Source organism: Carcharodon carcharias, chromosome 1, assembly GCF_017639515.1.
Source record: "Carcharodon carcharias isolate sCarCar2 chromosome 1, sCarCar2.pri, whole genome shotgun sequence".
NCBI classification, from domain to species: Eukaryota; Metazoa; Chordata; class Chondrichthyes; order Lamniformes; family Lamnidae; genus Carcharodon; species Carcharodon carcharias.
In genome coordinates, this window is record NC_054467.1 from 6,006,065 (window position 1) to 6,242,956 (window position 236,892).

At 45.1% G+C, this 236,892-nt stretch overlaps 6 protein-coding genes, 1 long non-coding RNA gene and 1 other non-coding gene across 12 annotated transcripts; 4 read left to right on the plus strand and 4 right to left on the minus strand.

Moving 5' to 3' along the window:
• Positions 1 to 6,173: 6,173 nt before the first annotated feature.
• LOC121279288 lies at positions 6,174 to 10,102 on the minus strand. Its single transcript, XR_005943357.1, has 3 exons — positions 9,970 to 10,102; positions 8,650 to 8,772; positions 6,174 to 6,694 (listed from the first exon to the last, which is right to left on the minus strand). It is a non-coding gene; the product is annotated as an uncharacterized LOC121279288 (long non-coding RNA).
• LOC121279278 (histone H2A.Z) lies at positions 9,700 to 12,510 on the plus strand. 2 transcript variants are annotated; one of them, XM_041190397.1, is made up of 5 exons: positions 9,714 to 9,873; positions 10,010 to 10,087; positions 10,425 to 10,538; positions 11,765 to 11,894; positions 12,011 to 12,510. In XM_041190397.1, exons 1-5 carry the CDS (start codon positions 9,871 to 9,873, stop codon positions 12,070 to 12,072), a joined length of 387 nt encoding a protein of 128 aa, XP_041046331.1. In that variant the 5' UTR covers positions 9,714 to 9,870; the 3' UTR covers positions 12,073 to 12,510. The 2 variants fall into 2 exon arrangements, with proteins under 2 accessions (XP_041046340.1, XP_041046331.1); XM_041190406.1 differs by lacking the exon at positions 10,425 to 10,538 and having other exon boundaries at positions 9,700 to 9,873.
• A 4,679-nt stretch (positions 12,511 to 17,189) lies between these two features.
• Positions 17,190 to 49,743, plus strand: dnajb14 (DnaJ heat shock protein family (Hsp40) member B14). The gene is made up of 8 exons (XM_041190383.1): positions 17,190 to 17,600; positions 27,826 to 28,009; positions 31,215 to 31,360; positions 33,625 to 33,807; positions 41,092 to 41,177; positions 41,839 to 41,948; positions 45,016 to 45,188; positions 48,233 to 49,743. Exons 1-8 carry the CDS (start codon positions 17,468 to 17,470, stop codon positions 48,355 to 48,357), a joined length of 1,140 nt encoding a protein of 379 aa, XP_041046317.1. The 5' UTR covers positions 17,190 to 17,467; the 3' UTR covers positions 48,358 to 49,743.
• Positions 49,744 to 53,033: 3,290 nt separating this feature from the next.
• lamtor3 (late endosomal/lysosomal adaptor, MAPK and MTOR activator 3) lies at positions 53,034 to 74,284 on the plus strand. 3 transcript variants are annotated; one of them, XM_041192769.1, is made up of 8 exons: positions 53,034 to 53,154; positions 60,916 to 60,960; positions 62,451 to 62,485; positions 64,853 to 64,911; positions 66,505 to 66,638; positions 68,495 to 68,558; positions 72,273 to 72,417; positions 73,634 to 74,284. In XM_041192769.1, the coding sequence occupies exons 2-8, from the start codon at positions 60,952 to 60,954 to the stop codon at positions 73,674 to 73,676; spliced, it is 489 nt and encodes a 162-aa protein (XP_041048703.1). In that variant the 5' UTR covers positions 53,034 to 53,154; positions 60,916 to 60,951; the 3' UTR covers positions 73,677 to 74,284. The 3 variants fall into 3 exon arrangements, with proteins under 3 accessions (XP_041048703.1, XP_041048706.1, XP_041048704.1); XM_041192770.1 differs by lacking the exon at positions 53,034 to 53,154 and adding an exon at positions 55,591 to 55,856; XM_041192772.1 differs by lacking the exon at positions 72,273 to 72,417 and having other exon boundaries at positions 53,045 to 53,154.
• LOC121285752 lies at positions 61,729 to 61,835 on the plus strand. Its single transcript, XR_005944769.1, has one exon. It is a non-coding gene; the product is annotated as a U6 spliceosomal RNA (small nuclear RNA).
• A 2,557-nt stretch (positions 74,285 to 76,841) lies between the features above and the next one.
• dapp1 (dual adaptor of phosphotyrosine and 3-phosphoinositides) lies at positions 76,842 to 127,400 on the minus strand. 2 transcript variants are annotated; one of them, XM_041199369.1, is made up of 9 exons: positions 127,219 to 127,400; positions 94,244 to 94,366; positions 92,161 to 92,285; positions 87,063 to 87,193; positions 86,929 to 86,976; positions 83,903 to 83,965; positions 80,723 to 80,808; positions 80,156 to 80,243; positions 76,842 to 77,793 (listed from the first exon to the last, which is right to left on the minus strand). In XM_041199369.1, exons 1-9 carry the CDS (start codon positions 127,293 to 127,295, stop codon positions 77,764 to 77,766), a joined length of 771 nt encoding a protein of 256 aa, XP_041055303.1. In that variant the 5' UTR covers positions 127,296 to 127,400; the 3' UTR covers positions 76,842 to 77,763. The 2 variants fall into 2 exon arrangements, with proteins under 2 accessions (XP_041055303.1, XP_041055211.1); XM_041199277.1 differs by having other exon boundaries at positions 92,152 to 92,285.
• A 4,898-nt stretch (positions 127,401 to 132,298) lies between these two features.
• Positions 132,299 to 176,033, minus strand: LOC121284980 (probable E3 ubiquitin-protein ligase HERC3). Its single transcript, XM_041201022.1, has 17 exons — positions 175,835 to 176,033; positions 172,665 to 172,741; positions 169,949 to 170,073; positions 167,904 to 167,963; positions 165,574 to 165,679; positions 164,912 to 165,104; positions 159,434 to 159,591; positions 156,694 to 156,780; positions 152,117 to 152,209; positions 151,138 to 152,010; positions 147,358 to 147,498; positions 145,657 to 145,823; positions 144,199 to 144,265; positions 138,542 to 138,627; positions 136,441 to 136,624; positions 135,214 to 135,313; positions 132,299 to 133,857 (listed from the first exon to the last, which is right to left on the minus strand). The coding sequence occupies exons 1-17, from the start codon at positions 176,031 to 176,033 to the stop codon at positions 133,643 to 133,645; spliced, it is 2,931 nt and encodes a 976-aa protein (XP_041056956.1). The 3' UTR covers positions 132,299 to 133,642.
• Positions 176,034 to 176,053: 20 nt separating this feature from the next.
• LOC121284996 (probable E3 ubiquitin-protein ligase HERC3) lies at positions 176,054 to 203,899 on the minus strand. Its single transcript, XM_041201062.1, has 6 exons — positions 203,693 to 203,899; positions 199,381 to 199,537; positions 197,759 to 197,835; positions 194,296 to 194,517; positions 187,619 to 187,710; positions 176,054 to 176,074 (listed from the first exon to the last, which is right to left on the minus strand). The coding sequence occupies exons 1-6, from the start codon at positions 203,865 to 203,867 to the stop codon at positions 176,054 to 176,056; spliced, it is 744 nt and encodes a 247-aa protein (XP_041056996.1). The 5' UTR covers positions 203,868 to 203,899.
• Between the last annotated feature and the right edge of the window lie 32,993 nt (positions 203,900 to 236,892).

Consider the following 236,892-nt stretch of genomic DNA (forward strand, 5'->3'; position numbering starts at 1 on the left):
AGTAAAACATTTTGTGCAATTCCATTATTTTGGTTGTCAGTATAATGTATGTGTAGTGGCTGCAGGGTGACCAACTCTCGCGGAGAAAATTAAGAGACATTCTGGCATGGGGGTCCCTATCGGGGCGGGGGGGGCGGGGGGCATGGAATGTGCGGTCTAGACCCCAAATTTTAGAATTCCTCCCTAAACCTCCCCACCTCTCTGTCCTCCTTTAAGACACTTGTTAAAGCTTAACATTTTGACCAAGTTTTGTTATTAGTCCTAATATCTTCTTACATGGCTTGGTGTCAAATGTTGATTTAAGATGAGGTGCCTTGAGATGTTTGATTATGTTAAAGGCACTATACAAGTACCAGTTGTGGTGACAAGTATTAATTATTACCAGTCAACCTCTCTGGCACTGAAAACTAATTATTGTGTAGGGAGTATCATTCCTTCAGATTACAACAGGTGGAGATCTAAAAATTTTACATTTTTTTTAATTCACTCATGGGATGTGGGCATTGCTGGCTAGGTCAGCATTTATGCCCATTCCTAATTGCCCTTGAGAAGCTGTAATGAACCACCTTCTTGAACCACTGCAATCTGTGTTGTAGTGTGTAGTTAGGAAGGGAGTTACAGGATTTTGACCCAGTGATAGTGAAGGAATGGCAATATAGGTTCCAAGTCAGGATGGCATGTGTGACTTGGAGGGGAGCTTGCAGCTGGTGGTGTTCCCATCATCTGCTGCCCTTGTCCTTCTAGGTGGTAGAGGTCAAAGGTTTGGAAGGTGCTGTTGAAGGAGCCTTTGTGAGTTGCTGCAGGCAAGTGGAGAGTATTCCAGCACACTTCTGCCTCGTAGATGGTGGACAGGCTTTGGGGAGTCAGGAGGTGAGTTACTCTTCACAGAATTCCCAGTTTCTGACCTGCTCTTGTAGCCAAAATATTTATATGGTTGGTCAAATTCAGCTTCTGGTCGATGGTAACCCCCAGGATATTGATAGTGAGGGATTCAGTGATGGTAATGCCATTGAATGTCAAGGGGTGAAGGTTAGATTCTCTCTTGTTGGAGATGGTCATAACCTGGCATTTGTGGGGTGTGAATGTTACTTGCCACTTGTCAGCTCAAGTCTGGATATTGTCCAGTTCTTGCTGCATTTGGACATGGACTGCTTCAGATTCGGAGGAGTCACGAATGGTACTGAACATTGTGCAATCATCAGTGAACATCCCCACTTCTGACCTGATGATAGAAGGAAGGTCATTGATGAAGCAGCTGAAGATGGTTGCGCTGAGGACACTACCCTGAGGAACTCCTGCAGTGATGTCCTGGAGCTGAGATGACTGACTTCCAACAACACAAACATCTTCCTTTGTGCTAGGTATGACTCCAAACAGTGGAGAGTTTTCCCTTTGATTCCCATTGACTCCAGTTTTGCTAGGGCTCCTTGATGCCACACTTGGTCAAATGTGGCCATATGTCAAGGGCAGTCACTCTCACCTCACCTCAGGAGTTCAGCTCTTTTGTCCACGTTTCAACCAAGGCTGTAAAGAGGTCAGGAGCTGAGTGGCCTTGACAGAACCCAACCTGGGCGTCAGTAAGCAGGTTATTACTAAGCAAGTGTCGCTTGATATCACTGATGAAGACCCCGCTTGATATCACTGATGAAGACCTCTTCCATTGCTTTACTGATGATCGAGAGTAGACTGATGTGCAGTAATTGGCCAGGTCGGATTTGTTCTGCTTTTTGTGTACAGAACATACCTGGGCAATTTTCCACATAGCCAGGTTGATGCCAGTGTTGTAGCTGCACTGGAACAGCTTGGCAAGGGGTGTGGCAAGTTCGGGGCTACAAGTCTTCAGTATTATTGCCAGAATATTGTCAGGGCCCATAGCCTTTGCACTATACAGTGCCTTAAGCTATTTCTTGATATCATGTGGAGTGAATTGAATTGGTTGAAGCCTGGCATCTGTGATGCTGGGAACCTCCGGAGGAGGCCAAGATGGATCATCCAATTCTGGCTGAAGATTGTAGCAAATGCTTCAGCCTTATCTTTTGCACTGATGTGCTGGGCTCCAACATCATTGTAGACGGGGATATCAGTGGAGCCTCTTCCTCCAGTGAGTTGTTTAATTGTCCACCACCATTCACAACGGGATGTGTTCAGTCTACAGAGCTTAGATCTGATCTGTTGGTTGTGGGATTGCTTAGCTCTGTCTATCATGTGCTGCTTTTGCTGCTTGGCACATAAGTAGTCCTGTGTTGTAGCTTCACCAGGTTGACAACTCATTTTTAGGTATGCCTGGTGCTGCTCCTGGCATGCCCTGCTGCACTCTTCATTGAACCAGGGTTGATCCCCTAGCTTGGTGATAATGATAGAATAGGGGACATGCAGGGCCATGAGGTTATAGATTGTGTTCGAGTACAATCCTGCTGCTGTTGATGGCCCACAGCGCCTCATGGATGCCCAGTCTTGAGTTGCTAGATCTGTTCAAAATCTATCCCATTTAGCACGGTGGTAGTGCCGCACAACACGTTGGAGGGTATCCTCAGTGTGAAGGCGGGATCTCGTCTCCACAATGACTATGCGGTAGTCACTCATAAGAACATAAGGAGTAGGGGTAGGCCATTCAGCCCCTCAAGCCTGCCCCACCATTCAATAAGATCATAGCTGATCTGCCCAGACCTCAACTGCTCTTTTGTGCCAGTTTCTCATAACCCTCAGTACCCATATATTTCAAAAGTCTTTCTATCTCCTCTTTAAATACTTTGTGATCTAGCCTCCACCACTCTCTGGAGTAGAGAATTCCAGACATTCACTACCCTCAGAGAAGAAATACCTTTGCATCTCAGTTTTAAATGCCTAATTCGAGATTCCCACACTAGTAGAAACATGTTCTCAACATCTACCCTGTCAAGCCCCCTCAGAATCTTGTACGTTTCAATAAGATCACCCCTCATTCTTTTAAACTCTAATGAATAAAGGCCTAACCTGTTTAGCCATTCTTGATAAGTCAACCCCTTCATCCCAAGAATCAGCCTAGTCAATCTCTTTTGAACTGCCTCCGATGCCAGTATATATTTTCTTAAATATAGGGACCAAAACTGTACACAATACTCCAGGTGCAGCCTCACCAACACCCTGTACAGTTGTAACAAGACTTCCCTATTTTAAAAACTCCAACCCCCTAACAATACAGGCCAAAATCCCATTTGTCTTCTCAATTACTTGCTGCACTTGCATGCTAACTTTTTGAGTTTCATGCACAAGAACACCCAGATCCCTCTGTCTCTCTCCAATTAAATAATAGTGTGCCTTTTGATTTTTCCTACCAAAGTGCATGACCTCACATTTTGCTAAATTAAATTCCATCTGCCAAGTTTTTACCCACTCACTCAACCTGTCTATATCCCCTTGCAGATTCCTTATGTCCTCATCACAACATGTCCTCCCACTTATTTTTGTATTGTCAGCAAATTTGGATGCATTACACTCTGCCTCCTCCTCCAAATCATTATAGATAGTAAATAATTGAGGCCCTAGGACTAACCCTTGTGGCACTCCACTAGTTACATTTTTCCAACCTGAAAAAAATCCATTAATCCTGACTCTCTGCCTTCTGTGTATTAACCAATCCTCAATCCATGAGCTCCTATCTTGTGCAATAATCTTTTATATGCCACCTTATCAAATGCCTTCTGTAGATCCAAATATACTATATCTACCAGCTTCCTTTTATCAACTCTGCTTATTATATCCTCAAAGAACTTTAGAAAATTTGTCAAACATGATTTCCTTTTCACAAAGCCATGTTGACTGTTGATTGCGTTAAACTTTTCTAAATATCCTGCTATTTCTTCCTTAATAATGGTCTCTAGCATTTTCCCAATGACAGATGTTAGGCTGACTGGCCTATAGTTTGCTGCTTTTTGTCTCCCTCCCCTCTTGAACAGGGGCATCACATTAGTGGTTTTCAAATCCGCTGGGACCCTCCTGGAATCCAGTGAGTTCTGGAATATTTCGACCAATGCCTCCACTATCTCTGTAACTATTTCATTTAAAACCCTTGGATGCAGGCCATTAGGTCCTGGTGACTTGTCTGCCTTTAGTCCCATTAGTTTCACAAATACTTTGTCCCTCATGATAGAGACTGTTACAGGATCTTTCCTCTCATTAGCTCCTTGCTTATCTGATATCTTTGGAAGGTTTATAGTGTCCTCCACCATGAAGACCGATGCAAAATATTGATTTAAATTATCTGCCATTTCCCCATTCCATTATCAGTAGTCTTCACCGCTTTGTATGCCTTAGTTTTTGATTGAATACTCTCCTTGACCACCTTTGTTAACCATGGATGGTTCATCCTTCTCATCGAGTCCTTCTTTTTGACCAGGACAAATTTTTGCTGAGCGTTATGCAATATCTGCTTAAATGTCTGCCATTGCTCATCCACTGACCTTCCCTTAGTCTATTTTCCCAGCTCACTTTAGACATCTCTTTCTTCATACCTTATTGTCCTATCGATACTGTCATGGACAGATGCATCTGCGACAGTCAGGTTAGTGACGATGAGGTCAAGTATGTTTTTCGCTCTTGTTGGTTCCCTCATCACCTCATAGACCCTCATAGACCCAGTCTAGCAGCTATGTCCTTTAGGACTCAGCCAGCTCAGTCAGTCGTGGTGCTACCGAGCCACTCTTGGTGATGGACATTTAAGTCCCCACCCAGAGTACATTCTGTGCTCTTGCCATCCTCAGTGCTTCCTCCAAGTGGTGTCCAACATGGAGGAGCACTGATTCATCAGCTGAGGGAGGATAGTACGTGGTAAGCAAATCAGAGGGTTTCCTTGCCCATGTTTGACCTTATGCCATGAGACTTTATGGGGTCCGGAGTTGATGTTAAGGACTCCCAGGGCAACTCCCTTCCAACTGTATATCTCTGTGCTGCCACTTCGGCTGGGTCTGTCCTGAGGGTGGAATAGGACATACCCAGGGATAGTGATGGTGGTGTCCGGAACATTATATGTAAGGTATGGTTCCGTGAGGATGACTCTGTCAGGCTGTTGCTTTCTTTGAGACAGCTCTCCCAATTCTGGCACTAGCCTCCAGATGTTAGTAAGGAGGACTTTACAGGGTTGACGGGGCTGAGTTTGCTGATGGACAACAAATGGACCTTCCCCACGATCAAGGATTTTGGGGGTGAGAAACCCAGCCTCCCAATCAGAGGCCTACAGCAGTCCATTGCAGGCAGCACCAGTGGGACTGTTGGCTGCTGCCAGCAATGCACCCAGGGAGAGCCCTAAGATCGCCGTTGGACCTGGGCCACTGGTGAGCAAGGAAGAGATTGGGGTCAAATGGTGGGAATCATGCGAGGAGGGGTAGGAGGTTGCAGAAAGAGCAGGGGAGCGGCTTTTAGCAGGCTCCCCCCATTCCCAATGCCGAGTCCCTCGATCAGGCATTGAGTGCCTTTGAATGAGGGATACTCCCTCAGAGTCCGCAAACATGACAGGGTTTGCTTCCCACATGACGTCTTGCCCACCCGCCACTGGATGAACACCACTGACAGCAGGATGAGGCTCTTAGGTGGGCATTAATTGCCCACTAAGGGGCCTCAATTGGCAGCCTTCCCATCCCTGGCTTAATCAGTGTAGAGGCAGAGAAGATGGTGGGATCCCCACCCAGCATCTCCCACCTGATTAAATGTGCCCCCACCTCCAAACTCACATTGGGGAAGGGCAACAAATTTTGCCCACAATGTCTCCTCTCTGATCGAATCATTTTTGTAGTTTTTGATGTCCAAGGATGTCTTGTCAGTTTTGTGTGCCAGTTCTTGGTGCAGCAATCCACAGCCAGTGTAAACTGTGGTTTAATGCCTAGCACCCTTATCCCGATTTAGAGGTTCCACTCTAGAGAGCACCAATGAAAATAAACTGAGGGAGCACTGCACTGTCAGAGGTGTCATCTTTCAGGTGGGATGTTAAGCCTAGTCTACCCTTTTGGGTCGATGTAAAAGATCCCACGACACTATTTCCAAGAAAAGCACGGAAGTTCTCCTTGGTGTCCTGGTAAAATGCCAACAGCAGCAGAAATAGGCCTTTAAGTGGCCATTTCTCGGCCTTCCCTGGTTCCCAGCCTGCTCCCTGAGGCCCTATAAAATCCCAGCCAATGTTGTTCTTGCAGAAATATCAACAATTAGCATTTATAAAGCACCTTTAATGTCGTAAAATATCCCAAGGCACGTCACAGGAGCATTATGAGACAAAATTTGACTCAGTGTTACATAAGGAGACAATGGCCCATATCTTCTGGTCTCATGATTATCAGAGACTAACCATATGATGGAAGATGTATGTGCAGACCCCGCAGAAGTCCTAACACATGGTCCTACATGGGAGTTGCCTGGAAGTTTAAATTTCCTGAGGGTTGATTCCCAGCCGCCCGGGACCCTGTGCGATTCCTTCCAACTCTGAGGTAGAAAAGGGGGCATCTTCTCTGCACTGATCGTCATCTTGTTTTTCCATGGATTCCTGTGCTGAAGAATTTCTTCTGGGTGCTGCATCAGAAGTTTGATCTTTTTAAATATGTCCCGGTAAGTGTGCAATTTTCTGTTTGATTAGCGTCAGATGCAGCAGTGCCGACGCTGATCCAAAGGTTTGGGCCATTCAAACAGATGACCAAAAGCTTGGTTAAAGAGGCAGGTTTTAAGGTGCATCCTAAAGAAGGAAAGAGAGATAGACAGTTTTAGGGAGGGGATTCCGGAGCTTAAGAGCTTAAGGTAGAGCCATCAATAGAGGTGCGATTTAAAATCGGGGATGCGCAAGAGAGTTCTTTTATCTTAATAAATTAGGTCAAGGTTGTGTGAATCTCGGCACTTAATATCTTTCCATGATTTCATGTGAAACACATTTTAAGTGTTAGGTCGAAGGGTGACCTGAACCAAACTGGAGATCTTAATTCCAAAGTAAAATCCTCCAGATCTGGAAATTTGAAATAGAAAATGACAATGCTGGGAATCCTCAGGAAGGTCATTGACTTGAAACATTAACTGTTTCTCCACAGATGCTGCCAGGTCTATTGAATATTTCCAATATTATCTGTTTTGAAAATCTTCACAATCATATTCTCAAAGTGAGTCCAATATTTTACCATATGTTTGCCGTGTATTTTAGGGGGTAGTTGCAGACGTGCAAACATGGTGCATTAGCACATGTTGATGTGTCAGCTGTGGTTCAGTGGGTAGCACTCTGGTCCCTGGGTTAGAAAGTTATAGGTTCAAGCCCACACTGAGATTTCAGCACAAAACTCCAGACTGACACTCCAGTGCATTACTGAGGATGCGCTTCACTGTTCGGAGAATCAGTGCTGAGGGAGCGCTGCACCGTAAAAGAATCAGTACTGAGAAAGCGCTGCACTTTCGGAGAATCACTGCACTGTCGGATAATCAGTAGAGGACATGCTGCACTGTCGGATAATCAGTACTGAGGGCATGCTGCACTGTCAGATAATCAGTACTGAGGGAGCACTGCACTGTCGGAGAATCAGGACTGCGGGAGTGCTGCACTGTCAGAGAATCAGTACTGAGGGAGCACTGCACTGTCGGAGAATCAGGATTGCAGGAGTGCTGCACTGTCGGAGAATCAGTACTGAGGGAGCACTGCACTCGGAGAATCAGGACTGCGGGAGTGCTGCACTGTCAGAGAATCACTACTGAGAGAGCACTGCACTGTCGGGATATGGTTTTCAGACTTAAAATGAGGCTGTATCTGTAGAGGGATCAATATTGGGATCTATTAAGAAAGGCATTATCTGGTCGTTATCTCACTGTTGTTTTGGGGAGCTTGCTGTGCACAAATGGGCTCCCACATTTCTTACTTCACAGCTGTAAAGCATTTTGTGATGCTCTAAGGTTATGAAAGGCACTATATAAATGCAAGTCTTTCTTTCCAGTGTATGAGACCAATAAGAAATGCAGAAATTGATGAATAAACTTAATTTTAATAAAATCAATTTAATTACATTCCATCATTATTTTTAACTTGCTCTAACGATTGATTTCTCTGTTTCCCACGCTGGCAAGTCTCCCATTCATTCCCTTAAGTTATTAATGAAATAGTTGTTGAAAACCATTCCACTTTTCTGATGTGTCACTGTTAGCTCTTCACACATCTCTTATTCGCACCATTCATTTATTACCTCCAATTCTAACTAGCTTAGCCTTCCCAGTTTGTATAATTATTTATGTTTAGCCTCAGCGGATTTGATTTTCCACAATGTGGAATATTTAATGCCAATTTACTGTGGAATGCTGCAGAGGTGTAAATGTATTCAGATGGATTATCCCAGCAGCAAAGCTGTTAGGCAAATAAAATGCAAACTGAATCCCTTGTAAATGCTAAAAACCTGAAACAAAAACAGAAAATGCTGGTTTCACAGGCCAGTCAGCATCTCTGGAGAGAAAAGAAAAAGGTTATTGTTTCAAAAAGAGCCCTGTCCAATATCAATTCGACCAATCCAAATTAATTTAAGTGAGCCAGTGAACCCTAGGTATGCACAATTCACTGCAGTACTGACATTCATGTGAATCGGCTGATGATTATTGGATAAGTTGATCACACATTGGATTAATTGACGAGGGTTTACTGAACTATGAAAAGAATATTAAGTTCACCCAGGAGTAAGGCATCAGTCTTCTTGATGAGCTGACCTTCAGGTGGATGTAAAAGATCCCAGGGCACCATTTTGAAGAAAAGCTGGGGAGTTCTGCCCAGCATCCTGGGTCCAATATTTATTCCTTAATCAAGATCACAAAAAACAGATTATTTGGGCATCCATCACCCTGCTGTGTGTAGGAACTTGCATTGTGCAAGCTGATTGCAGCATTCTGTATAGAGTACCTACGTGACAACTGCATCTGCATTTCCAAAGTACTTCCATGGCCGTAAAACGCTTTTGACCCTCCTGAAGTTGTGAAGGTTTCCGTAGAAATGCAAGTCATTTTACATTTAAATAAAATCAAAATACTGCAGATGCTGGAGATCTGAAATAAAAACATAAGTGCTGGAAAAACTCAGGTCTGGCAGCATCTGTGGGCAGTTAACATTTCGAGTCCACTAGCACTCTTTTTTACAACTCAAGAAGTGCAGCAAAGAAAGACGTTCCTAAGAGTCATATTGGACTTGAAATGTTAACTCTGGTTTCTTTCTCCACAGATGCTGCCAGACTTGCTGAGTTTTTCCAGGTATTTTTATTTTGGATTTCCAGCAGCCGTAGTTGTTTTTTGCTTTTATCTTAGAGTTTTTTCAGCACTCTGTTTTCATTTCATATACATATATGAATGCAAATGTTTCTTTCTGTGGGTTTTCAGCTCTTCATGTGTCAACATTGCAAACCATAACTTTCAATGGTCTGGGCTGCCCCAACATTGACATTGTTGCTTTTTGTCTTTAAGGAATTGCCTCAATCATTAATTTTTTCTTCATGCAATAATAATTACCCCTCCCCAGTTAATTTGCTGTTATTTTTCAATTGAAACATACATCAATTGAGGAAAGGGTTGATACAAGTCTATCCCTTGCTGCTTGGGTTCTGAGTTGGTCCCCTGCGCCTCACCACGTGCAACCGCGCGTAATCACGTCACGCGCACGCAACTGCCCCGCCCAGTCCAGCCCAAGAACCGGACGCCGCGCTCCCGCTCGTTCGCGGGCGGATCCGATTGGTCTCCGCTCGAACAATGGCGCCGCCGCCCATTGGTCATCCGCTCGGATGCCAGTAGCCCGGATGTCGGCCGGGCTGGACTATAAATAGGGGGAGGGCCGGGGCGGGAGCGCAGAACGGTTTGAAAAAAAAAAAGCAACGGAGCGGAGCGGAGCGACCGAGCAGACACGAGGCGATGGTGAGCAGAGCGAGCTGGCGGATTTCTCCCGCGGGAGGAGGGGAGGAGGAGGAGGAGGAGGAGGGCTGGAATTAACTCTTCGATCGCATTACGCACCTGCTGGTTTTTATATTATTTTTGCTGTTCTCTCCGACAGGCTGGCGGCAAAGCGGGTAAAGACTCCGGCAAGGCGAAGACGAAAGCGGTTTCCCGCTCGCAGCGAGCCGGGCTGCAGGTGAGTTGACGACGCCGAGCGCTCGGCGCGGCGCAGCGCGAGCGGCTGCAGCAGGGGCGGCGGGTCGACCCCACGCGAGCGGGCGCGCGGTTGGGCCAGGCGCTCGGGCGGGCGCCGCTCACACAAGATTTTTTTTCAACCCGCCCCTCCCCCCCCCCCCCCACCACCACCCCCACCACCACCACCACCACCACCACTCAACCACCGACGGTTGGATTTTTTTTTAAAACCCCCCCCCCACATATAAATTTATCGTTTCTCGTCACGTTTCTTTACCTTTATTTTTTTTAACCCCCGCCCCTCCTCCTTTGTTGTTTTGATTTTTTTTTTTTCGCAGTTCCCCGTCGGTCGGATCCATCGGCACCTGAAGTCCAGGACCACCAGCCACGGCCGGGTGGGCGCCACGGCGGCGGTTTACAGCGCGGCCATTCTGGAATACCTGACCGCCGAGGTGAGAGGGGGATGGATGGACGGACGGACGGAGGGAGGGGGGCGGTGTGTCCGGTCTGTCGGGGGAAGTTCCGGGTGGAGTCCGGCCTGAGGGTTCCGGGCGTGGCGAGGCTCCGGGTCCGGCTTGAGGGTTCCGGGTGAGGGGGCGGGGCGGGTGTCCCGTCCTGAGGGTTCCGGGCGTGGCGAGGCTCCGGGTCCGGCTTGAGGGTTCCGGGTGAGGGGGCGGGGCGGGTGTCCCGTCCTGAGGGTTCCGGGCGTGGGGAGGCTCCGGGTCCGGCTTGAGGGTTCCGGGTGAGGGGGCGGGGCGGGTGTCCCGTCCTGAGGGTTCCGGGCGTGGGGAGGCTCCGGGTCCGGCTTGAGGGTTCCGGGTGAGGGGGACAGGAGGGGGCTTCCGGGTCCAGCCTGAGGGTTCTGGGTGGGGGGTGGGGGGTCCCGGCCTGAGGGTTCTGGGTGGGGGGGGGGGGTCCTGGCCTGAGGGTTCTGGGTGGGGGGAGGGGGGGGGTGTCGGGTGTTTGGCCTGAGGGTTCTGGGTGAGGGCGGGTCCCTGCCTGAGGGTTCGGAGTGAGGTGGCAGGGGGTCTGGATCCAGCCTGAGGGTTCTGGGTGGGTGGGGGGGGGGGGCGCGGGGGTCCGGCCTTGAGGGTTCCGGGTGGGGGAGTCGGAGTCGGGGTGAGGTGAGGGGGCAGCGTCCAGGTCCGGCCTGGGGGTTCGGAGTGAGTTGGCGGGGGAGGTCCGGGTTCGGCCTGAGGGTTCCAGGGTTGGGGGTCCGGCCTTGAGGGTTCCCTTGGTTTTGTGCCCCCCAACTTCGCTCCTGGATTGAAAAGCTTTTCCTTTCTGCTTTAGGAAGCTGTTACAATTTAACCCCCCAGTTCAGTTAAATTGGATTTGGTATATTTAGCCAGCTTTATAGTCAGGCTAGCTTTTCCTTCTCTATTGGAACAGGAGGCCTTAAAATATGATCATTGCTGAGCTGCATCTTAATTTTTTTTCTGCCTTTGTTCCTTAACCCAAGAAGTTGTGCCTAACAAGCATCTCAGCTTTCAATTTTCTCAATTGAACCCCTCCCCTGCCTCATTTGCTTGCTTTGTTCAGACAGCACCTCCTTAATATAAACGTTTGAGTTCCAGGTTTGCAGCACGTCTGAAGTGCTTTCTGACATTCCCCCTGAACAGCTTAGCTCTAAATAAGTAATGTCTAGTTCTGCACTTAAATACTTGCCTCTTGCCAGGTACTGGAGCTTGCAGGAAATGCATCCAAAGACTTGAAGGTGAAGCGCATTACCCCTCGCCACTTGCAGCTTGCCATTCGAGGAGATGAAGAGTTGGATTCCTTAATCAAAGCTACCATTGCTGGTGGTGGTGAGTATCTTGTATATGTGGCTGTGTCCTCAGACTGTATAGCCTTCCCCATCTTCCCTGATTTGCCCTTCAGCTGTAATGTCCTCCATATTGACTTGGTGTTTTTTTGTTTTCAGGTGTTATTCCTCACATTCATAAATCCCTGATTGGCAAAAAGGGACAACAGAAGACTGTTTGAGGATGGAAGCTCCCTCCTTTATTTTAGGTTTGTTATCTCAGGACTCCATCTCCAATTAATCAGCCGTAGAATGTTTGGAGGATGTGGCTGGAAGGCACTGGACTTCTGAAAATGTGATTGCATAGAAAAATGTTTTTTATCTCAATAGTATTGAGGGGAAGGGGGGGTATCTTTTTAAAGTAAATTCAATAATCACACTTCCATGTGCACTGGTCTGGGAATGCCAAATCTGGGACCATATCTTCTATGGTGGAATTGTATCTTAGTGACCTGGAGACATTTTCCTGGTTGCTGCCTTTTTAATAGAGCCCTGTTGCAATGTTTTAAATGCAGGAAGAACTCATTGCTTGTATAATTTTATTTTTGGAGTGGATTTCAATCTAGATGGTTTGTTCTGACTGCTGGTGGATGAAGTTTTCAATAAAATGTGTATTAAAATATGTGGCTTGTGTCTTTTGAAGTAGAATTCAACAGTTCACTTATGAGCAATTAGGAGGCAGTTTGTCCAGGAAGGGGCTCCATCCTTCAAATAGATGGCTGGAGTTCTTTGGATAGGTGAAACTAATGCAGCAAAACATACTGCTATGGAGTTGGACAGTGTGCCATTGCTTGCATGCTTTGCCAAGTGTCCTTGATGTGGATCTTTTTAGCTAATTATGGCGAAACGATGGCTGTAAGCTACTGAATTTGTTGCCTTTTTAAGTGGTTGCTCCTCAACAGCAGTGAGTTGCAGCTTCTGGCTAAAGCTGGCCCATGGTGCTCAATGCTTCACAACTTGGTTTATAAACAAATCCTATTTCCATTTGTTACTGGCGAAGCTGCAACAGAACAATAGTTCTTTATAGCAAGTCTGGTGACTACAATGATTGAATGGATGCATCTAATTATAGGAATAATTAAACTGATCTTGCATGTGGCTAGTTCAGGATTTAAATGGTTTTAAAAATTCATGTCTATCGGAAGGTAAATGATTGAACATAGACTATAAATACCAGCTTCCTTTCCTGTTAACTTGATACGAATGTCTGGTTCACTTTCTGCTTTATTCTATCTGGCCCTCACATTCTGGGGTAATTTGATTCTTGAGTGGCAAATTTCTCCCTTTAATTTTTAAATTCTACATATTGGTCATCCAACATTGCACTGAATAAAATTAGTCAGGTGTACTAGAGCAATCCAGTTGAGATTTTTATTTGGCAAGTTTAAAAACTTTGCCTTTTTATGCAACATCCCAAGTGCTTTACAGGCAGGATGATAAACAATTTGAGAACTGCATGAAATATTAGGGCTGCTGACCTAAACATAGTGAAAGGTGGGATTTGAGGAGCACCTGAGAAGCAGTAGAGATGCAGTTTTCATTGTTTTCTAATCCCTCCATGGACTTTCCAGCCCTAATAATCCCTCCATGGACTTTCCAGCCCTAATTAATCCTCAACCCTCCTCTGATCCTGCACTTCTGTATTTTTAATCAAGTTACTGATGATGGCTGTGCCTTCAGCTTCCTGGGCCTTAAGCCCTGGAGTTCCCTTACTAAACCTGTCCACCTACTCTCCTTTAAGGAAGCAGAAAGGAATGCCTTAATCAAGCTTTTGATTATTTGCCTTAGTGTCTTACATGGTTAGGGATTTGATTTTTGGGAAAGTGTTCCTGTGAAGCACTTGGGATGTTATGTTAAAGATGTATGTCAAACTTTTATATACAATTATCCTACCACCCCCTCAGTTCCTGAGGACAATGATTCAAGCTTGAAGTATAACCTTAGTGAATTTATACAAATACAATTAGTTCTTGGTTTCACCTGTGCCATCTATGCAAGTTCCAAGAGGAATATCAGAATTTTTTTTACTTATTCAGGAATATTTACAGCACTCATCAACACTTGCTGGGACTGGTTAATTGAACAAAAGCCAGGGAGTGAGCCCAGTAAACTCCCACCTTCTCTGAACCCTAAGCAATGTACTTAAATCACTGCATGTCCTCAACCAATTCTCCCTCCTGACTTGGAACTATATCTTCACTTGCTGGGTCAAAATCCTAGAACTCCTTAACAGCACCTATACCACACACTACACCATCTTCTCAAGGGCGCTTGGGGATGTGCAATAAATGCTGGCTTGGCCAGCAATATCCACATCCCATGAATGAACATGAGGAAATAGCATAAGTAAGCTATTCAACCCCTCAAGCCTGCTCTGCAATTCAATAAGACCATGGCTGATCTGCCCCAGCCCTCAAGGACTGAAAGCATCTCAACAACTACCCTGTCCAGCCCCCTCAATTTTGTACATTTTAATAAGATCACCCCTCGTTCTTAACTGTAATGAATATAGGTCTAACCTGTATTGCCATTCTTGATAAGTCAAACATTTCATCCCAGGAATCGGTCTAGTGAATCTCCTTTGAACTGCTTCTCAATGCAGTACATCCTTTCTTAAATATGAGGACCAAAACTACACAGTACTCTAGATGTGGCCTCACCAACACCCTGTACAGTTGTAATGAGACTTCCCTATTTTTAAACTCCAACCCCCTAGCAGAACAGGCCAAAATTCCATTTCCTGCCTTAATTGCTATACCTGCATGCTAACTTTATTAGGAAGTATTGCTAAAACTATACAGGGCACTAGTTAGACCACATCTAGAATATTGTGAACAGTTCTGGTTCCCTTATCTAAGGAAAGATGCATTGGAGGCAGTCTAGAGAAGGTTCACTAGGTTGATGCTGGGTATGGAGGGATTCTCATATGAGGAGAGGTTGAGTAGATTGGGCCTGTACTCATTGGAGTTCAGAAGAATGAGAGGTGACCTTATTGAAACATAAGATTCTTGGTGGGGGTGGGGGTGCTAGATGCTGAGATGTTTCCCCTTGTGGGAGATTCTAGGACCAGAGGGCATAATCTCAGAGCGAGGGTGTTCCCATTTAAGACAGATGAGGAATTTCTCCCAGAGGGTAGTGAATCTGGAATTTTTAACTGTAGAGGCTGGGTCGTTAAGTACATTCAAGGCTGAGATAGACAGGTTTTTAATCAGTAAGGGAATCAAGGGTTATGGGGAAAAGGCAGGAAAGTGGAGTTGATTATCAGATCAGCCATGATCTCAATGAATGGCAGAGCAGACTCAATGGGCCAAATGGCCTACTTCTGCCCCTATGTCTTATGGTCTTATGTGAATGTTTGTGGGTGAACCAATATTAATATCCAATGTTAGAAAGTATTGTCTTTCAGTAGCACAGTGGTTATGCTAATGGACTATAGTAATCCAGAAAGCTGAACTAATGATCTGGAGGAATAAAAGCAGAAAATGCTGGAAAAACTCAGCAGGTCTGACAGCATCTGTGGAGAGAGAAACAAAGTTAATGTTTCGGGTCTGGATGACTCTTCTTCAGAGCTGGTAATCTGGAGACCCACCAAGACAGCTGGGGAATTTAAATTCAGTTAATTAAGTACCACAAAAAGCTAGCATCAGCAATGTTGGCTATCAGCATGAAACTACCCGATTACAATAAAAATTCATCTGGTTTACTGAATGTCCTTCAGGGAAGGAAATCTATCCTTACCAGTCTGGCCTCCATGTGACTCAGCAAAGTTATGCAAAAACACGTCAGTTTTCACATGTACACTCTGGGCAGCCAGCTCTGCCTCACCACCATCTCTCTCGACTCCTCCACTGCCTAACTTGTCGAGACTGCTTATCCAACATCCAGTACAGGCACTACTCGGACTTCAAACGTAACTGGTTCCTAAAAAACCAGATTTCATATTTCCAACATGCGCAGTATTTTGCCTGAAAACTGCGTTTTAAGTTTAAACTGTGTAACTCGGAACCAATTTTCCCATAAGAACAATGTTATAAATGGGAATTGATTCCTGAACCAAGGCCCGATACCCTATTTTCAACAAAATAACCCGGAATTTTGTACTCAATCAATTATAGAGTAATATAGCAACATTAATGTATTTATATGTAGTCAGTACTGTATTATATTTTTATGTATTTTTAGCTTAGTGATTTTTTTGTCAATTGTGTTTGCAATTTGCAACATAAATACATGAATGCAATATTGTACACGGTACATTACCCCTACCTATCAAACGTATGAACATTTGAACTTGTTCACTGGTGCGGTGTCATAAAGTCGAAACCGATGTGGGAAAGTCAAAACAGGGTGTCGATCTATAAACTTTGTCGGTGCCGTTCATTGTAACTTGAACGTTGTAATCTCGAGGACTGCCTGTACTGGATGAGCAGGAATTTCTTCCAACTAAAAGCTCAGTTTCTCAACCACTGACTATCCCCTCCCCTAATATAAAAACGAAAACTGCTGAAAATACTCAGCAGGTTAGGCAGCATCTGTGGATAAAGAGAAAAAGGGCTAACGTTTCAGGTCGAGATAACCTTTCATGCTGACTGTTTGCAATATTCGTGTTATTTTTGACCTGAGATGAACTTCTGATCTCATATTTGTGTAATCACTGAAACTGCCAATTAACATCACCCAAGTCTGCTCCTGTCTCAATTCATCTGCAGAAACCCTCATTCATGCCTTTCTTACCTCTGGATTTGACCGTTCCTGGCTGGTCCCTGTATTCTATCCTCTGTGAACTTGAAGCCATCAAAAAATCTGCTGCTTGTGTCCTTACTAAACACCAAGTCCTGTTCACCTATCACCTGTGCTCACTGGCTCTCGGTTAAGCAATATGCCCTGATTTCAAAATTCTCATCCTTGTCAAACCCTTCCATGGCCTCTCCACTCCCTACCTCTGTAACATCTCCCAGTCCCACAACCCCACAGATATCTGCGCTCCTCCCCATTCTGGGCAAAAGTATCCCAGATTTTAATAGCTCCAGGATTGCCTTCAGCTGCAATTCCTTCCTTAAACCTCGTCACCACCACCGCAACCCCCCCCCCCCCCCAACTCCTCTCTCTTAAAAACATTCTTTAAAAACTTACCTTTTTGACCATCTGCCCTAGGATCACCCTCAGTGTCAAGTCTTGTTTTGTAAATATTCCTACGAGATGCTTTTGGGTCATTTTACTGCCTGAAAGGCGCTGTGTAAATGCAAGTTGATGTTGTCATTGAGGCGGGTCTAAAAAAGTAAATCTGGAAGAGCTGATCCTCATTGGTGCAGCAAGTCAGGGCGAAGAATCAACGATTCCTAGCTTACCTTTCGCCACCAATAAAGTGTTATTAATTTTATTACAGCGGACTTGGGTTGCAAAAATATTTCAGCGGAAGGTGCATGGGCTGTGTTGCTGCTGTGGCGGGGGTTTGGTCTGACCTGGCTGGGGTTTATAGTTTCCAAAAGTGATGCTGCTGGGTGTGGAATCTGCTCATTTCCTGGTTGAGTCGCCGGCTAAAGGAAGGAGGAAGAGGAAAGGGGGGGAAGTTAAATCATGGAAGGGAATAGGGACGAGGCGGAGAAGTGTTTGCAGATAGCCAGGAGAGCATTGCAGGCAGGGGAGCTGGACAAGGCGCTCAAGTTCCTGCACAAGGCGGAGAAGCTGTACCCTTCTGTCGAGGCGAAAGGTGAGACTGCAAAAAAGGTAAAAGGAGCGGTTTGCTTCTGCTGCAAAATATAATAGAGAGAGAGGCCGAGGAGGGAGGAGGGAGGAGGGGGGAGGGGGGTGTTTTTTGGGGTGGGGAAATCTCGAACTGTCAGGAATGCTGGCTTGGGTTTGCAGCGTAACTCTTGCTACTATTTTAAGCAACACTTGAGTCCCCGGGCTCAGCTGTCAATCAACCCCGGATCCCCCGGGCCCGGCTGGGCTTCACCTGTCATCAATCCCGGATCCCCGGGCCCGGCCGGGCTTCACCTGTCAATCACTGTCTAGGCGCTTCCTGCACTTTGCACCGTCATGTCTTCCTGGTTTATTTCTTCTTGAGTGTGTGCGCATTCTTGTTTTGAAATATGCATAAATAGCTCACCCTCTCCCCCCACCCCCCGCAATTGCAATGACCTCATCTCATTTCATCTTCTTTGAGCTCATTAAATGTATTTTTGACTCAGCATTTTTGCAGTTCAGATGGTTCAACTCCTCTTATCAATTTCACTTTGCTATTCACATGGAAATTCATTTTAGTGGCGTAGTGGTATTGTCACTGGACTAGTAGGGTACTGCTTTGTGGGGACCTGGCTTCGAATCCCATCACAGCAGATGGTGAAATTTAAAAGTCTAATGATGACCATGAAACCATTGTCAGTCGTCGTAAAAACCCATCTGGTCCCTTTAGGGAAGGAAATCTGCCATCCTTACCTGGTCTGGCCTACATATGACTCCAGCCCCACAGCGATGTGGTTGACTCTTAACTGCCTTCTTGCCCTAGCTCAGTTCTCAAGCATTTAGGGATGGGCCTACATCCCGTGAACGAATAAAATTTTCTGAGGTAGTATAATCATGTATGTCCCTGGACCACCACATCTGTGCACTGTTCCCTCCAATTCAATTTATCATCTACCTAGATGTTTGTAGTTAGTAACAAAGTCATTTCACTACCTCTGATTGTCATCAGAAGAATGCATGTGACTGCTACAATCAGTGTGGACTCAGCAATTAATATTTTAAAAGATAATATATATTTTCCTCCATGGAGATGCTGTGACTTTTCCCAGAACTAGGAAGCTCGGAGGTGTACACTGTAGCTCTTGAAATGACCCCCTCGTGTGTTAACCGAGTACACGTGTGGAAGGGCAAGTGCGGGACAAAAGCAAAATACTGCAGATGCTGGAAATCTGAAATAAAAACAGAAAATGCTGGAAAAACTCAGCAGGTCTGGCAGCATCTGTGGAGAGAGAAACAGTTAACATTTCAAGTCCACATGACTTCTTCAGAGCTGTGGGACAAGATGTTTTGAGCAGAATAAAAGATTCCAGTCTCCTTTGAACGTTATGTGACCTTCTGATTATGTCAGACAGGAAAACCCCTCAAGGTGCTTAAATGTGAAGGTGACCTTCTGAAAGTCACCATGATATCAGCAAAGACGAAAATGGCTTGTTTTGATTCACTGGTCATACATTGAGTGCGTATAATATTAAATGCATGATTCCTGGCACTGAGGTAATTTTATTTAAATGGTGGCTACCAGTTAGTTATGATTTTGGAGACTTTGTTCTGCTGTGACAGAGAGACAACATTATTCCCATCCATTTGCTTGTGTGCATGGCTAGAATATAAATCAACATTTTTTTTTAAACCTCCAGAATGTTTTTTAAAATCTTATTCGGAAGATTTTCAAAGAAGCGTCATACTGGGCTCAATGTTAACTGTTTCTCTCCCCACTGATGCTGCCAGACCTGCTGAGTTTTTCCAGCACTTTCTGTTTTTATTTCAGATCTCCAGCACCTGCAGTATTTTACTTTTATTTTTTAAAAAAATCACCTGTTTGTGTTTCCTGCCTACATAGTCTTATTTCCTCTCATTTTTGTGGCAAATTACTCCTCATTGGCCGCCATGACTTCAACACCTGAGGTCTTAAACCTGTTGAATTCCCTCCTGAACCCTCTCCATCTCTCTGTCCACTTTTAAGATGCTCCTTAAAACCTGTCTGCCACCTGTCCTATAATGTTTGCTTACGTGGCTAGGTGCCCAATTTTGTTTGTTAACGTTGCTATGAAATACCTTGGGATGGTTTACTATGTTAAAGGTACTATCTAAATGCAAGTTGTTGTCCAGCAGAGAATCTCGTAAATTATATTAAGACTGGAAGATTTAGAAGTATCAGCACACTTTATGAAATATATACAATCCTACGTTACGATCCGAGTGATACAGACGTTTTCAGAACTAAGTCATTACTTAGGGGGAGGCTATGTGTTCAATCTAACGATGATGTTTTACATGCCTGGTACAGTTTTGTTCAAACATTAAATGGGACAAATGCAGGATGATCCACACCCAGCAACTTAATAAGGGCTTGATTCCAGTCAGAGAGAGAGAATTTCCAAACCTTTTTCAACCATTGTTTTAAATATAGTGCAAGGAGCAGCCATGGTCATCTGGGACCTGGCAGAGGTTGGACATTTTGTGGTCTTGTAAAGGAAGCGTTAAGAATTGTGGTGTAGTTATTCATTACGCAAAAGAAGCAACTCTTGAGCTCGATTTGCAAGGCTGATTTGGTAAATAGGGGATCTGGCTGCTGGGGCAGGTGGTGTTTATGGTCTGGAGGACAGTAATCACAGCCTCTCTGTGATCAGATGTTCCCTTTTAAGGAAGTGACCCATATCAGGCTCCTGTTCGCTTAACCACACCCTTCTCTACCTCTAACCTATGACTGTCATCCTCAGGTTCACTGACTCTCTGGCCTTCTGTATCCACTATCGGTGGCTGTGTCACTCTGTCAGCTGTGACTCAGTGGATAACACTTGAGTCAGAAGGTTGTGGGTTCTTGTCTGACTCCAGAGACTCGAGCACAAAGGTCCAGGCTGACACTTCCAGTGCGGTGCTGAGGGAGCCAAAGGTGCTGTCTTTCAAATGAGACATCAAACCAAGGCCTTGTCTGCCCCCTCAGGTGGCTGTAAAAGATCCCATGGCACTATTTCAAAGAAGAGCAGGGGAGTTCTCCCTGGTGTCCTGAGCAGATATTTATCACTCACCCAATATCTCTTAAAAAAAAGAACAGATTATCCATTCATTATGACATTGCTGTTTGTGGGAGCTTGCTGTGCGCAGATTAGCTGCCATGTTTCCTACATTACAACAGCGACTACACTTCAAAAGTACTTCATGGGCTGTAAACGCCTTGGGACATCCTGAGTTCATGAAAGGTGCTATAAAAATGCAAAGTCTTCTTTCTTTCCGTGCCTTCAGAGGCTTAAGGTCCACGCTCTGGGAATTCTCTCCCTAAATCCCACCTCCCTCTTCCCCTCCATTTACAATCTCTTTTAATGCCCTCCCCAAGCGCTCTCCTAGTGTCTCCTAGACGCCCTTTGGCGTCCACGTTTTTAATGATGCCTCGAAGCACCTTGGGATATTCCTACATTAAATGCAAGTTATCTGATATGTGTATATTAAAGTGTGTTTATATAATGTGCCCAGCTCGACACTCCACTCCTTAAAAAATAAATCGTCCTTGGGCTCTCAGCTGTGGCTGGCTGCAGTTGTTATCTTTAACCGATACTTTTATATCGATAGGTTGTGAACGCTTCCTTACAGCTTTGCAGTCGAACATCAGAAAGGATATTGTCGGGAGAGAAAAGAGAGGCTGGAAAAACCCATCAGATCAGCAGCGCCTGTGGAGGGAAACTTTAACTCTGTTTCTCTCTCCACAGACGCTGTTGATCTGATTTTTTCCAGCTTATTTTTTTTTTTAAGATTTCCACCCTCCACTGTATTTTGCTTTTTGCGGAGAGGATATTGTGTCCATAACTGAGTGAATTTAGAATTTATTCACAGCATTTATTTGCTAGCTGCACTCACAGAACAGTGAGGTTCCTAATCGGAAAAGCCTGTTGTTCTTTCCTCTAGCAATAGGAAGGGGAGGGGTGACCTGATGGAGATCTTTTAACAGGATGAAGGGGGTTCGATAGGGTAGACGTAGAGAAGATGTTTCCACTTGTTGAGGGAGTCCAAGGACTAGGAGCCATAAGTGCAAGACAGTCGCAAATAAATCTAGTGGTGAATTGAAGAGTAAACATGGGGGAACGGAATGGAAGGATATGCTGGCGAGGTGAGGAGGGGTCTCAAGTGGAGCATTAAAACTGAGTGGACCAGTTAGGCTGAAAAGCCAGTTTGTGTGCTGTAAGCCCTGTGTAATTCATCTAAAAAAAAGTTCTTGCACAGTAACTGAGACACGCATCACTTTTTAACAAAGAATGTACATTTCAGTTCACCTATTCAATTTACTCAGTAAAGGTGCTCAAAATCATGAGTGGTGTTCTTAATAGAGCAGAGAGGGAGAAACTGTTCCCAGTAGCAGGAGGGGTCAGAAACCAGAGGTCACAGATTTAAGATAATTGGCGAAAGAGCCAAGAGGGGAAGGTGAGAATTCTTTTTAGGCAGTGAGTTGTTGTGATCTGGAATGTGCTGCCTGAAAGGGTGGTTGAAGCAGATTCAGTTGTAACTTTCAAAAGGGAATTGGATAAATATTTGAAAAGGAGAAATTTATAGGGCTATGGTGCTAGATGGGGGGGTGGGGTTGGTGGGGGGGCGTGGGGTGTGTGGGGGGGTGGGGGGGGGGGTTGTGAGGGGGGGTAGGGGGGAGCAAGGGAATGGGACTAATTAGATAGCTCTTTCAAAGAGCCAGCACCGACACAACGGAATGTGGAATTCGAAACACAAACAGAACAGCCATGATCTTATTGAATGGCAGAGCAGGCTTGAGGGGCCGAATGGCCTACTTGTCCTATTTCGTACGTTTGTATGGGCCAAATAGCCTCCTTTGCTGTGTGATTTAATAATTGAAGAAAATGATCAGGAATAACAAGGTGGATCATCATGTTTTGATCAACGTGTATGTATGTGACACATCTGCTGCCTGTTAGGGAACAGGGATATCCAAACTGTGCCCTTCAAACCCTGGAAATCCAGCCATCGATCCCAGCCAACTCTGTCCTATTTGCTTAGTTACATTTAAGGGAAGTTGGATAAGAACATGGGGGAGAAAGGAATAAAAGGATGGGTTTAGGTAAACAGATTTTAGAAAGAGAGGTTCATTTGGAGCATAAACACCAGCATAGACCAGTTGGGCCGAATGCCCTATATCTGTGTATATCTGCTCGTATTTCTTGTTTGCTGCTTTGTTCTGGTCAAATTCTGTAGGCCAATATTTTTCCTGTTTGTTTTTCGGTAGGTAATCAGAGCTGTTTTGATCAGCAGCTTAAGATGCTGCTGATTAATGGGAGCATGACTCAGAACATCATCTGTGCTCCCCAGAGCTACCGCTCCTGGGGTATACAGGGAAATACACGCACAAGCACACAACTGGTGGAGCATGCTTGTGTTTTCTTTGGTTAAACCTGGAGCTGCTGCTCAAATTGTTGAAGAGTGATTTCAGCTTTTTGTCCTTTTGTGCTTCTGTAGCTATGCACATACATCTCCCCATTTTCAATATTCCAAAGAGCCACATTCATTTCCAGATCTAACCCCACCTCTATTTTCTATGTTGGTGTATTATTATCATTACATTCGTCATACTGCCAACCACCCAGGGATTGTACTTTTGGACAAAAACATGGAGACTTCAAGTAGATGTTGGAATATGCCCTTGCCCTGCTGGGTGGTAGAGTTTGCGGGTTTGGAAGTGAATGAGTGAATAGCAAAGTGCCATGAAGCTAAGCAGAAATGATGAGGAACGCCCCGGTGTGCACCCTGGATAAAAGTCTCACAGTGGAAACCCCAGAGCCATTTATCACTGGGAGGTTATTTTGATTCGAGTTAAGCGAGATGATCACTGGTGTGGGCCAGCATGCCCTGCTTGCTATTTTTGTATTTATTGGTATAGTACAGATTAACGAGTCCGATAATGACTGCTGCTGTGTGGTAACATATGGCACGGTCACTACGCTGTGCCTGAGAGTTGGCAACGGAAACTTCATTCAACATCTGTAAATGTGGAGGAAGTGATTAATGTGGAAAACAAATTTTGCCAAGGTTTTCATATCTCTGTTAATGAGTTTGGACTCTTTAATTAGTATTGGCATCCAAAGAAAGTTTAAAATAACTCTCAGATCAGCTGGGCTGCGCGAGGATATGTTTAAAATAATTTTTATTTTGGCACAGAATCCAGCTATTGAGGTTGGCTTATAGGGATTGTATCTCACAAGATCTAGAATTGTGGATGGTTCTAGCACAGAAGGAGGCCATTGTTCAGTCGTTGTCTGTGCCAGCTCTTGACAAGGACAACTTGGCTAGTTCAGATTTCCAGCATCCTCAGTACTTTGCTTTTATCGGCTAGTTGTTCTCCTGCCTTTCCCCTGTAATGTTGCCATTTTCTTTCCCTTCCACTATTGTCCGGTTCCCTTTCGAAGGCCTTGATTGAATCTGCCTCCACTACCCTCTCAGGCAGAGCACTCCAGATCCTGACCATTCGCTGCGTTTAGGATTTTCCTCATGTCGCCTTTGGTTCTTTCGCCAGTCACCTTAAATCGGTGCCCTCTGGTTCTCAAACCTGCCGCCAGTGGGAACCATTTCTCCCTATAAACTCTGTCCAGGCCTCTCCTGATTTTGAACACCACCTTTCAAATCTCTTCCGAACGAACCCCTTGCTTCTCCTAAGGAGAACAACCCCGGCTTTGCCAATCCATCCACGTAACCGAAGGAATCTTGCAGCCTTTCCCAGCCTGCTCCTGGGATACCGAGGCAATTAATAGATATAAAGGAAAGGTCACACCTGAGGGACATTGTGCCGAAGCAAAAATTGTTTTAAAGCTGAGGAAATTATTGAAGAACAGAAACCTTGAGGCAACATCAGCTTAAGCTCTAAGGAAGTTCTGGTCAGAGTTTGATTCACAGTGATCCAGGAGCTCGCCTGAGACAGGCATTTCACACCCAGGGATAAAAACAAAAAAACTGCGGATGCTGGAAATCCAAAACAAAAACAGAATTACCTGGAAAAACTCAGCAGGTCTGGCAGCATCGGCGGAGAAGAAAAGAGTTGACGTTTCGAGTCCTCATGACCCTTCGACAGAACTTGAGTTCGAGTCCAAGAAAGATTTGAAATATAAGCTGGTTTAAGATGTGTGGGGGGGGCGGAGAGAGAGAGAGAGAAGTGGAGGGGGGGGTGTGGTTGTAGGAACAAACAAGCAGTGATAGAAGCAGATCATCAAAAGATGTCAACAACAATAGAACAAAAGATCACATAGGTGTTAAAGTTGGTGATATTATCTAAACGAATGTGCTAATTAAGAATGGATGGTAGGGCACTCAAGGTATAGCTCTAGTGGGGGTGGGGAGAGCATAAAAGATCCAATAATTTTTTTCCAATAAATTATATAGATTTTTCTTTTCCCACCTATTTCCATTATTTTTAAATATCTTAAAATCTTTTATGCTCTCCCCACCCCCACTAGAGCTATACCTTGAGTGCCCTACCATCCATTCTTAATTAGCACATTCGTTTAGATAATATCACCAACTTTAACACTTATGTGTTCTTTTGTTCTATTGTTGTTGACATCTTTTGATGATCTGCTTCTATCACTGCTTGTTTGTCCCTACAACCACACCAACCCCCTCCACTTCTCACTCTCTCTCTCTCTCTCTCCCCGCCCCCCCCACACACCTTAAACCAGCTTATATTTCAACTCTTTCTTGGACTCGAACTCAAGTTCTGTCGAAGGGTCATGAAGACTCGAATCGTCAACGCTTTTCTTCTTCGCCGATGCTGCCAGACCTGCTGAGTTTTTCCAGGTAATTCTGTTTTTATTTCACACCCAGGCCTAGACAGGTAAACAGATCCTTGAGTAGAATCTGTGGTCTATGGAAATAAGAATGATTGTAATCTGAAAGCTTCACCTTTACCAATGTCTGTCAGCACTGAGTACGTGCTACACTAAAGAACCTTGGTTAGACCACACTCTGAATACTGTGCTCAGTTTTTTTTTATTTGTTCACGGGATGTGGGTGTCACTGGCTGGGCCAGCATTTATTGCCCATCCCTAATTGCCCTTGAGAGGGTGGTGGTGAGCTGCTTGCTTAAACTGCTGTAGTCCCTGTGGTGTAGGTACACCCACAGTGCTGTTAGGGTGGGAATTCCAGGATTTTCCCTGGTCTACATATTACAAAAAGGATCCAAGAGGCACAAGAGTAGGAATAAAAAAAAGATTTGCAAGGATGGTGCCTGAACTGAGAGAGGTTATTGCCTATCAGGAAAGATTGAACAGACTGGAGCATTTTTCTCTAGAAAATGGAGACCTGATAAAGGTATCTAAGATTATGAAATTGTTTGATAGGGTAGACATAGAGGTGGTGTTCCCACTTGCAGGGGAGTCAAGAAATAGGGGTCCTAAATATTAGAGAGTCATTAGTAAATCCAGTAGGGAATTCAGGAGAAACGTCTTCACCCAGAGAGTGGTGAGAACATGGAACTCTACCACAGGGAGTAGTTGAGGTGAATAGTATAGATACATTTAAGGAGGAAACTGGATAAACACATGAGAGAGAGAGAAAAAACCAGAAGGATATGGTGATGAGGTGGAAGGAGGTTTGTGCGGAACATGAAAACTGGTGCGGAGCACTTGCACTGAAAGGCCGGGTTTCTGTGCTGTTAAGTTTGATGAAAGTCTTCATATGGGTGGTTCAAAAACAGAGCCACATTAGAGGGGGAGGGGAATCCAAACAAGCAGATGGCTTATTCACCCAAGGATTAAAAATAAAATTGAAGCCTCTGTGTAAGGAAAAGATTAGTCCTTATTGGGAGAATTACTGTCAGCATTAAGAATTAATGGTGGATGCATTAACTACCTGGAAAGAAACCAGAGTGGCCGATTCAATTTCTATTTTAATGAGAGTGAAGACCCCAGTGGATCAGAGTACATCACCATTTCCAGCTGAGTTTATTGAGAGAGGAATGAATAACGTGGAGAGGTGACTGGCCCTCACCAATGGAACCATTCTTGCTCCAACAAGGTGAAGAAAGGTGACATCAGTTTTCCCTCCCTCCCCCCCACCTCCTTGCGGTATCTGAGTATCTCACTGCTTAGCACTCTTGTTAGAATTAGGAGATTGTGGATTCAAACCCCACCTCGAGAGACTTGAGCCCATAACCGAGGCTAACACTCCCAGTGTGGAGGAAGTGCTGGAATTCTGAAATTAAAAACAGAAAATGCTGGAAATACTCAGCAGGTCTGACAGCATCACTGGAGAGAGAAACAGAGTTAACGTTTCAGGTCAATGACCTTTCATCAGAACTGGAAGACTCCTAGTTTCTCTCTCCACAGGTCCTGTCAGACTTGCTGAGTATTTTCAGTTTTTTTCCAGGGGGTGGAGGACTTTGAAGGAAATTGGGGACATGCTTTTTTGCTTCTGTTCCAGAACTGCCTACACCCTGAATTCACACGTGTCCCCAAACCATCTTTCATTTCTTTTTCATCTTGACTTAATTCTATTTAACCGCCTCCTGTTTTCCCATTTAAGCGCCTCCACTGGTATGTGTACATGAGAGAGAGAGCAAGATATTGTGAGCTGGTGAAAGGTACTATGTAATTATTTTTTAAAAATTTCTTCTTGGATGGGATGTGGGTGTAACTGGCAAGGCCGTGGCCAGTGACATGTTGCCCATCCCTAATTGCCCTCGAAAACAGTTAACAGTCAACCATGTTGCTGGGGATCTGGAGTCACATGTAGTAGGACAGACCAGTTTCGAAGGGAATTGGTGAACCAGATGGGCTTTTACAACAATCGATGATAGTTTTTTTGGTTCACAGATACTGAGACCAGCTTTCAATTCCAGATGTTATTTATTGAATTTTTTAAATTCCGCTAGCTGCTGTGGTGGGATTTGAGCCCAAGTCCCCTGAGCATTACTAGTCCAGTGACATTACTGCTACTCCACCATCTACCCAATGACCTAAATTCAATTCCTTTGCTTCTATGTGTGACTCAGCAGGAAAATAGGAGTGTTGAAAATTGCACCAGAATTGGCAGTTGCCTACATGTTGATAGGGTAATGCTGTATTCCTCCGGGACTGTTGCAATATAATGGAAACTGCTGGAGATTTGGAAGATAGCCGCAGCTTCCTGGTAGAGTCAGAGAGCTCTCTGCTTCCCTGTCATTATCTATCAATCTCTATCCTCCTCTTTCTCTTCCTGCTTTTTAGCATTAATAGACGCGATCACGGCGAATGGGAGTGCGGCTGGTGCTGGGCATCACTCTGAATCGGGTAAACCATACCAGCGGAAGCCTGCAAGCAGTAGGGCAGAAAATGGGACCACGCCAGAGAAGGAGAACAAAACTGATTCAGCAAAGGTCTACACGAAAGAGCAGCTGGAAGGAGTCCAGAGGTATGGATCACACCCTTGGAAGTGATAATCAATGCAACTGTCCAATGTTATGCTTTTGTTTTTATAAGAAGTATTGTTACGTTGATGGTACAGCTTAGAAACAGGCCATTTGGCCCACCTGGTCTGTGCTGGTGTTTACACTGCACATGACCCTCCTCCTTCTTTCCCTATCAGCATATCCTTTATTCCTTCCTCCCTCCCTCATGTGTTTACCCAGATCCCCCGTTCAATATATCTGTATTATTCACCTCTGCCACTCCCTGTGGTAGCGAGTTCCAGGTACGCGCCACTCCCTGGGTAATGCAATCTAATTTGCATTTTGGAATGACACAAGTGTGTAATCTTGCTCTCTCGCCCGCTCGCTCCCTCCCTTTAAGATGCCCCTTAAAATGCAAAGTTCAGCTGGCCGAGAAGAGGGCCCAGAGAAAGTTGAGGCCAGTGAATCGTACACTTTCTCAGCCCCACTATCTTCCTCTGGAGTGGAGCTCCTGAGCCACACCAGCTGATCCATTCTCTTATGAGAATGCTGCCACCAGAACCTACCCCTTTGACCAGGCTTCTGGTCACCCGGTCCAGTATCTCCTTATGTGGCTCAGTGTCAAATCTTGTTTGATAATAGCTCCCGTGAAGCATTTTGGGATGTTTTTAATATGTTGCTGAAACATGGGAACTGTTGTTCTGTAGAAGATGTGTTGATCATTCCCAAAGGACTTGGAGATGGGAAAGAACTCAGTAATGTTTACCATTAGATAGTTGCTACCTTGGTGAATCCTGCCCTTAAGGCTTCTAATTGTTTACGGTAATGTAACAATTGAACAATGTGTGAATGACTGCTTTAATAATGCATCACACTGCCTCTGTTATTAACAATAAAGATAGATCACAGGTTTAGAAATAAAAGCAAAAAGTGCTGGAAATATTCAACAGGTCAGGCGGCATGGGTGAGGAGAGAAACCGAGTTAACCTTTCGTTGGGACTGGAGTATGTTAGAGATGTGACAGGTTTTAACAAGTTAAGAGGCAGAGGAAGAGGGGAGTGGGGAAAGAATAAAACGGGAGGTCTGTGATAGGGAAGCTTGCAAAAACTAAATGATGAAAGGCTCTGTGGTGAAAAGCCAAAGAGAGTGGTAATGAGACAAGTAAAGAAACAAAGGAGGAGGTGTGAATGGCAGGTTAGCAGCTGTCTGAACTCAAAGCAAAGGAATTAAGTAAGAAACCAACAGAAAAAAAAGTGAAACAAAATGAGAGTAGAGGTTGTGATCTAAAATTGGTGAACTGGTGAGTTCAGAAGGTTGTAGAGCGTCAGGTCGAAAGATAAGGTACCGTTCCTCAAGCTTACGTCAAACTTCATTGAAACATCAGAGCAGGCCGTGGAGAGAGGGGTCAGCGAGTAGGAGCAAGATGGAGATTTGAACTGACAATGCCAGGAAGCTCAGGGTCATGCTTGCAGTCTTTATCAGAGGTGTTCTGCAAAGCGGTCACCCAGCCTGTGTTTGATCTCCCCAATGTAGAGGAGACCACGTTGTGAGCAGTGAGTACAGTATATTAAATTGAAGCACTGTTTCCTGTTGAAGGAGTGTTTGGGACCTTGGCTGGTGATTGTGATTATGTGTGTGTTTTTTTTGAGGGCAAGAATAAACCATTTTGAATTGCTGAGCTGGTCCTGAAGCCACAGGCCTGCTAAACCTTTCAATCATTCCCATCTGCCAAAACCGAATCTCTCCAGTCTAGAAACATATAACTTCCGTTTCCATTACTGCACTTCACCGGGTGAAGAAGTTTGAACTTTTTGAGCCTTTAAACTTTTTATTAACACTTTTTCTCCTTGCATTTAAAGATGTAAATCTCTCTCCTTCGCAGTGTTGGAACTTCATTATTCAGTAATACTAGAACCTTCCATTGTTTCAACAGGATAAACTTGCGTTTTCAGTAGCTTGAGTTTGGGGATGTTTGTGAAGCTAGATTATCCCAATTACTTGGCTAATTGTTTCCTGTTTAATATTCAAATTTTCTAAATCTTTGAGAGCCAAAATTTGAAATACATAACGGATGTACGAATTAGGAGCAGGAGTAGGCCATTCAGCCCCTCGAGCCTGCTCCGCCATTCATTAAGGTCGTGGCTGATCTGAGTGTGGCTTCTACTTTCCAATCTACTCCATATACCCTTTGAATCCCTTAAAAAAATATTCAATGCCCCTGCCTCCAGTGCTTTTTGGAAAAGAGAATTCCACACACTCTCAATCCTTTGTGAGAAAAAAATTCTCCTCGTCTCTGTTTTAAATGGGAGACCCCTTATTTTTAAACTGTGCCCTTTAGTTCTACTGTCCCCTAAGGCAAAACACCCTTTCAGCATTCACACTGTCCAAGTCCCTTCAGAATTTTATGTTTCAATAAGATCACCGTTCATTTTTCTAAACTCCAGTGGATACAGGTCCAACCTGTCCAACTTTTCCTTTGTCCCAGGACCCTCTTCTGAGCTGCTTCTAATGCAGTTATGTCCTTTCTTAATTAAGGAGACCAAAACTGTACACAGTATTCCAGATGTGGCCTCATCAAAGCCCTGTACAGCTGTAGCAAAACATCTCTACTTTTATATTCCATTCCCCCTGTAATATACGCATTCCATTTGCCTTCCTAATCATTTGCCGTACCTGCATACTAACTTTGCGATTCATGAACCAGGATACTCAGGTCCCTCTGTACCTCAGAGATCTGCAATATCTCTCCATTTAAATAATATATTGTTTTTCTATTCTTCCTGCCAAAGTGAACGAGTTCACATTTTCTCACATTATACTCCATCAGTCAAGCTCTTCCCATTCAATAACGTATCTATATCCTTTTTCAGACTCCTGATATCATCTTCACAACTTACCCTCCTACCCATCTTTGTGTCATCAGCAAATTTTGCAACCAAACATTCTTTCATCTAAGGCATTGATATGGATTGTAAATAGTTGAGGCTCCAGCACTGATCCCTGTGGCACTCCTCTGGTTTCATCTTGCTAACCCAAAAATGACTCATTTATGCCCACTCTCTGTTTCTTGTTAGCTAAGCAATCCTCTATCTCTGCTAATATATTACCCTGTATGCCTTGAGCTCTTATTACTGTTATGAGTAATTGCATTTGGTTTCATATAAAATTAACTGACTTTCTATTTGCAGAGTGTCTGTTTGCATATTGAATGTTCCAATCTCTTTGTAGGATAAAGAGATGTAAAGATTACTACGAGATTCTGGGGACCAGTAAAGATGCCTCTGATGAGGATCTAAAGAAGGCTTACAGAAAACTGGCACTGAAATTTCACCCGGATAAAAACCATGCACCCGGAGCAACTGAAGCCTTTAAAGGTGAGTTTTGGGAATTGTTTAGAGTTTTACTTTATCCAGGTAACATTCCCTGTCCCTCTTAATGTGAGAGCACCAGCAGTAGGGGCAGGAGTAGGCTATTCAGCCCCTTGAGCCTGCCCTGCCATTCGGTACGATGATGGCTGATCTGACTGTGGCTTTGACTCCATTTTCCTGCCCGTTCCCCATAACCCTTGACTCCCTTGTCAATCAAAAATCTGTTTAACTTGAATATATTCAAGGACCCAGCCTCCACTGCTCTCTGGGGAAGAGAATTCCAAACACCAACGGCCCCCTAAGAGGAGAAGTTCTTCCTGGTCTCTGGCTAAATGGAAGTCCTCTTATTTTTAAGTCTATGTCCAAACAATATCCAGGGAAGTAGTCCAAAGGATACAAGTGTATGTGCTGATAGTTTTGGATTCCACTGCACAGTTCTGTGTCTGTGTATCTGTCTTAGCCTCTTGCCCTGTCCAATGACTGATCCACTTTTGCTTTGCTCTGTGCCTTGACCACACCTTGGGGCAAAGTGTTCTGCGCTCCAAAAACACTCCTTTTCTATAACACACTCTGATCTTTATTCTTCCACTGCTCAAGTCAAAGGAGGACATTTAAACCAGACTCTCTGCTGATGCCAACAGCTTTTCCTTCTCTACCCACATGCTAACTGTCAGCATATGTAAGAACAGAAGGAGGCCATTCAGCCCCTCCAGCTTGTTCTGCCCAAGAGTTAGATCATCTGTATCTTAAATCTAAGATGGGTAAATGGAGTTCTGTTAGGTAAGGGGATTTGGGATTACAGACCCATCAATCTCGGTTTTGAAATTTTTAGTTGATGTCCCCTTCCATACTCAACAGCTTTTTGATGAAGAGAGTTCCAGATTCCCACTCCCCTTTGTGTGAAGAAGTGTTTCCTGACATCACCCCTGAATGGCCTGGCTCGAATTTTAACTTTCTGCCCCCCCCCCCACCGATCTGGGCTTCCCCCATCAGAGGAAATAGTTTCTCTCTCTTTGCCCTAGCAAATTCTTTCATTCGTTTTAAACAACTCAGTTAGATTACCCTTAATCCTTGATAATTGAAGAAATACAAGTGTACATAGCCTTCCATCGTTGGCTCCTTCTACTTCACGATCTCTGTGGTATCACAGACCTGAAAACGTGAGTCAGATCTCACATAGTTCCCGGGAAAACAATTCCCAGGCAGTGGGGAAAGAGCAGGGGTGTGTATCTAATTGGAGAGCTTCACCAAAGAGCTGGCAAGGGCATGATGGGCTGAATGGTCTTTTTCTATGCTTTATGATTCTGTCATGCTATATTGCATCTACATTTACCCAAAGCTACTTGTCTGTCTGTCTGTCTGTCTGTCTGTCACAAGCTGAATGCAAGAAAACTTCCACTGACTGAATATTGTGAAGCTCTTAGGCCATCCTCCTGTAACATTCAGCAGCAGTCCCCCTGCTTTAAGCTTCAATGCTATATAATTATTGTATCTCCCCAGCTACCATTTCCATCTGGAAATGTGCAATCTTGCTCAACCCAAAACTTCTCTTCCTTCCCCCTCACCATCCAATCCTATACCAAAATTCCCTATGACTTCTCACTCCTGCTGCTCGGTCAATGGCTAAAATAATCCCATCCTCTGGACCTGTGTGCCTGCACTCTGCTACATCTCTCTCCCTGCTTTTCACAGCCTGTTAAACCATGCCACATTCCCCATCTTTCCCCCCCACCACCACGACTTTCCCCCCAAGCTCCCGATCTCATACCTCCTTTGTAAAGCACTCTGAGACGCATTGTTGAGGGGTTCTGAGCATTGCTTACACCATCAAATTGTGTATAAAGTCACAATCCGTAGCAAGTGAGATCCCTCACTGATGGGAGTGGTCTTCTACCCTGAACATGACAAACTATCTGAGTCAAGTTCACTAAACTAACATCACTTTTTTTTTTAGAAAGATATTAAAGAAAAAACTCGCATTTTACTAGTGCCTTTCACAACAACGGTACATCCCAAAGCACCAATGAAATGTAATCTCTGTTATGTAGCAGACAGGGCAGCCAATTTGTGCACAGCAAGCTCCCACAAACAGCAATGTGATCATGACCAGGATGACTTAAAGTGGTTGAGGGAGAATTGGTGGTCAGACTACTGGGGCGAACTCCTCTGCTGTTCGAAGTAGTGAGCTGGAAGTTTTTACACCCATTTGACAGGGCAGACAGATTCTCATTGTTAGCTTCTAATGTCTCTCTTTATTTTCAAATCTGTAGCAATTGGAAATGCCTATGCTGTACTCAGCAACCCAGCGAAACGAAGGGACTATGATCAATATGGTGATAGCCATTCCCCCGGGAACTATCAACACGGAGGCTTTGAATTTCATCGGAATTATGAATCGGACATTACTCCAGAAGATCTGTTTAACATGTTCTTTGGAGGAGGATTCCCCACAGGTACAATTCAAAACGCCCCCCCCACCAAAAAAAAAGCTGAACAGTTGAATGTTGCAGACCTGTTATCACTGCTTGTGAAAACAATTTTCTGACATATGCAATGGTGCAGATAAGGCACTTGGGTATTTTAATTGGATAAAAATACTTGTTAAATCGATGAAGAATTTGGTGTTTAATTAATGAAGTCTAAACAGATATCGGTTCTAGGCGTTAAAGCCTGATTTGACATGTGAACACTTTTGTCAGAGTTGCTCCTGGGAGTGAATTATTGTGAGCGAGAATTGAAGCAACTCCCCTTTCGTTGGTGTAGCTGATCACAGTGGCTGCAAATGGCAGCAGGTTTGACTTGCAGGGAGTGTGGGCTTAACTTGTGTAGATTAGGGTGGCGATGGATGATATTATTAGTCCCTATGTGCTCGATAAGGTGAGAAGAGGCTTGTGTGGAGCAGCAACACTGACATGGGCCAGTTGGGCTGAATGGCCCATGCACTAAATGGGCAACGATAGAAGTTTTCAAGATATTAATGATAATGTTTAGGATAGCTGGAGAGAAACCCATTCCTGCTGGTTGGGGAGTAAAGACCTAGGGGGCGCAGCCTAAAAGTTACAGCCAGACCTCTGGAGTGAAATTTGGAAGTTTCTGGTTCTGCCAGGGTCATTCAGCTCCTGACCTCATGATTTAAACATGGACAAAAGAGCTGAACTCCAGAGGCGAGATGAGAGCGACTGCCCTTTACATCAAGGCAGCGTTTGACCGAGTTTGATCGTTACGATCCCCAGCTGATGTTACCACTGGAGAAGCCTAATCCCAGCGTGGAACCCAGCTCGATAGATCCTAACTTTTATTTATTTGTTTAGATTCATGAAGTGTGGGGGTTGGGGGGGGGGGCTACTGAACAGAGTTAATCAGAGGAATCAGCTAATGAACTTTTAACAAAAGAATAAAACGTATATTAGACAAGAAAAGATGAACTATATTACAATATCCTTCACCCATAACTATATTTTCAGATATATACAGATGTGTAAGGATAACACAAGTTACAAAAGCTATCTTGTACTCTAATGTCCTCAGTAAGTACACATTCCATGTACCGATAGGCACCCTGTGGTCAGACGCACCACGCTCTGAAACCAAGTGACAGATGCCACCTCAACCAGATGCTATGGATCTCTCCACAACTCCCCCAGTGCTTGTCACACAGTGAGCCAACTGGTCTCCTTGAACTCCGTCTTTCACACGAGGGTTTCCAATCTCCACTTTCTCAGACGCCTTCCACAAGGGTTCACCTCCAGGGTTTCAAAATCCCCTTTCGGTGTTCCTCATCCCTCATCCTGGGTCACCACATGCATGCAAGCTGTCCTCCATCTCTCTCTCTCTCTCTCTCTCTCTCTCTCTCTCTCTCACCAACTCAGCCATCAACAGTACCACTGCTTCACATGTCCATAGCAAAGAGTTACAGACCTACAGCCGTCTCTTTGGACCTTCTTGCCTCTTGCAAGCTGTTCTCGGTTTAAATTTGTTTTCTGCAGCTTTCGTCTCTTTAAATCTGAAGCTTGGAGCCATTTTCTGTGCCCTTCACTCTTAACTTCATTAACAAGACCTTTTTCCAGATTCCTGTCCTTCTTTGACTACAAGGTCATCTTCAGACTTTCCCCACTTCCACTCCCCTGGATTTTGGGGCCTTTCGTTCTCTTGGGACTGGTTATCCGTCCCTTCTAGGTTGCTTCTGCCTGGCAGCTGTCTTCAAAACCTGCTGAACTCCAACAGCTTCCAAATCAAAACTGCTGGTTCCAGCTTTTCTGTGTGTCTGTGGGAGGGGCCTGCCTTGCTGGACCCCTGTTGCTAGGCAGCAGCGCAATTCTTCTACTTTTGTTCGTTTAACTTAGCTGCAACAGTCGTAAAAGTCTCATTAAAAATGCAAGCACCTTTTTAAAGTGAAATTAAAACTCAATTTGACCTTTCTTAACACACAGATACAGAAATACAAATCAAACTAAACTTTAATGTTAAAACTCATTTCTAACACCAACAAAATACAAATAGGGCTTACTTAAACTGTCTCTATTTCCTAACAGTGACATCAAGGAGCCCTATTAAAAACTGCATCAATGAGAATTAGGGGGGAAAAACTCTGCTGGTTGGAGTCATACCTAGCACAAAGGAAGATGGTTGTGTTGTTGGAGGTCAATCATCTCAACTCCAGGACATCACTGCAGGTGTTCTTCAGGGTAGTGTCCGAGTTCCACCCATCTTTGGCTGTTCCATCAATGACCTTCCTTCAGTCATAAGGTCAGAAGTGGGGATGTTCGCTGATGATCGCATGATGTTCAGTACCATTCACGACTCCTCCGATACTGAACCAGTCCATGTCCAAATGCAGCAAGACCTGGACGATATCCAGGCTTGGGCCGACAAATGGCAAGTAACATTCTCGCCACACAAGTTCCAGGCAATGACCATCTCCAACAAGAGAGAATCCAACCATCGCCCCTTGATGTTCAGTGGCATTACCATCACTGAATCCCCCACTCTCAACACCCTGGGGGTTACCATTGATGATAAACTGAACTAGACTAGCCATATAAATACTGTGGCTACAAGAGCAGATCAGAGGCAAGGAATCCTGCGACCAGTAACTCACCTCCTGACTCCCCAAAGCCTTTCCACCATCTACAAGGCGCAAGTCTGGAGTGTGATGGAATACTCTCCACTTGCTTAGATGAGTGCAGCTCCAACAACACTGCAGAAGCTGGACAAATAGGACAAAGCAGCCCACTTGATTGGCACCCCATCCACAAACGTTCACTCCCTCCACCACTGACACAAATTGACAGCAGTGCGTACCATCTACAAGATGCACTGCAGGAACTCACCTAACCTCTTTAGACAGCACCTTCCAAACCCACAACCACTATCACCTAGAAGGCCAAGGGCAGCAGACACATGGAACACCACCACCTGGAAGTTCCCCTCCAAGTCACTCACCATCCTGACTTGGAAATATATCACCGTTCTTTCACTGTTGCTGGGTCAAAATCCTGGAACCCCCACCCTAACAGCACTGTGGGTGTACCTACGCCACATGGACTGCAGCGGTTCAAGAAGGCAGCTCACCACCACCTTCTCAAGGGGAACTAGGGATGGACAATAAATGCTGGCCTAGCCAGCGAAGTCCACATCCCATGAAAGAATAAAAATGACAACACCCCCCACCTTCCCCACACACACACGAGCACACACACATACACAAGTTTGGAACTCTTTTGCAAACGGCAATTGATGCTAGATCAATTATTAATTTTAAATCTGAGCTTGATAGGTTTTTGTTTCCCAAAGGTATTAGGGAATATGGGGCAAAGGTGGGGAGATGGAATGGAGCAATCATGATCTTGTTGAATGATGGAACAGGTTTGAGGGGCTTAATGGTCTCCTGTTCCTAGGGTCAGGAGAGACAAATCAGCTCGGATTTTCCTCTCGATTCTTGCTGAATGGAAGGCTGCCAACTCTGGTCAGATATTATTCCTGGAGGTTTTATCATGTGACTTCCTGCCTCCCCATTCCCCATGCTGCTGCTATTGGTTGCCTTCCGAACCCAACCAGGCACTGAACGGGTTCCTCGTTACCCAATTGGATGATTGTCCTTCAACATCTTGTTGAAGGTAAGCATGCAGGTGCAGCAGGCGGTAAAGAAGGCAAACGGTATGTTGGCCTTCATAGCCAGAGGATTTGAGTACAGGAACAGGGATGTCTTGCTGCAATTGTATAAGGCCTTGGTGAGACCACACCTGGAATATTGTGTGCAGCTTTGGTCTCCTTATTATGAGGAAGGATGTACTTGCTCCAGAGGGAGTGCAGCAAAGGTTTACAAGAACAAAGAAAAGTACAGCACAGGGACAGGCCCTTCAGCCCTCCAAGCCTGCGCCGATCATATTGCCCGTCAACTAAAACATTTTGCGCTTCCGGGGTCCGTATCCCTCTATTCACATCCTATTCATGTATTTGTCAAACTGCCTCTTAAACACCACTATCGTACCTGCTTCCACCGCCTCCTCTGGCAGCGAATTCCAGACACTCACTACCCTCTGCGTAAAAAACTTGTCCCGCACATCTCCTCTATAGTTTTCTCCTCACACCTTAAATCTTGTCCTCTAGTAATTGACTCTTCCACCTTGGGAAAAAGCTTCTGACTATCTACTCTGTCCATGCCACTCATAATTTTGTAAACTTCTATCAAGTCGCCCCTCAATCTCCGTCGCTCTAGTGAGAACAATCCGAGTTTCTCCAACCTCTCCTCATAGCTAATAACCTCCAGACCAGGCAGCATCCTGGTAAATCTCTTCTGCACCCTCTCCAATGCCTCCATATCCTTCTGGTAATGTGGCGACCAGAATTACATGCAATATTCCAAGTGTGGCCTAACCAAGGTTCTATACAGCTGCAGCATGACTTCCCAGCTTTTATACTCAATACCCCTGCCAATGAAGACAAGCATGCCATATGCCTTCCTGACTACCTTATCCACCTGCGTTGCCACTTTCAGTGACCTGTGGCCCTGTACACCCAGATCCCTCTGCCCGTCGATGCACTTAAGCATCCCTCTGCCCGTCGATGCACTTAACCTGACTGATTCCTGGGATGGCGGGACTGACATATGCGGAGAGATTGAGTCAATTAGGATTATATTCACTGGAGTTCAGAAGAATGAGGGGAGATCTCATAGAAACCTATAAAATTCTAACAGGACTAGACAGGGTAGATGCAGGAAGGATGTTCCCGATGGTGGGGGAGTCCAGAACCTCACAGTCTGAGGATATGGGGTAGACCATTTAGGAATGAGATGAGGAGAAGTTTCTTCACCCAGGGAGTGGTGAGCCTGTGGAATTCATTACCACAAAGTATTTGAGACCAAAACATTGTATGTTTTCAAGGAGTTAGATATAGCTGTTGGGGCGAAAGGGATCAAAGGATATGGGGAGAAAGCGGGAGCAGGCTATTGAGTTGGATGATCAGCCATTATCATAATGAATGGTGGAGCAGGCTCGAAGGGCCGAATGGCCTATTCCTGCTTCTAGTTTCTATGTTTCTATCTTTTTTATAATTAATTAACAAAATTGTTGAAGGAAAAGGACAAGAGCATTGTCTTTTTAATGCCTCTGTGATTTTTCTCTCTGGTTTTATTTTTGGCAGTGTCCTGGAGATTAATCTCCAATTCTTGGAGACTCCAGGCCAATTCTGGAGGTTTGCCAACTCTCTCCATTGGGTGAGAACAGAATCTGGGTCTGTGATGCCCTTTAACCTCTCCCCAGTTGAAAGGGTCTGTTGACACTCAAGGCCAAGGTTCACAGGCGAAGAATGACCTGGTGAGATTCTGGAAGGGCCTATTGCTCCAGTCTTGGAAAAATAATGTTCCTCTCAACTCAGTTATACTATGGCCTTGCAACACAACGAAAGATGTAGAGAGGCATTGAGGAAGGTGCACTGAAAATGACACCAGAACTGAGAGGTTATAACGATTGGAAAAGATTGAACAAGCTGTGGCTCTTTTCTCACCCAAGGGGTGACCCGATAGTGGTTTTTAAAATTATGAAAGGGTTTCATGGGATAGATGTAAAGATGATGTTTCCACTTGTGGGAGAGTTTCAAACAAGGGGCTATAACTATGAGATAATCACTAATGAATAAATCTGATAAGGAAGTCAAGAGAAACTTCTTTAGCCAGAGAGTGGTGAGAAGGTGGAACTAGCTACCACAGGGAGTAATTGAGGTGAACAGTGTAGATACATTTATGGGGAAGCTGGGCAAAAATACAAGGGAAAAAAGAATAGAATATTATGCTGATGGGGTGGGAGGAGTCTCTGATGGAGCTTGGATCTTCCGAGCTGATTGGCTTGTTTCTGTCCTGTAAACACTTCGGAAAGCTGGAGGGAGGGTCATAATCCTACTTGCTTTACCCTGCCATCATACAAATTTGGGCACGTAGGATTGGGATGACAGCTCGTGTAGAGGATAAGCACTGACATAAATACTGAACTGCCTGTTTCCATGTAGTGATTGCTATGCAAACATTCCACTGTCCGTTATTTATCCCGTGGGATTGAAGGGAAGATTGAGTAAATGTTTTTACTTTTTCTATGAACACTTGGGCCTGAAATTTCCACTAGGAGGCGCAGTCAAGGGGGAGAAATGTGCCCAAAGGCCATTGGACAACTGAAGCTATGTTTAATTTTCTACGCTGACTTAATTAGCTTAAAAGCCATAGATTAAAATCTGCCCTACAGCAGCATCATTGATTCGTAACTGGAACAGGGGTTGGTACAGGCTTTGATAGCTGTGGGGTGAGAGGAGCCCAATTTTATGTAAAATAAAAAGGAAATTCCCTTCCATGTGTGGCTGAATTGACTTTTGAGTCAGTGTAACAGATCAAGGATAATCGAACAGAAGCGGTTGTCGGTGTGGCTCTCACTTGTGTTTAAAACCCCACAATCTTTTACACTAATTTTGGTCAATTCTGCAGATGCCCACACAATCCGGGCGGGAGCAATACGGGAACTCCAGAGGTTCAGTGTAGAGGCAAAACCCTTGGTTTAAATAAAAACAGAAAATGCTGGAAATACTCAGTGGGTCAGGCAGCACCTGTGGTGAGAGAGAAAGAGTTAATGTCTCAGGTCGATGACCTTTCATTAGAGCTGGAGTATGTTAAAGATGTAACAGGCTTTAGGCAAGTACAGTGGCAAGGGAAAAGGGTGGAGGGGAAGAAAGGACCAAAGGGAAGGTGTGCGGTTGGGTGGAAGACAGGAAAGATTAACCAACAGAGATGATGGTGCAAGGCACAAGGGAATGGTAATAGGGCAAGGAAGATAGGTTAAGAGAACGTGTGAATGGCAACAGCAGAATCGATATCAATGTCTGTTTGATAAAATAGGGGCAGTGGTTATGATCTGGGATTGTTGACCTTGCTGTCGAATTCAAAAGGCTGTAAGGTAGAATTTAAATGCAAAATGTAACCTATTGCATTACAAAAATATATTTAATACTGAACCCTTGTTTGCATTGCCATATCAATTTCTGTACATCTCATAAATTTGATTTTATTTTTAAAAATATATTTACACCAGTTTCAATTCTTTCTGTATAGGCAGGAATTATTTCTAATGCAAATTTTTTTTTTGCTGAATAAGCAAGATAAAGTTTCCTCTCTCTCTCTCTCTCTCTACACCAGACTGTTGGATTTATTTGATTCTGCTGTGATTGCTCAGTTCTTTAATTATTCATTCTTTTAGGAAATGCACAGCCATACACCAATGGAAGAGCAAGAGCGTCTCATCAATCGTATCACAGAGCTGAGAGAGAGGAGGAGAGAGCTGATGTATGTATCTATATCCAATAAACTGCCCAGGCAAACATGAGATTTACAAAATTTGCGATTTCATTTGAAGTTGAATGGTTTTTATTATTTAGGAGGGAACATTATAAAGGATATAGAGTTGCATCTATATAGTGCCTTTTACAACCACCAGACATCCCAAAACACTTTACAGCCCATGAAGTATTTTGAAGTGTAGCCACTTTTGTAATGTAGGAAATGCAGCAACCAATTTGCACACAGCAAGCTCCCACAAACAGCAACATGATAATGACCACATAACTTGATTGTTCTTAATATATATTGATTAAGGGATAAATAATGGCCAGGATACCGGGGAGAATTCCCCCCGGTCTTTGAAAAGACAGATTTTTGATCTACCAGTGAGTGGAGGAAGAGGAGTTAAGGCAGCAATCATGATCTTATTGAATGGGGGAGCAGGCTTGAAGGGCTGAACGGTCTTCTCCTGTTGCTAATCTTGATACCTTTCTGTGAAATTTAGGAACAGATAGATCAAATGCTAAATGACTAACTTTGAACCTGCAAATATTTAGTGGTGTCGTTGAACCTCAAAAAAAGAGAAAACCTTTCCAAATCTATAATGAAAGTGGAACAAGGAAAATTAATCACATATTAATTTTACTCTCCGATATCTATCTTACAGGGAGGATTTTCAATGTTTATACAATTGTTACCCATTATTGTCTTGGTCCTGGTGTCAGTTTTAAGCCAGTTGATGGTATCCACGCCACCGTACAGTCTCTACTACAGAGCGTAAGTATTGCTGACTATATCCAACATGTCCTTTAATTCAGTCACTAATCTAGTCAGGATTTTACCCCAAATTTATCTCAAATGAATGTGATCGGTGTGTTTCTTGCATATTTTTAGCTGGACACTAATTGGCACCTTTTATTGGGAGTAAATTCATTGTAAGCAATTACACTTCAGTATCTTCTCTGGTATTGTCCTTGACGGAAGGTTCCAGAAGGTCTGGGAGTAAAAACTGCTTGAGTTTTGTTCAGCCATAACAAATGTTGCAAGTATCTTTGGTTCTTTGCAAAGCTTGAGGGAGTGACCAAATTAATTCCAACGGACTGTGAGGCTTACTCGCTGTCTGACCCCTAGATAATTTCTGAGAAGGGGGAATTAAACCCAAATTGTGATGGGCATTCTATACTTTATTTTGTTTCAACATATATAACTAGATTTGTTGCTATACTGTGATATTTCCTTCCTAAAATAAAAACAACTCGCGTTTATGTAGCACCTTGCATAACCTCAGGACGTCCCAAAACACTTGCACCAATGAAGTACTTTTTGACGGGTAGTCACTGTTGTAATTTAGGAAATGCAGCAGTCAATTTGCATACAGCAAGCTCCCACAAACATCAGTGTGATGACAGCCAGGTCATCTGTTTTAGTGATGTTGGTTGAGGGATAACTGTTGGCCCCAGGGCACCAGAGAGAACTCTCTTTTTTATTCATTCACGGGATGTGGACTTCGCTGGCTGGGCCCAGCATTTATTGCCCAACCCTAGTTACCCTTGAGAAGGTGGTGGTGAGCTACCTTCTTGAACCGCTGCAGTCCAGAGGTGTAGGAACACCCGCAGTGCTGTTAGGAAGGAGGTTCCGGGATTTTGACCCAGTGACAGTGAAGAAACGGCGATATATTTACAAGTCAGCTTGGTGAGTGTCTTGGAGGGGAGCTTCCAGTCGATGGTGTTCCCACCTATCTGCTGCCCCTGCCCTTCTAGATGGTAGTAGTCATGGGTTTGAAAGGTGCTGCCTAAGGAGCCTTGGTGAATTCCTGCAGTGCATCTTGTAGATGGTACACACTGCTGCTACTGTGCGTTAGTGGTGGAGGGAGTGAACATTTGTGGATGTTGTGCCAATCAAGCAGGCTGCTTTGTTCTGGACGGTGTTAAGCTTTTTGTGTTGTTGGAGCTGCACTCATCCAGGCAAGTGGGGAGTATTCCATTACACTCCTGACTTGAGTCTTGCAGATGGTAGACAGGCTTTGGGGAGTCAGGAGGTGAGTTACTGGTCACAGGATTCCTAGCCTCTGACCTGCTCTTGTAACCACGGTATTTATACAGCTATTCTAGTTCAGTATCTGGTCAATAGTAATCTCCAGGATGTTGATAGTGGGAGATTCAGTGATGGTAAAGCCATTGAACATCAAGGGGCAATGGTTAGATTCTCTCTTGTTGGAGATGGTCGTTGCCTGGCACCTGTGTGGCTTGAATTTTACTTGCCACTTATTAGCCCAAGCCTGGACATTGTCCAGTTCTTGCTGCATTTGGACATGGACTGCTTCACTATCTGTGGAGTTGTGAATGGTGCAATCATCAGCGAACATCCCCACTTCTGACATTATGGTTGAAGGAAGATCATTGATGAAGCAGCTGAAGATGGTTGGGCCAAGGACACTACCCTGAGGAACTCCTGCAGTGATGTCCTGGAGTTGGGATGACTGACCTCTAACAACCACAACTATCTTCCTTTGTGCTAGGTATGACTCCAACCAGGGGAGAGTTTTCCCCCCCTGATTCCCATTGACCCCAGTTTTGCTAGTGCTCCTTGATGCCACACTTGGTCAAATGCTGCCTTGATGTCAAGGGCAGTCACTCTCACCTCACCTCGGGAGTTCAGCTCTTTTGTCCATGTTTGAACCAAGGCTGTAATGAGGTCAGGAGCTGAGTGGCCCCGGCAGAACCCAAACTGGGCGTCAGTGAGCAGGTTATTGCTAAGCAAGTGCTGCTTGATAGCACTGTTGATGACCCCTGCATTGCTTTACTGATGATCAAGAGTAGACTGATGGGCTGATAATTGGCCAGGTTGGATTTGTCCTGCTTTTCATGTACAGGACATACCTGGGCAATTTTCCACATGGCCGGATAGATGCCAGTGTTGTAGCTGTACTGGAACAGCTTGGCTAGGGGTGCAGCAAGTTCTGGAGCACAAGTCTTCAGTGCTATTGCTGGAATATTGTCAGGGCCCATAGCCTTTGCAGTATCCAGTGCCTTCAGCCGTTTCTTGATAATCATGTAGAGTGAATCAAATTGGCTGAAGACTGGCATCTGTGATGCTGGGCACTATTCTTCAAAATAGCACGGTGTGAACAGGGCTTCGGTTTAACATCCCGTCTGAAAGATGGCACCTCTGACAGTGAGGCAGTCTCTCAGTACTGCACTGGCAGTATCATCCTGCATTGTGTATGTGTTCCTATCTGTGGAGTTGGACTTGAATCAACAATCTTCTGACTCAACTGCGAAAGCTACCCAGTGAGCTACATTTGACACAAGACCTGAGCAGGGCTCAAGATGGTTTGGGTTGGAAGTTACTCTTTTGGCAGCTTTCCTATTGCAGGGGATGTTGTATTTCAAAATCTTTCTCTTGTACTTCCATCAAGGGAAATCTCTTCCCTTCTCGATTTCCAAAGCTCTATTTCAGAGTTCCTTCATTCATTCAAATTATTTGATTATTCAGTTATTTTATGCATTAATTTTCCATGTTGAAGAGCAGAGACGTTCTCCCCTGTGTCCTGCCCAATATTCATCCTTCAACCAAAATTACTTTTTTTTTAAAAAAGCAGTTTACCTGGTCATTATCTCATTGCTGAAATTGACTGCTGCATTTCCTACATTTCAACAGTGACTACACTTCAAAAAGTACTTCACTGGCTGTAATGCGCTTTGGGGTGTCCTGAGGTCATGAAAGGTGCTCTATAAAAGTCTTTCTTTTACAAGTGGGCAGTCTAAATATAGATTGTGAGAAACATGTTTTTTCACTCAACAATTTTTTAAATTTGACTAATGAGTTCTTGTGTGTTTTGCAGTGCTGTGGAACACACTGTCAGGAGGCAAACCAGTAACTTGAAAGTAGTATACTATGTCAACAAAGACTTTGACAAAGAATTCACAGGTGTGACGTTACAAAAGGTAGAAAAGAGCGTTGAAGAAGATTATATAAACAACCTTCGAAATAACTGCTGGAAAGAAAGACAGGAGAGTAAGTTGAACATACCCCTGTGATGTTTCATCCTTTTTAGAATGATTCATCAGTGCTACCTCACTTTGACACGTGAATACTCATGTTTTACTCTTTGAGGCACCATAGATTAAGCAATCCTAATGGAGCGATATTGTTTTTACATTCTGACTGGAAATAAGAGTTTTCATTACTAGCTGTTGAGTATCCTAGTGATGTCAGTTGATACCTGTTATGTAGAATTCTCAGTCCTTTCATACCAGGTCTCACTTTGTTTGTCAAGTGGATAGGGAAGTGGTGGTGGGGAAGTTACTCCCAAGATGCTGTTATGACTGACCTGAAAAATGAGATGAGATTGAGGAAGTCTCTAGATGTTCCCTCCAAATTCTCTCCTTCCCTCACAGTTTCTGCTTGACATAGCTGTTAGAGCTCAGACCATCTGGGTGAGGGATAGCACCTACTCAGCACATACTCTCAGCATGTTGTACAAACTAGACTTTACACTCTGGGAAAGGTTCAAAAACAGCAAGTTCCTGCTTACATAAACTTTCTGTCAAACACTTTCTTCACATTTTGATTACCTGACCCATCCTTGGAAAGTTGTACAGTTGGAGTTTAGTTTCTACTGCTTGCTCTGTTTATTACACCACTGACCCAAGAGGTTTTTGTACCTGATTCATGTTGCTCAAACGCAGTGCAGTGTTTCCCAGTCAGATAGCAGTGTGGCGTGGCTCCACCACTTCTGTCAGATGCAGGGGCTCTTTTCAGGGTTGATTCAGAGAAGATAAAAGATATTCACTAATAAATCCAAAAGACAATCCAGGAGAAACTTCTTCACTTCTGACAATGTGGTACTCGCTACCACACACACTGGCTGAGGCAATTAACATAGATACATTAAGGGGAAGCTAGATGTGGGAGGAAGGATTTTTAAAATTATTTCATGGGATGTGGGCATTTGTTGCCTATCTCTAATTGCCCTTGAACTGAGTGACTTACTAGGCCATTTCAGAGGGCAATCACATTGCTGTGGGTCCGTTGTCACATGTAGGCCAGGCCAGGTAAGGAGGGCAGATTTCCTTAAAGGACAGTAGTGAACCAGATGTGTTTTTACAACAATCAATGATAGTTTTGTGGTCATCATTACTGATGTGGTTCTTGAAGGTGATGTATCTGTCAAGGGTGACTCCTAAGTGTCAGTGTTGCTCCACACCAGGTTACTTTAAGCTGGTGTTTGGCTACACGGTTTCTGAGGTGGAATGCACAAACTTGCGTCTTTGAAGGGTTTGCGCGAAGGTGGTTTTTTTCATAGTAGGATGTTAGTTCCTCCAAGGCCTCAGAAAGCATTTTCTCCATGGTGTTAAAATCAGTGCTTTGGGCAGTGACACATAAGTCATCAGCAGATATAAAACGGCGTGTGACACCGTCCGTAGGTTGGTCATTTGTGTAGATGTTGTACAGCAGCGGTGCAAGCACGCTTCCCTGAGGAAGACCATTCTTCTGAATACGCCACCTGCTGCGCTTCCCACCTAGTTCAACATAGAACCGGCGATTCTGAAGCATGCTTTCTAACAGCTCTGTTAAGTGAATATCTTTTGTCATCTCTAGGATCTTGCAGAGGAGACAACTATGGTTCACTGTATCGGATGCTGCTGACAGGTCTTCAAAAACAGCACCTGTTATCATCCCTTGCTCAAAACCATCTTCGATATGTTGTGTGAGGTTGAGCAGTTGGCTTGTTGTTGATTTGCCGGGGCGGAAACCTGCTTGCTTTGGAATGATCTTCTCATCTACAGTTGGTGCTATCCTATTGAGTATCAGGCGTTCAAACAGCTTATTGGTGTGGCAGAGCAGTGAAATTGGCCGAAAACTCTTAGAATCTGAGGGATCTTTTCCGGGCTTTAATAGTGCGATTACATGTGCCTTCTGCCAAATATTAGGTAGCTTGTGTGTTGCTAGACAGTGGTTGAACAATTGTAGGTGCTAAACATTGCGAACCAGTGCACTTGCTCTTTGCTATTCCACTGCCGAATACACCTGCCCTGCATGGGAAAGATCTACTCGTGCTAAGAAGATGGATGCCGTTCTGAATGCAAGCTGCCGACTTATCCCAGGTTGTTTAAAACCAAGAAACACCAACAGCCTATATATCCAGGTGGGTATCGCTCCCCCGATACAAGAAGAACGATAGCCACCGAGAAAGAGTGACTCCATCAAACACCAGATGAGACACACCCTCTACATGGTCATACACCTACACCCAGCTGCCTAAAGTCAAGGAAGAGCTTCATGAACAGTGTTGTTCCATTACATCAACCCCATCTGAAGCCTGCATCGCCTTGTGGAAAGACCGGCTCGCCAGTCTCGAACAACCCCGAGCGGTGGAATTTCTACCGGATGAAAGCCTACCCCTAGGAGCTAGTTGCAACTGGGCAACCTGGAAGTGCCTTAACAGACTTCGGACTGGTGTAGGTCGTTCAAAGGTGTCACTAAGCAAATGGGGATATACAACCTGCCCGACAACTTGTGAATGTGGAACTGAGCCACAGGACTATGCAACGTCTCCTGCAATGCCTATCGCTAGAGGAACCCTGCACTGTTCAACAACAAGGCGCAAAAATGTGTCCAGTTCTGGCTGGGCCATGTATAGACTGTCCGTGGACACAAGAAGAAGAGCATTACTGAAACTAGCTTTCAATTCCAGATGGGATTTTATTAACTGAATTTAAATTCCACCAGCTGCCGTGGTGGGATTTGAACCTGTGAATTATTAGCCTGAGCCTCTGGATTACCTGTGCAACGACATTACCACTACACCGCCATCTCCACTGTTGATGGGGTTAGATGGGAGAGCGTTGAGAGGGGGTTCATGTGGAGCATTAGCACCAGCAGATTAGCAGTAGGATCAAGTGGCCTGTTTTTGTGCCGCACTTTCTATGTAATGAAGTCGTAGGATACTAGACCATTGTGCTAAGCAGCCCAGTGCCTCATACCTTTGTAGAGTTTTCTCAACGTCCATTGTTGGGCTCTGTATATTAATTCTGTTCCTTCTTCTGTCCTTAAAGAAAATGACTACCTTTATGCGTCGAAGGTATACCGAGATGACAGACTTCGGAAGAAAGCTGAGCTGATGCGGATGGAAAGTTGTGAAAAGCTGGCAAGACTTAACGATCTGTATCGAGGAGGCTGAGGTGGTCGGCCAGGTTTTTGCCTTTAAGTTAAATGTTTTGTTGTACAGAGAGACACTTTGATCTATCAGCATTTTAAAATAGATGAAAAATCGAAGTCTTGTAACCGAGTCTTACCTTGAGAATCCTCAGCTGTCACCCTGTTTGAGTGTTTACACAGGCACCTGATTGATTGTAGCCAATGTGCTCTGCAATGGCTGGTGTGTGTGTGTTTCATATCCCTTCACTTTATTGTATACAATAGTGTATCCTAGATTAGCTTTTTAAAAAAGCACATTATCCAATCTAATACGATTAATGTCAGTTGTAACAAAGTTTCATGACTAAAGGCCGTCAAGTTTTTTTTATTTGAAGTTGCCTTGTCTGTGTTGAAGTTCACTGCAGTTCCAATGGCCCACGTTGGAACATGCACACACAGACTGAGCAAATGATCCCAGTCCTTAGTTGCTTGTCCGTAGTTTGAAGAGACTTCCCTGCTAGTGTGTCTCATTCAAAGTTTTGTACTTTTTAAGATATTAATTAGCTATTTCAAAATGACTCCATACAATTCCAGTACTTCGTTAACAGTGAGATGAGTTTTAATATCTTGAAATTTTAGAAACATTCCCTTTTTTTTGTTCTAAAGAATTGTTTTGGCAAAATATATTCACTGACATTATCATTTCCTACTAACTGAATAAGGTAAGCAATAGTGATATATTGACATATTCCTTATATTAAGGATCATGTGAAAGTTCTTGGGATCATTGTCCACTGTTGCATGTATAGCAGTATAAATGACTTGATTTCTGTGAATATTGTATAGTTGTGTTGTAATTCTTAAGAGCGGCATTTATTTGTACTGTTTTAAAAAGATATAATGACAATGTACATACGGTTTCAAAGAAATTCCATGTGAAGACTGAAGATTTGAATATTGTGATCTCTATTGTGGGAGACTCAGATCGATGAGGGTAGAATAGAAAAGCTCACCTTGCATAATCCTTTCAAGTCATTAGGGTGAAGGGAACATGAAGCTGATTCACATGGTGAAGAATTATAGTGAGTTCATCTTTTTCTCACGCGTCCAGTATCAAACTAACCCATCTGATATTCAATGAGATGGCGTCAATATTTAATTTTACATCCCGGAATGTCCAATCAATACTATCACAGGTACTTTAATTCTGAAGATAAATCCCACTTGAAGGTGCTAATGGTACACCCTGCTAAAAATTGAGAATATATAAACTCCTCAGAGCTTGACTCTGTGTTTCTTCTAGCACCATACTGAAGTCAATAAAAATGGTTTAGTTTCTATTGTAAATTTGAATTGCTGATTGTAACATAAATATATTTAATGTATCCTTGTCTTAACCTACATCAAATAAAAGCTATTTTAAAGCGTGTAACCTGGATGACTTTTGAGTTGAGGCCACAGTTTGTGTTTTGTTCCAAGTTTGGACTAGTAGCTTCCTTGTCTACTGAAGTTTATGTAATTGTATTCTGCCAACCAACACACTGCATCCAAGGCTACCTTTTTATCTCCCTGAATTGGTTTTCCACTTTAGGAACAGGCAGAGACCATTTAGCCCCTTGAGCCTGTTCTGCCATTCATTTAAATCATGGCTGATCTGCATCTAAACTCCATTTTACCTGCTTTTTGTTCTGTAATCCTTACCCAACAAAAATCTATCGAATTTCAGGTCAAGATGACCTTTCATCAGAATTGAACTGTTTCTCTCGACACAGCTGCTACCTTATCCGGGTTTTTCCAGCATCTCCAGTACTTTGCTTTTGTAAAAAATCAATCAATCGCAGTTCTAAAATTTTAGTGGGTGCTGCCAGGACTGCAAGCAGGTGGTCCAATGGATCCTAGAGTAAGGTAACTTCAGGGTATTGGGCATGGAGGATTTGGGTAGCTTAGGGAAGGGAATGGGGGGTAGGGGTGGAGGGTTTTAGAGAGCAGGCCCCTGAAGTGAGTACCTCTGCCCTGCCTGCCCAAAACACACCCAGTGGGTGACACACACAATCCAGCCTGGAGTCTCTATCCTATCAATATTCTCATGGGAAATACCCATAGATAGCAGCATCACCTCCCCCAATACCTTAAAAAGCTCAGCCAAACAGATTAGGAAGGTCCCAAACTGAGTCCTTGGTCTCTCCTGAGTTATCAGCTCATGTAATTAAAAGAAAGTTGGATTATAAAACAGGATAAACTGAGGTTTCAGTCCTGAAGATCTTCCTGCCCTTGATGAGAAATGCAGGGGGAATGTTGTATAAGACACTGGTTAGAACTCAGCTGGAGTATTGTGTACAGTTCTGGGTGCCACACTATAGGAAGGATGTGAACACATTGAGAGAGTGCAGAAGAGGTTTACAAGAATGGTTTCAGGGATGAGACACTTCAGTTATGAGGAAAGATTGGGAAAGTTGGGACTGTTTTCCTTGGAGAGGAGAAGACTAAGAGGAGACTCAATAGAAGTTTTCAAAATCATGAGGGGTCTGGACAGAGTAGATAGGAAGAGACTGTTCCCGCTCATAAATGGATTGAGAATGAGAGGGCAGTTTTAAAGTGTTTTGGAAAAGAAGCAATTGTGAGGTAAGAAACAACTTTTTCACACAGTTAGGGTTTAGAACGCAGTGCCTGGAAGTGTGACGGAGGCAGGTTCAATTGAGGTATTCAAGAGGGCAGTGGATGATTATTTAAATAAAAAACAGGAAAAAGGCAGGAGATTGACACCAAGTTAAAATACTCAGACAGCCAGTGCAGACAATGGGCCGATTGGCCTCCTTCTACACCGTAACAATCCTGTGATTTTGATTCTATGTCCTCTTCACAAAATACTTTCCTATCAGCCCTTTTACCTCCAAGGAAAACAGTCCTAACTTCTCCAATCTACCTAACTGAAGTTCCCCTTCGCTGGAGCCATTCTCGTGAATCTTTTCTGCTCTCTCTCCAATGCCTTCAGATCCTTCCTAAAGTACAGACCTCAAAACTGGACACAATACTTCAGCTGAGGCCAAATTAGTGACTTATACAAGTTCAATATAACCTCCTTGCACTTGTACTCTATGCCCCTACTAATAAAGCCTAGGATACTGTATGCTCTATTAACCACTCTCAACTGTCCTGCCACCTTCAATGACTTATGAACATATACACCCAGGTCCCTCTGCTCCTGCACCCCCTTTAGGAGTTGTACCCTTTACTAACATATGCTAAGAGATTTCACACTATGGATACAGTAGGAGCTAATAGTAACTATTGAGACTCATTACTGAAATAAAAATGAATATCTTTGTAATATGCCTGAAGTTCAAAAATAAAGATATTTTTGGTGCAAAAACAGAATTACCTGGAAAAACTCAGCAGGTCTGGCAGCATCGGCGGAGAAGAAAAGAGTTGACGTTTCGAGTCCTCATGACCCTTCGACAGAACTTGCGTTCGAGTCCAAGAAAGAGTTGAAATATAAACTGGTTTAAGGTGTGTGTGTGGGGGGCGGAGAGATAGAGAGACAAAGAGGTGGAGGGGGGGGCGGGGGTGTGGTTGTAGGGACAAACAAGCAGTGATAGAAGCAGATCATCAAAAGATGTCAACAACAATAGTACAATAGAACACATAGGTGTTAAAATTAAAGTTGGTGATATTATCTAAACGAATGTGCTAATTAAGAATGGATGGTAGGGCACTCAAGGTATAGTTCTAGTGGGGTTTTTTTTTTTTGTCGAAGGGTCATGAGGACTCGAAACGTCAACTCTTTTCTTCTCCGCCGATGCTGCCAGACCTGCTGAGTTTTTCCAGGTAATTCTGTTTTTGTTTTGGATTTCCAGCATCCGCAGTTTTTTTGTTTTTATCTCGATATTTTTGGTGCATTGGTTGGCCTAATGGTCAAAGGTGTTTGTCTGTTAAATGTTTTACCCTGGTTGATGGTGGGCAGAAATACTCTGGGGGTATTTTACTGTGCTACAAAGAGGCAAGTCAGAGATTGCCAAAGCTCACCCAGCCTCACTCTACGCTTGGACCAGCTAATAGCCCAGGGAAACATTTGTGACCTTTAATCCAGAGTTACATTGAACAGTTACTGATATACACCAAGTTGATGTGCAATGCTGCCACGTGCGTTGAAAACAAAACACTTGCATTTATAAAGCACCCTTCACAGCCACAGGATGTCCCAAAATACTTGATGAAGTATTTTAGAAGTGTAGTCACTGGTGTAGGAAATGCAGCAACTAATTTGTGCACAGCAAGCTCCCACAACACCAATGTGTTTGTAACCAGATAACCTGGGTTTTGGTGATGCCAACCGAGGGATAAATATTAGCCCAGGAGACTGGCGAGAACTCCTCTGCTATCCTTCAAAATAGTGTGAAGGGATCTTTTACATCTACGTGAGGTGGGACAAAAGGAAGCACACACCCCCGGCAGTGCGGCACCCCTGCAACATGCTAACAATGGAATATGAACTGGGGAGGAACCCCAACCACCCTCCACTCACGTGACACCGGAGCTTAGTTCCGCCCACGCACGTGACAAAGTCGCCGCTCCGCCCCCCTAGAAGCATGTGACTGCCGGCGGCTCAGCCCTATCCCCGAACGCCTTCCACCACGTGACGTGGGAGCGGATCGGCCCCGCCCTTGAGCTGGTGACGCCAGAGCGTAACCCCTCCCGCCCCGCCCCGCCTATCGCGCGCGACGGCAGGCTGCGATTTCCCGGAACGCGCGAGACCAGCCCCGCCCCGCGAGACGTCATCACGGAGACCGGCCCCGCCCCCAGTAGCAGCTGAGAGCTCGAGCGGCGCCCGGATCCCCCTGAGGTAAATAAGCGGCGTCTCCCCTCACACGGAGAAATGGCGGCAGCGGGTTGTCAGCCTCCATGGTCAGGGAGGAGGCCCTAGTCTGATCTCTCCCCTTCACCGGGGAAAGACGGGGGTTGATATCGCTCGTCCGGAGCCCGGAAATGGAAAGCTCTAGAAACACCTGGAAGTTCACCGCGAAATGTCTTTAAAATCGGCTCCCAGCCACTCGAGGTTTAACCGCCTAGCGGCTCTGGAAGCTTCAAGCGGGTTTGGGGTGGGCCCCTCTTGTTCTTCTTTTCCAGGGGGTGGGGGGTGGGGGGAGGGGGTGGTGGTGGTTAGCCGACCCTTGATGGCACGTGACGCGCGAGCTGTCAGCTGACCCGATGGGGGTGGGGGGTCACGTGGTATGTGCTGGTTGGAGGCTATGCGGGCCATCCTGCCCCTGCTAGTCCTTTATAGCCTTCAGCCACCATCTCCACTCCCCTTTTACACTGTCCTCTGTGGCTCTCTGTCTCACCTCTGAGGCTTCAAGAATACCTCTAAAAGCTCAGGCATTCTCAGTACAGCACTGAGGGAATGCTGCCCTGTCAGAAGCACCATCTTATCAATAAGACATTAAACCCCCCCCCACCCCACCCCACCCCCCGGCCCTCTTAGTGAAAGATACAATCACCAGTTTGCAGAAGAGCAGAGACATTCTCCCCAGTGTCCTGGTCAATATTTATGCCTCAGTCAGTATTACTGAATAACCATTTACCTGGTCTTTGTCACATTGCTGTTTTGTGGAGGTTGCTGTGTGTAAATTGGCTGTTCTGTTTTCTTCTATTACAACAACAAGAACTTTATGCAAGTGGTTAGGACCTGGATTGGAATGCACTGCCTGAAGAGTGTAGGAGAGGGAAATTCAGTCATGGCTTTCAAAAGTGAATTGGATATTTATCTGAAGAGAAGAAATTTACAGAGTTAAGGGAGAAGGGCAAGGATGGGGCTAGCTAACTGTTTTTACATGGATGTGATAGACCAAATGGCCTTCCGAGCTGTAACCATTCTATGATTTGTATATTATAACTGTGGCTACACTTCAAAAGTACTTCGCTACAAAGTGTTTTGGTGTGTCCTGAAAGTGCTATGTAGTGAAAGTGTTTCTTTTAAAATTATTAATTCAGCTTCCAACATCCTTTCAGTTAGAGTGCTGTAGGTACCAGTAACTCTCTAAGTGAATACATTTCTCATCTCCCCTCTCACCAATCATTTTGAACCTATGTTATTGACCCATTTGCCAGAAGAAAGAGCCATTCTTTGAAATGTGTTGCCTTCACACTTGTCTTTATTGTCAAAACCCCTTGAACACTGGTATTCCATCCATAAAGCGATTAGAAAAAGCAGTAGCTTTCCCACAGCTTTAGTTTTAGGTTCCAGGTTTTGGCTGTTGTGAGCAATTTTGATAAATATTAATGACCTGGACCTGGGTATACAGGACATAATTTCAAAGTTTGCCAATGACCCTAAACTCAGAAATGTCGAAAGCAATGAAGAGAATAGTAACAGATTCCAGAAAGACATCGACTGGTGAAATGGGCTGACACATGGTGGATGAAATTTAACACAGCGCTGTGAAGAATAGAAAGAGGCAATATCAAGCAGCACTCGCTTAACAATAACCTGCTCACGGATGCCCAGTTTGGGTTCAGCCAGTGCCACTCAGCTCCTGACCTCATTACAGCCTTGGTTCAAACATGGACAAAAGAGCTGAACTCCCGAGGTGAGATGAGAGTGACTGCCCTCGAAGTCATGGCAGCATTTGGCTGAGTGTGGCATCAAGGAGCACTAGCAAAACTGGAGTCAATGGAAATCAGGGGGGGAACTCTCTGCTGGTTGGAGTCATACCTAGCGCAAAGGAAGATGGTTGTGGTTGTTGGAGGTCAGTCATTCGAGCTCCAGGACATCACTGCAGGAGTTCCTCAGGGTAGTGTCCTTGGCCCAACCTTCTTCAGCTGCTTCATCAGTGACCTTCCATCATAAAGTCAGAAGTGGGGATGTTCGCTGATGATTGCACAATGTTCAGCACCATTCGCAATTCCTCCAATACTTAAGCAGTCCATGTCCAAATGCAGCAAAACCTGGACAATATCCAGGCTTAGACTTGACATGTGGCAAGTAACATTCGTGCCACACAAGTGTCAGGCAATGACCATCTCCAACAAAAGAGAGAATCCAACCATAGTCCCTTGATGTTCAATGGCATTACCATCAATCAATCCCTCGCTATCAACATCCTGGAGGTTCCCATTGACCAGAAACTGAACTGGACTAGCCATATAAATATTGTGGCTACAAGAGGAGGTCAAGAGGCTTGGAATCATGTGACGAGTAACCCACCTCCTGACTCCCCAAAGCCTGTCCACCATTTACAAGGCACAAGGCAGAACTGTTTTGGAATATTCCCCACTTGCCTGGATGAGTGCAGCTCCCACAACACTCAAGAAGCTTGACACTGTCCAGGGCAAAAGCAGCCTGCTTGATAGGCACCACATCCACAATCACTCACTCCTTCCACCATCGATGCACAGTGGCAGTAGAGTGTACAATCTATAAGATGGATTGCAGGAATTCACCAAGGCTCCTTCGGCAGCACCTTCCAAACCTGCAACCACTACCATCTAGAAGGACGAGGGCAGCAGATAGATGGCAACACCACCACCTGGAACTTCCCCTCCAAGGTATTCACCACCCTGACTTGGAAATATATTACCGTTCTTTCACTGTCGCTGGGTCAAAATTATGTAGCTCCCCGTATCTACTCCACATGGACTGCAGCAGTTCAAGAAGGCAGCTCACTACCACCTTCTCAAGGGCAATTAGGGATGGGCATTAAATGCTGACCCAGCCAGCGAAGCCCACATCCCATGAGTGAATATAAAAAAAATAGTGGTATGATTTTAAAGGGGCTGAAGGAACAGGGACATGTACATCAATCTTTGAAAGTGGGAGGACGGGTTGAACATAGGTACAAAGGAGCAGGAGTAGGCCATTCAGCCCATTGAACCTGTTCCACCATTCAATATGATCATGCTGATCATTCACTTCAATGCCTTTTTCCTCACTCTTCCCATATTCCTTTGACATTAGTATCAGAAATCTGTCAATCTCTACTTTAAACATGCTCAATGACTGAGCTGCTATAGCCCCCTGGGGCGTAGAATTCCAAAGATTCACAATTCACAAAGAATCTGAATTTTTTAAAAAAAATCCTCATCTTGGTCTTAAGTGGCTTCCCCCTTATTTTGAAATTGTGTTCCCTGGTTCTAGACTCCTCAACCAGGGGAAACATCTTACCTGCATCTATCCTGTCTATCCCTTTAAGTATTTTGTAGGTTTCAATGAGAACAGCTCTCATTCTTCAAAACTCTGGAGAATACCGGCCCAGTTTCCCCAATCTCTCTTCATAGGATGGTCCCACCATCCCAGGAACAAGTCTATTATCTCTTATCCCTTGTGCTTTATTTTTGCTAACCAGCCTCCTTTATCAAAAGCCTTCTGAATTCTAATTATACCAAGTGCACTGCCTCCCCTTTATCAATTCTGTTAGTAACATCCTCATAAAAACTCCAACAAGTTTGTCAAACATGATTCCCCATTCATAAATCCATGTTGACTATGCCCAATCAGATCATTATTATCCAAATGTCCATTTATCACGCCCTATATCGTAGATGGTGGAATTTGAATTCAATAAAATGAATTCTGGAATTAAAAGTCTAATGATGACAAAGAAACCATTGCCAATTGTCGTGAAAACCTACCTGGTTCATTAATGCCCTTTAGGGAAGGTTATCTGCTGTCCTTACCTGGTCTGGCCTACGTGTGAATCCAGAGCTACAGCAATGCGGCTGAGTCTTAAATGCCTCCTAAAAAAGGGCAATTAGGGATAGGCAATAAATGCTGACCTAGCCAGCGATGCCCACATCCCAAGAATGAATAAAGAAAAAGATTCCCCCATTTTCCCTACTACTGTCGTTACACTAACAGGTCTGTAGTTCCCTGTTTTCTCTCTCCCTGCCTTCTTAAACAGTAGAGTGACATTTGCTACCTTCCAATCTGCAGAATATTGGAAGATGATCACCAATGCATCCACTGTCTTCAAAGCTTTCAACACTCTGGGATGTAGAATATCAGGTCCCGGTAGACTTATCAACTTTCAGTAGATAAAAACAAAAAAACTGCAGATGCTGGAAATCCAAAACAAAAACAGAATTACCTGGAAAAACTCAGCAGGTCTGGCAGCATCGGCGGAGAAGAAAAGAGTTGACGTTTTGAGTCATGAGGACTCGAAACATCAACTCTTTTCTTCTCCGCCGATGCTGCCAGACCTGCTGAGTTTTTCCAGGTAATTCTGTTTTTGTTTTGTTATCAACTTTCAATCCTATTAATTTCTCTAATACAACCTTCTTACTAATGCTAATTCCCTTTAATTCCCTCATCTTCCCAAGTCCCTTGGATATCCAATCCTGGAAGATTTCTTGTATCTTCCTAAGTGAAGACAGACACAAAGTAATCATTTAGCTTCTCTGCCATTTCTCTAGTCCCCATTCTAAACTTCCTGACTCTGCCTGTAATGGACCCACATTTGTCTGAGCCAAATGTTTCCTTTTTAAATACCTGTAGAAGCTTTTGCCGTCATTTTTGTTTTTTGCAATTTAGATTCATATGCTATTCTCCCTTTCTTTATCAGTTTCTTGGCCCTCTTTTGCTGTATTCTAAAATCCTCTCAATCCTCAAGCTTACTACTATTTCTGGCAACTTTATAGGCATTTTCTTTTAATCTTATACAATCTTTAGCTTCCTCTGTTAGCCATGATTAACTGCCTTTTTGAGGTTTTTGTGCCTTGAAGGAATGTATAGTTGCTGTAAACTATGTAATAATTCTTTGAAGACTATCCATTGTCTATGTACCATCGTACCTCTTAATGTATTTTCCCATTCCACCTCAGCCTGTTTGTCCCTCATGCCTTCATAATTTCCTTTGTTCAAGTTTAAAACCCTGGCTTCAGATTGAACTTTCAAACATAATGTAAAATTCTATCATTGTTATGGTCACTCATCCCTAAAGGTTCTTTTACAACAAGATTATTAATTAGCCCTTTCTCATTGCATAATACTAGATCTAAAGTAGCCTGTTCTGCAGTCGGTTCCTCAACATACTGCTTTAGAAAACCATCCCTAACACACTCTAGTAACGCATCCTCCACAGCATTAGTGCTCATTAGATTTACCCCGTCTATATGCAGATTGAAGTAACCTATGATCTGTATTACCCATGCTACATGCTTCTCTATTCTCCTGATTAATACCATCCCCCACACTACTGCTACTGTTTGGTGGCCTATATACAACTCCAACCAATGTTTGCTGCCCCTTGCTGTTTCTTAGCTCCATCCAAACAGATTCCACATTTTGTTCTTCTGATTTCAGATCCTCCCTTACCAATGTACTAATTTCATCCCTTATTATCAGCGCAACACCACCTCCTTTTCCTTATTGTCTATCCTTTCTTGAGAAGGCATTTCTCAAAAAGACATACTCAATCTTTGGCTTTATAAGTACAGGCGTAGAGTGCAAAAGCACTAAACCCTCCTAAAACACTGGTCAGACCCCAGCTGGAGTATTGTGCCCAATCCCGGGCATCACACTTTAGGAAGGATGCTAAGGTTTTGGTGAGACTACAGAGGAGATTTACTGGAATAGTATAAGGAATGAGGGACTTAGTTATGTGGAGAAACTGGGGTTGTTCTCATTTGTGCAGAAAAGGTTGAGGGAGATTTGACAAGTATTCAAAGCCCACTCAAGAATCTTGAGCACAAATCTAGGCTGACAGTGCCAGTGCTGGTACAAAGAGAGTGCTGCACTGGCAGAGGTGCATCTTTTGGTTGAGGCATTAAATCAAGGCCTTGTCTTCACTCTCAGGCACTATTCTTGAAGAAGAGCAGGGGAGTTTAGATTTCTAAATTTGTTGATGTCCAGGAATTCCTGTTCTGATGGAGAGGGAAAAAGATTATTTTGCATAGAACAGGGAGGTTGGGTGTTACTGTTATTATCTGGGTATAAGAAGTTTCAATTGAGAATTTGATGGCTCTGTAGCATATATCCTGAAACATTCTGGGTGAGTGACACATTTTCTGATCTAGAAAGATTAGCATTGTACACGAAGAGTTGGCCCAATTCTTTAATGCTGTGATGGAGTTGGTCACTTATAGCAGAATGCTAACTAACTGCAATAGTATTTGGTTCTTTTTTCCAGTGTTAGTTCATTTTAAGATGATAATTCATTTTCTCAATGAATGGTTTTGGATAAATGCAACTGTTCCTTTTTGGGGTAAATGAATGATACACATTTGAAACTATCAGGCTATATAATATGTTAGCCTAGCACCTCTGGAACTTGAGCATGCCTATAGCCCAAAATGATAAGTGTGAAAGCCCCTTTGGTTGTAAGTGTCCGAAGTAAAATGCATTTGGGAAACCTCAACCCAGTTCCTAGCACTCGTGGCTGCACAGTGCAAAACAGTCCCTAATTCGCCTATTTTGCCCAGGTAGCTGATGTGAGAAAAAGAAAACTGTCACAACAATCACTAGCATTTATACATTGCCCTTAATTGGATGTCCCAAAATGCTTCACAGGAATGTTGTCAAAAAATTTTGGCACTGAGTTACTTAAGGGAGAGGATCTATAAGGAGGAGAGGGAGAGGGGTGGAAAGGTTTAGGGAAGGAATTCCAGAGCTTAGGGTCCAAGCATCTGTAGATATGGCTCTCAGTGGTGAAGCGATTAAAATCGGGGATGCACAAGAGACTAAAGTGGGGAAGTGCAGAGATCTCTGAGGTTGTAGGGCTGGACGAAGTTACAGAAATAGGTGTTGGTTGGAAGTGAGGTCATGGGGGGGTGCTTTGAAAGGGAAATGAGATTGTGATTGAAGTGTGTTGCTGGGAAGAATAGAGGAAGCATCAAGCTATTAGATACAGAAAATATTCCATTACTTAGAACTGACTATTTTCTCGCTGAACACATTTGCACAAATACGAACATATGAATCAGGAGCAGGAATTCGCCCCTAGAGCCTTCTCTGCCAGTTGATAAGATCATGGCTGATCGGATTGTGGCCTCTACTTTCCTGTCTACCCCTATATCCTTTGACTCCCTTTTCAAACAAGAATTATCTATCTCAGCCTTAAAAATATTCAATGATCCAGTCTCCACTGCTCTCTGGGGAAGAGTTCCACAGATTAATGAGCTTCTGAGAGAAAAAAAAATTCTCCTCATCTCCAACTTAAATGGGCAACCCTTTATTTTTAAACAGCGTCCCCTAGTTCTAGTCTCTCCCATAAGGGGAGACACACTTTCAGCATCCACGCTGTTGAGTCCCCTCAGGATCTGATATACTCCAAAAAAATAACCTCATTTTCCTAAATTCCAGTGGATACAGGCCCAAACTGGCCAAACTTTCCTCATAAGGGTAACTCCCCATCTGAGGTATCAGTCCAAGTGAACGTTCTCTGCACGGCTAATGCAATGATATAATTTCTTAAACAAGGAGACCAAAACTGTAAAACAAAAATACTACTTAAAATATGAAATTCTGCCACTCTCGCTATGCTCTAATATATTGCAGTTTACATGTGAATGTTAGTTACATAGTACTATAATTTTGTCTTTGTTCTAAAAAGATAAGTACTCAGAGAAAGTTGTGCATTTAAAGGAGGGACTTTACTGTTTTGTCTTTCAGAATTGGTTTTTGCCTCGTGTGAAATTTTAAAGGAAAATGGCAGATGTAAGTTTTTTTAATTACTCAAAGGAAATGTGTATGTAATTTGCTAGGCTGTCTAGATTGTAACGGGTTTAAAGAGCATATGGAAAGAGTCTGTTTTTTAAAGCACTATTGATATCAATGAAGGTTCCAACAATTATTAAATGTGCAGTTAATCAAGGTGAGCGGTAGAGTAAATGTGTTGCCACTTCTGTAAGCCACACAACCATTATAGGTGCAAACAGAACTTCATCTAACAATGTAAAAGTAAAATACTGCGGATGCTGGAAATCGGAAATAAAAACAGAAAATGTTAGTAAAAGTAAAGCTCAGCAGGTCTGGCAGCATCTGTGGAAGTGAAACAGAGTTAACGTTTCGAGTCCATATGATTCCTCCTCAGAGCTAAAGAGGGTGACTCTTTAGCTCTGAGGAAGAGGCATATGAACTTAAAACGTTAACTTTGTTTCTGTTCCACAGATGCCACCAGACCTGCTGAATTTTACCAGCACTTTCTGTTTTTTTGTAATCTAACAATGTTGTGTGCGCCATCTGTGGACCTCACTGGCAAGGTAAGTTCTCTTGCTTCCTTTTCTAATTATTCAAAAACTAAGATTCTGGGTACAGGAAGCTTTCATTGTCCTGTCTAAGCTTTGTTCTAACATAGTTCTGCAGTGATACATGTAACTCCCTAGACCTGATATCAGTGGTGCAAGGTTTAAATTTATTTACTACACACACCTAAAGGTTCACAGTGGGTGTGACTCCTTCCTCTTCACCTTTCTCTCATCCCCTGTGCTCGCTTCGGCAGCACATATACTAAAATTGGAACGATACAGAGAAGATTAGCATGGCCCCTGCGCAAGGATGACACGCAAATTCGTGAAGCGTTCCATATTTGGCTTGGCCTAAATAGCCAAGTGGTTATGGTACTGGGTTTGTAACCCCAAGATCAAGAGTTCAAATCTCACAATGGCAAACTATGGAACAATGTAACTTCATCTGAAACAGATGGAAAGGTGTTTGTACTCGAAAGAGTTACAGCCTCCTAGTTAAGAATTTCTCTCATCCCCCCCGTGTTTCTATGCTGGATTGTTTGCCTGCCATCTAATGAGGCTTAATTTCATCTGGCTAAACATTGGGCAGGCTTAAGCCATTGCCTTTATCCCACACTTCTTATTCCATATCCTTCTTGCCCCTCCCATTTGAAACCCAGAGCCCTAGTTAGAGGCAGCTACATTATTTTAGCACATACAGGATCTCACTGTGGAATACTTTATGCATGATTGCTACAAGATAAATAGTTTAACCAATTGAAAACCACAGGTTGGTTAATTTTGGATGTTGGCTGCAGGTTAATGTGTTTTTAAACAATTCTTTGAAATAAATCCACGGCAGTTCTGTAACTCACTGGAACTGTGAGAGGTTTGAACCTCAATCCTTGTTTCAAATTGAAAATTTGCCATATACTTATGTTAGAATAATGCAGTAAAAATGTATGTCTTTCTTTTATACAGGATTTGAAGAGATACCTTTACAAACAGTTGCCTAGGTGAGAATATAAATCAAACCTGCCTTATCTCTGATCTGTTTCCATTTCTGATTTTTTTTTTCCCATTAATTTTGATTGGCTGAGACCTTAGTTACTTCCGAAATGCTCATTATTAATTCTGTCCTGTTAATTAGACATTTATATTTCTTAATTGCTGTCTTTCTTTCCCCTTCTCTTTCTTTATCTTCTAAAATTGTTTTCTCTTATACTGCTAAAGTGGATTTCTCATCTTTTCCTGCCGCTCTATAATAATAATTCAAATTTATAAAACATGGTCAGTATCTGTCGGTTTCACCGGTAGACTCAGTCTACCGTAGTTCCCTGGCTTTTTTAGGAGCTTGAGGTGGTGATTTCTTCACTGTCCCCACTTCAATCTATAACACTCAAGAACTTGCATTCCATCTGTAAGTGCCAACTGTTTACTGATACTGTTAGAAAAGCTAGCTTGGAAATGTTGTCTCTGTGCCAGTAATAATTACTCTAAGTTATAGCGGATACGATATTCAGACAGCACACATAATGATTTTGCAGTTGCTGAGTTTGCTTGCAGGATGATTAGCCCTCTAGGTCTTCCCTGTTTTACTTAACCATAATCTTGCTTTATGAGCTCAGCAAAAAGGCCATTGCACCACCTCCTTGATGATCTTCATTCTTGGTTTTACAGCTAGCGTACGTCAACACAGTATCCGAAAGGGTCGGTTTTATGACATAGCAACATGAGTGGTATTCTCCACTAACAGGATGCTGCCATCAGGCCAAAAAGACATTCTGCCTATTACACAAATGAGTAATGGGGTATATGAATTTCAGTGCTGGTGCAATGCCAGGTATATAGGTCATACTTCCCAACGGCTGGCAGATTGTATCAAATAGCACCTTTCTTCAACTGTTCAAACAGGCAAAGTACTGACTGTACCCAACTAGCCCATGTGTGCAAAACCCAAAATATAGTGTCCAACATTAGATGTGATTCCGTGATTAGACAACACTTGCTGATTGTGCTAAGAATTACACTGACAACCATTTTTAAGATTGTCAGTTGGGCTTACAGTGTGGCTCACTTATGCATGCTAGAAACTATATATAGTCACAAATAGGGCCCTGTCCCTTGTAGACAGAAGGAGCATGTCCACGCCTTTTTCACCTAAACAGTTGACCTGTCTGGTTTGAATTTAAACAAAAAATTGGCAGTTAATTGTTTCCTGGTGCATTCTCCATGGCAATGCTTCTACCAATCAGAGTGCATTGCCAACCAATCAGCCCTCTCTTATGCGATATACGTAGTTCTTCCCTTTGTAATTGTTATCCTTGCGTATCTGTCCCCCTGATGAGTGCAAGACATAAAGCTTTGATAACACATCTTTTTTTGCAGTAATACCAAAGCTTTTATGTTAGTATTAGTGTTCCTAATGCCCTCTTGTTGCAACTGTTGTCGTAAAACCTTCTGCAAAGTTAACTTTTAAATTCCTAAATAGAGGCTACATGTCTTATCAAAAATGTGAATTGAGTAACACAATTGACAGTGTTAAGTGCCATTATTTGGTTAGGTCAGTTTGTTGAATAAATATCCTTTTCATTGGGATCGAAGCACATGTTCTGTTTAATTTTGTTAACACAAACAAAAATAAACATAATTTTGATAGCCTACAATCAGTGGGAGAATGGCATTGAAAGGGACTGTGCTTTAATGTGGGCAAACTTTGTACAAATGTGATTCCATTTAAATGTGGCAACATTAAATGGCTCTGTAGCTATTGCAATAGGGAGTATAACAATTCCTTACTAGCTGTGTTACGACAGTTTTGTTTAACTTGGGGTCTCCTATAGTGAGCGGAAGATGGAGGTGATGGCTGTTAATGTTTAAACATTTAATTTATAAGGAATGAAAATAGATGGTTGTTATATCACTGACTTGAATACTGCAGCTAATTCTGCACAGTTATTTTAGATGTAAAATTATATTTAGTACACTGTTTAAATATTCTTTTCCTTTCATATGCACATCTGTTGTGTGAAGTAAGAAATTGCATGACTTTTTATAGGGAGGAATAGTGAGGAAATGTGAATAACTGTGGTTTTCAAGTTAGTCACAGTGGAAATATATGAGTTCCAGTTATATGATGTGGGTGTTGCTGAATTTTTGAGCAGCTCCAGGAGTCCAAGCAGAATGCTAAAATATTTAGAATCCATGTTTGTTAATACTCAGCATCATGGTGAACATTGATTTCTCAGTAGTCCTCTGTGAGTTTCATTACAATTTTTCAATAGATAAAACTATTGTGTGATAATTTCATTGGTTGCACTATTTTAAATTCTGGTACCAATGCAAAAATGCAGGATGAATAAATTTGCATCATTGTTTTACAGTGTCGAGGGCCTTCATGCCATTGTAGTATCCGACAGAGATGGAGTGCCTGTTATTAAAGGTAATTTAATCCAACCTTTTACTGTGAATTTATAACTTATCAGTAATTGCATTGTGCTCCAAATTTAGATTAGCTCCTCATATATTTGGCTATCAGTGGCCAAGCAAATTTCAAACTAGGCGATGCAGGTTGAAAATTAATGTACTTTATCTTATCCTGATTACATTAAATTAGTTATAGTAGTGAACTTTTTTTAGTTTATCCAAACGCAGTAGGGGTGAAATTCAACTTTGGCAGGAGGTACAAACTACGTTTGTCTCATTACCTCAGTACTTTACAACCAATGAATTACTTCTGAAATAATCATTATTGTAAAGGCAAATGAGAGGTTCTACAAACAGTCCTTGAGAGCATGCAACTACATAACTTGCTTTGTTGCGGGGTTGGTTGAGGGAGAATTGTTGGACAAGAGATGGGAAGAGCTCCCTTCTCCTCTTCCAATAATACAGAAGGATGTTTTGCATCCACTTGAACAGCCAGCTGTTTAACCTCCCACTCAAAAAGATAGCACCTCCCATCAGTACTGTATTCAAGTGACAGCCAAAATTGTGCTCAAATCCATAACGCAGCATGAATCCAGGGGGAGGCAATGGCATAGTGGTATTGTCACTGGACTGGGGTGCTCTGGGAACCCAGGTTCAAATCCCACCATGGCGGATGGTGAAATTTGAATTCAATAAAAAAAATTAAAAGTCTGATGAAACCGTTGCCAATTGTCGTAAAAACCCATCTGGTTTTTTAGGACAATAAATGTGGCCTAGCCAGCAACGCCCACATCCCATGAAAGAATGAAATAAGTGCTACCAACCTATCTAAACTGACACCACTGGGCTGTTGTTCTGTGGATTGGCTGCTTTATATCAGTGAAATGCTCTCGACACTGCAGTAATATTTGTAAGCAATCTGTTTAATGGTGAATCCTGCATAATTCTTCAGCCTTAAATGTTGAAAAATCAGCTGAATAATTTGCTGGATTGATTTACAGGAGATGTTATTCGAACTTTTCCTCAAGAAATAAAATGCATTACTCGTAAAACACTCCATTTAATGAAAGAACCCTGACCAAATTTAAACCATTTGAAAAAAGAATGTTGGAGGGACCGACAAACCATACTTGAACCCATAATTTGATCATTGTCAAGCCAAGGCGACACAAAAGAAAGAAGCAACAGCGACGTGGTTAGGACCTGGAATGCACTACTTAAGAGTATGGTGGAAGTGGATTCAATTGAGGCTTCAGAAGAGTACCGGATAATTACCTGAAGAGAAAAGATTTGCAGGGCTATGGGACAAATGCAAGGGAGTGGGCATAGGTCAATTGCACTTGCAGAGAGCCAGCATGGACACGACAGCCCAAATGGCCTCCTGTGCTGTTGCCATTCTATGATTCAATGAAGTTCTGTTTTCAGAACTTTGTAATTTCTTACTGTTTTCCCTTGCCCAGTCAGAATGTTATTGCTGGTGCGTGAAACGTAATGCGTTCTCCCCATTTTGATGGGGTGTTTTGTTAACGTGCTTTTCTGGAGTAACGTGTTACGTTTGTGCGAGTGGAGCAGTAGAAATTAATTGTTCCCATGGGTTATCTTCCTTCAGTTGCTAATGATAATGCACCAGAACATGCACTGAGGCCTGGATTCCTCTCTACCTTTGCTCTGGCAACAGATCAAGGAAGCAAGCTGGGACTTTCAAAGAACAAGAGCATCATTTGCTATTACAATACGTACCAGGTGATTTTTTTTTAACTGAATCATCTATAAGTAATAAACGTGTTACTCAAGTAATTAGTATGTGCCTCTTCTCTCCCCATCTCATTACGTGCATTTTTCTATACACATGTATTTTTTATGGCGGGATGGTGGCATAGTAGTATTGTCATCAGATTAGTAATTCAGAGACCCAGACTAATGCTCTGGAGACAAGGGTTCAAATCCCACCATGGCAGCTGGTAGATTTAAATTCAATTAATAAACCTGGAATTAAAAGCTAGTCTGAGTAATGGTAAAACCATCATAGATTGTCGTAAAAACCCAACTTATGTCCTTTAGGGAAGGAAATTTGGCGTCCTTACCTGGTGTGGCCTACATGTGACTTGGGTGCACAGTAATGTGGTTGACTCTTAATTGCCATCTGAAATAGTCTACCATGTCACTCAGTTCAAGAGCAATTAGGGATGGGCAACAAATGCTGACAAGCGACACCCACATCCCATGAAAGAATAAATAAAACAAGCTTCTTTGAATCTAAATTGCATTTAATTTTTTTCAAACATTGGACTCATGTTCTAATGAACATGGTGCACTTTCTTAGTGCGTGCTATGTTTGGGTACTTTCCCAAAAAAAGTACCCTGGTTAATACACTGGTATGGTTGTACCCTTAACAAGTATTTATTAGGGATTCCAAACTGGTACAACAGCTTTACACATTTCTAGATTAGGATGGTTGGGTCGCTTGTACAGTTGCAATCAGATTGCAGTGTGTTTCCATTTTCTGTCTTGTATCATTATCCGCCCCACTGTTTGCAGGGATATCTTTTGTATTTAAATGAGGGTCTGAAATATGTATTTTCATTTTAAATTGTTTCCATTGCCAAACTTGTATGGGAGAATTTATATATATGGTCAAACCTGCTCTTGGTTGCCATCTGTGTTAGGCAGTGGAACAGCACCTATATGCTGCAGTTATAATGTTGACCTGCAGTGGGATCCATCCTCGGAATAATCCCCTCCCCCCAATATTGCCAGGTACTGTACCATTATCTAACGGAAGCAAGTTGTTGATCAAAATTGAAGGAAAGGTTTGCAGCATTTGGTTGAGAGCTACTCGCTCTAATCAGCTTATTATTGTTTTGCTTTAACTTTCAACCATACCTTCTGGCATAATTACCTCCACCACTGAAAGGGAGAAGAGATAATGTTTCTACCCCTGTTCATTATTCTGTAAACAATATATCTCAAAAACAAATGGAATTATTTTAAGAACTTGGTACACAGGACATGGCCCAAGGAAGAACTGAGTTTTTGGTGAAGATGAGGATCCAGATCCTGGAATTTTTTAAAGGATTGTTTAATATTGGGAGATAGGGCAAATTGACTTTTTTTTTAATGTTGTGGGTTGTTTGATTTAGAATGTTGTTGATTGATTGTTTTTGAATGTTTAGATTATTTCAGTTGATGTGGTGGAATTTGTCACAGCTGTCAAAATGTCAGCAAAGTTTTCAGAGCAGGATTTTGGATATGGATTGGCCTGAAGCCGCCTCATTGAGATGGAAGCTCTTAATAAAAATACTTCTTTTTTCAGCTTTGCAGTTACAGAGCATAAACCAGGCAGGAAAAAAAGCCTCGAGGACGAGTACTTGCAATAACATTGAGTTAACACAGCATGGTGGAGGTATGCTCTGCACTGAGTGCCCTCTTCACTTTGTTAATGCTGAGTCCTGAGCTCCCAGTTTCATTGTAAACACATCACCAGTGGAGATGACCATTCAGTTCTTGTGAACTGTTATTTTTTGGTTGAATTTTGACCAGAATAATGTTTGGCTTTCATGATTTTTCTTTTCTTATCCTTGTCCTTTTTGTTTTCCAGGTTGTACAGTTTAATCGGTTGCCTTTGGTAGTTAGCTTCATAGCCAACAGCAGCGCCAACACAGGTACTTTATTTTTGTACATTGCACGTTAAAATACATATCACTGTAATGATGCTGAAGATGATTAGGATATAATTTTCATATCGCCTTATCACATTGGTGCAAAGTACATTAAGCTCACTTCAGTGCAAGTATTGCTGCAGCACTCCAGGCATTCCACTCTTCACAAGGCATTCTTGTTACCTGCCAGGTTAGTGCACTGAATATAAAAGCAGTTGGTTTTGTCAATAAAAGCAATACATGCTGTGCACATCTTTGGTTGTAATATTTCATTACAAAAGAACTTCAGTGGTACTCAACCCCACAATCTTCTGTCTCAGATGAGTGCTACTAACTGAAGCAAAGCTGAAATTTTTTTTTTTTACCCTCACCCTCTCTAAAGAGAAACAAGATTCGCTTGGTTTAGTCACTGACATTTGTGGTAGAATGACTTTTACAGTTGAAGCAACTGACACTGGTTACACAGGTGCTTCTGTAAACTCTAGAAAGGCTATTTTGGTACATACCATATTGGCTTAGTACATGGATGCACTTTTCATCCTGAAATTCCATGTGTGCAGTCTGTTAAGTTGTCAATATAATGAGAATATATGAAGTTATACAACATGATTTGATGGAGACCTAACCTGAACAGATTAAAATAGGCATTGAAATTAGTTATTTTGGACTTCCCATTCTGTGGCCTGTTTCATGCAAATTTTGTTCATTGCTACTTCTGGAGATTAATATTTTATAAAATACTAGATTGATCACCTAATAATGTTGGCGATGGCAATATAGAACCTTTGATGGGCTGTGATGACAGAATGGTTCAGGAAACGAGAAGCAATATTTTGGGCATTGACACTTCCTATAATGGCTCGCCTGCCTCAATGTGTTTGACTTTGCAATGTGTTTCACTGAAGCAAATGAAGACCCAAAGCACAAATGAATATAGAAATTAGTTCTGTGAAGGGTGGAATTCTTCTTTCCTAAAACATGTATTTTTGAAAATTTGTTTTTAAGTTGGGGAATTTGGAGAATGTATTACATGAATAGGTATATCTGTTTTAATAAAAAGACCAACAAGTGGTTCCTAATAGTTCCCCATATGACTAGTTTTATATCCTATTTTAACCCAAGTTAATTAGAATCAATCTCGATCTTGTGTTTAGGTTGCCCAGACTACTGATTTATCTGCCAACCTATCGTAATAACATTAATTTTGTTCATTCTGGAGCAGGAGGAGTCAGAGACCAGATACATTTAAATCCTTTTCTAAGTTTATTTACTATTTCTACAATTTAAAATTCACAATACAATGTTGTTCTTGCTTGACCTGCAACACTGGCCTACCAAATGCAACATGGATCTGTATGCCCAGCAGTGACTTGGCTCCTTCCATTTCACATCCAGGATTCACCAGCAATGCTGTTTCAACCTTCCTGCTCTGCCACTGGCTCCCCTTACCTAACAATACCAATGACCTTGGAGCTGCAATAACCCAACTGTTTATAGCTGATTTTCCCCCTTAACTTACTTTTAAACATTTTCAAAGTTGTTTTTATTATAAGCAATAAGCTACAAGAGAAAAAGCTTTTTCATACAGCAAGTAGTTATGGTCTGGAATGCATTGCCTGCGAATGTGGTGGAGGCACGTTCAATCTGAAAGGGGAGAATGTGCAGGGTTACAGGGAGAATGGTACTAAGTGAATTGCTCATTCGGAGAGCCAGTGCAGACACAATGGGCCGAATAGCTGCCTGTTGCGCTGTAACAATTCTATGATGATGGCTCAGATTTGCTGTCGTTGCGACAATGAAACTATCAGTTCTCACCATCATTATTCCTCTGAAACTGACAGTAGCCAAACAAATCTACATATGTTCAGTTAAACATGGAAATCCAGTTGTTGTTATCAGTGATGTCCTGCTCCTCCACAGGGTACACTGTGTATCTGAAGTCCCTGCAGACAGCAAATCTTTCAAAATCACTAAACTGTTGAGAAATCCCTTTATGCTGTAATATTGTTGTTAAGAACTCTGAAAGTTTTTAATGGTGTACTAACTCATAACTACTGCTAAAGACCCTGGAAAATTAAATTTATATTTGTTTCACATCAATTTTTTTCCATATGATAAAATCCAAGATTTTTGTAAAGTATGATATTTTAGCTTAGGATGTGTATGTCCCGATCATTTATTTCACTCTGCACAATTTATACAAAATGAAGGACAATTAGTGCATTTTACTTTTGATTTGCTGTCTGTTTGAATTCCTCAGTGTGATTGGCTGCTTAGCTTGCTTGATGACATTGTTGCTGGATGCCTGAACATAGCTGCATACATTTTTAACTAGCCGATCCTCTGCAAATTGAAATGAACTTTACTGCTGTTTCAAACTAGCCCTTAACTTAGTCAAAAACAGAATTACCTGGAAAAACTCAGCAGGTCTGGCAGCATCGGCAGAGAAGAAAAGAGTTGACATTTCGAGTCTTCATGACCCTTCGACAGAACTTCAGAAGTTCTGTCGAAGGGTCATGAGGACTCGAAACGTCAAATCTTTTCTTCTCCGCCAATGCTGCCAGACCTGCTGAGTTTTTCCAGGTAATTCTGTTTTTGTTTTGGATTTCCAGCATCCGCAGTTTTTTTGTTTTTTGTTTTTATCCCTTAACTTAGTGTTGTTTAAAAGAATAAGTATCATTGAAATGGGATAACTGAAATGATTTCATATTTGTTGATATTAAAACATTTAATAGCCTTAGAGTAGACTATGTAGCTAGCCCTTTCTGAACATGATGGGATATGTAGCCATTACTATGAGAACCTAGATGAGAATGCAAGTTGTAAGATTCAAAAGCTTTCACATCTTGGGTAAACAAGGTGTTAAGGAGATAAGGGAACAGACAGGGCTATTGGAGACCACACATTTGAGGCTAAAAAGGTGAGATAACAGGGAACATCTGCAAGCTTGAATTATTCAGGTCATTAATTAGATTTTGTGATGTATACATTAAAGTAATTGAAAGTTGTATCAAGTAGTGTAGTGAAATGTGGTAACTAAAAGCTATAAATTTGTTACACGGACTTTGTGTAAGAGAGACCCTGGAAACCAACCAGGATTCATCTCTCCAGCATATGCTTGAATCAAAATCTTCATTCACTTGAAGCTCACAGACTCGGAGTGGTTAGTTTATTGTTTTTAACCACAAAAATCATTTAGCCACCTCTCTCCGGAGTATGTTCCAAAGGAGAGTCATATTGGACTTGAAATGTTAACTCTGTTTGTCTCTCCACAGATGCTGCCAGACCTGCTCAGTTTTTCCAGCACTTTGTTTTTATTACTTATCTCTGTAATCTCCTCCATCCCTACAATCCTCCCAGGCCTCTGCGCTCCCCCAATTCTGACCTTTTGAACATCCCCGATTTTGATCGCTCCAGCATCTGCATCCATGCCTTCTACTTCTATGCTCCAGAATTTCCCTATGCTGCAGAATTTCCCTTAACCTCTCCATCTCCCTCTCTCCCCTTTAAGATACTCTTTGAAACCTCTTTCACCAATCTTTCATCCGAATATACTGCAAGGGTCCATGTCAGATTCTGTTCATAATCTTCCTGTGAAGTGCCTTGGGGCATTTTACTATGTTAAAAGCACAGTATAAATACAAGTTGTTGCTGTTATCTCTCTCTGCCAAAACTTTGGGCATTGTAGCAGCCTGTCTCTTGCAATCCTTTTCTTAGTGTGCCTTCATTATAAGATTAGAGCAGTGGAAGCAGAACAGCGTTGGAGACAAGTGAGCGTGAATGAGGGACGAGGCGGAACAGTAGGAAAGGATGGAATTGTTGGCATGTGTTTTTCCTGTGGTCTAGGAGCTGCAGTATCTGGGTGAGGCACTATATGATTGTGGCATAGGGTGGATCCAGGGCAAGGCTGTTGATTTTAGAGTGTGACTTCAATTTAGCAGCCTATATTTAGTAGGATAGTAAAGAAATAGTGACTGGAACCCTGTGTTTTTATCTACTGCAATTTTATTAGGCAGATATTTTTGGGAGATTTTGTGAATATGATTAGTTGCTTAAAGGGGGAAAATACATAGCTGATGAGAAGGAAAGACATTGAGTCATTTTTTAAACATTGCTAGATGTGTACAGAACAATCAACATTCTAGTAAATGAGGAGAAAATGTATATTTTAATGGAAAGTGCATATTGATCTCTGCATGAAGATTGGTAGAGTGACTCCTATGTTTGCATCATAGCTCAATTGTTAAAATGGGGCAGCAATAAAGCTATTAAGAGGGCAAAGGGGAATATAAAACTTGTATAAAAATAGGGAAATTGAAAATCTGTGACGAGGACTAAGTGACTTCAGGAAGACATATAGATTAGTAGTGTGGGCGGGTAGTTAATGAAGTTTAATTCAGACAAATGTGAGGAAATATAAAATAAACAGAAAAAACTCTAAAGCTGAAGAAAACTTAGGTGTTTATGGAGACATAAACCTTTAGAAGTGAGAGGACAAGTTGATAATGTCTTAAGAGCAAGTCAGCATATAGACCCCTACATTTTTAAGGAGATACACAGAGTACAGAAAGCAAAGAGACAATGCTACAATTAGAATATTGCCTATTTTTGGCACCTTAGGAAATAAGCCAGGGAGAGGAAATGAAAATATATTCATTATTTGATACCAGGGATAGGAGCCCTTAGTTATGAGGAGAGAAGAAAATGGGGCAGCTTTTTATTCGAACAAAAAGATGAAAATCTGGAAGAAATGTTCAAAATCAAGGGCTTTTGAAGCAGCAAAGGAAAGGTTGCTTCTATTGGTTGGTAACTGGGGCGCATAAATTTAAGATCATAAGATAAACAAACGCAGAGTTTCAGCATCTTTTCAGTACAGGGAGTTGTGAGTTTCTGACAGAACATGGAACTCTCTGTACTGAAAGCATAAAGATTGCAGGAAAAGGTAAGGCTGAACGAATAGCTTTGAGCCCTGGCACAGGTGTGAGGGACCAAATAGCCTCCTCAGGACAATTCTTGGCTGTTTGGTAGTGGCTATGCATTTTACTGGTTTTATACTCTGCTGCTTCCTGTCTTCAAAGGGTTGATTGTCAGTTTGGAGAAAGAGCTCGCACCATTGTTTGAAGAATTGCGCCAGGCTGTGGAAGTTTCATGAAGAACGAAGCAAGAAAATATATCATCTCAAAGATTGTGAACTTATTGGCAAGTCATTAGTGCAGCGTGCAGTTCCCAGGGATTTGGGTCATGCTCTTAAAGACGATCCATCAAGTTTAATGCTTCTTAAACTGAGAATTGGATCGTAGATGACTTTCCTCCAAGTTCTGCTTGACAGTATTTACTGCATACAGCTGTTGCTGTGCTCAACACCTCACTGCCACTAATGATATGTGGTGTTTAAGACCCCAATGTGTTTCTGTTTATAAAGTAAGTTAGAATTTCTGGTATCTTGATTGCATTGTCATAACTCACGGGCTGTTGCTCGTCTTACTTTGGAGGCATAGGGAAGAGGTGAATCACTGCTGACTTTAAATTACGTTAAAACAAGGCACAATTAATGCCTAAGGTGAAGCTCTTGTTACTAAAGAGACAGAACTGCTTAAACTGTTGGCGTGTAAATTCACTCGTGTACATTTTGGTTGTGATATATTGCTTGTAACAGAGAACCACAAATGGTGGTAGTTATTTACTGAGTGCAAACATAATTTGGAATAAAACATGAGTATTCAAAGCTGTCAAATGTTTAACTTACTTTGTGGTAAATTAACAAATAATCATTACACATACAGCATAACATTTGTTAAATTAACACTCAAAGCAGTTTCATTATTTTCCATACAGGCTGAATATTTAAAACCTAGTCCGTTGATCTGCATAATTTCAAGCTACATTTCTGTATTTTGATAGCCACGCTCAGCACATAGTACACTGACTGAAAGTTGTAGGTTCAAGTCTCACGCTGGAGACTTGAATCAGAAAAATCTAGACTGAAGTTTTGGTGCAGCACTGTCAGAGGTACTAGCTTTTGAATGAGATGGTAAACTGAAGTCCAATCTCAAGTGGATGTAAAATTACCACCGTAGAGCAGGGGAGTTTTCCTCAGTGTGCTGTCCAATGTTTTGCTCTTCTGAATAATACCAATTAAACTAAATTAACATAAGGGACAAAGTAAGAGGCAGCCCCTTAAAGGGATACTGCAAAATGAAAAACTAATCTTACATCAAATTAAAATGTGGTTAGAGGTGTCTAATGTGGTGCCCACCAAGCACAGAAGGCCTCAATGGTGCCAAAAGACACCAAGTGCTCCCTCTCCAGGGACACCCGGCCGCAAACGTAGCCGCAGAAGAAGGGCAGATAGGCCAGACAACCTCCTCAATCGCCCGTTGCCTGGACCTGTTGATGGCCCACTTGGCCAGGCCCAGATTCATGAGGAAGTCCTCCTCCCTCCCTGCCACCCCACCTACCCCACCCTTCCCTGCCCCACCCCCTCCGCACTGGGTGCCAGGAACATGGGACTGATGTGCAAACAAAACATAAGTAAAAGGTTTTTCAAAAAACTGAAAAGGGAGTGCAGCCTAATGTCTAATGTTTTTATCCCTCAACATCACAAAGAAAATTATCACACTGCTGTTTATAGGTTCTTGCTGTATGCAAATTGGCTGCTGTGTTTACACTGCATTACAGCAGTGACTACATTTTGAAAGCACATTACTTTTAAAGTGTATTGGGATGCACAGTACTAAGGTCCTGAGAGGTGTACTATTTATAAATGCAAGTCTTTTACTGCTGAATTTTAGACGCTCATCCTCCATGCAGGGAAATGGAGTATATCATTCAGACCATGACCACCTCCAACAATCATGTTGCTGATAATTAAGAATTGCACTGAAAAGTTTTACTTATAAAAAGTCATGATTTTCTCAAACGTGCTGTTTTTAAGTTCCCTAAGTATCAAAGCTACTGAAATAAGTGTGGCATTGTAGATGGTGTTATTTTGAATAGTGAAATTAATACCAGATACAAAATTCCAGTTTATTTGTAACATTACACACTAACATTAAAAACTGGACTAAAAATTGAGAAGAAAACTCAAGTTGACTTGGACTTAAGGTCTTTAGAATATTGGCACTTTTTATAGCCCTGCTTGTATAACAAGTTAGGAACAATACTGGAATTTTCTTAATAGCATTGCTGAAAGATTCGGTTCCATCTTTTTTTTCTACACTGACCAGTTAAGTATTTATAATCTAGGTTATTCGGAGAAATCTAGGAGGAAATCAGTCCTTATCCAATATTTACCTAAGTTTTTCTACACCTGTAGATGTTGTGATGGCAAATATTCAGGTGGAAAAGGATATTTAAATATTCAAACCCTAACCCTTCACCCTTAATGATCCCAGACTATTTTCAAGTGAACACTGATTATTCCTGTAATCACAGCCTTTGGTTTGGCAGGATCCCTCTTTCTCTCTCTCCCTTCCTTCCTCAGACAGAATAGTGCTGGCATTGTGACAACGGTTGGTGCAACTTAAATACAAGTAAAACCCCTTCAGTCACAAAAAAAACAAATCTAGCAATGCCAACCTGGTCTTAACTCTGAAAGAAAACCAATAGGAAACAGTGTCTTACCAACCATCTTCACACAAAGTAGTTTCAGGTAGGTTAACTGAACTATTTGCAATTTCTAGCATCATGAATAAAAACAACACTATCCATCTTTGATACAGGCATGGGTTTTGCAAAAACAGGCAGTCATAGCTGTTGTTATTTTAAGTTAAAATTGTTATCCCATCTAAATCTGTTCCAGCAATTATTCAACAAATGGCATTTTATTTTCCGCTGGCATTTTCCCACAGGAATCCCTGTCACTGAAAATATCATAAAACTGCAATGATTGAGCTGGTGGTGAGCATGTCAGAGAAAGGAAAAACACAGTTGGCATTTAAAATGTTTTTTTTTTAAATCTACCACTCTTGCTTTGTTCTCTTAAAATAGTTACATTTCAATTCATAAATATTTGCATCATTACAAAAGTAATAAACCAGCACATTAAAGAAATAGGAGATGCCAAGAAGCTCTTTGTTAATCTATTCATGGGATGTGGGCGTCGTTGCCTAGGCCAGCATTTACTGCCCATCCCTTGTTCAGAGTCAACCATGTTGCGGTGGGTCTGGAGTCACATGTAGGCCAGATTTCCTTCCCTAAAAAGGGCATTAGTGAACCAGGTGGGTTTTTGTGACAATCAGCGATAGTTTCGTCAGACTTTTAATTCCAGATTTTTTATTGAATTCAAATTTCACTCTCTGTCGTGGTGGGATTTGAACCCAGGTCCCAAGAGCATTACCCTGGGACTCTGAAATACCAGTCCAGTGACAATACCACTACGCCACCACCTCCCCTTAAATAACATCTGTAAGAATGTAGCCAAAGAATTATTCCTAGATTAAGCTGTTCACTTTCCTTCCATTGCAAGTGGTGGTTTGCACTTGGAGTAGAGCCAGCAAGGGATGTGTGTGTTCCAGGTAGCATTTAAACACATATATCTTCACCCTTTTCACCATTTTGACTAACTGTACCTACATAAAGTTTATTTATAGCATAGAAATAGGCCTGTCCTGGTGTTTGTGCTCCATACAAGCCACCTCTCATCCTACTTCCTCTCTGTACCAGCATAACCTTGAGCTATTCCTTTCTCATTTGCGTGCTCATCTAGCTTCTCCTCAAATACACCTCTGCCAGGGTAGTTAGTGAGTTCCACATTCTCACCACACACTTGATAAATAACGAAGGGGTTTCTTCTAAGTTTCTCTAATAAGGTTGTGCCTCAGTCTTCCTATTGAGAGAAAAGAGAGCCCCAAGCTGTTCAGTCTTTCTGTACAGTTGTAGCCTCTCTGGTATCATTCTTTCTCCAGCGAGTCTGTATCCCTTTTAGTAATAAAAGGGACCGCACAGTACTCATAAGTGTAGGTTCTAAGTTCAACATCACTTCGTTTTTTGAATTCTATTTCTCTAGAAATGGCCCCCAGTGCTTTGCATTTGTTATAGCTTTGTTAGATCTATGTAAAACTTGTGCTCTAATTTCAAAGAATTATAGAAGGAAAACTAAAGCATAATTAATGGATTTTCCTTCCAAACTTCTCCATTTGTCGATAAGTTTCTTATCAAAAGCTTGGGTGTCTTGTATCACTGGAGATGGTAATTCTTGATTTGATTTTTAACTTTTTGATGCTTTCTTCATTTGACTCTGAAATCAAAAGGAGAGAAAAAAAATAAAATTGTTGTACAAAAACAAAATACTGCAGATGAACGGTCATCGACCAGAAATGATAACTCGCTCTCAGCACAGACGCTGCCTGACCTGTTGAGTATTTCCAGCATTTTCTAAATTAGAGTTTGTGGCTGGTTTGCAGCCACTTCCACACTGGGCGTTGAGTGACCAACTTTTGTACCTATTGATGCACAAAACAAACAAGCTTTCTCCACAGGATATATTCATAATCTCCCAGAACCATGTCACACATTTCATATTCTCATCAATGGTGCAGGACGGGAGTGTCAAAGATAACCAGAAAACGTGCAGAATGTGGGCCTTGCACAATCTGCCTACAGCTCGCTCTCTGATGAAGTTTTAAACCTGCACTTGAGCACCATGATCAGATGACAGCTAGTTACTAAGCTTCACTGGTTGTGAAGGGCCAAGGAGGCTTGCAGCTGCAACATGTCATTACCCCACCCCCCCCACCCACCCCCCTCCACCTCACCTGAGCCTCAACCTCGTATCCGGAACAGCAACTAGTTTCACATTACACAATTAAACCTGGTGTCTTTTCTCTAAAAAAATTTACACAAAAACTATGTTGTTAAAAAGAGGGTTCGTGGAATTTTTAAGAACATGAGAGAGGGGCCTCAGAAGCAAAATGGTTCGGATTCCTTACGTACAGAATCGTAGAGGTACTGCAAACCCTCTCTGCAAATGCTGAAGTAATACTTACGGAAGGTTTGTTACCCACTCTAACCTTTTTATATAATGCAATTTGCGAATTCATATCTCTGACACTATCTATAATTCAGCTGACTCCTACCAGTGCTTACAAACTGGTCAGCATGACCCCTACAATGGCCAGTTAGTCCAGGCTAATTCTCTCAGGATGTGATCCGGAAGCAAAGAACAACACAGCACAGGATGAGGCCATTCAATAGGGTTCAGCCATCCTGCTGTTCACGAGCTCTAGCTCAAAGACTCCACACTCAAGTCTTGGCAGTGGGGCACGGAGCAGGCAAACTCCTTGCCCTTTACACTGTAGACAGACTCAGCTATCATCAGCAGTTGGGAATTCAGAATGTTGCAGGTGGAACTGGTAAATTATTAAAACAAAACCTTTTTTTCCCCATTCATTCTTGGGACATGAGCATCACTGGCAAGGTCAACGTGTATTGCCCGTGTCTAATTGTCACTGAGGTGGTGTCGAGCCACCTACGACAGAGTGGCTTGCTAGGCCATTCACATTGGGGTCACGTAGGCCAAATTGGGTAAGGACAGCAGATTTCCTTCCCTAGAGGACATTAGTGAACCAGATGGGTTTTTAAACGACAATCCAGTAGTTTTATAATCATTATTAATAAAGACTAGCATTTTATTTCAGATTTGTTGAATTTAAATTCCTCCCCAGCAGTTGAGGCAGGATTTGAACATGTGTCTCCAGAGCATTAATGCGGGCCTCTGGATTACTGGATCACTATGCTACCGTACCCCTCACAGGCAAGTATGCACAATGGGCAGAACTGCCCAACTATACCTGTCTGTCAGAAATACAGCGGGAAGAAAAATGCGAGAGAACTGAAGCAACTAACTGGCCGATTCACAAGGAACCCTGCAAAATGAGAACCAAAGTTACAGATGCTGGAAGTGTTCTGATAACTGTTTTACATGCTCATAATTATCATTTAGGAGCGATGTCAAGGCCTTGGAGAGAGTGCAGAGGAGATTTATTAGAATGGTACCAGGGATGAGGAACTTATGTGTTATGTGGAGAGACTGGAGAAGCTGGGATTGCTCTCCTTAGAGCAGAGAAGGCTAAGGGAGAGATTTAATCGAGGTGTTCAAGATCATGAAGGGGTTTTGATAGAGTCACCAAGAAACTTTGCAGTGTCAGTAACCAGAGGGTAGAGACCTAAGGTAATTGGCAAAAAAAATCAAGAGGTGAAGTGATGGGAATTTTTACACAGCAAGTCGTGGTGATCGAGAGTCTACTGATAGGATGGTGGAAGCAGATTTAACAACTTTCAAAGGAGAAGTGGATGATTACCTGAAGGGAAAATAAATGCCACTCTGATTTTGTTTGGATTTTGGAACAGCATCATGTTAGAATCGTTGTGATATAACTAGGACAAACTGCTCTAACCCTGTGAGCTCCCCGAGCTGCAGTTGAGATGCAGCTGCATGTTGACAATAGCTAATCGCCCTCTTCAAATCTCAAAACATTCACTGTAATTATTTCTATTTTGAGCAGTAGATGCCATTCCCATGATTTACAAAGCTCCCAACAATGTCACCATAGTAGGGGCTCTTCATTCTCAAAACCATTTAATCTGAAATGGGCCCTTACCAGTTTCCATCGTATTAACTTGATCCATTCATCAGCTTCAACTCCTGTCTTTGTACACACGTAATATGTTCTTTCAGGAAATACCAAACTGTAAAGGAAAGGAACATTCAGCAATACATTTTTGATACAAATTTAAGACTGGTGATGCATGTTTTGTACTGTGCATTAGGATGAAGAATTACAATGTCTTTTCTCGTTTTCTCGTATTCAATTCTAAACTCAAATAACATTTAAGTCAGCAGATAGCAGGTTTTGTTAACAAGAAGAAATTAGTCTGCTTTAAATAAAATGTTTGACTGTTTTCTCTTAGCTCTGCACCACTCTCCAGCCAAGCAGCTGCAGCTGATAGTCACACTCAAGATGGCTTAAGGAGCTATGCAAGAACAGCGTAGGTCGATTAGATGCAGATATTTCTTTCTCTTCACCTTTAGTCTCTTTAATGAGAGTCGAGCTCCGATGGAAGTACTGAGTACATGGAGAAAGCATGGAAGAGAATCACCTTCATATCAGGTCAATGGACAGGAAGAGAAAAGGGAAAGAAAGAGAAAGTAATTCGATATTCCCTACCAGAAACAATTAATCTTTTCTTGAGAGTAGTCAAATTGTACCCCAGTACATTCTGTTAGATCCAAAGTCTTAATTGGTTCTGTAGACTGCAGAATAAAGAAAACAAAAATACATTTTACACAGCTATTACTTTACCAATTAGTAGATATTTCATAACAAAAACAAAAATACCTGGAAAAACTCAGCAGGTCTGGCAGCATCTGCAGAGAGGAACACAGTTAACAGAACTAAGGAAAAATAGAAAAGAGGTGACATCTAAGCTGGTTTAAAGGGGTTGGGACAGGTAGAGCTGGATAGAGGGCCAGTGGAGATAACCAAAAGCTGTCATAGACAAAAGGACAAAGGTGTTGAAGGTGGTGATATTACCTAAGGAATGTGCTAATCGGTAACATTAAGGGTAGAAAGCAGGACGAGCAAGGTACAGATAGCCCTAGTGGGGGTGGGGTGGGGAGAAGGGAAGGGATTGAAATAGACTAAAAGGTAGAGATAAAACAATGGATGGAAATACATTTAAAAATAATGGAAATAGGTGGGAAAAGAAAAATCTATATAAATTATTGGAAAAAACAAAGGGGGAGGAAATCGGAAAGGGGGTGGGGATGGAGGAGAGAGTTCATGATCTAAAATTGTTGAACTCAATATTCAGTCTGGAAGGCTGTAAAGTGCCTAGTTGAAAGATGAGGTGCTGTTCCACCAGTTTGCGTTGAGCTTCACTGGAACAATGCAGCAGGCCAAGGACGGACATGTGGGCATGAGAGCAGGGTGGTGTGTCCGCAAGCATGACCCAGACCTCCCTGTCGCTTGCCATTTCAACACTCCACCCTGCTCTCATGCCCACGTCTGTCCTTGGCCTGCTGCATTGTTCCAGTGAAGCTCAACGCAAACTGGTGGAACAGCACCTCATCTTCCGACTAGGCACTTTACAGCCTTCCAGACTGAATATTGAGTTCAACAATTTTAGATCATGAACTCTCTCCTCCATCCCCACCCCCTTTCCGATCCCCCTTTTTTCCAATAATTTATATAGATTTTTCTTTTCCCACCTATTTCCATTATTTTTAAATGTATTTCCATCCATTGTTTTATCTCTACCTTTTAGCCTATTTCGATCGCTTCCCCCCACCCCACCCCCATAGGGCTATCTGTACCTTGCTTGTCCTGCTTTCTACCCTTAATTTCACCTATTATCACATTCTTTAGATAATATCACCAGCTTCAACACCTCTTTGTCCTTTTGTCTGTGACATCTTTTGGTTATCTCCACCTATCACTGGCCCTCTATCCAGCTCTACCTGTCCCAACCCCCTTAAACCAGCTTATATTTCACCTCTTTTCTATTTTTCCTTAGTTCTGTTGAAGGGTCATACGGACTCGAAACGTTAACTGTGTTCCTCTCCCCAGATGCTGCCAGACCTGCTGAGCTTTTCCAGGTATTTGTGTTTCTGTTTTGGATTTCCAGCATCCTCAGTTTTTTGCTTTTATCTTAGTAGATATTTTATCCCTGATGTCAGTTTTGCATAACACGTAGCTGAAATTTAGAGTGTTACATCTGGGTCTGTGCCTCAATGTAAGTTGTAAGGTTACAATGTCTTCGAGTAGCAATGTTCTAAATTGTAGCACAAGGTCGTAAAACTGTGCAACAATCATTTTCTGATTGAACAATTGTGTAACCTACTCCCTACAAACAAAAAAAAGGGATTTAAAAAGTCTGGAAAATACTTCAACAATATGCAAGGTCTTACAAACAGCAACGAGACAAATGTCTTTGATTATTTTTTTGTTTTCTTTACTTTTTCATGGGGTGTGGATGTCTCTGGCTAGCCCAGCATTTATTGCCTATCCTTTTGAACCGCTGCAGTCCATGTGGTGTAGGTACACCCACAGCGCTGTTAGGGATGGAGTTCCAGGATTTTGACCCAGTGACAGTGAAGGAACAGCAATATATTTCCAAGTCAGGATAATGAGTGGCTTGGAGGGTAACTTCCAGGTGGTGGTGTGCCCATCTACCTGCTGCCCTTGTCCTCCTAGATGGTAGTGGTCGTGGTTTGGAAGGTGCTGTCAAAGGAGCCTTGGTAAATTCCTGCAGTGCATCTTCTAGATGGTACACACTGCTGCCACTGTGCGTCGGTGGTGGAGGGAGTGAATGTTTCTGGTGCCAATCAAGCAGGATGCTTTGTCCTGGATGGTGTCGAGCTTCTTGAGTGTTGTGGGAGCTGCACTCATCCAGGCAAGTGGAGTGTATTCCATCACACTCCTGACTTGTGCCTCATAGATGGTGGACAGGCTTTGGGGAGTCAGAAGGTTAGTTACTCACCGCACAATTTCCAACATCTGACCTTTTTTTTTCCATAATTTGTTTCAATTAGTGATGTAGTTTGAGTAAAAAGGTTTGCCAGAAGAACTCCTTCTCTTCTCTGAAATAGCACCTTGGGATATTTTATGTCCACCTAAGAGGTCAGACGGTGCCTCGGTTTAAAATCTCATCAGAAAGATGGCACCTTTGTCAGTGCAGCACTCCCTCAGTACTTACATACATAGAATTAAATAGAATGTACAGCAGAGAAACAGGCTATTTAGTCTAACAGGTCCAGGTCAATGTTTATGCTCTGCACAAGTGTCCTACTGCTGTTCACCTAACCCGAGAGTGTCAGCTGTGACTCAGCAGGTAGCACTCTCACCTCTGAGTCACAATGTTCTGGGTTCAAGTCCCACTCCTGGGCTCAAATACAAAAATCAAGGCTGGCACTCCACTGCAGTACTGAGGGAGCACTGTACAGTCAGAGATGCCTTCTTTCATTAAACCAAGGCCCCATCTGCCTGCTCGGGTAAATGTAAAAGATCCCATGGCACCACCTCCAAGAGCAACAGGGATGTTAGCAACGTCACAAAAACTGGTTAGTATCATATTGTTTGTGGGAGCTTGCTGTGCACAAATTGTCTGCAGTGTTTCCCACATTACAAAAATGACCTACACTTCAGGAAATACTCATTAGCTGTAATGCACTTTGAGACCTTCGGTGGTCGTGAAGAGCACTATATAAATGCAAGTCTTTTTTTTACTATTTTTCTAATCACATATCCCTCTACTTCTCTCTCATGAATTTATTTGGCATTCTGTTAAATTTAACTTTTTTTTTTAAAAAAAAGTTAATAAAATGCAAGTTTCTTTCAATACTTAACCATTTTGTCCTTGAAATACTTCAGTTCGTTTCTATGTAGAATAAACCACCTTGTTTTCCAGCTCTGCAGAGAAAGAAAAATAAAGCAATCATTCATCAAAATAAAACCAGTCAACCCTCTGTGGGCAATAGGAAGCCTAAACAAAGCAGATTCACTGTCCTTGGAGCTCAATGTTGGGTGTCTGGCTCGCCTACCAGATTCATTAGCGGGACGAACAAGGACATGTCACATCTGTCATCGGCGGTCCCTCTGAGAAAGGACCAGGGAAAGATCAGGTGACTCTATTTTGATAAGCAAAGGGAAACATACCAGTTTCTTCTGCTCCTTAGTACTTCACTCATTCATTCATGGGTACGGGCTTGTCCATAATTGCCCTTGAGAATCTAATTAAGAACTGCCTTCCTGAAGCACTACAGTCCATATGGTGACGACTTCTTGTACATAGTGTTTTGCTCGGTCGGTTCGGAGGGCTGTTAAGAGCCAACCACATTTCTGTAGGTCCGGAGTCACATTTAGGCTAGACCAGGTAAGGATAGGTAAGAATTACCTGGAGGACATTGGTGAACCAGTTCAGTTCTCACAACCATGGTCACTGTTACTGATGCTGGCTAATTCCAGAGTTACTCAATTAACTGAATTCCAATTCACAAATTATCATGGTGGGATCTGAATGCACATCTCCATATTATTATTAATCCTCTGGGTTAATAGCCCAGTAGTAATAACCAGTACCCTACTGTACCATACCTGTGTTGACGCTTGGGCAGTGTTGGGAGGCGGGGGTGGGGTGGGAGGAAGTTTCTAAGCATTCGACTTAAATAAACAGTTGCGTCCATATGGACAAAAAAAAAGTGCGTATACTCTTAAAAAAAAGACGCTTAGAACATGGGGCAGAGCTTTACGGCTCGGTTGTGGTGGAGGTGGGCTGTCACAACGCGTTCAAAACTCTATCGACTTTGGCAAGAAGGGACAATGCTGATAATGAGGGGGCATAAAATTCCACCCATGGTGTTGGATCTCTCCGTGTGTCAGAAACACTGCCGACTTGAAACAGAATTATAGTTACATCATTTTACACTTGTCATCACCTGGACCAATCATACCCTATGCTCATGGTTTGTAATGTTTGATACATTTGAGCTGCTACATTTACCTGTCCTGCTTTTGTTAACCTTCCTTTCTCAGTCCTAATAAGAGATCTCCAGCTGATACATTAACCTATAGAATTATAGAATATCGTGGCGCAGTCCGATGCCATTCAGCCCCATCTCTTTCAGAGAGTAATCCACTTTCATCTCATTCTCCAATTTCCCTGCATTTTTTTCTCCAATTCCCTTTTGAAAGCTGCTCTTGAATCTGTATCCATTGCCCTCTCAGGCAGTGCATTCCAAATCCTGACCACTCATTACATAAAAAAAAGGCTCTTCCTCATTTCACCTCTGCTTCTTCTGCCAATCATCATTAGTTGATGCCTTCTGGGTTACCTTCCTTTCTCAGTTTGCTAACTGACGCATTGTCCAGTATCTCCTGCATCTTTTCACCTCTTATGGCGAAGTATCTTAATACTGTCCTTGAATAACCTTGTCTCACTGGCGTTCTAAAAGTACACAACTTTCAATTAGTTCACTTATTTTTAAGAATCTGGGAATAATTAACTTTAGCGGAATGTGTGAACTCTGCTGGAGTGCAGTTTGTAATTAAAAACTCTTTATAAAGTTAGCATCATCTTGCATACTTCCTCAAAAGTCCACTTGATTCACGTTCTTTATTGTTTACATCATTAAATCAATTGAGACAACCTGATGCTCAACCTTTGATCAGCTCAACTGGATAAGGAACATTCCAATGAACAACAGGTGGTCCTGGGAAGCCTACAATAGAATGAGACAGCACAGAAGAAGGCCATTCAGCCCATCATATTTTGCCAGCTCTTTGAAAGAGTATCCAATTAGTCTCACTCTCAATGCTTTTTTCCCCCAGAACACTGCATTTTACTCCTTTTCAAGTATTTATCCAATTCGCTCTTGAATCTGCTCCCACTGCTATTCCAGGCAGCACGTTCCAGATGATGGACCCCCACTTGTGCTGATACTCTTGGTAGGGAGCACAATGGCAGCAGTGTGTACCACCTACAAGATGCACTGCAGGAACTCACCAAGGTTCCTTAGACAACATCTTCCTAACCCACAACCACTAGCATTTATAAGGACAAGGGCAGCAGATAGATGAGAACACCACCACTTGGAAGTTCTCCCCTAAGCCACTCACCATCCTGACTTGGAAATCTATCACAATTCCTTCACTGTCGCTGGGTCAAAATCCTGGAACTCCCTCCCTAACAGCACTGTGGGTGTACCTACACTACATGGGTTGCAATGGGTCAAGGCGGCAGCTCACCACCACCTTCTCAAGGGCAACTAGGGATGGGCAATAAATGTTAGTCTAGCCAGCGATGCCCACATCCCATGAATGAATTTTTAAAAATTGAAATAAATCAGGAAATTGCCTGCCGTCTGGGTGTAGCTCCCCGTTTGTTCAAGTGATTTCCCAACTATGAATAACCCCCATTTGTAGCATCAACTCACTCAGAAAATGCTTCCACTACCCTTTCAGGTGACACCTTGCAGATCCTAACAACCTCTGAGGGAAGGAATTTCCCCTTATTTCCCTCTAATTCTTTTACCAATTATTTTAAATCTCTGGTTACTGACCCACTTGCCGGAGGAAACAGTTTCTCTCTACTTGTTTTATCAAAAGCCCCTCATTGTTTTGAGCACCTCTATTAAATCTCTCCTTAACCTTCCCTGCTGTAAGGAGAACACCACCAGCTCCAATCTCTCCACATAACTGAAGTTCCTCATCCCCATTATCCTCCTGGTAAATGTCTGCTGCGCCCTTTCTGAAGTCTAATAATTATCCTGAAAATGTGGCACCCACACAACAGATACGTGGAAAATTACATCATCCTGGAAAGTTATATCATAGCTTTAGAATGTCCACACACTATAAAGAATATAGAACATTACCTTCACTCTGCCTCCCTGTTTCGTAAGGTATCCTTCCTTTGTGCCCAACTGAAAGATGGGGAGAAATGGTTAGGGGAATCCAGTCAGCATTTGTGTCTCAGTCAAAAGCTGGAGTTTGGTAAAAGTGCACTCACTGAACGAGCCTCAGAAACAAGATCATTTTCTGTGCGTCCTGACTGCATGGCTGTGTGAACCCGGACAGACTCGTAAATGGAAGGTTCTTCTACTTTCCGAGGATATGGAGTTTTAAGTATAAGAAGCGTACCTTTGTTGAATATATTAAATATATATATTTAAAAATTCAATAGTAAATTAAAAAGTTACTTTTGAAATGCAAATGCTTCTTGGTGCCTCTCCCCAAGCCAACTCTTCCCAAAGAAGGAGAAACTTGTGTTTATGCAGCGCTTTTCACAATCATCCAATTGTTTCAAAACGCTTTAAAGCCAATGAAGTACTTTTTGAATCGATGTCACCGTTTAATGCGTAGAAAACACAGCAGCTAACTTTGCACATAGCAAACTCCCACTAACAGAAATGTGACGATGATCACATAATCTGTTTTTGTGCTGTTGACTGAGGGATAAATATTGGTCAGGATACTGGGAGAACTTTCTCTGCTCTTCCTCAAAATATGCCATAGGATCTTTTGCACCTACCAGAAATAACATTTCTGTCTACTTTAATATTAAAATAATATTTTAAACTGCAGGCTGTTTAATATTTCATCTGACAGACGACATCTCCGACAATGCAGCACACCCTGAGTACTGCACCAAAGCGTAAGCCTTGATTTTTGTACTCAAAGTCCTGGACTAGATCCTGAACTCAGAATCTTTTGACTGAGAGGCACTCCTGACCCACAGCTGGCAAGTAACCTGAAGCTTTTGCACAATTAGCTCGGGAGACGTTTATAATTTTTTGGAAGTTATTCACATCGTGAGTTATTCAGAAATTTACAGCTGGAGTTATTAAGGGGTTACGTGTTTGCACAAGATTACTTTGTCAGCTATTTTAACAATGGTGCTATAAATGATATTAAAAATAAATGGGTTTACAAAGCAACCACTGAATTGGCCTTGGGGCATTTCTGTGGTGAGGCTGTAGAATGTGGTTTTCAGGCTTAAATAAGCAGGACCCAGTCAACAGCACAAAATGTAAATTACAAGCAGGATTGCTTGGTTGAAAGCCTTTTCATAGTTGCATCGCATACTCCCATTTACAGTAACCAGGAGAGAGTCTGAATTTGATGGGCTTTGCCCTGGGGACTAGTGTTTCTCTGAGCTGGTCATTTTGACAGAACGTCATGAGCTGCCCTAGTACACAGAATGCTCTCCTGTGGGAGCTGTGCTCAAACCAGCACACTACAAAGGGACAAGTTCAGCAAGGTCCACACTCCCACGGCAAGGAAACATTGAACACCACCTCAACAAAAATAAAAATACCTGGAAAAACTCAGCAGGTCTGGCAGCTTCTGCGGAGAGAAGCTTCGAGTCATTGAACACCTCCTATTGGTTTGGCTCCAAGCAAGCAGGGAGAAAATGTTTGCTCTGGTTAAGTGCTCTGGTAACCATGGTGCATTCATTTAAAATAACTGCAAGAGCAACTAGAGAGAAATGAGGAGACAGAGAGGGTGGGCCTAATCTAGATCAAGCTACCTGGAAAAGGTGGTGAAATCATATTCCATAGGAACTTCCAAAACATATACTTAAAGGGATTTAATTTGTAGAGGATAAAGCTGGGATGTGGGATTTAATTGGACAGCTCTTTCACAGAGCCAGAATAAGCACAAGTGGCCTCCTTCAATGCTGTAAGATTCTACAAGGACCATGGATTCACAGAATCTGATTCTAAGTCCTTGCAGAGTGGCCATACAAATTAGAAGTGGGACTTCATTTAACACCATACTTCAATCCTTCAAGCTGCACAACCCACTAGTGGGCTTTCAGCCAAGCTCACTGATTATTTTTTCCTCTTTATTCTTTCATGGGATGTGGGCGTCGCTGTCAAGACCAGCATTTGTTGCCCATCCCTAATTGTCCCTTGAACTGAGTGTCCTGCTCAGCCGTTTCAGGGGGCAGTTAAGCGTCAACCACATTGCTGTGGGTCTGGAGTTACATGTAGGCCAGACCAGGTAGGGACAGCAGATTTCCTTCCCTAAAAGGACGTTAGTGAACCAGATGGGATTTTACGACCAATCGACAATGGTTTCATGGTCAACGTCACAGATTAGCATTTTATTCCAGATTTATTAACTGAATTCAAATCCCAACAGCTGCCGTGGTGGGATTTGAGTCATGTCCCCAGAGCATTAGCCTAGGCCTCTGAATTACCAGTCCAGCAACGTCACCACTACGCCTCGTGCCTTCATGTTTAAATCCACTGCAGTACCAGTCTCGTTTTGCAGTGAAAAACCGGGTAAGGCCATTTACCCTGCAAGCCTGTTCCACTATACGATCAGTTCATGGCTGATCTGTATCTTAACTCCATTTACTCACCTTGTTTCCATCAGGTTCCTAGCAGATCATGATGACTTTTTTTTTTAAAAAAAAAAACAATTTCCTCATTTAACTCATCAAGCTTAATTCTAAGTATCTCGAGTACAGCACATGACCATTTTTGAAAGTGGGATTTGGGGAAAGGCAGTTTCCTCAGCAGGTAGAGACATTGGGGTAATTTTACCAAACCAGCATAGCAATAGGTGCCGCCAGTGTTCAGCAGGTAGCACTCTAACCTCCGAGTTAGAAAATTGTGGCCTTCAATCCCGCTCTAGAGGCTTGAGCAGATAATCCAGGTTGACACTCCGGTGCAGTACTGAGGGAGGCCCTCACTGTCATAGGTGACATCTTTCAGGTGAGAATTTAAACCGAGGTCTCATCTTTCTGCTCAGAAAGACCCTATGGTGCTATTTTGAAGAGCAGCAGGGGAGTTCTCCCCTCATGTCCTGCAGCCCAATATTCATCCTTCTGTCAACATCACTAAAAAAACAGATTATCTGGATCATTATCACAATGCTGTTTGTGGGATCTTGCTGTGCACAAACTGGCTGCTGTGTTTCCTGCATTGCAACAGTGACTACATTTCAAAAGTACTTCATTGGCTCTAAAGAGCTTTGGGACACCCTGAGACCATGAAAAGGCCAATAAAAAAGTAAGTCTTCCCTTTCTTAAACAGTATAGCACAGCAAGGCCAGCAGCTGGATCATGTCCAGTTGTGGTCCAGTGGTGATGTTGGTGACTTTGCTGCCTAGTGCACCAATTGCCCTTTTGACACGTGGGTGCTACTGACTTCTGGGACTAAGCATCTGTCAACACGAACACTCAGTATTGGAAGAGCTAAATTGGAAATTTACCCTGTAAAGCATTAAAACAAGGGGTGGAACTCTTCTATATGGTTGATTTTTTTTAAAATCATGAACGTTAAAATGACTTTGCACTAAATTCTCATGGGCGTTACTTAATGAAGGAACGCAGGGGAGCAGTTGAGGTGAATAGCACAGATGCATTTAAGCAGAAGCTGGATAAAAACATAAAAGGAATAGATCAGGCAAGAGGAAGGGGGGTGGATGGTGGCTCATGGAGGTGGGGTGGGGGGGTGGGAGCATAAACATGGGCATGGGCCAGATTCATGGCTGAATGTTCAGAACCAGAATCACAGAAATCGTCACAGTGCAGTCCTTTCTCTATGGTGCAAATTCTACGTAACTCTATGTAAGGTGATAATCCCTTTAAACTGCACAGGTTAATAAGTTCAATATAATAGAAGCATAACAATTAGATGCAACTGTGCATTAGAAACCCCTTAGCCCCACCCTGTTTTCTGTCACTGGGCTGCATTTACCGCCCCATTTAAGACTCCTAAGAAACACGTACATCGAACCAGTTTGCCGGCTGCAGACTAACAATTGCAATAAAGGGAGAAAATAAGTAACCAACCTGTATGCTCGTAGCTTTCTGTGTCATGAAAATAACAATTAACTACAAAATATTTTATGTCTAGTCGTTGTCGTTATTTAGGAAAACACAGGACTGGACACACAGAAACAATGGGTTAAATAACCAGTTAATCTGCTACAAGTGATGTTGGCTGAGGGGGGATGTGTTGGTTAGGGGACACCAGGGAGAACCCCTCTGCTTTTCTGGCAGTGCCGTGGGATCTTTCACATTTGCCCGATCTGGGATTTAGACAGGCCCCTCAGTTTTAACATCCTCGATCAAGGGACATCCCAGGAACATCACACCTAATCTCACTGCTGTGCTGAAGTGTTAGCCTAGACAACAACAACAACAATAACAACAACTTGCACTTATATAGCACCTACAACATAGGTGGATTTTAAGCAGGGTCCTAATGGAGGAGATCGAGGAGGAGAGGTGGAAAGGTCAGGAAGCGAATTCCAGAGCTTCGGGCCCAGACAGCCGACGGCATAGTCACCATTGGCAGAGCGATCAAAATGGAGCATGCTTCAAGGAGTCAGAATCGGAGGAGCTCAGGAATCTCAGGGGTCGGAGGCAACATTTCCTGTCGGTTTTTAGAAAAGCCAACTTGTGCACAGCCTGTGTGCGGACATTTGGGTTGTAGAGGTGGAGAAGGTTACAGAGGTAGAGGGGGTCAAGGCCATGGAGAGATTTGAAAATAAGAATGAGAATTTTAAAATTGAAACCATGCCAACAGGGAGCCAATGCAAATCAGCAAGCGCAGCGGGAAATGGTTGAACAGGACTTGGAGAGACATGGGCAGCAGAATTTCGGATCAGCTCAGGTTTCTGGGGAGTAACTGTAATTGGGTATTATCGATAATCTTGATCTTTAAAAATGTTTCAGACTCGATAGACCCTCCCAGCAGTTGTCTGCTCGACTGACTATCTCTGCTAATGTTAGTTCCATTCCCTTGGGCTCAGTAATCATACACAGACCAACCATGACCACCCCGCCCCACCCCCCCCCCCCCCCCCCCCCCCCAAAATGTTATAATCTGCAAAAACGACTAGTGATGAAAAGTTTCCATTTCATAAAAGCTTCATGGAAGGAAATGCAATTCTATAACGATGCAGGTGTGAAAGAGTGAATTCCATAACCCAGAATGAAAATGAAGACTGCAAAACACAAATTAAACATTTACAAAATGGTGAGAAACTGTGACAGACGTAGACAATGGCCATTGATAAAAGCCTATCCAATTTATAGCAGTGTATTAGATGGAATATCAAAGTGCCTGCTAAGTCACCTGTCTCACTTCCGATAAGTGGCTGATTGGCGAAATGACTGACAAATTCCGGTAGTGAGCGAAATTCATTAAACCCGAATTTAATGGAGTCTTTGGTGCGCTCGATCTGGAAATGTTTGACGGAGTCTTTGCCTCTGTAATGGGAAGATTTGTACTGTTACATGAATGGTTATTACAGAGCGTCAACTTTACAGCCTGGTTTCCAGCTCTCCAGTTTCTCTGGACATGTTGGCCAAAGTTGCTGTCTGACACTATCTCCACTCTGGCTCTTGGCCTTATAGCATCCAGAAGGTTGCAGGTTTGTATGGTGGATGCACTACCAGCATGAATCTGATGTTAAGGTGCAGTCCAGGAGAGCTTAAGGTCTTTGCCTCCATGGAAAGTGCACATATGCAGCGTATTAACAGGAGGTAACCATTCAGCCCCTCAAGCCTGTCCTGTGATTCAATGTGATCATGACTGATCTGTTCCTCAATTCCAGCTACACACCTTTTCTTCAATAAATCAGGATTCACCCTCCATTTTTTTTACACGCGGCTTTAAAAGGACATTCCGAAATTTGGGCCGGAATTTTCCAGCCTCCCCCGCACCAACCCCACGGCGAGTTTCCCTACAGCAGGGCCGATGAGCTATTGAAATCTCTGTTCATATTGGCGCGACCAGAAGACCCCACCGGCATGAGGATCCGGAAAATTCTGGCCGTGGTGTGTAATTCCCTTTCTCCCATTGGTGTTACGAGCATCAAATCCAGTGGTACTGGTGTCCAAGTGTTATCCTGCTCCAGCTGATCCACCTAGTCAGGTTCAACAGGAAATCCATTATGACCCATTTCCAAGGGCAGAATTTGACCCCCTGTCGGGGTGGGGGAGGGGGGGTGGTGGATGTTCAGGAGTGGATGCGTGGAGGTGCGCCTCCAATCGGCGCCCCCGATCAGGGGCGTGCCACCATTTTACGTGGGCGGGCCTTAATTGGCCTGCCCAGCATGAAGTCCGCAAGGAAGCGCTATGTGTTCCCTGTGCGAGCGGGGGTGGGGGGAGATTCCCTGAGCTGAGAGTGTGCTCTTTCATGCACTCATCCCCCTGAGGCTAAGTGCTGCCTCAGGGAGATCGGCTCCACATTAAAAAAATATTGAAAACAGAGAGAAAAAAAAATTTCCCTGACATGTCCCCTCATGTGACACTGTCACATGAGTTGGGACATGTCCATCACTTTCAGTTTCACTTTTATTAAAAATTGTTGATGAGGTTTCATGTTTTTTCTAGTTCCCGCCAGGGTTCCCAGCCAGCCCGCTAACCCTAAGGTTGGACGGGCAGGTCCGTTAATTACTTTAACTACTTTGTCAATGACCTCAATTGGCCATTGACAAGGTCGGCAGGTGCACAGCTGATTCGGCTGAGCCCCTGCCGACCTGAAAATTTAAATGGTGCGGGGTGTCGTCGGGAGTCCCGCCCAATGTCATCCCGCGTCATTTTGTGTGTCGGCGAGTGTGTCGGCGAGTGGGCCCCACGCCCCCACCCTCCCGCTCGCCGACCAGGAAATCCTGGCCCAAATCCCCATTCTTAAACAAAGGCTTTGAAAAGAACAATTCAACAGACTGTCTCCCTGCTGTATTCCAATTTAAACATCAGAGAATCATACACCATAGAAGAAAGCCATTCAGCCCATCATGCCTGTGCCAGCTCTTTGAACGAGCTATCCAATTAGTCCCACTCCCCCCTCTCTTTCCCCATAGCCCTGCATTATTTTTTTAATTAATTTTTTTTAAGTGTTTATCCATTCCCTTTTGACAGTTCCTATTGAATCTTCTTCCATCACTCAGGCAGCGCATTCCAGATCATAACAGTTCACTGCGTAAAAAACATTCCCATCTCTCCTCCAGATTTTTACCTCAGTTATCTAAATCTGTGATCTCTGGTCACTGACCCTCCAGCCAATGGAAATAATTCCACATTTAGATGTTCCCTTAATCAACTTTTCCAGATACACTTTTTAAAAACTTAGTCAAATAATTCAACAGAAACCTTCTTCTTGGTTTTGTTGTCTACAGAAAGCTATAACGCCAGAGTTTTCCAACCATGTCTGACACGCTTACCTTACTGACAATGCGTACAATTCTGGACCATCGTGACTCTTCCTTAGAAGGTAACTCCCATCTTCCCCATTGGAAAGGAGAAGGGCCTCAGCAGCATGGCGAGAGAGATTGTGGTGGTACCAACTTACCAAAGAAAGGAACAAAATATCCTGGTTACAGATCAGACAACCTGTACACTTGCAGTCCTCATTTCCCTTATGATAATCAATAAACAAGGAGAACCTCATCAAAATGTTGAACTGTGTCAATTTGGTAAGAGAATATTAATAAAGACATTATTCATATGTTACAGAGCAAAGCTTACACAGTCTACAAAATTGGCACAGACAAAACTGACAGTTCAATTTACTACTCCAAGACTTGAAGTTTGTCTTTATTGGGGTATGGACCCAGTATTTATTGCCCATCCCTAACTGCCCCTTGAGAAGGTGGTGGTGAGCTGCCTTCTTGACCCGTTGCAGTCCATGTGGTGTAGGTACACCCACAGTGCTGTTAGAGAGGGAGATCCAAGATTTTGACCCAGCGACAGTATAGGAATGGCGACATATTTCTTGCCAGCAATGCTCATATCCTGAGCATGGATTAAAATAAAACCTTCTTTTGATCCCTCTACATGTCTTTCCTTTAGCAAAGTTTCCACAGCTGCATGCACTTCCTGCTGGAACACATGCTTCAACAACTTTATGATGCCTTTAACACAGAGAAAGTGTTCCAAGGTGCTTCATGGAAATGTCATCAGGCACAGAACAAAACCACATCAAAGAATAATGGTGGGGTTCACAAGGGGAAGGAAAGAGGTGAATTCAGAGACCAAACTCCTTGGTCATCACTATCCCAAATACCGCTAGTGTTGGCCATCATTTGGAATTGCTTTCCCTTCCATATGGCTGACAATGAATTTGATCTTAAAATCCAATGTATTTGTCATATCTGCTGTTAGGTACCTTGTGGTTAAGGTGTACTTTATGGTTTTAAAGATATTTGCCCAACCAATGGAATCTGCCTCACCCTCAGTGCATCACTGGTAATCACTGATGGCTTCTGGCTTGAAGATCTAACTGAACTTCTTATCATTTGACCACTGCCTTGCCCAGTTCCAAATGGTGTTACGAACCAAAACCCAGGGATAGCAGTCCAAACTTGTCACCCTCTCTCGCACATCCCTCTCCCAACCACTAGTCAACTTGATAGACTGCAGTAAATAGAAACCACCACAAGACACTTATATTTATACAACATCTTTAACATAGCAAAGCACATGGAAGAAGGTGGATACTGAGTTAAAGAAAAATATATTAGGAAAGGTAGGGAGGATGAGGAGAAATCGATTGAAGGTAATTTGTATTGGTTCTTAAATTGTATACTAATCATGTATGGAGGCAGATTCTCAGTTTAATCGGTCAGTCACCCTTCACACGATGGCCAGTTAACTGCAGCTGCTTCCCATTTTCAAGCTTCCATGGCTTGGGCATTTTCAGGTGCTTCACAGGAACAAATTATCCAACAAAAATTGGCACCAAGCCACGAGGAGATGCTAGGAGCAGGTGATCAAAAGCTCGGTCAAAGAGGTAGGTTTTAAGCAGCGGCTTGCAAGGAGCGAGTTGTGGAGAGGTTTTGGGAGGAAATTGAGGGGCTTCAGGCTCCAGCAGCTGAAGGTACGGCCGTCAATGGTGGAATAATGGAGGCCAGGAATGAGCAGAATTGGAAGAGCACAGAGATCTCAGAGGTCAGGATATTACGGCCCCTCCACCACTACGTGTCACACACCCTCACCCCCAGCGGATGTGGCGAGTCATTTAAATCTCCATTCAGTTCTGCAGGACTGTAATATCCCACCGGGCGGGAGGGACAGTAAAGTCCTGGCCACAGCGTTGTAGGACTGGAGGAGGTTGTAGAGAAAGGGAACTGGTGGAGCCATGGAGGGGTTTGAAAACAAGGATGAAAACTTTAAACTTGAGGCATTCCGGGACCGGAAGCCAACGTAGGTCAACAAGCACGGGGTGGGGGGGACGGGGGTGATGGTTAAACAGGACTTGCTGTGTATTGAATTCCTTACTATAGCTGAATCCTATTTCCCAAGCAAAATTCTAATGCAATAATTCAATCAATCCTCTGAGGCCAAACATTTGTACTACTCCGTAAGCAGCACAAATGATCGGTAAAGCAGACTCTTGACACCACCCACCCCCAATATTTCTGGGGTTCTGCTGTGCTGAAGGACAGCTGTGATGCACAGATGTCATGACCCACGCTTGCAGCCCATAGATGAGATCATCCAGAAGCTGAGCTACTGAAGAATTGCACAATTTCCTATAGATGCAGGAGCCCCCTGGAACTCTCCACTCACTGAACAATGACCATGGATCTTCAGGTACCTTTTTAAGTAATCGGCAAACATCAGCTCTTGATGCCAAGGTGCAGCCAGTACGTACAGGGGTTCGAGTGGCTGCCTGCATGAAGAGATTTATAGAGGAAGAGAAAAAATTGAGTGCCTCCACAACTCTTGTTTGTACTAAAGCCCATGTGGTTACTCGTATGGTGAAATAAAAGGACCTGGATTTCCGTAGCACCTTTCATAACCCCTTCATGTCTCAAAATGTTTTACAGCCCGTGAAGTAATTTTGAAGTTTAGTCACTGTTGTAATGTAGGAAATGTGGAAGCCCATTCTGCGTAGCAAGCTCCCACAAACAGCAATGAGATGATGACCACATGATCAGTTTCTCATGAATTCTGTGTTTATTGAGGGATAAATATTGACACGCAGGATAAGTTCCTCTGCTGTTCTTCAAAATAATAGCCCCAGGGTCTTTTACGCCCACCCGAGAGTTAGACAGGGGCCTCAGTTTAACATCCCATCTGAAAGACAGCATTCCCGACAGTGCAGCACTCCCTCAGTACTGGCACTGGAGCGTCAGCCTGGATGCTAGATCAAGTCCCTGAGGCAGGACTCAAACTCCACAATCTTCTGACTTGAGGCAAGTGGGCCTCGGCTGACTCTTGGTTTACTGTGCAATGTTGTCAGATATTCTGATGATGATACGGATGGCTCCTCTGGATGTCTGGAAGGTGCCTGCATCGAACGATATGTTAACTTTCATTATAACTGGTGGTGCAAAGTGGATGTTTGAATTAACCTGCAGATCAGAACCAGAAATTCCCTGAAGTGTTAAAAGACAGGTCTTACTTGCAATTAGCTCCTCAGTTTTGTAAGGCTCCCAGCATCACAGGTGGACAGTCACAGATTTATTAAGCATATGTTAGCTGTCACTGACAACAGTTAAACACACACCTAAAAGCCATGGTGTTAGAATATTTCAGTGGTTTAAATGGTCAAATATCCCAGCTTGCTCTGCTTTAGCATTTTTGTCAGAGTAAATGTGGAGAAAAAGGGAAGTTTATTCTTGTTTGAACAAAAAGGGAGCTTGTCAGCTATAATACAAGGAACATTGAAGTTTCAAAATTATGGTAAACTCCCAATTCAAGAGAAGGCCCACACCGAGATAACAGTTGAGATTCTAGAAGGCACCAGTAACTGAAAGCATCGAGAAACTGATACCTCACCACCCCTCCCAACTCCTCCACTGTTACTAAATTATCAGGCTGCTTATCTGACAGAACTGGATGAGAAGTATCCTCCAATTAAATGTTGGGAAAACTGAAACCATCATTTCCAAACCCTGCTCCAAACTCAGTTCCCTAGTTACTGACTCCATCCCTCTCCCTGGCAACAGTCTGAGATTCTTCACAACTTTAATGTCAAATGTAATACCCAAGATGAGCTTCTGACCAGATATCCATGCCGACACGAAGACTAACACTAACTCCCACATCCGAAACATCGCCCAAATTTGTCCCTGCCTCAGGTTATCTGCTGCTGAAACCTTCATCCATGCCTTCATTAGCTCTGGATTTGACCATTCCAATGCACTCCTGGCTAGTCTCCAACATTCGACCCCTCCGTAAACTTGAGGTCATCCAAAACTCTGTGCGCTTACTCACACCAAGACCCGATCAAGCAGCGACTCTTATTTTAAAATTCTCATCCTTATATTTAAATCCCTCCATAGTTTCTTCCCCTCCCTATCTCTGTAACCTCCTCCCCCCCTACAACCCTCAAAGGTATCTGCAGTCCTCCAATTACAGCCTCTAGCACATCCCCAATTCAGCGGCCTGGGTCCTCAGTTCTGGAATTACTGCACCTAACCCTCTCCATCTCTCTACCTTTCTTCCTTTAAAGACACTCCTTAAAACCTACCTCTGACCAGGCTTTTCTGGTCATCTATCTTATGTGACTTGGTGTCTAACTTTGCGTATAACTCTCCTGAGAAGGGCCTTAGGGCATTTTATTCCATTAAAGGCCCTATATCAATACAAGTCATTGATGTTAGAAAGCAGTCAGAACTATGAAGGCCTCCACAGCCTTAGTCGATAAAGATAGACCACCAAACAAAGCTTGTGGGGCACAGCTGGAGAGACTCAGTTACATAATGTCCGCTTGGTGGGCTACTGTTAAGAGTACATTCAGCACGAGGTAGCTGACTAACATACGGGTAGAAATTGGTCCCTTCAAAAGGCTGGAGCATTCGGTGAACACTCAGTTGTTTTGCCTTAATGGCAACTCACAAAGGTCATAAGTCTGATCACCTTAGACTTTGTGAAGGAAACTGGTTGTATTAATGGCTTAATAGATTAACTGTTAATGGCATCAATGGTTTCAACTCAATGGAATCTCAAAGGGACATCAGTTAGGCACTTAGCCTTCCAGACTCGACAATGATTTCAACACTTTTAGATCATAACCATTGCCCCATTTCATCTTGGGCAGGAGCTATTTGCCACGATTCTGCTAAACATTTAACCTCCCCTGCATTCTATCCCGATCACAGACTTTCCCTTCTGCCCACCCCTCACCCATCCAACCACCTCCCCCTGCCTCTACACTTGTTACATCTGCAATATTGTCCAGTTCTGATGAAACGTCACAGAATTGAAATGTTAATTCCATTTCTTTCTCCACTGGTGCTGCCAGACCTACTGGGTACGTCCAGCACATTCCTTTTATATATTTCATATTTCTAACACCCACGGAGTTTTGGCTTTTGTAGTAACTAAAGTTATGCTGTAGAACAATTGTACAAGAGCAAAGCTGTTATTAGTTAATATATATTGAAGCCTGTTGTTTAAAATCACTCAAGGCCTGAATCGATGAGGGGGTTATTGTTGCAGGACTAAATACCATTTATTGTGACCATAACCACTGAGTATCTGCTAACAAGCACACAAAGCAAAACCCCGCAAATTCACTCGATAACGTGCACACTCACAGATTCCAAGGCTGATCAGACCTCACGGAACTTGAATGTCTTCCCCCCACCTCCCCCCAATGCCCACCCTTTCATATAATTTCTTATTCTAGTCCATTTATGTTTCACAATTACTTCATCCTCCTTTCATGTCTTTTTTTCTTACAACTTCCTAACTTTCTTTTTAAGTTTTCAAGCCATCAATCAAATCATTACACTGAAGACAGGTGCAGAAATTCATCAACTGTGAAGCTGTTACTTCCCCGACAGTCTAGGCTGTTTATGTCTGACCCACATGACCCAGCCCTGCAATCTTGCAGATATATATCAATCATTAAAACAGTATTGAGCCTTTAAGGCATCATGTATGCACTCCCAATGGAAACTTTAAACTCTCACAATCTTGATACAAGTAGTTACGGGACCGGATTAAATCAATGGGATAATCAAATGCTAGTGAAATCAGCTATAATTAAAAAGTTACTGGACACAGTTGATGTAACAAAATGAATATAAAGGCAAAATTAATAGCCTTTGCTGACAGATAAGCCAGTGACTCCTCAGACTCATTCAATTGCTGCTCTTCCCACTCATTGACTCGCACAGTTCAAATATTCACTGAGATAAAAACAAAAAAACTGCGGATGCTGGAAATTCAAAACAAAAACAGAATTACCTGGAAAAACTCAGCAGGTCTGGCAGCATCGGCGGAGAAGAAAAGAGTTGACGTTTCGAGTCCTCATGACCCTGTTCTGTCGAAGGGTCATAAGGACTCGAAACGTCAACTCTTTTCTTCTCCGCCGATGCTGCCAGACCTGCTGAGTTTTTCCAGGTAATTCTGTTTTTGTTTCAAATATTCACTCTCTCTCCAAACTACAGAATGTACCGAAGAGAATTCCCTTCTGTATTTTGAGTGCTGTCCTCGCCGATTTCCAAGCTCTGTTGATTCCTCCCATCACTCCAATACAAGCCTCAGCCGTGCCAAAGGGGACACAGTTTGGGGATTTTGAAAGGCTGGGGAATTTGACACAAATTCCTTTCCCTTTAAAAGGTCTTTAACCAGTTAAACAACATGGGCAATTTCCCATCAGGGACATATGCAGCAGAGGGTCTTTGTGGGAACGCATTTACAATTCAACAGTGTGAACCAATAAACCATTCAGCATAAAACCACTCCCTTTATTCAGGCTTTACTAAATCAAGGAATTTCAACACTTAGGTATAGTCTTCTAAAAATGGTTTTAAAACTATTTGCACTGTTGTCACAGCTCAGAACAATGAATAACATCAATGCTGGAAATGAAAATAGTGCAGCCAAGGGCAGTGTTTAGAGCTGGGTGTCAGTCCACAAAAGCCAAGAAGTGATTAGCTGCCCAGCATAAATTTCCCTCAGCTTTGTAACCACAAAACATCACCGACAATAAAAAACCCACAAGTTTAAAATAAAACACTTCTGAAAAAGGAATCCCCAATTATTATCTAAATTGGACTGATTCAAGGCAGAACTCCCACTTTGATCAATTTTTAAACTCGGGTGTAGAATAACTTATTTTTGCCATTGGGGATAGGTTGAGAGAGTTGAAACAATTGTGAAGTGTTCAATGGTAGCTACGTTCATTCATCTAAGAAGTGATTTTTCACAGAAGTGAATCTTACCAAGTATTTGTACAGTGAGGAACATTCACAGCCACGACCCTGCACTCTGAACAGTCAAAAGTCTTTTCTTCTGTTCATGGAATGTGGGCATCACTGGAACAATCAACATTTATTGCCCATCCTTAATCAATCTCAAGAAGGCTATTGCGCTTTGGATTAAAGTAATTTCCAAAAGAATAAATAATAAAACTAGAAATATATTTGCAATGAACATTCCAGCACGTTATTCTTGAATCCCTGACTATAAATCACACAAATATTGCAAGGGGGGGGCGGTGTGACAAACTTTCATTACCAACCTTACGTTAAAAGAATCCGATTGTTGGATCCAGTTGAACCTCCATTTAACCAGCCAAAACCTCAAGGAGACAAGGTCTGAAAGAAGCAGAACTACAATGCTGATTCCAAGCCTGTTACTCACTTTGAGCTGTACACAACATGGTAACCGAAAGAGGAAGTGGAGTCAAATATTTAAATACTATGTGATGTAGAGAGGTGAGTGGTGGGGGTGGGGGGAAAGAGTGTGGTGGGTGGGTGCGCAGTGTTTCTGGCTAGAGGGGTGAAGGGGTTCCATTTATGAAACAAAACTTGAGAAGCTAGTAGTTTTATTACCCCCCCCCCACCCCCCGAATCAGACCAGAGGCAGTTAAGAAACGGTAGAGGTCAGGATTACGAAGGGTTGTGATCTAGTAAATCATGATAGATCGTTTTCATTCATTAGCAGTTTGATAATGAAAGGAACTGAATGGGAGTTTTTTAAAAATTCATTCAACCATGGGAAACGGGTAAGGCCAGCATTTATTGCCCAACCCTCATGCCCTCAAGAAGGTGGTGGTGGCGGTGGTGAGCCACTTTTTTTTTTGAATACAGCTAAGTGGCCTGCTCGGTTATTTCAGAGGGCAGTTAAAAATTACCACCTTGCTGTGGGTCCGGAGTCACATGTAGGCCAGACCGGGTAAGGATGGCAGATTTCCTTCCCTCAAGGACATTAGTGAACGAGATGGGTTTTTATGACAATCAGTAGTTTCATGATCACCACTATCGGTACTTTCATTCCTAGATTTTATTTACTGCCAGGGTGGAATTTGAATTCCTATCGCTGGATCATCAGGCCAGGCCTTTGGATTGTTAGTCCAGTAATGTAACCACTACGCCACCCAAGGATAGCAAGTCAGTGGGTGGTCAGAATCTAGAGTCCATAGCTTGGGTATCTATCATATGCCCAAAACACTTCACAGCCAAAGATGTATTTCTGAAGTGTCGTCACTGTTGCAAAATGGGAAAACATTGTTTCTTTTTTTTTAAAAAATGAATTAGAAATATGCTTGAAAAGAAATAATATTAAATGGTATGGGAAGTCAGGAGGGCGTAACTAAAGTAGGCTCTGACAATGATAAACTACGGCTTTGGGGGAGGTGGTGGTTTAGTGGTATTGTCACTGGGCTAGTATTCCAGAGACCCAGGGTAATGCTCTGGGGACCCGGGCTCAAATCCCACCGTGGCAGATGGTGAAATTTGAATTCAATATGGAAATAAAAGTCTGATGATGACCACGATTGTTTATAAAAACCCATCTAGTTCACTTCTGCCCTCCTCACCTGGTCTGGCCTACATGTGACTTCAGACCCACAGCAATGTGGTTGACTCTTAAGGACTTAAGGTTACCTAACCAACAATATCCACATCCCATGAACTAATTAAAAAAAACACATAAAGATTCATACATTCCATAAAGTGTCTTTTATCCAGGTTTAAATCCTCTTCAGGTAAATCAGATGACAGTTCCTTGTCTCTCGCTCTCTCACACCCCCAGCTATTCAGATCCTATAACATGAGGCACCTCCAATTCCAGGATCTTGCTCATAGTTCGGCAACATCATGGTAATCTTGGGTTGCCAACCATTGGCCTGGAGACACCAAGAATTAAAAGACTGATCTCCAGGGCACTGCATCGATGTCTTGGATGACTGATTAGCAAGGTGGGGGCAATTAGAGGTGCGAGATCATGTGCTGGAACTTCCGGGAATATGTCCTTCAAGAGTTAGCAAGAAGTACTATGGATGGTCAATGCAGAGAATGCCACACAAATGCAGAAGAGGGCACTCTTTGATGGTAGGTTGAAGTCCGTTATTGGGAGGGATTAAGTAATCTTTACTCTGCATTTAGCTGTGCAACACCTGACTGGGGGAGCGCTCACTGCATCCAAGTTGGAAAAATACATTTCAAAGTGTTGACACCACTAAGCTTAAAAAGCGCAAGAATTACTGGGTTGGGTTGGGTTGGGTTGCGGGGGGCAAAGAGTGCAGTTCCAAAAAAGGTGAACAACAGAAATAAAGCCAGCTTAATTCAATTGGAAATTTACTTTGTTTTCTAAATTTTGTACCAGTATTGAAAGAGGAACTGAATAGTTTCTTCCCCCCACTCATACTCAGTCAATTGTAGCAAATTAAATTTCCTTCCGATCACTTGTTTAACCTCTCCAAACACTCTAGCTCAGAGGTCTGAAAGCACTTGCCTCATGCTTTAGATTCCTATTTCACAACAGGAACAGCTATTGCATCAATATAAACTTGCTCTTTTTCTGTGCTGAAGTCTAGCTGTATCTGTATGATACGAGGTATTCACATGGAGTAAATTACAATAAGCCACCCTTGAACGTGTATTGAACGGCCCAGAGTTTGCTATTCAGCTTCTTTCCCACAGTCTGCTCAAGAAAGAAGAAAACGTTGGATTAAGTTAGGAACAGACAGGCTTTCCTGCTGTTTACACAATTCTGGATGTGGGTGTTAAAAATTTAAGGCAAGAGAAGCTAAAATCCAAGGCTAAAAGTAAAACAAATTAAAGTTTTCATTTCTAAAGTGCTTATATATTCTCCAGATCTCACAAAGCATTCTGCAGCCAATTAGGTGCTTTTTGAAGTGCAGTCACATTTGTAATGTAGAAAACAGAGGAGCCAATTTGTACACAGCAAGCTCCCATGACCAGCAACGAGATAATGGCCGAATTATCAGTTTTTAATTGATGTTAATCAAGGGGTAAATAACAGCTAGAGCATCAGGAAGAAGTCCCCCTGCTCTTCTTCAAAAACAGCCCCCTGGGATCTTTTACGTGCATCCGAGGGCAGACGGGGCATCAGTTTAACTTCTCACTGGAAAGACGGTACCTCCAGCATTGCAGCACTGTGTCGTGAAGGTGAAAATGTATGCCTATCTAGCAGATACCAAGGCATATGTTTATTGTACTACTAAAATTGGTGTTATAACAGGGGTTTCATTGTTAGAAGGTGAAGTTCAAAGAGGCTGTTGATACAATGAGAATTTGAACTCAACCAGTGGTGGTAGGTATAACTTCAGTAGTTTTCGGGTGTGCAGACAGCTGTAAGCCTCCAACTGGCTCCACAGAGGAAAGAGCCTCATTTTGAATTTGTAAGGTGAAAATGCTTTGCCTCGTGTCTGGTTAAGTCTATAGGTTGCTATTGCCTTAATGGAGATTAGTTTAGGAATTTGTTAAAAGTTATGGTAGTAGTAATTTGTAGCCATGTGTATATATATTTTAACCTGTGTACATTAATAAATTGTTTCAATTAGTTTAATGTAAAACCTCAAGAATTGATGGTCTGATTCCTGAATTTAGAATTGCATCTCAAACATAACATATCATTATAGGATATGAAAGTTGCTTAAAGTTTCCCTCTGGGATTTTTAAACAACTCCACTTTACCAACTGCATCGGTCATAACAACTGGGAGTGTCAGCCCAGATTTTGTGCTCAAGTCCCTGAAGTTAGGTTTGAATCCCCAGCCTTCTGGCTCAGAAACAGGACTTCTACCCACTGCGCCAAGAAAATAACAAATACTTCAGCAAAGGTTTGATCGGTTATGGGAGGAAAGTGTTGGGGTAGGTAGTCTAGCAGAAACAAATAGAGGGTTACAAAAACGGATAGTAACAAGTTATTGCATCAGAAAATGGTTTATGGTTATTCATTTTTCCCAGTTGACAAGCAAAAAAGTTTGAATGGACTTCTCCTCCTGTCTGAAATACGTTAGTGAAAACTCTACATTCATCGAGTCAAGTTTGGCTATGTTTAAAATCCAGGGCTCAAGAAATGAACCTATCGGCGGGTTCTTTGAACAACTTTAGTAGCTTGGACTGGCACAGAAAGATCGGAATATAAGGGAAACAGGTTCGAGGAGTGTGCGGAGAGAGCCCAATACTTAGTGCTCTCCACTTTAATTTTGTGTACTAGGTCAAAATGTTTAGGCTCATTTAAAGCTCCAGGGAAAATATTTAAATTGAATAGCTGTGTTAATGATCAGGCTTTCCCGTGAAGTTAGACCTTTTACCTTCAAAGCTAATTTCTTCAAATGGAGCTGTTAAACGTGTGATACGTGATGGTGCACTTAAAAAGGAGAACAGGATTTATAGGTTTCCCCATTGCAGTTGTTTAAATACCATGTCATTTTAGTTTGAGGTTAAAGTCTGAAATTTTAAATTAAGGGACAATTTTTCTTACAGCAGAATACACCAGCTTTTTGTTTTAAAACATTCTACAAAAATAGCCCATTATTATCTACCAGGTCTAGGAAGCATTCTGTAGGCAAAGCATATAAAAGGATTGGAGTATGAAAGTTAGGAAGACTTACTGCAATTACGTAAGACAATACCTGGAGTACTGTGTACACTTTTTGGTCTCCTTCCTTAAAGGAGAACATATCTGCCCAAAAGGGAGTTCTATGAAAGTTCATTAGATTGATTCCGAAGGCGAGAGGATTGTCCTACGAAGCAAGAGTGAGAACACTAGGAGTTTAGGAAAGGTGATTCCAGCAAAACTTCTGAAACTCTGAAGGGGCTTTACAGGATCGATGTTAAGAGGATGTTTCTCCTGACCGGGGATCTAGAACTAAAGGTCACAGTCTCAGAGCTGAGGTGTGGAGAAATGTCTTCACTCAAGGGGTTGTGAATCTTGGAATTCTCTACCCCAGAGACCTGTGGATGTTCAGATGTTGCATATATTGAAGGCAGAGACCGATAGATGAGTGGATTCTGAGGGAATCAAGAGATATGGGGCTAGATTTGAGGGACTGAATGGTTGCACCCCAGCTTCTATTTTGTTTTTCTTGGAGAATTCTGTGAATTGTGTGTTTCAGAAATAGGGCCAGATGTTCAAAAAAAACACAAAATGGGAAGTGGGGAGGGGGGGGGGGGGGGTGGATTGGCAGGGCCTCTTCCAATTTCAGTTCCTGTGGAAGCACAGGAAACAAGTTATCTGGCAAAGAGTTCTGTCCTGGGTGACATGCCAAAGTAAAATTTATGATGATCAAAGACATCTGCCTCTTGCATCAACTTGCATTTTTACAGCATCTTTAGTCAAATAGTTTAATGTCCCAAGGAGCTTCATAGGGCTGTTATCAGACAAGCTTTGATTCAGAGTTACATATTAGGACATTATTAGGATATTAGGACAAAAGCACCTACAAGATATGACAATATACCACATTGTCATAGATAAGAGCAGACTAGACATCATACTGTGGAGTTCTAGTACAATCTAGGTATGTAAGAGATATTGGACCATAATTTGATTTGGGAGTGAATCTAATGGTTTCTGTCCTGAGATATTCCCATTTTGCACGATTAGGTGTTTAAATTCTTTGTGGGGCTGTGGAGCAAGTTCCTGAGTACGTGAGCGGATAACATTATAGTGGGAGAAGCAGGGCATCTGGGACAGGAGTGAACAGGACAAGATAACTCTTTAAAACAAACAGACTGAGTAATGGAGAAATGAATGGCGTAGATACTGAGGAGGAAATATAAGTTAGGGTGGGTGAATCCAATGTCAAATCAGGTACAGAAAAAGAAATAGAGAAAGAGAAGGAAAGAAACACTAGAGAGAGAGAGACACAGACAGAGAGAGAGAGAGAGAGAGAGAGGGAGGGAGCAACTTCATGCCTTTCAATGCATTTCAATGGTAACAACTATAAATTGAAATAGGTGCCTTTAATTCTCAGACCAAGTTTGTCTTTCGCAAACTTCCCTCCAAAACATTTACAAGATCTAATAACGAAAGGCAAAGCAATTTTATTTTAGCAACAGACTGAAATGGCAAATATCATATGTGCAGCTATTGAGAAAAAAGGGAAGTTGAGAACAGCAGGGAAGTCTGGACAGGGACAGGGGTGGGGGTGGGTGGGGGAAGAAGGGGAATGAATGGGCTTCCATCTTGCCTTGAACATGCACCTTCCTCACCCTGCATCTTTAAAAGCGCTGGAATCTCTGCACTCAATATCTGTGTTAACCCACATTCCAAAATGAATGATAAAGAAACATATGGGACAGGGCAGTGTTTCTTTTTGCAAAAAAGGACAGTTGCTGAGTAATCTTTATTTTTTTGTTCCCCTTTGTTGCAAATCAACAAGTTAAACTTACTGCTTTCAAAACCTCAAATATTTTACAACCACAATGGCAAAACAATTTTCTAATGAGCATAGTTAAAAATATACACATATAGAATCAAAGAATGACCAAGAACCAGGCCATTCTATTTGCAAGTGTATCAGTAATCACCCACTTTCCTCCTGGTTATTTTGAGTGTGGTTGAAATATGCATTCTGAATCTCAAATATGCATTCTGAATCATTCCTGCTTTTGCAAAGATTCTGACTAATGTACGATGGCATAATGAATATTCTAAAGAGTCATCAGTCCACTTCCAGGCATCCGGGAAATAACATGACTGTTAAAGAGTTTACTCTGTTTTGCCTCACTGGCCTCAGACAGTTCAAAAGTTCCTGACTGAAAAAAAGGTGTCTAATTCAGTCCAGTGCTCTGTTTCCACCAACGATGTGCCAGCAGTTCTATTTAGTGATCAGTAAACATGGTCACCAGATAAACCCCCTTCTCAATGCTGCCTACAATCAGCTCAATATGGTTTAATGCACGTGCACATGCATAGGGTATGCTGGAAACGGGCTGGTGGAATTTCCCTATGTAACAACAACTTGCATTTAAAAAGCACCTTTAACGTAGCAAAATGTCGCAAATAGTGTTTCCAACTGTGATTAAATGTATTCCTGGAGGTTTCATCACATGTATTTGCCACAATGCTCCAGCCATTAGTCGGCCAACGCATCCATTCTTGTGACGTACTGTCTTCCTACTCCAATTGGAAAGTAAAAAAGGCTCATTACCCACTTGGATAATGCTTTATTGTCAGCAAAACAGCCATTTCCCCCCCGATTCCAATATTTTCATATCTGGTAAAGAGAAATGTTCAAAGAAAATTACAATTCTTTTTTTTTAAATGTCCCAATGATTTTTCTCCAGGGCTGCACACAGCAGTGTCCTGAAGATTGATCTTCAATTCCTGGAGACTCCAGGCCAATCCTGGAGGGTTGGCAACCCTCGTCCCAAAGCATTTCACAGGAGCATTATCAAACAAAATATCTGAGCCCAAGTCACATTGTTGGAGCTGTGGCCTGAAAAGAGCCCAGGTGCTGATGGACTTCACCCTAGGGTCTTAAAAGAACTGGCTAGTGAGATAGCTGATGCATTGGTTTTAATTTTCCTAAAGCTCTCTAGATTTGGGGAAGGTCCCATTAGATTGGAAAATAGTAAATGTAACTTCATTATTCAAAAATGGAGGGAGACAAAAAGCAGGAAACTACTGGCCAGTTAGCTTAACATCTGTTATAGGGAAAATGTTAGAAGCTATTAAATAAGTTATAGCAGGACACTTGGGTAAGCTCAAGGCCATCAGGCAGAGTCAACATGGTTTTGTTAAAGGGAAATCATGTTTAACCAGCTTATTGGAGTTCTTTGAGGAAGTAACATGTGCTGTGGATAAAGGGGAAGCGATGGATGTATTGTACTTATATTTCCAGAAGGCATTTGATAAAGTGCCACATCAAAAGGTTACTGTGGGAAATAACAGCTCATGATATGGGGGGTCAAATACTGACATGGATAGAAGGTTGGCTGGCTAACAGGAAGCAGAGATTAGGTTTAAATGGATCTTTTTCAGGTTGGCAAGATGTACTGAGTGGCATACCACAAGGATCAGTGTTGGGACTTCATCTGTTTACAATTTGTATAATTGACTTGGATAAAGGGATAGAAGGGATGGTTGGTAAATTTGCTGATGACACAAAGATAATTAAGAAAGTAAGTTGGGAAGAGGATATAAGGAGACCTCAAACAGGTATAGTTAGGTTAAGTGAGTGGGCAGAGATCTGGCAGACGGAGTAGAGTATGATCAAAGGTGAAATTGTCTATTTTGGCAAGGTAAAAAAGAAGCTTATTATCTAAATAATGAGAGATTGCAGAGCTCTAAGGTGCAGAGGGATCTGGGTGTCCTAGCGCACGAATCACAAAGGCTAGTATGCAAGTACAGCAAGTAATTAGGAAAGCTAAGAGAATGTTATCATTTATTAACGAGGGGAATTGAATACAAAAATAGCGAGGTTATGCTTTAGTTGTGCAGGGCACTAGCGAGGTGAGATTGACAGCCCTGGATATCAAGGCAGAATTTGACTGAGTGTGGCATCAAGGAGCCCTGGCAAAACTGGAGCCGATGGGAATCAGTGGGTGAACTCTCTGCTGGTTGGAGTCATACCTAGCACAAAGGAAGATGGTTGTGCTTGGAGGTCAGTCACTTGGCTCCAGGACATTACTGCAGGAGTTCCTCTGGGTAGTGTCCTTGGCCCAACCATCTTCAACTGCTTCCATCATAAGGTCAGAAGTGGGGATGTTCACTGACGATTGCACAATGTTCAACACCATTCACAACTCCTCAGAAACTGAAGCAGAACATGTCCAAATGCAGCAAGACCTAGACAATATCTAGGCTTGGGCTGACAAGTGGCAAGTAACATTCATGCTAGACAAGTGCCAGGCAATGACCATCTCCAACAAGGGAGAATCTAACCCTTGACATTCAATGACATTACTATCACTGAATCCCCCACTATCAACATCCTGGGAGTTACCATTGACCAGAAACTGAACTGGACTAGCCATATAAATACTATGGCTACAAGAATATGGATTTCAGCAAAGCCTTTGACAAGGTCCCACATGGGAGACTTATAAAGGAGGCAAATGCACATGGGATACAGGGTAATTTGATAAGGTGGATTCAAAATTGGCTTAGTTGTAGCCAACAGAAGGTGATGACAGAAGGATGCTTTAGTATCTGGAAGCCAGTGTCCAGTGGCGTACCACAGGGATCTGTGCTGGGTCCCCTATTATTTGTCATTTATATAAACGACATAGATGACCATGTAGGGGGTAGGATTAGTAAGTGTGCGGATAACACAAAGATTGGCCGGGTGGTTAACAGTGAGGTTGAGTGTCTTGGGCTACAGGAAGATATAGACGGGATGGTCAAATGGGCAGATAAGTGGCAGATGGAATTTAACCCTGAAAAGTGTGAGGTGACACACTTTGAAAGGAATAATTTGACAAGGAAGTATTCAATGAACGGCATGGCACTAGGAAGTTCTGAGGAACAAAGGGACCTTGGCATGTGTGTCCATAGATCTCTAAAGGTGAAGGGATATGTTAGTGGGGTGGTGAAAAAGGCATATGGGACACTTGCCTTTATCAATCGAGGCACAGATCACAAAAGTAGGGAGGTCATGTTGGAGTTGTATAGAACCTTGGTGAGGCCACAGCTGGAGTACTGTGTGCAGTTCTGGTCGCCTCATTACAGGAAGGATGTGATTGCACTGGAGGGGGTGTAGAGGAGATTCACCAGGATGTTGCCTGGGATGAAACATTTAAGTTATGAAGAGAGGTTGGATAGACTTGGGTTCTTTTCGTTGGAGCAGAGAAAACTGAGGGGTGACCTGATCGAGGTGTACAAGATTGTAAGGGGCATAGACAGGGTGGATAGGGAGCAGATGTTCCCCTTAGTTGAAGGGTCAGTCACGAGGGGACATAAGTTCAAGGTGAGGGGCAGGAGGTTTAGGGGGGATGTGAGGAAAAACTTTTTTACCCAGAAGATGGTGATGGTCTGGAATGCGCTGCCTGGGAGGGTGGTGGAGGCGGGTTGCCTCACATCCTTTAAAAAGTACCTGGATGAGCACTTGGCACGTCATAACATTCAAGGCTATGGGCCAAGGGCTGGTAAATGGGATTAGGTAGGTAGGTCAGGTGTTTCTCACGTGTTGGTGCAGACTTGATGGGCCGAAGAGCCTCTTCTGCACTGTGTGATTCTGTGAAGAGTAGGAATCCTACAACCAGTAACTCGCCTCCTGACTCCCCAAAGCCTGTCCACCATCTACAAAGCACAAGTCAGGAGTGTGATGTAATACTCTCCACTTGCTTAGATGAGTGCAACTCCAACAACACTGAAGAAGCTGGATACCATTAGGACAAAGCAGCCCTCTTAATTGGCACCCATCCACAAACATTCACTCCCTCCACCAACACAAATTGACAGCAGTGTGTACCCCATCTACAAGATGCAGTGCAGGAATTCACCAAGGCTCCTTAGACAGCACCTTCCAAATCCACGACCACTGCCATCTAGAAGGACAAGGACAGCAGATGCATGGGAACACCACCACCTGGAAGTTCCCCTCCAAGCCACTCACCATGCTGACTTGGAAATATATCGGCCGTTCCTTCAATGTCACTGGGTTAAAATCCTGGAACACCCTCCCTAACAGCACCATGGGTGTACCAACACCACATGGACTGCAGCGGTTCAAGAAAGCAGCTCAGCACCACCTTCTCAAGAGTAAGTGGGGATGGAAAAGAAATGGTGGCCCAGCCAGCGAAACCCACATCTTGCGAATGAATTTTTAAAAAAGAGACCACATTTGGGTTACTGTGTATAGTACTGGTCACCACATTTAAGGAAGGATGTAAATGCTTTAGAAGTGGTTCAGAGAAGCTTTCCCAGACTAATACCTGGAATGGGTGGGTTGTCTTATGAGGAAAGGTTGGACAGACTAGTTTTGTATCCACTGGAGTTTAGAAGAGTAAAAGGTGACTTGATTGAAACATACAAGTCCTTGAGGGGCCTTAACAGGGTGAATGTGGAGAGGATGTTTCCTCTTGTTGGAGAATCTAGAACTAAGGGTCACTGTTTAAAAATAAGGGGTCGCTCATTTAAAACAGAGACGAGGCAAAATTTTTTCACTCAGAGGGTTGTGAGTCTTTGGAACATTCTTCCTGAAAAGGTGGTGGAAACAGATTCTTTGAATATTTTTAAGTCAGAGGAGGATAGATTCTTGGTAAACAAAGGGGTGATAGGTTATTGGCAGTAGGTGGGATGCAGATTTCAATTTACTATCAAATCAGCCATGATTTTATTAAATGGCAGAGCAGGCTTGAAAGGATGCATGGCCTACTCCTGTTCTTTGTTCATATAAGATATGATAAATAATTGGTTAAAGGAGTAGATTTCAAAGTGCATCTTAAAGGGTGGGGGGGGGTGGGGGGGAAGAGAGAGAATGAGAGACAAAGAGAGTTTGAGAGAGAGAGAGAGAGAGAGAGAGAGAGAGTGAGTAAGTGTTGAAGAAGTTTAGGGAGGGGATACCCCAGGCATACAAAGTCACAGCTGCCAGTCCAGGAGTTTTGATAGTTTTGTAACTCATATTGATAAATATTTCTACTTGTCCTGCATCTATCAGTTATCTCCTGCTACATCAACACTGAGGCCACCACTCACCCGCTTCCAATTTTAGCACCAAAACACCAGCTTTGAACCACAATGCTCTCCAACTTCGGCACTGACATCAGTTTGGTTCTCTATTCTTGATGCCTCAAAATCCTGAAGCATTCGCTGGGATGAGGGGTTGTCTGAGGACAGGAGATTGAGTAGCCTAGGCCTATATTCTCTGGGGTTTAGGAACAATGAGAAATGTTCCCATTGAAACTTATAAAGTTCCTCAAGGGTTTGGCAGATGCAGAGCGTTTGTTCCTCCTGGCTGGGGAATCTAGAACTAGGGACCATAGTCTCAGGATAACAGCTTAGCCATTTCAAACTGAAATGAGGAGACATTTCTTCACAAAGAGGGTTGTGAATCTTTGGAATTAGTTAGCAATACAAATGCAGATAATTTACTGTTTGTACTCCCTAACTTTCTATAGGCATCACATTCCACACACAACAGCGCTCCTCCAATTCTGGCCCAATTTCCATCACTCCAGCATTGGCAGCTGCATCATCAGCTGACTGAGCCAAAAGCCCTGGGATTTCCTCCCTATCGCTCTGTATCTTGATCCCTTCCCTCCTTTAAGACGCTCCTACCTCTATGATCTGGTCCTCTGTCCTAATAACTCTTGTATGTGGTTCAGTGTCAAATTTCATTTGATAATCGCTCCTGTGGTATGTCTCGCGACCTTTCACTATGTTGAAGGTGCTATGTAAGTGAAACTGGTGCAATTTTCAATAGACTTTCTAAAAGTCTGGGCCTTTTTAAAAAAAAGTTCTAAAAATGCATTCTTAACTGCCCTTGGGTAGGTGGTAGTGATCTGCCTTTTTGAAACGCCACAGTCCTTGTACACTCAAATACCTTTTTCTGTACAACTGAGTGGCTTGCTAGGCCATTTCAGGGGGCAGTTAAGAGTCAACCACACTGCTGGGTCTGGAGTCACATGTAGGCCAGACTAGCGAAGACAGCAGATTTTCTTCCCAAAAGGGCATTAGCAAACCAGATGTGTTTATAGGAACAATTGATAGTCTCATGATTATTAATGGGACTAGCACTTTATTCCAAACAACTACTTAATTGAATTTAAATTCCCCCAGCTGCCATGGTGAGATGTGAACTCTTGGTTCTGGAGCATTATTCCAGGCCACTGGGTTACTGGACAAGAAACATTACCACTGTGCTAGTCCCCTTTACAAATTATTTACCCCAACATTATGACATCAACACAAAACAAAAAGTGGTGAAACATACAGCAGATAATCAGAAGTTCCTTGGGTACATGGATAGTTCCTTGGGTACATGAATACAATTGGTCTGGATTAATACCACACAATTATCATGCCTGTTAACCGTTTGTGTGGAACCTTATCAAATGCCTTTTGGAAATCAGGTATACTACATCTACTGCTTCCCCTTTATCTACTCTACTAGTTCCATCCTTAAAAAAACTCTGATATATCTGTCCAACAGGATTTCTCTTTAGTAAAACCATGTTGCCTTGGAAAAGCATAGCTTGATCAAAACAAGCGCATCGTTAAGACTTCCTTAGTAACAGTATTTTCCCAACAACTTATGTTAGGCTAACTGGCCAGTAGTTCACTGTTTTCTCTTTCCCCCCTTTCTAGAAAAGCAGATTTTTTAAAAATTTACTCATGGGATGTGGGCTTCGCTGGCTGGGCCAGCAATTATTGCCCATCCTTAATTGCCCATGAGAAGGCGGTGGTGAGCTGCCTTCTTGAACCACTGCAGTCCATGTGGTGTACGCACACCCATAGTGCTGTTAGGGAGGGAGTTCCAGGAGTTTGACCCAGCGACAGCGAAGGAACGGTGATATATTTCCAAGTCAGGGTGGTGAGTGGCTTGGAGGGGAACTTCCAGCTGGTGGTGTTCTCATGTGTTTGCTGCCTTTGTCCTTCTAGATGGTAGTGGTCGTGGTTTGGAAGGTGCTGTCTAAGGTGCTGAACTTGGGCGAGTTCCTGCAGTGCATCTTGAAGGTGGTACACATTACCACTGTATGTCAAGGTGGAGGAAATGAATGTTTGTGGATAGAACATAAGAAATAGGAGGAGTAGGCCATTTGGCCCCTCAAGCCTACCCTGCCATTCAAGAAGATCATGGCTGATCTGCCCCAGGCCTCAAATCCTCTTTCGTGCCAGCTCCTCATAGCCCACAACTCCCAGATATTTCAGAATATAAAAAGAGTAAAGAATGGCCAAGAGTAAATTGGCCAGTTTGGATTTGGCCTGTTTTTTGTGTACAGGACATACCTGGGCAATTTTCCATATAGCCAGGTAGATGCCAGAGTTGTAGCTGCACTGGAACAGCTTGGCTAGGGGCACGACAAGTTCTGGAGCACGTCTTCAGTACTATTGCAGGAATATCGATAGGGCCAAAAGCCTCTTCAGTATCCCTACCCTTTCACCACAGCCAGCCCCATGTTCCTGCCCTTTCACCACAGCCAGGCAATTTCTTTTTTCAGGTTTTGATTCAATTCACTTTCGAAAGCCATGACTGAACTGGCCTCCAGCATTGGGCAGTGCATTCCAGATCTAACCATTCGCTGTTTCAGGAAGCTTTTCCTCATGATAATGAGTCCTCAGTCCTAATGAAAGGGTCAATCATTATATAATACCAACAAGGTTGGGACCTATTGCCCATGAATTACATTGCCAAAGCACAAAAGACTCTTTTGCATTAAAAATATTCCCTTATATACTTACTCTTCAGCTTTTTGAGGAACATTTCTTGGTATAGACACTATTCAAACAATATTATAAATACTGTGTCTGCCTACACTCCCTGTCTGCATCACTTGATTGCCTGTGGCCACATTTCTATCATAATTTTCTGCCCTCCATTTTAAATTCATTATGGAAAACATCAACATAATTTCTCCAAAAGATTACATATTTTTAATTTATTCTTCCATAGGATGTGGGCGTCACTGATAAGGCCAGCAATTGTTGTCCTTAAACCGAATGGCTTGCTAGACCATGTCAGAGGGAAGTTAAGAGTTAACCACACTGCTGTGGATTTGAAGTCACATGTAGGCCAAGTTTGTGATGCAGAATGATGTCAACAGTGTGGGTTCAATTGCTGTACAGGGTGAGGTCATCCATGAAGGCCCCACTTTCCCAACCTTGCCTCTCACTTGAGGTGTTGTGAACCTCAGGTTAAACTCACCACCAGTCGTCTCTCTCTAATGAGGGGCAGCTTATGGTCTTCTCGAACTACAGTGACTTTCACTGCCAAAAAGGTTAAGGATGGCAGATTTCCTTCCCTCAATGAGTGAGCCAAATGGGTTTTTACAACAACCGACAATGGTTTCATGGTCACCATTACTGAGACTAGCTTTTAATTCCAGATTTATTAATTGAATTTAATTCCACCAGCTGCCACAGTGGGATTTGTACCCTCGTCCCCAGAACATTAGCTTGGGCCTCTGGATGACTAGTCCAGTGACATTACAACAACGCCACTGTCTTCTCTTAATATTTTGCAATAACAATATTAAGGTTATCCATATAAACTGCCTTTTTCAATGCTTACATTCACATTTTTACTTGAAGGCTTTAACCTCTGCTTAAATCCTCGACTTTCCCAGATGATCTAATTTAATCTGAACGTGAATTGTGCATCAGTGCTATTCTAGTGAAACTTAGCCTCCCAAACTCTGCTGCCCATATCCTAACTCATACCAAGCCCTGTTCCCCTCTCAACCCTGTGCTCACTGACCTACATTGGCTCCCAGTCTGGCAACACCTTAATTTTTAAATTCTCACCTCCATGACTTCACCCCTCCCCATCTCTGTAACCTCCTCCAATCCCATAGCCTTCTGAGGTATCTGCACTCTTCCAATTCTGGTTTCTTGGGCGTCCCTGATTCTCATCACTCGGGCCTGCCTTCAGCTACCAAGACCCTAAGCTCTGGAATTCCACCCCTAAACCTCTCCACCTCTCTCTCCCCTCCTTTCAGATGCTCTTAAAAACTTCTTCAATCAACCTTTAGATCACCTATCCTCACACCTCTCATCCCCATCCCCATTTTTCACCATCTCCTGTTTTGGGATTGCGATTCTCTCTAAATCGGTGCTGCACAACTGGCAAAGACCAATTACATTCTCCTCCATATTTATAATGAAAGCTGCTGTACTGTAATTACACCCCTCCCACAGTGTAGGCTCTCCAGCACCACCACTGGCAGAAGGGTATAATTACAGTGTGACATTTACATTGTCTGTCTACAACAATAATGGAGACATCCTGTCATTGATTATGGAAACATTTAAAAACAAACTGCATGACTTTCGAGATGAATTTTTTCTGCACTGCCTGATCTAACTTTCCCTCAACTTGCATTAATATAGCACCTTTAACATAGTAAAACACCCCAAGGCACTTTATAGAAGTATTATTGAACAAAGTTTGACATCAACTCCACCTCTAACCTCACCTGACCTTTAGCACTTGACTTTGAGTTTTCATATGCAGCACTAGGGATTAACTAGTACTAATGATAGAATTAATGATCTCTTGCCCAAATATAAATCCTGGACCATTAGATCAAAACTACAGTGTTTGGAAAGAAACTAGCACAGTGTGTGTGTCAGAAGTCCAATAAGTCAATAAAATACATTCAAATATCGAAACTTTTACCACATTATGAGCCACATGTTTCATTTTCTTCTGTTCAAACAAACATCTTCCAACCTCCATTCCTGCTGAAATATATTTAGCATTAGCACAGAAATCACAATTTTAGTTTTTACTCCTCGAGCGGACGATTGACTTCTGCCCTGCTCTCCTAAGCTACACAGGTAGCTTGAAGAGGTTCCTGTAACAGACCTAGACTAGGTGTTAGCAGCAACATTGAGTTTTGCAAGGACAGCATTCATGTTTGTAATTAGCATCTAACCCTTCCTCCTCCAACTAATCGATCCCGAGCTGCACACTCGCATGTCACCGAGCACAAAAATACAAACCTTCCTAGTTCAATTAATTTTGAAATTGCAGTCCCGAGTTTTGATCATGGAGGTTGTGTACAGGAAGAAATCAACTATTAAAACTAGTTTAGTCTGCAATGCTAGAGACCTCAGGTTCAAACCACAAGAAGAGAACAGCAAGCATTTCTCCATACATAATTATCTCATTTCCATTAAATATCTTTGCAGCTGCAATGGAGGTCACAGCTCAAGCCAAAGGACACAATAATGAGGAGGTCATTCTGATGACAGCACCGGAACCATGCTCAGTGTATCCTGGATTGAATGGCAATTTAAAAATAAAAATACAGGCTGTCAGTTGTTGTTCAACCCAGGATATACCACACAATGTCAACCTGATTTATGACAAGCAACCGCCTCTATATAGCATCTTTAACATAGCAAAATGTCCCAAGGCCCTTCATAGGTGCCATTATCAAACTAAATTTGACACTGAGTCAGGTAAGGATGTATTAGGACAGGTGATCAAAAGCTTGGTCAAAGCAGTAGGCAGCGTATTTCAGAATTTGAGGCCTAGGCAACTGAAGGTATGGTTAGCAGTAGCGGAGCAATGAAAACTGGGGATGCGCAAAAGGCTAGAATTGGTGGAACTCAGATATTTCAGAGAGTTGTAGGACTGGTAAAGGTTACGGAGATGGAAAGGGGCGAGGCCATGGTAGGATTTAAAGTGTGAATCACGTAATGAGTAAGCTTATGGATTAGTCAGTAAATAATTATAACTTGATTTTAAGACTGGAAAGTTATGGTAATGGACTGAAACTATGTAAATATTTCCACATTTCATTGTAAAATTGGCATGAGTGCAGTGGTTGGGAAAGTGATGCAGGGCCATAGTTTCATGGCAAATGCTAGGAGCAGCTTGAAACTAGTGAAGGAAAATGTCGGACTGATATAGCACCTCACACTGAGGCCCCGGCTGCCATCTCAGGCGGACATAAAGCACTCCACGACCACTATTTCAAAGAAGAGCTGGGAGTTCTCCCCAGTTTCATGGGGCCAAAACTTAGCCCTTAGTCAACATCATTGGAAAACATATTATCTTGTCTATCACACTGCCGTTGTGGGATCTTGCTGTGCACAAACTGGCTATAGTCACAACAGTGACCACACTTCAAAACTGCTTCATTGGATGCAAAGGGCATTGACATGTCCTGAGGCACTACATAAATGCAATCTCTGACTTTCAAACTGGAAAGCAATGGCCATCCACTCTCACACTCGTCTTTCACGTTTACCACCATTGCTATATAGCACTGCCAGACTTGCTCAACCTATTGTATCCCTTTGTCCACTTTTTCATAATCTTGGTTCAAATGATGACAAGAGGCTAATTTTCATGAGGTCTGTTTAGAAGTCATTTGCCTCTGCACTCATTGTTGATTCCGCTGTAAGAAATTCCAGAGTTTTGATATGTAAAACAAAAACATCTAATAATATCAGTGATTGTACTCCTGCTTGTGGCAACTGTTTCTAGGTGAGTCAGTCCATTTTTTTGTTCTAATGAACAGTGTGGCTTACTGACGCATTGATCTGCTAGATCCACCACATCCGTTAACATATTGTTGTGGCTCCTGCTGCTACCTGTGGCTTCAGGGAATTTTGCAGTTGAGTCATAATACTACAGAGAGTGTCAATGTCAGATTTATCAGATATCTTCCTGGTTACAATAAAGAAAATCTTTGCAAAGATTAAGACAATTCTACTAAAATTAAAATCCGATTTTTTATTCCCCATTGGCCTCAGTAGATTGTCAAAACTGGTTTACAAAAATGATAGCAGACGCACAGCAACCAGAAAAGACTAAACAAGCTGGAGCTTCTTTCACTATAAAAGACAAGTCTGATAAAGTCTATTGGAGGAGAGTCAAATCCAGAAAGGTTCTGATGGGGTAGGTGTAGAAAAGACATTTCCACTTGGAGAGTCCAAAGCTAGGGACCTTAAATATGAAATAGTCACTAATAAATCCAATCAGGAATTCAGGATAAACTTCTTTACCCAGAGAGTGGTGAGAATGTGGAACTTGCTATCACAGGGATTAGTTAAAGTGAATAATAGAGATGCACTTAAGAGAAGTTAGATAAACACAAGAAGGAGAAAGCAACAGAAGGATATCCTGATAGGGTGAGATGAAGTAGGATGCCAGGAGGCTCATGTGGGGCAGAAGCACTAGTTGGGCCGAATGGCCAGTTCTTCTGCTGTAAATTCTAAGTTATTCTATAGTCATCCGCTGATTGAAATATGCCTGAACTGGACTAGCCATATAAATACTGTGGCTACAAGAGCAGGTCAGAGGCAACGAATCCTGCAGCAAGTAACTCACCTCCTGACTCCCCAAAGCCTGTCCACCATCTACAAGGCACAAGTCAGGAGTGTGATGGAATACTTCTCACTTGCCTGGGTGAATGCAGCTCCAACAACACTCAAGAAGCTTGACACCATCCAGGACAAAGCAGGCCGCTTGATTGGCACCCCATCCACAAACATTCACTCCCTCCACGAAAAGTGGCAGCAGTGTGTACAATCTACAAGATGCACTGCAGGAATTCAAAGGCACCTTAGACAGCACCTTCCAAACCCACGACTGCTACCAGCTAGGAGGACAAGAGCAGCAGACACACGAGAAGACCACCACCTGCAAGTTCCACTCCAAGTCACTCACCATCCAGACTTGGAAATATATCGCCGTTCCTTCACTGTCGCTGGGTCAAAATCCTGGAACTCCCTCCCTAACAGCACTGTGGGTGTACATACACCACATGGACTGCAGCGGTTCAAGAAGGCAGCTCACCACCACCTTCTCAAGGGGCAATTAGGGATGGGCAATAAATGCTGACCCAGCCAGAGACACCCGCATCTCGTAAATGAATTTTAAAAAACTTTCTGGTGCAGAAACTTGTCAGTTTCTTTCTTGAAACTCCTGCAAACTTCCTGGTCAAATACCTAGAATCTTCCACACATTCATTTCATTCAAAGAAATCATTTGCATGGTTACGGGGTAAGTGCATTGAGAGCGGGGTCAATTGGATAGCTCTCTCAAAGAGCTGGCACAGGCATGATGGGCTGAAAGACTCAGCACAGGAGGAGGCCAATGATCTAAATTCTATCAGAATTGCCAGCTCAATTTTCTTCACCTTAAATTGTGCCCTCTGGCTATCAAATTCTGTGTTAAACAATCCTGTGTGTTTGCATGGATCTGTTCCAGCACAGCCTCTAATCAGACCTGTGTTTTATTAATATTCATATCTAAAAACAAACAATGGCTCCCAGGGTCAGAGAACTAATCAGACATTTCATAAAATTCACATGACAAATCTAATACATAGGATTTATAGGCCATTCAGCCTAACTGGCCCATGCTAGTATTTATGCTCCACACGAGCCTCCCCCGGCCTTTCTCATCTCACCTTCTCAACATATTCTTCTATCCTTTTCTCCCTCATGTATTTATTTAGGTTTGCCTTAAGAACATCCATGCTATTTGCCTCCTTAGACAGCACCTTCCAAACCCACGACCACTACCATCTAGAACGGCAAGAAGCAGATACATGGGAACACCACCAGCTGGAAGTTCCCCTCCAATCAACTCACCATCCTATTTGGAAATATATCACCATTCTTTCACTGTCATTGGGACAAAATCCCGGAACTCCCTTCCTAACAGCACTGTGGGTGTACCTGCATCACAGGGACTGCAGCGGTGGTAGACTACATGCTTCATTTGGTAATGAGTTCCATGTTCTCACCACTCCCTGGGTGAAGAATCTTCTCCTGAATTCCCGATTGGATTTATTAATTATCTGATATTGGTGGTCCTTAGTTCTGGTTTCCCCCACATGTGGAAACATCTTCTCTGCACCTAGCCTATCAAACACTTTCATAATTTTAAAGACCTTGATTAGGTCAGCCTTAGTCTTCTGGAGAAAAGAGGCCCAGCCTGTTCAGTCTTTCCTGATACTAATTTCTAATTGTTGTTGTACTTCTTAGCTCAGTCCCAGTTAAGGTGAGAACTGGATTTTTTTCAATAAGCAAAACAAAACAAACAATTGATTTGGTCATTTAATTCTTTGCTATTTGAGAGCTTGCTATATGTATATTGGTTTTCAACATTACCGGAGTGACTACACTTCAAAAGCATCCAATTTGCCGAAAGCAACTTGGGACATCCCAAGGCTGTGAAAGGTGCTTTGAACAAGTTCTGTCTTTCAGATATTCCTCAATATCCACCTCTTTTATCAAGCTTTCTGCCTCCAATCATACATATAGATTTTTATGGTGCCGTTTCCATTTTCTTCCTGAAGCCTCTGTGAATTATCTCATGTTTTTCTACTGAAAAGTCACTATATAAATGTAAATTGTTGTTGTAACAGCCACTGCCTTCACCCAATCAATTTCACTCATCACAAGGCTTAAATAACTTGGGGCTTTGGGATTCATGCAACTGGGAAAACTGTAGAAATATTTAGTTCCTTCATGGATTATTTCCAGAATAAAGTGCTTCAGTTTCCTATTTTAAAAAATTATTAAGTTATTTAGCTCCACTCCCAACCTAAGGACTTCCCAAAGCATTCCACAGGCAGTGAAGTACTTTTGAAGCTGTCAATATTAATAATGCAGGCAGCGCGGTAACCAATTTGTGTACAACAAGCTCCCAGACACAACAATGTGATAATGACCAAGATAATTGTTTTTTTAGGCTGAGGGATAATTATTGGCCACGTCACCAAGGGAGAACTCTCAATCTTCTTCGAATAATGCAATAGACCTTTTACGTCCATCTCAGAGGGCGGAAAGGGACTTTGATTTACCATTTCACCTGCAAGATGCCATCATTGACAGTGCTGCACTCCCTCAGTACTGCAGTGGGAGCATCAGCTTGGTAGTGGAGAAGGAAGAATTGGTGGAGGAGGAGGAGCTGGTGGAGGTGGAGCAGAAGGAGGAGGAGATTGAGTTTGTGGAGGGGAGGAGCAGCTGCACTCTCTCAGTACTGCAGTGGGAGCATCAGCTTGGTAGTGGAGAAGGAGGCATTAGTGGAGAAGGAGGAGGAGGAGTTGGTGGAGGTGGAGCAGGAGGAGGAGCTGCACTCTCTCAGTACTGCAGTGGGAGCATCAGCATAGATTTTGTGCTCAAGCTTTTGGAATGGTACTTGAACCCACAACCTTCTGACTCAAAGGTAAAAAAGTGAGCCATGAATGACACCTCCATGTTATCCTTTTAAGGCTGGGCTTATACTACAAGCTTGGCAACTGATCCAACTTCACACCAACCCCATTAGAAATCTAAAGTTAAGGTGGAATCTGACCTACAGAGCAGAGTGAGTATTCTTCCACAGGAGAACCCATCCCACTTCACCACACATTCAGGTTGTACCTATACTGAAATCACTGGGACAAAACCAGGCCACAGTGGACCAGCTGGGATGCAAGGTTTTCCAGCACATGCCAGAAGGGGAGAATACAAGTTACCATATTTACATCCAAACCTTGAAAGCAGAAGACTGCTGGAAATCTGAAAAGGTCATTGACCTGAAACATTAACTAATCTGTCTCACCACCAATGCTGCCTGAACTGCTGAGTATTTCCAGCATTTTCTGTCTGAATACTTTTGGGATCCTGATCTGCAGAATTTCTGGTGTTTTCAATTGCTTTCATTTTCACTCGGATATGTCAGTGCCCAAGCTATGCAAATATTCTTCGTATATTTAATGCTTCTTTCTAATTATCATTCCATAGATACTTCATCTGCCACTTTCATTCTTCATCTTGCTGCCAACCCTTTCCTTCTGCCCCTCCCCTTTTTTATCTAATTTGGGTAAAACCATTGTCTGCCTCTCATTTTCAATTCTGAAAAATGGCCCAGCCTAGATTCTTGTTCTGCACTTTCTGTCTACAGACTCTGACAGACCAGCATGAGATTTCCTGCAGTTCCTGTTTTTGGTTTCACACACCTGGAGCACTGTAACCAGTTCTGGTCTTCATGTTACAAAAAGGATACAGAAGTACTGGAGATGGAGCAAAAAACATTTCACTGGAATATCAGAGCTGAGGGGTTATAATAGGAAGGACAAAACAGGCTGGGGCTCTTTCCTTTGGAAAAGAGAAGGCTGAGGGGTGACCTGATCAAGGTCTTCAAGATCATGAAAGGGTTCTCTAGGGTAAATGTAAAGAAGACATTTCCACTTGTGGGTGAGACCAGAACAAGGGGGCCATAAGACGTAGAGGCAGAAGTGGGCCATTCGGCCCATCCAGTCTGCTCTGCCATTCAATGAGATCATGGCTGATCTGATAATCCTCAACTCCACTTTCCTGCCTTTTGCCCATAACCCTTGATTCCCTTACTGATTAAAAATCTGTCTATCTCCGCCTTGAATATACTTAATGACCCAGCCTCTACAGCCCTCTGCAGCAAAGAATTCCACAGCGGGACTACCCTCAGAAGAAATTCCTCATCTGTCTTAAATGGGCGACCCCTTACTCTGAGATTATGACCTCTGGTCCTAGACTCTCCCACAAGGGGAAACAACCTCCCAGCATCTACCCTGTCAAGCCCCCTAAGAATCATATATTTCAATAAAGTTACCTCTCATTCTTCTAAACTCCAATGAGTACAGGCCCAACCTACTCAACCTCACCTCATAAGAGAATGCCTCTGTACCCAGGATTAACCTAGTGAACCTTCTCTGGACTGCCTCCAATGCCAGTACATCTTTCCTTAGATAAGGGGAACAAAACTGTTCACAGTATTCTAGGTGCAGTCTAACTAGTGCCTTGTATAGTTTTAGCAAGACTTCCCTATTTTTATACTCCATTCCCTTTGAAATAAAGGCCAACGTTCCATTTGCCTTTCCTATTACCTGTTGAACTTCTATGTTAACTTTTTGGGATTTCCTTCTACACTCTTTCTCCATTTAAATAATATTCAGCTCCTCTATTCTTCCATCCAAAGTGCACAACCTCACATTTTCCCACATTATATTCCATCTGCCAAGTTTCTGCCCTATCCAAACCCCTCTGTAGACTCTGTGTCATCCTCACCACTTGCCTTCACACCTATTTTTGTGTCATCCACAAACTTGGCAATAGTACATTCACTTCCCTCATCTAAGTCATCAATATATATTGTAAATAATTGTGGCCCAAGCACTGATCCCTGTGGCACTCCACCAGTTACAGGTTGCCATCCAGAAAATAACCCCCCCATCCCAACTCTCTGCCTTCTATTAGTTAGCCAATCCTCTATCTATGTTAAAATACTACCCCCAACATCATGGTATCTAATCTTATTAAGTAGCCTTACATGCAGTACCTTATCAAACGTCTTCTGGAAATACAAATATATTACATCTACTGGTTCCCCTTTATCTATCCTGCTTGTTAACTCCTCAAAAATTCTAATAAATTTGTTAGGCATGACTTCCTTCACGAAGCCATGTTGACTCTGCTTGATTAACAAATGTAATTCTAAATGCTCTGCTATTACATCCTTTATAATAGACTCCAACATTTTCCCAATGACAGATGTTAAGCTAACTGGCCTATAGTTACCTGTTTTTGGTCTCCCTCCCTTTTTGAATAAGGGTGTTACATTGGCAGATCTCTCAGGGCTTTTCCATAACCCAAGGATTATCTCTGTAGCTACTTCCTTTAATATCCTAGAATGCAACCCATCAGGTCCAGGGGACTTATCAGCCTTTAGCCCCATTAGTTTCCCTGGTACTTTTTCTCTCGTGATAGTTATTGTATTTATTTCCTCCCCCCACTATTTCCTCCTTGATTATTTAGTATTTTTGGAATGCTATTAGTGTCTTCTATCGTGAAGGCTGAAGCAAAGGGTGGGATTTTCCCCGATCGCCGGCCAGGATTTTCCACACCTGCCCACCACCGGGAACTTCCAGTCCCGCCACAAAGTTCTGGCTGGGGCGCCGCCTCACCCGTTGCGGGTCCCACCGCTGGCAGGGCCGGAAAATCCTGACCAAAGTATTTATTCATCTCCTCTGCCATTTCCTGGTTCCCCGTTATTATTTCCCCAGCTTAGTTCTCTAAAAGGGCCTATGTTCACTTTGACCTCCCTCTTCCTTTTTATATATATTTAAAGACGCTCTTACTGCCTGTTTTTATATTACTTGTTAGTTTACCTTCAAAGTGTATTTTCTCCATTTTTTTTTTTTGGTCATCTTTTGTTGGTTTTTAAAATCAATAAGCCATCAGTATGAGATATTCACTAATAAACCCAATTGGGAGCTCAGGAGAAACCTCTTTTAGCCAGAGTGGGGAGAATGTGGAACTCGCTACCACAAGGATTAGTTGAGGAGAACAGTAGAGACTTAGGGGGAACTGGATATACCCATGAGGGTGAAAGGGATAGAACTCTGGGTGTGCTGATAGGGTGAGATGAAGTAAGGTGGGAGGGGGCAATTTGCAGAGGAAACACCAACATGTTGGGCCGAATGTCCTGTTTTCTGTGCTGTAAATTCCATGCAATAACTTGGATATGACCTTATATGAATAAGTACAGTTCTAAATATCAACTCAGAGCAAATTATTTGGGGTTGGATATTCAGTGGTTAGGTGATATGACAATTAGAGCTGACAATTCTATTCATAATTAACAGGAAACAGGGTAAATTCCTCAAACATGAATGACTTGTCACATTTCACTGAAGTGTTGTAATGTAGGAATCACAAATAAAAATCACATATAAAATATAACCCACCCCTGACCATCCAAAGCCTTTTTTTTGACACAAACCATTGAAGATCTGAATTATCCAGTGGATTCGAGCGGAGTAACCCAGGAAAGCTGGAATTCTCATCACCTTTTTTTTGGAATGATGAGAAATTTTGCACTAACCCACTTTGTGAAGAATTGGACTGTAGACCAAAAACTGACACGTCGATAAAATGGGGGGGGCGGGGGAATGTCAGACAGTTCACAAAGCAGCGGCTTTCAGGCTGACTGGTTGCAATTTTAACCGGTTTGAGTGTCCACCGCGTACAACCTGGTGCTTTCCACATTAAACTGGAATGAAGATTGTAGCAGGAAACATAACCGCAGCAGATTGCTTCAAGATGCTGATTAAATATCAGGCTGGTCAGACATGAATATTTCGTTACTTCGTTTTTTTTTAAAAAAAAACTCTTCCTGCTTTTTTTTTGCAAAAGCCTCAACTTCTTAAACAGTTAACCTGAAACTTGTAACACCTTTTAAATATCAAAATGACATTTACAGAGAAAGTTCCATTAACAAATTCGAACATGGTTCTCCCCAGCCCTCCCCTCACCCCCCGAAGTTTGCATTTGTAATATAACAAAACACACACTTGTAAAGAAGGAGAATAAAGTTCTAGACTCACTCCAGTTCGAACAGACCAACTTCCTGTGAACCGGCTCGCCCCCTGCAAAGCTCGTCCGTGAATGAGTCGCTCATCATCTCAGGTAAAGCAAGTGCACATTTCCATCAGTGAACAGCAGGACACCCCCACAGCCAGCGCTTAACCCAGCGACACTCACACTCACACTGACTGAGTTAGTCTCCGAGAGGAACAAATTACCGAAACTTGCAAACGGCTCCTCCCATCAACTACACTGCACCCTGGGATCTGTAGTGAAGTGTGCAAGTTATGAGGAAGCAAAATAATAATCACCCCGCTTCATCTAAATGCAACATGTCCACATAAATGTTAAAACACGTTAAAAATCCCCACCCTTGTTTTCAAATCCGTCCATGACCTTGCCCCTCCCTGTCTTCCCCCACCCCCTCCGGACCCTCCCTGTCTTCCCCCACCCCCTCCGGACCCTCCCTGTCTTCCCCCACCCCCTCCGGACCCTCCCTGTCTTCCCCCACCCCCTCCGGACCCTCCGTCTTCCCCCACCCCCTCCGGACCCTCCCTGTCTCCCCCACCCCCTCCGGACCCTCCCTGTCTTCCCCCACCCCCTCCGGACCCTCCCCGTCTCCCCCACCCCCTCCAGACCCTCCCTGTCTCCCTCACCCGCTCCCTCCCTGTCTCCCGCACCCTCTGCGGACCCTCCCTGTCTTCCCCCACCTCCTCCGGACCCTCCCTGTCTCCCTCACCCCCTCCGGACCCTCCCTGTCTCCCTCACCCCCTCCGGACCCTCCCTGTCTTCCCCCAGACCCTCCCTGTCTCCCTCACCCCCTCCGGACCCTCCCTGTCTTCCCCCACCCCCTCCAGACCCTCCCTGTCTCCCCCACCCCCTCCGGACCCTCCCTGTCTCCCTCACCCCCTCCGGACGCTCCCTGTCTCCCTCACCCGCTCCCGGACCCTCCCTGTCTCCCGCACCCTCTGCGGACCCTCCCTGTCTCCCGCACCCTCTGAGGACCCTCCCTGTCTCCCTCACCCCCTCCGGACCCTCCCTGTCTCCCTCACCCGCTCCCGGACCCTCCCTGTCTTCCCCCACCCGCTCCCTCCCTGTCTTCCCCCACCCGCTCCCTCTCTGTCTTCCCCCACCCACTCCCGGACCCTCCCTGTCTCCCCCACCCCACCTCCCCACCGGCCCCGGACCCTCCCTGTCTCCCTCACCCCCTCCGGACCCTTCCTGTCTCCCTAACCTTCTTCAGACTCTCCCTATCTCCATACCCTCCTCCCTCCCAGGACTCTTTAATTCTCTAATTCTGCCATCTTGAACATCCAGCCTAATTTCCCTCATTCTGCCATTGGTGGCCGTACCTTCAGTTGCCCGGCCCAAAACTCCGGAATTCCAGCTCTGCACCAAAATCTCTCAGCTTCTCTTCCTGCCCAAAACCCACCAAAAAACTTTCTCTTTGACCATCTTCTGCATGGCTTGGTGTTTAATTTCATTTCTCCTGTGAAGCACCTCGGGATGCTTTATTATTATTAAAGGTGCTACATAAATATAAGTTGTTGTTGTTCAAGCATATACAGGTGTGTCCTAGCATTCTCCTGGTGTCACTTGGAATGGGAGGTTAATCTCCTCGACACTGCCACAAGACTCCAAAAAAAAATTATAGGAGCGTTTGGTGTTTTTGCTTTTTTAAAAAGTTTTGTCTACTGGTTACAAAAACGCTGCCGATGTGAGGAAAGACAATTTGAATGAGCAAATTGTTGGTTCTGGAAGGTCATGTGATGAATCTCAAAGGAATATCTCCAATCGGAAATTCCAACCATAACATGCCCTTACACCCATCCAGACATAGGCGTCTGCACAGGTAGACATTTATCTGTGTCCTAATGGACCTGATCCAATTCACCTCTCACCTCTGTGCCCGCTGACCTGCATTGGCAATGCCTCAATCTTAAAATTCTTATCCTTGTTTACCAATCCCTCCATGGCCTCACTCCCCATCCTGAAACCGCTTCCAGTCCTAAAACCCCTTGAGATCTCTGCATTCCTCCAATTCTGGCCTCTTGTCCGAGCCCAGTTTTAATCACTCCACTATTGGTGACTATGCCTCCAGCTGCCTGGGTTTTAAACTCTGGAATTCCCCTCCTAACCCTCTCCCCCTTAAATCCTACCTCTCTGAACAAGCTCTTGGTAACACATCCTGTTATCTCCTTATATGACTCGTTATGTTATTTGATGGGACTCTAGGTAAGAATGGCAGCTTTCCTGTCCCAAAGGGCCAGTTCAGTTTTTATGACAATCTGACAGATTCACGTTTTACCCATCCAGTTAATTTATCTTCAGGCTGGTGGAATTCGAACTCCGCTTCTCTGGATTGAAATGTAAGTGACCGTAGTCCCAGAGGACCATAGGCTGGTGGAATTTAAATTCGGTTAATAAATCGGGAATTAAAATCTAGTCTCAGTAATGGTGACCATCTCCAATTGTCAGGTGCTGTAAACACCCATTTGGTTCACTCACTAGGGAAGGGAATCTGCCACCCTTACCTGATTTGTAGTGAAAGTCACTGTAGTCCAAGAGGGCCATAAGCTGTGTGCTCATTAGGGAGAGACAACTAGGTGGTGGGTTTAACCTGAAGGTCATAACACCACAAGTAAGGTTGAGAAGGCAGGGCCTTCACAGATGACCTCAGCTAATATGGGAATTGAACCTATGTTACTGGCTTTTGCTCTACATTACAAACCAGCCATCCAGTCAACTGAGCTAACCTACACTCCTATTGTTCCATTAAACTAACCACATTGTTTGGTGAGATTTCAGCATTCTCAAAAAAAAACAATTTCCCCATCCGTTTTTAATCTGTAACCGACCTGCAGGTTTTAAGCATTTACTGTAATTACGCCTCAATCCCCCTTTGTTTTTCAGCCTCTGGGGCACCGAATACCCATCACTACTCATCACTCATCACTACTCATCATCAGCTGAGTAGTGGCACTGACCCTGATATTCACAGAAGGAGGGGGAGGGTGAGCAACCCAACAAGGCCAAGGGTGTGGATGTCCTGACCACTCATAGCAGCAGGACCTTGTGTGATTAACTCTTTGCTGACCTGTCCACTCAAGAGCCAGCCAGATTGACTACCTGGTCGGTGGGTGGGAGCGGGCATTTTGCAGCAGGAGGTTGCAACTTTGGGACCTGTGAGGATGGTGAAGGGACATTGCAAGGGGATCAGGCACCAAGTATGGATGATGGGGAGAGTTGGTGGCTGGGGCTGGGAGGCCCAAGGGCTCTCTGAGGGGCCTGGGTGGGAGTTAGGGGAGAAACATTCCTGCTCCCATTGGCCCACAAGGACTTCTAAGAGAGGATCTTTAATACTTACCTTGGCCAGTTTCCAGCTCCTGCCTTAGATCTGCAGTTGGAGAGCCGTCAGTGCCACCCTTTCCACTATGGTGAGTTAATGATATATCATCAGTGCCATGGCTTTCAAATGTTAACTGGATCTCCAGTTGTCTTTTGTGGAAGTCTAGTCGTTGGCCTGACCTGGTATAGTAAAAATGGAAACGGCGGGGGGAGTAAGGTGGTCAGATTTTAACTCCTCCCATGCATCTTTTTCCCCTGGGCTGCAGAGGAGGGGAGGGTGTTGGGATTAGAATCACGGCCAATGTTTCTTGGGGAGAGTGACAGGAGTAATCGAATAAAGGAAATTAAACACAAAAATAATTTTTTCTAATATACATAAAAATTGTTACTATTACTGTTTAACTCTAGTAAAGAATATTTTCTGGACTTATGCACAATGGAGGAAAATATTGACTCCACTATCCAATTATTGTGGAATAGTAGGTATGTTTGAAATGACTGAGGCGGAGGGGCTTGATATGGATTGAAGTCAGCAAATCCCAGGGCCAGGTGGCATGTCCTATAGAATTAGAGTTGCCAACTCTAATCGGACATCATCCTGGAAGCTTTTATTATTCTTTCAGTGGGATGCGGGCATCACTGGCAAGGCCAAGATTTGTTGCCCATCCCTAATTGTACTTGAGAAGATGGTAATGAGCCACCTCTTGAACCACTGCAGTCCCTCTGGTGGGCAAACACCCACAGTGCTAATCATAGAACCATAGAAAAGTTGCTGTGCAGGACAATGCCATTCAGCCCATCGTGTCTGTGCCAGCCAAAAAGAGAAAAAAGGAACCAGCTGCTCACTTTCTCTGCCGACCCAAACAAACCATCGATATCATTCTGGAGTCGACAGCTATCCTCTTCACCATCAATTACACAGCCAATTTTTGTGTCATCTGCATATTTCCCAATCATGCCTTTCACATTTATGTTTAAATCATTAATATATACAACAACCAGCAAGAGCCCCAACACTGAGCCCTGTAGAACACCACTGAAAATCGTTTTCTATTTGCTTCCTGTCGCTGAGCCAATTTTGGATCCAACCCACCACCTTCCCCTGAATCCCATGAGATCTCACTTTCTTGATCAGTTTGCCATGTGGAACCTTGTCAAAGGCCTTACTGGAATCCATGTAGACAACATCCACTGCACTACCCTCATCAATCCCCCTTTTCACTTCCTCAAAAAATTCTATTAAGTTAGCAAGACACGATCTTCCCCTAACAAAACCATGCTGACTATCCCGATCAATCCATGCCTATCTAAGTGACAGTTTTTATCCTGTCTCTCAGAATTGTTTCCAATAATTTGCCCACCGCTGAAGTCAGACTGACTGGCCTATAATTTTCTGGTCTATCCTTCACACCCTTTTTAAATAATGGAACAACACTCACAGACTTCCAATCCTCTGGGGCCTCACCTGTATCTAGTAATCACTTGGGTCATCTCATGACCACCCGTGCCCCCACCCCACCACCCGCACTTCCACCATCGGTCACCTGATATGTCCATCCATGCATGACCCACCTTTCCTTTGCTGATTGGATAATGAATGGATTTTTCATTAACCAATCGAATGATTGATGGTCAAGAATCAATCATCCTATGTTGACCCATCCTAAATATTTTTATAGTTAATACACAAACAAACTGAAAGATTTTTTTTAACACTTTTTATTTAATTGCTGCTATGATTTTTCTCCTGGGTTTTGCTTGCAACAGTATCCTGGAGATTATTCTTTGATCCCTGGAGACTCCAGGGTAATCCTGGAGGGTTGGCAACACTAACCATTGATGGAACACACAGCAAATTCCTTGCATCCATCATTATCCGGATCCGTCTGTACATGGCGGGCAAAAAATTGCAAGTATTTTCCCGTGAATGTCCTGAGGATGGTCAGCTTGGTGATTTAGAGTGATCACTGCATATGAATCTCATGGTGCTTTGACCTCCCACTCTTGCTCTCCCCTCCTGTGAGTAGGTGAGCTGCAGACACAACAGGGGTCCCCCTCCTCAGCCACCTCTAATGGCCAGTGAAAATTCCCCCAGTATAAGCACTGTGGGGGGTTGAAACATTGTCCATCTCCTGTCGTTCTATCCAACGCACAGAACATTTTATAACCTTAACATCAGCAGAATCCACAAAGACATGCATGAGAGACTTAAAGGCTAAAGTGTTATGATAGTTATTGCTTCAAATATTAGACTATTATTGTCTTTATCACCATCAACTTACATGTTGTCAACTCTAAGTACAACATCCAAAATATGAATACATTAGTAGCCAGCTAACTAAAAATAAAATACAATATATATATATATACCCATGTAAAATTTCAATTTTTGAAAGTTTAAGGGTCAACTTTTACAAGAGTGATAAGTTCGAGGGGTTTATATGTATGCTTGATTTGGGCCCATGCAGCATCCTGTACATAGATTGGCTATCTAGAACAGCTCAGGATTGGCCAGCTGCCCTTAGCCTGTTGCTATGACATGATGGGTGTACCCTGGTGAGGTCCATTCTGCTGTAGTTGGACAGGTTGCATTGTTTAGTTCTGAGGCCATGTGTGCAGGGCGAGATTGGCAGATTGTTTGGTCACAGTTGTGGGTCCTTGGGGAGTGCTGTGATTCAGGCTGTCCGCAATGGTGACATTAGCAGGGCATCTGTTTGAGCAGCTCCAAGCCAGGCAAGCAGATTCACACCAGGACTTCCCTTGGTCAGTGTCTCCTATCAGCCACTATTTCTCAAGTGAGTGTGTGAAGGGGTCCTCAGGGGAGTGGGGAGAGGAGTGGGGCAGCCAGTGGTCTATGATTCCCGAAAAAACTAAGGTCAACTTTTACATGAGGTATATGAAAAATCATGGGTCAATTTTTACATCAGATTGACTTTTACATGGGTATAGATGGTAATAAGAGGTTATATTAGAAAGGAAGGGGATGAGCAGCCATTTGCAAACACAGCTAGATTGAATTCTGTAAATATTGATTACCAATAGGGACAATATTGGACATTATAGCTAAAGTGAAGGAAGGCCTTCTGAATTCCGTCCTTATGCTATGCCAAATCCTTTACTGCATCCGATTGCCCGAAGGAACTTCTCTCTCAGAATCTCCATGCTGCTGTACTTGGGGAGATCCAATATCTTGCTGCAGGTGTGGGCAGATGGAAAGAACAAGTCAGGATCATCCCTTGGGTCATGGTGGATGGTAATTCGGAGACTCCCCATGCCTCCAACTGGAACCCTGTCACAGCCTGTCAGAAAGGCTGGCAACGAGAAACAAACAGGTATTAACACTTCAATAATTAAAATGTTGCAGGCATTTTCCAAAACACTGGCATACCCAAGATCATTTTTCTATGCGGCAACCAATTTGTGCACAGCAAGCTCCCACCAATAATGACCAAGTAATCTGTTTGTAGAGATGTTGATTGAGAGATAAATGTTAGCCAGAACACTGAGGAAATCTCCCCTGCTCTTCTTCAAAACCATGGCCTTAGGATATTTTACATCTGCCTGAGAGGGCAGATCTGGCCTCAGTTTAATATCTCATCAGAAAGTCAGCACCTCCAATAGGTAACTGCAGTGGGAGTGCTAGACTTGATTTTGTGCTTCAGTCCCAGCGGTAGGAGTGGAACCCATAACTTTCTTGACTCCAAGATGAGAATGTTATCCACTGGGCCAAGGTTGACACAGACAAGGGTACCAGATTGGGTAAGGGAGTGAGGAAGACAGGACTTGGCAATAAAGACTATCTCACCATTGCTGATAGCTTGGGGTGGAGCAAGTGATGGATTGATGAATAGGATGGAAAGGCTTTAGTGAGAGGGATGAAGATATTGCCATATCTTTGAAAGTCATGATGTCAACAGATTTACCCATGATGTAGTCATAGATGGTAAAGGGAAAAACATTCTGTCGGGTGTAGATCTATCTCCCCTCCAATCTAGATCCTACCCCCAATCTAGACCCTAGCCCCCCAAATCTGGATCTTGTCCCTCAATCAAGGCCCTGTCCTCCCAATCTAGATTCTACCCCCCAATCTAGATCCTACCTCAAATTTGATCCTACCCTCAATCAATGTCCTATCCCAAATGTGGATCCTACTCCCAACCTATAACATGTCCCCAATCTGGATGCTTTCTCCAATCTATACTCTAACCCCAATCTATGCCCTACCCCAAATCTAGATCTTAACCCCGATCTAGATCCTACCTCCCAACCTATACACTACCCACAATGTAGATCCTATCCCCAATTTAGACCTTGGGCACCCCCCCCCCCATCTAGAGCCTGCACCCAATCTGAATCCTGACCCCCTCCCAATCTAGTTTCTACTATACCTACTATACCAATCTGACCAAATCCCCTCCCGATCATTTATTCCCCCCTGATCACTCCCTCTATCTTCTGATTCCAGTAGTCAGGCTGCGGCCTTCAATCTGCCTAACAATAGCCAGGAGACAGAGAACTTTTAACATAAGGTGCTCCAACAAATTTGGCGGGCCCTCTGGAAAACCCATCCTTCTGGGTTTCCCAGCAACTAAACCTCTCCCCTCCCTTCTCACTTTCCAGGTATTATCAGAGCTTCTGTGACTCTATGTAACAGCAAGACCACTCACCAAGAAAATCCTTCTTATCTTCCTCTGTTAGTCCATGAAACATTTCCCAGAAATTTGTAATGGTTTCGTCAGCCTTTGTGTACCCATGGTACACCGTATGCTGTCAGCATGTGCAGATGAAAAATAGGTGTTAATGGAACTGTGCACAGAACACAGTTTCATAAAATTGTTCCAAAAATCACAACTTTCCATGGAAGCAAACATGGCTGCAGGTGTTGTCAATAACAACTAACACTCCAAGACACTTCACAGCAGCATAATAGGAGAAAAAAATTGACATTGAACTATACAAGGAAATATCCACACAGATGACCAAAAGCTTGGTCAAAGGGGTACGTTTTATGGAGTGTCTTAAAGGAGGAGAGAGAGAGATGTGGAGGGGTTTAGGGAGGGAATTCCAGAACTTAATGTGCAGGCAACTGAAAGGATGGTTGTTAATGGACACAAATCGGAAATGCTCAAAAGGTCGTTGGAGGATTGGGGAGAACTCAAAGGTTTGTAGGTTTGGAGGAGGTAACATACAGGGAAGGGCAAGGTCATGGAGGGATTTGAAAACAAGGATGAGAATTTTAAAATCAGTCTGGGAGCCATTATTGGTCAGCGAACAAAGGGGTGATGGGTGAATGGGACTTGGTGAGAGTTAGGACACAGGCTGCAGAGTTTTGGATGACCTCAAGTTTATTGAGGGCAAAATGTTGGAAGACGTCCAGATGAACATTGAAATAGTCATGTCTAGAGGTAACAAAAGCATGAATGAGGGCTTCAGCAGCTGATGAGCTGAGACAGGGGCTGAGCTGGGTGATGCTGAGGAGGTGGAAATAGTCAGGGTTACTGAGATCAAAGATGTGAGGTCAGAAGCTCATCTAGGGGTCAAATGTGACACTAAGATAGTGAACAGTCTAGTTCAGCCTCAGATAGTTGTGAAGAAGAGGAATGGAGTTGGTGGCGAAGGAACAGAGTTTGTGGCAGGGACAGAGGACGATGGCTTTGGTCTTTCCCTGATAAGCATGGTTAAGGGAGGGCAGTCTCAGGCTGAGGCAGTGGCAGGCCCTTTCAAAACAGGCAACAGCGACACTGCCAATGTACTAACTTTATTTTGAGGCCCTTTACTACACTATTGTGGCTGGTTTCCAGAGAGTTAAAATCAAGCTCTTTGTTGTTTGTTTGACATGCAGAGATAACAATAATACTTAAACATGCAGGAAGACAAGAAAGACAGCAGCTCACTTCCTCCAGCAGTTTCCAGTCATATTTGGTGTTTCCTTGGATAACAGCCATCAGTTCAACAGGCAGGAATATATCTACAACTGGCAGTGGGAAAGCCCATCGAAATCCATCTGAAAAGGCTTTAAAATGTTTTTCCACTGATGTGTTAAAGACATAATCCACATAGTTGTCAACAAACTGCTTTCTGAAACAGAGAAATGCAAACAGAGCATTGATTAAAATGGATAATCTTAAATACTTGCAAAACTTAGAACATAATATCTAATGTTAGATATGATTCCGCGATTGGACAGCACTTACTGAATAATCTTGAGTGTATTAAGGATTACACTAACAACCAATTTAAGATTATCAGTCAGCTCACAATGTGGCTCACTTATGCTTGCTAGAAGCTACATATATTTGTATGTAGGGATGTGTCCTCTGCAGGAAAAAGGAATATGTCCAGGGTTTGCCCCTTTTTTGGAATTAAGCAAAGGCATGGGAGACAACAGTTCCTTGTTGCAATTTCCATGGCAATGCCTTGACCAATCATTCATGACTTGAGAAACAATCAGCACCCTTTTCTCATGCAGTATAAATTATTGCTCCCTTTGAAATTTGGCATTCTTGTACCTGTCCTGATGAATGCAAGAAGAAAAACTTTGACTGCATGTCTCTTGTTTCAGGAATACTTAAGTTCTATACTACGCTATCATTGGTATTATGTAACTATCCCCTATTCATTTCATTTTTCTGGAAAAATAATCCTGCTTTTACTAGGAGACTTTGCTGCAGTTTCAGCAATGGGTTCTGTTTGCCCTCGTTTGTAGAGATTCTGCTTAAATAAACTGTGTTGGGAAGTAATTAGACTGTTTGCTGTGAGTCCTGTAGTAAGAGCTGCCCCATCTCCAACTCAATGACTGACACAGTGCTGTCAATAGACACTTTGACATTTTAAGTGTAACAGTCAGGGCAGAAAACGCTGAAACGCATTCTGAGTACACATTCTATTTATCAATGGCACATCTCCAGTGTTTAAACTGTTAGTCATATGGTGGAATAGGACAATGCTGTTGTGTATTTAATGGCTGCAATAGCATGGTGGATATGTTACTGAACTAGTAATACTGAGGCTGGATTAATGATCCTGAGATATGAGTTCAAATCCCACCAGGGTAAGTGGGCAATGAAACTCAATTAATTAAATAAATCTGTAATTAAACACCAAGTATCAGTAATGGTAACCATGAAACTACTGAATTGTTATGGAAACCCATCTGGTTCACTAATGCCAAAAGGAAATCTATCATCTCTGTATGTGACTCCAGAACCACTAGCAAAGCATTCATTTGTATTCAAGAAGACATCTCACTACAACCTTCTTGAGGGGCAGTTAGGGATAGGCAATAAATGCTGGCCAAGCCAGCAATACCCACATCCCATAAATGAATTAAAAAAAGTCCTAATTGAGGAAATCGTTGAAATATTGAAGATTTTGCATAGGTGCAGGAGTTGGCCATTCAGCTTTTTGAGTCTGCTCAGCCATTCAATTAGACCACAGTGATCTATCTGCATGCTAACTCTATCTAGCTTCTGTGGACCTGTAATCCTCAATGTTGTGTCGTGTGTGCTCTGCCTGAAGGCAGCTTCCTGGTTCAGGGTCCGCTGAAATTTCAGCCTGAGCTGTTTTCTTGGCAGTTTTTTCTCACTGGTGACTTGCCATTGCCTTTCACTCTCAGGGACAGGGCAAGGAGGCAGGTCCCAAGTCTACCTCAGTTGGTACGGGAATAGAAGACACACGCCATCCATCAACCCAATTGCGCTGACCAACCCCCTGTAACCCTCAAATACCATTGCCTTAAGAAATAAGATGCAGTTGCCAATTGTCCAAGAGTCTCCAGGAGTCAAAGATGACTCTGCTGTGTTCAAGGACCAAGAGGAAGAGTATGGGGACATCAAGAAACAATGGTGCGCTTTCCTCATTTTCTATTAATGTAGTTAGTGGCTGCACTACAAATGTAATTCATTGCCTGTAAAGCATTTCGAGATACCCTGAGGTACTGCAATGTGCTAGATAAATGCAAGTCTTTCTTTCTGTTATTAGAAGAGGAGATCTTACCTGTTATGTTTTTTTACAGGAATGTTTTTACCATTTGGAATAAATTCATGTTCAGTTACAGATCCATCAATCATTTCTTTCCCTATCTGAAAAAGACAACCAAATGGAGCATTTTGTTACCATAAATTGGCAACAGGCCTAGATGTGATTTTATCGCTTGGATATGTAATATGTTTGTATCAAAATTCTCAGGCACCCACTTTAACAGAGATATGAACTCATCAGGCATAATTTTGACTGGGTGTTATTGTGTGAAATGGCTGATTTTGATTGAGCTACCTTGTCCAATCTGCTGGAAATTTAAATCTGAAGAAATGACGGGGAGCTTAATCGATATATCCCACTTTACACTTCAGACTAAACTCAAAATGAACCCCATTTACTTTAAATTGGTCAACCCTCTCAGTGAAATAACAAGGAATTTGATACAAATGCATTGAACCATTGAATCCTGTGCTCCCAGCAAGGAGACCCTTCCACGGGGAGATTGGAATGCAACAACATGGCCCTGATTCTCCATCCCATTTCCCTCTGGGGTGTGGCTCCCCACTAGGGTTGCCATTCTCTCCAGGATTGGCCTGGAGTCTGGAGGATATAAAGGTTAATCTCCAGAGCACTACTGTGAGAAAATCCAGGGTGGAAAATCATAAATTGTCTGGTGTTTTCATTTCTTTTTGTTCACTAAGTTGAAAAAATATTGGAGGTGGGGAAATTGGCTGTTGCGTTTGGGGGTCAAGAATCATTCAAACAAGTAATAAAGAGTCTGCCCACTTTATACTCGGTGTGGGGAGGTGGGGTGTCAGGAAGATGGGCAGCTTGCGTGACCAATGGCAGGAGTGTGGGGGCAGGGCAGTTGGCAGGAAGAGATCATGTGATGAAACCTCCAGGAATACACACATTCAGAGTTGGCAACCCAGCTCTCCGCAGGATGGTGGAATGGTCAGACCATAATATCACTCATGGTTTTGTGGATGGACATGTCAGGAGCAATAGAGCTCAGCTTCCAATTTGTTTCTGTTGCACAGTGTTAGTTTCAGATGGGCACGTCTTAAAGAAATATCCATAATCTTCCGTAGCTAAGTCTTTATTAATTATCAGAACTATTTACACATATACAGTAAAGGGGACAGGCTAGGAAATATCTCCACGATTAGGTCTTTACACATCTCTGCTTAACACCACACTGACCCTGGGTCTGGGTCACGTGCCTTCTTACATCAGTGTGTGGCCGGAACTCTACTCAGCCCCACATTAACCCTATATGTGCCAGACCCTTATACTACAGTTTTGACATAAGTGGGGTTAATTACAATCTCTTGCCAAAAACATTGATTTCTTAATAAATGCACAATGGGGGAACCAGGACTTTGATTGTCATATATTTTCATCAGGTTAAAATATATCACTGATGGATGGGTAGATCTTCCAATTCACCCAATTTTGCTAAAGTGTTTTCTCTCTTTTATATCTGAGGTTGATCTCATGGGAAAGGAAAAGCTACTATAAAAATGAGACTATGAATAATTGTAAATTAGGTAGGTGGTTAATTTCTAAAATATTATTTGTTCTTGGGACCTGGCCCCCATTTATTTTGCATCCCGAGTACAGTAAGAGTGGTTACTAGACCACTTCACAGCCAGGCATCTATCCAAAGGGATTGTAGTGGAAGTTGCTATCCCTGAAGGATGTTAATGACCCAGTAGGGCTTTTGCAACAATCCAGGAACTTTCATGGACATTTGTTGTGTCCACTGATCTAGAATTACACAGCACAGGAGGAGGCCATTCGGCGCTGTATATCTGTACTGGCTCTTTGAAAGAGCATTTCAATTAGTCCCACCCCTCCCCCCTTGCTCTTACCCCCTAACCCTGCAAATTTTTTCCATTGAAGTATTTACCAAATTCCCTTTTGAAAGTTACCTTTCAGGCAGTGCGTTCCAGATCACAACAGTTCACTGCGTAAATCTTTTCCCTCATGTTCGATCTGGTTCTTTTGGCAATTATCTTAAAGCTGCGACCTCTGATTATCAACATCCTACCATCCTCCTTATTCATCCTATCAAACCCTTCACGATTTTGAACACCTCTATAAAGTCTCCCCTTAACCATCTCTGCTCTAATGGGAACAATCCCAGCTTCTTTAATCTCTAAAAGTAACTGAACTTGCATGGCGGGGAGGCTACAGCAACTGGTGACATAGTCTCAGGATAAGGGACAAGCCATTTAGAACTGAGACCATGAGGAATTTTTTCACTCAGAGGATAGTGAATCTTTGGATCCCTGTAGTCCAGAAGGCTGTGGGGGCTCAGTCAGTCAGTATGTTGAAGACAAGAACCGATAGATTTCTAGATACCAATGAAGCCAATGGATATAGGGATATTGTGGGAAGATGGTGCTGAGGTAGATGATCAGCCATAATCTAGCTGAATGATGGAGCAGGATCGAGGGGCTGTATGGCTGACTCCTGCTCCTATGTCCCTCTGATGTCTTTCATCTCTGGCACCATTCCAGTATATTTCCCCTACACCCTCTCCATCCTTGGCCTTCTTAATTATCCCCTATATCACCAGATTCATTGAACTCATGATTAAAACTTGCTCGGTGGGATTTGAAGTGATTGACCTTTATCTGCCCTCTAAAATAGCCTAGTGGACACTCAGTTCAACGGCAGAAAAGGATGGGCAACAAACGCTGGCCTTGCCAATGGCACCCACACCCCATCAAAGAATAAAATAAAGGCCTAACCGCTGGGCAGTTGGGTACTTTGCCCTCTACACTGCTGTAGCAAGGCTCTGATTTTAAAACTCTCATCCAGTTTTCAATTCCTTCCATTCCTCCCTATACCTCTAATCTTCCCCAGTCACATCAAAACTCGCTGACATCTCTGTCCTTCTTATGTCTCCTTGATTTTTGTTGCTCCACCATTGGCGGCCAGGCCTCAACCTCCTGGGCCCTAAGCGCTAGAATACTCTCCCTAGGCCTCTCCTCTTCGATCACTAACGCTCCATTCATCCTTTAAGATGCTCCTTAAAACCTACATCTTCAATGAAATTTTTGGTCACCATTCCTGATGACCCCTTTTGTGACTTAATTTTCAATTTTCTCTGATAATCGCTCCTTTGAAACACCAGTGGATTCTTTTTGCCTCATTAAAGGCATTATAAAAATGTAGAGTTTTTGTTGTCATAGCCTAAAGTAACAGCCATAGGAAGATAAACCAAGGGCTTGACAATGAATCAATTAATAAATTTAACTGCTCACTCTGAAATTGAGTCAAACAGACAACCACAGGGTCAGGTCTGATCCCAACGATCTGAATCAGGTTAGCAACAGGATAATGCCATCGACCAGAAACTGAACTGGACTAGTCATATACATACTGTGGCTACAAGTCCAGGTCAGAGATTAGGAATCCTGCTGCAAATAACTCACCTCCTCACTCCCCAAAGCCTGTCCACCATCTACAAGGCACAAGTCAGGAGTGTGATGGAATACTCCCCACTTGTCTGGATGAGTGCAGCTCCCACAACACTCAAGAAGCTTGACACCATCCAGGACAAAGCAATCCGCTTGATTGGCACCACATCCATAAACATTCACTCAGGAGTGGATGCACAGTAGCAGCAGTGTGTACCATTAACAAGATGCACTGCAGAAACTCACCAAGGCTCCTTAGACAGCATCTTCCAAACCCTCGACCACTACCATCTAGAAGGACAAAAGCAGCAGATAGTGGTGTAGACAGTGGTATAGTGGTAATGTCACAGGGCTAGTAGAGGCCCAGCTTTAGGATTAGGGGTTCAAATCCCACCACAGCAGCTGGTGGAATTTAAGTTCAATTAATAAAAGCTAGTCTCAGTAATAATGACCACAAAGCCATTATCAGATGTTGTAAAAACCCATCTGGTTCACTAATGTTCTTTAGGGAAGGAAATCTGCTGTCTTTACCCGGTCTGGCCAACATGTGCTCCCAGGTCCTCAGCAATGTGATTGACTCTTAATTACCCTCTGAAATGGCCTAGCAAGCCACTCAGTTACAAATGTGCAAACAAGGAGCAGGAGTAGGCCGTTCAGCCCCTCGAGCCTGCTCTGCCACTTAATAAAATCATGACTGATCTGATAGTGACCTCAAATCTGCATCCCACCTACCTCCCCCTTGCTTGCCAAGAATCTATCCACCTCTGTTTTAAAAATATTCAAAGAATCTGCTGCCATCTCCTTTTCAGGAAGAGAGTTCCAAAGACTCACAACCCTCTGAGAGAATAAATTTCACCTCATCTCCGTTTTAAATTATTTTTAAACAGTGACCCCTAGGCCAGAATTTTCAGCTTGGCGATCGGGCCCCGCCCCCGCTCGCCGAGGTGTAAAATGACACAGGGTGAGGTCAGGCGTGCGTCCCGAGGTCACCGCGCGCCATTTAGATTTTCAGTTCGGCGGGCACGCGGCCGACTCAGCTGTGCGCCCGCCGAGCGGTCAAAGGCTTATTAAGGCCATATAAAAACGAATTAAACCAATAAACGGAGCTGCCCGTCCAACATTAAGGTTGGTGGGGGGGGGAGGGCAGGCGAAGAGCCCAGGCAGCCTTCAGATTTTTCATGGAACCTCATCCACGGGCGGGATGAGGCTTCATGAAGGGTTTATAAATGGAATAAAAATTTTTATAAAAATTCATTGACGTGTCCCAGCTCATGTGACACTGTCACATGGAGGGGGGTGGGGGGGGGGACATGTCTTAACATTTTTTCTTTTCTTTATTTAGGTTTTTAAACTTAAACTAACCCGCCTGAGGCACCTCTGTGATGCTCCATGAAAGAGCGCACTCCCCACTCAGGGAACCCCTCCTCACCACCGCCCACACAGGGAGCACTCAGCGCTTCCGGGCGCACGTCACACTGGGCGGGCCTTAATTGGCCCACCCACGTAAAATGACAGCGCGGACCGGATCGGGGACATCGATTGGGTCCACTCCCACCCCAGCACAACCGCCCCCCCCACCCACCCCAACAGAGGGAAAATTCTCCCCCTAGTTCTAGATTCTCCCACAAGAGGAAACATCCTCTTCACATCCACCCTGTCAAGACCCCTCAGGATCTTAAATGTTTCAATCAAGTCGCCTCTTATTCTTCAAAACTCCAGCAGATACAAACCTAACCTGTCCAACCTTTCCCCATAAGACAACCCACCCATTCCAGGTATTAGTCTGAGAAACCTTCTCTGAACTGCTTCCAACGCATTTACATCCTTAGTTCTGGGGCAATTTGGAACAGGCAACAAATGCTGGTTTTGTTGGCAACACCCACATTATGAAAAAACACACTTAAAAACAATCAAACAAATGCTCCTGCACTGCATAATAATTGCTTAATTTTGTACAAGTGATGGATATTAATTGGGTCTTCACTTTGGCCATACATTGAAACTGTGGTCTGGTTGAGTTCGGAGGTGAATGCATGTAATATACACTCTAAATAAATGTAAGACTGAATAAATATTGGCTCCAGTATGATCCTTCAGCTACTGGCTTTTGAGAATATCACATATGTCACGCCAGAGAGGATTACTTCAAGCTTGTGCCATCTAACCTCAGCGTGAGTTAGTAACCTCACAGAGAAGAGGAAAAAAAATCAAAGAAAGATGAAGAAAGCAAGAGGGACCTACAGTGAAATTCCAGCAGAATGTCTCTTCGATATCATCATCCTCATAATTGAGAAGCTCCTGCAGATTTCTACAGCAAAAATAGAAAAGTTAGATCATGAACATCAGCTGTCTGAACTGTTGCCAAAGAAAACAAACTGGCCTTTTGTGTATCCCTAATTTTAATCGCTCCATCTTGCATCCATGCTTTTTGCTGCCTAGACCCTAAGCTCTAGAATTCCTCACTCTCCTCCTACAAAACATTACTTAAAACCTAAAAATCTTAAAAGCTTTGTTTATCAGCCCCAATCCCACCCTCTGTGCCCGGTGTCCAGTTTTGTTTGATGATGCTCCTGCAAAATGCTTTGGAATGTTTTACTATTTTAAAGTGCTATATAAATACAAGTTGTTGTTGTTCCTTTGTTAACTTAAAGATATGAACAGTTACAATTTTAATTTTTAAACTTTTTTCCCCCACTAGGAACACAGGAACAGGAGGAGGCCATTTAATCCCTTGAACCTGTTCCGCTATTCAATCAGATCATGGCTGACCAATAACCTGCTTTCACCCTAATATCTCTTAATACCTTTGGCTAACCAAAACTTTCCAATCTCACATTTAAAATTAATGATTGATCTAGCAAGGGAGTTCTGAATTTCTACCACTCTTTGTGTGTGAATCCCTTAAAAATGCAGCTGTCCACTGTTTGTTAACGCAGCTCTGAAGTCTGCAATGATATTTATAGAATGGCAGTCAGTTAATCCCTCTGTGTTAGTTAGTTAATCAAATTGTGGATTTTCTAACTAGACGAGAGAAAGGTAGTCAGTTAATCTGGCTGTGTTAGTTAGTTAATCAAGTTGTGAATTTTCCAACTAGACTAGAGAATGGCAGTCAGTTAATCCAGCTGTGTTAGTTAGTTAATCAAGTTGTGGATTTTCTAACTAGATTAGAGAATGGCAGTGAGTTAAATTAATCCAGCTGTGTTAGTTAGTTAATCGAGTTGTAGATTTTCTAACTAGGTTAGAGAATGGCAGTCAGTTAATCCGGCTGTGTTAGTTAGTTAATCGAGTTGTGGATTTTCCAACTAGACTTGAGAATGGCAGTCAGTTAATCCAGCTGTGTTAGTTAGTTAACCGAGTTGTGGATTTTCTAACTAGGTTAGAGAATGGCAGTGAGTTAAATTAATCCAGCTGTGTTAGTTAGTTAATCGAGTTGTAGATTTTCTAACTAGGCTAGAGAATGGCACTTATTAAAATCTAACCACAGAAATTTGTTACACATTCAGGACTGCACTGGACTGTGATTCCAGATTCAACTTGCCAATTGGTGCATGAATTTAGGATTTTGTGACTCGACCATTGCTAATTAAGTCAAATAGCTATGTGTGAAAGTCTATGTTCAGTACAAACTACAGGATTTGTTATGGATTAAATACTGTACATCTTTCACAGAAGTTAATAAAATATTTGTCCTTGACTCACCGCCCTAGTGTTGGTGAGAGTTCCTTCAGGTCTTCCAGAGTGACTGGAACATTGAGTAACTTCTTGTATAGGGCCAAAGGAAAGTGAAAGTCCGCGACAAAGCCATGGTATAGAGCAAGCCAGCAGAGAATTCCCGCCAGGCGAAAAATATCAATAATTTCTGGGTCCTGCATAAATAAAACTGATACTATAACTTCCGGCCTGGAGATTAATTTCAGTGTGAACCGTGGATGAGGTTTCGTGAAAGATGCAAAGGCCGCCTGGGCTCTTTGCCTGCCACCTCCCCCCCCCCCCCCACCCCCCAACCCCCGCCCCCCCCCGCCCCCCACCCCCTGCCCGCCGCCCCCTGCGCCCCTCCACCCCCCACCCAGCCTTAGGGTTGGACGGACGGGCAGCCCTGACAGTTACTCCAGTTAGTTTATTAACGGCCTTAGTAGGCCTTTGACAGTTCAGCGGGCACACAGCCAATTCCGCACGCGTGCCGAACTAAAGATTGGAATGATGCGCGGTGATGTCGGGACACTTGCCTGACATCACTGCACGTCATTTTACATGTCGGCGTGTGGGACCCGCCCTCACACACCAAGCAGACGATGCTGCCCCATGCCTTCTGGCTGCGCCATCTGTTGACTGGGCTAACAGTTTGATACAAGCATTCCATTCAGCAAGGGATACAACTACAATAGCAATAACTGTGGTGAAATATTTATTTTCTCAGATGTGGTGCTTCCTGAGAGTACGCCACCATTAATATTAACTCTACAGGTTAAGGGTTTTATACTAATATGACCCCTGACGTTATGGACTGGATTTTTATGGGGGTGTACTGCTCACTCACCCGCAAGAAAACTCGGTTCCAGACTGACCGACCGTCCTTAAATAAGGCCGCCCCGTAGCGATAGTCCGCTCTCAGTGACCTGACCGAGCTGAGGGTCAGACTCCTGCCCCACATTGGGAGGAGCTCCCGCCCTCGAGAGCTGCCAGGCAATCTGATTGGCCGGCTGCTCTAGCAATCCCAGCAGCGCCAGAGCTGGGTAGTGGGCGCTGCCGGGGCTGCAAACAGTACCGCGGTGAAGAGTGATGGCAACCTGACCCAGGAAAGCCCTGGACCGGAAGGGTCGGGCGCCCTAGGGAGGGAGCACGAGATGGTTGAGGGGCCGAGTTTTGGAAGCCGGGCAGGGGGGCACAGAGTGAGGGAGGTAACATCTTTAGGGGAGGGAGGGTTGACCCTGAGGTGCACAGGGCACCCCCAAATTACATAGCACCACCACCAGCACCCCCCCCACCTACCTTCCTTCCTTCCTGCCTTTTCAACAAAGCTGATTAAAAAAAGCCTTCCCACTCTCGCCCACCAGCGTATCACAGCAGCGGAGGTGACTGAGGGGCTTACGCGGGCAATAATTGGCAAACTAAGGCCCTCAATAGGCTTAAGTGTGGGCGTGTTATTGGGCACTCGCTGAGCCAACCCCACCCGCACCCCCCCCCACCCCCCAAACCCCCGCTCCCCACACCACCTCCCAGTCAAAAATACGCCCAGCCGAGTGCTATAAAGTCCAGGCCTGTGATCCAGTAGCATCCTTGCCTCTAAGCCAGGGAGCTGTGTATTCAACTCTGGAGCTTTAAGTACAAAATCCAGACCAACAGTTCAGCGCCGAGGGAGTGCTGCACTGTCAGAGCTCTACGATTTTACAATTCACATACCCATTCCGGAAACCAAACAAGCCTGGATTCCTCGAATAGCTTGAATGCCTTCGGCTGAGTACACATTTCCTCAGCTATGATGGAGAAGAACTCCTGTGACACTCCACCGTCATCAATAGCTGGTTCACCCTTGAACCAGACCTGGAATAATTGTAACAAATAGACCAGAATTAAAAATGTACAATCTTATTTTCTTCATATTTGTACCCTCCTACTTCTCCTCTTTTTTAACCTTTTAGAGCATCAACAACTACTTGCATTTATCTAGCACATTTGAAATGTCCCAAGAGCAATCATCAATCATCAAATTGAGTTTTAATACTGAGGATAAGCGACGAAAAACTTACTCAAAGGAATATTTTTTTAGGAGTATCTTAAGGGAGAAATGAGAGGTAGAGAGGCAGAGACACTCCATGAGGAAATTCCAGAGCTTAGACCCAGGAAAGTGAAGGCACGGCCACCAATGGTGGAGTGCAAGAGGCAAGAAGTGGAGGAACCTCGAGGGCTGTTGGGCTGGAAGGGTTTACGGAGATGGGGAAGGGATTGGCGCAGTTCCTCGGTAATTATAGAGAAGAACTCCTGTGATATCCACCATGATTGACAACTGATTTTTCCTTAAACATGACCTAAAGTAGTTGCAACAAATAGACCAGGATTTGAAATCTTATTTTCTTCATATTTGTATCTTCCTATTTTTTTCTCTTTAGGCTGCAATTTGAAAACAAGGATGAGAATTTTTAAATTGAGGCGTTGCCAGACCAGGAGCCCATGCCATTCATGAGCACATGGGTGATGGGCAAACAGGATTTGGCACGAGTTAGTTTAAGGGGGCAGAGCTTTGGTTGAGCTGAGGGTGATGGAGGGTGAAGGATGAGAGGACAACCAGGAGTGTGTTGAAATTATCAAATCTAGAGTAACAAAGGCATGGATGAGCATTTCAGCAGTGAATGGTTGTGAAATAATAGCTCCTCATTCAAATGTCAGATCGAAGGAAGATATTCAAGAAAAAGGCTGTAACACTGTTGGGTTCCGTTATCAATGCGATTGACACATTATTAGCCTGACAAAGAGGACATTTTAACCAAACAAGGTTCTAAGTAATGAAAACAGGCAATGCTAGAAACACCCTATGGGCAAGACAGCATCTATGGAGAAAGAAACAGAGTTAACGTCTCGGGTTGATGACCTTTTATCAGAACTGGAAGAGGTTAGGGATTTAACAGTTTATAAGCAAGTGCAGAGTCAGAAAAGAAGTGGGGGGCAGTGGTGGGTGCGGGGTTGGGTTGGGACGGTGAACAAAGGGGAAAGGTTCATATTAAGGTGGAGGACACGAGGGATTACAACTACGTATATTGGAGAGAACACCTAGTATGTATATTGGTGAACACCAGCGTTTTGACTTTACATAGGAAGTAAGTATTTCAAGAGACTGTCTGAAACTAGGAAGACCCCAGGGAACACTAAGAGAACAGTTCAGGTGCCATAGACACCACTTCAGTCAAATTTCACTACCAACCATCCTGCATGATTTTCTCAAAGACTTGTTCCTTGAATTCAGATACTCATGTTGACATTTCTCTGAACATTCTAGACTTGTGGTTCATTTTTGCTAATTGGATGTTTTATGTCAAACAAGGAATCTTAAAAAATCAAAGACTTGCATTTATATAGCACCTTGCAGCACCTCAGAACCTCCCAAAGCACTTTACAGCCAATTTTATGCTTTTGAAGCGTAGTCACTTAGGCAATGTAGGAACCCAACAGCCACCATCTTGCAAGTTCCCACAAGCGCACTGAGGTCAGAACCAGATTTTAGTAATGTTGGTTGAGGGATAAATATTGGCAAGGAAGCCAGGGAAAAATTACCCGCTCTTTTTCAAGATATTGCCATGGGATTTTTAGGGACATCAGTATTCCCAGCTAGTAGATGCAATGATCCTGGGGGGCCTAAGTTTAACATCTCCCTTGAAAGATAGCACCTCCAACAATGCAGCACTCCCTCAGTACTGCACTCAGTGTGACAGCCTAGATTTTGAGTGGGATTTGAACCCACAACCTTCCAGTTCATGAAATTAGGAGTGGACAGCCTTGCCAGCAACACCCACATCCCAGAAAGAATAAGTTAAAAAATCCAATTCATTAGGGGGAGATGGTGATATAGTGGTAATGATAGTGATGATCCAGAGGCCCAGGCTCTGGACACAAGGGTTCAAATCTCAACGTGATAGCTGGTGGAATTTAAATTCAATTAATAAAACTGGAATTAAAAGCTAGTCTCATGGTGACCATGAAACCATTGTTGATTTTTGTAAAAACCCATCTGGGTCACTAATGTCCTTTAGGGAAGGAAATCTGCCATCCTTACCTGGTCTGGCCTACATGTGACTCCAGACCCACAGCAACGTGGTTGACACTTAACTGCCCCCTGAAATGGCCTAGTAAGCTACTCAGTTCAAGGGCAATTAGGGATGGGCAACAAATGCTGGCCTTGCCAGTGATGCCTACATCCCATGGAAGAATAAATTTAAAAAATTCAGAGACAAGATCAATACTCATTGAGCCAGGGCTAATGCTATATCCTTTCAGTTTTGTTAAAATTCCTGTAAATCATTTTTCATTTTCACCAATATCTCTAAGTCCTATTTATGTGTAGAGATCAGAACTGTGCACAGTACCCAATATAAAATAAAGGTACAGCTCTAAAGGTGTTGCAAGAGAAGAGGGACATTTGTGTATGTGTACATAAGTCATGGTAGCAGGGCAGGTTGAGAGAGCAATAAATGAACCATAGAGTATCATGGGCTTTATTAATAGGGGCATAGAGTGCAAAAATAAGGAGGTTATGATTGAACTTGTATAAGTCACAATTTCAGCCTCATCTGGAGTATTGTGTCCAGTTCTGGGCATCACGCTTTAGGGAGGATGGAGATAGAGCAGAAAAGATTCACAAGAATGGCTCCAGGGATGAGGGAGTACAGGTATGAAGATGGATTGGAGAAATTAGAACAGTTTTCCTTGGAGAAGAGAAGGCTAAGAGGATATTTGATGGAGGTATTCAAAATCATGAGGGGTCTGGACAGAGTAGATAGGGAGAAACTGTTCCCACTCTTGAAAGGATCAAGAACCAGAGGGCACAGATTTAAAGTCATTGGTAAAATGAGTGATACGAAAATAATTTTTTCACCCAGCCTAGTGGTTCAGGTCTGAAACGCACTGCCTGAGAGTCTGGCAGAGGTGGGTTCAATTGAAGCATTCAATAGGGAATCAGGCTGTTATCTGAACAGGAAGGATGTGCAGGGTTATAGGGAAAATGGCACTAAGTGTATTGTTCATTTAGAGAGCTAGTGCAGGCATGATGGGCTGAATGATCTCCTCCTGCGCTGTAAAGATTCTGTGATTCAGTACTCCAATTGCAGAAGTTAGGCGCAAAAAGTCAGGGAGAATTTTTACATTAAGTGGGTTCAGTTCATGTCAACTTAAGAGACAACAAGATCGACTTCTGAGGAGAGGAGATGTGTGAAGTGAAGATTAATAGATGGTTTGAGATCATTTAAAAAGGAACTGCCTTATTGAACTAGATCGTCTTGCTACTAATGGCTCTTATTTTCTTATATTCAGCAAAAAGAGAGAGAAAGAAATTAACTAGTGATTTGTGTCATATCCACTCCCTCAGGAAATCCCTAAAAAGTTACTTTTGAATTGTTGTCACTGTTACTACATAGAGAAACAGAGAAAGCGAATTGCAATGAGAATGCCAATTTTTTCAACACATAATTGTACCTTAAAACAACCACGAAGGACTCTGTCATTACAAGATCTTAATTGCATCAATGTGTTTTGAAGGACGTTTGATCTGTCGATGTGTAGAAGGCATCTGAACTGATGGAGATGCCAAGTGTTTAAAATAAACGTGTGGGTAATATCAAAATAATTAGTGGAAAAACAATCAACATAATCATCATAATCAGTATCATAATCATCAAAATCATCATCACAATCTTCAAATTCAAATTCAGTAGGAATCTCATCAAGGTTGACAATAATATCGTCCTCAGTAAAGGCATCACTGCATCCATTAGGAGCATCAGTGTTCCCAGCAGAGGCATCAATGTTCTCAGTAGAAGCATCAATGTTCCCAGTAGAGGCAATGTTCTCAGTAGAAGCATCAATGTTCCCAGTAGAGGCAATGTTCTCAGTAGAAGCATCAATGTTCCCAGTAGAGGCAATGTTCCCAGTAGAAGCATCAATGTTCCCAGTAGAGGCAATGTTCCCAGTAGAGGTGTCGATGTTCCCAGTAGAGGCAATGTTCTCAGTAAAGGCATCAATGTTTCCAGTAGAGGCATCAATATTCCTAGTAGAGGAATTAGTAATCCCAGTAGAAGCAATGTTCCCAGTAGAAGCAGTGTTCCCAATAGAGATATTAGTATTCCCAGTAGAAGTATCAATGTTCCCAGTAAAGATATCAGTGAACTCAAGAGAGTTACAAATGTTCCCAGTAGAGGCAATGGTCCTGGCAGAGACACCAATATTCCCAACAGAGGTATGAATGACCTCAGCAGAGGTATCAGTATTGCTACTAGATGCATCAATATTCCCAGTAGAAGCGATTCTATAATAGTCAAACATCATGCTTTCATCAACGATTTCTCCCTCCTGGAAGAAATCAGGTAATATCGGAATAAATGATTTACAAAACAACCTCACTAAAACTTTAGACTATTGATATTCCCTAAACTGGGACAATGACAATAATACTTACTGAAATTCGCACGTGGGAGAGTTTCCTGAAAATTTTAATCTTAGTTTCCATATTGAAGATGCAGGAGTAGGGAATTAATTGTAACAGTGCTTTCTGTGCAAAAACATGAAGTTAACAATTCAGATTTACATTTGATAATGAATATCCATTAATCCTGGATTAATTGCCCTTCAAATTATTATTTCCTTGAATACAGAGCGGCTCTACCAAAGTAAGATGATAAGTGCCACAATTATTGATTGGGATTTGGGGATAATTCTTTCCTTATCCTTTTAACAGATCCCAAGAATTAACTTCATTTATACTTGTTTCAAATCATTCATCTTAAAAACTTCTTACAGAATTGTACACATTTAGCAGTACATGTCTAAAATCAGCTGTGCGGGAAATTACCAGGGAAAACCAGGACCAGGACTTATCCAAAACTATTCACATTACCTGGTCTGGATGATAGGCAAAAGTACTAACTAAATGAAACATTACATCTCTTGTTATGGTCTGGGTCCTGCTAGATTGAACACTAAGTGCTTTATGATCCTTAAGATGTGAACAAATTGCTAGATGGGGATGAGGGGCCTTCTTCAGGGAAATAAGAGTGGAAATCATCCAGACCCTTTAGGGTATCAGTAACAGAAACTACAAGCCCTGGAAACCACTTAATCTTGTGTAAATAAACATTGGGTCTTAACTTCTGAGCTCCCCAGTGCTGGACTGGGGGAGCTTGGGCATCCCCTTCAGAAGCTTACACATAAGGTTTGCATGGCAATTGCCCAGAAGTATCAATTTCCTCTGGGTAATTGCCCTGCACTAGGAACCATCCAAAAGCGTGATTTAAATTGCAAACTTCAGGGGGAAAATCCGTCCCCCCCCCCACCCCCCGCCCCACAGGGGGGTGGGGGGGTTGTGCGAAGATGGGTGGAGGTGGGCGTGAACCCAATCAGCGCTCCCAATCGGGGACACACTGCCATTTCACGCCTTAATTGGCCCACCCATCGTGACACACACCCGGAAGCGCTGTACGCACCCTGTGCAGGATGGGGGGAGGTGGTGGGTGCGATTCCCTGAGTGGTTACTTGTGTTCTTTCACGCATGCACATGAAAGAGCGCCGAGACCTCCCTGAGGCACCTCCGAGCCCCAGGGAGACCCTTTTGATGTTTGTAAGTTTAAATAAAGGAAGGAAAAAACTTTTGAAACTTGTCCCCTCATGTGACACTGTCACATGAGCTGGGACATGTCAAAGAATTAATGTAAAACTTTTAATTGCGTTTTCAAACACTTCATGAAAACTCATCCCGCCCGTGGATGAGGTTTCATGATAAATGCGAAGGCCGCCTGGGATCTTCCCCTGCCCCCCGCCAACCTTAAGGTTGGACGGGCAGCTCAGTTAATTGACTTAATGGCTATTTAAATGGCATTGATAGGCCTTTGACAGTTTGGCGGGTGCACAGTCGAGTCCGGTATGCTCTCGCTGAACTGACGAACTAAATGACGCGTGGTGATGTTGGGAAGCTCGCCAACCAGAGAAATCTGCCCCTGATGTTTCCGACAGGGTTACACAAATAGTTACCCAGAAAAGGTTAGAAGAATTAAAATGACTTCTAACTTGTGGATAACTATTGCACAGACCCAGACTAACCCCACCACACCCCAAACCTCCAGGTGTCGACCCCACCCCACTGACTACCCCCCACAGGACTCTCCCACCCCCCCAACACCCTAGGAATCTCCCACTACCCCACGCTACAGGATTCCCCCCAACCCCACAGGACTCCCTACCCCACTCCCGATCTTCTAGGAGTCTCTCACAACACCCCTGCCTCCCCACTGGATTCCCCACACCTGCATGGGACTCCTCCCCCACAGCAGAACCACCTCGCAACCCCACCACCTTCCCCAAGGCCAGACCCCCCCCAAGGCCTGACCCCCTCATCCGTGATCCAAGTTCCCTACCAAGGCCCAACATCCTCCCCCACCTCTGAGACCCAACCACCACCACCACCACTGCCCTCCCCCCTCCAACCAATGCCTGACATGCTCAGGTCAAAGCTAGGGTCACTTTGCAGCCATGTCTCTGTAATGACTATCACATCATACTCACTTATTCCTATTTGTGCTATCAATTCGTTCATCCTGTTACAAATTCTGCGAGCATTCAGATGAAGAGCCTTTAATTCTGTCTTCTCACCATTTTTCCCTACTCTGACCTCATTTGCTGGTGCACTCTTATGTTTGTATGCTCTGCCCCTTCCTGTCACACCCTCGTTACCATTCCCCGCATTGCTACCCTGAACTATTGCCTTGCCTTTTCTCTTTAACTTTCCAAATCACCCCTCATGTGAATCTTACTCCCCTTATTTAGTTCAAAGCCCTCTCTACAGCCATAGTTATACGATTTGCTAGTTCACTGATCTCAGCATCGTTCAGGTGCAGACCGTCCCAATGGTGCATCTCCCACTTTCCCCAGTACTGGTGCCAGTGCTCCATGGATTGAAACCCATTTCTCCCACACCAATCTTTCAGACACACATTCAACTCTCTGAGTTTATTTACCTTCTGCCAATTTGCTCGTAGCTCAGGTAGTAATCAGGGATTATTATTTTTCTGCTTCTGTTTTTTTTAATTTAACCCCTAGCTGCTTATAGTCCTTCAGCAGAACCTCTTTCCTTGTTCTACCTATCTTTTTGGTAACCATGTGAATCCATGACTGGATTCTTTCCCTCACACTCCAACTCTTCCATAGCCCTGAGGAGATATCCTTGATCCTGGCACCAGGCGGACAACACAGCCTTGGGACTCACACTCTAGGCTGCAAAGAACAATAGCTATTCCGCTAACTATACTATCCCCTACTACAACTATATTCCTTTTCACTCCCCCACTTGAATAACTACCTGCACCATGGTGCCATGGTCAGCTTCCTCTTCCTCCCTGCAGTCTCTGCTCTTGACCACACAAGCTGCAAGAACATCAATTCTGTAGAACACTTGCAAGGCCTGAGGCTCCTCCATTGCTAACTTCTCGATTCCCATATCTGCCTCTCTTACAGTCACATTCTCCTGTCCCTAACCATGAACCAAACTGAAGTACCTAGCCTAAGGGATGTGACAGCTTCCTGGACCAAAATGACCAGGTAACAACCCCATTCCCTGATGCATCGCAGTGTCTGATGCTCAAAATCCAACTCATCACTTTGGAGTTGAAGTTCCTCAAGCTACCGACATTTACTACAGATGTGATTGCTGTGGATCACACAGGCACCAGTTATCTCCACATGCTACAGCTGCAACACACCACCTTCCCTGCTATCTTTATTTTGTTTTCATTTAGCTAAGTTTCAAATTTAGAATGACACTCAACAATTATCTGTAGTTATATTATGGAGTTTAAATTTAGTATAATACTTGTATCTCCTTGGTACTGGTTCAAACTACTGCCCCAGTTTAGAGGGGGAAAAGAATTTAAAAGTCAACAATCATCTACCTGCTCAGCTAATTAATGCCTCCGAGCTCCAGCTCTCAGGTCTCACTGAGGCTGTCTCCCTCTTTTGGACTTTTATTGCCTCTGTGGCTCCCTCTCTGGAACACCCATACTTTGTAAAAGGCCAAACAGTGCCTCCTTCCTCACTCCATCAAATTACCTCATTTACCAAATTGCTGGATTTTAGCACTCAATCTCGCTGCACTCAGTCTCTAGCTGCCACCTTCATGCGACTTGCTCCACACCTTTCCACCTATCTTATCTCAACCTTTCAGCCTACCTTTCTATTGGCCTTTCCCTCACGTACCTGTCTGGTTTCTTTTCAAAGGCATCTATGCTTTTTGCTTCAACCACTGCCTGTGGTAGCAAGTTTCACATTCTCACACCATTCTCCGAGTAAAATTTCTCCCAAATTCCTCATTGGATTTAATAGTCCCTACCTTGTATTTATGGCTTCTAGATTTAGGATTTTCTAAAACCAAGGCCGGAATTTTCCAGCCCCTCACGCCTGTGGGATCTTCCAGTCCGGACAATGAGAACGGAGATTTCGATGGCTCACCACCCTGTCATGGGGGGACCCACCGTTTTGGAGGGGGGGGGGAATTCCAGCCTAAGGGTCTGCAATATGAGCAGGTCCCAAGAGGTCAAATTCAGGCAAGATTAGGACTTAAGTTAATGGACTAATAACCTCCAATCAAAGAAATATTTCCAAGAGTTAATAAGGACGAGAGGTGACCTGATTGAAACATATACAATTCTTAAAAGCCTGGACAGGGTGGATACCGAGCAAATGTTCCCCCCCCCCGACAACCCAGCTGGAGAATCGACAACACAGCGTGACAATTTCAGAATAAGGGGGTCAACCTGGTTGGGCTGAGAGGAGGAGAAATTTCTTCACTCAGGAGGTTGCGTGTCTTTTGAATTCTTTGCTTCAGACAGCTGTGGGAACGCTCAGTCATTGAACAAGTTGAAGTCAGAGGTTGATAGGTTTCCGGGTACTAAGGGATAGGGGGATAGGGCGGGTAAGGTGGAGCTGAGGTAGAAGATGAGCCATGATCCTGTTGCGGCAAAATGTTGTTAATCAATTTTCTGAACTCACACAAGAAATGGAAGGGCCAGTGAAGACCTCTGCTGGAAGTATGTAGAAACTGTTCTCCTGGATTTGAAAACTTGCATAGGAGTTTATCTGTGGGCAGAATTGATTGAAACATAATTTTTCTACGATATTTTAAGCTGTTTACATTTAAAATAATCCCCACTGTTTGTGGGATCTTGCTGTACGCAAATTGGCAACCGCAACTTCTTCATCCCAACTGTGACGACACTTCAAAAGTACTCCATGGGCAGCGAAGTGCTTTAAGGTGTCCTGAGGTTGTGAAAGTACTTATATCAATACACTGTGGTGAAGAGGAAATTAGAGGCACACGGAGCTATGTAGGGCTTGCGCTGTCAGTCTTGATGGAGTTTACACAGTCAGTGGGATTGTGGTTGATTAGTAAGGGCCTGGCGGACACATGTCACAAACGTGCCTGCTCCATGTCTTTGGAAATTGCAGTGCCCAGCAGTCAGTTGGAGTGGGTGGTGCCCAGGGCAGGTAAGGCTCAACCACATTCCTGTGGGTCTGGAGTCACATGTAGGCCAGACCGGGAATGGTGGCAGATTTCCCTTCCTAAAGGACATTAGTGAACTAGGTGGGTTTTATGACAATTCAGTAGTTATATAGTCACCATTACTAATCTAGCTTCTGCATTCCAAATTTATTTAATTTAAATTTCCACAACAGCCCTGCTAGGATTTGAACAGGATTATTAATCCAGGCCACGAGATTACTGGTCCAGTAACATAACCACTGTGTGACCCCACACGTAAATTTGCAACTGGAAGCTAAGAGGCTGATTTGCCCTGGCTGGAGAGTCTTGACCGGGGGTGGGGGCACAGGCTCAGGATAAAGGGCCTGGTATTTACATTTGAGATGAGGAGAAATTTCCTCACTCAGAGGGTCATGAATCTTTGGAAGTCTCTACCCCAGAGAGCTGCAGATGTTCAGTCATTGAGTGTGTTCAAGATTGAGATTGAAAGATTTTTGAATACTAAGGAAATGGAGGGACTTGGGGGATAGCTAGGAAAGCGGAGTTAAGGTAGAAGATCAGATAGGGGCCGGGATTTTCAAGTGCCACCTGCTGCGAGACTGGAAATTCCCGTCCGAAGTCAACGGACCTTTGGCCGGTCTGTCAAATTTTCTGCCCTGCCTGTGACAATCCCCGCCACAGGAAGGACTGGAAAATCCCAGCCAGGATCTTACTGAATGCCGGAGCAGGCTCGACATACTCCTGCCCCTATTTCTTATCTTCTTAACTATCTGGAATCATCAGTGGGCAGAATTTCCTGCCTGTCGGGTGGGTGGGCCTGACCCAATCTCCGGTGGGCGGGGAGATGATCCCTACCAGAGAAGCGGGCCATGCCGCCATGTTACGTGGGCGGGCCAATTAAGGCCCGCCCAGCGTGAGGTCCGGCGGGAAGCGCTATGCGCTCCCTGTGCGGGCTGGTTGGGGGGGGGGGGGGGGGGGGCGGGGGGGGGGGGGCGGGGGGGGGGGGGGTGGGATTCCCCAAAAGCAAGAGTGAGCACAATAGAGCGCACACCTCCCTGAGGCTAAGTGCAGCCTCAGGGAGATTGTTGACACTTTTAAAAAGATTTTTTAAAAAAATTCCCTAACATGTCCCCCTCAGGTAACAATGTCACATGAGTTGGGACATGTTCATAATTTACATAATAACTTTATTGAAATGTTTGAAACCCGACATGAAACCTCATCCCGCCGCTGGATGAGGTTTCATGTTTTATCTACTTCCCGCCGGGGCTCCTGACCTGCCCTCTGACCTTAAGGTTGGACGGGCAGGTTCTTTAATTGTTTAAATGATCCTGTCAATGGCTTCAATTGGCCATTGGCAGGTCGGTGGGCCCGCAGCTGATTTTGCTACACCTCCGCCTTCCTGAAAATTTTACTGTGGCGGGATGAAGTCAGGGATTCCGCCCGACATCACCGCGCGTCATTTTACACGTCGGCGAGTGGGCCCCGCCCCCTCCTCACCGATGGCAAAATTCTGCCCTGTGTGTCTCATTCGCAAATCTATGAGATGAGACATTTTGGATTTGTGACCAAGCTTAAACACGTGATTTCACTTTGAGCTCCTTCTGTGAAAAGGGCAACGTTAGAGCAACATCTGTAAATATTCAACGGGTGAGGAGAAACTCTCATTATAAATAAACGATGAAGGAAAGAATAGAGAAAGGCTAACAGGATTAGATGAAATAGGGTGGGAGGAGACTCCTGAGGAGTACACACGTTACAGTCACACGATGATTATGTTACTGGATTAGTACCAGAGACCTGGACTATTAATCATACAGATGTGCTCAAATCCCATTACCGGGATTGGGAAATTTAAATTCATTTAGTTAAATTCATTTAGCATCAGGAGTGGTGACCATGTAAGCCCTGGCTTGTTGGAAGACTCATCTGGTTCATTAATACCTTTTACAGAAGAAAATCGGCCATCCTTGCCCACCCTGACATATGTGTGACTCCAGACCAACAGCAACATGGTTCAGCCTTAACTGCCCTCTGAAATGGTCTAGCAACACCACTTCAGTGGCATCGTAACTGCAAGAAAAATCTATTACCCACATGGACTGCTGCAGTGCCGGCAGCTTACTTCCACCTTCTCAAGGGCAGTTAGGAATGGGCAGTGAATGCTCCCACATCCGGCAGGTGAAGGGAAAAAATAATGTTAGACGGATACAGAAGAGGTCAGAGCACTACACCCACAGGCGAGCTCACCTTGTAAAGTCTTTGCAAGATATCCAGACAATTGCACAGTTGATCAGGAACTGCCCTCTGCTCTCTAGACACCTCTTGAAGAAGTCTATGAGAGGCACGTTTATACATCATCACAAGTTTCGTGAAGAAAAATTCATTGAGGTTACTCCACCAAGATTCTGATTAATAGATCAGGAAGAAGCAAAGAAATACAATCAGATCAGACCCATTTTGACTTACCAGCATCTTAAAAGTTAAACATATTACTGGAACAAGTAACTTGCTTTTTTTTTACGAGAGATTCTGATTTCATTTTTCCCCCCGGCTCACCAATGGATTATCAACACTGGAGAGCGAGACCCTTGACCAGGTTTTGTAGCTAATATCAGCATAAAGCTTCACAGGACTTAGAAATTTAGGGGAATATTACTGGGAGATGCCCAGAACATTAGATTGAGGAGAGAATGGGAAAATTTGATTAAAAAAAAGCCTGCAGGAGAATATAGCAGGATGGCCAGTGTCTAATTCAAGTGTAGAAAAATGTGGGATAATTTTAACTTTCATGTGCTTGGGAACTTCCCAGTCACCCAGACATAGGGAAAATACAACGGATGTTGGAAATCTGGAGCGGAAACAGGAAATGCTGGAAATATTCAGCATCTGTGAAGAGAGAAACAGAGGGTGGGATTTTCCAGCCTCTCCCGCTGGTGGGATCTTCCAGACCCGCCAAAGTCAAGAGGGATTTAAGTGGATCGTCACATCTGCCGCGGGAAAACCTGCCACTGTGGGGCTGGAGAGTCTCGGCAAGAGTTCATGATTCATTTTGAAGACCTTGCATCACAGCTGGAAAAAGGAACGTATCGCCCCATTACGTAAGGTTTGAAATTCGGCCAAAGAAACCAGGGGGAACTCCTAGCACTTCTTTGGAAAAAACGCCATTAGGATTTTTTTGCAGTTCCAACAGTGCAGCACTCCGACAGTACTGTACTGAGGTGTCAGCCTGGAAATTGTGCGCTAGCACGGGGTTTGAACCCACAACCACCTGACTCAGAAGCAAAGGCGCAACCCAGTGATAAAAGATGACACATTTTTAAAGCGAAATGTCAAAGGATATCGAGAAAAGGGAAATGCAGTGAGAACAAGTGGGTGGTTCTTTCAGAGGATCAGTACAGGCACCATGAGTGAAACCTATACGATAAAATGCTGCATATTAACAGGGGTAGTTTACATGCTGAGGGAGGGAAGGAATTTCAGGTGGGAATCCTGGAAGTCCAGCTTTCCTTGCACACTGTCAAATTTTCAGGCATCTTTTGGCCTTCATAGGTTCCCCACCCAGACGGAGTTCAGCCTGATTGAGACACTTGGCTGACAGTCGGATGGGATGCATTCCAGAGCAGGCTGCAAGACCAGGTAGGTACAATCAATGACCCAGGGGTAGGGTTGGTGATGTGCCCAGTCCCAGAGCCGCGGGCAGGGGGTGGGGTGGGGGGGGTAGCGGGGGGGTGGTGGCGTAGGAGGGGTTGGGGGGGGTGGTGGGGGGGCAACCTCTGAGCCAGATGACATTTATAGTGGTGGATCTGATGGAGAAAGAGCTTGGGAGGACGGGGAGGGTAGGACGAGAGGGGTAGGAGCTTGCTTCTCTTGGTCCACAAGCAGCGCTATAAATCCATCTTCACCTCCCTTCAGCTCCCAGGTTTCCCGAGGTTTGGGTAAAGCTGCAAAGCCAATTAAATCAGAGACTGCCGGAAAAACAACTAAGAAAGTCTGTGATAGGGGGAGGACAGGCGAGGTTAATTTTTTTATTCACTCATGTGGATGTGGGCATCGCTGGCTGGGCCAGCATTTATTGCCCATCTCTAATTGCCCTTGAGAAGTTGATGGTGAGCCACCTTCTTGAATCGCTGCAGTCGCTGTGGTGTATGTACATCCACAGTGCTGTTAGGGAAGGAGTTCCAGGATTTTGACCCAGCGACAGTGAAGGAACGGCCGATATATTTCCCAATCAGGATGGTGAGTGGCTTGGAGGGGAACTTCCAAATGGTGGTGGTGTTCCCATCTATCTGCTGCCCTTGTCCTTCTAGGTGGTAGTGGTCCCAGGTTTGGAAGGTGCTGTCTAAGGGGCCTTGGTGAATTCCTGCAGTGCATCTTGTAGATGGTACACACACTGCTGCTACTGTGCATCGGTAGTGGAGGGAGTGAATGTTTGTGGATGGGGTGCTAATCAAACAGGCTGCTTTGTCCTGGATGATATCGAGCTTTGGGGAGTCAGTGGGTGAGTTACTCGCTGCAGGATTCCTAACCTCTGACCTGTTCTTGTAGATACAGTATTTATATGGCTAGGCCAGTTCAGTTTCTGGTTAATAGTGACTCCCAAGATGTTGAAATTGAGGCAATCAGCGATGGTAATGCCATTGAATGTCAAGGGGTGATGGCTAGATTCCCGCTTGTTGGAGATGGACATTGCCTGACTCTTATGTGGCGTGAATGTTATTTGCCAGTTGTCAGCCCAAGCCTGGATATTGTCCAGGTTTTGCTGCATTTGGACATGGACTGCTTCAGTATCTGAGGAGACGTGCATGGTGCTGAACATTGTGCAATCATCAGCGAACATCCCCACTTCTGATGTCATGATGGAAGGAAGGTCATCGATGATGCAGCTGAAGCTGGTTGGGCCAAGGACACTATCCTGAGGAACTCCTGAAGTGATGTCCAGGAACTCAGAAGATTGACCTCCAACAACCACAACCATCTTCCGTTGTGTTAGGTATGACTCCAACTAGCAAAAGGTTTTCCCCTTGATACTCATGGGCTCCAGTTTTGCCAGGGCTCCTTGATGCCACCCTCAGTCCAATGCTGCCTTGATGTCAAGGGCAGTCACTCTCACCTCACCTCTGGAGTTCAGCTCTTTTATCCATTTTTGAACCAATGAGGTCAGGAGCTGTGTGACCCTGGCAGAACCCAAACTGAGCGTCAGTGAGCAGGTTATTGCTAAGCAAGTGCCGCTTGATAGCACTTCCATTACTTTACTGATGATGGAGAGTAGATGGGGTGGTAATTGGCCGGGTTGAATTTGTCCTGCTTTTTGTGTACAGGACATACCTGGGCAATTTTCCAAATTGCTGGGTAGATGCCAATGTTGTAGCTGTACTGGAACAGCTTGGCTAGGGGTGCAGCAAGTTCTAGAGCATCAGTCTTCAATACTATTGCCGAAATATTGTCAGGGCCCATAGCCTTTGCAGTATCCAGTGCCTTCAGCCGTTTCTTGATATCACCTGGAGTAAATCCTATTGGCTGAAGACTGGCATCTGTGATGCTGGGGACCCACGGAGGAGGCCACACAACACGATGGAGAATGGGACTTCACCAATGTTATAAATGCTTCAGCCTTATCTTTTGCACTGATGTGCTGTGTTCCACCATCACTGAGGATGGGGATATTTGTGGAGCCATCTCCTCCAGTGAGTTGTTTAATTGTCCACCACCATTCATGACTGGATGTAGCAGGACTTCAGAGCCTAGATCTGATCCATTGGTTGTGGAACCACTTAGCTCTGTCTATCGCTTGCTGCTTATGCTGTTTGGCACAACTGTTGTACCTTCACTGGGCTGAGGCCTCATTTTTACATCTGCCTGGTGCTGCTCCTGGCATGCCCTCATGCCCTCTTCATTGAACCAGGGTTGATCCCCTGGCTTGGTAGTAGTATTAGGGTGGGGGATATGCTGGGCCATGTGGTTACAGATTGTGTTTGAGTATAATTCTGCTGCCCACAGTGCCTCATGGCTGCCAGTTTTGAGTTGCTGGATCTGTTCAAAAATCTATCCCATTTAGCATGATGGTAGTGCCACACAACACGATGGAGAATGGGACTTCACCAATGTCAGGTGCTCTGTCTGGTTTCGTTCCTTACTGACTTGCTTTTAGCAGTTTGAGACAGTTGCTTGCTAGGCCATTGCTGCAATCAGACCACGTAAGGACAGCAGATTTTGATTAGACTTCTAATTCTAGATATCGTATTCAGTTCCAATTCAATCCTCTGCCATGGTGGGATTCAAACCCTGGTCCCTAGATCATTACCCTGGGTCTCTAGATTACTAGTCCAGTAACAACACCACTACGCCACCCCCCCCTCTATGACAAACGGGTTGATGGTGTAAGTCAAAAGAGGCTGGTAACGGGACAAGTAAAGAAGCAGAAGATGATTCTTGTGGAGTTGTAAATAACTTATTCCAGTTCTGATGAAAAGTCATTGATCTGAAATGTTAACTCTGTGGGCAGAAATTTCCCACTGGCAATTTGGGGGCGGGGCCTGCTCACCGACAGGAAAATGACACGGGATGACATTGGGAGGAACCCCCAACATCATCCCGGTCCCTTTAAATATTGAGGAGGGCGGGCGGACAGTGAAATCAGCTGTCCGCCCACCGACCTGTCTATGGCCAATTGAGGCCATTGACAGGATAATTAAGCTTGTTAAAGACCCTGCACGTCCAACCTTAAGGCTGGTGGACAGGCCAGGAGTCCCAGCGGGTTTCTGATAATACAGGAAACCTCACCCACTGGCGGGAGGAGATTTCATGTCTGTTTTTAAAAACTTCAATAAAGTTTATGTGCTTCTTATTAACGTGTCCCATCTCGTGTGACATTGTCACATGAGGAGGGGGGGCATGTTAATAATTTTAATATTTTTCTATTTTTAAAGATTTTTATACTGTCAGTGATCTCCCTGAGACAGGACTCTGCCTCCGGGGCCAGTGCGCTTCTTTGACACTCCCCCTTAATTGACCCGCCCACTCAAAATGGCGGCGGGCCCCGTGTCGGCGGCGGAGTGCGGCTGCCTGCCCACCACCGAGCCGGTGGGGCCCGCCCGCCCATCAAGGTAAAAATTCTGGCCTGCATCTTTCTTGGCACACACTGCCTGACCTACTGAGCAGTTTCCAGCATTTTCTGTTTCCTGGCATCTAATTAATTTAAAAAGAACCTGGAATATAAGGCTAGTTTTGGTAATGGTGACCGTGAAACTATCGTCGATTGTTGGAAAAACCCATCTGGTTCCCTAATCTTCTTTGGGGAAGGAAATTGGCCATCCTTACCTGGCCTGGCCTACATGTGACTCCAGACTCACAGCAACGTGGTTGACTCTTAGCTGTTCACAAAGGCAATTAAGGATGGGCAACAAATGCTGGTCACCCACATCCCATGAATGATTTTTTTTTTTAAAAATCTGCATTATTTTGCTTTTGTATTAGAAGCCGGTCATTGGTTCTGGAGTTTGTGTAACTTCAGGGGGCTGGTTAGCTCAGTTGGCTGGAAGGCTAGCGTGTGGCTCACAATAGCACCAACAGTGTGGGGTTTGATCCTCATTTCAGCCAAGGTAGATTTGGAGCCTGCTTCCTTGCCCTCTCCCGTAATAAAATCATAGCATAAGCTGTGGTTCAATGGCCCTTGAAAATCAAGGATGCTACCTGGAGATCAAGAAGGATAATTTCTGTCACTCTCACCAAGAATCTCCAGTTGGCTTGTCTCCAGTGAGGTAATAGCTGAGCTCAGGAGACTTGTTAGCTTCACAGCGTTGCTTTGCTCGATCAGAACATCTATGAGCTCCGGCAGAACCAAATAGACTCGAAGAGCTTCCACACCAACAGGAGATGTAGATAACGAAGGGATCAAGTTATTCTCTACTACATTCGTTACCTATTTGAAAGGAAACATTGGAATATGAGGAATACATAATCAACCACATCAACTTGAATTTATCTAGCACCTTTGATGTAGTCAAATGTCCCAATTTCACAGTAGCGCCATCAGACAAAATTTGGCACCAAGCCACAGGAGATATGAGGACAGGTAACCAAACACTTGGCCATAGAGATAGGTTTTAAGGAGCATCTTAAAGAACAAAAGAAAGATGGAGAGATTTTGGGAGGGAATTCCAGAGCTTAGGGCCTTGGTAGGTGTGATAAAATTCACCTCACTATTTGATGATAAGAAATTATATAAGGAATCTTGCTTTGATCCATGGAATCAAACAGCACAGGAGACCACTCGATTCACTGTGCTGGCTCTTTGAGAGAACTAACCAATTAGTCCCACTGCCACTGCTCTTTCCTCATGGACCTGCAAATTGCTCATTTTCAAGCATAGAATCCCTCTCGAACGTTACCTCCTGTAGAAGTCTGGGATTTTTCCCCAATTTCTCAAACCACACGTTCACTGCTGACATGTCAACTCCTGAGGCCTCTCTGCTTGTTTTGAAATGGTCATCATTGCTGTTCCAAAACCAGAAGTAAAACAAGAGTTAATGTCACACAACAGTTGACGTATTAGGGTAGATTTCGCAAGTCCTCATGTTCCAGGACTCTGACGTCATGACAGTGAAAGAATGACAATCTAGTTCCAAGTCAGGATGATGTGTGACTTGGAGGGGAGCTTGTAGGTGGTGGCATTCCGATGCTTTCCTTGTCCTTCCAGATGGTGGGGATCAGAGGGTTGGAAGGTGCTGATATACAAGGCTTGGCGATTTACTGCAGTGCATCTTGTATATAGTACATACTGCTGACCAATCTCCAGCACAGATCTGAAAATCACACTAAACCCACTGCCAGAATTCACATAAAGGACATCCCATGATGGTCATAGTATCAGCTGTGGTTTTCTGGAGAGCAGTTGTGCCAGTGAACCTCAAAAGCCTTGGGTTTAAAGTCCAACTGCAGACGCTTGAACTCAAAATCCAGGCGGACACTCCCAGCACAGTACTGAAGGAGTACTTGTCAGAGGGACCAACTTTCAGGTGGGCCCCTTCTGCCCTCCCACTTGTATATAAAAGCTCCCATGGTACTATTTCAGAGAGGAGCAGGGGAATTCTCCCTGGGGTCCTGGGACCAATATTTATCCTTCAACCAATATCACTAAAAACAGATGATTTTATTATGTTGCTGCTTTTGGGAGCTTGCTGTGCACAAATTGGCTGAGGTGTGTTTTCCTACATTAACACAGTGACTGCACTTTGAAAGTTCTTCACTGGCTGTGAACTACTTTGAGATGTCCTGAAGCCACTGATTTGGGGGGGTCAGACATACGTCAGGTGTCCGTGGAGTGTGGAGAGCAACAACAACGATGATGTTGGTGTTTATTTGATACACAACCTGCTCTGAGAAAACAGGCGCAGAGTGCGGATGGTTCCAATCCAATCTCATTTCGAACTCAGCTGGGAGGGAAATGGAATTTCAAATTGATTCCTCTGGAACAGATTGGAGGCCGGCTCCAAGGTATAAATAGATATTCGGGTAAATTTAGTGATTTCATGCCCTCAATAAGGAGCAGAGGAACTGGAGGAGGCCATTCAGCCCTTCAGGTCTGTCCTGTTATTCAACTAGCCTCATAACTGATCTGGATCTTAACATCAACCACCTGCCTTGGTTCCGAAACCCTTAATATCCTTGCAAACAAAACTCTTACCTATCTTAGTTTTGAAATTTTCAATTGGCCCCCAGATTCAACAACTTTTCAGAGGAGAGAGTTCCAGGTTTCCACCCTCTGTGTGAAGAAGTCCTTCCTGACATCACCCCTGAACAGCCTGGCTCCAATGTTAAGGTCAGAGCCCCCAGTCCTTGTTTTATTTATTCATAGGTTGTGGGCATCGCCAGCAAGATCAGTTTTTATTGCTCATCCCTGATTGCCTTTGAGAAAGTGGTGGTGAACTACCATTTTGAACCACTGCAGTCCATGCGGTGTAGGTACACCCACAGTGCTGTTAGGGGGGAGTTCCAAGATTTTGACCCAGCGACAGTGAAGGAATGGCGATATATTTCCAAGTCAGGATGATGAGTGACTTGGAGGGGAACCTCCAGGTGGTGGTGTTCCCATCTATCTGCTGCCCTTGTCCTTCTAGATGGTAGTGGTCATGGGTTTGGAAGGTGCTGTCTAAGGAGCCTTGGTGAATTCCTGCAGTGCATCTTGTAGATGGTACACTGTGCGTCAGTGGTGGAAGGAATGAATGTTTAAGGTGGTGGATGGGGTGCCAATCAAGCAGGAATGCTCTGGACTCTGTCCACCAACAGAAATTGTTTCTTTCTATCTATCCTATCAACTCTCTTAGATCACCCATAATCTTCAATACTCGAGGGAATATAAGCCTAGTCTATGCAACATGTCCATTTGGCCAGGGAATTGTGCTGATGAATTTGCACTCCACCCCATCCAAGGTCAACCTATCCTTCTTGAGGTGCAGTGACCAGAACTGAATGCAAGTAACCAGGTTTTAAATGGAGGGCAGTTTGGAGAACCAACACCAAAACCCTATAACTGACCCTCACTCCCTTTGACCCTGGTTCCACTTCGGAAATGTGAAATCACAAAATTTATCCAGTTGTTCTCACCCTCTGTACCACAAATCTCTCTCCCGCCATCTGCCACTTTCCCCTCCAAGCCCTCACCAAACACACAGCCCCCCACCCCTTCAACAATTTGTCTGATCCAATGTTTTAGACTTGCCTTGTTTCCAGGAAGCTCCCATTGACGGACGCAGCAGAAGAAAAGATAAGATCAATTTCCCTGTGGAAAATGAAACATCTTTTTTAAGACTATCCCAAGATTGCATCAATATTTATTCTAATTGAAAAGTGGTAAATTTAAAATACAAACAGAAGGTTACAAAAGGTTAATTTTATTTTCACAATTTCCGATCGTCCTTGTCAGCTTTACAATCCTCCGAGATATCTCCATTCTTCCAACCCTGGCCCCATTAATACACAATTTCCATCTCTTCATCATTGGTGGTCATGCCTTCAGTTGCCTGGGTTCTAAACTCTGGAATTCTCTCCCTAAACCTCTGCCTCTCTACCTCCCTAAATCTCTGCCTCTCTACCTCCCTAAACCTCTGCCTCTCTACTTCCCTAAACCTCTGCCTCTCTACCTCCCTAAACCTCTGCCTCTCTACCTCTCTAAACCTCTGCCTCTCTACCTCCCTCGCCTCCTTTAAGACACTCCTTAAAACCTACCTCTTTGGACAAGCTTTTGGCCATCAATCCTAATATCTCCTTATATGGCTCAGTGTCAAATTCTGTTTAATAATCACTCCTGTGATTATGTTAAAGGTGCTATATAAATGCAAGTTGTTGTTGATATTAGTATTCCCTTACTGAGATAACCTCTGTGGATACTCACAACCCCGTATTCCTTCACCCCACCTAGAGTTGATTTATTTTGAGACTAGATTTTGGATGTTGCCCAGATATTTAATTGTTGTGCCCATCATGACAAAGGCCTCATGTTTACTCAAGAGTGCTGGCTGGGAAATTGTGGATCCGGAGTGCCTGACCCTCCAAAATTCCTTTAAATAAATAGATGGAAAAAAAACAGGTGCTCTGAGTTCTGTGACTTCCTGCATTTTACTGCCACGCTTGTAAAGACTGTGAACCCTGATACGCTCCAGCTGGGAACACCTGATCGAAATCAGGAATATTTTACCATTCCCCAGCTTTGACGCTAAATGCAATTTAAAGTACTTGTATTTCTTCCGGCTCAGGATACTGTATCCACTGCTCACGATGTGGTCTTCTCTACACTAGGGAGACCGAATGCAGACTGGGTGAGCGTTTTACTGAACACCTCTGTTCAGCCCGTGAGCGGGACCCCCCGCTTCCGGCCATTTGATGTCTTACTTCCCCGTCTCACTCTTACTCTGAGCTCTCAGTCCTTGGCCTGCTGCAGTGTTCCCATGACGCTCAACTCAAGCTGGAGGAACAGCGCTTTACTCTCCTACCGGCCACGATACAGCCCTCTGTCCTTAACTGGGAGTTCAGTAACTTTAGATCATGGCCACTAATCCCATTTTCTCCAGGACAGCCGGTGCTGGTAATGGGAGATACCTGCACCACGGACACTGAGTGCAGGGGGGGCCGGGGTGGTGGGAGAGAGGGATGTTGGTGGGGACAGGGGGCTAATCTGTTACGGGCTGATGCTCGGGTGTGGGGGGGGTCTCTAGCACTGCCACTGTCAGTGGGATGGTTCGCACTCCTGAGATTCTCCCCATCTCTCCCCACCATATTCTTGGGGCACAGAAGACTTCCTCCTTGCCAGATCTTTCCTCCCCCTCCTCTATTTCGCTGCTGTCATTTACACATTCCCTGGACGTGATTTTTGTTTCTTCGTTTGTCCCATTGCCAATACATTTTGCCTCACGTTTTGTCAAATCACTGCACCTGCCTCCCCCTATCCCCAAACCCACCCTTTATACTTTCCCTCCCTCTCCAGCCTTCTCTCCTGTCTTTGCATTTGCTGAAATTCTGTTAAATCGCTGAGCATCAGTTCTGATGGTAGGGTAATGACCTGTTTCTCTCTCAGTCTGTCTCGTGGATGCAGCCAGACCAGCTGAGTATTTCCAGCATTTTCCTATTTTTATTTTGGATTTCTGACACCCATAGTATTTTGCTTTTGTCTTCGTATCTTTGTATTTTTTTTTCTTTTTGACATTTGCCTGCTTATCACTGAAAGCAACGAAAATCAAGGTTAACATTTTTAAAAAAAGATACGCTTACTCTTTGATATTTTCCCACAGTTCCTCATCATCTGTTGCGCTCCATTTGTCCAGGAGTGAGTCTTCAACAGTGGCAATTCTATTCACGGGAATGAATGGAGATTGATCTTCAGGAGAAACTGGAACCTACAATTAAATAATAGATGAAGGATTGTATTTTACTAGGCAGATCACTGACGTGAGACACTGGCCTAAAATATGTTGTCAAAATAAGATTAAAGGCACACGCTGTTGTTCATGCCCAATTGGTCCAGCAACTTGAAAGGAGGAAAAGATTCCCTGTGAGTTGTGAATGGCCACTAGTTGCTAGACAATTTGCGTCACACTACCATCAGTCTCACAAAAACAGCAGCTCGCCCACAACCTCACTGTAAGTTTCAAACAACGCTGCATGTCCACTTAAACTGCCCATTAAACTTGCCACAGAAAGTCACGGCTGGTATTTAACAGTGTAAGGAATCTTTTTTAACGATGAGGTGTATGTTCCTGTGATTCTACCCAACCCTGTCCAGCCCAGAAAGGGAATAATTAAAACTATGGGCTTGAATTTTACCCTCAGGGTACGTCCAAGGTCAGCGCGGCTGGAAGCGGATGTAAAACCTGCCCTCGGCCGAGATCGCGCTGTGAACACGATCTCACGCTGGCTGGCAAATTAACGGCCAGCCAGCATGGAGCACGTCCAGAGGAAGGTTCGGCACTACCTGTGGGAGTAGGGAGAGGGTGGGCGCTGATGTCACCATGGGTGCTGGGTGAGCACTTCCACTGAGCTCGCTGAAGGCAGAAAGATGCCCCAGGGAGCTGCAGATCTCCACAGAATAAAAGAAAGCACAAAAATGCTGTAAAAAAATGTCCACGCAGCACAATCAAGTGGTAAAGTTTGAAAATAATTATTTTGAACTGTTTAATGTCATTGCTTTAAATATAAGGGAGCCTATAAAAGTTGCGTATCTATAAAACAATCAAAATAAAAATAAAGTGCTGGGAATACTCAGTCTGTCAATATGGTAACCTCCCCCAGCCCCACAACCCTCCGAGATCTCTACACTCCTCCAATTCTGGCCACTCAAGCATCCCCAATTTTAATCACTCCACTATTGAAGGCATGGCCACCAATGGTAGAGCGATTAAAATTGGGGATGCTCAAGTTCAGCTGCCTAGACACTTTTTTTTTTCGAAAAATATACTTTATTCATAAAATATCTGAAAGAACATTACAAACCATTTCTGGACACTATGCTCTGGAACGTCCTCCCTAAACCTTTCCATCTCTCTCTCTCTCTCCCCTCCTTTAAAACGCTCCTTAACACCTACCCCTTTGACCAAGCTTTCAGTCACCTGTCCTAATATCTCCTTATGTGATTCAGTGTCAAATATTGTTTGATAATTGCTTCTGTGAAAAGGCGTGGGATGTTTTACAGTGTTAAAGGTGTTATATAAATGCAAATTGTTGTTAGCATGGGGTGTCACCAATAGCCTATTAGAGATACTGCTGAGCAGCACTACCAACAGGAGATTAGTGGTAATGCGCAAATCAAGCAGCTGCTGAGTTTTTCCAGGTAATTCTGCTTTTGTTTTGGATTTCCAGCATCCGCAGTTTTTTGTTTTTACAGCAGAGGTGATTTCCTGCTGAAACCTGAAGGCTGTTAGAGTTTGAAGACTTACAGATGGTATTTCGTTCACCTCAAGGTGAGGAGATGAACTGGTTCTAACCGTTATAATTATTAATAATATTCGTGGTTTTCATGCAAATGATTTTCTGATAGGAACTTCTGGGGATCAAGACTCGATGTTGGGAGCACGGACATAGATAAAGTTTACCCACTGGAGTGTAAGCTGATTCTGGACTGGGTGGTGGGATTACGTGCTCACGTCTCTGCAGGGGGGGGCGGGTTTTAAACCATGAGCCGTTTTTGGTTTTGACACGGCCGGGTGCTGAACTCCATCTGAACTCGAGGTCATCCAAAACTCTGCTGCCTGTGTCTTAACTCATAGAAAGTCCCATTTCCCCATCACCCAGAAGGAAAGGAAACAGTAAAAGCTGGGAAATAAGAATACTGGTCTGAACTGGACTTGTGTACCTTAAAATGGAACACCAGTAAAAATTGGGAAATAAAGCTACAGGTCCAAACTGTTTTTCTCCTTCTGGGCACCCCTGTGCTCGCTGACCTACATTGACTCCCCAGGCAAGCAATGTCTCCATTTTTAAATTCTCATCTTTGTTTTCAGATTTCTCCCTGGCCTTGCTATCCTCCCTCCCTAGTTCTGTAATCTCCTCCACAGCCCCACCACGCTCTGAGACCTCTGCATCCTCTCATTCTGGTCTCTTGTGCATTCCCAGTTACAATTCCTCCATCACTGCCTTCAGCTGCCTGGGTCCCAAGCTCTGGAATTCCTTCCCTTACACCTCCCTGCCTCGTGACCTCAATTTCCTCCTTTAAGCCACTTCTTTAAACCCACCTCACTGACCAAACTTTTGGTCTTCAGATCCAATATCTCCTTGTGTGGTTTGGTGTCGTACTTGGTTTTGTAATGCTTCTCTGAAGCACCTTGGGGGTGTTTCATTATGCCAAAGGTGCTATATAAATGTAAGTTGTTGTTGTGGTTGTTGAACCCGATAACGGTAGAGCCTTACTGAGAAACCAGTTACAGATAACACAGAGAATACCTGCGGAGGTCAACAAAACACTGGAGGTCTTTAAATATGCTAAATTCCTTACCACATCAACATGGCACAATGCAAAACACTGGTTTGCGCCGGCAAAAATCCTTTTGACCACTGGCTGGATTATACAACCTGATAAAGAAAGAAAGAAAGGTTTACATTTATATAGCACCTTTCATGACCTCAGGACGTCCTAAATTGCCCTTGAGCCAATTAAGTACTTTTGACCCATATTCACTGTTGTAATGTTGCAGCCAATTTGCGCACAGCAAGATCCCACAAACAGCAATGTGATAATGACCAGATTATCTGTAGTTTAATGAATATTGCTTGAGAGATAAATATTGAACAGGACACCGGGGAGAATGCCCTTGCTCTTCTTCAAAACAGTGCCATGGAACCCACCTGAGAGAGCAGACGGGGCCACGGTTTAATGTCTCATCTGAAAGACGACACGTCCAACAGTGCAGCACTCCCTCACTACTGCTGCTAGCCTAAATGACGTGCTCAAACCTCTAGAGTGAGACTATGAACTTCTGACTGAGAGGTGAAAATGCTACCCACTGAACTCCCGCTGACAATTAGTTGAATCCAGGATCAGTACACAGTAGGACTGGATATCTCCAGTGAAGATCCAGATTCGGAATACAGATAGTATACCTTTCACTTTGTAACTTCCCTTTCATTGAGGTAAAGACTTTCATCTCCAGACAACATATGATCTGCTGTGTGTCTCCCATAACACATATAGCCCTATGCTGGCCACAAGAGCAAGTCAGCTCACCTCCTGACTCCCCAAAGCCTGTCCACCATCTACAAGGCACAAGTCAGCAGTGTGATGGAACACTCTCCACTTGCCTGGATGAGTGCAGCTCCCACAACACTCAAGAAGCTTGACATCTTCCAGGACAAAGCAGCCCGCTTGATTGGCACCCCGTTCAACACTTTTGGCTCTCCCTCCACCACCGACGCTCAGTAGCAGCAGTGTGTGTACCATCTACAAGATGCACTGCAGAAACTCACCAAGGCTCCTTCGACAGCACCTTCCAAACCCATGACCTCTACTATCTAGAAGGACAAGGGCAGCAGATGCATGGCAACACCACCACCTGCAAGTTCTCTCCAAGTCACACACCATCCTGATTTTGGAAATATATCACCGTCCCTTCATTGTCGCTGGGTCAAAATCCTGGAACTCCCTCCCTAACAGCACTGTGCGTGTACCTACACCACATGGACTGCAGTGGTTCAAGATGGCAGCTCACCACCACCTTCTCAAGGGGCAATTAGGGATGGGCAATAAGTGCTGGTCTTGCCTGAAATGCTCACATCCCTTAATTAAGTAAAAAGCACTGAAGGACTCAATATCTGCATCGGCTGTTTCATAGTTAATCGATATACACTTACCAGAGTAAAACTACCCCTGAAATGAAGGCCTAGCAAGATAAAAATTCATCACTGGACTGTAGGATTCGGAAGGCCAACAGTCAGTTTCAGTCATTAATGTCCCTTGACGAATCATATTGTTCAAAGAATGCGTTTAGGGTGGAGGAACGGGAATTGAGCCGCATCCCCATTTTCCCACTGACCAACTGGGAAATGGAGATGTCCACAGTTTTGAGGTCCATGAGGAAACAAAAGAGTTATGAGTAGCAGAATTTAGGGTGCGTCTTGACTTCAACACATTGAACTGGGGCGATGAACTATAAACAATGTACATAGGAACAGGAGGAGGACATGTAACCCCAAGACCCTGTTCCGCCAACATTCAATGTGACCTAAGTCCACGGGCTGAATTTTCCCCCCGTTGGGGTGGGGGGGCGGGGGGAACGGGTTGTGCAGGAGCAAGCATGAACTCGATCAGCGCCCCCCAGTTGGGTGGGCGCTGCCATTTTATGTGGGCGGGGCCAATTAAGGCCCACCCAGTGTGATGCACACCCAGAGGCACTGAGTGCTCCCTGTGCGGGCCCGGGAGGCGGGGGTGGGGTGGGTGGGTGGTGGGAATCTCTGAGTCATGCACACAAAAGAGTGCAGAAATCTTCCTGAGGCACAGAGGCTGCCTCGTGGAGATTTGTTTAAATTTTAAATATCAAAATAAAGAAATGAAAAACTTTTAAAACACATCCCCCCCATGTGACACTGTCACGTGAGCTGGGACATGTCAATGAATTTTTTTGAAACTTTTTATTGGATTTTTAAACCCTTCATGAAACCTCGTCCCGCCCGTGGATGAGGTTCCATAGAAAATGTGAAGGCTGCCTGGGATCTTCCCCTGCCCAACAACCTTAAGGTTGGACGGGCAGCTCAGTTAACTATTTTAATTAGTTTTTAATAGGCCTTAACAGGCCTTTGACAGTTTGGTGGGTGTGCAGACGACTCCGGTGTGTGCCCGCCGAACTGAAAATCTAAGTGACGCGCGGTGACATCGGGACACCCGCCTGACATCACCGCGCGTCATTCTACACCTCACTGAGCAGGCCACGCCTCCACCCCCACTTGCCGGCCGGAAAATTCTCCCCCACGTACCCACCTTTACCTTTAATAGCTTTGCTTAACAAAAATCTATCAATCTCAGATTTAAAATGAGCAATTGATCGAGCATTCAATTGGCAACTGCGAAAGAGAATTCCGAACTTCTACCCTGTTTTATGTGAAAGTATTTTCTAGTTTGACTCCTGAAAGGCCTCTCTCTAATTTTTAGACTTTGTCCCCTACTCATAGGCTCCCTAACCATTGGAAATATTTTCTCTCTTTCTGCTGTATCGGTTCCCCTCAATATGTTGAAAACTGCAATCTAATCTGTGTCTAGTAATATCCTGGTGTACGGGACTGACTAATGGGTCTTGTGGCACAGTCGGTAGCATCCCTGCCTCTGAGCTAAAAGCTCTGGGTTTGAGTCCCATCCCAGGACTTGATGGCCAAGGAAGGTGCGTTAATAACATGGCCAAAAGAGGTTGATTATCACTCTACCAATCCTTCCAGCATGTGCCCACGGCAGGCGGTGAGACCAGGGTGAGACCTGGTCAGCCACGTGATGGAAAGGAAGTTGGAGCCTCTCCCATAGCTCCAGACTACAACGTGCTTGGTATATGTTGCCACAGCAACTTGGACTGTCTGAGTGAACTGTAACATACCACCACACTGGACTGACTGAGCTGGAGAGCGTATATGTGTAGAATTGAAGTCTGGTGCCCTGGCCAACACTTGCATTTACTAGAATCTCACCTTGCACGTTGGAGTTTGCATCAGTCACAATAGATGAATTTTTCCGCTCTTTCTTCTCCTTTGCCTGTTGTCTTGATGGTAACTGGCCTTTTGAGAGTTGATTCTCCAGCTGTCTTTTCCTGTTTGCTTTTGTTTTGCGTTGAGGCTTGTTTCCATTGGCAAGTGCCTTTGGCCTCACTCCCTGTGCACCACTGATCATTATTGACTTTGCTGGTGTGACTACATCATGCCCCATTGTTGCTAAAAAGTACATAGATGGGTTTAGATGTGGCAAAGAACAATGTCACTGGCAGGTTCAGAAGGTAATTCTTTGGCTGTAAAACACTTTGAGACATCCAACGTTCATGGAAAGTGCTATAGAAATGCCAACCTTTCTTTCTTTTCTGGACACAGTTCGAGTATTGAAGGAAAAGAGCTGGCATTTCTACAACTTTTCAAAACCTCTAGACGGTCCAAAGCATTCTACAACCAACAAAGGACTTTTTTTGAAGTGTAGTCATTGCTGTAAACTAGGAAATGTGGCAGCTATTTTGTGCACAGTAAGCTCCCACAAATGCTAACCTGATCAGAGCCAGATAATCTGTTTCAGTTGATTGAGGGTTAAATATTGGCCAGGGCACTGGGGAGAACCCCCCCCCCCCACTGCTCTTCTTAGAAATAGTGTCATGGAACCTTTTGTGGTCACCTGAGGCAGCAAATTAGGCCTCCGTTTAGCATCGCATCTGAAAGATGGCACGTCCAACAGAACAGCACTCCCTCAGTACTGCACAGGAATAACAGCCTGGATCACATGCTCAAGTCTCTGGGTTTAGGCTTGAACCTATGGCCTGAATCAGAGGTGAGAATGCCAGCCATTGAGCCACACCTCACTACTGAGTATATTCACAGGTTGGAACAACAGCTTGCATTTATATAGCACCACTAACGTAGTAAAACATCCCAAGGCTCTTCACAGGAGCGATTATCAAAGAAAATTTGACACTGAACCACCTAAAAAGATATTAGAGGACAGGTGTTCAAAAAGGCGTGGTCATAGGGTAGGTTTTAAGGAACATCTTAAAAGGGGAGAAAGAGGCGGAGAGGTTTAGGGAGGGAATTTTAGAGCTTAGGGTCCAGGCAGTCACTTATGTTGGAGTGGTTAAGATTGGGGTTGCTCAAGAGACCAGAATTGGAGGAGCATTGGAGATCTCGGAGCATTATAGGGCTGGAGAGATAGGTACGGGGGGTTTGAAACTACAGAGAGATTTGAAAACAAGGATGAGAATTTTAAAACTGAGCCATTGCTGGACTGGGAGCCAAAGTAGGTTGAAGATCCCTCAAAGCCTGTCCACCATCTACAAGCACAAGTCAGGCGTGCACAGTAGCAGCAGTGTGGACCATCCATAAGATGCACTGCAGCAACTCGTCTGCCAAATCCATGACCTCTACCACCTTGACAGGCAAGGGCAGCAGGAACCTGGAAACACCACCACCTGCTAGTTCCCCTCACTAAGACTAAAGTCCCCCCACCACTAGAACTCAAACTGACCTTATATCTTTCAGGTTAACATTCAACAATATTATAAATTTAAAATGTTCCTTTCTTACCATGAACTAGTCTTGTGCCATCAGCTATGCCTATTAAGAATGTGACAGGATGAGACACTTTCTGATGCTTGTTTTTTCGATTTCCCACTTTCCCTTTCTCTGCACGACCATAAGAGTGGATTTTGCCAGATGACACTACAAGTACGAGTGTGTGATAGCTGTAAAACATAACATCCGGTTACACTACCGTGGGAAACCACGTTCACAGTCATGTTCTGTTGATTCACCACGATGTTTAACAGGGCCTCTTAAACCAAGAGGTAGAGTCTGCACATGGATCAGAAATAGTCATCAAAAAGGAGAGCGATTGATTGTGGAGTGGTTAGAAGTTTGGAGTTGTTGCTTTGCTTCATTTGTAGAGGAAAACAAGACTTTTAAAACATGGTCACTGTTGTTCACTGATTTTAACATGAGATGCATAGATGTAATCCAAATAACTTAATTCCATCTTCAACCCTCAATCAGATCGATAGGTCGACTTAAATTGCTAATGGTTGCATTCATGCGAGTAGCTGGATTGCTGACTGCTCCCTGAGATACCTGCACTCTTCTGATTCTAGCCTCTTCTCCATCTGTGATTTCCCCTCTTTCATCAATTGATGGCCTGGGCCTTAGGGTCAGGAATTTCCTCCTTAAACATCTCCACTTCTCTCTCTCTCCTCCCTTAATTGTCTCCTTAAAACCTATCTCCTTTATCGAGTTCCTGGCCAGCTTTCCTGATATGACTTCATCTAGTTTGGTATCAAATTTTATTTGATAATGTTTCTGTGAAGCTCCTTGAGACATATTGCTATGTTAAAGGTGCTATATAAATGTTGTTGTTGAATCAATGTGAAAAATCCTGTCATTTAAAACGTTGGTGAGTTACAGCCCAGACCATTTAGGCTTGTGTTTTCTGTGTTCTTTTATATTAAAGTCAAAATACACTTCACTTAAAACTGGCCCCGCCCTCAGAACTGACCCCACCCACAGAACTGACCCCGCCCTCAGAACTGACCCCACCCACAGGACTAACCCCGCCCACAGAACTGACCCACCCACAGAACAAACCCCACCCACAGAACTGACCCCACCCACAGGACTAACCCCGCCCACAGAACTGACCCACCCGCAGGACAAACCCCACCCACAGAACTGAACCCACCCACAGAACTGACCCCACCCACAGAACTAACCCCGCCCACAGAATTGACCCCACCCACAGAACTGACCCCACCCACAGAACTGACCCCGCCCACAGAACTGACCCCACCCACAGAACTGAACCCACCCACAGAACTAACCCCACCCACAAAACTGACCCCACCCACAGAACTGAACCCACCCACAGAACAAACCCCACCCACAGAACTGACCCCACCCACAGAACTGACCCCGCCCACAGAACTGACCCCGCCCACAGAACTGACCCCACCCACAGAACTGAACCCACCCACAGAACTGAACCCACCCACAGAACTGACCCCGCCCACTGAACTGAACCCACCCACAGAACTGAACCCACCCACAGAACTGACCCCGGTCACAGAACTGAACCCACCTGCAGAATTGACCCCGCCCACAGAATTGCCCCCCCCACAGGACTGAGACCGCCCACAAAACCAATCCTGCCTGCAGAATCGAACCCACCCACAGAACTGACCCCGCGCACAGAACTAACCCCGCCCAGAGAATTGACTCCACCCACAGAACTGGCCCCACCTATAAAGCTCTTGGGACAGAAACAAATATATATTCAGCCAGAGACACCTAGAATTAGAAGCGCACGAGCTGTTAAATAAGGATCCTTACTACCTCTTCCTAGCATACTCCCTCTGCTGGTACATGTGTGTACGGTAGCCTCAAGTGGACAAAACGCACAACATAATTTTTAATACACTAATTGCCCACAGAACAGGCCTCGCTTAGGTTGAATTAGTGGTGATGCTGAGTTTCTGCTGGTTGCACAAGGTTCAGAAAGGGTTATCAAATTTTGCTTGTTTCTTGCAACAATTAGACACCAACTGCTTTTAAAACTTAGGAATTAAAGCTTTTTTAAGTGAATGGGATCAACTTGTTGAATACAGAGCACAAAGCAGTAAAAATTTGCAGAGAGCGAGGGAGGGACAAGCATCCTTAAATCAGTTTGCACACAATTCAGATTGAAGAAGCCACTTGCTGCTGTTAAAACAGATGCATTAATGAATTAATTAATAATTAATTATTAGAAGTAATTAATTAATTAAAGTAATTTCAATCAATCGGATGACCCCTTGTGAAGCTGTAAAGACAGGGCAGGGGGCCAGTAAAATGTTTGCAGAGAGACTGAAAGAGAGAAAAGTGACTGACACCTTCGATTCTCAGCCCTGCTCTAAAGGAGACGTCTCTTCAATGATTTTTTTCTTTTTATTGGACTTTTCACCAGATACTCGCCACCCGATCGATTCTGTCCCCAGTCACTAACCAATCACAGGGGTTTGCTGTATTCTGCTCTACATTCAGAGTTATGCAAATATGTTTGGATGGAACCTCAAAGCAGAACTTCAAATGGGAAAAGTGATGCCATTTTCTGCACCTTTTTTGGAAATTTGTTCAAGGGATGTGGGTGTCGCTGGCTAGGCCAGCATTTATTGCCCGTCCCTAATTGCCCTTGCTCAGAGGGCATTTAAGAGTCAACCACGTTGCTGTGGGTCTGGAGTCACGTGTAGTCCAGACCGGGTAAGGACAGCAGATTTCCTTCCCTAAAGGATATTGGTGACCCAGATGGGTTTTTACAACAATCAGCAAATTCCTAAGCCCCCTCCCCCAAGGGGAATTCCCTCCAATGGTCCCTCCCCTTTGCACCCAAATCCTTTTGCCAACTACAAATGAAAGCCCTTTTGCGTATCTTTAATTTGGTGTGTTATCAGCTTACCTCCCACATGCTATCTGAGACACTTTACTCCCGAGTAGCTCAGCGACCAGGCGCGGTTCGATCTCATCACTTTTTGTGTTGTGTCCAAGTTGTCCATAGCTCCCAGATCCACAGGTAAAAACATGTCCATCCTAGAAGGGATACAACATTCATGTATCGCCTTTAATGTGGTAAAATGCCCCGGCCGCCTCACAGGAGTGACCATCAAACACAACCTGATACTGGGCCGGGGGAGGAGGTTCTCTGGGCTCCTGGGGTGGGAGGCTGGGGGGCTGGGGGTTTGGGGGTTTGGGGGGCCGGGGGGCTGGGGGTTTGGGGGGCTGGGGGTTTGGGGGTTTGGGGGGCTGGGGGGCTGGGGGTTTGGGGGTTTGGGGGTTTGGGGGGCCGGGGGGCTGGGGGTTTGGGGGGCTGGGGGGCTGGGGGTTTGGGGGGCTGGGGGATTTGGGGGCTGAGGTTTGGGGGTTTGGGGGGCCGGGGGCTGGGGGTTTGGGGGGCTGGGGGTTTGGGGGGCTGGGGGTTTGGGGGGCTGGGGGTTTGGGGGTTTGGGGGGCCGGGGGTTTGGGGGGCCGGGGGGCTGGGGGGCTGGGGGTTTGGGGGGCTGGGGGGCTGGGGGTTTGGGGGGCTGGGGGTTTGGGGGGCCGGGGGGCTGGGGGGCTGGGGGTTTGGGGGGCTGGGGGTTTGGGGGGCATTGGGCCTGTCAAATATCAGGGATGGGACTCCCCTGTGCAGCCCCACCAAGGAGGCAGGCAGACAGTTTGCAGAATTAAAGGCCCCTATTAAGGGCCATTCCACAGACCTGCCAGCATCTTGCAGCAGCCTGGGATGGTTGGGGGGGAGGGGGGTGGGGGGGTGGAGAGTTGTGGGGGGAGTGGAGAGTTGTGGGGGGGGTGGAGAGTTGTGGGGGGAGTGGAGAGTTGCGGGGGGGGTGGAGAGTTGTGGGGGGGGTGGAGAGTTGTGGGGGGGGTGGAGAGTTGTGGGGGGGGTGGAGAGTTGTGGGGGGGGTGGAGAGTTGTGGGGGGTGTGGAGAGTTGTGGGGGGGTGGAGAGTTGTGGGGGGGTGGAGAGTTGTGGGGGGGGGGGTGGAGAGTTGTGGGGGGAGTGGAGAGTTGCGGGGGGGGTGGAGAGTTGTGGGGGGGTGGAGAGTTGTGGGGGGGTGGAGAGTTGTGGGGGGGGGGGTGGAGAGTTGTGGGGGGGTGGAGAGTTGTGGGGGGGGTTGGAGAGTTGTGGGGGGGGTGGAGAGTTGTGGGGGGGTGGAGAGTTGTGGGGGGGTGGAGAGTTGTGGGGGGGGGGGTGGAGAGTTGTGGGGGGGGTGGAGAGTTGTGGGGGGGGTTGGAGAGTTGTGGGGGGGGTGGAGAGTTGTGGGGGGGGTGGAGAGTTGTGGGGGGAGTGGAGAGTTGTGGGGGGGTGGAGAGTTGTGGGGGGGTGTGGAGAGTTGTGGGGGGGTGGAGAGTTGTGGGGGGGGGGTGGAGAGTTGTGGGGGGGTGGAGAGTTGTGGGGGGGTTGGAGAGTTGTGGGGGGGGGGTGGAGAGTTGTGGGGGGGGGGTGGAGAGTTGTGGGGGGGTGGAGAGTTGTGGGGGGGGTGTGGAGAGTTGTGGGGGGGGTTGGAGAGTTGTGGGGGGGGGGGTGGAGAGTTGTGGGGGGGGTGGAGAGTTGTGGGGGGGGTTGGAGAGTTGTGGGGGGGGGGTGGAGAGTTGTGGGGGGGTTGGAGAGTTGTGGGGGGGGGTGGAGAGTTGTGGGGGGGGGGTGGAGAGTTGTGGGGGGGTGGAGAGTTGTGGGGGGGTGTGGAGAGTTGTGGGGGGGTTGGAGAGTTGTGGGGGGGGGGGTGGAGAGTTGTGGGGGGGGGGGTGGAGAGTTGTGGGGGGGTTGGAGAGTTGTGGGGGGGGGGTGGAGCGTTGTGGGGGGGTGGAGAGTTGTGGGGGGGTGGAGAGTTGTGTGGGGGGGGGGTGGAGAGTTGTGTGGGGGGGGGTGGAGAGTTGTGGGGGGGGGTGGAGAGTTGTGGGGGGGTGGAGAGTTGTGGGGGGGGGGGGTGGAGAGTTGTGGGGGGGTGGAGAGTTGTGGGGGGGGTTGGAGAGTTGTGGGGGGGTGGAGAGTTGTGGGGGTGTGTGGAGAGTTGTGGGGGGGTGGAGAGTTGTGGGGGGGTGGAGAGTTGTGGGGGGGTGTGGAGAGTTGTGGGGGGGGGAGAGTTGTGGGGGGGGGTTGGAGAGTTGCGGGGGGGGGGTGGAGAATTGCGGGGGGGGGGTGGAGAGTTGTGGGGGGGGTTGGAGAGTTGTGGGGGGGTTTGGAGAGTTGTGTGGGGGGGTGGAGAGTTGTGGGGGGGGTGGAGAGTTGTGGGGGGGGGTGGAGAGTTGTGGGGGGGGTGGAGAGTTGTGGGGGGGGCTGGAGAGTTGTGGGGGGGGTGGAGAGTTGTGGGGGGGGTGGAGAGTTGTGGGGGGGTGGAGAGTTGTGGGGGGGGTTGGAGAGTTGTGGGGGGGGTTGGAGAGTTGTGGGGGGGTGGAGAGTTGTGGGGGGGGGGTGGAGAGTTGTGGGGGTGTGGAGAGTTGTGGGGGGGGTTGGAGAGTTGTGGGGGGGTGGAGAGTTGTGGGGGGGGGGTGGAGAGTTGTGGGGGGGTTGAGAGTTGTGGGGGGGTTTGGAGAGTTGTGTGGGGGGGTGGAGAGTTGTGGGGGGGGTGGAGAGTTGCGGGGGGGGTGGAGAGTTGTGGGGGGGGTTGGAGAGTTGTGTGGGGGGGTGGAGAGTTGTGGGGGGGGTGGAGAGTTGCGGGGGGAGTGGAGAGTTGTGGGGGGGGTGGAGAGTTGTGGGGGGGGTGGAGAGTTGTGGGGGGGGTTGGAGAGTTGTGGGGGGGTGGAGAGTTGTGGGGGTGTGTGGAGAGTTGTGGGGGTGTGGAGAGTTGTGGGGGGGTGGAGAGTTGTGGGGGGGGTGGAGAGTTGTGGGGGGGTGTGGAGAGTTGTGGGGGGGGGGAGAGTTGTGGGGGGGGGTTGGAGAGTTGCCGGGGGGGGGTGGAGAATTGTGGGGGGGGGGTGGAGAGTTGTGGGGGGGGTTGGAGAGTTGTGGGGGGGTTTGGAGAGTTGTGTGGGGGGGTGGAGAGTTGTGGGGGGGGGTGGAGAGTTGTGGGGGGGGGGTGGAGAGTTGTGGGGGGGGTGGAGAGTTGTGGGGGGGGGGTGGAGAGTTGTGGGGGGGGTGGAGAGTTGTGGGGGGGGGTGGAGAGTTGCGGGGGGGGTGGAGAGTTGTGGGGGGGTTTGGAGAGTTGTGTGGGGGGGTGGAGAGTTGTGGGGGGGGTGGAGAGTTGCGGGGGGGTTGGAGAGTTGTGGGGGGGTTTGGAGAGTTGTGTGGGGGGGTGGAGAGTTGTGGGGGGGTTGGAGAGTTGTGGGGGGGGGTGGAGAGTTGTGGGGGGGGTGGAGAGTTGTGGGGGGGGTGGAGAGTTGTGGGGGGGGGTGGAGAGTTGTGGGGGGATGGAGAGTTGTGGGGGGGTGGAGAGTTGCGGGGGGGTGGAGAGTTGTGGGGGGGTTTGGAGAGTTGTGTGGGGGGGTGGAGAGTTGTGGGGGGGTGGAGAGTTGTGGGGGGGTGGAGAGTTGTGGGGGGGGGGGGTGGAGAGTTGTGGGGGGGGTGGAGAGTTGTGGGGGGGGGGGTTGGAGAGTTGTGGGGGGGGTGGAGAGTTGCCGGGGGGGGTGGAGAGTTGTGGGGGGGGGGGTTGGAGAGTTGTGGGGGGTGTGGAGAGTTGTGGGGGGGGGGTGGAGAGTTGTGGGGGGGGTGGAGAGTTGTGGGGGGGGGTGGAGAGTTGTGGGGGGGCTTGGAGAGTTGTGTGGGGGGGTGGAGAGTTGTGGGGGGGGTTGGAGAGTTGTGTGGGGGCGTGGAGAGTTGTGGGGGGTGGAGAGTTGTGGGGGGTTGGAGAGTTGTGTGGGGGGGGTTGGAGAGTTGTGGGGGGGGGTGGAGAGTTGTGGGGGGGGTGGAGAGTTGTGGGGGGGGGTGGAGAGTTGTGGGGGGGGTGGAGAGTTGTGGGGGGTGTTGGAGAGTTGTCGGGGGGGGGGGTTGGAGAGTTGTGGGGGGGTTGGAGAGTTGTGGGGGGGGGTGGAGAGTTGTGGGGGGTGTGGAGAGTTGTGGGGGGGTTGGAGAGTTGTGGGGGGGGGTGGAGAGTTGTGGGGGGTTTGGAGAGTTGTGGGGGGGGGTGGAGAGTTGTGGGGGGGTTGGAGAGTTGTGGGGGGGGGTGGAGCGTTGTGGGGGGGGGTGGAGAGTTGTGGGGGGGGTGGAGAGTTGTGGGGGGTGTTGGAGAGTTGTCCGGGGGGGGGTTGGAGAGGTGTGTGGGGGGGGTGGAGAGTTGTGGGGGGGGTGGAGAGTTGCCGGGGGGGGTGGAGAGTTGTGGGGGGTGTTGGAGAGTTGTGGGGGGGGTGGAGAGTTGCCGGGGGGGGTGGAGAGTTGTGGGGGGGGGGGTGGAGAGTTGTGGGGGGGGGGTTGGAGAGTTGTGGGGGGGTTGGAGAGTTGTGGGGGGGTTGGAGAGTTGTGGGGGGGTTGGAGAGTTGTGGGGGGTGTGGAGAGTTGTGGGGGGGGTTGGAGAGTTGTGGGGGGTGTGGAGAGTTGTGGGGGGTGTGGAGAGTTGTGGGGGGTGTGGAGAGTTGTGGGGGGGGTGGAGAGTTGTGGGGGGGGTGGAGAGTTGTGGGGGGGGGTGGAGAGTTGTGGGGGGGGTGGAGAGTTGCGGGGGGGGTGGAGAGTTGTGGGGGGGGGGTGGAGAGTTGTGGGGGGGGGTGGAGAGTTGTGGGGGGGGGTGGAGCGTTGTGGGGGGGGTGGAGAGTTGTGGGGGGTGTGGAGAGTTGTGGGCGGTGTGGAGAGTTGTGGGGGTGTGGAGAGTTGTGGGGGGGGGAGAGTTGTGGGGGTGTGGAGAGTTGTGGGGGGGGGTGGAGAGTTGTGGGGGTGTGGAGAGTTGTGGGGGTGTGGAGAGTTGTGGGGGGGGGGTGGAGAGTTGTGGGGGGGGGTTGGAGAGTTGTGGGGGGTGTGGAGAGTTGTGGGGGGGTGTGGAGAGTTGTGGGGGGTGTGGAGAGTTGTGGGGGGGGTGGAGAGTTGTGGGGGGGTGGAGAGTTGTGGGGGGTGTGGAGAGTTGTGGGGGGGTGTGGAGAGTTGTGGGGGTGTGGAGAGTTGTGGGGGGGGGTTGGAGAGTTGCCGGGGGGGGGTGGAGAATTGTGGGGGGGCTTGGAGAGTTGTGGGGGGGGTGGAGAGTTGTGGGGGGGTGGAGAGTTGTGGGGGGGTGGAGAGTTGTGGGGGGGGTGGAGAGTTGTGGGGGGGGTGGAGAGTTGTGGGGGGGGTGGAGAGTTGCGGGGGGGGGTGGAGAGTTGTGGGGGGGGGTGGAGAGTTGTGGGGGGGGTGGAGAGTTGCCGGGGGGGGTCTCAAGGGGCAAATTCCCACAGAGCCACAGACTCCAAGTTATAAAGAGGCAGTAGCTGGCAGGGAAAGCAGCCCCCATGGCCCCAACAAACCCTCTCTCCACCCCCACCCCAGAGGGATTCCTCCTCTGACCCTCAGCCCTTGCATTTTTCAATGTTTTCATCTCACCTGTCCTGTCTCCCCCAGGTCACCCACCTGTCCTGTCTCCCCCAGGTCGCCCACCTGTCCTGTCTCCCCCTGGTCACCCACCTGTCCTGTCTCCCCCAGGTCGCCCACCTGTCCTGTCTCCCCCAGGTCACCCACCTGCCTCCGGAGGCGCTGCTGAGGCTTCAAAGGTGCCGGCCCTTCTGATTGGTCAATAGGCCTGCAGGTGCCCAATGAGGAGGACGCCTGTGGTAAAGTCACTGGGCCGGTCCTGCTGCCGGCAAGTGCAGGCTTGGGACCCACCTTTTACCCCAATATCAGAGTTCCGAAGACTGTGGTAAAATATAACCCATTTAGGGCAGATGATCAAAAGTTTGGTCAGAGGCAGGTTTTAAGGAGCATCTTGAAGGAGCAGAGACAGGGAGGCGGAAAGATTTACAGAGAGAATTCCAGAGCACTGTATAACAAAGTCACTGCTTCTGCAATAATTTCATAAACTCACCAAATGTGTGATGCCACAAATAAATCATTGAGCAGGCGGCTTTCTCCTGGAGGGTGTCGAGTTTCTTGAGTGTTGTGGGAGCTGCACTCATTCAGGCAAGTGGGGGGTATTCCATCACACTCCTGACTTGTGCCTTGTAGATGATGGACAGGTTTTGGGGAGTCAGGAGGTGGGTTACTCGTGGCATGTATCCTAGCCTCTGATTTGCACTTGTAGCCACAGTATTTATATGGCTAGTCCAGTTCAGTTTCTGGTCAATGGTAACCCCCAGGATGTTGATGGCAGGGGATTCAGAGATGGTAATGCCATTGAATGTCAAGGGGCAATGGTTGGATTCTCTCTTGTTGGAGATGGTCATTGCCTGACACTTGTGTGGTGTGAATGTTACTTGCCACTTGTCAGCCCAAGCCTGGATATCGTCCAGGTCTTGCTGCATTTGGACACGGACTGCTTCAGTATCTGAGGAGTTGCAAATGGTGCTGAACATTGTGCAATCATCAGCGAACATCCCCACTTCTGACCTTATGATGGAAGGAAGGTCATTGATGAAGCAACTGAAGATGGTTGGGCCTATGGTCTTAGATGGTGCTCATCTAAGTGTCTCACGAGGACAGAGCATGAATACCTCAGATCCTCTGGCAATAATTGACTTGTTTGATAGATTATATCTAAAAATAATCCAACGGATCTCAGTGGGTAGCGCTCTTGCCTCCAAGTCAGAGGTCCATAGGTTTGAGCCCCACTCTAGAGACTTCTGCAGGAAATCTAAGCTGTTATACCCAGTGTGTTACTGAGGCAGTGCTGCACTGTTGAGGGCACAGTCTTTATGGCTGGGACATTAATCAGAGGCTCTTCCTGCTTCTCAGGTGGACATAAACAATCCCATGACACTATTTATTCCACAATTATCAATTTAACATTTCAGCTGGTCACCTATCATATTGCTATTTGAGAATTACTGCAAAAAGAGACCTGCTGTTGAGGTTTATCATCTTGCACTCATTAGGACAAACACAAGAATGCCAAATTTCAAAGGCAACAACAATTTATACTGCATGAGAAAAGGGTGCTGATTGGTTGGTAAATTGGCTCTGATTGGTCATGCCCGATAAATTGTTTTGTACATTGCTATTTGTGGGATCTTGCTGTGCGAAAGTTGGCTGTGCCGCGTTTCCTACATTGCTCTGTTTGCTGTAAAACGCTTAGAAATGTCCTGAGAAGCACCTTAGAAATGCAACTGTTAAAAAATGTACTGAATTGCAATTAAATTTTGTTGTATTTCAAGATCAAACCTTAGTCAACAGGGCAGTGTGTTGTGCTCCACAAGAAATGTAGACTATCTTCTTACACTCTAACTGCTTTACATACGTGGGAAGATGACGAGCTGTGATTAAAAAAGAGGAATAACCCTTTAGTGCTCTATTTTCAACACATATGCAATTAAAATATTACACATGGGCAAAAGAGATAGCACACAGTGCACTTAACAATAGGGTTGCCAACTCTGCTCAGATGCATTCCTGGAGGTTTTAACAAATGTCCATTCACCGCCAACCATCTGCCCCAACAGACCTGCCATTGGTTGGCACACATGTCCATCATCACCAGGCCCCACCTTACCATTGCCAATTCATTCCCCGATTGGCTGATTCCTATCTGTTAATCAAACAGACTTTAATCCACCAATCCCCCACCTCAAATCCGCTGGGTGGATTTGTGAAGCATCTTGGGGTGTTTCATGACGCTGAAGGTTTCCATGCAACTTTTACAGTTTGCACAGAGCAGACATTAACTTTTATAAAACTGCATGCTTGCAATACACAAATAAATAGAGAGCACAGGACAAAACTGCCCACCCAGTAATTGGCAAAAGCACCAGGGGCAACATGAAGAAAACCCTTATTTTTATGCAGGGATCTGGAATTCACTGTCGGAGATGGTGATGGTGGCAGAATCACTCGTGGTTTTCAAAAGGGATAAAAGCAAAATACTGCGGATGCTGGAAATCTGAAACTAAAACAGAAAATGCTGGAAAAACTCAGCAGGTCCGGCAGCATCTGCAGGGAGAGAGGGACAGAGTTAACATTTCAAGTCCATATGACTCTTCTTCAGAGCTAAAGAGAAATGGAAAAGTGAAGAAATATTTAATTATATTTCCACTTCTCTTCAGCTCTTAAGAAGAGTCATATGGACTCAAAATGTTAATTCTGTCTCTCTCTCCGCAGATGCTGCCAGACCCGCTGAGTTTTTCCAGAATTTTCTGTTTTTGTTCTCAAAAGGGAATGGGACAATTATCTGGAGATAAAACGTTTACAGGGCTATGGGGGGGGGGGGCAGGGGAAGCAAGCTAATAGGATGAGCTGAGTTGATCTTGCAGAGAGCCAGCATGGGCATGATGGGAAGAATGGCCTCCTTCTGTGCTGTAACCATTCTATGGATGTTGGGCATCTGCTTTGCCTTAAGTAGCAATTCATTCTGAAAGCCACAATTTACTTGTTTATGCTGAGCTTCAGCTGCTGTTCCCTATTTTACCACCAGAGGGAGAGCTGTTATTGACTCTGCACTGGGGCGACTGACCTGGAGTGGCAGTAACAACAACTTGCATTTATATAGCACCATTTACATAGTAAAGCATCCCAAGGCAGTTCACAGGAGTTAACTATCATACAAAATTTGATGCCGGGCCATAACAGGAGACATTAGGTCCAATAACCAAATATTGGTCGAAAAGGGAGGTTTTAAAGAACATCTTAAAGAGGGGAAGAGGGAGGTAAAGAAGTGGAGAGGTTTAGGGAGGGAATTCCAGATCTTAATGCCTCATAATCTGAAGGCACAGCCATTAATTGAAATCGGAGCCGCACAGGAGGCTAGAATTGAAGGAGGGCAGATATCTTGGAGGGTTGTAGGGCTGGGCGGGGGGGAGATTACAGAGATAGGGAGGGGCAAGGTGATGGAGGCATTTGAAACCAAGAACGAGAATTTTAAATTCGAGGTATTTCTAGACCAGTGTAGGTCAGTGAGCACAAGGGTGGTGGTGGGTGGGGGGTGGTGGTGGTGGGTGGGGGGTGGTGGTGGTGGGTGGTGGGGGGGTGGGTGGTGGTGGTGGTGGTGGGGGGGCGCGTGGTGGTGGTGGGGGGGGTGGGTGGTGGGTAGTGGTGGGTGGTGAGTGGTGGTGTGGGGGGGGTGGGTGGTGGTGGGTGGTGGGGGTGGTGGTGGGGTGGGTGGGGGTGGTGGTGGTGGGGGGGTGGGTGGGGGGGTGGGTGGTGGGTGGGGGGTGGTGGTGGTGGGTGGGGGGTGGTGGTGGTGGGTGGTGGGGGGGTGGGTGGTGGTGGTGGTGGGTGGGGGGCGCGTGGTGGTGGTGGGGGGGGTGGGTGGTGGGTAGTGGTGGGTGGTGAGTGGTGGTTGTGGGGGGGGGTGGGTGGTGTTGGGTGGTGGTGGTGGGGGGGGCGTGGTGGTGGTGGGGGGGGTGGGTGGTGGGTGGGGGTGGGTGGGGGTGGTGGTGGGGGGGTGGGTGGTGGGTGGGGGTGGTGGGTGGGGGTGTGTGGTGGTGGTGGGTGGGGGTGGTGGGTGGGGGTGGGTGGGGGTGGTGGGTGGGGGTGTGTGGTGGTGGTGGGTGGGGGGGTGGGTGGGGGGGTGGGTGGTGGTGGGTGGTGGGGGGGGTGGGTGGGGGGGTGGGCGGTGGGTGGTGGGTGGTGGGGGGGGTGGTGGGGGGGTGGTGGTTGGTGGGTGGTGGGTGGTGGGGGTGGGTGGTGGTGGGGGGGTGGAGGTGGGTGGTGGGGGTGGGGGTGGTGGTGGGGGGTGGGTGGTGGGTGGTGGGGGGTGGGTGGTGGTGGGTGGTGGGGTGGGTGGTGAGTGGTGGGGGGGTGGGTGGGGGGGGTGGGTGGTGGGTGGTGGTGGTGGTGGGGGGGGTGGGTGGTGGGTGGTGGGGGGTGGGTGGTGGGTGTTGGGGGTGTGGTGGGGTGGTGGGGGTGGGTGGTGGGTGGTGGGGGGGGTTGGTGGGGGGGGGTGGGTGGTGGGTGGTGGGGGGGTGGTGGTGGGGGGTGGGTGGTGGTGGGTGGTGGTGGGGTTGGTGGTGGGTGGGTGGTGGTGGGGGGGGTGGTGGGGGTGGTGGTGGGTGGGTGGTGGTGGGGGGGTGGGTGGTGGGGGTGGGGGTGGGTGGTGGTGGGTGGTGGGGGGGGTGGGTGGTGGTGGGTGGTGGGGGTTGGGGTGGTGGTGGGGGTGGGGGGGGTGGGTGGTGGGTGGTGGGGGGGGTGGGTGGTGGGTGGTGGGGGGTGGGGGTGGGGGGGGTGGGTGGTGGTGGGTGGTGGTGGGGGTGGTGGGGGGGTAGTGGTGGTGGGGGGGGTGGGTGGTGGGGGTGGTGGTGGTGGGGGGGTGGTGGTGGGTGGTGGTGGTGGGTGGTGGTGGGGGTTGGTGGTGGTGGGTGGTGGTGGGGGTGGTGGGGGTGGTGGTGGGGGTTGGTGGTGGTGGGGGGGTGGGTGGTGGTGGGTGGTGGTGGGGGTGGTGGTGGGGGTTGGTGGTGGTGGGTGGTGGTGGGGGTGGTGGTGGGGGGGTAGTGGTGGTGGGGGGGGTGGGTGGTGGGGGTGGTGGTGGTGGGGGGGGTGGTGGTGGGTGGTGGGGGTGGGGGGGTGGTGGTGGGTGGTGGTGGGTGGTGGGTGGTGGGGGTGGTGGTGGGGGGGGTGGGGGGGTGGGTGTTGGGTGGTGGGTGGTGGTGGGGGTGGTGGGGGTGGTGGTGGGGGGGCTGGGGGGTGGGTGGTGGGGGGTGGTGGTGGGGGGGGGGGGTGGGTGGTGGGTGGTGGGGGTGGTGGGGGGGGGTGGTGGTGGGGGTGGTGGTGGTGGGGGGGTGGGTGGTGGGGGGGTGGGTGGTGGGGATGATGGTGGGGGGGGTTGGTGGGTGGGGGTGGGTGGTGGGGGTGGGGGTGGGTGGTGGGTGGGGGTGGTGGGTGGGGGTGGGTGGGGGTGGTGGGTGGGGGTGGGTGGTGGGGGGGGTGGGTGGGGGGGTGGGTGGTGGGGGGGTGGGTGGGGGGGTGGGGTGGTGGGTGGTGGGGGGGTGGGTGGGGGGGTGGGTGGTGGTGGGTGGTGGGGGGGTGGGTGGGGGGGGGGGGTGGTGGGTGGTGGGGGGGTGGGTGGGGGGGTGGGTGGTGGTGGGTGGTGGGGGGGTGGGTGGGGGGGTGGGCGGTGGGTGGTGGTGGTGGTGGGGGGGGTGGGTGGTGGGTGGTGGGGGTGGTGGTGGGGGGGGTGGGTGGTGGGTGGTGGGGGGGTGGTGGGGGGGTGGTGGTTGGTGGGTGGTGGGTGGTTGGTGGGGTGGTGGTGGGGGGGTGGAGGTGGGTGGTGGGGGTGGGGGTGGTGGTGGGGGGTGGGTGGTGGTGGGTGGTGGTGGGGGTGGTGGTGGTGGGGGGGTGGTGGTGGGGGGGTGGTGGGTGTGGTGGTGGTGGGGGTGTGGGTGGTGGGTGGTGGGGGGTGGGTGGTGGTGGGTGGTGGGGTGGGTGGTGAGTGGTGGGGGGGGTGGGTGGGGGGGGTGGGTGGTGGGTGGTGGTGGTGGTGGGGGGGGTGGGTGGTGGGTGGTGGTGGTGGTGGGGGGGGTGGGTGGTGGGTGGTGGGGGGGTGGGTGGTGGGTGGTGGGGGGGTGGTGGGGGGGGTGGGGGTGGGTGGTGGGTGGTGGGGGGGGTTGGTGGGGGGGGTGGGTGGTGGGTGGTGGGGGGGTGGTGGTGGGTGGTGGGGGTGGGGGTGGTGGTGGGGGGGTGGGTGGTGGGGGTGGGGGTGGGTGATGGTGGGTGGTGGTGGGGTTGGTGGTGGGTGGGTGGTGGTGGGGGGGTGGTGGGGGTGGTGGTGGGTGGGTGGTGGTGGGGGGGTGGGTGGTGGGGGTGGGGGTGGGTGATGGTGGGTGGTGGGGGTTGGGGTGGTGGTGGGGGTGGGGGGGGGTGGGTGGTGGGTGGTGGGGGGGTGGGTGGTGGGTGGTGGGGGTGGGGGTGGGGGGGGTGGGTGGTGGGGGTGGTGGTGGTGGGGGGGGTGGGTGGTGGTGGGTGGTGGTGGGGGTGGTGGTGGGGGTTGGTGGTGGTGGGTGGTGGTGGGGGTGGTGGTAGGGGGGTAGTGGTGGTGGGGGGGGTGGGTGGTGGGGGTGGTGGTGGTGGGGGGGTGGTGGTGGGTGGTGGGGGTGGGGGGGTGGTGGTGGGTGGTGGTGGGTGGTGGTGGGTGGTGGGTGGTGGGGGTGGTGGTGGGGGGGGTGGGGGGTGGGTGTTGGGTGGTGGGTGGTGGTGGGGGTGGTGGGGGTGGTGGTGGGGGGGCTGGGGGGTGGGTGGTGGGGGTGGTGGTGGGGGGGGGGTGGGTGGTGGGTGGTGGGGGTGGTGGGGGGGTGGTGGTGGGGGTGGTGGTGGTGGGGGTGGGGGGGTGGTGGTGGGTGGTGGTGGGTGGTGGTGGGTGGTGGGGGTGGTGGTGGGGGGGGTGGGGGGTGGGTGGTGGGTGGTGGGTGGTGGTGGGGGGGTGGGGGGTGGTGGTGGGTGGGGGTGGGTGGTGGGGGTGGTGGTGGGGGGGGTGGGGGGTGGGTGGTGGGTGGTGGGTGGTGGTGGGGGGGTGGGGGGTGGTGGTGGGTGGTGGTGGGTGGTGGTGGGTGGTGGGGGTGGTGGTGGGGGTGGTGGTGGTGGGGGTGGGGGGGTGGTGGTGGGTGGTGGTGGGTGGTGGTGGGTGGTGGGGGTGGTGGTGGGGGGGGTGGGGGGTGGGTGGTGGGTGGTGGGTGGTGGTGGGGGGGTGGGGGGTGGTGGTGGGTGGGGGTGGGGGTGGTGGTGGGGGGGGTGGGTGGTGGTGGTGGTGGGGGTGGTGGTGGGTGGTGGGTGGTGGTGGTGGGTGGTGGGTGGTGGGGGTGGTGGTGGGGGGGGTGGGTGGTGGTGGTGGGTGGTGGGTGGTGGGGGTGGTGGTGGGGGGGGTGGGGGGTGGGTTTTGGGTGGTGGGTGGTGGTGGGGGTGGTGGGGGTGGTGGTGGGGGGGCTGGGGGGTGGGTGGTGGGGGTGGTGGTGGGGGGGGGGGGTTGGTGGTGGGTGGTGGGGGTGGTGGGGGGGGTGGTGGTGGGGGGGTGGTGGTGGTGGGGGGTGGGTGGTGGGGATGATGGTGGGTGGTGGTGGGTGGGGGTGGGGGTGGTGGTGGTGGGGGGGGTGGTGGTGGGTGGTGGGGGTGGGGGGGTGGTGGTGGGTGGTGGTGGGTGGTGGTGGGTGGTGGTGGGTGGTGGTGGGGGGGTGGGGGGTGGTGGTGGGTGGGGGTGGGGGTGGTGGTGGGGGGGGGTGGGTGGTGGTGGTGGTGGGAGTGGTGGTGGGTGGTAGTGAGTGGTGGTGGTGGTGGGGGGGTGGTGGTGGTGGGGGGGTGGGTGGTGGGGATGATGGTGGGTGGTGGTGGGTGGGGGTGGGGGTGGTGGTGGTGGGGGGGGTGGTGGTGGGTGGTGGGGGTGGTGGTGGGTGGTGGGGGTGGGTGGGTGGTGGTGGGTGGTGGTGGGTGGTGGGGGTGGTGGTGGGTGGTGGTGGGGGGGTGGGGGGTGGTGGTGGGTGGGGGTGGGGGTGGTGGTGGGGGGGGGTGGGTGGTGGTGGTGGTGGGAGTGGTGGTGGGTGGTGGTGAGTGGTGGTGGGTGGTGGTTGGTGGGGGTGGTGGTGGGGGGGGTGGGGGGTGGGTGGTGGGTGGTGGGTGGTGGTGGGGGTGGTGGGGGTGGTGGTGGGGGGGGTGGGGTTGGGTGGTGGGTGGTGGGTGGTGGGGGTGGTGGGGGTGGTGGTGGGTAGTGGGTGGTGGTGGTGGGTGGGGGGGTGGGTGGTGGTGGGGGGGTGGGGGTGGGGGGTGGGGGTGGTTTATGGGGCGTTGGTGACGGGTGAATGGGACTAAATGCCAGTTAGGATATGGGCAGCAGTGTTTGGGATGAGCTCTATGGCATCGGTGTGACCCCGGAACTGGAAAGAAACAAGTGTGGAGATGAAGGAAGCGAGTTTTAATTCCCTTACTTTTCGTGTCACCCAGCCCCAGCTGTCCGCAATTGTTCCTCCCCCAACCAAACACTGCCCCGGAGTGCGAGAGAGCAAAGCTGTGTGTTCCTCCTGCCGCAATCTGAGCCACAGGGATTCCAGTCAGTGCCACCACACACTGGGGTCTGAGCACATGGTGACCAGCTCTGCCAAGACCCAGCTGGTCTCCGACGTTCTGTCCCCAGGCAAAGACTTGACCACCTTACAGCAGAAATGAAAGAGAAGAGTTTGTTAGAGTCACTCAAAAAATAAATCTCACTTCGATGAGCTTTGGCTGCTTCTCTCTCGTAGGGCAATTCAGAGATCGCAGCCACGTTATGATGTGAGCTATAGCTCAATGGGGAGCGCTGCTTCCCTACCCACCACCCACAGAGCCAAAAGGTTATGGGTTCAAGACCCACTCCAGAAGCTTGAATATGTGATCTAAGCTAGTAGTCCCTGTACAGTACTGAGGAAGATCTAGGCTGTCAAAAGCACTCTCTTCTGAATGATGTGTTAAACCAAGAGCCTTTCTACAATTTCATGTCAATGTTGACTGATTGGTATTAGTGGGAACTTGCTGTCTGCAAATTGGCTACTGCATCAACAGTGATTCCATTTCAAAAGTATTTCACTGGCTGTAAAATACTTTGTGAGATCCTGAGGTTGCAAAAGATGCTGTAGAAATCTGAGATAAAAACAGAAAGTGCTGGGAAAAACTCAGCAGGTCTGGCAGCATCTGTGGAGAGAGGGACAGAGTTAATGTTTCAAGTCTGTATGACTCTTCTGTAGAAATCTAAGTCTGTCTTTTTTTCTACTGAATCTGCTTCCACCACTCTTTGAGGCAACTTATTCAAGATCATAAGAACTCACTGTCTGAAACAAAATCTCATCTCCTCCTCTGCTTCTTTTCCCAATTACCTTAAATCTATGTCTTCTGGTTACCAACCCCCCCCCCACCCTCCATCCCCCACCACTGCAAGTACAATCCCAGCTTCTCCAATCCCTGCACATAACTTACCCCTGTTACAGCAGTGGGTATTATTCAAAATAATTTTGTGAGTGAGCATGGGTCAGGATGTGGGACTGTGGTGTTATTGCTCTTTGTTCCTTCTACCTCATGATGTTCGAAGCTATAAGCAGCCTCCCAAAGTTACTCCCACAATGTACTGTGAATAGAGCAGAATGGTGAATCCTCGACATTTCAGTTAATGCTAGCACATTGTTTTATTCATTCAAGGGAAGTGAGTATCACTGGCTAGGCCAGCATTTATTGCCCATCCCTATTTGCCCTTGAGAAGGTGGTGGTGAGCTGCCTTCTTGAACCGCTGCAGTCCATGCGGTGTAGATACACCCACAGTTCTGTTAGGGAGGAAGTTCCAGGATTTTGACCCAGCGACAATGAAGGAACGGCCTATGTATTTCCAAGTCAGGATGGTGAGTGATAAAGTTCTGAAGAAGAGTCATACGGACTCAATACGTTAACTCTTTCTCTCTCTACAGAGGCTGCCAGACCTGCTGAGTTTTTCTTGCACTTTCTGTTTTTATTTAGGATGGTGAGTGGCTTGGAGGGGAAGTTGCAGGTGTTCCCATATCTCTGCTGTCCTTGTCCTTCTAGGCGGCAGAGGTTACAGGATTGGAAGGTGCTGTCGAAGGAGCCTTGGCAAGTCTCTGCAGTGCATCTCATTGATGGTACACACTGTTGCCACTGTGGGTGGGTGGGGGAGAGACTGAATATTGAAGGTGGTGGACGGGGTGTCAATCAATGGGGCTGCTTTGTCCTGGATGGTGTCGAGATTCCTGAGTGTTATTGGAGCCACACTCATTCAGGGGATGGGGAGTATTCCATCACACTCCTGACTTGTGCATTGTAGATTCTGGACAGGCTTTGGGGAGTCAGGGGTGAATTACTCATCGCAGAATTCCCAGCCTCTCTTTTAGCCACAGTATTTATAAATCTGGTCCCATTTAGTTTCTGGTCAATGGTAACCCCCAGGATGTTGATCGTGGGAGATTCAGTGATGGTAATGCCATTGACTGTCAATGGGAGATGGTTAGATTCTCTCTTGTTGAAGATGGTCATTGTCTGGCACAAATGTTACTTGAATGTTTTCCAGGTAACCCTGTGGCCACAAACTCACTCAGTATCTGATGAATTGTGAATGGAACGGAACTGAACACTGCATTTAATCAGCGGCCATTCCCATATATGATAGGGGAAAGGTCATTGAGAAAGCAGCTGAAGATGGTTGGGCCAAGGACACGACCCTGAGGAACTCCTGCAGCGATGTCCTGGGTCGGTTGACCTCCAACAGCCACACCATCTTCCTTTTGCTAGGTATGACTCCAACCAGCAGAGAGTTCCCCACCCCCCTGCCCGATTCCCATGGACTCCAGTTTTGCTGGGGCTCCTTGATGCCACACTCGGTCAAATGTGGCCTTGATGTTAAGTGCACTTGCTCTCACCTCTGGAATTCAGTTGTTTTCTTCATGCTTGGACTATAATGAGGCCCATAGCTGAGTGATCCTGCAGAACTCAATTGCCTTGTCTTCAGGAGAAAGGTCCTTGACCTGAAACATTAACTCTGTTTCTCTCCACTGAAGCTGCCCAACCTGCTGAGTTTTTAAAATTATTTGTTGATGGGATGTGGGTAGCACTGGCCAGGCCAGCATTCATTACCCATCCCTAATTGCCCCCCTGTTTCAAGAGCACTTAAGAGTCAACAGATTGCTGTGGGTCTTGAGTCACGTGTAGGCCAGACCAGGTGCAGATTGCCTTCCCTAAAGGGCATTAGTGAACCAGATGGGTTTTTATGTCAATGGTTTCATGGTCATTATCAGACTTTTACATTCCACCAGCCTCTGCCAGGGTGGGATTTGAACCTGGGTCCCCAAAGCATTACACTGGGTCTCCAGGTTGCTAATCCAGTGACAATATCACTCCGCCACCACCTCCCCCAGCGTTTTCTGTTTCTATTTCAGATTTCCGGCATCAAAGCATTTTGCTTCTGCCTCGTCTAAATGTTCTACTTCAACTGATTCTGTTTCACTGCCCTCCTCGATCTCCAAATACATATTGGCCAGGAAGCCAGGGAATACTCGGCTACTCATCTTCGAAAATGCACCATACCACCTCTTGTCCACCTGAGGGGAGACAGGGCCTCAGTTTGACATCCTGCCTGAAAGATGGCACCTCTGACTGTGCAGCACTCCCTCAGTACGATCCAGCAGGAATTCTCAGATTCAATCAGTTCAAGGAAGTCTGTACGATGTTTCTTCCCTGTACCCTGGAGCAACAGAGACCACTGTAAAACTCCTCTTGCTTTGCTGTCTGGGATCAGCACAAACCAGTGATCAGATCCGACTTGTACCTTGTCTATGATGCTCAGTATGATTCCACCGTCCCACAAGGAATGTCAGCTTCCCTTATCTCTCTCATGCATTTTCTTTTGGGTTTTCTTACCTTTACAGAGAGCCAGTGAGTGATTGTTTCCACAGGCAACCTGAATAACGCACATCTCTGCAAAGCTTCTTAGTAACCTATGTAAATAAATAAAACCATTAATCAATTATTAACCCAAGGATAAAAGCAAAGTACTGCGGATGCTGGAAATCTAGAACAAAATATGAAGGGTCATACAGACTCGAAACGTCAACTGTATCCCTCTCCGCAGATGCTGTCAGACCTGCTGAATTTTTCCAGGTATTTTTATTTTTGTTATTAACCCAAGGATTTTATTTCAAAGCGCCTTTACACCTAAATAGCATCAGTATGTGTAAATCTGCAGTCTGTATTCTAACTTATTCGTTTATTGTCCCCATGCTTGCTGACCTACTTTGGATCCCGATTAAGCCTTGATTTTAAACTTCTCATCTTTGTGTTCAAATCCCTCCATGACCTCAGCCCTCTCTATATCTGTAATCGCCTCAAGTCCTGTGAGCCTCCTAGATCTGTTCGCCTCCAATTCTCTGTCTGCTTGTGCATCCCTGATTTTAAACGCTCCACCATTGGTAGCTGTCCCTTCAGCTGCCTGGACCCTAGCTCCTGGATTTCAATCCCTTAAAACTCTGTCTCTTTCCCTCCTTTAAGATACTACTTAGGACCAAACTTTTTGACCAAGAACTTGTCCTCATGTTAAATGTCATTCAATAATCACTCGGATGAAGCACCTTGGGATATTTTACTGTCTTTTACAGGTACCAATGATTAAGAAGAATGATAAAATGATATAAAATGTAAATAACAAGCCAATGGCAAAGGGATGACCCTAATAGGTTTCATCCTCATTGTGGCTAGGCTTTAGCAATTATCGGGGCATGGGTCTATATAGGGAACTTGGGCAGGCAAGATTAAAGCATACAATAGACCCAGACTAATCTTTTTCTGTGTCCTGGGCTCAATCAGTCCATTCCAAAGTGTGACATGATGAGCATCTGTTTAAGATATCTCTTCAGGTGTTCTTAATGCGAGGTTAGTGCAGTTTGCCTCCATTGCTTTTATATGAATATAGAAAGCACATAGGAACTGGAGGGGGCCATATGGACCCTCGAGCCTGTTCCATTGCCATTCAAAGGGATTATGAGTGCCCTGCAAATTAACTCCATAAATCCACCTTTGCCCCACATCCCCTGCAATTCATCTTGCATCGATTGCCTTTTGCGGAAGAGAGTTCCAACCTTCTACCACTCTGTGTGGGGATTGTTTCCCAACTTCACTCTCAAAAGGCTTGGCTGTAATTTTTAAACTGTGTCCCCTAGACTCCCCAACCAGTCGATATGGTTTCTTTCTACCTACCCTATCGGTTTCCCTTCATCTCTTTGAAATTTTTATCAAGTCATCTCCTAAGCTTCTAAATTTGAGAGAATTCAACTATAGTTTGTAATTTAACCCTTGAAATGCAGCTTATCAATCTGGTAAATTTGTGCTGCACTCCCTCCAGAGTCCACCCTGGTGATTCTGACGTGACCTTCACTCCAATACCACAACGTTATTCCCCTCCTTTGGGACACTAAACTCCACAAGTGAGGTTCCAAAACAAGAATTGCCCATGACTTACTGTCTCCCACAACAGAACTGATTCTTACCGTGGCACTGTGATGTTGAATGGCCTTGCATTAAGTCTGCGTTTCTTGTTCTGAAGTTTACTAAAAAACACATTCCCAGCTTCAGAGACATAGAGAATGTACGCAGTTCCACTATCCACGCTGCAAATTTTGTGCTCTTTCAACTCTTTAACCAGCTCTGAGCAGAAAAAAAGGTGAAAAATATAAGGATAGGAGGAAGTGGAACACCGTTAAATCCTGAACGTTATTCGACTTGAACCAGGAAAGGGTTAATAAGACTTTACTATCTCTTCAGATTGTAGTTAACATTAACTTTTGGCTTTGCCCGTTAAACAAGTCCCTGTTAAAAGAATGAAAGTGTAAACAGACAGGCTTACATTATTTATTTATTGATACAGAATTCAGTGGAAGATAATGGTCAGTTTGAACCATGAGCCTAAAAAATATTCCAGTAATTAATTGATAATAGGATCTGTCTGAAAAGACGACTGCAAAATACTTCATCCTTTTCAGAAGCAGAAGGTTGCTGTGTGGAAAAAATCTATTAAAACTAAAGTTAGCAAATATCCAGGGAGCAGGCAGGGGAACTCCCTTTGTTAGCAAGGTCTTGAGAAAGCACCTGCCTGAGAAAGAACAGTGCTGCTGTATTGTTGATCTCACATAAAGGCTGTTCGAAATGCGAAACTCAGAAAAGCCTCCACCTGCCCACCTCATACAGTCACTCGCCCACATAGCCATTCATTGAACAAGGGACTGTTGAGTGATGTACCATTCCTTTCACCAATCTGGTTTGTGTCTAGTTGAACCCATCCAAAGCCCTGCTGCTCACATCCTAACTCGCATCAAGTCCCGTTCACCCATCACCGCTGATCTCACTGACCTACATTGGTTCCTGGTTGGACAATGCCCCGATTTTAAAATCATCACCCTTGGTGTTTTCAAATCCTTCCATGGACACAACACCCAACCCCTCACTGAAGCCTCCGCCTATGACTCTCCGAGATCTCGGTGCTAGCTCCTCCAATTTTGTCCTCCTGTACATGCTGTAATTCTAATCACTGCACCATTGGTGGCCATGCCTTCAGCTGCTAAGTCCCTAGGCTTTGGATTTCCATCCCTAAGCCTCTCCACCTCTCCACCTCTCTCTCTCTCTCCTCCGTTAAAATACTCCTTGAAACATACCTCGTTGACCAAGCTTTTGGTCACGTATCCTGACATTTTCCCCTGTGGTTGGTTCATTGTCAACATTTTGTTTGATAATCGCTCCTGTGAAGCATCTAGGGAAAGTTACACTACATTAAAGGTGCTCAATGAATGCAAGTTGTTGTTGTAACGCATCAAGTTCCTTCCATTTATGTCTATTTCTCTCTCCTGTCACCCAGCCCACCTTGGCCAAAGCTAAGAAACACTGAAAAATCATTTTAAAACTGGATTTTTTTGACATTTTCTTTGAACATTTCTCTTTACCAGATATAAAAATAATGAAAATGGGGGGAAAAGGCTGTTTGGCTTGACAGTCCAGCAGCATCCAATTGGGTAATGAGTCGTTCTGCTTTCCAATTGGTGTAGGAAGGCCATAGGTCACAAGGATGGATGTGTTGGCCGACTAATGGCTGGAGCATTGTGGGGGATTTTGGGGCGGGGGTGGGGGCAAGTCATGTGATGAAAGCTCCAGGAATGCTTTGAGGCTAATTAAGGCCCACCCAGCAAGACGCGCACCCAGAAGCGCTCCCTGTACGGGCGGGGGGAGGGGGGGGGGGGGAGGAGGGAGAATCGGGGCCTGCACTCTCTCGTGCATGCACGCAAAAGAGCGCAGATATCTCCCTGAGGCACGGAGCTGCTGCGGGGAGGTTAGTTTGATTGTCAAAAATTTTAATAAAGAAATAGAACATTTTTAAGGCATGTCCCCTCAGGTGACAGTGTCACAGGAGCTGAGACATGTCACTGAACTTTAATAAAAAAATTTATTTGAATTATAAATCCTTCATGAAACCTCATCCCGCCCGTCGATGAGGTTTTGTGATAAATGCGAAGGCCGCCTGGGCTCTTGGCCTGCCTCCCTCCACCAACCTTAAGGTCGGACGGGCAGCTCAGTTGATTACCTTAATTAGTTTTTAAATGGCCTCACTAGGCCTTTGACAGTTCGGCGGGTGCACAGCCGACTCTGTGTGCGTGCCCGCCGAACTGGGGATCAGAGTGACACGCGGTGACATTAGGACACACGCCCGACAGCAACTGCGTGTCATTTTACACATCAGCGAGAGGGGCCCTCCACCCCCACTTGCTGACCCGCATATTCTGGCCATTCAATCACAGTTACTCCTTACTTACTCCTGCAAAGCCCTTCATGATTTTGAACACCTCTAATAAATCTCCCTCTGCTCTAAAAACAATCCCAGATTCTGCAATAATAATAATCACAGATTCTCCAGTCTCTCTACAAACCAGGCCCCTCGCACCCCTGGTGCTTTTCTTTCCGTTGCTTATTTTGAACGTTTTAAAATGCTGTTTTGGGAGGCCAAGCTCAGATAATGAAATAGTAACGGCTAAATTCAGGGATAAAGACTTTTAATTTGTGAGCAGGGAGTGATTTAAAAAGCAAAAGTAAAAATTTCAGTCAGACTGCACAGAAATTGCACACATGATCACAAATGATGAACGAAAAAAATCGCAAATGTATCTCAGAGCACAGCTTCACCACTTGAATTCAGGATGTTGTAATCCTCAGACTCTTGCCTAACACAGAATTTTCCACTTAAAAACACAGAAGTGAAATTGAAAGTGAATGCTAAGGCAGGCAGGAAAACAAAACCTGAGAATGTTTAAGTGAAACTCGCTTCCTGTAAATATTGTCTGAATAAATTCACGGCTGGCCATGCACAGACATGTGACAAGCCCTCCTCAATCGGAATTCACCAGTGAGTCTCCTTTTAGACCCTTAATTGTTTGGCTGGGAAGAGTGTGGAGGTGCCAGTGTTATCCTCAACTGAGGACATCTCACACAATCAGTTCTTTATTTCAGTGCAGTTAGTTGTGTTTGTGTGAACAAATCAGGTTAGATGTTTGTTACCTTTAACACAGAGAAAGTCCTTTTACATTAATGAATGCTTGCTATGGGGAAAACATAAGCACAATTTCTTATATTAATCCATCTAAAAGCAAATAACACAAGTATCCAGTTTTTACACGCCTTAATGTACAATAGTAAACAGTTTTCTTAACAACGCCTGGGGCAGAATTTTGACCGAGGCGTGCGGGATTGGCAGGGGTGGTCAGGGAGCCAACTGCTGCCCGCAATCGGCAGCGCACCGCGATTTCACACAATTAAGGCCCACCCAGCGTGATACGTGAGCAGCAGCGCTAAGCAGGCAGAGCGGGGGGTAGAGGAAAGGGCGAGCAGGCCTAGCATGAACTTCTCGAAGAGCGCTGAATAATCTCCCTGAGGCATGGCGCTGCCTCAGGGAGATGAAGAGATATATTGAAAACATTATTAAACAACAGAAAAATTTAATAAAACTTGTCCCTCCATGTGACTCCGGCACAGGAGCAGGGACGTGTTTTTAATAAAAAATTGAAGTTTTTATTCCATTCGTATTCCCGCCCTTGGATGAGGTTTCCAAAAAAAAATGCAAAGGCTGCTTGACCCTTTCGTCTGCCCGTTAACCATTAGATTCAATGGGCAGTGAAAAATTAAGGACAATTGATAACTTAATGGCCTTAACGGGGCTTTTGATTGTCGGCAGGCGAGCTGCTGGCTCTGGTGCATGCCCGCTGACCAAACTGTCGGCACACGCTCGGCCGACATCAACGCACATCATTTCATGTTCAGTCAGGTCAGGGGCACGCCCGTAAAAATCCTGCCCCGATAAGGATTGAAACATTTCACTAACTGCACTAACCAAGGGCATGGGGAGTGAACAGGGACTGGACTAGTTTAAAAGGGCTGGCCATAGGAATGATGGGCTGAATGGTCTCCCTCAATGCTGTGAACTTACATATCCTTGTGCCTTAGTTAAATAATTAATTAATTTCCTCGTTTGGTGACAGAATTTGTATATTTTATTGTTTCTGAATTTTCAATGCATCAGTCAATTCACTAATTGGATTATTCGATTACTTTCTAGATTTCAGATACATAAACAAATATCTTTAATTAATAGTTTATTTATGAAGACAGTCTCTGACAGAAAACAGATGTATTTCATTTACTGATTTTGTAGATTTTCTTTGAATTAATAGAAGAATTTAATTTAACACTTTTCACAACCATAGGTTGTGGAGGGGTTCACAGCTGATAGATGTACAAATAAATGAAAACCCTAATCTCACTAACCTGGCTGTCCTCGCTGCCTTTGATCGTTGATCAAAGTGTAAACTCTGCCGTTCTTCAATGCAAACACGTTGAATCGAGCTCTGCAGCATATCTGCTGAATCTCCTCATTGTCGAAGACTTCACCCAAGGTGTTGCCTTGTGAAAGTATCCCGTCCCTGCTGGCTTCTGACTCCATTTGCCTGCAGCTGAACTCCCCCCAGCGTAACATGCCTGTCTCCCTTACAACTGTGTCTATGTCTCATGCACAGTGCTCATATTTGGCAGTTTCGCTTCCCATTAAACAGAACCCAAGTATTGTAATTGGCTTAAATCCAGTTCCCTGAGTGAGTGCAGCAGCCAATTTTTAAAAAATGCAATAATGTAAAGAGAAACAACAAACAACTCAGGAAAATTCCTAGAAGAGGAATAGAAAGCAATAAAGAAATGCTGTAATTGTAGGTAACACAATGGGCTGTTTGCACACTGCAATCTCCCCGAACAGCCACAAAATAAATAACCAGATAACTTGCTTTCAGAAAGAACAACTTGCACCTTTTAGCACTTCTCGCGACCATCAGATACCTCAAAGCGCTTTACTGCTTGATATAGGAAACACAGCAGCCAATTTGTTCACAGGAAGCTCCAACAAACAGGAGTGCAATAATGACCAGGTAATTTTGTGATAAAAGCAAAAAACTGCAGATGCTGGAAGTCCAAAACAAAAACAAAAATACCTGGAAAAACTCAGCAGGTCTGGCAGCAGCTGCTGAGCTTTTCCAGGTATTTTTGTTTAGGTAATTTTGTGATGTTGATTGGGGGATGAGTATTGGATAATTCCATTGCTCTTCTTCGAAGTAGTGCCATGGGATCATTTATATCCACTCGAGCAGGCAGACAAGATTTCAGTTTTACATCTCATCCAAAAGGCAGCACCTTCAGCATACAGAACTCCCTCAGCACTGCACTGGAGTGCTAGCCTGAACTTTTGTGCTTAAATCCTGGAGCAGAACTTGATTTCAGAATCTTGTGGTTTAGAAGTGAGACTCCTACCAGCTGAGCCATGACTGAAATATTAGTTGTTATCGTTCTGACAATGCAGCATTCCTTCAGTACTGACTCTACGACATGCATCACTCCCTCAGTACTGACCCTCTGACAGTGCAGCACTCCCTCAGTACCGACCCTCTGACAGAGCGGTGCTACCTCAGTACTGACCCTCTGACAGTGCAGCACTGTCATGAAGCTATTAATGTATATAATACTATTGGAAAATATTTTTCTTTTAAAATAGAGGTTTAGTCTGTGGGTGTGTCTTAATTGGATTAAAGCCAGCTTGTCTGGGTGCTTTGAGATGTACTAGATTTGAGAGGTAAGAGAGGTAGCGTGCATTTGCATATTTTGAACAGAGTATTCAAGAAGTGGGGTAAAAACTCCTGCCTAGCTAGCAGATACCGAGCAATATGTTTATATTACTAATGCAATTGGTACTGTGAAAGGGGTTTTATCGTTAGGGAGGTTTAGTTCAGAGGTTGGTGATACAATGAGAATTTACATTCAATGGGCTTTGCTAAGTATAACTCCACAGTTTTGAGTGTGTAGAGCAGGGGCAATGTGAGATCAAAATTAGCTCCAACTGTCTCCACAGGAAACAAAGTGAAAAGAACCTCATTTTGAATTCATTAGGTGAAAATGCTTTGCCTGGTGTTTGGTTAAGTCTATGGGCTGCTGTTGCCTTAATGGAGATTAGTTTGGAAATTTGTTAAAAGCTATGATAGCAGTAATTTGAAGCCATGTGTATATATGTTAACCTGTATAAATTAATAAAATGTTTCACTTAGTTTAAGGTAAACCCTCGAAGCTGGTGGTCTGATTCCTGAATTTAGAGTTCATCTCAAACATAACACTTAAAATTATAGGTTATGACAGTTGTTTAAAGTTTCTCTCTGGGATTTTTAAATAACACAGCTTTACTAACTGCATTGGTCATAACAAGCATTCCCTTAGGACAGCACTGGGAGTGCCAGTTTGGATTACGTGCCAATTTCAAATGAAATAAACAGCTGGAAATCTTTAAATTAAATCCAGTTTATCTCCAACATTTAAGGTTTAAAAGTACCTTGTGTAATTAATGCTATCATTAAAATCACTCTCATTCCATATGAATGTTTTAATTTACCTGTTGTTAGCAATGGGCAACCTGATTTTATCTGAAGGCGTCTCAATCATTTCATTCCATTGGGAGACAGAGAATGATCACAGGTTTTCCTGTGTGTGGGCTGTAAGATCTAAGAACTCTTTCCTTTTGCACTCTCGGAGCAGAGGAGCGCTTGTCAGGAGGGTGTCAGAACTTTGGACCAGATGGATCAAGTCTGGTCCATTATCTGTCCATTAATTCAAATGAAATAAAGACAGACTTACATTTCTATAGCGCCTTTCACAACCTCAGGATGTCCCAAAGCACTTTACAGTCAACAAAGTACTTTTCAACTTTAGTCACTGTTCTAGGGAAAAGGGCAGCCAATTTGCGCACAGCAAGATCCCATAAATAGCAATGTGATAATGACCAGATAATCTGTTTTTAGTGATATTGGTTGAAGGACAAATATTGGCTCCAGGACACTAAGGAAAACTCCTCTGCTCTTCTATGAGATCTTTCACGCCCACCCGAGAGGGCTTCAGCTTAATATCACATCCAAAAGACAGCACCTCTGACAGTACAGCACTGCTTCACTGGAGCGTCACCCTAAATTTTTGTGCACAAGACATTGGAGTGGTTTTTGACTCTCGTGACCTTCTGAACAAGAGGTGAGATTGCTACCCCCCCTGCCCAACATCCTTCTCCCAAGTGATAGCTGATCATGGATATCAAGGTTACACAAAGTGGGAAATCCTTCATGCCCGATATTCCAATTGGGACCACCAGCCAGTACTGCTCCACCCTTGGAGTTCCAAGGCAGAAGGTGGTCCCCTTAGTGTCAAAGTCATATCCTCACTCAACAGCATTAGCAGAGCTGTCAACATGGGGAAAATCCTGGGTGGGAGATTTTTATGTAAAATTATCTAAACCCCTTCACTCTCAACCTCCTTAAAACCCAGCTCCGTGATCAGGCATCTGGTCACGCTTGCAAGTACCTTTTTCTTTGGTTTAAGCTGCGGTGACCACCTTGGGAAAGTTGCCCATCTTCTAGGTGCCATGGCAATGCAGGTTGCTGTTGAGGCGTTGCCTCATGCCAAAGTTAGAAAGATGGTTAAAATCAACAAAATACACCCACTGTATGAGGCAAAGGACAAATCCAGTTCACACTTTAAACTATTGCTGATTTGTCTCAATAATTGTTAAAGTGGACAAAATTGCAAGAAGAAGCACTTTGAGCCAATTGCCTAGAAGATGTGTCATAAATTTAAAAGGACAGGCATTTTTATCATAATTATAACAACTTGCTTCTTAATGGCAGCAATTGCATTTATATAGCACCTTTAACACAGTAAGTTATCTCAAAGAACTTCAGAAGAGTGCTATCAGGCAAAAAATGTTTGACCCGTAAGGTGGCATTGGGACATGGGAACAACAGTTTGGTCAAAGAGGTAGATTTAAAAGAATGTCATAAAGAAGGACAGAAAGAGGTAGAGGGGCAAAGGGCTGTAGGGAGGAAATTCCAGAGATTAGGGCCTAAGCAGCTGATAGCATGGCCGTCAATAGTGGAAGAATTAAAATCAGGGATGCTCAAGAGATCAGCATTGGAAGGGAGCAGATAGCACAGAGGTTTGAAGGGTTGACAGAAGTCTCAGAGATCGGGAGGATCAAGCCCCTGGAGAGATTTGAACAGAAGGATGAGAATTTTAAATTTGAGGTGTTGCTGGACCAGGAGCCAATATTGATCAGGGAGCACAGGAATGTTATGGGTGAACAGGAATTGCTTAGAGAATGCAGCACAGAAATAGGCCATTCAGCCTAAACAGCCCATGCTGGTATTTATGCTTCACTTGAGCCTCCTCCCATTTTTCCTCATCTAACTCCATCAGCCTAACCCTCTACTCCCTTCACCCTCACATTCTCACCCCATTTCTCATCTAGTCTATGAATCGACACCGTTGTCCTCAGGCATCTCATGTGGGGAGTGGGGGGGGGGTGGGGGGGGGGGTAGATTCCACATTCTCACTAAATTCCACATCGTCCAGGGGGCTGTCACACCAGCTGCGACATTTCCATCTGGATGGTACGGGTGAGGTGAGGTGCAACCTCATCAGGTTTAGGTCTTGCTCGAATGTGAAAGATTTGGCGAGGGGCCTCCTTTAACAATTAAAATACTCCCACGGAATCAGCGCCAATGCCGTTGTCACGGCCTCAGTTCTTTGCACAAGCCACCCTGCAGTCACGTGGGCTAGCATGACTCGGTCAGGCACTCGGTTTTCCAAATCCGGACAATTGATGCGCAATTAAAAATATCGAGTTCTGATCAGTTTGCCCCAGAACTGCAGGATTGTGCTTCAAGGCATGGATTACTTTATGTGCAGTCACTGTTGCAACTTAGGAAACATTAACGTACGTGTGGATCTTACACTTGACTATTATGCGGCTAGAGTCTCGCAGACAACTCGGGCCGAATGGCCTTCTGCTGTGCCATAACCACTCTATGATTCGATGAAAGGAAGATCATTGTGCGCAGCTGCAAAGGACATAATTAGAATCAAGTGTTACTTAAAGAGAAAGCAGCACATTTGAGTTGTATCGTTGACCAAGTTGTGGTCGTTATTATTTGAACTCTGTGTTTATTGTAGCAGTGAGCGAATAGAACCAACTGTCCCCTAGCACGGTGAAAATTTATTAAAATTATTAAGATGAGTAAAGAAGCTGATAAGGTCGATAGAGAGAAACTATCTCCTCTGGTGGGGGGAGTCCAGAACAAGGGGGCCGAAACTTAAAGTTAGAGCCAAGGCATTTAGGGGTGGTGTCTTCTTCACACAAAATGCAGTGGAAATCTGGAACTCTCTCCCCCAAAGAGCTGTTGAAATTGGGGGTCGGAGGAAAATTTCCAAACCGAGATTGATAGATTTATGTAGGGTAAGGGTCTTGAGGATTACAAAGCCAAGGTGGGTTGCTGGAGTTAAGATCAGTCATAATCTACCTGAACAATGGAATTGGAAATGGGGGCTGAATGGCCTCCTCCTGTTCCTATGTTCCCAAATGTCAATTGTTAGGGTAGTAAACAGCGTTGGGCTAACTTTATGGTCTCCCGGGGGCAGTTTCGCAGGCGGTGGGGGAGGGGACAATAGAATTTGGACCCCATGTCATGGCATTGTTTCTGGTGCCTAACCGCCTGCCCTCCCTGCAATTTTGCCAGTGGTGGGGAGGCATTGAGCTACCTGCTCGCCCATGGGCCTCCTCCTGCCACCATGGGGGGTGGGGAGGCCAGTGCCAATTGTCCAACCTGTCCAGTCAACCTGGTGGTGCTGCTGGCACCAGAAAGCTGCTGCTGGCCATTCGATTGGCCGCCAGCTCTCGGAGGTGGGTCTCCCTCCCACCACGCAGGCAGAAGGCCCGTCTCGAGCAGAGTGGTCAGTAAATGGCTGCAGGACGGGCCGGCCAAGCTGGAGTGGGACACCGCACTCCCTCCCCACCCCCCACGCCCACCAACACCCCCCCCCACCCTCCCCGCCCCCACCGCCATGCCCCATCCCCCATTCCCCACTCCCCACACACACCCCAGATTGAAATTCAGCCCATAGTAACTCAGGCTATACTGTGGCTGTTGCCTTTTAAACAGTGACTGACCGAAAATGTGATTGAAATGTGCATGGTTCATTTGCAGTAACTAAGCGCTCGTATGCTGTTACTCTGTATGGCAGGTAGAGCTGCTGACAACTCATTGCTTCAAATATAAGGAGCGTTGGGTTTGTGTAACTATATACTGACTGCCTGTTCACGCTCATCTGCCATGTTTCAAGACAGTCCCATCAGTTAGAGTAAATTTAGCCTCACAATCTGAACTGTTGCCAGCATCAATGTTTAGCCTAGCCATGACCAACACATGGAGACACACACACACACACACACAGACACTCACACACACAGACACTCACACACATACACACACACACTCTCACACACACACACACACACACACACACACACACACACACACACACACACTCTCACACACACACACACACACACACACACACACGGTGTCACGTACCTATGAAAGATACCATCGTTTTTTTAATCATTTGGGGAAATAAAATAGACAAGGAGCTTCACTCATTTTTTTGGTTCTTTCTGTAAACCTGCCTCTCAACTAATTGAAATTATAAAAGCAAAATACTGCGGACGCTGGAAATCTGAAATAAAAGCAGAAAACACTGGAAAAGGTCAGCAGGTTCCGGCAGCACCTGTGGAGAGAGAAACAGGGTTACCTTCTTGAGTCCAAATGACCCTTCTTCAGAGCTAAAGAGAAGCAGGATTGTGATGGATTTTATACTGTTTAAGAGGAGGTGGAGCAGGTGGGAACGAGATAGAAGGTCAGGGATAGGTGACAGCTAAGGGGAGATTGACAAAGATGTCATGGACACAAGAGAAAGGGAGTGTTAATGGTAGTGGTGAAGAGTAAAGAAGGTGCTGATAGTGGCATGAAGGTAAGATAGCAGAACGTGTTAATAGCAGAACAAGGGTCAGTGCTCTGTGAAAGCACAACATAGAAACAAGTGACAGATGGACCTGTGGGAGGGGGGACGTGTGGGGAAAAGGATTTTAAAAATGAACATATCAATAAGTATAGCAATAAATAAATAGAAATAAATTATTAAATTAAAAAATGGATTAACAAAGGAGTCAAGAGGGAGGAGGTTGAAGTTAGTCTGAAGTTATTGAACTCAATGTTAAGTCCGGAAGGCTGTAAAGTGCCTAGTCGGAAGATGAGGTGCTGTTCCTCCGGTTTGCGTTGAGCTTCACTGGAACAATGCAGCAGGCCAAGGACGGACATGTGGGCAAGAGAGCAGGGTGGAGTGTTGAAATGGAAGCAGCAGGGAGGTCTGGGTCATGCTTGCGGACTGAGCAAAGGTGTTCCGCAAAGCAGCCACCCAGTCTGCATTTGGTCTCCCCGATGTAGAGGAGACCACATCGGGAGAAGGGGATGCAACAGACCAAATTGAAGGAGGTGCAAGTGAAGCGCTGCTTCACCTGAAAGGAGTGTTTGAGCCCTTGGACAGTGAGAAGGGAGGAGGTAAATAGGCAGGTGTTGCACCTTATTGTTTGCATGGGGCGGTGCCATGGGAAGGGGGATGAGGAGTTAAGAATGATGGAGGGGTGGACCAGGGTGTCATGGAGGGAATGGTCCCTCCGCAATGCGAACGGGGGTGGGGGGGGTGGTGAGGGGAAGATGTGTTTGGTGGGTGGCATCATGCTGGAGTTGGCAGAAATAATTCAAATTATGCTTTTTTTGAAAGCCAACTAAACAATAGTTAAGACTGTGACACTGTCTAAAACTACTTTCCTGCTAAAAAGGCAATTATTAATAAACAAATTCTCCTTAGAACAGAGAAAGTTAAGGGAATATTTAATAGAGGTGTTCAAAATGATCAAGAACTTTGATCGATTAAATAAGGAAAAACAGTTTGCATTGGCAGGAGGGTTGGTAACCAGAGGTTACAGATTGAAGCCAATTTGCATAAGAACCAGAGGGGCATAAGGGGAAAATAATTAATCTGCAAACCGTTGGATCGGGAATGCGCTGCCTGAATATTTTTCCCCCTTTATTCTTTCATGGGCAAGGCCAGCATTTGTTGCCCCTCCCTAACTGCCCTTAAGCCAAGTGACTTGGATGGCCATTTCAGAGGGCAGTTACTGTGTGTCTGGAGTCACATGTAGGTAGGCCAGGCTGGGTAAGGACAGCAGATTTCCTTCCCTAAAGGATGTTAGATGGGTTTTGACAGATAGTTGTCATGGTCACCATCACACAAGCCTTATATTCCAGGTTTACTAACTTAATTTAAAAATTCCACCAAATAGCTTTTGAACCCATGCCCACAGAAAATTAGTCTGGAGTTTCTAGGTGACTAGCCCTGTGATATTACAACGATGCCACTATCACCCCAAAGTGGCTAGAGTGGATTCAGTAGCAACTATCAAAAGGAAGTCGGATAAATACTTTGAAGGGAAAATGCAGATCCATGGAAGGAGAGTGGGGGCTGAAGGGCAAGAGTGGGTTGCTAATTGTTATAGATATTATGGGTCAAATGACCTCCTTCTATTCTGGGAATCTATGATTTTACAAACTCATTGATCAGGCTCTCCCCCAAGTATTTGGGAGTAGCTGAGATACCCTTTGTGGCACTGAGTGCTACCCACTAGAAGAGTCTCAGCTTAGATCCTGGTTTGTGCTTAGCAACCAGAATTGCTCTCTGAGAATTTGGGCAATTGACAAAGAGAGGATCAAGTTACGCTCCCATCCCTCGATGCCTGAATAACCATCTAGCTTTCATTACAGAGGCTCAGGCATGACATTTCGTCATTTGAGCATGAACACAAACTTATTTTGGAAAAATCCCAAGTTCCTCAGGAGTAAGAAAATGAAAACAAAAGTTTAATAAAAAATTCTTTCTAATAACAAGTACTATCCTTAAAGACCAAAATTCGGGTAGATGTGGAGTGCCAAACTATTCCATTTGATTCGAGTCTGCCAAAGGATAAACATCTAAGTTCAGCTCTACAATCCTCCGAGCTCTCTGCACTCCTCGAATTCTGGTCTCTAGAGCATCCCCGATTTTAATCGCTCCACCATTGGCAGCCATGTCTTCAGCTGTCAAGATCCTAAGTTCTGGGATTCCCTCCCTAATCCTCTCTGCCTATGAAGGCATGGCCACCAATAAAGGGGTGAGTAAAATCAAAGAGGAACAGTGTTATGGCAGAGCCAGCGGTAAATGCTGAGTTGTTCAAATCCCAGGAGGAAACTTGAAACAACTGCCACAATAATTTTTGCAATTTGTATGTTTCAAGATGCAGCTTTGAATTCAGTGGTAATAAGACCCCCAATTCTTATAGGTTTTTATGAAACCAGATTAAACATTTAATAACAAGGAAAATGATTTTTAAGCACATACATGTGTCTACAAATTACTACTATAATAACTTTTAAATCCCCTAATTAATCTAACTCCCAGTTATACTTTTATTAAGGCAACAGTAAGATGCATAATTTGAAAAGACCCAGGCAAAGAAACATGAGACCCTGAGCAATCCAGTTCAAATTAAGTTGTCTTAACTTCAATTTGTTGTAGAAAGCAGATTGAGGCTTGGATGTTGAAGGCATTTCACACTTGTTAGACCTTAGAATGCCCACCTTTACACACAGACTTCTCTCCTTTATATATATTTTCTCCTTTGAATGCAAATTCCCATTGTTTCACTACGTTTTTGGACTTTACCTCCATGATCATGAAAATTTACCATAGTACCAATTTTACCAGTGATCTTTAGGAAAAATAAACACACTGTTTCTTAAATTCTGCTGGTTAGGTGTAATATTTCACCGCTCCTTTGAAAACAATTTGGTGCGGTTTATTTAAAAATGCAAATGTTCTTTTACACCTTACATTCTAAACTTCCCCCATGTTTACCTACTTAACATTTCAAACTTATCTTCTAACACATCAAAGCCTTCAGACCAGCTGCCTTTAATCAAATTAAGTCTCTTACACACACAATTACAGACATATATAGATAGACACAGATACTGCTATTTTGCGATAAATACCAGTAACACTATTATATCTTCCTGACAAACAGGTAGCCAGAAGTGTGTCTGTCTGTCAGTCTATCTGTCTGTCTGTCTGTCTGTCTATCTATCTATCTATCTATTTATCTATCTATTTATCTATCTATCTATCTATCTTCAGAGTCCTCAGAGCTTTTTAGGGCTGTAGGCGGTTAAAGCAATGGGGAGGCATAAGGCTGTGGAGGAATTTGAACACAAGGATAGAAATTTTACCTAGAGATTGGGGGAGCCCAAAATTAGGGCCCTAAATATAGACTTAATTAAAGCAAATTCAGGAGAAACTTCTTTACCCAGGGAGTGGTGAGAATGTGGAACTCACTACCACAGGTAGTAGCTGAGGCGAACAGTACATTTGCATTTAGGGGGAAGCTGGATAAATACAAGAGAGAGAAAGGAATAGAAGCTGAAGGGTGAGATGTCGATGGGTCAAAATCCTGGAACTCCCTCCCTAACAGCACTGTGGGTGCACTTACACCGCAGGGACTGCAGCGGTTCAAGAAGGCAGCTCACCACCACCTTCTCAAGGGGCATTTAGGGATGGGCAATGAATGATGGGCCCAGCCAGCGATGCCCATATCCCATGGATGAATGAAACAAAAGATGGGAAGAAACTCATATGGAACAAAAACACCAGGTTAGACTAACTGGGCCGAATGGCCTGTTTCTGTGCTGTCAATTCTCTCTGATCTACATAATTCTATGTAAATGTCTGTCATACATTACCCTAGACAGAATATATCTTTGAACTGTCGAAGGAATGATAGAAAAGTATAGGAGAGTATTGGGACTTAGTTTGGGAATCCTGTAAAACATTGAAAAAGTACCTGATGGCTGAGATTTGCAAATGATAAGAGTTTTCAGACAGGGAGATGCATGAATCTGGCCGAGCATACATAGAATCATTTCAACTGAATTTAGAGGGTGATTAATGTGTGACAGAATTTAAACAGAGCTTGTTTAAACTTAGTAAATGTGGAATAATAGAGGGTAATGAAATCAGAAGGCAGTAATCCAATAGAGGGATTTGAAAGGCATCATTATATCTGGGAGAGGAATTCTCAAGTGGTTTATACAAGTCATTGGAGCACAAGGATTGGATTCCTGCTTGTAACAGTCTCCTAGTTATCCCTCTTAAATCATTTTATTTAGATTATATATGCAAGTTATATTTGCAACAGTCTAATTTTAAGATCCCCTTCTCTGGGATGGTCAGAAGCTGGGATCTACAATAGGAGGTTCTTTAAAGGGCTCTTAGTGACAGCATTAAACCATATTTCACGTTTGTTTTGGTTACAACAGACAGACAGATTGATAGATAGACCAATGTACAGATAGATCAACATACAGATAAACTGACATACAGTTAGATAGATGGATAGATAGATAGATAGACAGACCAACATACAGACAGATAGACCGACATATAGATAGACCGACAGACAGACAGACAGACAGATAGATAGATAGACCAACGTATAGATAGACCGACACACAGATAGAACAACATACAGTTAGATAGATAGATAGATAGATAGATAGATAGACAGACAGACAGACAGGCCAACATACAGATAGATAGTTCGACATACAGATAGACAGACATACAGATAGATCGACATATAGATAGATAGATAGAAATATAGATAGATGGATAGATAGATAGACAGACAGACAGACAGACAGATAAACAGACAGACCAACATACAGATAGATAGACCGACATATAGATAGACTGACATATAGGTAGACCGACATATAGGTAGAACGACATATAGATAGACTGACAGATAGATAGACCGACAGACAAACAGACAGACAGACAGACAGATAGATAGATAGATAGACCAACATACAGATAGATAGACCAATATACAGACAGGTAGATAGATAGATAGATCAATATATAGATAGATAGATAGATAGATAGATAGATAGATAGATAGATAGATAGATCAACATACAGGTAGATAGATGGATAGACCAACATACAAATAGATATACAGATAGATAAAGAGACACACAGGCTGTTACAGTTGTGAGGTTTATAAGCTTATTATGTTTTGGGACTGTGTCTTTAATTTAAATGAAGAGGAACATGTGACCTGTTCTGAAGCCTGCCTGACAGCAAACCTAATTGATTTGATTGTCAGAGATAAAAGACGGCCAAGATTGTTTTACTGGGAAGAAGGTGCAAGGTTTTTATACTTGGGGACTGTGAGTCTCCAAAGTCCCAGAAAAGTGTTGGGAATGTTGTGGTAAACAGTTGTGCTTTAAACTGTCTATTTATTTCCAAGATGAAAGAGAGTTATGCACTCAAGGATTGCTAATCAGTGTTTCTACCTGGAAACAAGGCCATGTGATTCACATTGCTGTGGAAATGGGCTTTGAGAAGGGAAGGGTTTCTAACATATCCCTGAAAACTCTCAGAGACAGTCTGCTAGGAGAGGGAGAACAGTTACAGGCAGCAAGATTCAATGGATCACCATGAAGGATTTCAGGTGGCAGGTTCTGCTTGGATTGGAAAGACTAAATTCGTGGGTGCTTAAAACAAGGCTGGAATATTTGACTATATTTAGCTAGAGGGAGAGGTCTCCAGGAAAACTTGTACCTTGAAAGACAGTTCTGGAGTTTCCAGGCTGGGAAAGTAAACCCTTGGGAGCCAAAAATTATTCTGGGCTGATTCTGGGAGAACTGGTGTGCTTCTTCAGTTGTGTTAAAAGTAAAAAGGGAAAAGTTCTGTTCAGTGGTTCAAAGCATAAGTTACGTATAAAATTAGTGTTTAGCCAATAGTGCTTTTAGTCTGGTGTTACAATAAAAGTCTTAAAATGTGAACTCTTGTTGTGTTATCCTTTCAACTACCCTGACTCCCCAAAGCCCATCCATCATCTACAAGGCACAAACCAGGAGTGTGATGGAATATTCCCCACTTGCCTGGATGAGTGCAACTCCAACACTCAAGAAGCTTGACACCATCCAGGACAAAACAGCCTGCTTGATTGGCATCCCAACCACAAACATTCACTCCCTCCACCAGCAACGCACAGTAGCAGCTGTGTGTACCATATACAGGATGCACTGCAGCAATTCAACAAGGCTCCTTCGACAGCATCTTCCACACCCACGATCTCTACCATCTAGCGGGACAAGGGCAGTGCATAGATGGGAACACCACCATCCAGGAGCTCCCCTCCAACCCGATTTGGAAATATATTGGCCGTTCCTTCACTGTCGTTGGGTCAAAATCCTGGAACTCCCTCCCTAACAGCACTGTGGGTGTACCTACACCACATGGACTGCAGCGGCTCAAGAAGGCAGCTCACCACCACCTTCTCAAGGCCAATTAGGGATGGGCAATAAATGCTGGCCTAGCCAGCGACGCCCACATCTCATAAATTAATTTAAAAGTATATCAACTGGAAATTGAAAATTATTTTTTTTAAAGACATTGGTCTGAATGGGGATCATAACAGGATGGTCAGGCAGACAGAGACAGAGAGACAGGTAAATGGGGATAATTCAAGCTATTTTGCTAAAAACAGCTCTCAGCAAAGGGATATGGGTGACTAGCTGGTGTGAAGATGGATGGTTTTTTAAAATATACTTTTGGGAATATAGGCCAGGAACCTACCTATTTTAGGCAGGCTGGGCGTAGAGTGGGTGCAGAGCCGATCGCTGCCCACGATCAGCTGCACGCTGCCATTTTACGTGGGCTAGCCATTTAAGGCCTGCCCAGCGTGACGCGCAGCTGGTAACGCTCAGCGTTACCTGTGAGGGTGGGGGGGGAGGAGGGAAAGTCGGGCCCTGCACTTTATTGCACTTGCACGAAGGAGTGCAGTAATCTCCCTGAGGCACAGAGCTGCCTCAGGGAGATTAAGTTGGTAATGAACATCTTGAATAAAGGATCTTAAAAATTATTTAAGCGTGTCCCCTCATGTGGCAAATGTCATGTTTGTGCATCTCGCAAAATTTATTTAATTATTTTATTAAACCTTCAGGAAACTTCATCCTGCCCATGGATGAGGTTTCCTGAAAAACGTGAAGGCCACTTGGGCTCTTCACCCGCCCGCCAGCCTTAGCATTGAATGGGCAGCCTTGCTAACAAATTTAATTGGTTTTTTAATGGCCTTAATAGGCCTTTGACAGTTTGAACTAAATGACGCGCGATGACATTGGGATGCACCTCCACACACCCACGGCAATATTCTGGCCATGGTAAAGAAGGCTCGGTGTGTGTGTGTCTGTGTGTTTGTGTGTTTGTGTGTGTTTGTGTGTGTGTGTGTGTGTGTGTGTGTGTGTGTTTGTGTGTGTGTGTGTGTTTGTGTGTGTGTGTGTGTTTGTGTGTGTGTGTGTGTGTGTTTGTGTGTGTGTGTGTGTTTGTGTGCGTGTGTGTGTTTGTGTGTGTGTGTTTGTGTGTGTGTGTGTGTGTTTGTGTGTGTGTGTGTGTTTGTGTGCGTGTGTGTGTTTGTGTGCGTGTGTGTGTTTGTGTGTGTGTTTGTGTGTGTATGTTTGTGTGTGTGTGTGTGTGTCTGTCCGTGGGTAGTTAAACGGGGGAAAGGTTCATAGAGACAGCTTATCTGAGGGAACTGAGAGATGAAAGATAAAGGGGCTAGACGCATGCATTTGCAATGAGAGGCTAGGGTGAAGTTGGAATTACAAGTACATAGGTTGGGATTTACAATTTGCATTAGATGATAGGTAAGGACTTGATTTTTCAGCTGTTGAATTTCAAAGGGCGTTTAGAAATGACAGGGGATTTTTATAACTTACAAGGGATTCATAAGTAGACAATGGAAGGTTATTAAATTTTATTTGACCCTAAAGTAGAGGCAATAGGGAGAATTTTTATATTTTGGAAAAGCTTAGTTCAAACAGGTGCTTAGAACAATGGAGTCTAAGATGAAAGGAAAAAAAATATTTAGGGCAAGATGTTGACAGAGTTGGGTTGGCTGTGTGGAGGAGGTATCCTGAGACCAATTCTGTGCTGACAAGAGTTGTGAATTTGAAGCAGTCATCCAGTTCCAAGCCAGAGAATTCTTGGGGCAGAATTTAGCCCTCGATGGGCGAGCGGGTCCCACCGGCTCAGCAACGGGCAGGCAGCCGAACTCCACCGCTGAAACGCCGCCATTTTGAGTGTGCAGGCCAATTAAGGCCCCGCCCAGCGGCCTGCCCGACAGGAAGCGCTATGCGCTCCCTGTGCGGGGCGGTGGCGGGGGGGGGTGGTGGGGTGGAGGGATTCCCCATCTGTCAGAGTGCGCACTTTCACACATGCGCGCAAAACAGCGCACTGCTCCCTGAGGCAAAGTCCTGTCTCAGGGAGTTTACTGACGGGTAAGAAAAGTCAAAAAATAGAGAAATATTAAAGTTATTAACATGTTGTCCCCCTCATGTGACAATGTCACATGAGCTGGGACATGTTAATAAAGACCACATTAACTTTATTAATTTTTTACAATACGGACATGAAACTTCATCCCACCAGTGGATGAAGTTTCCTGAATAATCTGGAGCTCACTGGGGCTCCTGGCCTGTCCACCAGTTTTAAGGTTGGACGGGCAGGGTCTTTAACAAGGTTGATTGGCCATTGACAGGTCAGCAGGAGGACAGCTGATTTCGCTGTCCGCCCACCTTCCTGAAGATTTAAATGGACCAGGATGACGTCGGGGGTTCCTCCCAATGTCATCCTGCGTCATTTTCCCGTCAGTCAGTGGGGACCACCCCCAAATCGCCGAGGGGCAAATCCTGGCCTTGGTTTCCAAAAAGCAGCCTGTTTCTGAACTTCCTTCGGATTTCCACATTTGAGTGGAAGAGAGTGAGAAGTCGTGTGGTATACTTTACTAAAGTGACAGCAATTTTTGCCTTGGGTAATATTACTGGATTTACTTGTGTGTTCTGGCCAAGTGTTTTTTTTTACAGGGTGGGGGGAAGTGGTGGGGGCATGTTTTCTAAGACTGTGTTAATTGTAATTTTAATCTTGTGTGCTTAAGTTTTTTTTTTCTTCTTGTTAATAAATATTTTGATTTCAAAGCCCTAAGAGTGTTACTGGGATTCTATGGCCAGAATTTTCTGCCTGTCAGGCAGGCGGGGAGCTGATCCCTGCCGGAGAAGCAGGTCTCGCTGCCATTTTACGTGGGTGGGCCAATTAAGGCCCGCCCAGCGTGACGTCCAGTGGGAAGTGCGGGTGGGGTGGTGGGGGGGGGGGGTAACCCTAAAAGCGAGAGTGCGCTCTTTCACGCATGCGCACGATAAAGCGCACATCTCCCTGAGGCTAAGTGCAGCCTCAGGGAGATCACTGACGCTTTTAAAAATGTTAAAAATAGAAAAAAAAACACTTAACATGTCCCCATCATGTGACAATGTCACATGAGATGGGCCATGTTCATAATTTACATTATAAATTTATTTAAAAAATTTAAAACCCTGCATGAAACCTCATCCCGCCAGTGGATGAGGTTTCATGTTTTTTCTATTGCCCACAGGGGTTCCTGGCCTGCCCTCTGACCTTAAGGTTGGACGGGCAGGTCCTTTAATTGTTTAAATGACCCAGTCAATGGCTTCAATTGGTCGGCGGGCCCACAGCTGATTTTGCCACGCCCCTGCCTTCCTGAAAATTTAAATGGGCCGGGATGAGGTCGGGGGTTCCCCCTGACATCACCGAGCGTCATTTTACACATCGGCGAGCTGGCCCCGCCCCCTGCTCGCCGACAGCAAAATTCTGCCCAATGTGTTTGTGATCAGTAGTTTCCCCCTCATTTTCAAATAAAAAGGCTATGATCACAAAGACCAGTTTCCCACTGGGATTTAACTAGCTCAGTGAATAACATCAGCTGCAGGTGTAACACTGGGTTCTTGGGAACAGCACTAACAAAATCCCTAATCTTAGGCCAGCTTCTCTGAGCTGGTGACTAGGATTCAGTTTGTGGCTGGAGGTGGTGCAGGCGTGAAGAGAGAAGAATTAATGTGAAAGGCAAGATTCTGTCCTTGTCAACTCTGGGGAGGCCATTAACCCTTTTCCAGAATTGTAGCCTGGTCCTGTGAGCTGAGAAATGAAGAACCTACTTTTCTATAGCGCCTTTTATGACACCGGCAAGCCTCAAAGCACCATGCAGCCAGTGAAATAGTTTAGAAATGTACTCACTGATGTAATATAGGAAACACAATAGCCAAGTTGCGCACAGCACGATCCCACAAACAGCGGTCTGAGAATGACCAGATAATCGGATTTTTTTATGTTAATTGAGGGCTAAATATTGGCCAGAAAACCAGGAAGAACTTCGCTGCAATAGTGCCATTGGATCTTTTACATACAAACCTGGAAGGACAGACCATGTCCTGGTGTAACATTTATCAGAAGAACGACACCTCTGACAATGCAGCACTCCCTTCGGACTGCATAAAAGTGTCAACCTAGCCATTGCTCTCAAGTCCCCAGAATAGCATTTGGACCCACAACATTCTGCCTCAGAGATTCCTGTCACTGTTCTCCTCAGCCACACTTGAGGCAGGCGTGTTCCTCAGGGGCTTTCAGCATCTGCTAGGCTGCTGTCCACTGCCTGAATTAGCTACAATGCTGCATCAATTGGTGCCCTGTGTATACCTCTTGCAGCCACTTCTGCAATCGTGAACTTTCCCTGAGGTTTCCTTACTGCTGGTATCCTAAGCTGTATACGTCCCATTCTCCCGTCAGTCCTGTGTTTGCTGACTGACCTTGGTTGCCAGTCTGGCAACACCTCAGTTTAAAAATGTTCATCCTTTCGTTGAAATTCCTCTGAGGCCTCCCTCACCTCCCCTAACTCTGTAACCCCCTCCAGCCAGACAACTCCCTGAAATCTCTGCGCTCTTCCAATTCTGGCCTCTTGCACATCCCCATTGTCGGTTGCTCCACCATTGGCGGCTGTGCCTTCAGCCTCCAAGGCACTCCCTAAATCAGTCTGCCTCTTCACCTCTCTCCCCCTTTAAGATGCTCTTTAAAACCTACTCGTTTGGCCAAGCTTTTGTTCACCTGTCCTAATATCGCTTCATGCGGCTCGGTGGGCAGAATTTTGCCCTCGGTGGGTGGGTGGGCCCCACCAGCTTGGCGGTGGGTGGGGGCAGCTGTACTCCGCTGCCGAAACGGGGCCCGCCACCATTTTGAGTGGGCGGGCCAATTAAGGCCCCGCCCAGAGGTCTGCCCAACTGGGGGTGGGGGGATTCCCTATCTCCCTGTGCGGGGTGGGGGGGGTGGGGGGGGTGGGTGAGGGAGTGGGGAGGGAATCCCCATCTGTCAAGGTGCGCACATCTCCCTGAGGCAAAGTGCTGTCTCAGGGAGATTAGTGACAACTTAAAAATCTCGAAAAATAGAAAAGTAAAAAGATTATTAACATGCCCCCCCCCCCCACCCATGTGCCCCAATTGGCCATTGACAGGTCGGCGGGCGGGCGGACAGCTGAATTCGCTGTCCCACCTTCCTAAAAATTTAAAGGGACCGGGATGACATCGGGGGCTCCTCCCAACATCATCCCACATCATTTTCCTGTCGACGAGCAGGCCCCGCCCCCAAATCGCCAGCGGGAAAATTCTGGCCAGTGTTAATTCACTCCTGTGAAGCACCTTGAGGCATTTACGTTAAAGAAGCTATATAAATGCAAGCTGTTTTTGTTGTTCTTTCATGCACGTGAACAGGCAGCTCCAGCCTGCCCCCAGAACACCTGTTCTTGGCTGCAGTTGAATTTCTAACCCTTTGGGTCATTTTGCCACAGGACTTTGGTTTGAACATAAGGTTACTGAAAGTTTACAGTGTTCACTTTGCTCAGCAAAGCCAGATAGTCTGAGGGTTAATGATTCTGTGCCATCTGTTAGAAAGAAACCCAGGGACAAGCAGGATAGACAAATGCCAAACACATTTCTGAGTTATTGATGACAGATCCGTTTGGCTCTTATTACTTTTTTAGAAACATAAAACAGCTCAGCAATGTCAATTATTCAAAAAGTCTCTTTGTCCAACTATATATTTACATATTTTTAATCGAAATGACTTTTTTACTCAAAAATGGAAGAACCTTTTCCATGAAGTTGCACAATTAATGATCACCGATGGTGCATTTTACAATAAGCATGCAATTATTGTTTTATCATAATGTTAATGAGGCGACTGCACATACACATTCCAAATTAGCACCGGTTTGTATTACAGTCAGGGAAACTATGTTGAATCTAGTCTTTAGGACTTAACATGGGCCAATTTACACATTCCCCATGTTAGTCAAACTTTTACACCTTATTGACTCAAAGGCAAAAATCCCCTGCTTGTGCACCAGTCAAAAGTGTAACAGATGCATGTAAATAATTAGGTCAAGTTTTGCTGTAGCAGGGTGTCCAACAGCCATCAGTTAGACTTGCTCCTACAGCTCAAAACATTTTGTTCCGTTAGGTTTCTGAAAGCGCAAGCTGCTAGCCGGGCAGCAAGAGATCTAAGTGAACCAGACACCCAACAGAATATCCCCTTAACCGTTCAGACCGAATGAATGCGAAATTAAAAGGACAAAGACTGAGGAGGAAGTGTAAGTTACAGTGAGCGAATTCAATGACAAATCAGGTGGAGATAAAGAAATAAACAAAGGGAAACAAAGATTGTACTGAGAGATAGAAACAAAAAAGACATAAAGGAAAAGTTTAAAAAAAAATCAAACATCTTTAAAATGTTACGTTTTTAAAATCAACAGTAGTTAAAAGGCTGAAGGAATGAGACTCCACACTTGCAATAGTTAATTTGTAAAGAAGTTGACTGGCAGTAATTAACATTATCACATCATTAATATCAAGTTTGAGTTACTGTGGATGCATGTTGTAGTCTAGAGCTATGGATGATGATGGTAGAGGCAGAAACATTCTTTCTATCACATGGTTGACCAGGAATCTCACCCACCTGCCACTGGCATGTGTTGGAAGGATTTGTAGGTTAATACTCAACCTGTTTTACCATGTTATGAACCCATATTCCTTGATCATCAGGTCTCACATACGAACATACAAACAAGGAGCAGGAATAGACCATTCAACCCCTCAAGCCTGCTCTGCCATTTAATAATATCATGGCTGATCTGATAGTAACCTCAAATCTGCATCCCACCCTCCGCCGATAATCCATCACCCCCTTGCTTACCAAGAATCTATCCACCCCGCCTTGAAAATATTCAAAGACTTTGCTTCCACCACCTTTTCAGGAAGAGAGTTCCAAAGACTCATGACCCTCTGAGTGAAACAATTTCACCTCAGCTCTGTTTTAAATGGGCGATCACTTATTTTTAAACAGTGATCCATGACGCAGTGTTTGACAAATATTTGAGGCAGCTCAACTCAGGCAACAACTTTTTGCATTTCTGCTTTTAACGTTGCCTCTTCCCCTTGCTTGATGTTATTGAAGAATTAGCACAGGAAGAAAGGCAAACCCCCATTAGCCTCGCTGTTTTTTGACAGGAGAATCTGGCCCAGTGTCAATTTTCAGTCTGGTTTAGAAAGTGTGCAACACACACAACCCATAGCTCCATACACACTCTTTTACAGAAGTGAAAAAGAATCTGGAGACCATTAACTCACAAATGAAAATAACCTAACTTTAAAAAGAAATAGGCAATTAACAAACAGGCAAAAAGTTATACTATTGGACTAGTAATCCAGGGAACTGGGCTAGTGGCCTAAGGCATCAGTTCAAGTCATCATCAAAGCAACTAGGGAATTTAAATTCAGTTAATAAATAAAATCTGGAATGTAACACTAAGGGGAGATGGTGGCATAGTGGTAATGTCAGGAGGCCCCAGGCTCATATCCTGGGGGTATTGGTTCAAGTCCCACCACAGTAGCTGGTAAGAGTTATCTGAATTTAAATTCAATTAATAAAAAATATCTCAGTAGTGATGACCATCAACTGTCATTGATTCTTGTAAAGACTCATCTGGTTCCCTAATGTCTTTTAGGGAAGGAAATCTGCCATCCTTACCTGGTCTGGCCTAATGGGATTCTAAACCCACAGCCACTCTTAACTGTCCTGTGAAATGTTAAGGGTAATTAGGTTTGGGCAATAAATGCAGGCCTCACCTATGGTGCCCACACTACATGAATGAATAAGAAACAAAACAGTCAGTATGTAAAAGAGTTATAACCTGCACAGTTTCATTTTAGTGATGTGTGCCTATGGTAAAAACACTGGTGTGTTGCTTTGTTTTAAATTGCAGTTTACTACCACAATGCCACCAACTTACCTTTGGTGCACCAGATTCCACATGGGCAGCCAAGAAGCAGGACCTCAAGGACATCCCCCTTCTCAATTTGTCTAAGTATCTGGCACGCTGGTTACGTGGAGGCAATTTGCCCCCAATGCAGTGCAGTTTATTTCAATATTGTGTAGCCATATCAGACATAAACCTGAACTTAACACACAGCCAAACCCAAAAAGGTCAGGAGCTGCAGTACGCAGGATATTCTGAGCCTCCTTTGATTAATGGAGGAGGCCATGATTTAACATCTGCTCTCATACAGTTTGACCATAGGTAAACTGATCTCTCCCTACATGCGCTGACAGGCCAGTGATTTTAAAAGCCAACTAAATTTAACCTGTTTGCAGGAGAATCTGAACCATTAGCCCGAACTGCTAGACAAAACGGGGATTATCTTGGTGTCGGGTTTATTTTTTGCTGCGTATAAATACAGTTGTACAGTGGATGCCTGTAAAGGTAAGGCAAGGCTTGAAATAATAGACTTTACATTGCCTCGACCCACTCCTATAGCCAGGAACAAGACTGAATATTGGTAGATGTATAACTGACCAGCAGCAATATCCTGTTAGGGATTAAACTTGTACCTGAGCCGATTAGACAAGGGATGTAAGGGCGAACGGCATATCTGGTTGCTAAGATATTGAGCCCAGGGGGTCCCATCAGATCACGTTACATGGTGAGAGACAGAAGTATCATATATAAAGGTTTGCTTTTGCTATGCAAGGACTGCTTAGTAAAAACAAAGGGCCTTGAAGCTTTCACAGCCATATAAGTCCACAGCACATTGCCACCATATAGTTAACTGCCTGCTCATAATGGATTGTTATTTGGGAGTTGTATGCCTTTATAGTTTGTCTGGTAAGTAAAGGGCAGTCTATCAGCAGCAATGAAATGTCGTTGTCAGGCTGAAGAAACCAAATTAGTAACAGAACAGTTGTTAATTTACATTGCTTCGTACAAGGGCCGAGGCTCAGTTGATGGTGCCTTCACCTCTCCGATTGTAGGTTCAATTCCCACCCCAGAGACTCCAGCACAAAATCTAGCCTGCTGACACTTCCAGTGAAGTACTGAGGGAGCGCAGCACTGTCAGAGGTGTCACTGTTAGAACAAGATGGCCCTGTTTGTTATAATTCAGATAACCAGGTGGTGAAGGCCAACACTGGAGCCTAGACTTTACGCACTTACATCAGTGCATCCCAAACCCTTCCCACCGCTGGCGTGAGCAGGGTACGGTGGTGGGTATTGAGAGTCATGAGAGACGGGTGGGAGGGGAGTTGTGAGAGTGGAGAGGGAATTGTGACAGTGGTGGGGGGGGGGGGGGTGGGAATGAGAGTGGGGGGATTTGTGAGGGTGCGGGGGAAGGGGGGGCAGAATGAGAGCAGGGAGTAATTGTGGGAGTTAGTTTGGGGGGAGCTCCAGAGCTGATCCCCAGCAAACAGGAGAGAATTCCTCTGCCCTCGCCATGATATCATAGCCTGGCACCTCCCTCCTACTTGCCAACACTTTCAGCCGGCATCTCCCGGCAGTTCCAGCAGACATCGTGGTGACCAGCCAGACTCTTGCCATAGAGCGTGCTGGCGAGCTGTGGTTTCATCAAAGCGGTCGAGTGCAACAGTCCCCTTGGGCCAATCCGCCGCCACTATTACAATCTTGGAACCAGCGACCCCAAAGTTTCAACCCAAGTCCCCACCGAGGGCCAAGACCCATGGTGTGGGAACCCCTGACTTACAGTAAATCCCCGCTTAGCATCGACTCGGTTAACATTGTTTCTGTTTAATGTCGTTAGTAAAATAGCGACAATATATCAGTTTAACGTTGCGAGCTTCACTCACCTGTCGTTTGTCACAGGCTGTTCTGTGGCCCGGATGTGCCCATGACATTTTCCCCTGCGCTTCCACTCCTGCCCTCGCTCCTGAGCTTCCTCTTCCTCCCACCCGGCACCTGCACTCACTCCTGCTCCCGTTCCCACCCTCCATTCTTGCTTTTAAAGTACCGGAGTCCATTGCCTCTACCGGGGTCATCTTCAGCGGCTCGTCTCCACCTCGCTCCCATTTCCAATCTCAGCACTGAAGTCCCGGGGCTCCTGCACCGACCAGCGTCTGCCACTAGATAGAGCCACCTGAAACCAGGTGAGTGCAATTTATTTTTATATTTATTTGCAGTTCGCTGTATGCTGTATTGTATTTCTTTCATATTTAATGATTTATTTTCTTTTACGAGTTATTTCAGCAAGGAACGCAGAGTACTGCACGTGCGTCATGATTTTCAGGAATACAACCACAACGTTAAGTGAGAACTTAGTGTATAAGCTTTTGATTTTCAGAGGCACATATTACATATCTTCCACCTCCAATCCAACAACCACAGTTTCACTCTGCTCCTATATATAGGAGCACTAATGAATCCCCAATTACAGCATGCCAGCTGTACACCCAACTGATATACAGCTAATACCATCTGTTTTCTCATATGGACATAAAAGATCCCATGGCACTATTTTAATAAAGAGCAGGGGAGTTCTCTCAGGTGTACTGATCAATATTTATCCTTCAACCAACACCTAGAAAGAGATTATCTGGCCATTATCACATTGCTGTTTATGGGAGCTTGCTGTGCGCAAATTGGCTGCTGCATTTCCTACATTACAACAATGGCTGGACTTCAAAAATACTTCATTGGCTTTAAAGTGCTTTAGATGTTCCTGGGGTCATGTAAGGTGCTACATAAATGCATGCCCTTTCTCTTTGTAGGTTACTCAGTCCATCAGTCCTAATGTGAAAACTTTAAGTAACTAACACTGAGAAAAGGCTGCCTATCTGACCTGCCTGCTACTGCCAACCAAAGATAATAACAAACTATTTAGAACATAGTAGAGCGTCACTTTGTGGAATAAGCTTGTGCAGTGCACTGTAAAGCTGTTTATCATCTACTCATTAAATGTCCCAGGGCAGAATTCATGCAGCCATTTCATCAGAAACTCTGCATAAAGAGTCCGGAACTCAGCTTTTCGGGGTTACAACAATAACTTACATCCATATCGCACCTTTAACAGAGTGAAACGTCCCAAGGCTCTTCACAGGAGCATCATAAAACAAAGTGTGATGCCAAGCCAGGTAAGGAGATATTAGGACAGGTGACCAAAAGCTTGGTCAAAGAAGTAGGTTTTTAAGAAGTGTCTTAAAGGAGGAAAACGAGGTAGAGAGGTGGACAAGTGTAGGGAGGGAGCCCTGGTGCTTAAGGGCCCAGGCAACTGAAGGCACGGCCACCAATCGTAGAGCAATTACAGTTGGGAATGTGCAAGAGACCACAACTGGAGGAGTGCAGATAGCTCAGAGGGTTGTGGGGCTGGAGGAGATAACAGAGATAGGGAGGAGCGAGACCATGGAGGGATTTCACAGAAGGAAAACACAGTAAAGCTTGGGCCAGAATTTTACGTTCCATGGTCAGGCGTGTGCCCCACCTGAACAGGCGTAAGATCGCCCAAGATGACGTTGGGCGAGCATCCCAATATCATCGCACACTCACGCGACATTCCACTCAGCGGGTGTGTGTGGCAGTCAGAAGAGCGCTCGCCAACAATTAACTGGGCGATTAAGCCCATTAAAGTCCCAATTGTCAGCGATTTTTGGTGGCCCGTTCAACCTGACTGTTGGGGAATGGGCCAATCAGCCAAGCGGGCTGTACATTTTTGATGAAACCTCATCCGATGGTGATATGAAATCTCTGTTAGGATTTAAAATAAAAAGAAATATCTGGGGACTGTTTTTTTTTAATGAGGTCAGCTTTCAAGTGTTGGTTTGTGCTGCATGGACATTTTCTTGCAGCATTTTTGTGCTTTATTTCATTATTTGGAGGTTTGCAGCTCCCTGGGGGCATCTGTCTGTCTTCAGGAAGCTGAGTGGAAGCGCTCACCCAGCACCCGCGGTGAGATCAGCGCCCGCCCTCCTCCCACCCCCTCCCCGGCAGCGCTGAGTCTTTCTCCGGGCCTGTTTCACGCTGGCCGGCCGTTAATTGGCCCAACCAGCATGAAATCGCGGCTGGGGTGGGGGCTGATCGTGGTCGGGGGACAGTTTCCCATCCACTCCCCGGCCCATCGATCGCGCACACCTGACGAGCGCAAAATTCAGACTTTGGGAATGAAGGGCACCAGTAAAACTTGTCCAAACTGGCCTTGTATATCTCGAAACGGAACTCCAGTATCACTGGTGCCAGTATTACTGATTTTTACTGGGGTTTGAACATTTTGAACTAGTTTTCAGGTGAGAATTTTAAAATCAAGCTATTGCTTGGCCGGGTTGTCCATGTCGGTCAGCGAGCACAGCGGGTGATAGGGGAACGGGATTTGCTGTGAGCTAAGACACAGGCAGCAGAGTTAGATGAGATAAGTGGAATTTACAGCACAGGAACAGGCCATTTTGTCCAACTGGTCTATGTCGGTGCTTATACTCCACTTGAGCCCACACCTTTCATCTCACCCTAATCAGCACATCTTTCTATTCCTTTCTTCCTCAGCTAATTCTCCAGCTTCCTCTTCAATGCAACTATGATATTTGCCTCAAATAGTCCTTGTGGCAGCAAGTTCTACATTCTCACAACTCTCTGGCTAAAGGAGTTTCTCCTGAATTCTCAATTTAATTAATTTAGCCATTATGTTATAATAATGACCCTGAGTTTTGGTCTCCCCCATTGGAAGAAGCATTTTCTCCACACCCATCATATCAAACTCTTTCTGAGCTTTAAAGACCTTTATCAGGCCACCATCACTTTTCTCTTTTCTGGTGAAAAGAGCCCCAGCCTGGCCCATCTTTCCGGACAGCTCGCACACTGGCAGTGGTGGCTTATGTCTCACTGTATCTGGTGACCAAATGGAGAGAGGAGAGGCAATACTTCACAGTGAGGAGCTAGGTTTCAGTAAGCTAATCAAAACATGGTGACATAGAAAACAGGATTGATGTTTTGCCTCAGGAGCCTCCAGATTGCCGGTCTAAATCCAAGCGAGGGCCGTTGGATCCAGAAGATACGTTTCCCCTACCTACTGGATCAAGATGCCTGCCTGGATAACTCCATGTAATTGGACACCACCCTTGACCCTTGCAATTCCCCCTCACCCCCGACCCTCCCCACGATGCCGCTGACCTTCCTTGCAGGGCTCCAATCATTCTCCACACAGCCTGCATTCCCCGCAATCTCCCACTCCTCACACAGGACAAGGCTTCCGGTCATCCCAAGCCGACAATCCTTCAATAATCCCCAATCCAGGCTTCCAACCTCCCCCCCCACCATTCCCAGCCCTCTGATCTGCCCCATGAGGATTCCAGGTCCAACCCTCTCTCCGGATCCCAAGATTGGAAGCTCAGCCCACCAACCCCCATCCCAACACCAGGATCGCCCTCCTCCCCCCCACCCACCTCGGGAGCCTGAGATCAGCCCCCAAAGATTCAACACCCAAATGAACCCTGGTGCATCCCTCCTACCAGATCCCAAGGATTGCTCCCTGTGACTGTCAGTCAAACTAACTCCTAGGCCGGGAACCTGTCAGTGACGTCACATGCACTATGGAATCAAACTCTGCCTCCCGGTTCCCTGTGCACCACAAACCTCCCTATTCCTGGTGGGCCAGGTAGGTTACAATACAGCCCAACACTTCAGTGCTCCTTCTGATGTCTGCAGAATGATCAAGTGCACTCACATGGACATCAGCTACATCTGAGTGGGTAACACGCTTGCCTTTGAAACAGATGCTTTTGGTTTCTTAGCCCCACTCCAATAGCTTCAGCACAGTCACCCAGGCTGACACCCCCATTGCAGTGTTGACAGAGTGCTGCACTTTTGGAGGTGCCGTCTTTCTGATCTTCTTTAAATTAATTGCCTGTCTGCCCTTTTGAAGAAGAGCAGGGGAGTTCTCCCCAGTGCCCTGAATAATATTTATCCTCTAATCTCAATGTCACCAAAGCAAGTTATCTGGCTGGTTATCTCACCAGTGGTAGCTTGTTGTGCATGAATTAATTATCTGTCATATTTTGTACATTATAACAATGACTGCAGTTCAAAAATACTTTATTGGCTGTAAAGCACATTGGGACATTCTGAAGTTGTGAAAGGCGCTATAAAAATGCAAGTCCTTTCTTTCTTTACACATGGCTTATGAGGGACACCAGAGCTAGACCAGAGGCAGCAAAAAAATCCAAAGTCTGCCATTCAATCAAAGAAAGGTCTGCAATACAGCAGGATCTTAAACGTCAATGCACAATTCCTGCAATCGACACACAGTGCCCTTATTCGGAGACATTTATCTGTGGAATTTGAATGTGGTGACAGACAGCAAAACTGAACTTGGACTATGGCCTGAAAGCAAACCCTTTACACACCCCTCAAACACCCACAGAACAGACGCAACAGAACATGTGTGCTACCATTGAGCGAATCCATGGTGTCCTGAGATGATGGCCTGAATCTTCGGGTCAGCGAGTGGGGGTGGGGCCCGCTCACTGGAGCGTAAGATGACGCGCGGTGATATCGGGCGTGTGTCCCAACATCACCGTGCGTCAGTCCGATCCTCAGTTCGGTGGGCGCGCACCAGAGTCGCCTGCGCCCCTGCCAAACAGTCAAAAGCCTATTAAGGCTATTATTAAACTAATTGAGGTACCTGTCGGGGCTGCCAGTCCAACATTAAGGTTGGGGGGGTGGGGGGGGTGGCAGGCCAAGGCGGCCTTCACATTTCTCATGGGACCTCATCCACGGGCGGGATGATGTTTCGTGAAGGGTTGATAAGTTTAATAAAAACTTTTATTAAAGTTTGTTGACACTGTCACATGAGGGGACGTGTCTGAAAATTCTTTCAACTTCCTTTATTCAACTTTTAACTATCGAAGTAGGTAGTTCCGTGCCTCAGGGAGATTCCTGCACCCTTCAGCGCTCCTCCTGCGTGAAAGAGCTCAGGCCCCGACTCTCCCTCCTCCACCCCCCCCCTCCGCCCGCACAGGGAGCGCCGGGCACTTCCGGGTGCATGTCACGTTGGACGGGCCTTAATTGACCTGCCTACCCAAAATGGCGGCGCACAGCCGATCGCGGGCGGATATCGGCTACGCGCCCGCCCCACACCTGCTCTCCCAAACCACCCGCCCGACGGGGAGTAAACTCTCCCCAATGAATTGGCACCTTGACAGCTCACGGGGTGGGGGGGCTGTGGGGGTGTGAGGGGAGACAATGAAGCCTAACTATGTGGAATAGTCATGGTTTGCTTCATGCTGGTTGCCAACTCTCCAGAGTTGGACTGGAGTCTCCAGGACACTCCTGCGAGTGAAAAATCAGAGGGGATGTTAAAAAAAAATGAACAAATAAAAACAGAAAATACTGGAAAACCTCGGCACCTGTGGAGAAATGAAATTGTGGGGTTTTTTTCCATTTTCTTTGAACACTTTCAATCATTAATTATAAGTAAATTATTGAAGACAGGATAACCAGGTTATTTGATGAACGGTTAAGCATCGACCAGTCAGGTAATTAGGATCACGCTTGCTTTCCCCTAAGTACAGTAAGGTGGGACATCCTGAGGATGGACATCCTGGGTAACAAAGGGCAAGGGTGTGGGGGCTGGGCTGGATGGAGGTGATGTGATGAGATCAGCAGGAATATACGTCCAGCCAGAGATGGGAACCCCCCGCCCCACCCCACCCCCCCATGGTGTCTCACTCTCCAGAACCGAAATAGGAAATGTGCCCAGGTCGTCACCGTGAATGTGAAATGCCCCCAAAGGCACTTACGGAAGGTGGTTAAAAATGAAGGCACAGGAGGTTAGGGGTGAGCTGATTGACGCACACTTCACCATGGGTAAGTCATCGTCACCGGTCAGGATATTGCCATCGGCGGGCAAGGGGGCAGGGGGCATGGGGCAGGGGGCGGGAGCAGGGGGCAGGGGGCAGGGGGCAGGTCCGACACGCGAGATGACGCTGGGCACGGGTCCCGAGGTCTTCACACGCCATTTTGATTTTGCATTTGGTGGGCGCGTGCTGGAGGTGGCTGCGCACTCGCCAAACTGTCAACGGCTTTATTAAGACCATTAAGAAAGCAATTTACCCAATAACAATGCTGTCTGTCCGACCTTGTGGGCAAAGGGCCCAAGTGGCCTTTGTGTTTTCCAGGAAACCTCACCTGCGGGTGGGATGAGGTTCCCTGAAGGTTTTATAACATTAATCAATAAATTTTGTGACATGTCGAAATAATTTTTTTACTTTATTTTTAAAGAAAAAACTTTTATTATGCACTTAATCTCTCTGAGGCAGCTCCGTGCCTCAGGGAGGTTTCTGCGCTCTGTTGCTCGCTTGCGCGAAAGAGCTCAGGCCCCGGCTCTCCCTCCTCCCACCCTCACAGGTAGTGCTGAGCGCTACCAGCCGCGCGTTACGCTGGGCGGCCTTAATTGGTCCACCGGTGTAAAATGGCGGCGTGCAGCCGATCGGGGTTGACGATCGGCTCCGCGCCAGCCCCTGCCCACTCCTGCCCAGCCCACCTGCAATAGGTAAGATTCTCCCCACTGTGCTTGGATAGAAAGCCCGTGTATCTATAACTTTTTTTCTGATCCTTTCGCAGGGTTTAGGTGTCACTGCTTTAGCCAGCATTTATTGCCCTACCCTAATTGCCCTAATTGAGAAAGTGGTGGTAAGCCCCTTTTTTGAACCGCTGCAGTCCATGAGGTGTACTTACACCCACAGTGCTGTTAGGGAAAGAACTCACAGTGCAATCCCTGCATCCAGCAGTGTCTTCTGTATTCCAATTCTAGGCTGTGCAGCTAATTGAGATTGTTCTGAAGGAGTGTGATAGTGTAGTATCCCTGCACATGCGAATATCTGAGCGGGAAGGACCTCAGTCAGTTACTATGGAAAGTCCCCGATCTTTGAATATATGTGGACATAGCTCACTGTCACAAGAGACAAACTTGCAGCCTGAGTTCTAGCTTCCTACTTCTGAAGATCAATGGCATTTGTTGAAACCTGAATGATGGCAGCCAATGTGCATCAGTAAGGTGAAGGTAATATCAGTTTTGGCTCAACAGGTCACACACTTGCCTCAGAGTTAGAGGTTGTGAGTTCAAGCCCCAATCCAGAAACTTGAGCACATAACCTAGGCTGGCACTTCCAGCACCTCACTGAGAGAGTGCTGTACTGTTGGAGGTGCCGTCTTGCAGAGGTCTGCCCTCTCAAGTGTATGTAAAAGACCCCAAGCCACTATTTCGCAGAAGAGCAGGAACGCTATCGCTGGTGTTTTGACCAATGTTTGTTGCTTAAGCAACATCACTAAAAGCAGATTACCTGGTCATTATCTAATTGTTGTTTGTGGGAGCTTGCTGTACAAATTGGCTGCTGGGTTACCTCAACCACAGCAGTGATTACACTTCAAAAGCATTTCATTGGCTGCAAAGTGTTTTGTGATATCCTGAGGTCCGGAAAGGTGCTGCAGCAGGGGTTCCCAAAACAGTGGGTTGTGGCTCTCACTGGGGTCATGGGATGAACAATTGTGGTGACAAGCAATGGCGACTGCAGAACAGAGACTCAGATGGGACAGTCTTGGGGATTGGCTCCAAGGCCCCTTGACACGTGTGTACAGGATTGTTTTTCTTGCCTTGGCCTCATTAAATCAGCTCCGAGGCTAGATTGCAGCCTCCTACAGAACTTGCAAAATGGTAAGTGAAGGAAACATTGCTGCTCGTTCTTCAACACCTCACCCCTACTCTCACAGCCTTGCCCCTGCTGACCCCTGACCCTGCTCTCACAGCCCTACGCTCCCCACTTTCACTCCAGGGTCACACCAATTTTCAAGCTTCAAAATGGAGCCACAGTAGGTTTGTTAACTGTGATTAAATGTGTTCCTGGAGGTTCCATCACATGACTAGCCCCCACGCTCCAGCCATTAGTCGGCCAACACATCCAATCCTTGTGACGTACGGCCTTCCTACGCCAATTGGAAAGCAAAAAGACTCATTACCCAATTGGATGATGCTGGACTGTCAGCCAAACAGTCCTTTTCCCTCATTTTCATTATTTTTATACCTGGTAAAAAGAAATGTTCAAAGAAAAAGACAAACAAAAAGTCTGAATTTTTGTCTCCAGGGTTGCAGACAGCAGTGACCTGGAGACGGACCTTCAATTCCTGGAGACTCTTGGCCCATCCTGGAGACTCTTGGTCAATCCTGGAGTGTTGTCTACCCTAAGTCACAGTGGCAAAAAGTTTGGGAAGCACTGCGCTTTAGAAATACAAGTCATTTCTTTCTTCAAATGCACAAGCAGAGTTGGAGGTTTACTTTGGTCATAAGGTGAAAACATTAGGTGCTAAATTGGTGCACTCACACTTTTAGGTGATTCCCTCAGAATATTTCCAGAACAAATATTGCTGGAGTGCTGGTGAAGTCTTGACAAAGTGCCCCAGAAATTCTCCCATTATATAACAGAAGTCCTCATCAGCACCAATGACCATAAAATGTTGAGTATCCCTTTAAGTGGTGAGTGTTTCTTGAACTGAAATTGCTTGAAATCAACCTCTCAACAATTCTGGTTGTTGTTAGGAGTGGCTGTTAGTTAAAGTGCCAGTCACCAAAATGCACTGCAGCCTCTTTAATGAGCGCTATCAGGCATACTATGTTGCTGCCAACTGTTTAATAAGCCAATAATTGGCTGTTCCTAGCACTGGCTTCAAGTGTTTTACCCAGTGGCACTTAACATAGGCTAAACCAGTGTAACAAGCATAAGAGGATGAAACCAGGATGAAGAGGTTATACTTACCAGGAAAGGTTTAACAGGCTGGAGTGCCACTCTCCACAAAAGGAAAGGTCAAGGGTGACATTTAAAATTATGAATGTGCTCAATAGACATAGAGAAGATGTTTCCACTTGTGGGGGAGACCGAAATTGGGGGTCATAAATATAAGATAATCACGAATAAACTCAATAAATTTCTTTAACCCAGAGAGTGGTGAGAATGTAGAACTCACTACCACAGGGAGTGGTTGAGGTGAAAAGTGTAGATACATTTAAGGGGAAGCTAGATAAAAACACAAGGGAGAAAGGAACAGAAGGATATGTTGATAGGATGACATGAAGCAGGGAGGAGGAGTCTTGTGTGGAACATAATCACCAGCACAGACCAACTGGCCTCAATGGTGTGTTTCTGTGCTGTTAATACTTTGTAAATAGTGGGTGCTATATTTGTATGAGCGCTTGTCACCTTTTCAAGACAGTTCAAGTCTAACTGGGAGTGAGAACTTTGCCAATTTGACCCTGATATATTTGTGTCCTCTCATAGACATACTACAAGAATTGAGATATAAATTCATAATGGATACACCTCAGAATAACCAATGAGAGGCAGGCACAGGGTTTTATTTTAAAGATGTTTGTACCCTACTGCTGTTATAGGAACATAAGAATAGGAGGAGGCCATTCAGCCCATTGAGCCTGTTCTGCCATTCAATTAGACACTGGCTGATATGGGACCAATTCCATTAATCCATCTTTTTCAGTATAGCTCCATACCTTTGGTTCACAAAAATCTATCAATGACAGACATTTGAAAATAGAGTTCCCTATTTCTATGATGCTTTCCATATAGAATGTTTCCTAATGTGCCTTAGGGATGGAAAACTGCTGAACTTACCTGATCTGGCCTATGTGTGACCCACAGCAATGTTGACTCTGAATTGGACTTTAAGATGGCTCGGCTAGCCATTCAGTTCAAGGGCCATGAAGTATGGGCAATAAATGTTGGCCTTGCCAGTGACGTCCACACCCTGTCAATGAATTAACAAAAACCTTCACTCCTGAAAGGCTTGACTTTAGTTTGTATGTTATGTCCACTAGTCCTGGGTTCATCCACCAGCTGAAATAGTTACTCTCTATCCACCCTGTCAGTTCACTTTATATTTTGAGAACCTTGGTGCACTGGGACGCGTTGCTGGAACAGTTGTATAAGTGTCATATTGCTACACATTCGAAGTTTGATCTTGTAAGGGTTCTTGTCTTTGATCTTATACAATTGGTAGTTTGCTAGCAGTTTAAATCAGTCATTAAACTAAATCACCATCAAAGATATTGAAAGTTTAATCCTGAGTCTCAGTGGATGACAGTTTAATAAAAGCACACAATTAATAAGGGTTTAAAATCTGCATGTATTGTTGCACAGAAAGGGCATGTCAATTTATATAACTGGAACCATGT

Bases quoted from the DNA above. Each gene is read 5' to 3' on its own strand.
- LOC121279278 (XM_041190397.1), top strand. The intron at 10,539-11,764 runs GTGAGAGGGGGA...GCCTCTTGCCAG, and splicing joins TGGAATACCTGACCGCCGAG to GTACTGGAGCTTGCAGGAAA. The intron at 11,895-12,010 runs GTGAGTATCTTG...TTTTGTTTTCAG, and splicing joins AGCTACCATTGCTGGTGGTG to GTGTTATTCCTCACATTCAT.
- dnajb14 (XM_041190383.1), top strand. From the start codon at position 17,468: ATGGAAGGGAATAGGGACGAGGCGGAGAAGTGTTTGCAGATAGCCAGG. The intron at 31,361-33,624 runs GTGAGTTTTGGG...TCAAATCTGTAG, and splicing joins AGCAACTGAAGCCTTTAAAG to CAATTGGAAATGCCTATGCT. The intron at 41,178-41,838 runs GTATGTATCTAT...TCTATCTTACAG, and splicing joins GAGAGGAGGAGAGAGCTGAT to GGAGGATTTTCAATGTTTAT.
- lamtor3 (XM_041192769.1), top strand. The intron at 62,486-64,852 runs GTGAGAATATAA...ATTGTTTTACAG, and splicing joins CTTTACAAACAGTTGCCTAG to TGTCGAGGGCCTTCATGCCA. The intron at 66,639-68,494 runs GTGATTTTTTTT...TTTGTTTTCCAG, and splicing joins GCTATTACAATACGTACCAG to GTTGTACAGTTTAATCGGTT.
- dapp1 (XM_041199277.1), bottom strand. From the start codon at position 127,295: ATGATGAGCGACTCATTCACGGACGAGCTTTGCAGGGGGCGAGCCGGT. The intron at 80,809-83,902 runs GTTAAGTATTGA...TTTATTCTGCAG, and splicing joins AGTATTTCAAGGACAAAATG to TCTACAGAACCAATTAAGAC. The intron at 77,794-80,155 runs GTAAGGGCCCAT...TTTTGATTTCAG, and splicing joins AGTTAATACGATGGAAACTG to AGTCAAATGAAGAAAGCATC.
- LOC121284980 (XM_041201022.1), bottom strand. From the start codon at position 176,033: ATGATCAGTGGTGCACAGGGAGTGAGGCCAAAGGCACTTGCCAATGGA. The intron at 172,742-175,834 runs GTGAGATTCTAG...TTTCTTTATCAG, and splicing joins TGCAAACTCCAACGTGCAAG to GTTGTATAATCCAGCCAGTG. The intron at 135,314-136,440 runs GTGAGCTGCTGT...ACATGCTGACAG, and splicing joins ACTGGAAACTGCTGGAGGAA to CATACGGTGTACCATGGGTA.
- LOC121284996 (XM_041201062.1), bottom strand. From the start codon at position 203,867: ATGGAGTCAGAAGCCAGCAGGGACGGGATACTTTCACAAGGCAACACC. The intron at 199,538-203,692 runs GTTAGTGAGATT...TTTTCTGCTCAG, and splicing joins AAGGCAGCGAGGACAGCCAG to AGCTGGTTAAAGAGTTGAAA. The intron at 187,711-194,295 runs GTAAGGGAATTA...TTTTAATCACAG, and splicing joins GGGGCTGGGTGACACGAAAA to CTCGTCATCTTCCCACGTAT.